The sequence below is a fragment of the Babylonia areolata genome, chromosome 26, assembly GCF_041734735.1.
Source record: "Babylonia areolata isolate BAREFJ2019XMU chromosome 26, ASM4173473v1, whole genome shotgun sequence".
In the NCBI taxonomy this organism is placed as follows: domain Eukaryota; kingdom Metazoa; phylum Mollusca; class Gastropoda; order Neogastropoda; family Buccinidae; genus Babylonia; species Babylonia areolata.
In genome coordinates, this window is record NC_134901.1 from 7929044 (window position 1) to 8136543 (window position 207500).

Below are 207500 nucleotides of genomic sequence, written 5' to 3' on the forward strand. Positions count from 1 at the left end.
TTGCATTTTATATTTCGCTGACCTATACGGCAGAACTGAAGGCTGCAGAGTTACTATTTTTCAAGCGTCTTTTCCCATTATGTCTCACACCTTTGGGCGTTGGTGTGAAACATGATATCCATCAAAGAATCCTGGTGCTTTCATTCAGTATTAATACAGGACAAAGGAAGATATATTACACACACGGCAATCATATTATTTGTACGTATCTACGTACATTAACATTTATAGCTGACAACATTTGAGGTGCACCGTGCCTTGTGGCATAGAGAGGGTTGTGTCACACATACTCACAGTGTGATGTGATTTGAGAGAAAGACAAGATCGCACATATTACTCGCTCCAATAACAGTACCCATGATGGAAACTTAAAGACCAGAGGGTTTCACAATCATATGTTTTTAAGAATGTCATGCATCATTTTTAGTCTAAGCACTGACACAGAGAACAGGAAGTGAATTCCTGAAAATCCTGTGCACACCGAAGCGCCCAGTTTGTTTATTTAAGTGTTTTGCAGTTTTACGAAAAGGTGAATCATCTAACTTCCCATGAATCTTAAGCTGTTAGTGTTTAATGATGTGTCATTTGTATTTGGATGTTAATTACTGTGCACCCCCGAAAACGGAGTATGGCTGCCTACAGAGCGGGGTTAAAAAGACACCACAGGAAGAAATTCAGTCCTTTACCTCAAGACTGAGTACTGTCCCATATAACTGTCCAATACAAGATTGAAACAGATATTTTAAAATCTTGAAATTGAAACTATTAATTCCTTTGAAGTATTTTTTTTCTTCTGTTTACTTGTTAAAAAAAATTCATATCATTCATTTCTGTATGTAAACAATTTTTGTTTTTTCACTTTCAGAATTCTCTGATTTCCCTCAAAATAATTGTTATTCTCCTACATTGTTTTCTTAGGTGTTTTTTTTTTTTTATTGTTGTTGTTGTTTTTCCTGTTTATTTTCTGCATATATTTCTGTTGTTATTTTTTCTTTCTGTTTAAAAAATGATAATTTTCAGTTTGTGAAAATGTACAGTGGAGTGTTTTGACAGTCATGGCAGGCATGAGAGGGCCGGGCCTGCAGTGCGTGAGTAAGGTGGAGCTGCGGATAGAGTGTCGCAGCCTGCGAAACCGGGACACCATGTCCAAGTCTGACCCCTGTGCTGTGCTCTTTCTGCACAATGGCCACAAGTGGATGGAGGTGAGAGTTTATCTTAAGAGAGTCCATTTTTATTTACACACACACACACACACACACACACACACACACACACACACACACACACAATCAATTAGTATGACTGATTTCTGATCACTTGCATCAGATGATGCTGATCCCTTCTTGAGCTTTTTTCAGATGGTTCATTTTCAGACACACTTGCATTAAAGTGAGTGAGTGTCATCAGTATCATTTTGAGGATGCAAAGATTTACAACTATTTTCCCAATGTACCCCTTTTTCCACTGTGTTTTCCAAATTTGACAATAAGATGCTTATATGTGTTATTTCCTAGGCTTTTCATTCATAAGGCATTACTGCTTTGATTTTGATTTTCAAACTGGTTTGAAAATTACTGGTTTTGAAAGTGGTTCACTCGAAGATTTAGGTCACCAGTCAAGATCACGGATGGAAATATATATATATCTTGGTTTATTCCTGAAAACAGAATATAGCTGGGTACCTGACTTTGATGGACTGGGAAAGGTTAGAATAACAGGAGAGGATTGGCCGATGCCTTCCAATGCTGAGCACGAGACACAGCGGAATGAATTCACTGCCTCAATAGCGAAAAAAGGCTGTGAGACCTTTAACCTTTTAACTTAACCAGTAACACTTCACTCACATACATAAACTGAATACTGGAGTTATATGTCACTAACACAGAAGAAGCAGATTTTTGGTTTATAAATTTGTGTGTGTGTGCAGTTCTCTTTTTGTACATAATTACTTCTTTACTTCACGTGGGTGTTGCAGGAAGGTCGGACTGAAAGCATCAAGAATGAACTGGACCCACGCTTTGTACGAGCCTTTTCCCTGGACTACTATTTTGAAATGGTGCAGAAAGTGAAGGTGGCAGTGTATGATATGGACAACTCGACAGACTCGCTGAAGGACGATGACTTCTTGGGACAAATCGAATGCACGCTTGGGCAGGTCAGTGGGTTTTTCTTGTTGTTTTTTTAATTTTGTGTGTTTATGTGTATTGGTGTAAGTATGAATGTGAAGCTGGCAGCGTATGATATGGACAACTCAACAGAGTCACTGAAGAATGATGACTTCTTGGGACAAATTGAATGCACACTTGGGCAGGTCAATGGGTTTTTCTTGTTGTTTTTTTAATCTTGTGTGTTTATGTGTATGGGTGTAAATATGAATGTGAAGCTGGCAGCGTATGTTATGGACAACTTGACAGAGTCACTGAAGGATGATGGCTTTTTGGGACAAATTAAATGCACACTTGGGCAGGTCAATGTTTTGTTGTTGTTGTTTTTGTCTTGTGTGTTTATGTGTATGGGAGTGGGTATGAATGTGTATGTATTTGTGGGCATGGATGTACAAACACATATGTGTGCGTATGTGTTAATGCATGTGTGTGTTTACATGTGTGTGAGTGTTAGTATGTGTGCTTGTGCATATATGAATACATGTGTGTGCTTGTGTGTATGTGTGTACTTGAATGTGTGACTGTGTGTGTGAGAAAAAATATGCAGGTGTGTGTGTTTGTGTGTGTGTGTCTGTGTGTGTCTGTGTATGTGTGTGCAGTTTCTCAGATGTGAACATGTGGAAGGCACAAAGAAAATGACAGTGTATGCAACTCAGTGTTGTCATGGATGTTTTTTGTCATGGCTCATGGCAGTTGTCGAAAATCTGAATGGTCATGGTGTGTCACTGTGTGTTAACAGCTGGTGTCGGGCAGTCCTTTCACACGTCATTTGCTGAAGAAAGATGGAAAGAAGGAAGGAGAAAGCAGCATTACTGTATGTATTTGGGTTGGCAAGAATTGTAATTTGTGCAATGTGTGTCCCCTGAAAAGAGTATGGCTGCCTACATGGCGGGGTACAAACAGTTATACACGTTAAAGCCCACTCATGTACATACGAGTGAATGTGGGAGTTGCAGCCCATGAACAAAGAAGAAGAGAAGTGCAATATATGTGCATGCACAAACAATGCATATGATGTCTTCGTACAGGATTCCCTTTTTGTCTGCTGTCCCCCACCCCTGCCCCCCCTTTTTTTTTTTAGATAACACAATCAAAGTCAGATAAATGTCACTTTCCTATAAAAACATAAACTGATTTTTGTTCTTGCACCATATTTTCACACAAACAAAAGCCAGTACGCACGCTTGCACTCTTTTTGTGCGCATAATTATGTTGGTAGAAATAAGCAGAATCTAGAAGAGAAAAGGAAGACAGAGAGTGAGCCTGTGAATAGAAAATGGAGGGAAATGTATTATCAGGGCTTTGAAGATACTGTATGCATTTGTCCTTGTATGAACAGTTGTGTATTCTGCTTTTGTAGGTTCATTCATTCAAACAAAGCATTGTTGTCCATGTAAAATGCTGTATTCAAAATTTCATCACTATAGAACATCGGTTTTCTAGTTTCTGTTTCATAACTAAAGAATATCTGTTTTCTAGTTTGTATGTGTGAGGGGGCACCTGCACATTCATGCGTGATTCTGTGAGAATATGTGTGTGAGAATGTTTTATTTCTGTATATGCTCTGTGTGTGTGTGTGTGTGTGTGTGTGTGCATGCATGCGTGCGTGTGTGTGTGTGTGTGTGGGTGGGTGTGTGTGTGTTGTGTAAGATATAGTTACGTTTCTGTTTCACAGATCCGCACTGAGGAAATCAAAGAAGGCAGTGAACTGGTGGAGATGCTGTTCAGAGCCAAGAAACTGGAAAATAAGGTGTGGGCTTCGGTGTGTGTGTGTGTGCGTGTGTATGTGTCTGTCTGTCTGTGTATCTGTCTGTGTGTGTGTGTGCCTATCTGTGTGATATTATGGATTACATTATGCTAATAATGTGTGTTTCTGCGTGCATGTATATGTCATATAATATGTATATGCAGTATTTTGAGTGAACTTCTGGGTTTTATTTTCCTCTTTTTAAGTCTGGTAGTGATGGCCTTATGGCAGAATGTCCTTGGATGTGAACTGACCCAGTGGGGTGAGGGGCGGGGGGTTGGAGCGGGGTGAGGGGGTCTTTTCATGTACAGTTTTAGGTGTTCAAGGATCTCATCAAAAGCAGGTTGTCCTTGGATGTGAACTGACCCAGTGTCTGGCATGCTGACACTGTTAACAGTAAAATCTTTACACAGTGATAAGGTTAGGGTGGCAGTACACATCTGCAGGAGAGCAATCTGTGAGCTGGTTTGCTGTTTCATCTCAGGATCAGCAGCAGCTTTTTGTGCATTTGGAATACTAACCCTTTTTTTTTCTTCTCCTCTGGAGGATATAGAGTAAGACCTGGGTTGGACTGGGTGGAGTTGCATCACATCCTTCTGGTTTATAGTACACTGTTTCTGTCCAGGCATGTAATCATTGTCAGAAGCCCTGAATGCCAAAAGACTGCATTCTGAATCAGTCCTTTATTGCGCTGAGTTTCTTGGATGTATTGATTTTCCATGGGCACTGAGAAGTCACTGAATCTGACATGGATTATTGTTTTTGACTGTATTCTGTGGAAGAAGAAAAATACTCACCAAGTGAACATGTCAGCCAGTGACTCTCTACAAATGGGTGGGAGAGATTCAAGCTATCAACTCAAAGTGATAGTCTGAGTGCATTTGTAGGCTGATCAGCATACTTTTTGTATGTTATGGACAGATATTTCATGTAATGTTAGTGTAAAAACTATAGTCATTTTTAAAAATTCACACACAAGTGATGTCAATTGATGTTATAAATTCCAGCCACCAGAATAAACCAAGTGCAAAGAAAGGGGAGTGGTCTGCTCTCCTTTCTTTATTGCTGTTGTTTTTGTCTTCTTCATAATCTTCAGCATTTGTGATTGTGACAATGAAGGTAGTGATCAGTATATGTGTGTATGGATGTGTTTGTGTGCATAGGATTTCATGGGCAAGTCCGATCCCTTCCTTCAGTTGTCCAGTTTGACTCGTGATGGAAACCAGCAGGTTATCTGGAAGACTGAGGTGAGTTTGTACTTGAGCTGCTACTACTCCTGAAGCTGTTGATTTTTTCTTTTTTTTCTTTTTTTCTTTTCAATTTTTCAGGGAGGTGTCGCTACATTTGGACAAATCCATATATGCTATAACACATCTGCTTGGCTGACCAGCAACATAACCCAACGCGCTAAGTCTGGCATTGAGCTCATGCATGTATTTTTGTGTACCTATCAGAGTGGATTTCTGCCACAGAATTTTGCCCGAGGGCAACACTCTCGTTGCCATGTGTTCTTTTCCAGTGCACAAAGTGCGTGCTGTACACAGGACCTCAATTTATCATCTCATCTGAATGACTAGATGCTCAGTTTGATTTTTCAATCAAACTTAGGAGAAAGGGCGAGAGCAGGAATCTTCTTCTTCTTCTTCTTCTGCGTTCACTCGTATGCACACAAGTGGGCTTTTACATGTATGACCGTTTTTACCCCGCCATGTAGGCAGCCATACTCCGTTTTTGGGGGTGTGCATGCTGGGTATGTTCTTGTTTCCATAACCCACCGAACGCTGACATGGATTACAGGATCTTTAACGTGTGTATTTGATCTTCTGCTTGCATATACACACGAAGGGGGTTCAGGCACTAGCAGGTCTGCACATATGTTGACCTGGGAGATCGTAAAAATCTCCACCCTTTACCCACCAGGCGCTGTCACCGTGATTCGAACCCGGGACCCTCAGATTGACAGTCCAACGCTTTAACCACTCGGCTATTGCACCCGTCGAGAGCAGGAATCAAACCCAGACCCTCACAGACTTTATGTGTTGGCAGATAAAACTGAAGCTGTTGATACTGCTGCAGTCAGTGTGGTTGTACCCATATCTCCCTGTCATCTGTCTGAAATGCTGCCCACTGAACCATTGTGGTTATTTACTTTTATTGACTCTTTGGCTTTAAAAACTAACTTGATGTAAACGCCCTGTCTTAGTTGTCAGTGTGTCCATCTATCAGTTTGTCTCTATATGTGTCTGTGGTAAATCTTTTGAATTAACAGTGATATTTTCTCAACCACTACAAATTGTATGGGGACCTAACCTGATTGAGTGGTAGTTAGGAAAAGTATCTTTTTAGTTATTCTTTGTATGGTTATATAATAAGAAATATGAGAGATCAAAGATCATATCAAGGTCATCACTTGACAAAGTACAAACAGCTTTTTGATCTCTGATGAAATTCAGAGTCAGAAGTCAAAGGTCTAGTTTATATCATGGAATGTTAAAAGAGAACGCTTGTATAAGAGAGAATGTTGCATCTAGTTGTTAGACTGGTCATCGTGAGAGCAAATCCCTGTTCTGATTGAGGTTCAGGAGATATACCTTGGCATGATAGAAAAAAAGTGGAAGTATTTTAAAGGTTAGGTTTATATTGAACATTTTGAGGCAGATTGTACTTGTGTCTGTGGGATTACCTTGAGGTGACATTTTTTTCAGTCCCACCATCTGCACCATTTCAGTACCTTCAGGTGACTTTTTTCTGTGACTATGAAGTCAAGTTAAGTTTCTGTGTTTTTTTTAGAAGTCAGTTCGCTTGTGCTCAAACATAACATTTTAAAACACAATAGCAGTTTAATCCTAATAAAATCAACAGTTAAAAGTATATCTTGTTCCGTACACTTGTCTTTTTTTCATCCTGGTTTTGATAGACCATGACCAAACTGAAGAAGTAGTGTAAAACTGAACTTTTGGTCAAATATGGGTGAATTTTTTTTCCAGGTTTGTTTCTAATTGTTGTTGTTTCTTTTCCCAAAATGTATATTTTGGAGATGTTTATGGACACTGCAACCTGTGTTGTTGTCTGTGATGATCAGGTGGTGAAGAACAATCTGAACCCTGAGTGGCAGATGTTCTCCATTCGCCTCAACACGCTGTGTGGTGGGGACCGATCCCAACCCATACGGGTGAGTAGCCGTGGTTAACTTGGCTGTGCGTGATCTGCCATTCTTCTGAAGTCTGCGTTCAAATCTACCATCACTGTTGTGGAGAACTGTCAAATACTTTGTCTTCAATTTCATGAAAGAAACCTCACAAGCAGCATCTTTACAAATGTGACTTAAACTCTTTCATTCAGCGGTAATTCCCGAAGAAGGTGTGATTGCTGAAAATTTGATACGGTGATAAAGATGTTGTCTGTCATTATTGGGGTTTTGTTGTTGTTATTGTAGGTGGTTGTGATGGTGTTTTCTTGCTGGTGATGCTGCTGTTGTCTTGTTTGCTTCGCTATTTTCATGCCTTTTTGGGTGTTATTGTTATTGTTTGGGCAGTTTGCACAATTTTTTCCAATCTGCTTTTGCTGGATCATGAAAATGAAAAAATTGCTCCAAAGTAAATTTCATGTAAAGAAAAAAATCTGCCCTTTGCAGATGGAATGAATTGAAATATCTGTTTATCTGAGAAATGCTTTTTTCTATCTTCAAGTGAGTGCAGGAAAATGTAGACATTGCCCTGTGACACACATAAACCAAACACAAAAATGCTCACATATACATACATATGTTTAAATGCATATTCACTCACCTAGGAACATGTGCACACATATATACTCTTAAACACACTTACACAAATATTAACAGTTGCACAGACAAGCACACATGCCCGTATATAAACAAACGAATGCATGCAAGCACGCACACACACACCTACACTCATGCACTCAAACACACATGCACACTTAACATTTGCATACCTTTATTTCTTCCCATTCATGAGGTTCCATTCCCATGCAAATATATTCCTGTGTTTAAAAAAAAAAAGTGGACTTAAACAGGGTTTTTTACCGTGGTAGTTAAACAGTCATACAATTTGGATCTTCACAGGAAGGATGTACTCACTATTTTCATACCTCTGTAAGCTGGTGAATTCTGACATGGATTACGAGACCTTAACAGGCATTGTTTGTTGTTGTTGTTTTTTTTGTTGCTGTTTTTTCAGTCTTATGTTTTTGTATTTATAGACATGAACAGAATTCAGGTATGAGGAACTCTCTCTCTCTCTCTCTCTCTCTCTCTCTCTCTCTCTCTCTCTCTCTCCACACACACACACACACACACACACACACATATATATATACACATATATGTATGTATATATAGATATAGATATATATATAGATATATATATATATATATATATATATATACTTAGCTGTAAAATAGGAAGAATCCCCCATCAGGTAACCAGCAAACAGGTAATGTATGATTATACCAGCCAGTGAAATAGTAGGTAGGACCACTTAAATTTTGAAATTCAACATATCTAAAAACTAATTACACCATTGGAAAGAACATAAAAAAACTAAGTTCACATGCAAATTTTCATTGCATTATACCCAGTAGTTTTTAAGAAAACGGCGTCTAAAAATGTGCAAAAATGACGCATTTTGACAGATTTAACAAATTGCTATTTTTAGACTGTCATAAAATTTTAAGATGAAGACTTACCACATTGTTCTTTGCTGTACTTGGTTCCACCAATACCTAGTTTATGCTGAATTTTTTCTGGCCTACTCAAGAACATGTTTAGAGAGAGACAGTGCCTTCAAAATAGCAAAATATTCAGTTTTGTCAAGTGTCGAATGGCCTGATTTCACAGTGATAACATGCTGACTTATAATGCTGATATCTCAGAAAGTTTTCATGCTACAAAAACATTTCAGATATGTGCATGTTCAGAAAAGCATGTAGAATACAGTTTTTGGAAGACTTTATGCTATCAGAAATGCAAATAACAATGAAAACAGTCACAAAGTATATGGTTTTTAGTAACAAATGAGCAAATTTTTTACAATCATGATACTATGCTGTCAGATATCACCAGAGTAATTGTAAATGTGCATATCTGACATAACAGAAGTCCAGTCATTTCAGCATCCTTGATTTGCAGTTCCCTTTCTTTTTCACTCAGTTTTGCTTTAAGAAATGACACCTCCTCTGTCGTTGTTCTTAGTTCCTGTGTGATAATGTCCTCATTTTTTTCTTTGCTGCATGCTGGCTCTGGGTCTGAAGTAGGAGGTAGCTGTTTGACAGTTTTTTGCTTCTTCCTGCTGTCTCTGATGACCTCTGCACTTTCAAAAGGAAGTTCTAAAAAATCTTGAAGTGCACTCTCTCCCCCTGGTTTACTTCTGTTTTTACGCAGGCGAGCCTCATCTGCTCTGAGCCTCCCCAGTTTTAATTTGAGCTGTTGGGTTGGTGGCAAATCTCTGACCAGGTGTCATTTATGCATTGTTGCATCCTTTATCCTCAATATCCTAGCTAAGTGACATACTTCAGACACAAGACCAATAGGACAACTGAGTAAAGCCTCACAGTCCTCTACAGTTCCTTTCAAAAGATCTGCACGTGTAATTCCAAACTTCTGACAGGAGGGGCCAGGGAAGATGCATGAATCTTTCCTTTCTTGTAAAAAACATTCAGCACCACTGATCGTTTCACACTTGCTGAATTCCTTAACTATTGACACCACATGTGGAAAGGTACACTCTGGGAACAATTTGTGTAGAAAATGTTTCATTTCCCCCCAGGTTTTGTTTTCTTGATGCTTTAACATATTTAACTGCATCAAGAGTTTGTTGTTGGATGGAACCTTGGGTGCTGATGGTGGTCTTCCTCGTCCACTGTGTGCAACAGTCGCCCTTAAGGCTTTATACTGATCATCATCTGAAATACACAGGCATGAAATTTGAGACAGCTCTAATGCTTTAAAATACTTTTTTTTTTCATTTCATAGATGCTTTTGCATATATATCATTTATATGTGTGTGTGCATGAGTGTGTGATGAATGTGCACTGATACATGATCTACTAATTTCATTACTACTCCACTGTAATGGTTTCACTTAAATTGATGTAAGTTTTATGTAACAACATATCTTAAACTTATTTCATGTTTACTAATCATATAAGTTATTTATTCTTTACATCATTTACACACACACACACACACAATAACTAATCCATACTCAGGCAACCTCATGTATGCAGTTCAACAGACACTAACTCTGTGCATACACTCTTAGTATATAAGATACATACTAATGCGCGCACGCATGCACACACGCACGCACACACGCACACACACACACACACACAGACGCGTGAAATTGTCTTGGCGTTTGATGACCAGAACAGAAGTGGAAAGATACACGTGTTCCCATGCTGTCCGACGTCGGTCACAATATTAAACCATCAGTCCGCTCTCACTAACTCAAAACCCTTGTACAACAAAAAATTACTGAATAATCTGACACTTCATCTTCTAGATACAGCTGTCGATCGCGGTAAATTTTTGAATAAAAGATCATAATTGTGCTAAAAAATAACGTGACTGACGAAGCGTTACTGTTCCCAGTTACACATCAACACTGCTGAAGCAAAGTTGTTAGGATTCATCCAAACCCACAAAAATCTAAAAAATATGATTTACATTTATTTTCAAAATAAACATATTGAAAAAAAATTTGCTTACAAACCTGTAAGTTGGCGTGTTTTCCATTCTTCAAACGATGATGACGAGCAGACGGCTTCGATTGCCGCCATGGTCGAGCAGCGTTGCGGGATCCGAAATCGGTCACTCGTTTTTCTTCCAAAGCGTGTTCGAGACTCTCTCTTTATAGAAAAGCCATGAATTGCACTTGAAAGTGCATAGTTTAAACTTTCTTTTCTTGTAATTTGCTCGTGATTTGAAACACTGGTTCGTATGTTATAGGGTCGCAAACATCAGTCTCACACTTTCGCTGCGACTTTCAGATCTACTTTCTGTGAAAACCCCAACAAATTTCTAGCAGATCAAAACTTGAGAATCCTGGCTTGCCAGTGACATGGTTTCTAAATTTATACATGGCCAAACAATGCAGCGCGAAACGATCGAGTGACACACATGTTATTCTGCTCGCGCGGCAAGCACGGCGGAGTCTGTCACCGCAGTAAAAATCGACGCGACACCCTTTGTGTTTGAACGCCCGGCACATACCAGTTTGACTCGAATGATAAAAACAAATACCACAGGAAGATAGATGAAAGAATGAACTTTATTCCAGTATAAGATTGGTGTCATTTAAATAAGTTTGGTAGTGAAACGAGCGAGTTGAAAATGGTCAAATTATGGGTCTGGACTGCGCTGTTAACCACAGCCACAGTGGCCGCGGACCGACCTAGAAATAGGAATAATCATAATTCTTCATCCGTGAAAAATTTCCAGAATTTTTACACCACAGACATTCCTTTTGAAACAACATGTTAACAGTTTAGCTACTGCGTCCATCAGTGGAGGTGTGGGGAGGGGGCAGGGAGATAAGTTAAAAATGATGGTTGTCTTGTTGACTGTTGTAGTTTGACGTGTTTGACTGGGATGGGGATGGTTCGCACGATCTGATTGGAGGATTCAACGCCACACTGGATGAGATGCTGAAAGCTGGGGATGGAGGAGTGAGTGTGTGTCTGTGTCGTTAGCTGTGTTTCATTCTCTCTTTCTTTCGTTCTCTCTTTCCTCTTCTTCTTCTTCGTTTGTGGGCGGCAGCTCCCATGTTCACTTGTATATATACACGAGGGGGGATTTTACGTGTATGACCGTTTTTACCCCACCATGTAGGCAACCACAGTCCATTTTTGGGGGGTCTCTTTCTTTAATTTAACACCTTTTTACTTTTTTGTGGGTTTTATCCTATTACATTCCATCAGATTTTCATATTTATGATTAAACACATTCAGAGGCTTTTAAAACTTGATGATACCCATAACTGGAAAAGCAGGAAGAGTATCTTTGTATTTTTTTAACCAAGTAAATCAAAACCCGCATGAAATGATTATGTTTTTTATTTACAGGCTTCTGATTATTTGAAATAAATCATTCACATAGACCGAACATGTTTCGGTTTATGTGAAAAGATATTAAAGAAAGAAAATTTAGATGCTAATGTACAAATTACGACAATGTGTTGATAGGGCTTATTAGTAGACCTTGTTGGTAAATCTTTAGGGTTAAAGCCTGGAACTCTGTCTTGCAGCAAATCAACAAGATATTCTCTATCGTCCTGAACAAAACTAAAATTTTGTGGTGATGCATGCTGTATGAAATATTTCAGTGATAGATTGTCAAATGATATCTATTTTACTGACAGATGTGCATTTCATATGAATTTGGACAAGGTCTGTGATTAAAACTTCTCATATTTCGAGTTTCATATATTTGTTCATTGTCTTGTATCTCGTAAAAAAAAAAAAAAAGGTCTTTAAATGATCTCTGTGTGTGTTTGTGTGTGTGTGTGTGTGAGTGTGTGTCTGGGTGCGCACCCTTCTTTGTGTGTGAGTTAACGTGAATGTATTTTTAAAGATCCTTTATTCAGCAATTATAGTAAAAGTGAGATTTAATTTGACTAAATGTTGACCAAAATGGACTCAGAATTAAATTTTAGTAGTCCAGTTTTTATTCTTCTTTCCTTTAGCAGTTAACCAGCAAAGTAATTTACCTCAGAGTGAAATGAAAATTTTGGAGTTTAGTCAGGGTTATAAATCAAGGTTTGTTTTAAGGTTGTCTTGTTTGTTGTTGTTGTTGTTATTTTATAGCAGAGTTTAATGATATGTTCTTAGCTTATGCCCTTAACTCACTCCAGACGATGGAACGCTATAGCGTTCCTGATGTAATGTAGCGTTCTGGACGACGGATCACTATAGCGGTTTTGACAATTAAAAATTTATCCACGTTTTCCTCATGGGGTAGCATAACAATCGCAGCTACACCAGGCATTGCGAACGTGTCAAAGGTCGAATGGAAAGTTTCTTCATGAGATTTCGTAAAAACACACTCCACAGCAAGCCAGCGAGTTCAGGACCCCACACGACAAGCTAATCTGTATACGTATCGAAAATGGCATCGCAGGCGATACAAGTAGAAATTCTTGGAGCAAACTAGGTCATGACAGTGCCTTTTACCACTACTGAAGTGATTGAAATGCTTCAAACTGAAGGTTTCAACATCGACGAGGATGATGAAAACGTTGAATAAAGTATCTGCAGTGAAGAAAGCTACCAGCAAGAAGGTACTGACAGTGACTCAGCTTCTGAGAGCCGTGAAGAGGGAGGGGGGTGGGTGTTCACACAATGTGAGGAGAGAGATTAGTGGGTCAAGTACAGTGAGTTTCATTCAGTTACTTTATGTTTTGTATTTTTTGTGATTTTTTTTCCTAACCCTAACAAATGGGTCGTCTGTTGGGAAAAGCAAGGGAGAGAACTGTTCGTCCGGAGTGAGTTAAGATCAAGGTGTTCAGGGCTTGGGCCTTGGTTCAATGAAGGTTGTGTTGTTAAGAGAGAGAGAGAGGGGATAGAGAGAACATGTCAGAATATTGACGACCAGTGCATTATGAATTGATGCAGGTGTCATGGCCATGCATCAACCAGAAGAAGAAGGATAAGAAAAAGAGTTACACAGATTCTGGAACTGTCACCCTTGCCAAGTGTCAGGTCAGTGAGTTCTGTCCCTCGTGTCGGTGTGTGAGTGTGTGTGTGTGCTTGTGCATGCTTGAATATGTGTCTTATTTGTATATGTGCATATGTGTGTGTGTGCATGTACATGCAATATGTTATATATGTATGAGTATGTACGTTTGAGTGAAAATATGGAGCTGCCAGTAAGGCAACTGTTTCCTTTTTTCCATGTTCATGATCAGTGGGTTTGTTTCTAATATTGCTGTGTGTGCATAATTGTATGAGATTGTGTGTGTGTGAGTGCGTGTGTATGAGTGCGTGTGTATGAATATTTTCATGTGGTGTGCATTTATGCTGCATGTATGTCATATGTATTTCAAGGGAGGTAAGATGTTAGTGGAAGAAGGAATATATCAATAAGAAATAGTTCTCAGTTTGCACTAGTCAATCGCTCAGTGTCCGTGAAGGAAGAATGGATAGAGAAGAAATAGTTCTCAGAGTGCACAAGTCCATGTCGTTGAAGGATGAATGGTTCAAGAAGAAATAGCTCTCAGTTTGCACTAGTCAGTCGCTCAGTGTCCGTGAAGGAAGAATGGATAGAGAAGAAATAGTTCTCAGAGTGCATTAGTCCATGTCATTGAAGGATGAATGGTTCAAGAAGAAATAGCTCTCTGTGTGTACCAGTCAATGTCGGTGAGTGAAGAATGGATAGAGAAGAAATAGTTGTCAGTGTGCACTAGTCAGTGTCGGTGAAGGAAGAATAGATAGAGAAGAAATAGGTCTCAGTGTGCAATAGATAGAGAAGAAATAGGTCTCAGTGTGCAATAGATAGAGAAGAAATAGCTCTCAGTGTGCACTAGTCAATGTCAGTGAGGGAAGAATGGATAGAGAAGAAATAGCTCTCAGTGTGCACTAGTCAATGTCAGTGAGTGGAGAATGGATAGAGAAGAAATAGTTGTCAGTGTGCACTAGCCAATGTCAGTGAAGGAAGAATAGATAGAGAAGAAATAGCTCTCAGTGTGCAATAGAGAAGAAATAGCTCTCAGTGTGCACTAGTCAATGTCAGTGAAGGGAGAATGGATAGAGAAGAAATAGTTGTCAGTGTGCACTAGTCAATGTCGGTGAAGGAAGAATAGATAGAGAAGAAATAGCTCTCAGTGTGCAATAGATAGAGAAGAAATAGCTCTCAGTGTGCCCTAGTCAATGTCAGTGAAGGAAGAATGGATAGAGAAGAAATAGTTGTCAGTGTGCACTAGTCAATGTCAGTGAAGGAAGAATAGATAGAGAAGAAATAGCTCTCAGTGTGCACTAGTCAATGTCAGTGAGTGGAGAATGGATAGAGAAGAAATAGCTCTCAGTGTGCACTAGTCAATGTCAGTGAGTGGAGAATGGATAGAGAAGAAATAGCTCTCAGTGTGCACTAGTCAGTGTCAGTGAGTGGAGAATGGATAGAGAAGAAATAGTTGTCAGTGTGCACTAGTCAATGTTGGTGAAGGAAGAATAGATAGAGAAGAAATAGCTCTCAGTGTGCAATAGATAGAGAAGAAATAGCTCTCAGTGTGCACTAGTCAATGTCAGTGAGTGGAGAATGGATAGAGAAGAAATAGCTCTCAGTGTGCACTAGTCAATGTCAGTGAAGGGAGAATGGATAGAGAAGAAATAGTTGTCAGTGTGCACTAGTCAATGTCAGTGAAGGGAGAATGGATAGAGAAGAAATAGCTCTCAGTGTGCACTAGTCAGTGTCAGTGAAGGGAGAATGGATAGAGAAGAAATAGTTGGCAGTGTGCACTAGTCAATGTCGGTGAAGGAAGAATAGATAGAGAAGAAATAGCTCTCAGTGTGCAATAGATAGAGAAGAAATAGCTCTCAATGTGCAATAGATAGAGAAGAAATAGCTCTCAGTGTGCAATAGATAGAGAAGAAATAGTTGTCAGTGTGCACTAGTCAATGTCAGTGAAGGAAGAATAGATAGAGAAGAAATAGCTCTCAGTGTGCAATAGATAGAGAAGAAATAGCTCTCAATGTGCAATAGATAGAGAAGAAATAGCTCTCAGTGTGCACTAGTCAATGTCAGTGAGTGGAGAATGGATAGAGAAGAAATAGCTCTCAGTGTGCACTATTCAAGTTTCAGTGAAGGGAGAATGGATAGAGAAGAAATAGCTCTCAGTGTGCCCTAGTCAATGTCAGTGAAGGAAGAATAGATAGAGAAGAAATAGCTCTCAGTGTGCAATAGATAGAGAAGAAATAGCTCTCAGTGTGCACTAGTCAATGTTGATGAAGGGAGAATGGATAGAGAAGAAATAGCTCTCGGTGTGTGCCATTGTTCTGGTCAGGTAAGGGGAGATTCCTGGCTGACAGTCTGTGTTTATCACATGTTTGCACAGGCTATCACATTATCAGGGAAGGTACTGTGATAAATGCTTTGAACTTTTCTTCTGTTTACAGATAACCAAGGAGTTTTCTTTTCTGGATTTTGTCTTTGGTGGCCTTCAGATAAGTCTGACGGTATGAATTTGAATTTTTTGTTGTTGTTGTTGTTTGTTTGTTTCTGTTGTATTGCTCAGTTTTGTGGAACTAATGTTGTGAAGATAAGATTTCTTTGAATGCTGTTGACTAGTAGATTTGTCATGTCTTTGGCACTGTTTTAAAGATATGTATAACCATGATTTTTTTTCATACTGTGAAGTTCCCATCTCGCCATGAAAATGTATACGCACAAAATGCAGTCTGTAATCTTGCATAAAAGTATGTAAAAAGTTACTCTTATTTGAAATGCATCCAGACTGTAAGAATAATAGCATGAAATAATGTAAATAAAACATGATACAGACTGGATCACATTTAAGAGATAAACTACTCACACTGATTGTTGAATAAATGTATGTATAAGGGGCAAACTCTTTGTGAGAGATTCCAGTATTAAGAATGACATTCATTTTTCAGTTTCTTTTATTGAGTGACTTGCCATCAGACACATAATCATCAGAAACTTGCACACGCATGGACGGACGCACGCATGCATGCACACACACACGTATACATGCATGCACTCATGCACACACAAGCGCACACACACACGCACACACATACACACACACACACACACACACACATACACACACACACACTGTGTGCACATGCACACACATATGCATCCATGTGCGCATGCACACACAGAGACACACACACACAGCACATACACACACACACACACACACACACACACACACACACAAATATCACTTAACAGTGAAAAGGCGTTAAACGAAAGAAAGGAAGAAAGAAAGAAACACACACACACACACACACATAACACACACACATAACACACACACACACACACACGCACGCACACACGCACACACACAAAACATACATATTCATGAACACAGTCACATGCACCTACTGAGACACAGACCTACATATAATGGGCGTGTGCAGCCCATCCACACATCAGCCCATATGTTTGTTCTTTCAGCTACCCATCTTCACTCCAACTGCAGCTCCATCTGTCTGTCCTTCCTTTCTTTCCTTCCATCAGCCATCCATTCATAGATACATCACTGTATGCCCTGCCTGTCCATTGTATGTTATGCTGTGTGTGGGACAATTGCCATTGATTTCACTGCCTCCAATAGCAACCCCAGGAACCCTGTATGTTATGTTGTGTGTGGGACAATTGCCATTTATTTCACTGCCTCCAGTGGCAGCCCCGGGAACCCCGTATGTTGTGGTGTGTGTGGGGCACATTGACATTGATTTCACTACCTCCAATGGCAGCCCTAGGAACCCTGTATGTTATGGTTTGTGTGGGGCACATTGACATTGATTTCACTGCCTCCAATGGCAGCCCTAGGAACCCTGATTGATTTCACTGCCTCCAATGGCAGCCCTAGGAACCCTGATTGATTTCACTGCCTCCAATGGCAGCCCTAGGAACCCTGATTGATTTCACTGCCTCCATTGGCAGCCCTAGGAACCCTGATTGATTTCACTGCCTCCAATGGCAGCCCTAGGAACCCTGATTGATTTCACTGCCTCCAATGGCAGCCCTAGGAACCCTGATTTTGATTTCACTGCCTCCATTGGCAACCCCAGGAACCCTGCATGGTATGGTGTGTGTGGGACAGATCGCCATTGATTTCACTGGCTCCAACGGCAACCCCAGGAACCCTGACTCTCTGCATTACGTGGACCCCATGAGACCCAACGAGTACATGCAGGCCATCACTGCTGTGGGTCACGTGGTTCAGGATTATGACAGGTGGGCATGTGCATGGTTGGGGGCACGGGTGTGGTGTGTGGGTGGTGGTGGTGGTGGTGGAGGGGTGCGGTTACATATGCTTGTGCGTATGTGCGGGGAAGGGTGGGCACAGATATAATGTGGTGTGTGTGTGTGTGTGTGTGTGCACATGTGAGCATGTGCATGCATGTGTGTGTGTGTGTGTGTACATGTGATGAGTGTGAAGTGTGTGTACATCATGAAAAAAAAGCACAGCAGTAAGTTTCCACATCACAAGCCATGTTTCCCTCAGAACACAAAGCAATAATGACTATTAGATCGACAGCAATTTCCAGATAATGTGCTGCTGTTGCTATGGCAAATGATACTAGTAGATTGATGGCAGTAATCAGATACTGTTGCAATGACAAAAAATACTTTGTGGATTGATTGCAATTTCCAAATGATTTTGTTGCGTCAAAAAATAAATTGACAGCAATGAACAGATACAGTTGCTGCGACAAATAATACTTTGTAGCAATTACCAAAAATATGTTGCTATAACAAATTATGTTTTGTAGGTTGATGGAGTGAACATATCCTGTTTTTGCAACAAAGAATACTTTGCGGATTGAGAGAGCAATCAGATACAGAAACTGTGACAAAGAATACTGTGTGGATTGAGAGAGCAATCAGATACAGAAACTGTGACAAAGAATACTGTGTGGATTGAGAGAGCAATCAGATACAGAAACTGTGACAAAGAATACTTTGTGGATTGAGAGAGCAATCAGATACAGAAACTGTGACAAAGAATACTGTGTGGATTGAGAGAGCAATCAGATACAGAAACTGTGACAAAGAATACTGTGTGGATTGATCGGAGCTTCCAACTCTTGTCAAGTGCTGGTAGGAAAAATCAGAAAATCTGGAAGGGTCCTTTTTAATTTGGTAGGTGCACTCAGACTCTGAGCCACATCAGCAAACATATATTTTATCTACTAGGCAAACAAACACTTGGGCCAACCTGCAACACAGTGTAACTGCTACATTCGCTGATTGGTTCACTCAATGCTTTTCCAGTGTAAACGTGCACACGATTAGCTGAGCATATCACATGAGACCAAGGTTAGTAGTGACTGCCTTGGCCTCGTGACTGATAGGTCTAGAGCATCTGGGTAATGTTACGACAGGAAAGCATGTTACTATGCTATATAGTTGAAAATGAACTTATTGGAACAGTTTTGACGTCGGCATAACATTGGAACAAACGAAGAACAAACAAAATATTGCGAAATCATAACAGTTGGCATCTCTGATTGATAGAAATTGTCAAGTACTTCACCTGTGACAAAGAATGTTTCACTGATTGATAGTGATTACCAGATGTGTTGCTGTTTCAAAGAATTACTGAACATAGCTTTATAGCAATTTCCAAATACTGTTGCCGCTGCAAAAAATTATACTATGTAGACTGATAGAAGTTACAAGATACTGCTGCGGTGACAAAGAATATTAGCAGTTAACCAAACTCTGTTGCTTCAACAAAGAATTATACGATGTAGACAGATAGAAATGACTGAAAATTCTTTTGCTGTGACAAAGAATACTGTACAGGTGAACGATAGTCATCAGATACTGTTGCCCATGTTTCAGTGATAAACTGTTCCCTGTTCTGGGCTTCGGGGCAGCTCTGCCCCCCACCAACCAGGTGTCTTTTGAGTTTGCTGTCAACTTCCACCCAGAGAACCCCTTCTGTGCAGGTGAGTGGTGTCACTGGCTGAATCACACAGTACCCAAAGCACTCATCTTTAACTCAGTACAGCCAGTCCTCTCTTCTCCTCTACACAGACCCCTAGGATGTCCAGTGGGTGTCTGAATGACCCAACCTTTAGCTTCCGTCATCAGAACTGTGGTATTCTTTGTCAACATTCACCTCTTCAATATAAGAGCGTTCCGCTTGTAATATTTTGATGATGGTAATTGGGATGAAACGCTGTTAACATCGTCTCTTTCGCCGTTCATATGGAGAGAGTTAACTCAAGTACTGTTAAATTGCATTTTGTTATTTCATGTCTGTTTGTTTTTAGTGTGCTGTTTTATGCCTGTCCTTTGACTGTGATTGTTATTGCATGTATATGGTTGTGATGATGTATGTATGATTTACTCAGAGTTACTGTTGAACTGCACACGGTTATATGTCTGTGTTTTTAGTATGCCATTTTTTGCCTATCTTTTAACTGTGATTATTTATTGCATGTATATGGCTGTGATGATGTATGTATGATTTACTCTAAGTTACCTTTTAAGGGTTTTTGTTGTTGCTGTATGCTGTGATTACTGATTGCATGCATGGTTTGCTCTAAGTTGACATCGAAGCATTTGAATGTCTTTTATGTATACATGTTGAATGAATGATTATTGTGAATTGTTTTTGTGTTTTACACCACGAATGAATTTCTCTTGGTGAGATAACAAATCAGTCTGTATTCTGAGCATTGCAGCAGAGGTTGTGATAATAACAATCATGATGGTGATAACTTGATCATAGAACTGATGGTGATGTTGATAAGAAGCCACTGGGTGTGATGTGTTGATGTCTGGTGAACATAGTAACAGTGTACCTGGACTTGTACATGAATTCGGTTTGTGATGTTTTGGCGGTGGTGAGAAAAACAAAAATGAAAAAAAACTTGAAATTTTCATATTCTTTGTTACGATATCAAAGAACATAGCAGTGGAAGAAGAGTAGCTCTTCCTTTTTTTTTTTTTTCTTTTTTTTTTTGTATGATAATACTGAAACACGTGATCAACAGGCAGAGATGCCAGCTGTTACATTTTCACCATATTTTGTTACGCTCGATCACAGTTTGTTCCGATGTCAGGCCAACGTCAAAATTGTTCTGACAAGTTCATTTTTGACCACATAGCATGGTCACATGCTTTCCTGTTGTGACATTACCCAGACGCTCTAAACCTATCGATCATGAGGCCAGGGCAGTCACTACTAACCTTGGTCTCACGTGATGATGCTCAGCTAATCATGTGCGTGTTTACATTGAAACAGCGTGAGTGGACCAGTCAGGTTAATGGTAGCAGTTACACCGTGGTGCAGGTATGCCCAAGTGTTTACATGCCTTGGAGAAAAAATGAACGTTTGCTGATGTAGCTTAGAGTCTGAGTGTTCCTACCAAATTCAGAATGTCCCAGTGGGCGCAATAGCCGAGTGGTTAAAGCGTTGGGCTTTCAGTCTAAATGTCCCGCCTGATGGTTAAAGGGTGGAGATTTTTCCATCTCCTAGGTCAACGTATGTGCAGACCTGCTAGCGCCAGAAACCCCTTCATGTGTATACGCAAGCAGAAGATCAAATGCTCACGTTAAAGATCCTGTAATCCATGTCAGCATTCAGTGGATTATGGAAACAAAGACATAACAAGCATGCATACCCCTGAAAACAGAGTATGGCTGCCTACATGGCAGGGTAAAAACGGTCATGCATGTAAAAGCCCACACATGTACATACAAGCAAACGTGGGAGTTGAAGCCCACAAACGAAGAAGAAGATTAAGGTTCCGACCAAATTTCCTGATTGTTCCTACAAACAACTGACAGTTTTGTTGGCATCTGTGAACAGGTATTGAGGGAGTCCTGCAGGCATACCAGAACTGCATCAGACAGGTACAGCTGTACGGCCCCACCAACGTGGCTCCCATTATCCACCACGTAGCAAGGTTCGCCAAGCAGGCTCAGGATCAAGAGATGAACGGCAAGGGGGCCGCTGTCAGTACTATCATATTTCTTCTGTCGCTGTCTTTTGTTGTTGATTTTGTTTGGGGTGGGGGGGTAACTGTTGCTGTCTTTGTAATTGTGTCCCTTGCTTTTTCTGCGAGTTATTTTTTGTTGGGTGGGGTGTGGGGGGGGGGGGGGACTATTGCTGTCTTCATAATTGTGTCCCTTGCCTTTTCTTTGATTTTTTTTTGTGGGGGGGGGGGAGGGGGTAACTATTTATTTTGGGGGGTAACTGTTGCTGTCTTTATAATTGTGTCCCTTATCTTTTCTGTAATTCTGTCTCGTTTATTTTTCTGGGTAGTTGTATGTGTTGCTGTCTTTTTAATTCTGTTGTATTTTCTTTTCTGGGTAGTTGTTGCTGTCTTTGTAATTCACTTTTTACTTTTCTGGGTAGCTGTTGCTGTCTTTGTAATTCACTTTTTACATTTCTGGGTAGCTGTTGCTGTCTTTGTAATTCACTTTTTACTTTTCTGGGTAGCTGTTGCTGTCTTTGTTATTCTTTTCTTTTCTTTTCTGCCTGTCTTTGATACCATATCACAGACACCAGATCCTTAATGCTGTGACTTTGTGTGTGTGTGTGTTTTTTCCCTCTTACTGTGTCTTTGCTGTCCTCTCTATATTTTCCATTCATTTCTTTACATTTGTATTTTTATATTAATTTGAACATATATCAAAATTTAGAAAAAACATACACATGTTCTTCTTCAAATTAGTGACCAAACAAAAAAATATATAATCATGAATCAAAGAAAAAAGGACTTTATTTATTTGAGGGTTTTTTGTTGTTGTTTTTTGTTGTTGTTGTTGTTGTTATCTGTTGTTGTTCTTCCTCAAAATTAGTGACCAAAAAATTCTGAATCATGAATGGAAAAAAAAAAGACTTCATTTATTTGTGATTTTTGTTGTTGTTGTTTGTTTGTTTGTTTGTTTACTGCTGCTGTCTGTTGTTGTTGTTGTTGTTGCCCTAATTCAGTGTTGTCTGCCGCAGGCTTACTTTGTCCTGCTGCTGTTGACGGACGGAGCACTGACAGACGTGGACGAGACCATAGACGCCATAGTGAGGGCCTCATCACTGCCCATGTCCCTCATCATTGTGGGCGTGGGGGGGGCCGACTTCTCTCTGATGAACGTGTTGGATGGGGATGACGGGGTGCTGAGGTCGGCCTCTGGTCAGCGCGTCGTGCGTGACATTGTGCAGTTTGTTCCCTTCCGGGAGTTCAAGCATGTGAGTTATGTCAGTGTGTTTGTTCTGTGTGTTGTGTGCGGTGTGTGTTGTGTGCGTGTGTGTTGTGTGTGTGTGTGGTGTGTGTGTGTTTGTGTGTTGTATGTTTGTGTGTGTGTGTGTGTTGTGTGAATGTGTGTGTGTGTGTGTGTTGTATGTTTGTTTGTGTGTGTGTGTTGTGTGTGTGTGTGTGTGTGTGTTTGTGTGTGTGTGTGTGTGTGTGTGTTTGTGTATGTACTGTGTGTGTGTGGAGTGGGGATTTCTGACTCTGTCAGTTAGTGAGAGTGTTTGTTTTGAGTGCATGGATGTGTCTGTATGTACATATACATACATGTGAAAGTGTGTGCATGTTTGTGCATGTCAGGGTATTAACACGAGTATGGGAGTGTGTCTCTGTGTGTGCACACATGCAAAATGTTATAGTGGTATATTCTGATCAGCATCAGTCAGTATGCCTGCACTTTATCTCAGCTGATTGAGTTGCCTTCTGCAATCACCAGTATGTATGACAGGACATAGAACAAAATCCCAGCACAGGAACAGGAGTCATAATGGCTGCCGGAAAAAGAGGGCGCTAGCCAGCTGGACAAAGGGGAGGTTACCTACTTCCAGGAGGTTATCGGCCGTAGTTCCGTTTTCTCCGCATAGGCGGAGTCTGCACTAGTTGGGTCATGGTAAGTATGTTATTTAAACGTAATTTTAGATAGAAAATTTCCCTTAAGTTGCCTGAATGCAACAGTTTGGATTCTTCGTAAGGCAGTGGATTCAAAGACTTGATACTGCACTGACATTTGTTTTTGTACCTTGCCTTCCCTGCTGTCCCAAGTGGCATTGCTCACACACTGCTGATTCTGAATCCACCCAGCCGTCCTTGGCTCTTCCTGTTACTGTCCTAGTCCACTGTCACTGTAGGATCATGAGTAGATACACAAGAGGACACCCTGCACTATGATGATATGAATACTTATACAGCACTTATCCTTGGACAGAGACCAAGCTGTAAGCACTTTACAAACACAGAGTCATTTGTCACAACAAACTGCCTGCCTGGGTTGAGCTGATTGACATTGACAGCTGCCGTTGGGCACTCATCATTCATTTCCTGTGTCATTCAATCAGGTTTCAGTCACACACATACACACTCATACAGTCAAGTAACATTTGTATTTGTATTTGTATTTCTTTTTATCACAACAGATTTCTCTGCATGAAATTCGGGCTGCTCTTCCCAGGGAGAGCGCGTCGCCATACTACAGCGCCACCCATTTTTTTTTGGTATTTTTTCCTGTGTGCAGTTTTTTTTATTTGTTTTTCGTATTGAAGTGGATTTTTCTACCGAATTTTGCCAGGAACAACCCTTTTGTTTCCATGGGTTCTTTTACGTGTGCTAAGTGCACACGGGACCTCGGTTTATCGTCTCATCCGAATGACTAGTGTCCAGACCACCACTCAAGGTGTAGTGGAGGGGGAGAAAATTTCGGGGGTTGTGCCGAGATTCGAACCAGTGCGCTCAGATTCTCTCGCTTCCTAGGTGGACGCGTTACCTCTAGGCCATCACTCCACTCCACTCACATTTTACATGTATGACCATTTTGTTTATTTACTCCGCCATGTAGGCAGCCATACAGTTTTCGGGGGGGTGCAAGCTGGGTATGTTCTTGTTTCCATAACCCAGTGAACGCTGACATGGATTACAGGATCTTTAATGTGCGATTTTGATCTCCTGCGTGTGTATACACATGAAGGGGGTTCAGACACAAGCAGGTCTACGCTTATATTGACCTGGGAGATCGGAAAAATCTCCACCTTTTACCAACCAACCACTGTTACTGAGATTCGAACCTTGGGACCTTCAGATTGAAAGTCCAATGCTACAACCACTCGGCTATTGCGCCTGCTGAATCGTTTCAGTGGTGTCTGGTCTGATTCAGCAAGGGCAGGAGACTGTCTGCTAATCCTCCCACTGATGACAGTAATGGTCTGTATATGGAGAAGACTGAATGAATGCATTTTTTTTACATGGAGACCACCATCGCATTCCTTCAGTGATCATCCCTTTGAATGTGCCAGCACCAAAGACTGACATGAACTTACGCCAGGCACAGAAGTAGAAAGGAAATCAAGTGCTTAGGTGCCTTTGTCTGAATGCGTTGTCAAGATTGTGTGTATGCATTTTCTTGATTGTTCAGTATCCATTTGTACTTGGTCCATGTCTGTATTATGTCTGCATGCATGTGTAAATTTGTTTACATTCATATGTGTATGGACGTGTGTGTATACATGAATATATATATATATATAGAGAGAGAGAGAGAGAGATTAACTCATTCTACTCCAGGTACAAGATAACTTGTACCATGATTACTTCCCCTGTGGACCAAGTACAAGTATTCTCTTCCCAACACACTATTCCAGTTGCTTTCTTTTTTGCTTGTAGCAGCTGGTATTCTAAACTGAACTGTTTACGGATTCCGGAAGCATAAAAACGAAGCTTTGTTTGACAGGTTGAATAAACAAGTTTCCATCGATTTTCGCTGTTTTGGTGAACCACCCTGTTTTTTCTGCAGTGGTCTCATGCAGTGCTGGTCCAGGGGAGTTGTAGCAGACATGTGGCTGTCAAGTAGAATCAGTAAAAAACCACTTTTTTTTTTTTAAATGACAGAAAACAGTACTGCCTTGACCTTGTTAACCCTAACTGTCACTGTGTTTCAGACATCGGCTGATCAGCTGGCTCGTCACGTGCTGGCAGAGATCCCCAAGCAGGTCAGCGGTTACTTCAAGATGCGGGGCCTGCCTCCCAACACTCCCAGAACTGGCCCCGCCCCTCCTCCCCCTCAGTAAAGTATCCAGCTGAACATGTGGAACCAAGGGAATCAGACTTGCCTGTCACACTGTTCATCTCAGCAATTCATCTTTTTTTAGATTCAAGTTTGGACACTGATAGGTTACCTCTATTTTTTTAGGTCTTACTATTGCAACAGTTCTAGTCACAAGTGACACATTTTCATATGTCCAGTTTAGTCAGTGGTTAATAGTTACCTGGAGTATTTTATTGTCCAGAATCTTACTCGTCTAACATTTGTTGGATTCTGCTGTCAGAAATCTGATTCATCTTTCCAAGTGTTCAATGTTTGTGTCAGAAAATTGTTCTTTATTGAGTCAGATTTCTCTGTCAGAAAAAGATATCCACTTCCTGGAATCAAAAGGTTTTTTTCTGTTAGAAATCTTATTCATCATTACAGGTGTTGAATTTTGCTGTCAGAAACCAGCTTTCCAGATGTTGTGTTTATCTATCAAAAATATTATTCAGCTTAGCAGGTGTTGAAGTTTGCTGTTAGAAATATTAGCTTTCTAGGTGTTGAATTTTGCTGTCAAAAATCTTGTTCAGCGTTACAGGTGATACATTTTGCAGCTTTTTTGGTGATGCATTTTGCTGTGGGAAATCTTGTTCAGCATTCAAGGTAATGATTTTTGCAGCTTTTTAGGTGTTGTATTTTTGCTGTCAGAAATATTATTCCACTGTCCTTTTTCCTCATAAGGACTGGCTGAATAGTAAGGGTTTCTGCAATGCTGTATTCATGGAAGCAAATCATCTTCCTTCACTGATGACCTCTAAATGCCTAGTTGTTTGTTTTCAGACGTACTCATTTTCAGTCCCATTAAAAAAAATTTTTTTAAAGATACTGCTGTGCATCCTTCCATCATTTTGATGAGAAAAAAAAAGTGGCATTATTTTATGTTGTTCAAGTACCGAAACAAACTTACCTGCAGGTGTTTTGATTTTGCACACATATCCCACTTACCTGCTTTGATGACTTCAGGAAGATGATGAACAGTCCTTAAAGCTATGCACAGAGAACTGGATGTTTTCCTCTTTTTCCTTTCAGTGAACCAGAACACACCCACGCCAAGCTTTGTAGAAAGAGTGTTCCTCTGTTTCACACTTCCCCGGGTAAATCATTCTCTCCAGTCCACTTTTTTTCTTTTCTTTTTTTTGTCACTGAATGCTCAATGATTTGGAAGCTGATTTGCTGCTTTTACGTCTTGAAAAAAAAAATGTATACAGCAGATTTGTTTTTTAAATGCTCCTGGATTTAAAAGTTCATTTGCTGTTTATGCAGTCATGGTATCATTGCTGATGACTTTCTGATGTGTTATTATCCTGTCATTCCCAGTTAATGTTTCATAATTGTCCTTTATTTGCCATTACAAAATGTAGTAGTTATGAAGAAAGCCTACATGGGGGGCACCAGTGCCATTGTCTTGTTACAAGTGAAGGAGGTTTACGTTGAAGGGGTTAAGCACAGTGACCATTGGACATGATGAAAAACCATTGTGTCCATCATGACCCATCAACAGACACACTGCAGGCCCCTTCACAGGGTTGAAGTTATAGAAGTCTAAGCTTTTTTTTTTTTTTTTTTTTTTTTTTTTTTTTTTTTTGTAAATAGAAGTGGGAATCAGGATGTCATTTGAGTGTCCACTGATGACACGTGGTGGGTGCTTATCTTTCTTCTCTTTTTTTTTTTATCACTGTATACCAATGTGCATATTAGTGTGTATATTTGAACACATGTTATGAATATATGTTCATTCATTTATTTTGTTTATAATGGTTGGGGTTGGGGGGGGAAGGGGCTGGGGGGGGGGAGGGGGGGCAGCTTTTTCATATTGGTTTATAATTACAGCAGGTAACTTGAATTCAGATTATTAGACAGGTAACAGTGATTGCATCCCTTCTCCAGTGAATGCCACACCTTTATTTGTTTGTTGGTTGGTTTGTTGGTTACTCGGGATTCAGTTATTTTTCCGTAAGGCCAGTGTAGCACTAATCTTTGATGGTCATTGGATGCTGCTGCTGTACTGGTATGGTCAGTAGTTTGAATCGCATATTACATAGATTCTGCTTTTTGTGGTGTGTTCGTGTGTGTGGACATTGTCAATTTTAGTGTCTTCTTTATCATCTCAGCGCAAAATGCTTGTTTTTTGTTTGAACTGTGCATGTAAATTAACATCTTTAGTTTTTTCACCAGAAATTGTTCATTTTCTGTAAATGCTTAAATGTATGGCTAGAAAGGGTGCACATTTTTATCTTCTCAGCCGTCCTAGTGTTTTCTCCTCTGGGAATGTTCAGGGCTCAAATTAAACGCATATACAATAGAAAATTCCACAGTTGTAAGGGCTCAGTTGAACCTACGCAGCATGTGACAGTGTTATTCATTTGGTGCAGCTGCAAGAGAATTTGGATTGTTCACTTAATGCTATTCATGGTGTTGTGATCCAAGAAATACGGCAACTTGAAAATGTTCTTCAAGTTTCTTGGAGGTTTTTTTTGGGGGGTGGGGGGGGTATTGTTTTTGTTTTTTTTACATATTAACCAATGTGATTTATCTGCATTATTTTTGTACACAAATTGATCAAGATGATATTTTTTAAAGACATTTCTGAGTTTAATCCACAGCACAAATTTATTATATTTATATCTGAACATCATGTGTAAATCTCAAGATGTTATTTTATATTTTTTGTAAAAGTCAGAGAAGAGGAATAAGTGCAAAGAAAATATTTACCGGAGTATATTTGAAGCAGTACTGTCTGTTTACATTTACTGACATTTCTTGTTTTGTTTCTGTTGTTGAATGCAGAGATATGATCAGAAATGGGTGCTTCTCCATGATCAGAAATGGGTGCTTCTCCACATACTGTTTGTAGATATATAATTGACAACATATTGTCAATTTTCTTCTATGGGATTGTAATCAGTTTTCTATTAATTTCAGTTTTTGTATACTTTTTATTCAGTTTTACCCTTTGATTAGATAATGATGCTTTCATATTTGGAGGTAATGTTTCACTTTTCCATTGCATATCAGATGCACACAATTGCTGCAAGGGATTGAGGTGTTTCGTTAACCAAAAAATTCAAATGTGTGGTAGACACTAGATACAGCTCTCAGTTATTGTAAAAATCTTGCCTTGAGTTCATGTAGATTATGTCTGTTTCGTTTTCGGAAATATGTGCTTGCTTGAACTGAACTGTTCAAATTTCCATACATAAAAAAATCAACAGATTATATAAGAAAAAAAATACTCATTTATCACCAGTGGAAAGGCTGTATAAGGTGAAATTTTATATGGCAATATTACATGTAAAGCCTCTTTAGATATATGGTGCTGAATTTTTTTTTTTTTTTTTTTTTTTTTTTGATGCCCCATCATCTGCGCTGTTTCAGTGGCATTACTCCCACACTGCTCATTCCGAGTCTTTCATACACAGCCACACCCAGGTTAGTGCACAGTCCCAGTGCTGGCAGTCCACAGTGAACCATCGATGTGAGGTCGCCAGGTGACCACGCACCAGAGGAGACTCTGCACTACTGCTGAGTCACTTTGATGGTGTTTGTTAGTGCCTGTTCTGATTTAACATACTTAGGACACCACATACTAAGCCCCGTACTGATGACAATAATGGCTTAGTCGCGGAGCTAGACTGAGTGAGCGTCTCCTCCGAAGTGGAGACCGCCATCACGTCCCTCCAACAACATCCCCCATGAATCCGCTGAAGACCTTGAGAAGACTTACCTCAAGCGCGGAAGTGGAGGGGTATCGAAACTGAGGTGGTGCTGAAATTTTCTGTAGTTATATTAACATGCCAAAAACCTGAGATGTATGGAGTAGGGGCAAGTCATTCCAACAGTATGGTTGAGAAGACTGTCGGAATCTGATCTTCAGCAGCGTCTTGTGGATGAAAGTGGAGATTTTTCCAATCACCAGGTGAACAGATACACAGACCCAGCCATAACTGGAATCCTGAGCCAGTTGATGTTGGTCAAGGATGGATTGTCTGCTTCAGTCTGTCTGCAGTGAACATTACATGATGTATTCTGGATGAAATGTGTGTTCTGCATTGTGTGTTCTGCCAGTGCAAAAAGAAAGAAAGAAAACATTCACATCCTGACAGCATTTCTCTTTATATTTCCACTGAGTGGCCACACAGCATCGAACCAATCTGCTTTACCCATTCAACCCCCCAAAAATTCACAGCCTCAGCAGGTTCTCCTGCCACATTAATGCAGAAAAGGGAAGAAAATATAGTGAAATTGACCAGTTTTTCCTCCAAATCAACATGTTGGGACACAGCAGGAAATACTGTAGGAGTTAGTTCCCTTTGTTTTTGGTTTGTACATGTGCAGGAACATGTACACCATTTTAATCAAATGAATTTTGACGCCAGGGCATTGCTCTAGTGCCGGGCTGAGTAAGTTAAGTCCATCAGTTCGGCTTCATTGTTTTATGAACATCTGCCCAGCCACCAAAGACATCAGGAGAAAAGCCTTGATAGGAGTCACAGAGGTGTCGTCATCTGGGAACTGCTGCAGTAAGGTCTAGCATCTTGCCCTTGTGGGCCAGGTACTTTTGATCTGTCTCTCAAGTCACTGAGTCTCAGAGGCATTGGTTACTCTTTGGACAGCCTGGCACCAGGTGATGTGGTCAATGGTAAATGTTTCATGATTGGTCTGTGGGGTCCCACTGGCTTTCAGAGATGAGTTTAAGCTGTCCTGGAAGCGGTGGCTGATATGCCTGTCATTTTTGTTGCCTAGTGCCAGCTCTAAGAAGGAAAATGACCTTGGGAGGAGAGATCACGTAGATGGGTTAGTCTTCAAGAGATTCAGAGCTGTCTTTAACCTTACAGCAGAATCTGGTCATCTGTCAACATTGTTATAATAATCACTCTTTACTGAGGGCTCTTTATTACTCTTGATTATTGCTCATAATTTTGATTTCACATATCACCTCAAGGATTGATATGTAGAGCATTAATGCAGAAACAATCTACTAAAGATTTCATTTATACCTTGAAGCACCCTTGAAAACGAAGTATGGCTGCCTATATAGTGGGTAAAAATGGTCATACACATAAAAGCCCACTCGTGTACATACGAGTGAACATGGAAGTTGCAGCCCACAAACGAAGAAGAAGATAACTTGAAGCCTCTGCTTGTAAAGCATTGAATATAGATATGAATGGTAAGCATATTTATATGGTTCATTGTAGCCACAGTGATTATCACAGGGCATGGTCTTCTGCGTTTGCTTTGATCATTTTGATGTTTTGCTTAAGTTCAGCTGTCCAGAATTAAGTTGTGGAGTTTTTAATTTCATGGGCATTGTATTCACAGTCAACAGACCTCAGGACTTCTTGCTTCTTATGCATGAGTAACCATTCTGCAAACAGAAAAGAAACAAAAACTGAAACAAAATAATTGTGGAGGTGGGGGAGAGAGGGGGTATGGAAAAGTGAAGGTGCCTGTGAATGAATTTAAAAACAAAGGTGACTGTTGCCAACTCAACTGTGATGGTCAGCCGACCAAAATGTGGAGTGAGATTTAATCTTTCTTTCTTTGTGTGTGTGTGTGTGTGGTGTATGAGGTGGTGGGTGATGTATTGAATATTGAAGATTGTATATATTTTGTTAAGTAATTATACTTCAGGAACAGTTATATATGTGCACACACATGCAATCCTTTAAGTGTAGTGTTTTTGGGGGTGAATCAATTTGGTACAATGAGCCATACTTCACTGCTGCCAGTGACTAAGCGTGTTGGGTTACGCTGCTGGTCAGGCATCTGCTTAGCAGATGTTGTGTAGCAAAAATGGATTTGTCTGAACGCAGTGATGCCTCCTCGAGCTACAGATACTGATACTGCCAATGAAGGATACACTCCCAGGAAATGCAGCATTACTCTTCATCATGTTACTTCAAATGAGAACAAATTTCATCTTTCAGAGACATCAGAAATATTTTTTGAAATTACTTTCTTGGGGTTATCTTGCTCTGATAATGATTTAATATATAATGATTGTAAGAAGAGGATGAAGAAGAATAATGATAATAATAGTAATCATGGAATAATAATAATCATAATAACGATGATGATAGTAATGGTAATAAAGGTGCTTGTTCCTCAAAAAAAAAAAAAAAAAAAAAAAAAAGGAGAAATTTTAACCCATTACTTGTATCAGTGGTTTGTCACTGCAAGATGAAGAATGAACCGTCATCTGGTGGCGACATGATTTGAGTAAAAGAGGCTGATTATGAATAGATGGACATTTCCGTTCCACACTTCCCACAGTTCACATGTTATGCTGTATGCTGCCCTTTTTGACTCACTTGTGTAAACAAAGTGAGTCTGTGTTTCAACATGGTGTTCAGTTGTCTGTGTGTGTCTGTGTGTCCATGGTAAACTTTAACATTAACATTTTGTCTGCAAATACTTTGTCAGTTGACATGAAATTAGGCATAAAAATAGGAAAAATTCAGTTCTTTCCAGTCATATGGTTTAAAACAATATTGCACCTCTGGGATGGGCACAAAAAAATTTAAAAAATGAAGCCTAATTATATGCAAACTGTATTTACTGTTATATTTATATTTTTTGTATTCTCTAAACTTGGCACTTTGATCTGATATTCGACCCAACAACAAGAGCAGTCATTATTATCATTTTTTGTTCAAACAGGAACTTCGTTTGCTAAGCATGGAAGTTTTATTTATTTTGCAAACGTTTTGGTGCAGATAGTAAAGAAGGGAAATTACTCTGTAATTAATGCTAGGGGACTTAATTTGCTTTAAACTGATCTTTCTCATCTTAAGCATTACATTTTGAAATTATACTCAGTACATAAAAAGCTTGATTTTTTTTTTTTTTTTTAAGTGTATCACAAGTGAGTCTTGAAGGCCTTGCCTCTCTTGTTTATTGTAGCATTTGTACTGTTTGAATGTTTAATATGACAGTGCTTTGTAGAATATTTAAAGTGCCTCTAGCCTGATCTTACAAATGGAATTATGTGCCTTCTGTGTCAATGCTTTCGGCTTGAAGCCTTCACGATAACAAAGGGCTACTCAATAGAAATAATTATTTATTTCTTTTCTTTTACAGTTATTATTATTATGATCATCATCATCTTCATTATGTTTGCTATGAAGGCTTTAAACTTCATGTTCTGATCATGCTGCATGTCTTATTTATTTGTTGTTATCTTTGGATTTCATGTAGTAATAGCATTCGGTTTTCTTCTTTTTTTTCTTCTTTTTTTTTTTTAATCTATAGGTATGCTTAAAAAAGATTTTTTTTAAAGCTTCCCTTTGTTTAGTGTCTAAAGCTTTGCTTTTGCTTTGAGACTTTGTTTACTGCTGCTGAAGTTTAGAACTTTATTTACATATGTTTGGAAAGTTATACATATACACTTGGCTCTTTATATATCATAGCATTCTGTTTTCTTTTTCTTTCCTTTTGAATACTCTTTAAAAAAAAATTTTTTAGCTTCCCTTTGTTTTGTCTCCAGAGCTTTGCTATGAGACTTTGTTTGCTGCTGCTGAAGTTTAGAACTTTATTACATATGTTTGGAAAGTTATACATATACATCTGGTTCTTTATATCTTTGTTGTTGTTATTCATGGGTCTTTTTTGTTGTTGAAGATATACACTTTTTGTATGCTCAACTTCTTCCATTTCCTTTGAATTTATCTACTTTAATTGTGTCATTTGTTAATTTCTTTTATGTTTAATTTGAATATTCTAGGAATCTTCTGTAAAGATGCTTTTATAATGGCATAATAAAAAAAAAGAGAAAAAAAAGAAGAAGAATGCAACTGAGCTTGGTTGAATGTGTGTATATGTTTGTTTGTTCATATGACACTATATACTTGTATAATCTCCATTGTTTATCATCAGCCAAAGTTTGGATATTCATTAGCCGGTTTCTGACCATGGGCAACAAATTTTCTGTTCCTGGAAAGTCCACCTGGTGACCTCAACCAACAATTTGCTAGTTATGACTACTGTTGGGGTTGTTGGTTTTTTGTTTATTTGCTTTTTTGTTGGTTTTTTTGTTACTACATTTGATTTTTAGTTGTTTCCACAGACAACAGATAATGGTAAGACTTCACCTCTCAAGAGTGTCATGGGAAACCTACACTCTTAGCTTCCAATGAATCCAGTGTTTGAAAATTCAGTTGAAATCAAAGCAAAATTTTTACTCTGCTGAACCTGTAGTGTTGGCTGCTGTAGTCAGAATTGCTTGGTCCAGGGGCATTAACTCTGCAGATTTTCCTTGTTCAGAAATATGTTGATATAATTGTGTAATGTTTGTATTTGTGTGTGTATATATGTATTTATGTGTTTGTGTATGTATGTATGGGTGTGTGTGTGTGTGTGTGTGTACACCTGAGAGACACCAAAAATGAACATTATCAAAATCAAAGACCAGAGGCTGATTAACTCTATAAAGACTGAAACATTTATCAAACTTTAAATGCAGGATATGGCTGCAGATTGAAAAAAAAAGAAAAAAAGATAAAGCCCTCAGTGATATGACTGATGGTCTTTGAACCCACATCCACACAGTCATCAGTCTTTAATGATAACCACTTCACAGTACCTGTGTTTCTTTGTTTTCTTCTCACCCCTCCCCCTCTGTTGCTCTTGTCAGTTATATATCTTGAGCAGTCATCATGCATTAATCTTATCCAAGAGACAATACTAACTGGTTCTGAGCGAAGGATGCATAGCGCTTCCAATTTTGTTAATTTCTCTCTCCCTCTCTCTCTCTCTCTCTTCCTTTTCTCTCTCTCTCTCTCTTTCTCTCTCCCTCTCTCTCTCTTTTCAGTATGTACAAATGAAATAATTTGCATTGAATTAGTCACGGAATCGTTGACTCATGTTTGTAAATAGAAGTACTGCAGCAGGTCTGCTCATACATTGACCTGGAAGAGTGGCTTGATATCTTCCCTCACCCCACCAGATGCATTGGTGCCTGTTCTGATTCAACATTTGCAGGAAACTACCTGAAATTGAAGGTCTCCCACTGGTGGCAAATAATTTCCTGATGATGGAGCCAGCCTGATTGAGCATCCCCCATTGAATGGAGAATACCACTCATAATTCCCTTGAATCTTTGACACTGAAAATATTGACAAAACTCGACATAGACACGGTGTTGAAGGGGTAAAATCAAAACTGAACAACTGTCAGTATTTTTTTTCCTTTATTTTTGATGACAAAGGACAAGTATGCTATTATGGTATAAAAACCCATTTTGTTCGTGACTGTGAGACAGGCAGTATAGTCTGCACGCTTCATTTCATAATATATCTTGCTGTCTGTGAACCCATGAGAAACAGAGACCTACAGTGTCCATCAGGAAGCTTGATCAACACTCAAAAAAAGACTGAAGAAGAAAACCATTTTCCATACATGGTATCTTCGCATTTGCAGCTTGACCAGTCCAGTGTGATGATGATGACGTTGATGATATGCATATTTATACAGTGCTTATCCTCATTCAGAGGCCAAGCTCTAAGTGCTTTACAAACACAGATTCATTTGCACAACAGGCTGCCTACTTGGGTAGATCCGACTGAGAGCTGCCATTGGGCACTCATCATTTGTTTCCTGTGTGGTTTCCAGGGTACACATGACCAGTCTAGTGTGGTTTTTGAGGGCACACATGACTTATAATGTTTCCCTGTGTACACGTGACCTCTCCAGTGTATTTTCCATGGTACACATGACCTGTTCAATGTGGCTTACAGATTACACATAACCAGTCCAATGTGGTTTACAGGGTACACATTACCACTCCAGTGTAGTTTATTGGGTACACATGACCACTCCAGTGTAGTCATAGGGTACACATGACCACTCCAGTGTAGTTTACAGGGTACACATTACCACTCCAGTGTAGTCATAGGGTACACCTGACCACTCCAGTGTAGTCACAGGGTACACATTACCACTCCAGTGGTACACATTACCACTCCAGTGTAGTCACAGGGTACACATTACCACTCCAGTGTAGTCTACAGGGTACACATGACCACTCCAGTGTAGTTTATAGGGTACACATGACCACTCCAGTGTAGTTTACAGGGTACACATAACCATTTCAATGTTTTACAGGGTACACATGACCAGTCCAATGTAGTTTACAGGGTACATATGAGCAGTCCAATGTAGTTTACACGGTATACATGACCACTCCAGTGTTTTCCAGGGTACACATGACCAGTTCAGTATGGTTTACAGTGTACACATGACCAGTCCAGAGTGGTTTACAGAGTACAAATGACCAGTCCAGAGTGGTTTACAGGGTACAAATGACCAGTCCAGAGTGGTTTACAGAGTACACATGACCAGTCCAGAGTGGTTTACAGAGTACAAATGACCAGTCCAGAGTGGTTTACAGGGTACACATGACCAGTCCAGAGTGGTTTACAGAGTACACATGACCAGCACAGTGCTGCTGGTTTCCCCACTCATGTTGCAGGGTGGAAATAACTGATCAGCCATCCCTGATCAGGGCAGTTTGATCACAACAGTAGCATAAATGCTATAAAGATTCTGCAGCTAGACATAGAATTGGGTTCATGCTTGGGAGAGCTACATTGACCCTTGCAAGCAAAGCATGCACTCTTAAAAAAAAAAAGAAAAAAAAAGACAGTCATGCACACAGACAGAGTCAGCATTAGCCATAGATAGAAGCGATCCAATCCACACCATCACACAAATACTGCTTCAAATGCCTGAACCCACTGAACATGAATTGACATGCCTGTTGACAACCTTGAATCCAGTTGGTGGGAGCAGAGTTACTGGCTACCAATTACTGCCCCTGCCAGTAGTGACATGCAGTTGATTCAGTCAACGATGCTAATTTTCTTCAACATACTGATGTTGGTTGTCAAGTGGAAGAAGAAGAAAGAAGAAGGAAATAAACTAGTAACAAGGGGCTGTAAAAGTTCAGAGTTTGACACAAAGGTGCATGCATACAGGAGAGGACATACATGCAGATTCACCATGCAAGCAGATCATGAACTAAAAATTCACAGGAATGAACACCTGGTTTCCCCCAACTCACCATTCACCCCCAACGTTAATATGTAAAAATCTGTACTCTAACAATATTATGTCTACAATTACCAGTATGTAAAATGAGACATTAACTCTCTCCATACGAACGGCGAAAGAGACGACGTTAACAGCGTTTCACCCCAATTACCATCATCAAAATATTGCAAGCGGAAGGCTCTTATACTGAAGACGTGAATGTTGACAAAGAATACCACAATTCTGACGACGGAAGCTAAAGGTTGGGTCATTCAGACACCCACTGGACATCCGAGGGGTCTGTGTAGAGGAGAAGAGAGGACTGGCCGTACTGAGTGAGTTAAACAAAATTCCATATACTTCCTGGTCACCTTGGAAACTGGGGACAGTGACGGCTGTGGATATGATCCATGTCACCCCATTAACTTCTCACAAGAACATGGGAATAGCCAGGTACAATGCAAGGGCTGTGTGTTGGTGCGTTCAGGAATTGAGCTATTTGTATAGGGAGCAGTCTGGAGACTATGACCTGTTAAACTGGCATCCGTCCCAACAGTCAAGTGGTTCTCATAACTGCTGGGGAAGATACATTCTTAGGACATGAGGAAAAAACTGTTTACCACCACAACGGAACTCATTTGACATAGTAACTGTGTGGAGAAGAGAAATGTTTTTGGTGATGGAGATTTTTTTTTTTTTTTTTTTTTTTTTCATAATGATTGTCCTTGATTGCCCTTGAATGTCATGTATCAAAATTATCATGTACAGATAAAACCAAAGATATTCTAAACTGGAAAAAACATTTCTTTCTCTGAAAAAGATTTTTTTGCATAATGATTATCCATGATTGCCCTTGAATGTTGTGAACTAAAATCATTACATACAGATGAAACCAAACATGTCTTAAACTGGACAAAACATTTCTTTCTTTTCTTTTGTTTCAAATCCCAGTCTGTCTCTGTGTATTCAATAACAGAACTCGGAGTAGAGGCATTCATAGCACTTGCTGTAAACAATATACAGCCATTGCACTGAAGACAGGTGGGTACACAGGCAGGCATACTGACATGAAAAAAGAAAGAGAGAGTGTGTGCAAAAATAGTTGCATGGCTTGGCAGAAGCAGGAAGAGTGGAATATCACAATTACATATGCCTAACAAAACATCCTATTATATGGTGGGTAGAAAAATTTAAAAAAAGAATATTAATAACCGTGAACTGTGTGTGTATGTGTATGTGTGTGTGTGCATGTGCGTGCGTGCGTGCGTGTGTGTGTGTGTGCAATGTACGCACGTGTATTTGTGATAACTCTGTGTGTGTGTGTGTGTGTGTGTGTGTGTGTGTGTGTGTGTGTGTGTGTGTGTGTGTGTTTTCAGTGCATTCTTATGTGCATGCATGTATGTAGTGAGCGTGGATGCTTCCAGCTGTTGTGTTTTTGTCCGGCCGTTTCGTTTTTTCTTTAAGTTTACTGCATGCGGTCTACGCCACGCACAGAAGGAAGAACGGAACTACAATCATATATCATGCTTTTCCCGATAACTTTTGACTTTTCTTCACACTCAGGACCTTACATTAAAAACTGCAGAGCCAGGTGTCCTGTCAATCTATCTGTCTCATTTCTGACACGAATAGCTTTCCATACATACTTGTGCAGCTTCCACTCGCACGACAGTCGTCAAAAAGATTTTGTTCGAATTTATGCTAGTATATCTTTGTGTAAAATCTGAGAAATAAATACTTATCAACCTATTCCTCCGTAAAATCAAACTACAGCAAACTGAAGCAAACATTTTTCTTTTGTTTGTGTTAACTTTTTAATCATTCTCACTTCCAACAAACATCCGGCGGGAACTTCAAAGAGGTTTGGGTTATTGGTTTTCGTACTTATATATGTACTTATATATGTTTTACAATATTACCAGTCACGACTGACATTATTGACATGCAACCAGAATATATTGTATAGTAAATTTTCGTGTAACAGTGTTGGATAAGAAACCGAATGTACACTTGCTTTGCGAAAGTATATTATATACATATTCCACCCATTTTCAAGTTGAACTGAGTGATGTGAAAATGTCAATGTTAATTTTACATAGAAAATTTACGAAACTTTTAAAGTATAAACGTAGGAATTAAATGCTCACAAAGTTGATCAGAGTATTGCATATATTTTCCCTAAATTAAACGTAATTCTGATATTGACAAGTTCTTTCTGTCTTGGCTAAATGTTTGAATAACTTACAAATGTTCATACTGTGCACTAGTTGAAACTAAATTACCAAGGTAAACACAGTGAAATCAAACTCAGATTGGTGACTTTGACAGTGTATTTTCTCCATGTTTAACCTTTTTCTGTATGTTAGATTCATGTGCTGTTCAAAAAGGAAGGTACGGAGTATGCTTTGACAAAAATAGTGTAGCACAACTCATTCAGTCATTGAGTAGTGATTATCGCGTGTACTCTTATTCTTCATCAGTTCATGACTCATTTGCACAGTGTGTGATGTAAATTGCTATTGTATAATGAAAAATATAGCTAAGTCATCAGCTTAGTGGATAAATGTTGTTGTTTTTTCATCATAACATACAGCCTATTGATTGATGAGACTTTACGGAAGACACTTGATGGCTTCTACAGATATGCTTTGATTTGTTTGAATCATACCTTTACATTATTTAATCTTTAAAACACTTGAAGTAGATGAAATTCAGTGGAGAGCCTAAGCCAAGGTTCTCACATGGTTATCTATAAGACTATAGTATGTGATTTTTTTTGTCAATTTTTTGCAATGTCTGTTCTGTTGATCCATTGATTCAAGTCAGCTGTATCATCTCTAAAATGAACTTCACATATGGTCATGTTGCTCATGCTCACAATTCCAACGTGAAATATACATTTAAAGACAGATATATGTTCAAATAATCAAGAGATCACATACAAAAAGTTATAGTCTCATTCCAATATGAATTAATTGGTTGTTCACTTGTTGCTTCATTATTTTTATCTTCATAACTTTCAAAGCATAATTATCTGACATATATTATGTCAGTAAGCCAGTTGCTTGAATAAAACAATATTATTCCACTCCTACACTTGTTGTGCTAACTCTTAATTGTTGTTACAACTCTTGTTTAAATTGAATTAATACTAATAGTAGTTATGGAAAACATATAGAACTCTCTGGCCATGTCATCGGCATGGAAGGGTCCAGAATTAATTTGGTGCTACATGGCAGTCACAACCAGGGTTGCCTAAAGAAGAGATTACAAAAGTTACCACAAGGCTAACTTCATATGGGGGAAAACTTCTGCCTTGGCATCTTGAGACTGTTGCTTCTGATAGTTCAAAACTGGCTTGCACCAACAAAATATACAGTAAAGACATTTGAGGAAGACTGACACCAGCATTTTCAGCTGCTCCAGCTGTGTCTGTCCCTGCCCTGACTGCTGGCTTTTAAGTTTTACCTGTGCTGTACCTGCAGCCACATACTGTTTGCTTTGCTTAGGGCTCCAAAGCCACAATATAGCCTATAGGTGTCCACTGTTGTTGGCACAATGCAGCGTTGTCATCCTTGGTTCCTGAGAGACCACCATGATGACTAATATGTGGTCATGATTGATTATAATAATAATAATACTGTACATTTATATAGCGCCCTTTCTCACTAAGAGCTCAGGGCGCTTTACATGAAAGAAAAATATTACAAGTAACATAAAACATTCATGGCCACTCTTTCTCAAAAACCCCTCCCCCCACTCACACTCTCCCTTTCCCACTCTACATACATCCAAAGTGAGCTGACATGGGTGGTGTTGGAGAAAAGGGGGCTGAGAGTACTTATATATGATTATATATGTGACTTTGATCTTTAACTAGATGTTTTTATCTTAATGTTATATTATGGTATGATATATATGTACACAATTGCAACTTGTCATATGTAAGGATGTTGCCCATATGATTGATTCGTGGTTGATGATTGTTTGATGATCAATTACATTTTCTTATGTTCGCAGCTTAGCCCAATGTAATGATGATGAACGGTGTATGTGAGCTTGCACAGGCATTGCCATGTGCTGAAACAGCAGTTTACCATATTGAGGTGCTAAAGAAACCACTCAGGTAATCACTTATCATCATTTATCATGTTTATTGTTATAATTTATATTAAATAATTATTTTTCTTTTTTATGGTATCTTATTTCCTGCATTCATGTTTTTGTGCTGTTTTGTTCTAAAGACACAAATTTTAGTAATGAAAAAAAGTGATTAATTAATATCCTATCCCTAGATGGATTTTCTAGTTTTACTTTAGTTGTTAAGGTTTTTGTTTTGTTTTTTTATGTGAAAAAAACATAATCATTTTGTTCAGATTCTTTTTATTTTGGCACTAAGTCAGAATCAGTAAGAAATGATAAATTATGTAGTATACCGTGTGTGTGTGTGTGTGTGATACACACACGTACATTATCACACATGTATGTATGTCAGGATATACTTGTTAATCTGGAGCTGAATAAAATCTGCTTACAGGCCTCACACATAATGCCAGAAATAACATTACTGGAGTTGTTGCAGATTATACCCAACAGTTCTGCTAGGCCATCTCATCATATTCTTGTTCTTCAATGATGAGAACCATCCCATCAAAAATCAGTGAAATTAAAATTAAATTGTAACAGTCTTATAACAGTGATTGTATCTATCTTGCTGCTTGTGATTTCTCCAGATTATGTAAGTTCACTTCAGGATATGCAGTATAAAAAATATAGGCTGGTTCATTGGTTGCAATAGAACTTTGTCTGATTAGTGTAAAATGTAATATGATAACTTAAGGTTGCATTATCATCATGTTTTAATCAAGAGCAAAAAGCAAATGGTAAATTTACCACACTGACAGGGCTTCTGATAAGTTACTTAAACATCTTGGGACCCCCAGAGATACCGTAATTCTAGGGTATCCCAGACTACCTTCAGAGGGTCACTCTAATGTTGAATTTTTTTTATTTTTTTTTTTATAAAATCTGCATTGCAACGCATAAGTATACAAAGGCAAACATACATTCTAGTTATAATCATTCTGGTTTCAGGGCCAAGAAGCAGTGGAAGAAAATAAGTCATCTTTGGAGCGGACGATTCTTGCATTAGACTGAAGCTCTGATATATGATTTTCATTCTTTTTACATGTTTGTTCAATAAATTTTTACAATCTTCCATGGACCCGCTTGAGGAACATTGAGTGTGTCTTTTCCATTTTCAAAGCACCAGGGACACACAGTTATGGGTTATCAGAAGTGCTGAGCTGATGATGAAACTTTCAATAGCATTGACTGACATCAATATTAGCAGTGACAGCATAAATACTTGTTCAACCACTTCTGCTCCTGCTACTACTACTACTATTTCTACTACTGCTGGTACTTAGCAACTGAATGCAAAGGTACACCCTGTTCATTGTAACCCTTCCATGCGTGCTGGTTGTTTTCAGTGTGATTGGAGACAGCGTGATAAAGGACAGGGTGGGGCAGCTGATACACAGACACAAGTGTGTGTATGGAGACTTCACCATCACAGAGTTTGATGACCAGCTGCTGTCCGACAATGTCCTGTCTGTTTCTCTGTCAGACTCTGATCATCTCATCTTGGACAGGAAGGTATGTATTGTGGATTCTGTACAGTGCAGAATCTGCATTGATTTAGTACTGATGGGAAAATTCATGATTTTCTACTTTTCATTGTCTTGCTGGTGTGTCACTGCTATGATAATATTGGGCCAGTTGTTTTTTTTATGTTTTTTTAAATTTTTTTACCTGATTTGTGTGTATGATATGTGAGGCTTGCATGCACCTACATGCTCAAATTTAATGATGATCAGACTGGTATAGCTTCTGAATGGCAAAGTACAGCGTATATAAGGTGATCAATAGCATTAACTGATTCCATGCTTTCATTCATGAATGGTAGTTTAAATCATCCAGTGAGTTTTGTCATCTTAGCAAAAAAAGGTTGTTGCTTTTCCAGATACTGCTATCAACTGTTGTTAGTTGTTGATAGATATTTCAGTCAGAAAAACAACTTGGTGGTTGTCTCTGGAGGAAGTTTTGATCAGGTATATCAAAATCATCTGTATTAATTTTGTCATATTCACCATTAACCATATACTCTGCTCTAAATTTGGAATAAGTTTACCTGTTCAGAGAATGGCTCACATGCAGACATGCATGCATGCACTCAGACATACACAGTCATGCACACACACACACACACATGCACAAACACATGCACATGCACACCAAAACCCACAACCACACCCACACCTACGCATGTTTATTCATCTAAAATAACAATTGTGGATGGACGTTAAACAAAACACACACACACACACACATACCTACACACAAATGCATGCACACACACACATGCATGCACACATGCATACACACGCGCACGCACATGTGCACATGTACACATGCACATGCACGCGCACGCGCACACACACCAACACACACACACACACACACACACACATACACACCCATCAACACACACACACACACACCAACCCCCTTCCTCCCCCTCTCCTTCCCCCCCACACACCAGACTCACCTGACAGGTGGTGCATTGTCTGGCAGGGAGTGGACCTGAGCCAGGCCCAGGTGCAGCTGCACGTGTACACCCTGAACGAGGAGGAGGCAGGCACGGAGGAGCTGGACGAGGAGCAGGTGTCCATGGCCAGCCAGTGGATGCTGCCCTCCGCGCATTTCCACGGCCACTGGGAGAGTCTGGTGTTTGATGAGGCCATCAAGGAACGGGTGGGTCAGCTGTGTGTGGGTGTGTGACTGCACCGACAGCCACACTCTTTCTTTCTTCTTTCCTGTGCTGCAGTTGTTGGCTGCTGTTCCCATGTTCACTTACATAGATATATCTTTATCAAAATAGTCAGCAAGAACTATGGATTGCTTCAATAAAATCATGATTTTGACAGCATGCAAAGGCATCTTGGTTTGAGCTGTGACTCAAAGGGCCAGACTAAAGTGCATTGACAAAGATCTTCTTAACTCTTTCATCACCAAGTTTCTGTGTGGAAAACTCCCCCCAGTGCCAAGTATCTTAGCTTTTCATTACATTGTGAAAAATGATCCTTTTAACATGCCCCTTTGATGTCGACTACAATCGCCTATGATGGTACACTGTCTAGTCACCTAAACTAGCTAATGTCACCTATGGTGGTGCACTGTCTAGTTACCTAAAGTCGCGTATGGTGGTGCACTGTCTAGTTACCTAAAGTCACCTATGGTGGTGCACTGTCTAGTTACCTAAAGTCACCTATGGTGGTGCACTGTCTAGTTACCTAAAGTCACCTATGGTGGTGCACTGTCTAGTTACCTAAAGTCGCCTATGATGGTACACTGTCTAGTCACCTAAACTAGCTAATGTCACCTATGGTGGTGCACTGTCTAGTTACCTAAAGTCGCGTATGGTGGTGAAAGTGTTCATGATTCGTATCTACTTATATGCTCAAAGAAAACTTTGGAGGAAATATCAGCTACCATTTTTGGCACCCTCTCTTTTGTATTTTTGGAAGCAGACATGTGTAAGTCTGGTAATGAGCCCCTTCAGCTTGTTTTCTGGTTTCAAAATTGGCCAGTCTCCGAACATGATAATTACGTCTCAGCATCAGTACACGTCACAGTGTTATGTTCTTTCCTGTATGTTTGGTTGCAGTTGCTGAACTACGCGACAACAACGTTGCTGTTCTCTGACAAAAAAGTCAACAGCTCCATCATTTCCTGGAATCGGGTGATACTTTTGCATGGTGAGCCCACGCGTAGTTTCATTTAGCTCTCTGTCCTCAATTTTTGTTGTTTTGTATCTCCTTTCATTTTACTCTATTCTGTTCATTAAATGACGTGTATTTCAGTAAATATTTTTAATGCAAAGATTTCATGAACGGCTTTGGATCATACCAGTTTGCTTTTAAAATTTAAATCATATCCTGAAAATGAAAGAAAAACAAACAAAAAAAACACCACTTTTGGTGTATACATGATACAGTTATTTCTTTTGCAAACTATCTCACTGTCTTCATAGTTTACTTTGATCACATATTTTGTTGTTTGATTTATCATTTGGCTTCTCTGCCTTCTCTCTATCTCTCTTTGAACTCAGTCCTTCCATATCTACTCTTTCATATTTGTGTGTGTGTCTTAGTCTTGTGGTTGTATGGTTTTTTGTTTGGTTCCGTTTTTTTTTTTTTTTTAGGGCATGTGGGGGTGGGGGCGGGAGGGATGTTGATGTCTGCTTTGGACTATATTCACTGTCTTAACATTTGTTTTTTTGTGTTATGATTAGGAGTTATGCATGTGTGTGTCTGCGTAAGTTAAGTATATGTCTGCGTATGTGTTTGTAGATATTTATTTGTGTTTACTTTTGTATATTCCAGTCTGTCTATGCACACATAAAAATGATACGAGAGTGCATATGCATGAAGTTATGATACATATTATATGCACGTGTATGCATATGCATTTGCTTAAGTCTGTGTACAGTGTGCAGATAAATACTGCTTTTTATCTCTATCACTTCTGACACATTTTGCTGTGCTCTACGCTGAGAAAAATTCAAGAAAAATGTACAGTTCATGCTTGTGATCTTATTTTAGTCCTGCTTCTGAACATATTGAAAATAAATTAGAAAGAGTATATATAACCATTTTCGGTGCAGGAACTCCCTCAAAAGTTTTCTGACTTCTTCACAGGCAAAATATCATGCATTCGTGAGAAGCTTCACTCCGTTGTGTCTCCTTCTTCACCCGTTCAAGAACGCGTGTACAGTGGTCCTGTTTTACATTGTTTCCAACCGGTTACTGAAGATTTTGTGAAGAAAGTGTGTCTGACCACTTGTCCGAAATCCTGTGAGCTTGACCCTGTCCGTCTTCTTTGTTGGTTGAATGTATTGATATTCTACTGCCACATATTACTCATGTCATCAATTCTTCCTTACTGTCTGGTTGTTTCCCAGAAAGCTTCAAATCTGCTGTTGTACGTCCACTCATCAAGAAGCCATCTTTGGATCATAATTGTTTGAAAAATTATCGACCTGTCTCTAATCTGTCATTTTTATCAAAACTGCTAGAAAAGATCATATTGTCTCAGCTCTTAGCTCATCTGGAACAAAATGGTTTACTTAATTCCCACCAGTCAGCTTATAGACGTGGTCATAGTTGCGAAACAGCCCTTCTTAGAATAGTGAATGATCTGCTTTCGGGATTTGATGAGGATAAGATATCTGTTCTCGCTCTCTTAGATTTGTCAGCAGCTTTTGACACTATCGACCACTCTATCCTCTTGAACAGACTTAAAACTTCCTTTGGTATTCGTGACACTGCACTAGCATGGATCACATCTTACCTGTCAGATCGCACACAGAAAGTATGTGTAAATGGTAGATACTCCAGAGTATCTGCCTTGAAATATGGTGTCCCACAGGGGTCCGTCCTAGGTCCTGTTCTTTTCGTGCTGTATGCGGCTCCTGTGTCGGATGTCATCAGTCATCATGCGATGTCGCATGAGAGCTTTGCTGATGACACACAACTTTATCAGTCGGCTTCCATAGCTGAATTTGATGCACTGGTGACTCAAACACAGGAGTGCATTGCTGGCCTAAAGGACTGGATGACTCTCAACAAGCTGCAATTAAATGATGATAAGACTGAATTGATGATAACCTGTCCAAAGAAGTTTCGTCAACATCCTTCCTTTCCTGACTCTGTTCTGATCAATAGCACACCTGTTTCACTTTCTCCCTCTGTTCGCAGTCTTGGTGTAATCCTAGACCAGTCTCTTTCCTTCCAACAGCACATTTCGAATATCTGTAAAGTTGCCTATTTGGAACTGCGTAGAATCAGCTCTATCCGCCACTATCTCTCAACTGATGCAACCAAGACACTTGTGTGCTCTCTGGTTCTCTCAAGATTAGATTACTGCAACTCTCTTTTGGCCGGCCTTCCCAAATATCTGTTAGACAGACTCCAACGAATCCAGAATAATGCTGCCAGACTCATTTGCAGAGCTTCTAAATTTGACCATGTTTCTCCTCTCCTTCAGTCTCTTCACTGGTTGCCTGTTTCTGATCGAATAGACTATAAGCTATCCACCCTGACCTTCTCTGCAGTCAACGGATATGGCCCCAAGTATCTTTCTGAACTCATCCATATCTATACCCCGTCTCGCCAGCTCCGTTCTTCCTCTGATACTCGACTTCTCAGGATACCTCACGTTAGAAGTAAGACCTATGGACACAGATCGTTTTCTTTTCAATCGCCAAAGACGTGGAACAAGCTCCCTGATAACCTCCGTCATTCTGATTCCCTCGCATCTTTTAAATCTCGTCTCAAAACTCACCTTTTCCCTTAGCAATAAGTTCAATTGTGGCAGGTCCACTTCCTTTGCATTAGCTGTGCTTGACTATGTGTGTATACATATGTATGTGTACATAACTACATGCATATATATGAATGTGTATTGTGTGTGCGTGTGTTTATGTACGTTTGTGCCTGCCTATGTGTGCGTATGTGTTAGGGTAGCTGTTAGATACACATGTATGTTAAAATGTATGTATGCAGCGTGTGTGTGTGTGTGTGTGTGTGTGTGTGTGCATGTGTGTGTGTAGTCACATTTTGGTGTGTGTATGTAACATAGATATGATGTATTATGTTAACAAAAGCGTTTTTGTAAAGCACCTAGAGCAGATTTCGGGATAGTGTGCTATATAAGTATCCATTATTATTATTATTATTATTAACCATATTATATTCTGACTATCAAAACTCCCAGAAATAATGTTGTTTTTTTTCATAATACAACTTACACACACACCCGCGCACTCACACAAGCATGCACACACACACACTTTTGATCATGAAATACTTCCATGAAATACTTTGCTCACAACACACACATATAATACAGCAAGAGAGGCATCACAGAGAAAGAGAGACAGAGACAGAGGGAGAACAGTTCGCAGGTACACCTCTCCCCTTCACTGGCGTAACTGTCACACACCCGCACACCACAGGCCAAGGAAGATCAAGGGAGATAATTCTTCCTCACCCTATTGCCCAGCAAACATTTGTGAAATGCTGGGTTAAAAACAGAAACAGGGTGTTATCTGGACGCACAGCACATGTCAGCACAGCATTGGCACCATATGTATTATGATTAATGCTGTATGTCAGCAGCACAGTCAAGGGGTTAAACTTGTGCTTGAATGTGTACGCTGTGTGTCAACAGAGCAATCAAGGGGTTAAACTTGTGCTTGAATGTGTACGCTGTGTGTCAACAGAGCACTCAAGGGCTTGAATGTGTACGCTGTGTGTCAACAGAGCACTTAAGAGGTTAAACTTGTGCTTGAATGTGTACGTTGTGTGTCAGCAGAGCACTCAAGGGGTTAAACTTGTGCTTGAATGTGTACACTACATGTGAACAGAGCACTCAAGGGGTTAAACTTGTGCTTGAATGTGTACACTGTGTGTCAACAGAGCACTCAAGCGGTTTAAACTTGTCCATGAATGTATACACTGTATATCAGCAGCACAGCTGAGGGATTAAACTTGTGATACAATGTGTTCCTGCGTGGGCAGGTCCCCCGGGGACAGGGAAGACAACCCTGTGCAAGGCGCTGTCCCACAAGCTGTGCATTCGCCTATCGCATCGCTTCACCTGCGGCCAGCTGGTGGAGATCAACAGCCACAGTCTCTTCTCCAAGTGGTTCTCAGAGGTGGGCGGTCCTCCTGGGTCTGACTGCCCTGTTCAGTGTCAGTCCTTGTGTATACCAGTTCACATGCTGTCACCATCACTCATCATTGCACAACAGCCAAATGCTTCAATCTGAGGGTCCAGGGTTCGAATCTCTGTAACGGTGGCTGGTGGGTAAAAGGTGGAGATTTTTCCGATCTCCCAGGTCGACATATGTGCAGACCTGTCTGTGCCTCTTTCCCCTTAGTGCGTATATGCATGCAGAAGATCAGACACGCACGTTAAAGATCCTGTAATCCATGTCAGCGTTCAGTGGGTTATGGAAACAAGAACATACCCAGCATGCACACCCCGAAAAACAGAGTATGGCTGCCTACATGGCAGGGTAAATAAACAAAACGGTCATACACGTAAAATGTTACATGTCTGTATGAGTGTGTATGTGTGTGTGCCTGAAATCTGATTGAATGACACAGGAAAGGAATGATGAGCCCCCAGTGGCAACCGTCAGTCAGCTCTACCCAGGTAGGCAGCCTGTTGTGTAAATGACCCTGAGTTTGTAGAACGCTTAGAGCTTGGTCTCAGACCTAGGATAGGCGCTATATAAATATCCATATCAGTCAGTCAATCATTGCAAAAGCTGGTGTGGATCAGGATTCCTTTCATGAAGAAAATATTAAGCCATACAGGATACACATCTATCTAAGTGTAGATCTGACATACCTTACAAAAAAGTTAAAGGGGAAAAAAGGAAGAAGGAAATAGTGACTTGAGCAGATCTAGCTGTAATAGCATGTCTTGCAGCATCATGTGCCACTTCTCATGTAGTCTCAAGCGTGCCATTTTTGTTCTCGTAGTTCCAGCAGCTAAACTTTCATAGAATCTTCCTTTTTTTCTTTTTTCCTATCTTTTGTTTGAACTGATAGGTTTTGGTAAATGTCTTTAACTGGTCAAGTCCTTAGACAAAGCAAGGACGTATGGTTTTGAGGGATTCTTTTTCAGCCTTCAGTTTTCTGTTATCCAGTCTGGTTCTGTTCAACCCACTAATGATAGTTTTACTTCTAGTTTTTTTCAAATCAGTGTAATCTCCATACAGTTGTCTTTTTCTAATCTTTTTTTTTCAACTGCAGTCTGGGTTGGTTTGTGTTGGGTTTTTTTTCAACAATAAGGTGGTCATTGTCCAAGAAGAATGATAAAAGTAGGGTGACTGAGATTATTGTTTTGTTTTCTATTTCACTTAATTAGAGCACTGTACTGTTGTTGGCGATGACTTCGAGGTCAAAGATGTAGGTGGCATAAGCAATTTCTCACTGAAAATTTTCCATCTGCATATGCTTGCTGTGCTTTTTGTTGCTGGATGTGTTCTTTGTATTGATCTGTATGCATTTGTGATGATTTTGGTGTGCTTTTCGTGATACTGGTTCCCTGGTGTTTATTTTTGACAATGGTAAATGTGACATGCTTTGTTTTGCTGTGATTTGCACCTGTGTGATTTGAGACTGTGATGGTGCCTGTATCAGTTTACATATATATATTTTTTCATTATGTCACTTAGTCTAACATATGTATATTTTAACAATTGTCATGTGAAACTGTGTATATTTAATCTTTGTACATATTTTACGACACTTAGTCTTAAATTTGTATATTTTATTGTAAAGCACGGTGAGCCCCATCTGAGATGGGGGTACTGCGCTATATAAGCCTACATTTTATTATTAGTAGTAGAGCAGGTGTTTGCTTTTTTTTTCCCCTTACTTTTGTATTCAATAATATAAGTTGGACTGTTATAACTGATAACTTTTCCTTGTGTTAAAAAACAACAGCAAACAAAAAACGCAGGATGGAGAGGATTTCAAGTTAACGAATCATTTGTGCATATGTTTGTCCATGATTACAGAGTGGCAAACTAGTGACCAAGATGTTCCAGAGACTTCATGACTACATGGTGGATCCTCAACTCTTGGTCTGTGTCCTCATTGACGAGGTGAGAGAGAAAGAGAGAGAGAGTGTGTGTGTGTGTGTGTGTGTTATATGTGTGTGTGTGTTTGTGTGTGTGTGTGTGTGTGTGCCTGAAATCTGATTGAATGACACAGGAAATGAATGCATGAGCACCCAATGGCAGCCATCAGTCAGCTCTGCCAAAGAAGGCAGCCTGTTGTGCAAATGACCCCGAGTTTGTAAAGCGCCTAGGGCCTGGTCTCCGACTGAGGATAGGTGCTGTATAAGTATCCATATCAAGTCAAGTTTTGTTGTTGTTGGTTTGTTGTTGTTTTTTTGTTGTTGTTTTTTGCCTGTGTGTGACACTGATAGGTTTGTTTTCCACTGATCAGACTTGCACGTCGATCCAGTTTGGATTTTTCACTTGGTTCAAAATGCGGCAAACAGTATGTGTGAGAGAACCTGTTTGAAAATGCCACTCACCGTCGTGCTTTTCTTCAATGTTGCAAGTTGGATAACCTACTTCCAGAAGGTTATCAGCCATAGCTACTTTCGTTTTCACCGCATAGGTGGATAGTAGTTTGCACAGGACAGGAATTGGACTCCCTGCCGAGACGGCACTAGTGAGTCATGGTAAGTATGTAATTTTAGGAAAAAAATTTCCTTTTACAGACCCTGTAGTAAAGAGGCTTTGAGAAGAGAGTGACTGGTCAGAACACCCAGTTCAAAATCACAGGTTTTCTAAAGGTGGGCCGAAGTCAAGCTTGCAGTTGTCAAAATGCTGATCATGGCGGAAGTTGATCACTCCGTGACGCATGTTCGACTTTGGATGCTGCTGTGAAAAACAAATGGCACACGCCGGCACTCACATAAACGTGCACACACACACACACACACACACACAGACATGCACATACGTAGCTTGCACACACATGCACGCTCGCTTTCATGCACACATCACAAGAGGTAGAAGGGCATAACACAAGGGTATTTTTCAGGTGGAGAGTTTGACAGCAGCCCGAAAGAGCTGTCTGAATGGTAATGAGCCTTCTGATGCTATCAGGGTGGTGAATGCCGTTCTCACACAGATCGACCAGCTGAAAAAGTAAGTTCCTCTGACCATGGTCTTCATTCTGGCTTGGTTTTGGTCCTGTTATTTGTTGTAGTTGTATCTTTAGAATTAGTTGTAAAACTTTTTTTTTTACTAATTGCTAGTTTAGTCATTTTCTGATTATCATTTTCATAGTCATTTTCAACTTAAATGTAGAAGTTTGCTAAGACAAATCACATATGTGTTTGGAATATATAAAGAGAAAGACCTATGGTATTTGAAAATTATACAGTGTTTTCACGAAACTATTAAAAAAAAGAAGGGGGTGGGGGGCAGGGTTGGGGGGAGGGAAGGAGGAGCCCAAACTAAAACACAAACACCTAAATGTGTAACACTTTTGTCATGATACTGTTTGTTGTCCGTCCACCCCGGGTGGGCAGGTTTCCCAACTGCCTGATCCTGACGACCTCCAACATCACGGGGGCCATAGACCTGGCCTTTGTGGACCGGGCCGACATCAAGCAGTACATCGGGCCCCCCACGCCCCCGGCCATCTACAAGATTTACCTGTCCTGTCTGAATGAACTGATGAGGGTCAGTGCTCTTCCCCCCCAGACCCCCCGCCCCCACCTCCCTCCTCTCCCCACACCCCCAGCCAGCTACAAGATTTAGCTGTCTTGTCAATGCACGAGCATGTGTGAATATATGATTATATGTGTGTGAAATGCAGCTCTGTGTTTCATTTTCATGCTATTCTTGCATGTGTATGTACATATTTCCCATGTTTTCAGATCTACTTTCTTCCTTTTTTTTTTTTTTATAGATGACTTGGTGTAAGAAAAAAACCAGAAACAGTTGTAACTCAATTTATTATTGAAATTTATATTCCCCCCCCCCCCCACCCTCCCCCTTGCACACACAGAGAAAAAAAATATACATCGACACTGACAGATTTATTGATATTGAGGTGGATGAACATAATCAAGCTGTATTTCATGATAAATCTACAATTACATGTTTGATTTATCAATTTAAAGGGGACGGATATATAAAAAGATATGAAAAGAAAGAAAAAGACTAGTGGAAGAAATAAAAGAAAGCAATAAAGGACAAAAAAAGTGTCACCAGTAAAACAAAAACAGTTCTAGAAAATTAGGGCAGCAATAGCGGAGGATTACCATGTGTTCTGTCGTGAAATTATGAACCTGAACAACAACAACAACAACAAAAAGAGAAGAAAATAAAGGTACGATTGAACACTTGAACCTGTATATCAGAGTCGAAAGCAAACTGACTTTCCCCAGGGCCAAAGTGCATTCCACATTTGACGACCAAAATTAATATTTATACTTACGTGTTCAGCGCAGCAAATTGATTACTCCATTCCAGGAGATAGCACCGTTATAATCATGTCATTTTCATGTATCTCAATTATTTAAGACAAATTCCAGGAGATAGCACCGTTATAATCATGTCATTTTCATGTATCTCAATTATTTAAGACAAATTCCAGGAGATAGCACCGTTATAATCATGTCATTTTCATGTATCTCAATTATTTAAGACAGATTTAAGTTTGCTGTGAAGAAAAATGATGTTGCCTTCTCCTGGAACACATCGCAACATGCTGTTTTCTCAACATCTACGCGGACCGATGTATGCAACTGAAAATAAGCGTGTGCGAGAGAAAATAGAGTCCACATTTCAACCAAATAAATGTGTATCTCGCGCTTCGTACTTTCTGGCCCCCTTTTGGTATGTTAAATGTGATGTACAGTTTTATTGGGTACACTACAGTTTAATTCTTCTGCAATGTTTTCCTTGGGATTTCTTTCTTTTCCTGGACTATGTCTGAATGAACTGATTAGGGTCAGTGCACTCCCCTCCCTCACCCCCACCCTGACCCCCCTTTTCTGTCTGTATGTTTAATCATACTCTCGTCACTCTCTTATCCAAACCTGATGAATATATATGTATTTTTTTTAATGTGTGTTGTGTAAAAGAAGAGCACGAGACATTCCCATTGAATAGATAAGTAATTGTGTATTGAATAGAAACATAATCTTGTAATGTTTCTCATTTGTTTTACATAGATTTTGGATCAGCAGGCAAACCATTATGAAGCAGACCACTTGGGACTTTGTTTTATGGAACACTAAAAAAAAAATTTTTTTAAAAAGGAAAGTGGGTGGGGGGTGCAGACACAGCATTCCCAACAATGCATCAGTGAAATGGATAGCCCTGGACTGTGTGTTCCAAGCCTTTCCTGACTTAACACACCCAACCCTAGGGGCTGAAAAATCACAACCCCATGGGATTTGAATCCATGTCCTTCCTGACATCGGTTCACAATCTTAACCATTAAGCCACAGGGGCTGTACACTAACAGTATTGCAGCAGTCAGACATTGCCGAATTCAGCCATGATTTTACTCGCTCAGTATGTCATTACAAACGGACCTGAGACTGAGTGAAGCTTCAGTTCAGGCACGAAGATAACTCAGAGGAAGAAAAGATATGTCAGGGCTGGGTGTGAGATCTGAAACTAGAGACAGCCAGCTCCAGTACACAGCATACTTGGCAGTTTCTGCTGAATCAAGCATCTGACATTGGTCAGTCTTTGGAAAACAATGGTAAGCAGTCTGCCATGCTGGCTGATGTTTGCAGTCTTCTTCTTCGTTCGTGAGCTGTAACTCCCACATTCACTAGAATATACACGAGTGGGCTTTTTTGTGTATGACCATTTTTACCCTGCCGTGTAGGCAGCCATACTCCGTTTTCGGGGATGTGCATGCTGGGTATGCTCTTGTTTCCGTAACCCACCAAACGCTGACATGGATTACAGGATCTTTAACGTGCGTATTTGATCTTCTGCTTGCGTATACACACGAAGGAGGTTCAGGCACTAGCAGGCATGCACAAATGTTGACCTGGGAGATTGGAAAAATCTCCACCCTTTACCCACCAGGTGCTGTTACCGAGACTCAAACCTGGGACCCTCAGATTGAAAGTCCTCTCGGCTATTGCGCCCGTCTATGTTTGCAGTAAAAGCCACATATGGTAGAGTGTGACTGTGGGATTTCTGTGCAGAATAAAAACAGGTCAGTTATTGTGAAAGTTGGAGCTTAAAGTTTCATACTTTACTCTGAAAAAGTTGGGGGGAAGGGGGGCGTATGGGGGGGGGGGGGGGGGGGTTATGATAAACTGAGAGACTGATCCTGATGCTTCCAAGGCTTTCCAAGTGTTCATTGGAGCTCAGCTGCTATGGGCGAACATGATCAAACTTTACTCCAATCAGGGACAATGATTTATTCATGCTTTTGTATGTCAGGTGGGCATCATCCATCCTGCCCAGCAGCTTCTGGAGTTACGGGCCCTGGAGGTGATGAGGTTTGTGGAGAACAATGCCACTCGGCCCAGTCTGCAGCTGAGAGACATCGCCATGTGAGTGAGCCCTTTGGAATCCTTCCGGCTGAGTGCCTGTCATCAGAGTCTTTATTTCCACTGCTGACAGTTCTTTACTTAGCATGTAAAGTTGTAATACCACATTCCGTTTTGTCTCTAACCTGTTCCGTGCCTATAAGCTGTCAGCTGATGTCAGATAAAGTGCTTCCCCAGTGCCATCAAGCCATCCACTGACGGCATGCATCTGTTCCAATTTTTACTTCATCCAAGTTCGGTTCAAAGAGCACAGGTAGATTGAACAGTTAGTTTGATGTGTCTGTGGTATAAATATACTATGTAAATGAGTATGCATCCTCCGAAAAAATCCTTTCTTCTCGATAATGATTTGCTGACTGGAAGCATGTGAAAGGCACATGGAAATGGTTTTTTCCTCACATGCAAAAAAAAAAAAAAAAAAGGTGACAGAAACTTTGGTAAGCAGAGACAGCGGACTTGCACCACTTTGCAGGCTGTGCAAATGATTATGGATAGGAACGATGATGGCGATGGATCTCTCTCATCTGATGGTTCATTAGAACATGAAGGTGATGACAGCAACAGTACATAACTGACAGCAACATTGGACACTTGTTGAGTCAGGTTATGGAAGCAGACAGCGGGGTTGAGCGAGTGACAGTGAGGGGGTCAGAGTGCGTGCCTGTGATGCAGGAAGGGGGAGGAGGAGGAGGAAGGTGAGGAGTGGTGTAGGCAAGAAGTCATTGGCCATTCAGGTGACATTGAGCAGGGTGTGGTTGCGGACGTCCGTAAAATGTTGCTTTCACTGTGTACTGCCATGGAATGGACAACGGCCAGTATTACTCGATTGTACATGAAACCCAGGGTTGAAAGTGCAAATAATGTGAAAGGTGTTTTGATTTTTTTTCCATCCTTTCTGTCTTTCATCGCATGATTGACATGCCTTACCCACACGGAAGTGTGTCATTACAAATCACTGGGAACGTTGATGTTTTTGACTTTTTACATTCATTATATGTTGCTTCTCTTGTTTAATTAATGACTTTAATTAATAACTGTTTCATTGTGACATGAATCTGACTGCAGGAAGAGTGAGTGTTTCATTGTGACATGATTCTGACTGCAGGAAGAGTGAGTGTTTCATTGTGACATGATTCCTGACTGCAGAAAGAGTGAGTGTTTCATTGTGACCATGATTCTGACTGTAGGAAGAGTGAGCGTTTCATTGTGACATGATTCTGACTGCAGGAAGAGGTGAGGATTTCATTGTGACATGATTCTGACTGCAGGAAGAGCGAGTGTTTCACTGTGACATGATTCTGACTGCAGGAAGAGTGAGTGTTTCATTGTGACATGATTCTGACTGCAGGAAGAGTGAGCGTTTCATTGTGACATGGTTCTGACTGCAGAAAGAGTGAGGGACTGTTTCACTGCGACATGAATCTGACTGCAGGAAGAGTGGTCACTGTTTCATTATGACATGGTTCTGACTGCAGGAAGAGTGAGTGTGCTTCATTGTGACATGATTCTGACTGCAGGAAGAGTGAGGGACTGTTTCATTGTGACATGATTCTGACTGCAGGAAGAGTGAGGGACTGTTTCATTGTGACATGATTCTGACTGCAGGAAGAGTGAGCATTTCATTGTGACACGATTCTGACTGTAGGAAGAGTGAGCATTTCATTGTGACATGATTCTGACTGCAGGAAGAGTGAGCGTTTCACTGTGACATGATTCTGACTGCAGGAAGAGCGAGTGTTTCACTGTGACATGATTCTGACTGCAGGAAGAGTGAGCGTTTCATTGTGACATGATTCTGACTGCAGGAAGAGTGAGTATTTCATTGTGACATGATTCTGACTGCAGGAAGAGTGAGCGTTTCATTATGACATGATTCTGACTGCAGGAAGAGTGAGTGTTTCACTGTGACATGATTCTGTCTGCAAGAAGAGTGAGTGACGTTTCACTGTGACATGATTCTGACTGCAGAAGAGTGAGGCATTTCTCTGTGACATGATTCTGACTGCAGGAAGAGTGAGGGACTGTTTCACTGCGACATGAATCTGACTGCAGGAAGAGTGAGCGTTTCATTGTGACATGATTCTGACTGCAGGAAGAGTGAGCGTTTCACTGTGACATGATTCTGACTGCAGGAAGAGTGAGCGTTTCATTGTGACATGATTCTGACTGCAGGAAGAGTGAGTGTTTCACTGTGACATGATTCTGACTGCAGGAAGAGTGAGTGTTTCATTGTGACATGATTCTGACTGCAGGAACGTGTGAGTGTTTCACTGTGACATGATTCTGACTGCAGGAACGTGTGAGTGTTTCACTGTGACATGATTCTGACTGCAGGAACGAGTGAGTGTTTCACTGTGACATGATTCTGACTGCAGGAAGAGTGAGTGTTTCACTGTGACATGATTCTGACTGCAGGAAGAGTGAGTGTTTCATTATGACATGGTTCTGACTGCAGGAAGAGGGAGTGTGCTTCATTGTGACATGATTCTGACTGCAGAAAGAGTGGTCACTGTTTCATTGTGACATGATTCTGACTGCAGGAAGAGTGGTCACTGTTTCATTGTGACATGATTCTGACTGCAGGAAGAGTGGTCACTGTTTCATTGTGACATGATTCTGACTGCAGGAAGAGTGAGTGTTTCATTGTGACATGATTCTGACTGCAGGAAGAGTGAGGGACTGAGTGGTCGCACTCTGCGCAAGCTGCCCTTCATGGCCCATGCCATGTTCATTCAGGTGAGTAGAATCAAGGTGGTTTATTTTTTAGATACCCCCCCACCCCACCCCACCCCACACACACTCACACCTGTATAGGGTACATAAAATATTCAGTTTCTTTCACCATGATGTACGAGTTCTTAAAAAAATATAGACTGTATACTACAGACTTGTTTCCTAGGAATTCACAGATCTTATTTGTAAAAAGTATAGTCCGTACCTGGATCCACTATTTAGAGGACTGCACAGAATCCATACCTGTGAATGACAGGGCAGCGGACAGGTGGAGTGTTGACGGTGTGGTGAACCATTACAGGGTCCCACAGCCACTGTGGAACTGTTCCTGCACTGCCTCTCCAGAGCTGTGGACCAGCAGTTTCAGGACCAAGCACACCTGTCCACGTGAAGCCCTCACTGCAGTGTGCACAGGGGGAGACGGAAAAAAGGTGTTGATACCTGGGACCATGGACGTTCCACTGACCAGCGAGGACTGCTTTCTTCTTCCTGGCTGGTGTGACGTCCCGTGTGTTGGTTTGTCCATGTGCGGGTTGATGTGACATCCCGTGTGCTAGCTTGTTGGTGTGCAGGCATGAAAACTGCTTTAGAGGAAGGGGGGGGTGGGGGGGGGGGGAGCAGCAAACCCCCTGGAAGCTGAAAAGATTTTGTTGCTTCATAACCTAGAAATGTGTATTAAGGGGGGGGGGGGGGGGGGGGGTGGTGCATTCTGTGGATCTTTTTTTTTAACACGAAGTCTCAGGAAAAAAACATTGGAATTTTCGACAAGGTTTTTAATCTTGTATGAGTCCCACGGACACACACAAACACACACACACACACAAAAAAAAGGTCATAACATCTCAAAATCTTAAACTTGGCATTGAAATGTAAGCTTGTGTGAGGACCCTTGAGCTGAAGGAATTGTAGTGTTTCAAAAGCTTAAAAGTGAAAAAGGGACTGTAGCATTTCAACACTTCAAAAACGAGCACTAAAAGGAACATGTAGTCAAATATGTTGGATGATAGAAATCTTTCTTTTTTTTTTAGTGGAAAGAATTTTATCATAAACACCACTTTAAAAAATTCTTTAAAAATCCACATACTACTCACAGCCGAAATTCCAAAATCGCTTTGTGTTGAAGAGAATTTCACTCTTAACAGTGTTTGCGAGGGTGTCATAGCAAGATGATTTTGCCCAAACTTTGAGAATTTCACTCTTAACAGTGTTTGCGAGGGTGTCATAGCAAGATGATTTTGCCCAAACTTTGAGAATTTCACTCTTAACAGTGTTTGCGAGGGTGTCATAGCAACATGATTTTGCCCTAACAGTGTTTGCGAGGGTGTCGTAGCAAGATGATTTTGCCCAAACTTTGAGAATACAGCCCTGTCTAATCCGTTCACTGGTACCCATGACCGCCATGGTTGAGTGTCTTTGAGCACGTGACACAGAACGCTTTGCTTTCGTCTTCCAGTTTCCAAGCGACGTTGCCATTGTGATTGCCATCCTGTCCTCTGTCTAGCCAGCCCCACCTCCAGTCATTCTTCAGCCCTTCTTTGAGCCACTTCGCGGTCCCATGCTTTCTGATCCAGGACAGAATGCAAAGGCTTCGCAGACTTACTGAATAACATTGTTTGAACGCAGCAGGAAGTCAAGAATGGCTCGAGTGAGTCCAGTGGTGAACTTGGTTTATCTGTTTGAGCAGTGATGTGTTTGGTTGATAATTTTGAGCAGTGATGTGTTGCTTGGTTGATCAGTTTGAGCAGTGATGTGTTATTTGGTTGATCAGTTTGAGCAGTGATTGGTTGATCATTTTGAGCAGTGATGTGTTGCTTGGTTGATCAGTTTGAGCAGTGATTGGTTGATCATTTTGAGCAGTGATGTGTTGCTTGGTTGATCAGTTTGAGCAGTGATTGGTTGATCATTTTGAGCAGTGATGTGTTGCTTGGTTGATCAGTTTGAGCAGTGATTGGTTGATCATTTTGAGCAGTGATGTGTTGCTTGGTTGATCAGTTTGAGCAGTGATTGGTTGATCATTTTGAGAAGTGATGTGTTGCTTGGTTGATCAGTTTGAGCAGTGATTGGTTGATCATTTTGAGAAGTGATGTGTTGCTTGGTTGATCAGTTTGAGCAGTGATTGGTTGATCATTTTGAGCAGTGATGTGTTGCTTGGTTGATCAGTTTGAGCAGTGATTGGTTGATCATTTTGAGCAGTGATGTGTTGCTTGGTTGATCAGTTTGAGCAGTGATTGGTTGATCATTTTGAGCAGTGATGTGTTGCTTGGTTGATCAGTTTGAGCAGTGATTGGTTGATCATTTTGAGAAGTGATGTGTTGCTTGGTTGATCAGTTTGAGCAGTGATTGGTTGATCATTTTGAGAAGTGATGTGTTGCTTGGTTGATCAGTTTGAGCAGTGATTGGTTGATCATTTTGAGCAGTGATGTGTTGCTTGGTTGATCAGTTTGAGCAGTGATTGGTTGATGATTTGGAGCAGTGATGTGTTACTTCCCTTGCTGAGTCATCATATGACCCAGGCGAAGGACTGAGGAGGGGGGGGGGAGATTCTATGGATCTTTTTTTTTTTTTAACACGAAGTGTCAGGAAAAAAACATTGGAATTTTCGACAAAAGAGTAAGTTTTCATGCCTGAATGCAACATGGTTTTAGGGAATGTATGGACAGACTGAAGTAACTGAGACAATAGAGGCAAAAAAAGATGTGTGAAGGAATGAACTGGACTGACTGCGGGAGTGATCTCAGTGGCAAATGTGATAAGACTGAGTGAACAGGAGTTGAAAGATGTATATATGAAAAGAATGAGGTGCACGTGTGAGGGAAACATAAATGACTTTAATGTACAGAAAGATAGGACAGGACACTCCTTGTGTATCTTACCGATTTTAGGTTTGGTGTGGAACAGTGGTGTGAGAGCATTTAACTGTAATTTTTAGCCAGCTAGATACAACCTACCACATAACTTTATCTGGGATTAATAATCACGAGTGCTTAGTGCCCTGTTTTGGCCATTTTTCATGTTTTATGAGTTATTATGGTGACAGAAAAATGGAGCAGTGTCTTGTATCACTGGAAAGAGCAGCTGTGAGAGTTGGACGAGTGCACCACTCTGTGTTCCAACACATGCGACTCCCACCCCACCAGAACTGCTCCATGTCACTGAGTGAGACTTTACCATACAACACACGCTCTGACAAGAAGCTTAAGGGAGCAGAATTTCGTGATACCAATGAAGACCAAAGGATCAAAGCTTTGGCACACACAGACACACAGGCTGCCTTCAGAAGGTGATAGAGGCGTGCTGTTTCCAGTGACACTGTCACCAGTCTCCAGACACCAGCTGGTGATTGCTCCAGCCTCACAGCATCCTGTCCCGAAGGTGAGAGAAAAAAAGGAACTCCTGTAGGGCCAGTTCATGGGCCACACAGCCAGCCAACACATCATGGTTTTGAAGGCCACCCATCAACTGTACAGTAACAAAGTGTTGTGTAGATAAACAACTGTTTTGCGTAATGGCAAACACAAGTTGAAGCTGGAGGACATGACTGCATGAAAGAATCCAAAGTAAGGTGCTGATTGTCAAGAAATGGGTAACACTTTTGGAACTTCATGTCATTATTACTTCAGATTTTTTTTCTGCTTTGAAATGATATGTAGAATACAGTCATGAAACATGCTCCTCCATAAGACCCTGGTGTCCAAGGCCAGTCTTTGTTTGGCCCACGTGTCCATGCCACATTCCTGACACATTGCCTGCCACCCTGGGTATAGGGAGAGGCTTCACATGTCAGTGTTTGGGATACAAATGTTTTCAAGGCTCTCGTCATCAAGAATTTTACCTCCAAAGTTTAGAGTTGGTAAGCCTCTTGTTCTTGCCAGGAGCCTGTTGAGAACTGTACTTGGTTGGGGGATTGATGTTAGCTGTCAGCCTTTGGCGGGTCTGAGAGATGTGGTCAGTCCAGCTGTTCCTGTGAACCACAACCTGGGCACCAGCGTCCTGGGGGGTGGGGTTCTCACTGGGGATCTTGTTGGCCTGCACCTCTGCACAAGTTTGATGTGTGAACATAGATTCGTTCTTGTTTCTTCTTTCCTCTCTTTTGTTGCTCTTTTTGACCCAGATGATTATGTTATCCATTTAATTTGAAGTACTTATTGATTCTAACTATAGTGTGGTTAGGGGGTTGCTTTTTTTTCATTTTTTAAGTCATCCTCTTTCTCTGCCTTGTCATGCATGGGCTTCAGGAAATGAAACTTGGTTTCTTCTGTACCTCTCTGACGCCTTCCATCTTGGTAGCAGTATTCAGCACTCGTGAATCAGGGTACTGTTTGGAAAAAAAAAAAAAAAAAGTTCTATAATGATAATTCAAAGGATTTCTTTTTCCTTGGGATGTATTTGATGAACATTCTCACTGACAGTCACTCTCACGGTCTGCAATCTTTCCCACAAAAGTTATCTTGGAATTTCCTCTGAATGGAAAAAGAGACTTGAAGTGTTCTGGTTGAGCAATATCAAGTCAATGTATTTGAAAACGCACTTTTAGGAAAATTTTTCTTTCACTTGTTAATCTTCTTTTTTTCTGAAAGGCCAGTGCAGGTTTCAGTACAGAAATTAAGATGATATTTAAAGCTCTTTGACAGTTGAAAATATTACTGTCAAGTTACAGACCGTGAGTGTGATTGGTACTGGCAGCTCTCTGGTCTGTATTGCTGTGTGTATGTGAAGCAGAAGAGTTTTTAATGTAAACAGTGCGAAGCTGTTGAGTTGCATAGAGTCTGAATGTTTCTGCGGCTTCTTGGCTCCTGCCAAGAGCCGAGCGAGCTGTAGACTGAAATGCAAAACCTTCAAGGGTCATTCACTTCACAGCTGTGCGTGTCTTTGGGAGTGTTGTTCAAATTCCCTGGCCAACCATTGCAGATGACTGTGTCTCTCAAGCCTGGCTGATGCTGGTGTTTAATTTGAAAACAAGCATACAGAACAGTCTTGTCAAGTAGTCTCAAACCTAAATGGACTTCTTTAGCAGCAGCAGCAGCAGCAGCATCCCCACCATACCCAAATAGAGAAAATGAAAATTGTCAAATTCTGAAGCACAAGAGAAAAAAGTATCCAGACAAAAAGATGTGATGATGGCTCTCATCTTTTATGGTGCAGTGCATGAATGTGTGTGCTGCCACTGCCTGCGAGCAAGTTGTAATGATGGAGGTTCAATTCATTTCAGTTACTCGAGGAGGCGTCACAGCGTTTGAACAAATCCATATACACTACACCACATCTGCTAAGCAGATGTCTGACCAGCCATGGGAGACAAAAAAACAACAACCCCAAAAACGTAAATAAATGACTAAGTTTCTGGAAAGAGGGAATATGTGCGTGTGTATGTGTAGTTTTTTGTTGTTGTAAATACTATTGAGTGAATACATCCATTTATTGACCAACATTTTATCATCTAAACTTGTCTTCTCGAGAAACTGATGTATTATAGCCCATTCATAGTTGTGTTTTTAATCGTTTGTCTGTATATATCCGCAGTCTTAACATGCAGTGCAAAGATATATGAGTTTTATGTGTTGATGTTAGACTGTTCATAGAGGATTCATTTTTAGGTTTGACGACAAATTCTCATTGCTTTATTTATTTGTTTGTTGCAAGGGGAGAGTGAGTGGAAAATGTGTCAGTTTTGATTTTATGTTGCTTATAGCAGCATGAAAGAGTGCAGAATATATGAAACGTTTTAGAATAGCAAGTCTGCAATTATGCTTATGTGTTTTTTGTTCGGTTTTTTTGTGTGTGCATTTTTAGATAGATACACGTCTCATATTGGTGCAACAACCTGACAGAGCTCAAAATTTGTTTCAAAGCTTTTTAAAAGTTTTTATAGATTACATAAGAGTCTATTTTACCTTCTTGACCCAATTGTCCACGTTTCCATCCATGTGTGGGGGTGTCTGGTAAACTTTCACATTGGCATTTTCTCAGCAAGTATGAACATTGGTAGTCTGTTTCATGATGATGTGACTTTGAGTCCAGCCTTCTTCAAACAGTATTGTGTTTGGTCATTTGTATTGTATTGTCACAACAGATTTATGTGTGTGAAATCTGGGCTGTTCTACCTCCACGAGGTGATTCATGTCGCTACAGTGCAGTGCCACCTTCTCTTTTACTGCCATCATGGTGTGAATATAAATTTTGCTAAGTGACTGGCCGCAAAGTTTAATGGAGGCACAACTGCTTAGGGAAGGCTGAAGGGTTGAAGTCATCCATTCGTGCGAAATGAGCGTTTAAACCAGAATGAAAATGGATGGAATATTGTCGGCTTGTCAGTGCAAGTGCTGCATGAACATATCTACTGGTGGACCGTCGATAAGTTGTGCTGGGCCTGTTCACCTTCTGTTGTTTAACTCTTTTGCTGCTATAGGCAACTTTAGTCAACTAGACAGCACTGCCAAAAGCAACTTCCGTCAACATCAGGGGGTCATGTTAAAAGGACTATTTTTCACACAGTAACAAAACTTGACAAGTGCAGCTTATTTCCCACACAACAGAACAATGACTAAACTTCGCTCCCTGACCAAGTTTGAATGAACGAGTCCATTGTGGCACTTTCACATAAGCCAAAGCCTGTGACTGAGAGCTTTGAGCATGAAATGTTTGGTGTTGAGGAGTGTTTTCCACACAGAAACTTGGTGGCAAAATAGTTAGGAAAGTTATCTCGGTTTAATCTGGTGGAGGGAATGGCTCAAACCACCCACACCTCCAGCTGTTTCACACATGTGACTCTTAGCCTTTCACCTTGCTAGCAAGAAAGAACCATACTGCCCTTATTAGCACCACAGACCATAACTGATGGTGGAAGATTTTTTTCCCCCCTGTGAACCAACACCAAAGAAAGAAAAAGGATTTAGGTAATATTTTTAATTCTTAGTGTAGGGATCATGGATCAAAGCAGCAGTAAATGACGGGCTGGAGCTGAAGCCAGTCGGAGTCGGAAGGAAGGAAGATCGGTTACAGTCTTTCAGCAGATGCCAAGCAACAGTTGTGTTGCAACTTGTGATTCAGTGATGGCAGATGAGACTTCTCCGCCTTGTTACATTTGGTTTTGGTATCATCCACTTGACACCTTTTGCTTGGCGTCTACAACATGAGCAGTGAACATTATTTGATTCGCTTCGCTCTCAACATCTGCAATTTATGCAGCTGATAGGTCAGTTCAAAAACTTCAGATTGTTCAAGTACTAATGAAAAATTAAACACTAATACTACTACAAAGAGGTTTATATTTCATTCTCAGATTCTGGTTTCTTTTTATTTACCCCCACCATGAAGTATTTTTAGATCGAGAGGATTTAGAAGTGTATTAATTCATTCATCCCAGCACACTATTTACCATGGCAAATTCTTGGCAGTAGCAAGAAATGCTGTGTGTGAGAAAAACCCTTTAATATCAATGTATTGATAGTTCCTCAGTTTTATTGAAAATAAAGGTGAGAGAAATAAAAAATATAATACATGAACTGATGAAAGGAAAATATGCATGTGTTTCAATCTCAGGATCCATATAAAAGAATGACTGTTAATATATCTACCACCAAAATATCTTAAATTAAAAAACCAAAAACATTTGAATATAGAAATATTCATGCACATTGTGCTCATATGTATACATTAAACATCATACAATATAGAAAACAGCATATGGAATAACATTACACAAAGAAACCAAACAACAGCCACAAAATGAACTAACTTTTGTTAAGTACAGTGGTTATATGCTCAAGCGCATTATTGAGATGGTAAACTTCTACTTGCTGGAGCAATTAAAAAACAAATAATTTTTCTTCTTGCTTCCAGCAAACCAGTGAAAAAAGAAAGTGTTCTTTTAACTGGGTACATATTATAAATTTGTGTTAGAATAATCTTCATTCATTTGAAGAAGGTGGTTTTGCTAACATTTTGCCAGCCTGGCTTGTGCAGTTTATTTAATTTGCATTCCAAATAGTTCTTTGTTGTTTTGAATGGCGTTTACTGGAATGCTGTCACCATTTTTTATGAAGTTAGACTTGCAGAGAACATGATAATACAGAAGTGTTATACTCAAGTCCAATATATAACAAGAGTAAAACACCTGGAATCTCATTACACACTCAGCAGAAATTTGCTGACCTAGGAGGTGCCCCTGACATGATAATCCATGAATGTAACAAAATCTAGGCAGAGGGAGGGGGGGGGGTTAAGAGTAAAAGCAAAAAACTCCTGGAACTTTCCCTTCTGTTCCTCACACATACAGCTAATTCCAGCTGAAGTTTCTTGGGTTTTTTCTTCTGAAGAACATTGTGCACCAACTTGGCCTGTTTCCCATCAAATGCCCAACGGTTAAATTGAAAAACTTACCAGTTCAAAGTTCTGGGTGTACAATAATTTTGGTAATTTCACCACAATATATATATATCAACATAGCACCACACCCTACTGATTAATTTCAGTCCACACATTTTGTGTATAACTTTGCTACAGATCATTATTTAGGTAAATCACACAGAAACTTCGGTAAAAGGGCCATCTTACAACCTGTATTCTTCCAAAATATCTTATGTTATCATGACATGGGTGGAACATCAAAACAAATTTATTGTCCCTACCCTCCCCTACAATTTTTTCTGGCAACCACCATGTCCATTTTCCTGCTTGGACACTTCTGTCAATGAGATATTGTTCTTTCCATGCTTTTTCTGATGATGCTGAAAGCTTTAGTACTCCAAACACATCTTACAAATGTTAGGAACATGCTGAATATTATATAATATAAAAAAAAAGAAACAAAAAATATGTGACATAATAACAGAGAACATCTCATTTTCAGATAAAATTGGCCAAATGTGCTCCATATTTCATGCTTTCCTCCCCAGAAACACATGTATGACTTATATACACATGAAAACTAAACTGTCTCTCTCTACATCAATGCAGATACACATAATATACAAACAGCAGATGAACTTATGGCAGGCAAGGACACTGATAACTTACACAACTGATCAGAGAAAATCATTCTGAACGTCTCTGCATGAAAATAAGGAAAATGATGTGAGTAAACTAAAAAAAAAAAAAAAAAAAAAAAAACATTGAAGACAAACTGGTTAAACATTAGGGAATCAAACTGTTTATGAATAACAATTCACCTGCCAAAGAGCTGTTCCTGAACAAGGCAGCTGACAAGTTATCGTTGCTTTTCCTGTTTTCGTCCAGCCGACTGCACAGGGCCATATCAGGACTGCCCAACTATATAAATGTCCAATTGTGTTCACCACAAAACTGTCACATGCAAAAAAAAACAAAACAAAAAAAACATGAAGATAAACCTACGAACACTTCACGACATTATCCTAACCATTTAGCTCCATAGGGCCACGGTTAAGTATGTGTAATTAAATGGCAAATAACACTGCAGAGTGGACCGCTTGTGCCCACCCCAGTGTTTACAAATTCACAACTTTTCACCAGAGCAAAACAGCAGAAACAGTACACCATAGACTCTGGAAAAGAGATAAAAGTGTCAAGGCTTGCTCAGAAAAAGAATGGACTGGAAAGGCAGCAAAAAGAAGAGAACAGTGAAGGAAGAAAAAAGGCAGAAACAAAGAGCAATGGAAAAGAGGAAATTTCCAGCACAGAATTTCCATGCTGACTGCAGTACAGTTTCAGTTTCACTTTCTCAAGGAGGCGTCACTGCGTTCGGACAAATCCATACACGCTACACCACATCTGTTGAGCAGATGCCTGACCAGCAGCATAACCCAACGCGCTTAGTCAGGCCTTGAGTGCATGCTTACATATTTGTGTACCTATGAAAGTGGATTTCATTTTACGTAATTTCGCCAGAGGACAACACTCTCGTTGCCATGGGTTCTTTTTCAGTGCGCCAAGTGCGTGCTGCACACGGGACCTCGGTTTATCATCTCATCCGAAAGACTAGACGCTCAGTTTGATTTTCCAGTCAAACTTAGGAGAAAGGGCGAGAGCGGGATTCGAACCCACACCCTCACGGACTCTCTGTATTGGCAGCTGAGCGTCTTAACCATTCTGCCACCTTCCACCTGCAGTACAATGTTAGTGAAGTGATGAGGGGAGTACATGAGAGAAGGGTACTATTGGTTCATTCCTCTGTTAGTCTAGGCCACGGTGATACATAACGTCTGCTGAGTTGAATATAACTAAAACTGACACAACCAATATCCATCTCCAGTTGCTGTTGGTTTCCTTTGTGTGTGACCCACACACTGTGGATGGACAGCCACTGTAGCTGTGAGACTCCACCAGTGGCATCGAGAGAAAAATTCATGTCTGGCACAACGAAAAGACCCTACAAACCAATATCACTGTCTTTTAGGGAAGGAGTTGTATTGATTCTTTCCTGTCCTCATTGTTCAATACAGCAACTTTTTTTCTCCACATTCTTTTATAAAAAGTATAAAGTGAAACAACACACAATGTGGCGAAAAGAATAAAAGTTAATTTATAGCACAGAATTTCAAAAGTGAACACAATAAAAAAAAAAAAATAATAATAATTGGGTGGTGTGGGAAATATATATATATAGAGAGAGAGAGAGACATAAATCAGCAGACCAAAGGGCAAGCAACTGCTGCACTGTAAACACAGATATGATGAAGCACAGACTACACTCATTCTCCACAACTGGGAGAGTCAAAGTCTATGGCATAAGAGGCCTCTGAGATGACAAAAACACCACCAACAACAACCACCTCATAAAAGATGAACAGTAACAGCAATACCAACAAAATGCTCACGGTGACAGAAATGTATGCCTTCTCAATGCTTTGTTCAAAACCCATCCAAGGACAAGTTTGGTGGTTGTTTTTTTCAAACTGTGCCAAGTGAACTGTGCACACACAACCTTCACTGCTTCTTTCCCAAACAATTGTGATGAACAGCCAGATCACAATTCACTCCAGTTTACACCTCCTCCCTGTTCTACCCAGTTCTCTTGCTGACATCCTCACAGAACACCATTACTGTACTGCAAACATATAGCTTGAATAGGAGAAACATCATCTGCCAAGTCAAAAGAAGTGCAAATGATAAATGAATATATTTTATTTTTTTCTTTCTTTTAATGAAAATAAAAATCCACTCTCCTTCCTTGCCAAATGAAAATTGGTGATAAAAATTACGGTCTTTGTGCAGAAATAACTGCAAACTTTTCACTTTATCATTTCTATCCAATTATGAATTGTCTTGGACATTGAAGTTGGCTGGATGACCTATTGCAGTCGCTTTGTTTTCTGTCCCACAGACCACATGGCACAAAGCCTATTGTACAAGGAATGGCAGAAACTGGTGATGACAGACAAAAAAATAAACATCAAAGTTTGAATGAAACAGGACATACATACAAAGGAACATGACATGACAAATACTTCAGCATAGACTTCAGGCTATCAGCTCATACCCCAAACAGTACAAACTCATCAGATGTTAGTTGCTAAGCACTAATTTCAAACATGTTCACAGTTTATCTCCTCACAAGAACAGAGCTTCTATCACTTAACTGTTCTCATCCAGATCTACTAGTCACTCTTTTTTTTATATAAAAATACAAAGCAAGCCTATTATCCTGAAATATCACCAGCAAGTTCACATTCAAACCGTCGTTTGTTTCGAAAACCTGTTGATACAGGAGACTGGCCATTCCATGTCGTTAGAAAAATCTGCAGAACAGCACAACACATGTATTATAAACATTTTACTATTCATACTGCTGACACAATAAAGAAAACAAAATAATGTCAGTCTGAATGCAGCTGTTGGCCAAAACGTCCACACACAAAAAGAAATCAAAATCAAGACAAGGTCTGACCCATCTTTTTACTTTCTGATCAGTTTCAGAAACTGAAAAACCAATGCAGCTGAAAGACATGTCAAATTTCTTTTGACAGTATCTAAAAGTAAGTGTAATCACAACATTAAATCACTGAATTTTCCAGGGATGTCTACATTCATATAAACACCTATAATTTTTCAAGTAATATTTGTAAAATCTAATGTCTCATCGCATACTCTAGGGAAACGCTGTGAATGTGAGAATGGCAAGAAGCCTACAGAAAGGCCACAACAGATTCTGTGCTCTGGAACAGTTTCAGTTTCTCAATTCTCTAATTCTAGATGCTCTTCAGGAATTAAAAAAAAAAAAAAAAAAGACAGACAAAAAATTCCAGCTTCCATTTTTGCACTTTTTAGTACATGAGAAAACAATAAAAGATCAATTTATATTTGTAAAGATGAAGCATTACAAAACATACCTCATTTTACATTAAAATCTAAAAATTGTTGTTATTGAGCAAATCTGGATATACAAACACCTCTGTTACACTCAAAACAAAACAAAAAAATCTTCACAGACCAAAACAATTTCTGACACCCAAGATACTTTTTCTTCAAACAGCAAAGCCTAAAAACGCAGCAACCTTGTTGTGTTCTTGCCATGATGGGCAAATACTGCATGGTCATTAAAACCCAAATCATCCCCAGGATGTCTTCAAAATTATTCTCCACAGCACAGGCGCTGCAAACGCATAAACACTGGAGAGTGTTGACAGAACAGTAGGAAGCATGAAACAAAGTTTATGGATGAGGAGAGAAACGACAGACAAGAGCAGGCTTCAGCTTCTCAGACTGAAGACGAGGGTGAGGAACTGTTCGTAAGAAATCTGGATCCACCCGTCCTGGTCTTGGTCATGCACCCGGAAAGCGCTGGTCAACGTCTGAAATAGAATGAAGAGCAATTTATTCTTTTAAAGGAAAACTAAAAGCCATAGGTAATATAATAAGACTTAAAGTGCAAGAAATCTCTCTCTTTACTTTGAGAAAAACAAAAAGCATGCCTAATTTCTATTTTAAAATTATTCTTTTTTTTTTCATGAAATGTCTAAGACTTGTCAATGAATTATTTCCTTAAAGTCAGGAAGTTTATCACACATGCACACACACACACACAAAAGAATTAAGGGGTGTTATTACTGTCTGGGGACAGATTCTAGGCCACACAAATATCATTTTGTCAGGGCTCACAAGAAAGAAGCATGAGATTTGTTCACTGAAAATAAAATGGCCATCAAAGAAGGAAGAAGGAAAATAAGTGAAACAGTTGTTAACTGAACACAGACCAGCCCAATGGTGATGGAGAAGGAAGTGCTAGGACTGCGATTTCATAAGAATCATCATAAGAGTTATATTTCTGTCTAGTGGATGATGTTTCAACGGAACAACTGCCACTTCAGTATGACAATATAACAATCATTTCTGCCCATATAAAAATCTATTACCTAAGCAATATGCTCAGAAATTATTCTGATTTTGTAGATGCTGAATAAACTGATCCAATCACAGTAATTGAGTAAATCAGTCCAAAGAAAATCTGTGACCAAAGCAATATAGTAAAAAGTGAAATATCAGAAGAAAAGATGTGCAGCTGACAAACAACACATTCATCAAAATGGTTCAACGTAGAGAAAAAATAAACCATGAACAATGCACAGATCCACACAGTTTGCATGCAGACACGCACTTCACACAAACATGATTTGTCTCTATTTCTCTTTTTTCCTCCATCGATCTCACACTACTACACAGTTGTTGTGCGAGTTATACCTGTCAACATTCATTCTCAGTTTGGCTTGTGGAGTAAAATATTATTTTATTTTCTTTGTTTGTGAAAAACCTTTTGCAGGATGGGTGAAAAAGATCAATTAATGCTAACTTGTTTATAACCAGTTTCAGATTCTCAAGGAGATGTCACTGCATTAGGACAAATCCCACGCTACACTGCATCTGCAAGGCAGATGCCGAACCGCAGCATAACCCAATGAGCTTGGTGAAGCCTTGAGAGAAGCCTATATCATTATATATATATAAATAATATATATATATATGTGTGTGTGTGTGTGTGTGTGTGTGTGTGTGTGTGTGTGTGTACCTATTCTCATACAGAATCTTGCCAGGGGACAACACTCTTTGTTTCCTTGGTTTTTTTTTTTTTTTTTTTTAGTGCGCCAAGTACTTGTTTAAATTGTCATCTTATCCAAATGACTAGACGCTCTGTTGTTTGATTTTTCCAGTCAAACTTGGGAAGAGGGCGATAGCGGGATTCGAAACCCACACCCTCACAGACACTGTACTGGCAGATAACCATCTCAACCATTCTGCCACCTTCCTCCTCGTTTGTAATCATAAGAAATAACGAAATGTTTACAACTCCTTGAGACTGATGAACCTAGGTAAAATAAGTAAAATGTGACATGAACTGCAAGTGCAGTGAATGTTACTTCCAGCACTTTTGAGCAGCTGCAATGGTTTAGCTGAGCACAACAGTACATTCCCCACTGGAGGCTGTCATGAGAAAAAAAGGCCCTCAGTGGGATAAATCTTCACTGACAAACACGTTCGTCAGCAGCAGTAATCTTTCCTTGTGCGTCACCAATCTTTGTTATGTCAGATCTATGGTGTCACATCTTATCAATGAAAACACCCTTCTGTAACTAGTTTGTTCCTTTCATTTTGGTCTGAGATGCTGCTGATGTCACTGTTTACATCAGTTGTGGCCGTATTGCCCACACATGACAGGTTGACCCGTCGTTGAGCTTTACTCCTTCAGCAATCAGAAGTTAAGATAGCATCATAACAGTTGTCAAAAGATTATATTTCTAGCTTGAATAAACATGAACAGTCCTGATAGTAATACAGTATATGGTGTGATCTGTGGCTCAAAACTATCCAGCACTAACATATACTGTATAATAATAATAATAATGTGCATTTGTATAGCACCCTTTATAAGAGCTCAGAATGTTTTACATGAAAGAAAAAGTTACAAATTACACTAACGACTCATGACCACTCTCCCTCTCAAATGTAAAGTGAATCGGGAGGCGTGGCATACAGCAGACGACAGGACACTCTTGCTTTGTGTTCAGGAAAGCAAACTGTTGACAAAGTCACTGTTGACAGGTACTGTTCAGGTGAACCAGTCACCACGAAAATAACTCTCCTGCTCGCGAGCACAGAAACACACACTGAATCCAAAAGTCACGGTGGACTGTGGAAAGGTCAGTTGAGATATTCTTAGCTCATAACGTCATGGAAATCAGGTGCCACTCCAAAACTAAGGTCCCGATTGGAGCCCTTGATTTGAAACGGTTGAAAACAGTGGGGCCCGGAGTTAATTAACTATCTTCTGAATCAGCCACAGAAAGGACTGCACCAGTGTCCAAGTAGAATTTGGGAAAGCTCCCAGTGTCTTTATAGTTTTTTTTGTTTGAGCACCACTGACAATGAATCATTCTGGATGTATAGATTGTGGGAGGAAAGTAATGTTATGTTTACCCATTGACTTATGCCCTATCTACTTTATCCTATTTTACTTATTATTATTGTCTTTAGTTTATTACAATGGTATATGGTGTGAAATTGTTGTTGCTTTTGTTGTTGCATATTTGTCTACATGTAAAAGAAAAAATTTTTAAATGTTGATTATTAAAAAAAAAAATGTTATGCTTACATTTCCAGATGAATTAAAAGAATCCTATCTACTTTCGGTTTTTAATATCCGGCAGGATTTTCTTGCTGGCTCTGTTGTTTCATTGAGTTTATCTGCCATCAGCTGTTTGAGGAATCTGACTGAAACTCATCAATAGATGAAACATCTTACACCTGCAATAAAGAAAGTGAATAATACAATGACTGTGCTTAAGTAGCTCTTGTGTTTGGGAGAGTCAGAAATAACTATCCTTTTTTCCTCTAATATTCTAAAAAGGAAATTTTCTATCTAAAATTACGTTTAAATAACATACTTACCGTGACCCAACTAGTGCAGACTCCGGCAGGGGTCTGACATTCCTGTCCTGTGCAAACTACTATCCGCCTATGCGGAGAAAACGAAAGTACTACGGCTGATAACCTCCCGGAAGTAGGTAACCTCCCCTTTGTCCCCCTGGCTAGCGCCCTTTTTTCCGGCAGCCATCTCGACATGTTATTTTTTTATAAAAACAACCAGACAGCCAACAGCCAACCAACAAGCAATCAGCCCACAACAACAGACACCAGAACTTACCTGCAGAACCACACAACACTGAATGAAGTCATCAAAGGCCACCGTCCCTTTTCCCTGCCTGTCAAACTTTTTCAACAGGATGTCATAAAATCTGTCAGACAGCCGGTAACCTGCACAAAAAGAAAAAAAAAAGAATAACAATACAAAACAAAACCACCAAATACGGCTAAACTACACTGTAAATAAATCAGCATTAAATGAAATGGGGACAGTCAAAACTGTAGATCATCAGTGTTCCATTAAATTAGCCCACACATCCAGTGTTACTGGCCAATGACTGCACAAGTGACATAACTCATTCCCACTGCTGGCCAGTGAGGGCTTTCCTCAACTCATTTCTACTGGATTTTTAACCCTCAAAGTGCTGGATATAATAAAACATACATACAGAAATCATGCTTAAAACAAAGGGATAGTTTGCCTCCGCTACCTGTGTTCTGATTTGGGGCATTTGTATGCTTATCAGTAAGAATAAATAGGTAAACCTATACATTTTTGGAAAGTAGAGTGAATGAAGAATCAGATAAAAGTAAGAAAAAGGCTGTACCTTGTAAGTAGTTGGAGATATTCCACAGGATATAAACAACAAATTTTGCACACTTGTTTTCCAAAAACGTCAACCACAATGTTTATAGGTATTTTCACATCAAAATCTCAAAATTGGCATTAAACTGTGCAGAAAATGTTCTGGCTGCAGAATCATGATATGAATATAACTGAAACAATGAAATTATAAGCATTGTATTATTTGTTTGAGACACACCCACCGACGCCACGCACGCGCACATCTACAATACTTTATGCAATCACAGGCAAAAACAGAAATAAATGTTTTCTTTTAGCTCATGTTGCTTTCAAAAGCAGCAAGAATGCTTTAAATCAAAATAATTTCCAGTTTTCTAGCTTGAAATCACAATAGACCCATGCCTTATCCACTTTACCACCCCTCCCCACCCCCATCACCCACCTCCCAGTTTTTGTGGCTGGAGACACAAAACTGAATGAACAAGCAAGCCAGCATGCCCAAGTGTCAAAATAACAAAGCCGTTTTCACCAGATCCCTGTCAGCAAATGAATCATCACTGGTCACAAGGTCACTCAGTTCCTGAGCTTTGTCAACTTCAGTGTCACTCATTGTTTACAAAAAATACGAAGATCTGGACTTATAAAATCGGTCAAAGTTTGTGCAAACACAAGCAGGGAGGCAGTAACACCAGAACGAGGCAGTTTTACGAAGGCTGCCGAGTATAGCCGTACGATGTCGGACCTTATGTAAACAGAGCCACGATCGTGGCCCATCGCACTTTACCAGGAAAGCCACGATCGTGGCTCATCGCGCTCTCCGGGTTAACAAAGCCAGTGAGAGCATTCCTTAACTCATTTCTAGTTTCACTGGATTCTTAACAAAGTAAGCAGCAATGGTATTCCTCACTCAGTGACAACTCATTCCTACAAATGGATTCTTACCAAAGCCAGTGAGGGTATTCCTCAACTCACTCCAACTAGATTCTTAACAAAGCCGGTGAGGGCATTCCTTAACTCATTTCTAGTTCTACTGGATTCTTAACAAAGCAAACAGCAAGGCTAACCGTATTCCTTACTCAGTGACAACTCATTCCTATTGGATTCTTACCAAAGCCAGTGAGGGCATTCCTCAATTCATTTCTATCAATGGAACCCGAGTTGTCCCGGTCGTAACTGCGGAAGCAGTTTTGCCAGTCAGTGACGTATTTCCACAGGGCCTGGAACTCCTGGAAGTTGATGGTACCAGAGTTGTCACGGTCAAACATGCCTGCAAACAGCAAAGCACAGCAAGGATTACATTGGGCGAAATGTTGCAGCTGATTTTTTTTTCTTTGTACAAAAGGGTAACAAATAGTTAAAGAACATAAGCCAAAAATATTGTCATTATCACAGAATGAGACTTTATAATCAGGGAACAGAACAGAAATAGTCAAAAATACAGAAAAGAAATATGAAGAGGGCACATACACACTCATAGAGCATCACCACCAACAAACAAGCTGTTCAAAAATCATAGTTTAATACAAAGGGTTTTTCTAAAACCTTTTTCCTGTGTGCAAGTTTGCTGGATGTGCAACTTATTCATGTTAAAAATAACTCTTTCCCTTCAAATTCAAGGTGTGCACTTTATGTGCTTTTATCGCCTTTTGGCCAGAAAATACAATACCAAAGAAAAAAAAAATTGTTCATACTCACCGATCATGAGTCGAACAGTCTCTGGATTAAACGGTGTCCATGTACCTATACAGGAAGATATAAAATAAGAATTTAAGTTTAGCATAATGACACCAAAACACATGCTCGCATGCACTCACCACATGCACGCAAACAGAATGACACACGCTTGTAAAACAGGTGCAGTTCTAGAACAACAGAATAACTTAACAGGGATAGATTAAACTGTTTGTCTGAACTGATATTAAAAAAAAAAAAGTTAAGAAATTCCAGCTTCACATACAGCTGAATATTTGACAAATTATGATGTAACTGGTTCAATCAATGGAAGTACTTTCAAAGAATCCAAGGGGATGCTGTACTCAAGGACATGAGCACACAGCATACATGATCACACAATCTATGCATCTGGACCCAAATAGCCTCAGGTTTAGAACTGGCACAATATCAATTAATAAAACCATCTTTCAAAACACGAAACTGTCTCTGAAACTGTTGTTTCTAAGTGTCTCTGTTCTGTTTCAACAATGACTTGAATGAGTCTGTTCAAGACTTTTGTATCAAAACAAATACTGAATAGGGAATGTGTGGTTTTGTGCTGTGTTCTAGTCTTTGTTCTTGACAGTAAGTACAGTATTTCCCTATATATATCAACAAGTCATAAAGACACCTTTCACTGTCACCTGGAATTTACAAATCCATGGATAAGTGCTTGCTCATATTTACTTGCATACACAAGAACAGAAACACATGTACGGCCCTGTCACAGAATATATGTGAGATTACTGCAGCAACCTCCCTTTACTCTTTTGAATGACTAGCACCCTGTCAGTCACCACAATTCAGTCAAGTGAATGCACTGAACTAAAGGACAGAGGTGAATTTCAGTTTCACAGAGGTCTGGAGTCAGAGTATGCGGACATACACACACACACACACACACACACACACACACACACACATATGGAACACGCTGAAAAAGAAAGGAAAAAAAACAACAACTGTAGTACTTGCCTGACCTTTGCATAAACCCAATGCACTGATCAGCAACAAATGAATGTACCCAGGCCCCACCCCACAAACAAAACACACACATACACACACACATGCACAATGATAATTATGTGCAATTAATCAAAAGAAAAAAATCTTTCGGTGTCACTAAGCAGGATAATGCATATAATTTTTTATATCTTATTATCTATATAGATTCTCTCTCTCTCTCTCTCTCTCTCTCTCTCTCTTTCTTTCTCTCTCTACACACACACACACACACACACACACACACATATACAGAGAGAGAGAGACAGAGAGTGACAGATATATGCATACTCATACTCATAGCACACTCACATGCTTACACACACACACACTGACACAATGTATACATGTATACATATTCACAATACACAATACAATACACAAAAACTTTATTGTCTATACTTTGATACAGAGATTTTCTTCTTGGCAGCAGCGCATGTCAAATATAAAAAGAAAACAACAAATTAAATGAATGAAAAAAAGAAAGATACAATGTCAATTCCACAACAAGAGAGGCAAGGCCTTCAAGACTCACTTGTCATACACTTTAAAAAAAAAAAAAAATCTAATCGTTAAAATGTGTTCTGTATTTGTTATTATAAAGCTTCGCGTTTTAAAAGAAAAAAGAAAAAAAAAAAGAAGTCTTAACCAGATTCGAACCCCGCGTGTTCGGGTGAGAAGAAACTGCCTTATCCATTACACTATCGTGGCTTCGGAACTGACGTTCTAAAATTTAACATTTGAACATACTTTTTTAAAGGGCGATAAATCAATTGCGGTATTCGCAGTGAGAACGCTGTTTAAATCATATTATTCTGGTGTATCTTGGGCATTCAAAAAATCTTTAAGGGCAATTAAAAAATTTTTTTAATGGCTATTGCCGCAATCACACTGCAACATTTAGCCATTTTCACTAGATCTAGATAGATGTACAAATTTAGTTACACCCGCCGGGAATGTGTAGTACGACACGGTCGATTCAATTTCTCTTTTATGTTCATTCTAGTTTTATAGTTTTAAAGTTGATATGAAAATTTAGTATTTTGTTAAACTAATAACACGTAGAGCCAAGTACAAGTACTTCTAAATGTCCTAAGAAGTGAAAAGGACTTCATTTTGAGAAAACTCAAGACTGGAAATTTTTTCGTTTCATCATGATCAATTCAAGGGTATTAACTCTCACGGTTTACAATTTTTAACTGTGAATTCCGACTGATTCTGTGGATATTTTTATGGCAGTTTGGGGCATAATCCAGTAAGTGATGAGGCGTTCACAAATCTTTCTCTGAATAAATATGTAACGGTTTCCTCCAACTTTCCATCACATGTTATCGTGTATTGTCCATTGAATACAGGATTGAACGGGCAGGTCAACAACTTGAAACAAAATGGCGTCGTTCGCGTTCGCGAAGAATATGAACACGCGCTTTGAATGTGTATAAATATGTGTATGCAACTGATTTTTGCCCATGACCTTCAGGGCTCAGCCAATAGATCTGTGAAGTCCACTCGTCGTACTGATTTTAGCATTTTCCGAAAAAGACCACTTGGGCAAATGAACATAGCGAAAGCCCTGTACACTGACAGTAAAACACACAAGCTTTTTATGTATTGAGTAATTTCAAAATGTAATGTTTAAGATGAGAAAGATTAGTTTAAAGCAAATTAAGTCCCCTAGCATTAATTACAGAGCAATTTCCCTTCTTTACTATCTGCACCAAAACATTTGCAAAATAAATAATAAACTTCCATGCTTAGCAAAAGAAGTTCTTGTTTGAACAAAAAATGATAATAATGACTGTTCTTGTTGTTGTGTCAGAATATCAGATCAAAGTGCCAAGTTTAGAGAATACAAAAAATATAAATATAAATTAACAGTAAATGCAGTATAATTAGGCTTCATTTTTTTATTTTTTTGTGCCCATCCCAGAGGTTAAATATTGTTTTAAACGATGACTGGAAAGAACTGAATTTTTCCTATTTTTATGCCTAATTTGGTGTCAACTGACAAAGTATTCGCAGAGAAAATGTCAATGTTAAAGTTTACCATGGACACACAGACACACACACACACACACACACACAGACAACCGAACACCAGGTTAAAACATAGGCTCACTTTGTTTACACAAGCGAGTCAAAAAAGAAAACTGAACATGTGTATGCAATGTGCAACTACATTCAGTGCCTCAGTCATTCTCATAGCTCTCGCAATCCACGCATATTCAAACTCACCCAAGTCAAACACTAATATCTATCAATATCACACATACATGTATACACGCAGTACATTCCCCAACTTCCAAATTACACACACACACACACCAGCTACCATGACACGTGTATGCACACACACATCTGCCAGTTTTGCCAGAAAAGGGGTTGGAAAAGATCTCCAAGGCCATGTACATAACATCTAAAACAATGTTCTGTCTACTGCATCCATGGGAAGGCCTCGAGAGACCATGTTCAATATGTGAGCATGCTACAATTGGAAACAGACTTCCAGATTCAAATCTTGGACTTGACTTTTCTTTCTTTTTTAATTTTTTTTTAGACATGTCAATTTCTAACACCAAAAATCATAATACTTACCATTGGAAAGTGCTTGTTGAAGCTCATTGGCTGAAATGTTTCCACTTCTGTCTTTGTCGATCCTATAACAGAAGCAATGGAAACCACAAGCTGTTTAATTTTGTCATTTTATTTTTATCTTATTTCTTCTTATCATATTTCTACTTTCACACTAATCATTCCAATTTCTAAGTTCAAAATATAACACAAACAATGCAAAGACAATGATAATTCTTAGTTCAGTTTGGTTCTAGCAATAAAAAGAATATTTATATTATAATATAAAAACAATACATTCAATTCATTTGAATCATTGTTAGATAGATTGCCTCTTATAATTGATGACTAAAATGATACAGATAAACCAGAGGAATTTTGTTCTAAATGAGATAAGAACAAAGACAATATAATCTTTTCTTGCCTACACACACACACACACATACACGCACGCATGCACGCAAGCATGCGTGATCTCTAGCAGTCTAGGTCAACTAAGTTAAACTAAGACAATAAAAAGCTTTTAAAATCTTTTAGGATGGTGGCATACTGGTTATGATGCTTATCTGCTAATACACTTTTCATCTGGGTCTAGATACAAATCCCTCTCTTGCCTTTTCTCCGAAGTTTGACTGGAAAATCAAACTGAGCATCTAGTCCAGATAATATAATAAACCAAAGTCCCGTGTGCAGCACGCACTAGGCAAAAGCAAGCGCTGTCCTCTGGCAAACTTTTATCAAGAAATCCACTCTGATACTGACAGGTACACAATTGTATATATCAATCCACTCAAGTCCTTACTAGCATGTTGTTATGCTGTTGTCACGCATCTGCATAGCAGATGTGGTGCAGCGTGTATAGATTTGTCCAAATAAGAGGCCTGACAGGCCTCGCTGAGAAACTGGCTATTCACATTTCTTCCCCTCCACTCCTCTGTGTGACTGGCAAAGTGAACATCCATGCCTTGTTGTGAACATTACTCACTGCGTCCCGAGGGGGGAAAATTGTGGATATTGCCGAGAAACAAAAACGGAATAATATATTTTTAAAATCTTTATTATTTAACTTAAAATGGAAAAAAAAACCCGATAAAATTACAAAATGCTTTTTTTTTAAAGCACACAATTGTTTTACAATAAAGACAATAATGGCTTACCCAACAATGGTATGAATTATACAAAACTAGCAAATCAGGTTCTTAGCAAAATTATAAACGTATTAATTACCTTTGGAAAATTCCGGCCAGAAAATTAGGATCAACTTGGCCTGGTACTGGTGGCCGGTACTGCTGCTGTTGACCAGGATTGCCGTAGTTGTAAGCCATCTTATTCACCACAAACTGTTGCTAAAACTGCACAAATTGTTGGGACAATTCGGGAGACGTGTCAGTCTATTGTTAGTCACCGTAACGAAATAAAGCAACGCTGTTTCTCAATGTTCTCCAACTTTCCTGTTAGCAGGAAGTACTCACGGTTCAAGTAGTCTCCCCTTCAGTTCTTAATCTCCCATAAAATATATAAACTATTTATCAATTTTTTCAGTTTACACCCATCACATTTCCATATAGGGAAAATGGTAATTATGGTTTTTATTTTAACCAGTGCATTTATCAACTGAGCATATTTCTTGCATGAACTTTTTTGTAATCATCTTCTTCAATTTGTTCCCTCAGATTGTGGTGATATTGCTAACGTAAACAACATGGAGCCCGGCGCATTCTCTTTTCCACATTAAGATCGTGTAATTTGCATCTGTGTTGGTAAGTACACTCAGTGGAGGTGATTTTTTTAAAAAGGACTTATATTGATAAGTACACTCTGTAAGTCCGCTCTTATGATTAAGAATCAACAGAGTAACACAATATGTGTCTTAATAGGGAAAAAATATCGATTTGATTGCAATCGATTCTGAGAAGACATAATCAGATATCGATTTTTATATCAAGCGTCAAAATAATAAAGCGTACAAGATATCCAGTAGCATGAGTTTGCCCCAGTAGTAATTTGTTTGATTGGTTAGTTGTCGTTTATGAAAACAGCTTTATCACCAGAATTACGTATAGTTATTCATCATCACAGAATCACAGAAATGTTTGGCTGTAGGCTAAAAGCCTTTTGCCCTCATAATCAGTGTCCATTTATGTGCTTTTGGATCACTTGTGAACAGACCCTTGTTTAAATCTGGCATAGTGTATACTACATTTATCTACAGCTCAATAAAGATTTAACTCTGTGGAAAATACATGGTCTTTAAACTTTTTGTCAATGTGATTTTTGAAGGCGTTTACCGATGGTGCATTGATGGTGTCATATGAAAGGTTGTTCCACAGATTTATGATACGGTTAGTAAAGAACTTGCGGAACTGGTTAGTTACGAAGTTAGTTTTGTTTATTTTGAAGTTGTGTCCTCGAGTTTTATCGTAGTTAGCCATAGTAAACAAGGAAGAGGTGGTGCAAAGATCATAAATATTGTGCATGATCTTGTATACTTCAGTGTCTCTGAGATCACCTCTTAATCTTCTAAACTCATGTAGAAGAAAATAATGTGTCATTGTAAAGTGCAAAAGTTTATAGACATGTGGAACATGGATGATATCAACACACCTCAGAAGTTCCAGTGCCAAAGTTCTCATAGGGTCTGTCACCGATTAAGAAAGAAAAAAGAAGAAAAAAAAAAAAAAAAAGCATCACACATGGAAGAAATGGTTCTTCCAGATTTGACTTAGCCCATCTTCTTCTTCTTATTCAGCGTTCATGGGCTGCAACTCCCACGTTCACTCGTATATACACAAGTGGGTTTTTACGTGTATGACTGTTTTTACCCTGCCATGTAGGCAGCCATACTCCGCTTTCAGGGGTGGGCCCATCCATTCTACTTGGACGAGAACAGCTAAGCTAGACCCTTTCTATCTGTTCTGTTATGGCCTTAACTTAAGTATGGAAGCACAGCAATCCCATCCACTATCCAACAACATCATATCCTTTACTAGAACCATCCTTAGGCAAAGGATTTTTTTTCCCAGAACAATGAAAATGCCTTTCAGACCATGATGGATATACCTTTTTGTGGAGTGTTTAGACTGTAAAAGTAGGTATGGTTTAGTTGGTTAAGTTTTTAGTTTGTTTTTGATTTTTTAATGTACAAATTCATATCTTTTTCATATTGTTCACGGAGTGCAGTGATTTCTAAGCTTTGTTCCAGTACTGCTTGGAATCAGAAGGAATGGGCTTTGGAAAGCTTTTCCTCTTCCAGCAGCTCCATATACAGCAGCACTTTTATCACTAAGTTCCTGTTGATTTATGTCTCTGAAGGTATTATCTGGTTCTCATCAATAACCAAACAGTTAATTTTCTTTTTTAAATTGTAGGCTTCTCAGTTCTGGTATACCACTTTTGGTGTTATGTCAAACAAATCTCTGTGGCAGAAAAATCAACTAATGTACATGAGAGCATTTTTAGGCTTCTCAGGTAGGTATACTGCTTCCTTTAGAATTTGTTGTTTTGTCTTACAAATGTTATCAGTGGCAAGTTTATTAACTTATTTATATGTCTTTGCTGTTTGTGCAGGTCCTTTTCCTCAGCTGCTTTCAACATCTGAACAGTAACACAGGCAAGCAAGAAGAAAATACAAAACCATTATAAAGACCTTATCTGCATTGCCTTATATCAGCACAAGAGGTACATATCACTTGACACATCTTAAAGTTACTTGAAAACAAAACAAAGAAAAAGAGAAGAAAAACAACAGTAAGATAAAGAGGTACAAGGCACAGAGAGAAAGAAAAGGCAGATAAAGAAAGTAAGCCTACAATAGAGAGAAAAAAAATCAAACTGTTGACAGCAAACAGCAGCACAAAAGAGCACCCACACCGTGCACACCATGTCCCTCATGATACGGCCGGACAGCGGGACAAAGAGTCGTGCAGCCAGTCAGCGGGATGTCAATAAACACATCAATGAGCTTCAGCAAGAACTGAACAGAAGTCGAGCGGAGACTCAACGATCAAGGGACAAGCTCAACTGTCTCATCTCTCTCGTCAGAAGGTTTGTGGTCTTAAGACGCAAATGGGTGCAATAGCTGAATGGTGTGACTTTCAGTCCAATCCTGATGGGTTGGGAGTGGAAGTCAGTTGGGTTTGTTTTTTTTCCAGTCTTTCAGATCAGCATATGTACAGACCTGTACATATGCTACAGACCTCTGTGTGCGTGTGTGTGTGTGTGTGTGTGTGTGTGTGTGTGTACACAACAAATATAAATGTATGCATACACACACACACACACACACACACACACACACACATGCACACACACACACTGGCAAGAGCTGTGCAGACTGCAACAGCACTGGCAAGACTGAAGCCCATATGGAGAGACAAAAACATCAGTCTCAGAACAAAGCTAAAGCTCCTGCACTCACTGGTTCTCTCCATTTTCATGTATGCAGGTGAGTCCTGGACTCTTACAACAGAGCTTCAGAGAAGCCAAATAGTGGAAGTGAGATGCTTCAGAAGACTCCTTGGCATCTTCTACAAGGCCCACTTAACAAATGCAGAAGTCAGGAAATTATGTTGGTTGGTATGAATTGCGTACTAACTTTTGTTAGTAATCTATGTAACTGCTCTTTCTGTCATACTTAGATGAAAGTTATAAGAATAAATGAAATATTTGCTTACACTGTTTCATTCTTGATTTCTTTTCTTTTTTTCTTTCATCCGTTTTTCTTTTCTTTTTTTTTCTTCTCTTTTTTCCCCCAAATTAGCTGTTAAATGGAATGCGTTGTGTATTTTATTCTTCTTTGTTTTGCATTTTTATAGGTCTTGGAATGGGGATAGAAACGCTTCCATCCATCTTGCCAATATCATTGGTGAGTAGTCTGTGTGTCTTGTCAGTCCGTTTGTCTCAGTTTTTCTATTGCAGTGTGTGTGTGTGTGTGTGCGTGCGGGCACGTGTGCGTGCATGCGTGTGTGTGTGTGTGTTTGTGCGCGCGAGGGTGCATGTGTGTGTGTGTGTGTGTGTGTGTAAGAGTGTGTGTGTGTGTGTGTGTAAGAGTGTGTGTGTTTGTGTCTGAAATCTTCCTCTTCTTATTGTTCGCCTCTTCAGTGTCAGTCCATCCCGCCTGATGAATGATGTCATCGTCTATGGGCAAGCGCCATCCTTATTGTGGCTGTCTGACATTGTCATAGGCGACAATGCCTGGTGTTGTGGTTTGTTGGAGTGCGCTGTGCAGCCCAACACCTCCATCTTCAGCACTCAGGGGTTTCTGATAGGGTTACCTCGCCCTTAGCTCATGGCCCAAAGACCTGCTGTGAGGACAGGGGGGGCGATTGTTTCTCCGAGGATCTCTCCAAGGGGGAAGATTGTTTCTCCGGGGATCTCTCCAAGGGGGGAGAGGATCTCTCCAAGAGGGGAGATTGTTTCCTTGAGGATCTCTCCGAGGGGGGGGGGATTATTTCTCCAAGGATCTCTCCAGTGGGGGAGATTGTTTCTCTGAGGATCTCTCTGAGGAGGGGGGATTGTTTCCCCAAGGATCTCTCAAAGGGGGGGGGTTTGTTTTCCTGAGGGTCTCTCCAAGGGGGGAGATTGTTTCTCCAAGGATCTCTCTGAGGGGGGAGATTGTTTCTCCAAGGATCTCTCCGAGGGGGGAGATTGTTTCTCCAAGGATCTCTCCGAGGGGGGAGATTGTTTCTCCAAGGATCTCTCCGAGGGGGGAGATTGTTTCTCCAAGGATCTCTCTGAGGGGGGAGAGATTGTTTATCCAAGGATCTCTCTGAGTGGGGTGAGATTGTTTATCCGAGGATCCCACCTCAGGGCTGGATGTTATAGTGCGTCTCTTTATCACATGATGATACCACTGTGGGATACGTGGGGTACAGCGCCACCTGCTGCCCTGCCCTGTCATGATAGGAACATCGTCGGTTGGTCCGGGGCTACACAAATACTGTAGCTAACCTGGGACCTGCTGGGTCAGGGATGGTCACCCCACTATACTGAGTTTGGAGTAGTCTGTCCCCGGATCTGAAATGAAAATCTGAATCAGTGTGTGAATGTGTGTGTGTGTGTGTGTGTGTGTGTGTGTGTGCGTGACTGTGTCTGTGGGTGTGTGTGTGTGTCTGTGTGTGTGAAGCCAAGTGTTTTGTTCCGTGATAATGAAGTGTGTGTCTGTAGGTCTGGACATTCCCCCTTTTCTGCTGGACTCTGGTACTGCTGGTAGACCTGGAACCAGTATGCAGGCATCGGGAACCAGTGCCAAGGTAAGGTGATGAGTGAAATCCAGTATTATTTGTTTTCATAACTGTCTCTGTTTGCTTTGGTGTGTGTCTCTTTATCTGGATCTTCGTCTTTTTCTCTCATCTTCTGCCTGTCTGTCAGTCTCTGGTTCTCTCTCCCTGGTCAGTTAATCAGTGGATCAGTCAATAAATAACAATGAATAATAATAGTAATAATAATGATGATGATAATACTGTACATTTGTATCAGCAACCTTTCTCTCTTGGAGCACAGAGCGCTTTACATGAAAGAAAAAATTACAAACTACATAAACCACTCATGACCACTCTCTCTCTCTCTCTCTCTCTCTCATTCTCACTCTCTGTGTCTCTCACACTCTCTCGCTCACTCTCATCTAATGATATTATGATAAGGTCAGTTGCTAAGTTTATTGCAGAGGCACAAAAAAAAAATTAGACAAGGTTTTCTTAACAATAATCACAACAATGAATTCTAAGGTAGTTAACCATGGTCGATGCTGATGCTGAATTGTTCTCAAAGGAAAGTAACAGACTACAAGAAATAACGTGTGAATGGATGGTCAAATCTCAAAAGTATTTTATGTATGTTGTTATTGTTTCTTGTTTGATTGCTTGTTTGTTTGTTTCATTGACACACTTGTGTAAACAAAGTGAGTCTATGTTTTAACCCTGTGTTCGGTTGTGTGTGTGTGTGTGTGTGTGTGTGTGTGTCCATGGTAAACTTTAACATTGACATTTTCTCTGCAAATACTTTGTCAGTTGACACCAAATTAGGCATAAAAATAGGAAAAATTCAGTTCTTTCCAGTCATCTTGTTTAAAACAATATTGCACCTCTGGGATGGGCACAAAAAAATACAAAAAGAAGCCTAATTACATGCAAACTGCATTTATATTTATATTTTTTGTATTCTCTAAACTTGGCACTTTGATCTGATATTCTGACCCAACAACGAGAGCAGTCATTGTTATCATTTTTTGTTCAAACAGGAACTTCTTTTGCTAAGCATGGAAGTTTTATTTACTTTGCAAATGTTTTGGTGCAGATAGTAAAAATGGGAAATTACTCTGTAATTAATGCTAGGGGACTTAATTTGCTTTAAACTGATCTTTCTCATCTTAAACATTACATTTTGAAATTATACTCAATACATAAAAAGCTTGGGGTTTTTTTTGTTTTGTTTTTTTAAGTGTACCACAAGTGAGTCTGGAAGGCTTTGCCTCTCTTGTTTCTTTGCATATTATGTTGTAACAGTGCTGCAGTTCTTTATTCATCTTCAGTGAAGGCAAAATTTCAAGTCCAAGTTTCTAGCTTCTTTCTCTCTCTCCCAACCCAGTCAGCGGCAGTGGCCCACTGGGAGCGGCTGTCGGTGAAGCTGCTGAGGAGGGACTACGACCTGATGCAGATGGAGATCCAGGAGCAGCAGAGGCGCTACATGGAGAACCGCAGCCGCTTCATGGACGAGGTCCTGCACTTCCACCAGCAGGACATGGCCAGCGTTCCCAGGTCACGCCCCACCTCGGGCAAGCTCAGCTCTGTCGATCACCAGTTCTTGCAGATGCACAGCATGGTGTGTTGGTGGTGGTACACGTGCAAACGTTACCTTTTTTGACACGTGTTTTGGGTCGGGGTTTTTTTTTGTGGTTGTATTTTTGGAGGATTTTTTTTTTTTTTTTTTTTTTGATAGTTTGTGTTGTTTGGTTTTTCTCTCATCTTAGTTGTTTTCAGGTGTGTGCGTGTACGTGTGTGCGTGCGTGCATGTGTGTGTGTCTCTGTGTGGGTGGGTGAGTGTGTGTGGGGGTGGGGGGTTGCCTGCATGCGTGTGTGTGTGCACAAGCATGTGTGTGTGTGTGTGCACGCACTTGTGTGTGTATGTGTGTGTGTGTGTGTTCGTGCACACATATTTGTGCTACAAATTATGGAACAGATGCTTGAAGGTGCTTTTGCTTGACATAGTCTTTTGCTTCATGTCACATGTCACAGTACACACTGTTGACAGTGCCGACACTGTCACCACACACAGTGTCATCATAGTGTCACATCACTGTTCAGAGGTGGTGATAATATCATGTCAGTCTCACTGCGTTGACAGCTGCACGATGTCATGTCATTGTTATGAGACAGTGATGTCATGTCATGCTGACAGTGATGCATTATCACTGATCACAGTGATGGCAGTGTCATGTCACTGGAGTTGACTTTGATGTGTCATTGTAGACTGTTGTCAGTGGTATCAAGTCATTGTGGAACACTTAACACTGATGTCATCGTAGAGTGTTGACACTGACGTCATGTCATTTATGCAGTCCTGACACTGACATCATCATTGTAGTGTGTGAAAGGGAGCATGAAGTGAAATAGCATCAGGGGTCTGAAAACCTGGCACATGGGTAATAATTACTGAACCATGCATTAAATTGAATATATCTGTGCATTGAAGCAATTACATTGATTTAAACTATCATCTTGGCACAACATTGGGTGCCGCCATGTTTGGCTTGGCTCTCTAGAAAGGAAACAGAAGGAGCTCGCTCAGTTGTGATGTCACAACAACTTTGCTCAAAGCCAACCTCCAGGATTGCTCGGTTTAGAACAGCTGTGGGAAATGATGTATGTTCAGTGATTAAAACTGCAGGCCCATCACATTCATCTTTTTCAAAAGCTGCAACTGTCAAATCATTGTCTTTTGCAACATGTGCTTTCTTTGAGGCTTGACGGAGAAGGAAAACAGGCAGTTTCCACATCAGCACTAAAAACTTTTATCTGTCTGGGTTGTTGACATTTCAACAGCTTGTTTCAGCGTTTCAGCTTCTTCCGTAAATTTAAAAAAATAAATGGAACAAAACCCAGATCTGTTCCAACACAGTCCTTGCACAGTATTCTTTTCTTTTCTTTTGGAAAGTCCTTGCAAAGTTTTAATTTTTTTTTTTTATCAAATTCATTTAGATCTGCTTCAGAAGTCAGTCATAACCAAAAGTGAGTCTCCATATTTTTGACATCACAACATTTTGGAAAATGCTTGAAGCATTATCTTTAAATAAAGTTGAGGTTTTTTTTGTTTTTTTTTTTGTTTTGTTTTGTTTTTTGTTTTTGTTGTTGTTGTTTTTTATAAGATACACATTTGTTTCCCTTCAAAAGTTTTGGATGATCCATAAATACCTAAAATCAATCTGTGTAAACCATAAAGCCAAACAACTTCATGTCCCTTTCAACAGTGATGTCATGGCATCACGCAACGATATCAGTTACGCTGTTGTCGCATGCTGGCAGATTATACAGTAGTTTGCAAGAGATAGCTTCTTGGCTGCCAGTGCATGATTCTGCTGTTTGTGCTGAAGGCATGGGGCATCATTTGTTGGCTTGTTGCTGTATGTGCTTCACAGAGAAATGAGTGGAGGACAGAGATGGGCATTTTGATCACTAATGAAGGTCACCACTCCATGTTCCTCTTTGAGTCTTTGTTAATTTTTTTTTCCCCTTCTTTTTCTTTTTTTTAACTCACTCAGTACGGCCAGTCCTCTCTTCTCCTCTACACAGACCCCTCGGATGTCCAGTGGGTGTCTGAATGACCCAACCTTTAGCTTCCGTCGTCAGAATTGTCGTATTCTTTGTCAACATTCACCTCTTCAGTATAAGAGCGTTCCGCTTGCAATATTTTGATGATGGTAATTGGGATGAAACGCTGTTAACGTCGTCTCTTTCGCCGTTCGTATGGAGAGAGTTAACATTTGAATGTTCCTGAGCAGTGCATCGTTTTGAGCAATATTCATCATCATATACATCATACTATCATCCATCGTTCTTTTACATGTAGAATTGTGATTAGTTGCTGAATAGCATTTCAACAGTTCCAGAACAATCTTTTTTATGATAAAGGTCAGTAATCCATATTCGTCTTTGAATCTTTGTCACTTTTTTTTTTCAACATTTGATTTTTCCTTAGCAGTGCTTCATTTTAAGCAATATACAAACTGTCATACCATTATTCTATAACATATAGAGTTGTGATTATTTGCTGGACACCATTTTCAACAGTTCCAGAAAACAATCTTTTCTTTATGAATTGTTATGAAGAGTCAGTCAAAAAGGAAATTTACATGAAATCTGTTCAGAAATTCCTCATCCCATTCATTTGTATTGTGCTTTCCATTTCTATATCATGTAGAATTGTGAGTATTTGTTTGATAGCATTTCAACAGTTCCAGAAAACAATATTTTTTTTTAATGATTTTTTTTTGTTATGAAGAGTCAGTCAGAAAGGAAATTTGAATGAAATCCGTTTCAAACATTCCTCATCATCCCTTCGTTTGCTTTGTTTACAAACCAATATTTTGAACAAAACAAAACGATGGGCGCAATAGCCGAGTGGTTAAAGCGTTTGACTTTCAATCTGAGGGTCCCAGGTTCTTCTTCTTCTTCTTCTTTGTTCGTGGGCTGCAACTCCCACGTTCACTCGTATGTACGCGAGTGGGCTTTTACGTGTATGACCGTTTTTTTTACCCCGCCATGTAGGCAGCCATACTCCGCTTTCGGGGGTATAGGTCCCAGGTTCGAATCGCGGTAACGGCGCCTGGTGGGTAAAGGGTGAAGATTTTTCCGATCTCCCAGGTCAACATATGTGCAGACCTGCTAGTGCCTGAACCCCCTTCGTGCGTATACACAAGCAGAAGATCAAATACGCATGTTAAAGATCCTGTAATCCATGTCAGTGTTCGGTGGGTTATGGAAACAAGAACATACCCAGCATGCACACTCCCGAAAACGGAGTATGGCTGCCTACATGGCGGAGTAAAAACGGTCATACACACGTGGGAGTTGCAGCCCACGAACACAGAAGAAGAAGAAGAAGAAAACAAAACAGAACAAAAAAACAACAACACCTGGCCGATTATCATGGCTGTGGATGGGACACAGGTGAGAAACGATGGGAAGAACGAAATCCGGTCACGCCTCAACCGCCCCAAGTCGTCCATTGTGCGCACACGGCCCAAAGTGGAGCGCGACGTGGTGCAGCAAGCGGAGGTCAAACTCCGCGACCTGTTCGTGGATTCCACCAGTCCCCCCACCATGCCCTCTGCTGCCGTCCACCCTGCTGCTGAGGCTGTGAGCGTGTAGTGTGTGTGTTGTGTTTGTGTAGTGTGTTTATATAGTGTGTGTGTGTTGTGTTTGTGTAGTGTGTTTATGTACTGTGTGTGTGTGTGTGTTGTGTTTGTGTAGTGTGTTTATGTACTGTGTGTGTTGTGTTTGTGTAGTGTGTTTATGTAGTGTGTGTGTGTTGTGTTTGTGTAGTGTGTTTATGTAGTGTGTGTGTGTGTTGTGTTTGTGTAGTGTGTTTATGTAGTGTGTGTTGTGTTTGTGTAGTGTGTGTGTGTGTTGTGTTTGTGTTTGTGTTGTGCGTTTATGTAGTGTGTGTGTGTGTGTGTGTGTGTTTGTTGTGTATGTGTGTGTTTGTGTAGTGTGTGTGCATGTGTGTGTGTGAGTGTGTGTGTGTAGTGTGTGTGTGTGTGTTTGTTTGTAGTGTATTTGTGTGTGTGTGTGTGTGTTGTATGTTTGTGTGTGTGAGTGTGTGTGTGTGTGTGTGTGTGTTGTATGTTTGTGTAGTGTGTATATAGTGTTTTTTTGTAATGTTTGTGTGTAGTGTGTGTGTTTGTGTGTAGTGTGTGTTTGTGTATTATATGTGTGTGTGTGTGTTTGCGTGCAGTATCTGTGTGTGTGTGTGTGTGTTTGTGTTGGTGTGTGTTGTGTGTGTTGGTGTGTTTTAGTGTGTGTGTTTGTAGTATGTGTGTGTGTGTGTGTGTGTGTGTGTGTATATGGATGTGTGTGTTTGTAGAGAGAGAGAGAGAGATTGAAAGAATAGATTTTCAGTTGAAAAATATTGGGAGGAAAATAAGGATAATCCCATCCATCTTCAGATATTTTGAATGCTTTTTTTAAATTACACATACTTAACTGTGACCCAACTAGTGCAGACTCTGGCAGGGGTCTGACATTCCTGCCCTGTGCAAACTACTATCCGCCTATGCGGAGAAAACGAAATCAACTACGGCCGATAACCTTCCGGAAGTAGGAAATCAAGGATAATCCCATCCATCTTCAGATATTTTGAATGCTTTTTTTTTTTTCCAGTATTTGGCAGGCTCAAAGGAGGCAGAACCTTTGCGACAGAAATGTGTACGTCAGCATCAAGACTATGATGATTCCAGACGATACATGCAGGTACTGAGATATGACGTCTCTGTTTATCAGCTTTGTTGTTTTATGTTTACTGATGCATCACTCAGCTCTTTCAAGTCTGGCCTTAAAACCCACCTCTTCCCAAAATAGCCTCCCTTGCCTGCCCTTCCTTGTCTTTAGTTTCTACAGTTATTAGAGTTATGCATGCGTGTGAATGACTGGTGCGAAAGCGCTTTGATTTGTCTCTGCACAAGATCCAGCGCTATATAAATACCATTATTATTATTATTATTATTATTATTATTATGCATCAATCAGTGCCCTGAAAATGCACACAAAAAATATGTTGCGTGTGCAAATGCAAAGCAATCAAAGAATCAAAGCGATTATTAAAAAAACAACTAATAATCGACAAAATAAATATGTTCTGTTGAATGTTACATAAATTTTCCTCCCATTCTAACTTAGAATTGTGATAATGATGCCTTGTAAAAGAAAAGAATGCAAGTGTCAGAAGAGCAAGGTTGACAAGCTGACATACAGGGATACAGGCAATATCAGCCAAAAGAGGCTTTTTACATAAAGCAGTGCTTGAGTTTTGCTTTCAGTTCAGTACATGCACTTGACGGATGCATTGAATGGTTAGAGTGCTGGATTATCACCTGACTTTCGTGAGTTCAATAGCTGGTCTTGGGGCACTTAATGGATTAAGGGTGGAGATTTTTCTTCTTCTTCTTCTGTGTTCATGAGCTGCAACTCCCATGTTCACTCGTATGCACACGAGTAGGCTTTTATGTATATGACCGTTTTTACCCCGCAGTGTAGGCAGCCATACTCCGCTTTTGTGGGTGGTGGGTGGGGGGGTTTATGCCGGGTATATTTTTGCTTCCATAACCCACCGAATGCTGACATGGATTACAGGATCTTTAACATGCGTATTTGATCTTTTGCTCGCGTATACACACGAAGGAGGTTCAGGCACAAGCAGGTCTGCACATTATGTTGACCTGGGAGATCGTAAAAATCACCACCCTTTACCCACCAGGTGCCGTTGCCGTGATTTGAACCCGGGACCCTCAGATTGAAAGTCCAACGCTTTAACCACTCAGCTGTTGCACCCTTTGGAGATTTTTCCAATCTCCTCGGTCAATATTTGTGCAGACCTGCTAGTGACAGAACCCCCTTTTTGTGTGTACGCATGCAGAAGATGAAATAAGGATGATGGGGTATGGAAACAAGAACATACCCAGCATGCACATCCCTGAAAACAGAGTATGGCTGCCCACATGGCAGGGTTAAACAGATTAGGTAAAAAGGACATAGAAAAGCTTTTGTAGCATGAACAGAAACATGTTGTGTTTTTTTTACCTAGCTGTCCAAGTGATCACTGAATGAATGCAGCTTTACAGGAGGGAAGAATATGCTATTCCAAACTCTGACAGCTGCAAAGCAAATCAGCATGCTGCATGGGATCTTCTTAGAATCTAGGACATTAGAATCATTCATACAAATAGAGGCTAGCAAATACTGAGGTTGAATAGAAAGTATGGTAATCCTGAATCAGTATTTTTCTGTGGTTTGGGGGGGGGGTTGTTTCGCTTCTGATTTTATTATCTTCTAATTGTTTAGACCTAAATGCAGTCAGTATGCCCATCAGAACACACACACACACACACACACACACACACACACACACACACACACACACACACACACACACACACACAGTGAAGTTATTTTCATTTTGTAGATGTCCATCAGAACACACACACACACACACACACACACACACACACACACACACATTAAATTAATTTTCATCATGTATTAAGCTATCGATCTTGCTGTACAGGGCCAGTTGTTGAAGGCAGACGAGATGTCATGCACTAACTCACTTGGGACGACAAGTTTTCTCTCTTGCTTTTCCCCACAGACAGCCCATTTGTAAGGGTTTGCAAAAAAAATTACAAAAAATAGAAAATACAGAGTAAGAAAATGAAACTTTCAGACCTGGTTTATTACGTGTTGAGCTATTACATAAAAGAGAAAAAAAAATCAAATTTCTCATATTAATTTTACAGTTTTGCAGAAAATAATGCCAATCATCCTGAATCACCATACCCATGCTCGCTTTCTGCATTAAATTCACTTTCTTCTTCGTCATCATCCACCTCTTCAATGTCCGACCCTTCAGTTTGTAGCATTTCAAGTCGGCAACACTAAAACCTTGCCTTTGCTGCCTTGTTTGCTCCAAAACATTTTGAGAAGAGCCCGCTTTGCTAACAGGCTGGCACGTGAGCAGATGACCGGTCAGTGACTTTGACAGCGTATGTGCGAGACGGGCCACACATGGCAGGCTGGCCAATCATACCATTCGCTTGTGGAGTGACCCAGAATAGCACACTCTGCTTGGCTAATCACAAAATCATGTGTACAGCGAGTGATGGATTTTTTTTTTTTGAAAATGCTATTCCATTCCATCGTCTGAAACCGAATACATTTTATGTAGGAATGCTCACGTATTCCTTCATCCGGAGAGAGTTAACCTATCGATCTTGCCATGTATTAACATATTGATCTTGTTACAGGGCCAGTTGTTCAAGGCGGACGAGGTGCCATGTATTAACCTGTCGATCTTGCTGTACAGGGCCAGTTGTTCAAGGCGGACGAGGTGCCATGTATTAACCTGTCGATCTTGCTACAGGGCCAGTTGTTCAAGGCGGACGAGGTGCCATGTATTAACCTGTCCATCTTGTTACAGGGCCAGTGTTAACCTGTCCATCTTGCTACAGGGCCAGTTGTTCAAGGTGGACGAGGTGCCATGTATTAACCTGTCGATCTTGCTGTACAGGGCCAGTTGTTCAAGGCGGACGAGGTGCCATGTATTAACCTGTCGATCTTGCTACAGGGCCAGTTGTTCAAGGTGGACGAGGTGCCATGTATTAACCTGTCGATCTTGCTACAGGGCCAGTTGTTCAAGGTGGACGAGGTGCCATGTATTAACCTGTCGATCTTGCTGTACAGGGCCAGTTGTTCAAGGTGGACGAGGTGCCATGTATTAACCTGTCGATCTTGCTGTACAGGGCCAGTTGTTCAAGGTGGACGAGGTGCCATGTGTTAACCTGTCGATCTTGCTACAGGGCCAGTTGTTCAGGGTGGACGAGGTGCTGGGCAAAAAGCCGCGACCCATGAGTGCGGCAGTGCTGCGGGAGAAAGATCGCATGCGGGCCCGCCCCAAGAGTGCTGTGACCATCACCATGGAAGGACCAGGTAGAGTTCATGGCTGATGGGGTGGTGGTTGGGGGGCGGGAAGGGGGGGGGGGCATAGGGAGGGTGACTATCACAGGTAGAGTTCATGGCAGAATGGGTGGTGGTGATGGTGAAGGTGGGTGTGAGGATGATGGGGTGGTGGTGGTGGTGATGGTGGAGGTGGGTGTGAGGGGGAGAATGGTGAAGGAGAGGTCAGAGGGGCTGGTTGAGGGGCTGGGAGGAAGTCGAGAAAGAGAAACACAAGGCATGCGTTGGGTTATCCAATGCACAGAGAGAGAGAGAGAGAGTTTTATGCACAATTCTGTAAATGTCAGCATAAAAAAGAAGATTAATCTTACCACACCCCTGACCATTGCAGTTGGCCAAAGTACAAGATGTTGTTTCCAGTCTTTGTGTTTTGATCTGAACTGAGTTTGAATCCCTTTCCTACTTTCTGCAATAATCATAATGAGAAGATAAGATGGAAAATGATGATAAACAGTGTAAATGACTTCAAGTACAAGCTGATTCTTCATCTTCTTATGCATTCTGGGGCTGCGATTCTCATGATCACTTGTATATACAAGTGGGCTATTATATGTATGACCGTTTTTTCCCCCCACCATAAACTATGTTTTCAGTGGTGTGCATGCTGGATATGGCCTTGTTTCCATAACCCATCAAGTGCTGACATGGATTACAGGATCTTTGATATGCGTATTTGATCTTCTGCATTACACATGAAGGGGGTTGAGCAGGTCTGCACCTCTGTTTTCCTTGGAGATCAGAAAAATCTGCACCCTTAACTCACCAGGTGCACTGAAACCAAGGATGGAACTCAGGAAACTCGGGTGAAAATCCAGCACTCTTACCATTTTGCCACCGCACCCATCAAATACAAGCTGATCTTCACTACCGTTGCTTCAGCTGATGAATTTGTGTCATCTTACTGTTCCTTCACATTGTCCGACAACTATCACTTTCTTTTACAAGCCAAGGCCATGCCAAAAAACACCTTTTCTTTACAAAAAAGCAAAACAAATTAAAAAAAAAAACACACAATATTTTTGTTTGACACAAGATAGTGTGGATATGTGTATTGTTTTTCTCCTTTTAGTTTCACACAAGATGGTGTGGTCATGTATATCATTTTTCTCCTTTTTTCCCCCATGTTACAGACGGCAGATCGGGAGAGCGGCCCCTGAAGTACGAAACGACCCGCCCAGTGTCCGGAAAGAGAGGATCATCAGCCAGGACCAGACAGACCTCCGCCTCCTCCACAGATGCCATGCCACAATTCAACTCCAACCTCAACGCCAACTGTGCTGATGACTCCACACACCACCACCAAAACGACGCCTCCTTCGCAGACCAAACGTTTGATGACCTGGAAGATGGTGAGGCGGAGGCAGAGCTGAGCCAGCCCCCGATCTCTGTGCGGGTGAAGAACGCAGTCGCTCGTCCGGGCAGCATCGACCAGTTCAGTCAGGACCTTCAGGCCATGGAACAGATGGAGGCTGTCTTCAAGATGAACACCCTGGCCCTGCAGAAAAAGCTGGGACTGCCAGACAGTGGCATGGTGTAGATGATAGTTAGGATGACATGGATGCTTATATGTACAGCGTTGATCCTCGGTCAAAGACCAAGCTCTAAGCGCTTTACAATATATATATATATATATATATATATATATATATATATACATATATATATCTATATCAAACAAGCTGTTTCTGCTTGAGATAAGAAGTGATATATGTGAAGCATGCTTTTACCGCGCACAGTGTTGAAGCAACAGGAGAAACAGAACAAGGCTTCTACGCCAGATGTCATGTCTGCATTTAGCAGAAGCAGTGAGGTGTACAAAATGTGCTGGATAACTATCTGTGTATTGGATCGAGTGGGTGAAGGTGTGTACAGTATTTTGTCATGTACTCATGTACTGTTGCAAGGATGTACCAGTGATTAGGACTTGTAACCTCATCATGAATCGTTACACATCACTCAGACAAGGACAGTAGTATCAGTATCAGTAACTCAAGGAGGTGTCACTGTGTTTGGACAAATCCACATATATACGCTACACCACATCTGCTTAGCAGATGCCTGACCAGCAGCATAACCCAACGTGCTTAATCAGGCCTTAAGGGAAAAAAAAAGAATATATATATATATATATATCTAAGAAAAAATCAATAAATGAATAGAAATATTAATTAAATAGATATATAAATAAATCAATGAATCGATTTTTTTTTTAAAGCAGTAATAAGAGTCTCTGAATGGTATGCTGTTATGCAGAGTAGATTGAAATATGACACCTCCCTGGAATTTCAACAAAGAAAGAAAATGTGTTTGTTTGTTTTTTGCCTTGGGTTTTTGCATGTATATGTTTGTGATACAAGAGAAAGAATAACATCTGCAGAACTTGTAAACATTCCGTAACTCTCAAAGAAGAAATAATAACATGGTTTTCTTTGCCTTTTTTTTTTTTTTTTCTTTCCGAGCAGACTCTTAAGAAGCACAATTTCTGCTTATTGCCAAAATATACACCTGATTCAAAACTGAAGAGGATAATATCACTGTCCTTATCAGCCTGTTAAAATATATACATTTCAGATGTGGTTTAAAGGAGACACACAAGTTGATTTTTGTCTGTTAGTGGGAGATGAGGGATGAATTGTAAACCATTTCTGAGTCACAGGGTGTTTTTATTTCTCCAAAATCTTAGTTTTGTTTTGCGTTAGAAAGTTGTACTGTACATATGTGAGAAGAACAGAGAAAATACTGCGTTACTCAGAAGCTTTGGACAGGAAGCTACCTGTTCTTTCTTCTTCTTCTTCTGCGTTCACTCGTATGCACACGAGTGGGCTTTTACGTGTATGACCGTTTTTACCCCGCCATGTAGGCAGCCATACTCCGTTTTCGGGGGTGTGCATGCTGGGTATGTTCTTGTTTCCATAACCCACCGAACGCTGACATGGATTACAGGATCTTTAACGTGCGTATTTGATCTTCTGCTTGCATATACACACGAAGGGGGTTCAGGCACTAGCAGGTCTGCACATATGTTGACCTGGGAGATCGTAAAAATCTCCACCCTTTACCCAGCAGGCGCCATCACCGTGATTTGAACCCGGGACCCTCAGATTGACAGTCCAACGCTTTAACCACTCGGCTATTGCGCCTGTCTACCTGTTCTTTAATTACAGTTCTTAGTGTCATGCTTTATTATTGCTATTTTGAAAAATAACATTATTAATTGTAAGATGTTGTGGTGGATTAATATTCTCAGATATAACATAACCATCTTTTTTGCTGTTTAATTATCTTTCTTGATATTTTTTATCAATTTTTTTTCTCATCTTTTTGCTGTTTAATTATCTTTCTTGATATTTTTTTTTATCAATTTTTTTTTCTCTGATTCTTTTTTCAATAATTTGTGCTATTTAGCACAGTACAATGACATGGAATCAGCTAAGAAAAGACTCAAAGGAACACTGTCTCGAAAATGCTGATGTAATGGTACACTACATGGTGACCCTATCTTTAGCACTGTTCAGTTTTTACATAAAGACACTCTGCTCTTTTTGTGTGCGCTTCTACAAAACACACACACACACACACACAACAAACAAATAAAAGCAAATATCTTTAAAAGAAATTGAACCTCCATTTTCCTTACTGGGTGCTTCCACAACAGATGAACAAGTTGTTTTTACTTTTTTACTTTGTTTGCTGCTCATAGATTTTTTTGTTATTTTATCAAACTAAATTCTTCATATGTGCATGATGTAAATGTGTGTGATTGTTATTCATTTCCTATAAACCATTCTGAATATGTACTCACATGCAAACATATTGTTCATAAAAATGTGAATGAGCAACAAAATATTTTGATGTGTGCAATTTATTAACTGATGTGAATCAGTTGATGATATGCATTATGCCAATGTATACCTAGTTATCAATGAAAAGTTATCAGTAAAATTAAAATTAATTAGTGCTTACTCAATGTTCTGTTTTTGTGATTCAAACTAGTTCAATCCCATATTATAACAATAATAATGTACATTTGTATAGAGCCCTTTCTAAGACCTTTACATGAAAGAAAAAGTTACAAATTACATATGCCACTCATGATCACTCTCCCTCTTCCCCACTCTCTCCCCTGTCTCCTCTTACATGCAAAGTGAGTTGGAAGCAATGGGACCTGATTGGAAAGGTAAGGAACCAAGAGTGCTTACAGATAGGGCCTGAAAAGATGAGGTTTTAGTGATGTGAAGAGCAAAAGGCAGAAACAGTCCGAGTTTTGAGAGCCAGACAGGCAACGTTGTTTTGAAGTTTTTGAATTTGCTGAAGATTACGAGGAGAATTATAGTAGTCAGTTTGTAAAAGCACAAAAGCAGAAATGAGTTTTTGAAGTTTTATCAGAAAGGAAATGAGTTTATCCATTGAAGTATTGACTGTTCATATCAGATTGACCATCCAGGTGTGCATACAGAGTCAAGAATGACACCAAGTTTCCTTGCTGATTAAAAATTTCAAACTGTGGCATCACCAAATATATAGTATAAATATTGCACTTGTGCTACATTTCTGTAATTAAAAAAAAAAGAAAAGAGTTGGAATGCACTTTGTTTAGAAAAAAAAACCCTGAAAAAATACTGTTTTTTTTCTGTTACAATTGTTACCTTGCAACCCCTTTTTTCTTGCCTTTTTTTTTTCGCAAATGATTTTTTTGTTTTGTTTTTTGCTCGGACCAGAAAAATAAAAGATGAGTCTTGGGTTCTCACTCACAGTGAGCCAGTATATATGTTCATTAGAGTTGATGTTAAAATAATGGTGCTGCTTTGCTTTTTTTTTATTCACACTAGTGATGCTCACTGCACAGAATATAATTGCACAGCTTTCTATAAAAGTAAGTATAAATTTAGATTCGTTGATCATCAGAATAAACCAGTTTCCTATAAAACCTGGAACACATTTGTTTTAACTTGCATGATAACCAAATTCGTGGTATTTTTAAATTCATCAGCATCATTTGTTTTGACTAAAGCTTTGTTCTGTTGTCTGGGTCAGTTTCCATCAAGAACTGATTATGAAGCTTTTGTTGAGACGCTTATGTCAGTTTTCAAAAATTTAATCAAATAATCTGTTAGAAATGCACAAACAAAAATTTTTCTTCTTCTCCACAAATAAGGCACAACAAATAAATTGATTTTGTAGTTTGTGACGGTTATTTTACACAGAAAATCTGTACAGAAATGTATATGATATTTGAAAAAGAATGTGATGTTTTGCTAAAACCCATGCTGCGGTTTTTAAATTATTTGCTTTTCCATGCATTTGATGAAGCTTTTACAGTTAATTTGAAATGTGTTTTGGACAAATACTAACTGAAGAAGTAATTCCCATTCAGTCTTACACACACACACACACATATATATATATATATATTTTTTTTTAACCTTTTTCATTTCTGTAAAAACAATATCGTATTGTATTGTATTTATTGTTTTGTATTTATTGTATTGTACTACTCTTTGTCACAACAGATTTCTCCATGTGAAAATTGGGCTGCTCTCCCCTGGGACAGAAAACACTACAGTGCATTCCACCCTTCTTATTTCTTTAAATTGTATTTGTTTTCCAATCAAAGTGTTTTTTCTTCAGAATTTTGCCACGGACAACCCCTTTGCCGCTGTGGGTTCTTTTACATGCACTATGTGCAGGCTACATATGGGACCATGGATTATCATCTCATCCTAATTACTAGTGTCCATACCACTGTTCATGGAGGGAGAGAAAATACTGGCGAGTGTGATTCAGTCCAATGCACTCAGATTCTCTTGTTTCCTGAAGGGATGCAATGTATTACCACTGGGCCAACATGTCACAACATGAAGGGAAACTGAATAACTTGGGGCAGTTGTTTTCCCCCCTGCCCGTTACCCGAGGGAAAAAGCCCACACAGTCTCATTACAACAAAGCGAGGCAAAGAATGAAATATTAATGAACTGTGCAAGGCATATTGCATTTTCACTTTTGTGCGTAACTCAGTAACTGGTTCACAATGCAAGGAACAAGCCTATGTACAGAAAGTGAATGAAGAAATGATTTGCTTTGTTACCATTTCAACACAACCTTCAGAATACCTTCTATTTTAAATGCACATTATCTTGTGGTTGTAAATATTCTGCATTTGCTAGCAATGCTTTCTCCTTGAAGGTCATTGTACCCAGTTTTTGTAGTTTGAAATAAAAAGATAGGAATGTACATGATTTTATGTTTATTTTCTACATTATTAACTAATGTGTATGAAATATAAATACTACCAGTTGTCACATCTGGTCTAGTGTTTTATTGAATGCATGCATTATTATATCCCGTATGCATTTAATCTGGTATGTGTTCATATGTGATGTCATTTTCCTGTGGCTGGATCTCATTTGTGCCTGTGTGTGTGTGTGTGTGTGTGTGCAGGCTCTGAGACAGAAACAAATAATCTCTTCTGACCAAAAGATATTGCAAGCCGTTATGGCACTCGACTAACTCCTAATGAACCCTATGCAACAGACTCTACCCAAATAGTTCATGTGACAAAATGTGTTATTTTCTTGTCACTAATTCAAAAAACAGTAAAGATTGATTCTTGCAAGACAGACAGCAGCTAAAATATTAAGCTACTGTCTCTAATTTCAAGTTTTGTCCCCCCTTTTTTTTTCATCACCAATTACCTTCATCCATGCACAGACGCTTTCTCTCATTCACTCAATTATTTGTTTTCTCTCTTCACTTAAAAAAATGTACACAATGTCACCAAAACAAATGATCTATGACAAGTTTTAATTCATATTTAAAAAAAAAAAAAAAGACAACTCTATTTATACATACATGCACACATGTGTAAAGGAACCTGCAATAAATACAATACAAACACCACTTCAGACAACTGTTAAAATGAATAAATTAAGAAAATGATGAAGCAGCAGCATGTAAATCAAAATTAAATACATCCACCCATCATAAAATGAAAAGAAAAACTGATGTCAAAATAGCTCCCTGTTAATCAAACGACGGATCATGATTACAGCGGACAATGAGCTCATCAGTCTGATGATTCATTCATTTCCCAATGAGAAACAAGATGGGGTTCAAGTTCATGATTAGGATACCAAGATGAATCTGCACATTAGTGTTGTCCCTCTCACTGCCTACCCCCCACCCTCCCCATGGCCAACAATGCACAGAAAGAAAAAGAACACAAGGTCACGCTGAAATATGTTTCTAAATTGGAGGCCAACACACTGAATGAATTACAAATTATTTATACATTTATAAAATTGACATCAACGAACAAGTGATTCATGCGCCCCTGAGTTGTTATAATTATGGAATAAGGAAAGAAAACATGGAACAATTTCCAGATGTCAAAGCACTGCTAATGCCTCTTTCAAATGTGTTATCCTGAAAGAAATGTTCACCTTATATGCACTCTCATTTCTTTTCAAAGTTCAATGTCCACAACCACATCTCCACCCCCACCCCCCTCCCCCATGCAAAATAAAAGGGTAGATACATACAATGATACTAATGACTGATGAGTGGTTTCAGATATCTGGAAATTGTAGCAGTTTCTTTCAAACATGTATATAAACATCCATGGCAAAGCAAACAGGTTCAATACAACGTGACAGTTAAAAATACATAACCTGTGTGACATGTTAAAAATACATAACCTGTGTGACACGCACAGACATAACTGATCACACTTGCACCCCCACATCCCCTCCACCAGAAACATTTGACATGTTATTTGCCCACACACTCCGGCACAACATGAACGAGCAGGACCACCAGTCACACAAACTCGACAACACAGGCTTTACTAAAACCAGCCACTAGCTCACACACACATTTAGCAAATCAAACAGCCACACACCTAGCAACATAAGTATTTCAAACAGTCACACAGACACGTTCTCCAAACAGCAGGAACAGTGATACCTGCCTGACGACCAGTCACAAACACAACAATAACCTATCACACACACCGAGTCAGGAGTCATTTATAAACAAACAACAGGGGAAAAAAAAACAAAAAAAAACAACAACCTGCAATAATTCTTATTTTTGAAACAGACCAGTAACAGAAGAAGGGAAGGGAAAGACTGACAACAAGCCTACTTTCCAAAAGTCTACAACACACAGTAAACATTTAAAAAATGTCTCCCACCTTTCCATTATGTACACAATTGACATTCCCTCCCCTTATGCATGAGTGTACCTACCTTGGTGTTAAAGTGCCGCGTTTTGTTTCTGACAATTATGTGTAGTACATGTAGCGTTTTGTTTCTGTTAGTCACCTGTTACACTTGTAGCATGCTGTTTCTGATACAGTTATCTGCAGAGCTTGTTAGTGTCCATTAATACTTGTCAAATGCAGCATCTGCTGCATGGTTGGTCTGAACAAGATTTCTGTTTAACATTCATCACATATAATGATTAACACTCATATTTAAAACAAAGAAGAAAAACAACAAACACACTAAACGACTAATGAGCAGTCAAGATTTTAGTTAGTATACTGGATAATCTAATGTTGACCTGTTGACCTAAATATGGAGATATGTCAATGTCTTCTATTTTTTTCCCCATCAACAAATGTAATATTACTGCAGAATTTGGTTTTCCCTGTGTTGCACCCACAATGAGTTTGTGTATAAGGTGCTAACAGAAATGGCAAACTATCAAATGACCAATTAAATTTCCTATCCAATGCACTAATAAACAAACCAACTAACAGTTACATACAAAATAATCCCTGTTATTGGAGCATCTGTGCAACCAGTCTAAACTGTTTATTACATTACAGACTGGCCCATATACACTTCAATCAGTATAAATAGTCACAACAATTGGACTAAAGCTATTCACTGAACAAGTGACACATTTTTATTGCCCACAATGTTTTTGCATAATACAACTCCAGGAGGGAGATAATATCAGCGAAGCCAATGAACAAAGAAAACAGACTGTCACTTGTTTCTGAAACAATTAACGATCACACACAACGTTCCCTGCCTTCAACACTTAACAGCAGAAAACAAGCGTGTCTGCCATGTCACTCTGAACTGAGCCTGATTTTCACTTTACCCAGATAACTTGTATTCTTCATATTTTTACAATCACTTCAGGGAGAAAATAAAAACAATCTATTCCAATGAATGAAAAAAAGAAAAAAGAGAAGCTAACAGTATTATTTGGTGGTGAACATGGATGCTGACATCTCATTTACATGAACAGATGGTAATGCAATGCAAGTCTTTAAGCATTTTTTAGTTATTTTTTCATTTTTCTAATTAAACATTTGGATAAACATTATCCTGGATGAATTGATAGCATTACCTGACATAAAGGCACATGTGCCTCCTTTTCTTGTTGAAATCTCGTGATGGGAAGATGATAAAAAGTGAAAATCATAGACAGGAATGTTCCATTTATCAATCTATCATGTCCCACCCACTTTCGTAAATATTTTATCTTTCAATCATCATCTTGCAGACCATTCTCTGAACTGTGTTCACCTCGTGAGAATAAAGCGTAACATATAATGTGCAAATACACTTACACATGCAACTGCATTACAAACTGTATCACTGTTAAAAATAACTAAAATTATAGAACAAAATCATACAGAGAAAGAAAGTTCAGTCTGACTTAACACCAGCAAAGGTCAAACCAATAATATCAAGGTATCAAACAACTACAGACGAGAAAAAAAACAAACCAAAAAAACAAACAAAAACCCCCCAGTTAACACAGTAAAACACTTTACACTGAAAGTGCATCACAAGGTTCCACAATACATTTAGAAATCAGACGCTAACTTCAGTAACTTGAGTATGTATGAAGACTGGTGTTCCTTTTAATTAGCAGTATTACATACAAAGAAAAGTATCACTGTCTAAACTGACTTAGTGAACAAACAGCATGTACACTTCATTATTTTTCCAATCAATCTCATTACCTGCTGCTCAAAAATATTTCTGCACAATCAGAACTGCCCTCGGGGGGGAGGGGAATCAACTACACCTGCCCTGCAGATAAAAAATTTCTTAAGACTTATTACTGAACTTAAAACAAAATTCATATAAAATCATATAGTCCCAATTGCTTTTATTCATAAAAAAAAAAAATTCAAAAAAAGATTGAAAGAGTATAATAAAATCTGCTCCCTGCATACTACCTATGAATCTACATTAGTTCATACATCTAGCACAGTTAAACCATTCATTTCCACAAACAAGTCCCAGAATCAACCTTCAAGTATAATGACTGCCCACTGAAATGTATTTGTATTTCTTTTTTATCACAACAGATTTCTCTGTGTGAAATTCGGGCTGCTCTCCCCAGGGAGAGCGCGTCGCTACACAACAGCGCCACCCTTTTTTTCCCCCCCAGCGTGCAGTTTTTATTTGTTTTTGTGCTAAGTGCATGCTGCACACAGGACCTTGGTTTATCATCTCATCCGAATGACTAGTGTACAGAACACCACTCAAGGTCTAGTGGAGGGGGAGAAAATATCGGTGGCTAAGCCGTGATTCAAACCAGCGCACTCAGATTCTCTCACTTCCTCGGCGGACTGTTACCTCTAGGCCATCACTCCAGTATGACTAAGCACTGACAACATTTTACATTTTTATACAATAATTCACAAAAATAAAACCTAGAAAGGTAACATATTACAGAATATTGTTTAATCATGAAGTCTTGCCCCAACCCCCTCCTATATTCTTCCCTTGTGGTCTGTTCCTTCAAAACAAGACAAAGAAAAACAAAACAAAACGAAAACAAATACTTTTATCATTGGCACACAGCAATGATGCACAGGAACGATCTTGAAAATAATACTCCTAGTTGTCAGAAAGCTTGCTGATGGCACGTTTGATTGAATGTGACTTGATCAAAAGAATGATTAAATTAGTATCATATAATGATTATCCATGCCACATAGTATCCAGTTTTGCCCTGAGATCCTGTTCAATAATGTGGTATAAATAATATATATATAGTATAGCATATATGCATGTTCTTGTAACTGTCTATACACATAACTTTTCATCTTTCACATCACTCAGATACAAACAGGATATTAACAATGTATAAACATACAAGCATTCTGACATATACACAACTGGACATATATTATCCATATCCAGTCATACAAAGAACGACAAGTCTTGCACAGAAAACTAAGAGCAGCAAATGTCTGACAATAGATAATTTGAAGGTCCCTCCAGGGTCTGTGAAGTAAGAGAAAAGTCTGAATACACACAATACCTTGCTTCTATCATGCTGTCTGCCTATGATGAGACTCCTCATAGGCCTGGAAAATGTCACACACTCTGCAGGTCTTACTCTGAAGTCAGTTTGTACCAGTTTAACATGATATATATAAACACCAAACCAAAGTTTTGTTCTGTATGCCACAAGAGGCTTGATCAGTTTAGCTGTGTCTGAAAAGGTCGCTGGTTTTGAAACTTTGAAAGTACTTTCCATTTAAATTGTGCATTGATGTTGCCACAATATTTCTGAAATAGGAAATTTTCTATCTAAAATTACGTTTAAATAACATACTTACCGTGACCCAACTAGTGCAAACTCCGGCAGGGGTCTGACATTCCTGTCCTGTGCAAACTACTATCTGCCTATGCGGAGAAAACGAAAGTACTACGGCCGATAACCTCCCGGAAGTAGGTAACCTCCCCTTTGTCCCGCTGCCTAGCGCCCTCTTTTTCCGGCAGCCATTATGACTCTTGTTCCTGTGCTCTTCATACGGCTAAGTTTTTTTTCGTATTTTCTGTCTGTGTGTCGATTCTCTGGCGTTCTTGTTTTTTGTCAAATTTTGTCTTCAACCAGGTCACATAATTATATGGTTCGATTGGGAGATTGGGCTAAAAGTATGAAACTGCTTCTTTTCCCTTTCCTTCTACTCCTGACACAAAACAGAGATCTAGAGGAGTACTTGTGATCAGCAGTAACAACTGACAGACAACTGGATTTTTTCTCTACTACTGTAATGTCCACATGGCCATCAACTTGTGTTTCAGTTCTCACAACAAACAGTTACCTCACAGTCCAAACAGCAGAAAGGAGTCAGAGGGAACAGCACACACAAAACACGATGCAACATGAGCCAGGAAATAAACCCAACAGTGACACAAGTTTGGCAGATGAACCCCAATCCCTCCCGTCAACTATGAACTAAAACATGAGAAACCTGATAGAAGCTGAACAGCAGACGCTGTTTGCACATGGGTTTCACATACACTTTGCACTCATTAACAGCACACTCTTGTACAGGTATAAAAATAATAACACACTCTTGATTCAAATGTTCTGCTTATCAAGCCCTAAGTTGGCCAAGCTGATTTTTGTGCATAGTTGTCATCACACGATGTGGGCCAGCAGTGACGCATAATTGAGGTATTGGCTGAAGCAACTCAAGTCACTGGGTCACTTGTACACACACACACAGCTTGCTTTCGTCTATCATCCACCCACCTTGCTACTGAGACTGCTTCCTTTGACACAGTTCATCACTGAAGATGGTCAGAAATACCAAAATGACTATCAACTGACACACTTTTGTTTTTTGTAAAGTAAGCATTACATGATACTGCCAGTTAAACACATAATGGCGGAGTCCAAATTGACTGATCAACTGACAATATCACAATGTTGGTCCACATACACCCATTACACTAATTACTGACAGCACCAACAGTACACACAATACACCAACATAGGAACTTTTTTAATTCCCAAACGATGTTACATCACACCAAAGCATGCATGCGTATCTATTCTGAACACAAATCTGACTGATCATCCTTCACACAAGTGTATCAGCACATTATAGCCCAATAAAACCCTTCTGCACACATATGCACATAACCTGTGAAGATCTTACAAATTCAGGGACACCAAAAACAGAAAATAGCACAAACCCACACACAAAGTAAACAAAAAGAATAATCATAATTATACTGGCAAGAAAGCTTTTTCCACACAGAATCCCGAAAGAACAAAGTAATTCACAACTCATAAAACAGTGTTCGGACATATCTTTTGACAGATGTTTTAACTACAAGCACACAAATTTTGATTTATAACCACTTACAGATTCAGGCAGAGCTTGACCAATAATGTTAAGTAACCAGTAACATTAATGTATTTCTGTCTGTTCATGTGTACTGTATAGCTGCTAAAGCCCATACTGAATCCATCTGCTCAATACAGACACTTCTGCTAACCTCGCCATCCAATCAAAGAAAGTCATGATTCACATTTCTGAAATATTTTTCCTAAAAGGAATAAAGGGATGCTGATGTGACTGCGATACATAATCAAAAATGCAAGGAGGAAAGACAGTAAAGAAGAATGAGAGGAAGAACTATCTATAAAACATTTATTTGATTTCTTTGAATGAGAAAACAACTGACAAACCAACCGCACACGTTTTTTTCTTCTTAAAACACACAATAAAACACCACACTGCTCAGCCTATCATATTAAACTCATCACAAACACCCCATCACTCAGAAGAACTTGCACAAATTGGCGCCTGATATGTATTCCAAACTCTACTGGCACAATTTTCTCTCTACAGTGTAATCAGAATCCTGATTTGTTTCAATCAAGGTCACATGGGGGGGGGGGGGGAAGTGACATTGTGGTCCAGCCAGCTTTCAGACTGGGCAAGTGTGGGAAAAATCCAATCATACACAAAAGAAAAAAAAAAAAGCAAGCCCAAAATGGCCCATGGAATGAGGCTGGAGTCAATGCCCTCAGGCTTTCAGGTATCCAGCACTGTCTGTGTGTGTTGTATGTGGAGAGAAGCTGCTTGGACTGTGATGACCCCACACAGCACTTGCTGTTAGTGCCCTCAGAGCAGCAGACAGCAGAAAAACCCCTGGGCTGGCACAGCCATCAAGCAGTGCCGAGACAGACAGTGGCTCACAATACTGAGGTATGACGACGTTTCCTTTCAGCTCAACACTCAGGAGGCTTCTTCCACTGCACTGTCTTGAGCGTCTTCCACTGGGGCCACTTTCTCTTCCACAGTCTGCTCTGTGCTCTCAACTTCTGTGGCTGGCTTATCAGTCTCTGTTTTGTCTGAATCTGTGTTGGGGTCACTGGCCTGGGGTGCAGCCTCTTGGGGATTGTCTGATGGACCAGAGTCTACTTTCACCTGTGTATTACTTTGACTAAGATTCTCTGGCTGTTCCTCCTCTGTGGGAGCAACAGGGGTGGTGTCATTAGAGGTGGATTTATCCGCACCAGTGTCCTTCTTTTCAACAGGTCCACAGTCGCCCTCTTTCTTTTTGCTCTTCTCCTCTATTTTCTCTTTCAGTGTGTCCACAATTTTGTTGAGGGAGAAGGATTTATGGATTTTATTTTTGTTGGGCTTTCCTGGGGGTGTAGGTGGGGTGGTAGGGGGGCAGGGCTTGGCCCTGATGGACAGGTCTGTGGCCTGGTCCTGGGAGGAGGAGGTGGAGGAGGAGAGGGCAGAGGAAGGTCTGGAGGCTCGGCTGTGGGCGGGGCTGGGGGTGATGGGGGCAGCATCCTTGCCAGCTTTCACAGTCAGGTTCTGAGCTCTGCTGGCTGAGGGGTGGGGGGACGAGGTGGACGCCCCTCCCATTCTGACGTCCTTGCTGTCCTTGATCTTCTCCACAATCTTGGTCAGGTCATGGCCCTTGTCAGGCTTGGAAGAGGAGTGGGCTTTGTCTGCAGTCTTCTCTTTCCTGGGGGTGGCAGCAGCAGCAGCAGCAGCCAGGAGCTCCTCCTTGGCAGGGCTGCCATCGGGCAGGCCATTCAGAGCAGCCATGTGGGCCAGGCCTGGGAAGTTGGCCATGGGGAAGTTGGCCAGCTGACCAGCCAGCATGGGGTTGAAGGCCATGGGGTTCAAGAAGAAGCCGGGGAAGGACGGGTGGGGGGAGGCAGAGGAGGAAGGAGTGGACGTGCTGGGGGACTCAGAGGTGGAGTTCTTGTCCTTGCTGCCTCCCTCCTTGCCGTCCTCTCCATCCTTGCCCACCACACCAGGCATGGGGAAGCCAGCCATGGGGAAACCAGCGGCAGCCGCCGCTGCTAAGCCCAGCATGGGGTTGGCCATCCCCAGCCCTCCCAGGTTGGCGAACGGCATGCCCAGGGGCAGCTTGGGAAAGGCCCCGCTCATCATGCCTGCTGCAGCAGCAGCGGGGAAACCAGCCATTCCCGCCATGCCCATGTGCAGGGGGAAGTCAGCAGGGGATCCTGACATGTTGGAATGCATCAAGCCAGCGTTGCGAGGTTTGCGTCCACGACCAGACGGCTTCAGCAAGCGGGAATCCAGACTGGATGGTAACGACCCCTGTCAAACAGAAAGGAAGAAGTGAAACAAAATCCTGCATCAGCACTCTGTTATAGCATTCTGTCACACATCAGCTGTACCAAACCACCCAAGAAGAATGCATCAGTTAAACAGCCACTGCTGGGAAAAAGAGACACACACACAAGATTTCAACTGACTGTTGACCATTTTAAATGAGAAGGGGAAGAAGAAGGGGTTTATGCAAGTACTCCTGTTACTCTCTCCACCTCACCTGTCCAGTGCACTCTTTCACACCTACCTATGTATAACACTGGCTTGGCTTACTAACCTTGGCACGCAAAAGGTCTCCCCACTTGGGTTCCACATCGAAGGTAGGATTCTGCTCCAGCCATTCCTTCAGGTGTTTGAGAGGTGGCGCCTTAGCCCCTGTAATCTGACACAGCCAAGACAAGACTCATTATTCATAGGTTCCTTTGTGCAACATTGTGCTTTTCTGATGGGGTCTGTTTACACACTCCACCATTCTTACATCATGGCATAATACATGACACAATATCAGGTGCCAATTTTTTCTAAACTAGTCTTTCTGGTTTGTGTAATCATACAATGACTAGGCAGCTCAAATAAAAAAGAACAACATTTATTCCAGTAAAATTCTTTTCAGATATAATCAGCATGGACAAATGCCAAAATCATAAGACTGCATTCTGTACAGAACTTAGAGTAAATTATGATTTTTCACTGACACAATCAGAAAACACTTTAATGATAAAAACCACATGTGCCATACGAGAGGAAAGGGGATCGGAGTAGGGGGTGTCAACAGTTCTACAACTAGAGATAGTAAGGAACTGAGTTATTGGTATTGACAAATTTGATTCCCTGATTTCAGTTGATGTTTGACATGCTCTTTGTTTTTTGCTTTTAAATTTTATTGGATGGATGTTAGCAAACACAGTCTCAGAACTGTTCTGTCTCAAGGAAAGAAATTAACTGCATTGGAGAGATTTCTACCTTATGGCAGTAACTCCTGCCATGTTTTTGTTTGAGTTTGTTCTAATCTTTTTTCTTTTCTTTTTTCACATTTATTGTTTTATCGATTCTGAGCACATCTTGACTGTTTGACAATTTGTAATTGTTAGTATTTAGTGCATGCGATTTTGTTTTTCTCTCTCTTGTTTCAGTCAAAGAAAAACTTACAAAGACAGATTTTTAATTTTTGTAATGATAACAAATAATTGGGGAAAACTTAAGTTCTCCAATCTGAGATTATGTTCCACGCTTGCTTGGATCATGAAGATAAAAAAAAGGGGGGGAAGAGTGGTAATTCTAAGGGTGAAGTGTCACATGTATGTGGCCATATGACTGAAAAAGAAACTGCGGTGTCCGAGAAATTTTTATCTGCTGACATCATTTAGAGAGGTTATTGTGGTATAAATAATTACATCATGTGGAATATGCAGCTGTTCTTGTGCAATATCTATGCCAAACATTTAGCTTATATCACAAACTGACGCAAGTTTACAGTTGGGCCAACAGCAAAGTGAGACTTGTATTCTCGATGGTTTCTCCATTGCAATGGGAAATCATTTACAGCTTAGTCTTTTGTGAGGGACTATGACTCTCAGATTAGCAGGCAAAAGAGCAAAGGCTCTTAGTGCTGCAGGGGGGCTAGTTTACCTTGGGAACCATCCCAACACCAACTGTCCTAAAACCCTCTTGGCCGAGACAGTGGGGATGCAACTTAGGCAAGACACTCTCCACTACAATCACATTCTAGCCCAGATGGTTGGGACAACAGCTGCCTCTTCTGCTGTTCTGATGGTTGTAGTCAGACACAAGTGACTATCGTACAATATATGTGCATGGAATTCATAAACTAGAATTTACAGCAGAGATTTTCACACAATTTCGGGCCTATAAGTCATGCAGCTGATCAAATGTACCTGTAAGCACACTACCACTGTCTGAAATACTATGAACTGCTTATCAGTACCAACATAAAATGATAAATGCTTGATACTTGACAATCCTTTTGATCACAATTGACAACTCCTTTTGTTTTTGACTTCAATTTCTCACAAACTCACTCATTCATGTATTTCAGGCTTTTGGAAAGGCGGCTGTTGCCCTGACTTGAAAATGTTAACACCCCACAACATCCAATGCAGACAACACTATTTTGTTTTCCTTTTGATTGATCTGATGAGTGTGTATGTGGCCGGTGTGAAATAAAGTCTTGAGTGTAATGCATGTGCAACAGTCATAGGCCAAAAAGTTACCATATCTATTCTGTTCAGCTTCAACTGATACAAGGATAGCACAACCAATGTTACTGAATTTGAACTGTCCAATATTCATTAAAGTCTTTTACAGTGGGGCCTTTGCATATTTGGAATATGCATGCCTGTATACACGAAGGAGATAAAAATGAGCAATTATATATTAATATAGTCACCTACAAAGACAGGAAAGTTGTCTAACAGACGGAAAGTCTTGTGTCTTACAATATATGAAGTCTGACATCTGCATGAACAGATTTCATGTTCCTGTCATAAAAAAATTATGTAAAAAAAGCAAAAAAAAAGCAATGATTGTGATGGATTATGTTCATGTCACCTGACAATGTGCAGGTCTAACCCTTCACTTACTCACTGATGTGACTAACGGGGGTAATAAATGTTGGGCAGCAAGGATTTGTGAGAAAAAAAACACTGGCTAGTGCCTTTTGAAGGTAATTTAGACTGGGTATAATAGACCTTATGTACATGTACATGGTGCAACCTACTGCTTACTGTTATTTCCATATAAATTTATATGTAACAAATAAGGAAGCTGTAGATGTAGAAGTTTATCACAAGAACATTAAGACTGATCCCTATGTTAATCCTTTGAACATTTTGCCACCACCAATCTACAAAATAAAATAGAATGATATGTACAAAAATTTCATTTACGGTAATGACACTTTCTAGTCACATCACATTTCCCCAAAGACAGCTTGATGCCGCATTCCAACATAATCACTTCTTATGATTTTTAAGTGTGCATGTATTTGTTATTGGTCCATCACTTATCTTTTTAATCATAAAAATATGCCAAGATCAGATCTCTTAAAATGTTTTTACATGCATTAATTTCACGCTGCCAAGAGGACCTCAGTATACTGTTTCATCTAAATGACTAGTACCAAGATGACCACTCCAGGTCAAGTGGAGAGGGTGGGAAAAGAGAAAAAAATATAACCCTCATGCATGGCTCAAACCTGATCCTCTTGCTCTCCAGGTAGCACATTCCAGTATGCCACCACTCCACTTTCATGAATGCTGATTCTATTAATTTAAAAGGTGATTTGTTTTTCTCTTTTCAGATCCTGAATTAAAACAAAGACCCAATCTCACTAAAGTTGGTGCTACAATTAGTATGTTCAGATGTTTGCTGAACTTGCTGTGAGATTCAGACAGCTACTTTTACTCTTATCTACCCATTGTGTGATTCCTTTCCTGATGAGTGAAGGTTCAAAACTTCTGAATGCTAAAATAACAGAGATAATCATTTGCATGAAGACAAATACAGCACAATTAAACACAATTTTGATGTTAAAAATCAAAATGCATGTAAAATAAATAATCAGGACAGGGACCTATTTGTTAAATTCCATGTTTACCTGTACATGTATACAGCTATGTGTGTTTGCCATTTAAAATCCAGAGTTAAAAAAGTGGTACATGACCATTCACTGACCGCAGTGGAATGTGTCAAAGGCACAAAACAGTATTTGTACCATGGTACAATCATTTCAAACCTCAATCATGCACGATATGCAGACATACATGATTCACTGATAAAAGGTTTGTTAGAGTGATTGCAGTTATGAAAGGCACACTATGATGTTCTTGCAAACATTTCTACTCTACTATCTGCAGTGTTGCATACACTCTACATCTACAAATCAAAACAAAACTGTCAAATTCCACAATGCTTGTTGCCCATTATACTGCAATGCCATACAACCCACTATTTTAGCTGGCAGCAGCCTGCCACAAGCAAGCAAAAGAATCAAATGATCTAAAGGTTAGTGCAATATTTCTATAGCACTCCATTTTCTATGTACCTCCTGCCCACAACCAAGCCAAAATCAAAGCAAGCCTGAAAACATCTGCTGATCAAAGTCAAATCTGAACTGACATGGGGGAATGGACAAGGACATGTTGATCAAAGCACATATCAGCCACAAGCATGCCACTGGTTTATACAAAAATAACAAGAATGATCAAAGGGGAGTAAAAAACAACAACAAAAAAAAAAACACAAAAAACCAGCAACAAAACACCACACACAGACAAGACAAAAAAATTACAAAACAACAATGCAGAAATACCTTCTTCCATTACTACAAACCAAGTTCACACGTATACTATCATCAACCTCTCCCTGGAGAAAAAGTTCTCTAACACCACCACCTGTCCAGCATCACACTATATCTACTGCCCTGTGGACCTCTTCAACTAAGTAAGAAAACTCCATAATGCCACTAATTCAAAGTAACCTTTGTCCAAAATCTCCACTGCACAACTGTTTCTTTCTTTTTAATTCTTAGTCCTGGTGATTTTTGCCAAGGAGACCATCCCACAGCCATGTAAATTCACTTTGAACTTTTAACACCAAAACCCATTTAAAAAAATGAAGTTATTTTGTACTTTCATCAAATGTATATCATATCAATACATAAAATCTCTTCTGATCTCTATGCTTTTATGAAGCTGAACAACTTGTGCAAGGTCAAACAGATGATAATAAAAAGAGCAGAATGAATCCCACTGCTACTGTGTTTCCATCACTGAATATGGCAAATCTGATGCTCAAACACCCCTGCTTTAACTCACTCCTGACGATGGAACGCTATAGTGTTACTGACGTAAGGTAGCGTTCCGGATGACGGAATGCTATAGCGGTTTTGACAATTAAAAATTTGTCCACGTTTTCCTCATGGGGTAGCATAAAAATCACAGCTACACCAGGCATTGCGAATGTGTCAAGGGGCGAAGGGAAACTTTCTTTGTGAGATTTCTGTGACTATACACTTGTTGGCCAGCCACTGACCTTTGGTACCCCACATGACAGCTAATATGCATACATACTGAAAATGGCATCGCAGGCGATACAAGTGGAAAATTTTGTGGCAAACTAGATCACAACTGCTGCTGCTGAAGTGATTGAAATGCTTCAAACTGAAGGTTTTGACATCGACGAGGATGATGAAGACGCTGAATAAAGTATCTGCAGTGAAGAAAGCTACCGGTAAAAAGGTACTGACAGTGAATCAACTTCTGAGGGCTGTGAAGAGAGGGAGTGGGGTGGGCGTACAGACGACGTTAGAAGAGGGGTCAGTGGGTCAAGTACAGGGAGTTTCATTCAGTTACTTTGTGTTTTGTATTTTTGGTGATTCTTTTTCCTAACCCTAACAAATGGGTTGTTTGCAGAGAAAGGCAAGGGAGAAAACTATTCGTCCGGAGTGAGTTAAAACAATATTTGCTTCCTAACCCTGTTTATCATTCGCTGAAAATAAGGTGTTGTTCAACACAGAGTATCCCATTTCACAGAGAAGGCTGCATTGTGCATTCGTTTCAATACCCGAACTGCCTTCCTCTCCCATCATTACCACCCCTCTACCCAACCATAGGACAACCCAGCCCCATCCACCCCATCCTACTGATCACACATCCTATCTCACCTTTCTGCCTGACCCCCTCTCTACCACCGAGACATTTTCCTCGCCAGTCAGGTTCTGCGAGTACAACGTGGTGGGGTCTAACTTGGGCTTCCGTCCAGGCTTACGGCGCTCTTTCACTGGGGCCTGCAATGCGTCACAAGGCAAAAACACCATAGCAACACAAGCCACTGACCACCACAACATCACCACGACAGCAACAGGGACACTGTTCAAGTGAACAAAACAGTGCAGGGAAAGGACAAAATGAGAGAGAGAGAAAAAAAAAACCACATAAAAAAACAACAACACACACACAAACAAAAGCATCACTGTCAGCTGTTGATGTCTTCCGTGACCTAGGTACACATATCAGTAACTCCTTTACACAAACTTGAACCTGAAAAGCTGTTAATGTAATTAAATAAAAAAAGAAAAGAGAAAAAAGGTAAAAATACATGCAATCATGTGCACATTGTCCAACATAAGCACCTTGATTACCACAACTGTAATAAAGGCTTTCTAGTTGATATCCGCATTAACAACAACTAGAGACTGAGGCAGCATCATGCACAAGGAGCATATACTTGTCACCTGGGGTTGCATCTTTATAAAGACAGGGCTGGCAGACTGACGATGCATTGCAAGGTTTTCTTTTCTTTTCAGTCAACTGTTAGAGCTACCAGTTATTATTACGGGCTAAGATAAACAAGTTCTTTTTCAACTTTCTCATGACTAAACAATGCTGAAACAATTTCTCAAAATATATAATCTTATAACAGTCTATAATAGGAAAAACATTAAAAACCTGTCAGTATTTTCAGTTCTGTACGAAGTAAAATATTTCAAAGTATAGCACGCATATAAAAGCATAAGTCTGTATTTCAAGGGGTGCCACTGCTATTTACAAAAACAACTGAACATCAGGCAGATTCTGGGGGCATGAAAATTAACCAGTAGAGACAAAACTGGTTTTCTAATGCACTGCCATGTAGACCTCTATTTCCCCTTTATTTCATTACCCGGATATTTCAGTTCAGACCTCTAAATTTCTATTTCACCCATGTTCCCCTCCCTCTGTGGTATGAAAGAGAAAAAAAGAGCGATCAAGAGGGAGAATGTTTACTCCAATATATGTGGTGTGTGTGTGTGTGTGTGTGTGTGTGTGTGTGTGTGTGTGTGAGAGAGAGAGAAAGAGAGCATAAACAAAACATAGAAACACCATCATTTTAATACCACCAACCAGCAAATCTAAACATATAAAACCTTCCATTTTAACACTAATTTTTCATCTGTGAACGGGACAAAGGTAGGGCTGTTGAGAAAGGGGGTTGGGAGGAGGATAGAAAATGCATGAAAATGTAGAAGTGAATAGATACTATTGTGCACATTATCAGGCAATAGACCAGTTAAAAAAAAAAAAAGTCCCACAACTTTACTTCACAACGACTGAGTAAGGACTTGTCATCAAAAGGCTGGGCCCAATGTCCTCATTCTGACACATCTTCCCAAACCAAAGTCTGGCACCCATTTACACCTGGGTGGAAAGAGGGAAACCAGATTGATGTGCCTTTGCTAAGGACACAACGCCATGCTGAAATGGGGTTTTGAACACTGATCACATTAAGTACATAACAACCAACTTCCTACCATCAGAACTGCAACAGAGCCAATGCACACAGAAGCACACACACACACACACACAAAGGGAAAAAGAGAGGAGAGGGACACATAACATAGGAGACAGTCAAACAAATACATTATAAAATCATGAACCCTTGAAAATGCACACACACATACAAAAAACCTAGAGAAGGATAAGAGCAGCAAGAGAAATAGTGTGGAAGAGTGACCCAAGATTAGAATAACATGGGTGCACTGGCAGAAAAAAACTTAAAAGTTGGGGTCCAGATTGTACATGGGCAGAGCCCTGTTAGGGCATGGAGGGCCGGGGCTGGGTGGTGGTGGAGGGAATTGGGAGGAGCAAGCCCCCTCAACACTAGCTTTTGTGTGTGTGTGCGTGTGCGTGTGCGTGTGACCTGCTTTTCACAGCAATATCAACACAAGCCATGTATGGATCCTCTCTGTTATGATTGGCATTTTGACAACTGTCAACTTGACTTCTAGCCACCATAAAGAAACCTGTGACTACGATGTTGGCATTATTACACGTCACATTCCTCTCAAAACCTCTTCACTACCGAGTCTACAAGACTTTCGAAAAAGTACTCCCATTTTCATTTCTGACAGGTCAATACAAAACAGTATAGAATGGCACATCAGCGTTTTCATTTCACTTTTTTTCTAAATACAGGTCATCTGCAAATAATATAGAATGGCCCGTCGGCCTTCCCCACACACCCCAGAAAATGGATGCTCCGTTTTTCATGTAAATCTAAAAATGAATTTTCTGTGTTTAGACAAACAGTTGCACCCATGAAATCAGCCATCTTTTAATCAACGCCTCATTAAAGGACCCTGTGCACACACACAGTGTGAACAAAGCAAATGTGGGATGGTTGGTTGGGGAAGGGCAATGCAGTGGTGGTGACAAACAGCAACATCATTAAATGGCCCACGGATTAAAAACACCCTTTTCACTTCATGTTCAAGCTTCAGAAAGTGTGGCACCCCTGTATTACTTTCATCAAGGTTTGCTGTAAATGATGGGAAATACTTATCCCACACTCACTCATATCGTTTCATGGCATGTCAATATCAAAATAGCCCAGATTCCTCAGATCTTTTCTGATTCACAGCTGATCCTGTTCCTATAAAATTTGATATACATTTCATACACATTCAGATCCTCATAAATCTTGCTTATATAAATTATGGTAAATCCTCTACACAAACTTGTGTACAACCTGAAAGATTAATCCTGTTAACACAAAGCAAATACACATACAGCCACGCAAGCATGTGCACATATATGTACACACACAAACACACACTCTCTCTCTTAAATTATTTCCTCAACATACAAACAATTGCAGGTAACGGTTAGAACTGCAAGCCACAGCATAGCATGGGTTTTCAAAACAAAAACAGAAACAAAAAAATCTGCAAGCAAAGCAGCTTAAAAGGATACAGAACTGTGATAATAGTGATAAAATCCAGACTTATGCTATATGGTGTGAAGTACATTCTTGTTTCAGAAAATACACACTGCCTGCCAATTCACTTTCCACACACAAGCTATTTAAAAATGATCATTAAAATGTTCACAAAAAATCTGACAACAACACAAGTCACTGCTGCAATAGCATTCCAAAGACAAAATTCATCAAATACAAATGAATAGCAATGCCACAACTGATACACACTCCTCAAGCAAGTGACTGGAAAAAGAAAGCAGAGAGGAAGAGAAAAGGAGATACATGAAAACTGTTGCAACATAATGCCTAGAAGTCAATATTACATATCAAGGACATCTGTATTGATGCGTTAGTAGTATCTACTTCATTTACAAATGTTTTTGATCCGTAGTGATATGTTAGTTGTATCTACTTCATTTACAAATCATGTTTTTGGTACCTATCTGTAAAAACAAGCAAAGAACGGTTTTCTGCTTATAGATATGACTAAAAGAAGCAAGCAAGTGCAGCTATTCTGAGATAAGGATGCATATGATTTCAAGCTATTAAAATCACAGGGATGTACTGCATTGACTGGACCACTGTGGAAAAGCATTCATGATGACAACTAAATGCACTGACATAACATGTACCCATGACAGCAGGGAAACCTGATGTGGTGCTATGATGTTCTGACAAGAAACGAGTGAACAAGGAAGCCCTGAATTCCACTCACCACCGCCTGCAGGTCTGCCATGGGAGGAGGTAGTGTCGGCTCCTCTGCTGGAGTCATGCGAGGCATGAAGCCTGCAGCCTGCCCACATACCATGTAGCCCGGGTGTTCTCGCAGAAACTTCTCCAACTGGTGTTTCCTTGGGGCCTCCTCCCCAGACAGGATGCTGCCATCTTCAAGGTTGATCACGGGCACTCTGGCATCTGAAACAGGACAAGCGCTTGTCATCTTCCCTGGTCTTTCCACAGTCTTTCACTGAAGGTGCTGACCCTTAGCTGGTCAACTAACTCCACCCTGAGTGTCACACACACACAGCACATGCAGTCCTATTTGCTTGACAGACCTTGGTCTTGCTGAATGAGATAGATGGGTCTTTTTTCTTTTTTTAATTTAGGAAGAAAAAAAGCACACACGCACACACACAAAGGAAGAAAATGAAGCTGCGACTCCTTACCAGGGTCCAGATTGGCCAGCAAGCGTGCCTGTTCTCTCTTTGCCAAAGCCTCTGCCATCAACTGGTCAGCCAGCTTTTCTGCTTTGCGTTTGCGTCCTCTTCTTGCTGGATGTTCCACAAACCCATATCCTTGTTCCCCCTGCAACAGTGTGAATGGCAAATACCTCTTCAGCATGGAAAATCGTGTCACGCAACACCACAGTTAAAAACAAGTGATGGAACAGGAAACATCTGTATAAAAGAGACCGAGATGTTCACTTTTCATCCCTGAGTAAAGGTTCTGCAATAAACCAAAAAGAATAGTTCATCACCCAATCCAATGTCCAGACCTTTTCCATGATGTTAGCAGTTACTCATTTAATGATGCACCAAAAGGTGGGAATTCAAAAGGGTGCAAGATCAAAAAAGCAGCACTCACCACTGAAGAATGCTGAAGTTGTTCATCTGACATTGGACTGTCTCTCATAGGAGAACTTGCCACCTGTACAAATGTACAAACCACCTGCAGACTGCCACACAGGTTTTTTCTTCTCTTAAAAAAAAAAAAAAAAAAAAAATCAGCATCTAAACAGCGTTTAGCAGAAGAAACTGAAAAACACTCTAACAAGAATGTCTAATCAGCCGATTTCCCCCTCCTGTCTCATCAGCCTTTTCCCCTCCCTTTTAATGAAGTTTTCTGCTGAACATTATTCACAACAGGCTCAGGATCTACCGTTTCCTGCCACACCTTTGTTGTGTAAGGACAGGGTTCGCTTTTAGGAAATAACCATGAACGACATGAATCATCTGACAATTTAGCAGAGAAAGTACCTCACACAGATTCCTGTCTTTTCCGAAGTAAAACTGGAACTAAGCATGGACAGCAGGTGAGGGAAACTGGAATGAGGGCTCCTCTCTGGGCCACAGATTAACACCACCAACACTCAAACTAAGGATGGAAGAATTCTTGACATCTTCCTCACTCTGCTTCAAGTGACACTGATGTAAGCTGTAGCTGAACAGGCACTGAAAGACGCTGTCTCCGTCACTGGCAGGCCACCTTCCAAGGAACAGCTTTCTCAGCTCCTAACAATTCTCCTCCAAGAGAACAGTTTGCACTTTACTGACAGCTGTCAGATGACACCATATATTCATTTGTTCACCGTAAAGACACCCTCCACCACCTGAAGTGAGAGAAATATGGGATTGCTAGAAATCATGGGCTTACACTCCCTACTTGAGGGTACAACGGGTACAACATTGTGACATCTTCTCCTGTCGCATTTATGTAGTTAGTTTTTTTTGGTGTAATTCCCAACATCTGTCAGGAAAGATCAGGGCCTATTCTTTGTGTATACTTCAGTATGAGTGTTACACACACTGCCAGTTTTGTTGTTCACTTTAATTCCAGTGCTGAAAATGAGGTTAGTGCGTTGAAAAGATGTCTCATGGAGAAAAAAACCTATGCGTCAGTTAGTGTGATCACCACTGATGTCTTTGCTAACACCATCATCGACATCATGACCGTCATCGTTATTCAACAGGGATGATAAAACAGGTACAGTATTTGACACCAAATGAGACTTGAGCTGTCTCTTTGTCATTTTTCTGTACAAGCAAAGACATTTTTGGTATCTGCAACATCTGTTTGTTAATTCCAAGAGTTCCACAAGTGGGTAAAAACACCTCATGAGACAAAATCATGGGGTTAGTAGTCGGAATATTCTGTTTGCAGCACAGCAGTCTGGGGGCTTCAACTGTGAAAACTATGGACGACCTGTATTCTTATGAAGGTCTGCGGCCTCCACATTTAGTCATGCATAGAGTGCAGGTTGCCAATACCTACATATACATGCAGAAAATGTGAACATATATATACAAAAAGAAAATGTGTCTTGCAGAAAAACTAGTCATTTCAGAAGAGAATTTTTGGTGCTCTTGAATCACACACACACACAAATAATGACAGCAAAAGTCTTACAGAGGTGGACTGGTGTGAGGAAGCAGAGTGCAGGGTGGGGGGGTTGATAGGCTCTGACTGGCTGTCATTGTCACTGGACCCAACACCTTGAGCGCTCTGGTTCAGCAACTGCTGCACCCGCGCCGCTGCACAAAACACAGAAACAGTCAATACATCTTCGTTCAGAAATTCCCCATCACGGCGGTCTTGTAATGCATCATGGAACAGAATCCTTTTCATGACCTAAAGATGTATTTATCATTTTAAACACACTTTGCAGCTTAGTAAATGAATGTATATATGTTGTAGATCACACTTCTTTAAGGTTTTCCAGAAAGTATTTTACAGACAGTGGCAAGTTCGGCCATGAATTTAACTACTGCTGTTTGCTTTCTGAATTCTTTTCAAAATCTTCTTCAACAATATTCCAGTAACAACATGAGTTCATGTTTGCGCTCTGTTTAACTGAAAACATCAAAATTCCCAAAAGAAGTGGAAAAGAAAATGGTCGGTGAAAAATTCAGGAGATCCTGTTCAGCTGCTGATGCTGTTACTGCACACCACAAAAGGCAGCAACATCAATACAATTCTTGAGTGTTCACAATGCAGCTTTACCCAACATTTGGTCCATACTGACATGTGAGTGACAACGTATGCATGTGACATGTGACGTGCTGCAAACAGCGAAGACACTGCCAACAGAAACATCCTGACAGGTGCCTGTGTTGAACTCTCCCAGCACTGCTCACCTTTCTCTGCGTCCATATCGTATCGTGATGAGCCCCCTCGGCCACGACCACGGCCTCTTTTGTGGAATGTCATTTTCAACCCTTCATTCTGGAATGAAGGCAAAAAAGAAAAAGATGAAATGTACATCACAAATACCAAATAGTACAGTTCTCCATTCCCAAATGATGATAACTGTGATTATCTTATGACTAAAGAGACAAAGCCTTCATGACACGTCTGATGTGATTCCTGCTGAATAACTGCAAAAGACGAAAATGAGGAGTAGCAGAGAGGGGGTGGGGGTTATTAATGGTGTTTACATATATATTGATCCAAATCATGTTTGAAGTTTTTGCTCACCATCAGAAACAAGCATCTGTACAACAACAACAACAAAAAAACAACAACAGCACACACACACACATGTGTTGGAAACAAAACAATTCCATCTCAACCAGCCCACACTGACCAGCACTGCATTGTTTTATGATCCATAAAGCTGAGAACTTTCCCTGTCTTTATCATGACCTTTTCAGTTGTAAAAACTGATGAATATATACTCCAGACATATCAGAAATGTGTCTTCTCTATGACTCCTAAAGTGAGCACATTACAGAAGTTGACGACATCGGTGCATGAGCTAAATGTGAGTATGTATAAAAGACACTGCAATGCTACTTTCACTAACAAGCGATCACTTGGGTGAATGTAGACAGTGCAGCATCTTTACACCCTGTGCAAAACACAATAGCCTCACTGTGCCTTAAAATCTATTCTTTCAAATGAGTGCGATCCGCTTTTAAGAAAATCATTTCCCACTGTAAAATCAATAAATTTTTTACACACAGAATCACGTTGTATCTAAAGATTAAAGTAAGCCGAAAAATCTAACAAAAGTGCAGCTGAGTGTTCAGTGTGAGTACAACAATCTTCTGAACTTCCCTGAGTATGACAAATGCTAATAACTTAATCTGTCACTTTCAAACAAAGCAGGGTATGTGAGGGCAAGCATGTGCTCTCTAACATCAAACCTGACCAATTATGCAAAGCCTTTTCAATCTGGTTTCTCTGCTTTTTTTTCCACCCCTAAATCTTCGTCATATACCACCCATACAAAACACACGGTGAACCACGGAACATGTACTGCATACACATCATCATCAATTCCATCCATGTAGGCATCACATGTGAATATACACATGAACCACACATTCATCAATCACACAAATCATTGAAACTGAATGCTTTGCTACTGTGTTAATGTCAGATAAAGTGTGCAGAGAGCAAGAGAAACAGGAGGAGTTAGGCATCACTGAGTTTTCAGTTTCTAATTTTGCATTTCTTTTCAGCCAGGCCACACATTATTTTTATTAAAACAAAAAAATAGGGAGGGTTATAGGGTAAACATGAGAACTTGAGCAACTATAAGCAGTTTGTCAAATGTATGCTCACTGAATTTCTGAATTTATATAAAAGTCTTTTTTTGTTTCCAAAACAATCTTATCAATGAAAAAAAAAAATCTGCTTGCTGTCCATTTGATATCTTCCTTCCCCTACAAACTGTTCAAAGTTTCTTGTTACCCAAATACCATCTTGAAAGACAATTCATTTCCTCCAGATGGTGGACTTGACAAAACCCTGCTCTGATCAAAGTACAAAATACTCAACTCTTCCACCATCATTTTCAAACATACTTAATTTTGATTCCCATTTCACCAATCAATCTGGCAAACTAATTTCATCATGCTTCCAAAAATCTCAATTTTTACTTTAAAACCATACAGCAAAACCAGATGGTTAAAAAAACAACAACAACAAAAAAACAACAATTAATAAATGAATAAATAAATAAACCAAACTGGGAGCAACTTGAAGTGAGGTTCACTGCACGATAATGGTGTTTTCATGACCCCTCCTAATGACACAATGCTATTCCAAGATCCATGACTAATTCATGCAGACTAAAGTTCAGTTAAGCCATATAACAAAAGGGTTCTGTGCAGACAACCATGGTGTTTCTCTGTGTTTGGAGTGCCTGATCAAGCTGCCATATCCAAAGCCTTATTTTCCTGGTTGGTTTATGCTGGAAAATCCAGCAAGTGCAACGACTCTTCCACCCCAGAGACAGATGGCACAACTGAGTTTAGTAAAATTATATTCTGTGCTGGAGAAAAAGAGGAATGAAAAAGAAATCAAATGCTGGAAGCCAATTTTGTACCTACTGGAGGTCCAACACCATTAAGCAACAAACCGACACCTGAAAAATACCCTTTTCACAAAGAATATGTGCTAAAGAAGTGTTGGTTTTCCTTTTTAAACATGTCAAATCATTCAAGCAAGAATGTTTATTGTGAGTGGTCGTCTAGTGACAATGTGTCCACCTAGGCAGTGAGAACATGTAAGTGCACTGGTTTGAATCCCACACTTTTATGGACTTTTTCTCTGTCTCCTCTAGACCATGGGTGGTGGTCTGGATGCGGGTCATTCAGATGAGATAATGACCAGGTTGTGTGTGCAGCATGCACTTAGTACACATAACAGAACACATGGCAACGAAAGGGTTGTCCTTGGCAGAATTCTGTAGAAAAATCCACTTTAGTAGAAAAAATCCACTTGTGGCAAAAACATACAAAAAAAAAAGAGTGCCCAAAAAGAGAGCAGCCCAAATTTCATAGGGAAATTAGTTGTGATAAAAAAAAGTAATACAATGTTCACACTCTGCACATTCTACAATACTGGTAAAGTGGAACCCGCTGTTGATAACTTATCAGGTGGAAAGGTATCGATACCAAAAAGGAAAAACCTTGAAACAAAAAGTGCAGGAGACTAAAAAATAAATAAATAAATAAATAAAATATTAAAAAAAGAAGAAAAAAAAAAAAAAAAAAAAAATCATATCTACCACACCTCCATGGGCAAAAATGGTCAGCACATAAAACATCACAAGAGGTGAACAACTCAGACTGAAGCACAAATGCAGGAACGAAGAACACTATCAAAATTTCCCATCAAGTTACTATCTAAACAAGTAAACAAAAACAAACAGCTTGCCCCAAAAGAAGGAAAGTGGAACTGAACCCTAGGTACCCACACACACTTCAGCAAACAATGCTACTGAAAAGACCTAAACTGTGAAAGGAAAACAACAGACACAAAACCATGCAACCTGACTCTCCACCAATAAGCTGTTTACACCCTTTAAACCATATTGTTTTGAAAATTGTGTTACATCGATCACAACTTGGGATTAGGTAATGGTAAAACTTTTTTTTCTATTATTCTATATGTTTAATTTTCCAAATGATCTGCCCTCAAATCCAAGTGGTAAATTTCAAGAGAAAATTAAGTGGAGATAATCCCCTCAAAAGAAAAACCAGTGATCATTATTTTCCATGAATGTGTTATTTACAATTACTTTGCATGGAAGTGTGCATCTGTTGATTACTTCACCCAATAAACTGTCAGAGATTCCCAAGTACTGACACAATGAAATTTTGTGGCAGTGTGTGTGTGTGTGTGTGTGTGTGTGTGTGTGCATACACATGTGCAAAGTAATGTACACCCAAGTATGGAAGACTGATCAAGTGTGTGGAGTTTATCAATATAATCCTTTTACAAGTAAATGACCTGCAAGGAAAAACAGATTTGAATCCAATGGAATCTGACCACCAAACTTTCACCAAATAACCACCACAAGACAAGTGCCAAAGACGGGGAAACACCAGACAGAAAAAATCAAAAGCAAACAGGAGGCACACAACCTACGACAGCAACAGACATGACAGACAATTCCAAACAGTACAAGAGCCAGGCAATGAACTAAGGTGGGTGGGTCAGGCAGGCAGGCAGGCATAGGGGCAGGCAGGCATCAGCGACAAAGCCACAGTCAGCCAGCGGCCTACCCTACCTGGGACAAGTGGACCTCAAAGTCCTTCTCGCCCTGCTCACCCCCTGCTGGGTGCATCACCTGGTTCAACTCCACCGCCTCTCCGCTTTCAGAGGCGCTGTCGGGGCGTGGGGTGGAGGGGCCCACAGGTGTTCCTGAGCGGGAGTCATAGGCTGGGGGTTGGCTGTAGGAGATGAAGGGCCACTTCCCTTTCTCCACAGTGTAGCAGATGCGCTCCAGGCGATGGAAAATAACCCGATCCTGTTTTCATCATAACAGTTGGTTTGGCATCAAAACAGGACAATGCTGAAAACATTTTCTTAAAAACTAATCAAATCAAGACAGCATTTTATACAATATGATCATTTTACAATCCACACTATCTTTCCCATTTCAAAAATAGTATCAGCTACTTCATAAAGTTACAAAGTAAAATGAGCCCTATTCCAGCAACACTGATATTGAAATATAATGTGAAATTCAAATCAAGCTCTGTTTCTGTTACAATCAACTGGCAATGCTATGTCAGTATGTGAAATCCACAAGTTACAAAAACAGATCCCAAAAACATATCTGAAACACAAGCAGAACACTAACAGAGCTGACCAGTATACATTTCAGTAAATTTCCTGCATGAAGGATAGCTGACCTTTGGCCATTCAACAGCAGGTCCCACAAAGGGTCGGCCAGGCACTATTTCACCAGGCTCCAGTCCGTCAGGATCTGTGTATGGTGAATCTTCTCCATGAAGCCCCGAGGAACCTGTTGCCATTGGCTGAGCCCAAACAATGAGGGAAAAGTTGTTTCACAACAAAAATAGTGTATTTATATACATACACATATATATGATTATGAACCCCCCAACCCACCCCCTGCAAGAACCAAAAATCTTTAACTGATGACATCTGCTGAACAGGAAGAAGTCATTTTAAGTGAAGACAAAATAATTCATTACTATAGCAGAAAAAATAGCCGAGCGAATGTCTAAAGAATTCAACAGAGTTTGGCTGCCTGCATGGTAGGGTAAAAACGGTCATCCACATAAAAGCCCACACATGTACTTATGAGTGAACGTGGGGGTTGCAGCCCACAAATGAAGTAGTAGTTTAAAAAAAAAAATTAAAAAAAAAAAAAAAAAAAATCGGAAGTACATCCTAAAAATAAAAATTACCAGCACATAACAAAAGGCATACACGAATGAATTTTGAAACAACTGGGTCAGTAGAATGAGGGGTGGACTGAAAAAAAAACCCAAACCCCAAATGAGCAGTGGACAATAAACCTTGATGGTGTAAATCTTTAATAGCCAACATGTAAATGATAAATGTATGGTTTAAAAAAAAAAAAAAAAAAAAATTTTTTTTTCAACATTGGGCAAGTCCAAAGAAAGGAGAAAAGGCCAGTCTTACCGACAAGCCGTCGACACTGACTCCTGTGCTGACCAGCCCCTCTTTAGCCAATTTTTCCTTCTGCAGACGTTCCATCTCGCCCTGCATGATCTTCTCCTTCAGCTTCACATAGTCTGGTTTCTCCTCCTTCACTTGGCCACACTCTTCAGCCTTCACAACCACACTGTCCTTTTTCGGCGTGCTCGTTTCTCTCTTCACTTCCACACCGTCTTCCGCCTTTACTGACACATCTTCCATCTTTTCCACCATGCCATTTTCTTTTTTCACAGTCACTGGAGAGCTAGCTTTTTCCTCAGGTTCACCTTCGGTTTTCTTATCTGTGCTGTCTGTTGTGCAAGTGTCTGAGTCAGGTTTCTGGTCTGACTGATCTTTGTGTTCCTTTTTGATCTTGCTTAGGTCTTCGGGTTCCTCTGTTTTGACCTTCACATTACTGTCTGTATCCCCTTCAGATTTCACAGAGCACAGCTCCTTGTTTTTCACCACTTCCTCTTTGGAGTCAGCAGCTTCGTCTACTTCCATCTTTTCTTCGGTGACATTCTCACTCACAGAAGCACCTTTAGCACCATCTTGTGGCATGTCTTCATTTTGTGAATTCTGACTATCCTCTCCAGTCTTTGTTGGTGTGGACGCTCTCTCAGGTGATGTGTCCTTTTTAGAGTCTTGATCAGAGGCGGGCTTCGAACTGTCAGCGTCCACTGCATTGGAGTCTTTTGCAGATGGCTGGACTGGTTTCTCATTGTCAGTGTCCTTACACTCATTGGCTGGAGATGTAGAAGATTCCGGCACCTCCCCCTCCACAGTCTCCATTGGCTCTGCCACTGCTTCAATGGTGTCTGCTGGACTGGCAGCATCCGTGCTGCTACCATCTTTCTTCCCTTCCACACACTCAGAGTCAGCTCCTGGGGAAACTGCTCTCTCCAGCTTCGGTGGGCCTCCTTCCGACTCTGGATCAATATCCATGTTGGGGTGGGGGCGTGAATATTGCACTTTGCCATTGTGTAGAGTGGGAGGGGAACTTGCACGACTGTCACGCAGGTCCATAGAATCCTGGGATTTGGAATCAGACTCCAGATCATCTTGCAAAGCTGGGGGACAAAAGAAAAAAAGTATTAACATGATGGGGAAACAATACTTTAAGCTAAATAATAACCCTCACAGAATAGTCTTCTGATCTTGTTGATCTTTCTGAATATCTGACAACCACTCTAACTGAAACAAAACCACCACTAACAAAAAGGCTCTTGAGGTTGTTCAAAACCATTGTAAAAATGGAACCAAAACACAATAAGCAGGCATTTGTTTTTTGGTTTTTTTTTACATACATGGTGACATGCGCAGACCTGGATGCGAAGGTGTGGAAGTAGAACTGGGTGGGAAAAGGTGTGACTGGTGAGGGTTGCTGCGTAAATGACGACCAGAATTCATCAACACCTCATGGAAACTCAGGTCAGGATCTCGGAGAATGTTGTAGTCTGTGCGTGCTACTCCATGTCTGCAATAACAACGCAACAATTATCATCAGAAAAATGCTCAAGTCACGCCACCAGACTTTTCACTGTGTTCTGCAGAAAAACTTATGGCAGGTTAACTCGATTCATAAAAGGAAAACAACTAAAAAACAAAGCAGAACAGCTCATCATATTCCATTTGCACTGAAATCCCAACTGTTACGTGGCTTATTTCAAAACTGGTTTTTCACAGTCAACTTTCTATTCCCCACCCCAACTATTCATCATGTCTGTCTTCCCAATTTCACATGGCTTCCTTTCAAAACTGATCTGACTGACTGAGATGGTTTGACATCTTTGTGCTCCCAGCCACTGTACGCACCTGGCTGCCCCAATCAGCAGCTCCTTGTCATGTTTCCCACACTGCCACCAGGAGGGCATGTCAAAGGATGGCTGGCACAGCTTGATCCTCTCGTCCAGGTCAGGATGAGGCAGAATGTCATCACGGATCTTGTTGAGCAGGTCAATGCGAGCCAGGCAGCGACTGGCCCGCTCCTCCGTGATTTTCTCCACAAAGATCCCGTTGGGTGGAGGAGGCACTGTTCAAGGCATACAGGAATCATGACAGACAGGAAAGGGGAAGCCAAATAAAACATCAATGGTCGTTTGAAAATGAGACATTAATGATAAAATACTGTGATGAAACAAAAATCAGATACTATGTCTTTTCGTTAGCAATAAACCCAAAGAAAGTGAACCTATCCCTTTTAGTTTTCTTCATCCACATTCCTTAAGCTGATTTTTAAGCAGCGGGTGTCAGTATGTGTAAACATAGCAACTGAAGAATAGCTGAACTACCATACTGCATGTCATTACTCCATCATGTTAAGTCTTGTGTCAAATACTGCCTGTCTGGTTATTCTGCACTGATGTTACACTACCACCGTGTTTTATCACCTTCAGCAATTTTTGGAAGTGAGAGAGAGAAATGGGAGCCAGTTCTAGTTGTCTTCAGTACTCAAGACATAATCTGATTAATATGTATGTCCATCAATTCTTATGTTTTTCAACAGATGATAAAGGTAAAACATATTTCTTCAATGTTCAGAGAGCTATCACAGATACTAAGTGCTAATCAAAATCAATATTTAAAACTAGTACTACTAACACAAACATGCATCATAACACACATCACTACACACAAGCCATCTGCTTTTTTTCTTTTTTATAACTTGAAACAATCATCATGCAAACTTGAGGGAGTAAATGTTCATACTTCTTTGCCAGAGATCCAGAATAGATTTTGCAGAAACAATCTTCATAGCCTCTTGTGTGTCTATAACAAAGAATAAACAAATCAGATCACTAAATATCTTGCAAATGGAACTGTGTCTTCTATAACAAAGAAAGGAAAAATCAGACCCCAGAATCGTGTAAATGGGACACTTCACAACATACCAAAGGAATGTGACATACTAAAATACTCATTTGGGCCATTTTTAAATGTAATCATCTTTTGGCGTTGATAAATCCTTTGAAAATGAAAGTCAGTTTGCTACAGTCATCTGTAAACCTCCTCAATCAAAATTTTAACCAACAAAAGGTGAGCATTTCCATATACACCCAAACTCTCTTCCACAAGTGTGTCTTACTAACTTTTTAACCCACCTGACTAACCACTGAAATCCAAACATCTCATATCCTAACTATGATCTACTTACCTGAACTGTTTCTATCTGAATAAATACGAATGAGGAAGTGGGGGGAGCGGGAAATGAGAGATGGTAGGGCAGGGCAAGCCAATAAGAGTTCTCACCTCTGTCATCAGCTCTGAACTTGCCACACACGGTCTGGCACATGTAGTAGAAGGCATGGAAGTACTCTGTGATGGTGTCGTCAGTCTTGCGGTCCAGTCGGGCCAGGCTGCGGAAGCGGTCCCACTTGAAACGGCCACTGTCCCGGTCGAACTCCACACCAAATGTGGACACGGTGCGGTAGAAGTCTGACTCCTCTCGGCGAGACCAGCGACTGTTACGGCACCACAACACACTATAGGGACATGGTATGGTGCGTGTAAGCTGATCCCAAGAGGAGAAGCTTACGGGGCAGTTTGGGGCACCAGCACAATCATGGAAATCCAATCATATCTCTGGCCTTGGTCATTACATTCTGCCTTCCCTGTGTGGTTCCCCCTTCCCCAAAGACCCATTTATTTTAAACAGTCTTGAGCACTGACACAATGAGTGCTAAATCTCTGAACACATTATGTATGAATTCACTGATTTGACACAAACTTCTTTGCCTGACTCACCAGTCCACTGATCATTTAGAGTTTTTGAACATGCCAATAGTGTGGCAAATTTCATTATCTCCTGTGCCTAATAACTGTGCCAGTGATACGATTCTCCCATTTCCAAAGCTGTGCTGGTGAAGCATGATAAGCAATGAACATGAATGAAATTACTGACCTCAAAGTAGGTCTGATGTACCACTATTCCATCACTGACTGACCACAACCAGAACTAGTGTTTGATGTTTTCAGCAATATCTCGTGTTTCAAAGAACAGAAAATTAGCAATCCTTAGTAATATTTTTATATTTCTCTGCTGCTTATTCAAAATAGATTCACACCAACAACCTGTAATATTTGTTCCAATTTCTGTGTTACTTTGAAGTTTATTTACAGAGACATTTATCAATGAAGTTTATTTACAGAGACATTCATCAATGTAAAAAAATAAAATAAAAATTGTGACTTTACTTCTACTGGTTAATTAAGCAAGCTATGTACAAACTAAAGCCAGACAACTCACAAGATGCACTGGAGAGGTTTTATTCTGAGCATGCAATTTCCCAAGTGGACACCATGCATCAAGATGTCGGTCAGAACATACCACTCCCCTACAGAAATTCTACAGACTGGATCATCCTTCGTTACTGATCATGAATGTCCCTGTACAGGCAAGTAAACTGCACCATGACCACCTTGCTAACTCTATACAATTAATTCAGAAACCACTGCTTCCTTAAATCAAAATTTACACTATTTACACTATTGGAGATTCCAACACTCCTTTTTACCTACTGATTCATTGTTTTCTTTTCATAACTTCATCTCCCCAGATATTAAAAAAGAAAAAAAAAAGTATTTTTATCATACAAGCAGATACACAAAAAGACAAAAACCTAGTTCCCCATGAGCAGGACTTATGTTCCTTTACAATGTCATGATGATGAATAAAGCAGCAAGGGCACAACTGGTTCTGCTGATATCCAACACACATAAAAAAAATAATTCCCTTTTTTTTTTTTGTTAATGTAAAAAAACTAGTGTTAAGGAAAGGCAGTCTTTAATCTATCAACTTACCTCTGCTGGAATTCCCTTTTCTTGTTCACCTTCTCAGAAAACATCAGCTGTTGCTGTTCTCTTCGCTCCTTTCTCTGCACAAATCATCCCACACAGTGTTACTTCCTTTATTTATTATCCGCTCCCTATCCACTTCTTCAATACCTAACTGCAAAATGGGGGAGAGCAGTCCTGGAGATCTGATTACGGCACAAGCCCTGTATTCTTTTCTTTTTCCATACCACCATCTTCCTTCATCCATCCTTTGCATTTATACCATTTCCAAAATGGACCTACTGCCTTTAAAAGAAAAAAAAAGCTAATAAACACATCTGTTTTGATAACACATGAGGCAGAGAAACCAGAGGCAAGATGGGATAAGTGCTAGAACAATCATTGAACTTTATAGCCCTAATCATGATACTGAACCAATCCCACTGTAGCACCTGCCATAAAGACATATGGTTCAATAAGACATGCACTTATTGGTACTGTTTTATGTTCACCTCAGAACCGTTAAGTAATGAGGTTTCTGAATTTTTTGTTTGCAAATTTTCTCATCAGGACATACACGTTTTAATTAATAACATTCCCACTGATTTTGATTGAAGTTTATGAAATTACTATAACAAAGAAAAAAAATCTGGACATTTCCGAAGTTAAACACAAAAGGAGATGACTTTTTCTTTTTTTCCTTTTAAATTTCAAACTGATGAAGCAGCAAAACAAAAAATAAACATGTATAAACAATGCAAAAGACGTACCCTTGCAAACTGTTCCTGCTTCTCCATCATCTTCTTATGCATTCGCTGATAGCCAGTGATGACACGGCGAAGACGCAACGTAAGGTCTGAGCTGGGGGGGAAAGGTAACTTGGTTTCACCTGAAAGGCAAGGAACACAGTCCACACTGGCCACCAACTCTCTCACAAAACAGTCTCCAAAAACCTGTTCTGTAAATACAGGATGAAACATCATTGTCAATTCATGTGATTTTATATCATATACTTCCCAAGTCATTGGTGACAAAAAAATAATTATAACAAAAAAAAGAAAAAAAGAAAAAAAAAAAAAAAAAAAAAAAAAAGGTGGGGAGGGTGTTTACATCTTGCCAGTTTAAAAACATTTTAAGAAAACAAGAAAAAGGAAAAAGGTGTACTCATACAAAAACAAACCTTTTATTACTGTTAGCTTATAAATCTCAGACATGGATACAGATTTTGGTGGGGTGTAAGGGGTCTGGGATTGGTGAGCACGGGGCAGGAGGGGGGAAAGAAAAGGGGGAGAAGGGAGGGGTGGGGGGACTGCCATTCTGCTGCTAGAAAACTGGATGCTGAACCCGACACATTTTCTATTCCTCACCCCTTCACTTCAATCTCCTACACATCTCTTTCCTCCCTACCTGACTCATCTGTCTGCACACTGATGGGCTGGGAGGTGGAGGCAGAAGACGTGGTGGTGACGGTGTCAGGGACAGAGCTCTGCGAGGCTTCCCCTTCATCGTCCTCCTTCAGCAGTTTGTCTTCCAGCTCCTCTTCGTCTTCCCTGGGGGGACAAAAAAAAGAAAAGAAAAGTGGTATAGTTTCCCTTTTCTCTCACATACACATATACATACCTGTGTATGTGGTGTGATGTGGTGAGGTGTGGTTTGTGGTGTGGTGTGTGTGTGAGAGCTCATGCGCATACAACTGAAAGACAAGGTGAAGCAGCGTATAGTATGGATTTTTTGTTGTTGTTTTTTTCAGATCAGTTTCTCTTTTATATTTCCCTCAAGCTATTCATTGTTCTTTTTTTTCATGTTCAATATATTACTTGATTTATCCTCAAATATAAATGCAAATGCATCTGTCCACCATGCAAGGAACAGAACTATAATTTTCTACTCTTTCTTTACATTCCCTGTGGAGTAATGCAGTATTTTTCTTACTGATGATGCCAACAGGAAATTTTCTACCTAAAATTACGTGTAAGTAACATACATACCGTGACCCACTAGTGCAGACTCCGGCAGGGGTCTGACATTCCTGTCCTGTGCAAACTACTATCCAATGTGGAGAAAACGAAAGTAGCTACGGCTGATAACCTCCCGGAAGTAGGTAACCTCCCCTTTGCCCCCCTGACTAACGCCCTCTTTCAACATCACATTCAAAGCTGAAAGAAACAGCCTCTAGAATGCATGCGCACATTATAAACAGCAGGAGTTTACTAAGTCTTTTGAGAGACTTTTCAACATTCTCAAGCTCTTTTTCAAATGTAAAATGATGAAAAATAATTCTGTGAATAACTGTTGAAAAAACATTTCATTGATTTGTAACACTACAGTGGACATGATTTTGTTTTTTCATTACTTTTGCGTGAAGAAAAAGTAGAACTTACTTTTCATCATTCTGTTCTGCAAGCAGAGCAGCCCCATCAGGCGGTCCACAGCGACCCAGGAAACAAAGGGAAGAGTCTTGTCGCATCTGGTTGTATTTCTCATAGCCTGCAACAGCACAGTTTACACTGTTTGCTTACGGGATATTATCTCCAGTTAATGACAGAAAAGAAAACAGGATTACTCAACAATGGGGTAAGGACAAACCCATTATCCCTTCACACACCAGTGCCCACATGAAGGTGTAATGGCAGACTTTGAGAGATACAGGAATGTGTGTGTGTGCTCTCAAAAGAGTCTTAATGCGGTTAACCATAGTTTAAATCAATGAATACAAACAAAACTGTGTAAGTAGTAAATGAAATCATCAAGATAACAAGAGTAAAAATCTTTGTTTGTAAGAATTCTACCCTAGCAGAAGAGGAAGATAAGCCGACTGACGAAAAAGAGAAAGAGGTGATGGGGAAGGTAAAAGGTCAAAGTTCGGCTCACCATGTTTGAAGACCCCCAACAGCAAACAGCGATCAGCACACTGGTCCCACCAGAGGGCTGGGATCTCACCCTCACATATAGGGGGTGGGATTTCCACCTCACTGTAAAGGACACAGAAAAAAAAAGTTCGACAATGTATTTCACAATGAAACAATACATGCCATACAAAAAAACAAACAAAAAACAAAACAAAACAAAAAAATCCCCCTCCCAACCCCCCAAAAAGAAAAAAAACAAGAAAAAGAAGCTAACTTAACATGTGTGAAACAATAAAGGGTCAGTTGACAAAAACACATACTTTGTGGTCTGGAAAGTAAGAAGAAAAACAAAAGTCAAACACTGCACACAGACATTTCTAACCCGAAAAACACTTAAGTACACGACATGCATCCCCGGATTATCTTTACAAAGAACAATAAAAACGTATTTCTAAACATGTATGAGCAACATGTTCCTGGTCAGCATCACTGTGAATAAGGGCAACTGCATTAACTGTTTTGTCAGCGTGAACGGGAGGTAATCTATTAGGGGAAGATAACTAGCTGCATCTACTTTCTTTTTATCCCTTTCAGCGGGGTTGAAGTTTGCACAGGACAGGGAATCAGACCCCCTGTGGGTCTTGGTATAAATGTGTAATCAAAAGAGATACTAACTGGCATCGTGCTCCCTGGAAGACCTTTTCAGCATCATCCCCGATGACCTCCTGTTTGATGTAATAAAGGAGTCGAACTCTCAGCAGAACCCTGTAACAACAAACAACAGTAGTAATGTCCTGATGCCAAGTAAAATATGGACAAACGTCGTACTTGCAGCATGGTTTTACAGCGTAAAATTACAACAAAACAAAAACAAAAGATGCCTGCTGAATACTTCACTGAAAAACATTTCTGGGGGCATGATGGCAGACTGAAAGCTTATAAAACATGTTGCACACTCAAATACTTTCAAAAATATGAATAAACCAAACATTTAATCTTATTCTAGTTAATTCAACTCCCTTGTTTTAAATGCAATAACCATATCATCAGTGCAGTCAAGGAAGTTTAAAAAAAATCATGCTCAAGATCTGCTGCATCACTTAAGTCTTAGCATTAGCATCGATAAATTAAACTGGATTTTGTGAGCATGATTTTAATAATCTTTCTACAATCTCATGACACTTTCGGAAAAGAAATTTTCAGACAATCCAAACAAATTTGCTCTTCTGTGGACAACTTGTGGCCCAAACACGTACTTGTTGGAATGCCTATGGAGGTGACGTTTGTAGCCATTGTCCAGTACAACTTCTGGGTCAAAGTCAAGAGAGCGTCCCTCCTCCACCACTGGTTTCTTCTCCTTGGCCTTCTTGCCCTTCCGACCTCTGGGCACTGGTGCTGACAGCCCTGTGTGGTTCTTCAGGCCCCCCTCATTGTTGTTGGCAATGAGGTCCCAGATGAACCCTTTGATTTTGTCATCCCCTTTGTAGAACTTGAGAGAATGAGCCAGCTGAAAGAGAACAGATACACAAATGCTAGAAGATATAGCAGCACTTAGGAAAGTAGCAACAAAAATTAAAAAAATAAATGAAAGTTTTCATGGCTCGTGTGTAATTCATGCAGATTTATACACAAAAAGAATGAAAAGCAGTGGTGTGGGGGAGAGGGAAGATGGCAAGTTTACCAGTGCTAACATAAATCGATCAGGAAATGGAATACCATGCTGTCTTAAAACCGCATCTTAACTAAATGCAAATCCAGCAACAGAACAGGAAACAACTCTAGAAAATCTTGTGAATCCAAAGCTAAAAGAAATAAACAGTTCATGATCTAGAAGTACAGTTCAATCTGCTGACAATCATACTGTATAACTGGTATGTATGGAAACTTTTTTTTTCTTTCTCAATTTTTTATCCAAATTTGGTGTTGACACAAAGTATTTCTGTGGAAAAAGAAGTTTACCCTGGACACACACAGACACATATATCCATACACATGGACAACTGAATCAGGGTTATAACATACTCACTTTGTTCTCACATGTGAGCCAAAAAATTAACAAAATGAAAATTATTTGATCCAAGCACCAGCGAATATGATATTCAGACCATTTTAATTTACCAAATCAATTCCATATTATTTTGGTATGATAATAATAATAATAATGATATTTATATAGCGCTGAATCTTGTGTAGAGACAAATTAAAGTGCTTTTGCACCAGTCATTCACATGCATGCATACCTCTAAAAACTGGAGAAACTGAAGATAAGGAAGAGGCAGGGAAGGTTGTGTTAAATGGATACAATTCTATGAACAGAAATGCTGATAAGTTTGAAATACTTAATTTCAGCCAACTTCTATTTACTGAATAGTGTGCCATATCATTTATCGACAGAAATGGATCTTAGGGGGAAAAAATGACAAAAGAAATAAAAAACATATATCAATACTTACAATAGCACGGGCAATTATCTCCACATCATTCTTGCCCAGTGCAGTTTTGAAGTGGGAATGCTGAATGATTTCTTGCCATCTGCCCCATCTGTCATGAAAACAAAATCAAATTCCATACAGTATTCAGTTACCAAGCTGAATGACACAAAACTAAACGTAGAAGGAAAAGGTAAGGTCTATTCTTGCTAACTTATCCACTACTTCAAACAGTACCGATTCCAACGATCACAAGCAGTACTTACCCATAGACTAGCAGGTTCTTTTCCACCTTGAAGCAGTCAGAGCGAGAGTACCCCTCAGAGGACATGTCATCTTGAAAGCTGAAGTCGTCATCCTTTCCCCGGCCACTGCGCCGCAGCTTACGACCTTTCTTCAGAAGTTTCATCTCATCATCACTGTCAGAAGAGGAGTCCAGGTCACTGATCTCCATCACTGCCTCCTCCTTGCCATATCTGGTGGTTTGACGACGCTGCCTGGGCTCTTGGATAATGAGATCATTCTGGAAGTAACATCATAATTGAGCATCAATCAACCGGTCTTGTCTCTGTCACATGCTTACGAAGTTTGTACAAAATGAGCTGTAAAATAATAGCTACCTCAAAGAAAAGACCTGCATTCACATAGCTAATTTTTTTTTGTTTCGTATTTTACGAAATTTCCAGAATTCATCCAGAGCATTAAAAAGTCCAAATTGTGACAAACAGCTGTCCATTTAAAACAAACAATTCTTTGTGCCTCATTTCTGTCAAGTTACCTTCTTGTTCATCTTGTCCACATCAATGTCAGCTTTCTTGGCCCACTTCTGCCAGAAGTTCGGGTCATTGATATCGATGTCTGTGCGGTTGTCTGACACACTGAAACTGGCCTGAAACAAGGGAAGAAGGAACTCAATCATGTACTTGGGTTACAGACAAGTATGAATAATTATCTGTCATCTAGAACATATCGGGCAACTGTTATTTAACTGCAACACCACCCCAATCCACCTAACCAAAAGAAATTTCATCCATGTAACTGAATCATACACCTGTTCTTTCATTGCTGTACAATTAAAAGTAAATGAAATGAGGACACAAATATGTGCATTCGCGTTGAAAAATAATGTGCGTGCATGCATGTGTGTGAAAAATATGACTGTGATGGAGAAAGACGGTGAGAATGGACAAGAAAGGATGGAAAGCCAGAAGGGAACAACACAGCAGCTGAGAGACAGGAACAGACTATAGAGAAATAACTGGTGAGTCAAAATCAACACTGATCAAGTAAACAACTGATGAAATGTGACTGTTGGGAGACTCCCAAACTCCATACAGAACAGTGATCTGCTGGACCTGGCATGGTTCCCAGTTTTGATCTTCCTCCAAGTTCTACATAGCAAGCTATTCACACAGCCAGCATGCCTTGAACGGAGGTGTTTCTGCACTGTCATTTTCAACCTGCATGATTGCATTCTTATTATCCTCTAGTACTTCTCTTGCTGCAAATGCAACAGCACAGTCTATGATGTCTCTACCATTTACCACTTGCCACTTTGAATGCTGATGTGTTCATATTCTAATTCATATTAACTGTTCTTGTTTTTTCAAATATCACTTCTTTATAGTTTACTCTCCACCATTATCCATGAAGTTTACCACATGTTTCTAAAGTGTGCATCAACTCTACCCATACCACGAGTAATACATACTGAGCTTGGCACTGATAAGAACTTTTCACACACAAACACACACAATAAACCAAATAAATCAACAGAAGACTTCAAAAACCCAATTAATTTACTGACCTTGGCAAATGTAGAACCTTTGCCTTCACTCTCAATCTGGATGACCTTGGTTCTTCGCTGGAGAATGAGGTCTATGTCCTCCTCACAGAACTTGTCGCCAGCATTGTCGTCCTCCATCAGGGCACCGTAGGCCCCCTTCTTTAGCAGGTCCTCCACCTCCTTCTTTGTCAGCTGGTTGGCCTTTGTTTCCCATGCACACAACAGTCAATAAACATTTAGTATTGTTGCCATGTACCAATAGTTATCAATATCAAATACAATGCTTACAAAGCAAAATAAATTAATAAATGCAGTTTTAAAGGCTTGAACTATTCTTTTCCAAAGCACCAGCATCCCATAGGGATCTATCAAAGGAAGGTCAGGACCTTACGTTGCTGCTGAATCACTTCAAGTGTTCAGTGATGCCGGCTGTCATAAATGGCATGCAGGCAAAAACTGAAGGGGGAGGCGAGATATGCACATCCCTGACTGTAGCTCTGTTGGGAAGCGCCCAAACTCCACACAGCAAGAAGAGCTGCAGGATCTGGCATGGCTCCCTGTTTACTTTTCCTCTTTACCGTACACAACCAGCTACTCACACAGCTGGAGTGCCTTACAAAAGAGGACAATGATTTTGTTTAATCCGTGTGTGGGTATCAACAAGACAGAATAAACTCAATGGCAATAACACTGCTCATCCCACTCCACACACAGGCACATTCAAGTTCGTCTCTGTGCCAGCAGCCCATGGGAATCTGTCATTACAACACCACACATCTCAGGAGATTCTGCATTGTTGCTGAATCATTTCACGCATTCAGTGGTACCAGTTCCGATTCAAAATGCAAAAACAAGAACTGGACAAATGCATGATAAATGCACGTATCAGACCATATAATACTGTAGGGAAGCGCCCAAACTCTACACAGCATGAAGAACTGCAAGACCTGGCATGGCTCCCTGTTTACTTTTCCTCTTTTTCTTACACAACCAGCTACTAACACAGCTAGTGTGCCTTAAACAGAGGTAAATGCTTTGTTCTTAAATGTGCATGTGGGTATGTATTCAAATAAGAGACCAGGATTTTTCAACTAAAATCTGTTTCCATAAAAGGAAATTTTCTATCTAAAATTACGTTTAAATAACATACTTACCGTGACCCAACTAGTGCAGACTCCGGCATGGGTCTGAAAATGAAACTACGGCCGATAACCTCCCGGAAGCAGGTAACCTCCCCTTTGTCCCGCCGGCTAGCGCCCTCTTTTGACGGCAATATATTCCATAAAACTTTTTTTCCCCACCCAAACTTCAACACTATCCCCATAACCCTAACACCCTCAAGCTCACTCTGAACAACACATGCACAACCAAACCAATGACCAAATTCAGAGCTGATGCACTGTTGCTGAATCACTGCAGTGAGTTCAGCAGTGTAAAATCTGATTCAACAGACACAAGCAAGAATTAGAGATGGCTGAAAATACACATCCCCTACCTGCAAAATTGTAGGGAAGCGCCCAAACTCTACACAGCATGAGGAGCTGCGAGATCTGGCATGGCTCTCTGTTTACTTTTCCTCTTTATCGTACACAGCCAGCTACTCAAACAGCTAGTGTGCCTTTAAAAGAGGACAAGGCCTTTGTTTTTCTGAGCATGGGTGAGAGGCTCTGGGTGCATCACCGTATCTTCTTCTTGTAAAGTTGTGTCACACACACCAATCTGACACCACAAAGCTAAACAAAATAAGGTCAAGTTACTTACTGCAAAACTGTAGTTTATAAACATGTTGATTTTCTTAGATTTCTGACTGAGTGCAAGGGAAACATAAAAGAGACTTTACTTTTTAAAGGAAGGGTGGTGTGCATGTTTAAAGGTAATGCCTGTTCTGTTGGGAAGCGCCCAAACTCCGCACAAAATAAAAATCTGCAGGATCTGGCATGGCTCCCTGTGTTGCTCTACCTCTTGTTTCTTACACAGCCAGCTACACAGAAGCTAGCATGCCTTGGATAAGAGGGAAACACAACCTTGTTTGTGTGAAGAAAGGTGATGATACTGGTGCATAAAGACTGGATGACAAAACACAAAGAAAAATGACAGGAACATGGAAGCAGGCAGACAGGTAAAGACTCCCCTGAAAACAGAGTATGTCTGTCTACATCACAGGGTAAAAACAGTTTTACATAAAGCCCACTCATATACATAACAAGTGAATGTGGGAGTTGCAGCCCACACACACAAACGAAGAAGCAGAAGAAGAGATAGGTAAAGATGACAAAAAGATGCTGAAAGGTGGGAGACCAACACCACTTCACAGACAGGAACTCACAGGGTTGACTGATTTCTCCCCTCCGCTCATGGATTGCAGCACTGCCTTGTCCAACCCCAACTTGAGGGAGGCCTTGTCAAACATCTCCCGCTCGTAGGAGTTACGGGTGATTAGGCGATACACCTTCACTGCTTTGCTCTGACCAATACGGTGACACCGGGCCTGAGCCTGCACAAAAATTTCGATTATGATAACACTTGTATCATCAGGCATTATTGTACACAATACAACATTTTTCAACACAAAATTAAACTGCATGACATTCCTACACTCTAAAAGCACACATATAAGGATATATCTAATGGTAATTATTATGCTAAAACATTCATGATCTGTGCTGATTGGAAGAAGAGGGGGATAAGAAATTTTGTTCACACAGTATGCTTTTTGTTCCAATGCATGGTTTTGATTATTTTAGTTTCATACAAGCACAGCGGATACCAGGTCTTCAAGTGGTGAGTTTTATTTATTTACATGCTTTTTTTGCATGTTGTTGCTATGTCTTTTATAGAAAAAATTCACAATCATAGCAAAGCTTTGTGCTCTCAAAAAACATAACATTACATTTTATAAAACATGCTTCATTTTCTTAACCAACTAAAACTCAAAATCTGTATTCTCATATTTAAAATGCTTTAAATAGAAGGCCATGTAAATTTCAAACAGATAATTTCCGTACCTGTGACCAGAAAAAAATGTTGCCCGATTTTTTTTCTTCTTTTTAATATATCTTATCTAACCCTCAATGTCACTGAAATTCTCTATGGCAGAGGCCCTGTAGCAAGAGTTATGTTTCCCTGGCAGCAAACAGGCTAACAGGCCCTTGACCACTGATAAAAATATTTTAAAAAAGCAAAGAAAGGCAAGTTTTGGATCTGTTGATTTAGATGGACATTGTCCATTGTCATCAGGTCTTTGCACATTAATCTGTGCATAACATTTCACAACCTCCTTTCAATAATAAGTTCTTGCTTAACTATCAATATGTTCCATGGGCTGATAATGATCTGCCCAGGAAGTCACCAAGGAGACTAATTTTACAGACAAAACCACCACTTTGGCCAAAGTAGACAGACAGTACAACTTTCATACCATGCATGAAATACAATAGGCTAAGTCTCGAGTCATATTTAAAAAGTCAGATTTCTCCCAGTTTAGAGCAATGTACAATTGCAAAGCAGAAGTCTGCTACTCCTGGCAGATGTACATGTCAATGTAACTTCCAAGCAGAAGCATGCGTGGGTGCACGCGCGTTGCATATATCCATGTATGTATCTATATGCTATGTTTTAAATCATATGCATATGTGTGTGTGTGGATGTTTGAGAAGATCTTTTAGTGCTATTGAAAAGCGCACAGAGCTTCAAGAATATGCGCTATAGCAAGATGTCTCAATAAATAAATAAATAAGTTTTCTATTTCAACTATAGACCATAAAATGACTACTATCAACAGATATGTAAGATGAAAGTACTAAAAAGTTATATAAAAAAAAAAAAAAGGAAAAAGAAAAAAAAGAAATAATAATTTAACAGTAATATGACTGTGGAAGTACATTTTTATAATGCAGGGCTTACTTTAACGCACATATGTGTGTGTCTGTGACTAAAAATGAGAGAGGACGCATTACAGTTTCTGCGAGGGAGCCATGGGATGCACTACAAAATCGGCATCAACTGAAATGTGAACGATCACAGTCAAACGACAGCGCTTGCTTCTTCTCGTTTCACTAGTTTTCGGTCAGCATCTTATCTTCGTGAAATCAGCAATTGCTGCAAAGTTCATTACTTTCTTCTTGTCTCCCCTTACAGAAAAATTGTTGCCCATTTGAGGTACTCTCACAAGGCTTGTCGAGTATTATCTGATACAGTTCGTAATCAGAATGCCTCTGCTATTGTGGACTGACGCTCCAAAATGTAAACAAGACAAAAAGGACAATTCTAAATCAGCTGACGTTGATCAGCCAGCTTCAAAGGGGATGGATCACTGAAAAAGAAAACCCGCATTTGTCAACGTTCAGGGGAGTAAGAAATCAAATGGCTGCAGTACGATGAAGACGCACATGTAATGAAGTGCAGAACTTGTGTGAAATTCGCATCCAGGTCATCGTGCAACTCCCGGGAAGTAACGCGTTTGTGACAAGATCGACAAACTTTAAAAAATCGTCTTTATACAGCTTTTCATTTTCAGTGGTTCACTCCTCTCAATCTTTCTCTCTCACTCACTATGTGCATGTCCATCTGCCTGTTTGTCTGTGTGAGGGGGAGGTGGGAGGAGGGGGGTGAGTGGTGTGTGTGTGCTTGCATGTGCATGTGTATCTCTCTCTCTCTCTTGTGTGCGTGCGTGCATGCATGTGTGTGTACAAGTGTATCTCTCTTTCTCTGTGTGTGTGTGCATGTGTGTCTTTCTTGAGTTCAAAGAGTGCTTGTGAGTGTGTGCGAATGTGTCTATCTCTTTCACTCATTCAGTGTGTGTTTGTGGGAAGATGCTTACCTGCAGGTCATTCTGTGGGTTCCAGTCAGAATCATAGATGACAACAGTGTCTGCAGCTGTCAGGTTTATACCCAACCCACCAGCACGTGTACACAGCAAGAACACAAAGCGATCCGAATCTGAAACCGACATCATGTCATATTTGTAGTCAATACTTCTTCGAGACAAAAAAAATGTTTGTATTTTCCATCCAATTTCATTATCTGAAAGCAATTGCCCAAGTTGAAACTATCAAGTCTCCTCATTTTCCACTCCAAAATGATACTTTCCAATAAATTTCCAAAACAATCCCAATTCTCCACCCCAAAATTATACTGTTCAATAATGATGTAAACTACACTTCATTAAGTCACTTTCCCTGAGATAAAAAAAGAAAAGGAAATAACAATAAAACAACAACAACAACAACAACTACCGTAACTGAGAAAACACCCCACGGATTGATGCAATATCTACCCTCTTTCAATTTCCCAAAACTTCATTTCTTTCAGACATATTCATATCATGACTCCGTACCCACACTTATGGCAAACTCCTACTTGTCCTACTTTTTCTCTGCAGCCACATAACCTGGCCAAACACAAGTTTTCACATTTTCCACGAACTATGAATATCTCAGGTGGAAAACAGAGCACCCAACCTACATCAAAATAATTAGATTGTTTACTTGTTTGGATGGTTTTTGCACAAGGAAGTTTCTATTTATGCAATCATTTGTCAAACAGTTCAGTTTTTGTTTTGGGTTTGTCCAAAGAAACCAACTACATTATAAATTACCTGGTTTGGAGAATCTGTCGATGGCTTCCTGACGTAAGCTGCCTCGGATTCGACCATCGAGTCTCTCATACAGGTATCTGTGAACAATTACGGTTCATTTATTCATTATTACACTCATTAGACCAATGCAAAGTCATAAATTTAATTAGAGAATGCATTGCCATTAACCAATTTCTGTACATAGAACACATTGTGTACACATGGGCAAAAAAAAGTAACATAGGATAACAAAGCAGAACTAGGTAAAACAAAAGGGACAAAAATATGAAAGAACAAGATGGAGAAAAAACAACTGCACAATCTATGAAGTACAGCATATCTCTCTAAATCAATAAGGCAGAATACCTGGGTGAAACAAAGGGCACAGAAAAATGAAAGAACAACTGCACAATCTATGAAGTACAGCGTATCTTTCTAAATCAATAAGGCAGAATACCCCATCTCTTTTGTAATAGCTACATGAGCAGATGATCTTTGTAAAACAATCCACTCCATGGAAACATTACAAAATAAAATAGTCAAAATAAATTTAAAGAAATAGTTCAAAGATAGAAAACCACTGTGGTTTTGTTCAGTTATTGTTTTTGTTCCAAGCACTTTGCATGCGGTTCAAAGACAGAAAGCCACTGTTGTTTTGTTCAGTTATTTTGCTGTTCTTAGCACTTTACATGATGTAGGCAAAAAAAAAAAAAAAAAAAAAAAAATTCACAGCACCACATAACTACACCAACTCAGAAAAGCCAGCCACTAACTTCCTCTGGACGAGGTAGTCCTCAATGATGTCCAGAACGCGGATCATCTGGGAGAAGATGAGGACCTTGTGCCCGTCCTGCTTCAGCCTGGGCAGCAGTTTGTCCATCAGCACCATCTTTCCCGAGGAACTGACCAGAGCCGCCAGCAGCTGTTCAGGGTCACCCCGGGCTTCCTGCTCTATCAGGATCTGCTCCTCCGCACCTGAAGACAATCACATCACCAAACTCTTTTAAGTGTCTTTTTTTAAAGACTTCATTTCCCATTTTAAATTCACTGCATCAGTGCTGCACAGTTGTAATCCTGACCTCGACTGAAGATTCTGACAAAATTCACCAGTTAATATTTCAACTGTTTAGTATTAAAGATGCACTTGCATGAAGAATAATAGCATTTAAACACTTCCTGCAAAATCAGTAAAACAGACTTCAACAGAACATAGTGGAAAAAATCAAAATGCACATTTAGATATTAATAAAGTTTTGTTTTTTTTAAAGTTGTTTCAAGTTGTTAAAAAATAACATCCAATCAAACAAGATCCACTAAAACACTTGTAACAATCTTACTACGCCATCTTCATGAAAACATCTGTCAAGACCCTAAAACACCCCTGAACACTTTGGCAGCTTAATGGTAAGATAAAAACAGCCACACTATTAACAACCAACTCACAGATGTAAGCGATAACTCATGAACACAGAAGAAAACCCTACAACTTCCAACACAAACCCTCCCCACACCGACCCATATGTGTACACCCGTACAGCATACTGACCATTGATGAGGTAGGGGTGGTTGCAGCACTTGCGCAGTTCCATCATGGTGTTCATCAGGCTGGGCATATTGGTGGTGCCCCCTTTGGACAGGAACTGGAAGTTGCGCTCCAGAATTGCCCGGTAGTACTTCTTCTGAATGTTGGTCAGCTCCACCTGCCACACAAACATACTGCCTGAACCCTTCATCATTCCACACTGCCATACTGCCTGAACCCTTCATCATTCCACACTGCCAACAACTTTTCATGGGTGAAGAATGTGCATGTCCTCTGAAAGACTTGGGAATGAGTTAAGGAGAGAAATGGGTGCCAATCTAAATACATAAAAGTTTACTAATGTATATATTTAAAACAAACAAAAATCAAAACAAAAAGACCAACTCCCCCAACAACCCAAAACCAAGCAACTCTTACAATATTCCCAATCATTTAAGTTTGGTCATTGGAATTAATGTTTGATAAAGAATACATAAATACAAAAATGGCATCTGAGTGTAGATCTTGAGACTTGTCACATTCTTTGAAAAATATCAAAACAAGTTATACATGCTCTATTAAAACACAAAGAAAAGTTTAAATAAACCAGAGAATCAAGTAAGTAAGTAAATAAATAATAACATATTAATATACCTCAATAATAGTCTCTTCTTTTGGAGCAAGGTTCTTTTCCACATCCTCTTTCAGACGTCGCAACATCATGGGCTTCAAGATCTGGAAAGGAAACAATGATGTTAGGATTCACCCCACATTATCAAGCAGAAAATCCATGAGCACTATTTGACCAGCTGTAGTTTATTAAAAAAATATTTTAAAAAATCTTATATATAATAGTGGAGTACTTTACTCATCAGCTACTTGGATAAAGCTTCCTTTATTGCACTGGTGTGCTCATGAAAGTATTTAAATAATAAAATTCCTTTTAACATGACTGAACAGATGAATGCAAATATTCCACACATTGTCTTCAGAAGAATGGACATGACAAACAAACAGGAACTCCTGAACAAGTCTGACATTCTCCACTGTGACTGACTGACCTCTTTTAATTTGTCCACTTGGGTTTCAGTCTTGAGGTCACCAAATTCTTCCAGGAAGGCGTTTGATGAGGAGAACTTGCTGGGATTGAGGAAGTTGAGGAGACTGAACAGCTCCTCAGTGTTATTCTGCAGTGGTGTTCCTGTCAGCAGCACACGGTGCTCCTGCAGCATCACCAAATAAAGCATGAAGACAAAACTCCCCACTTTGTTCTCCACCATGGTGACCATGAAGTGTTACTGTCACATTACCAAACAGCTGAATCTGACAGTTGGCAATCAAAGTACACATTCCAAACAATGAAAAGACTATAAAAGGATGTTGTAGGAAAAAGTATCTGAATTTTCTACATTTTTTCACCCAGTCAAAATCATTTCCCCTAAGTAAAATCCTGGCTCTTTCTTACAACACAAAAATCACTTTCCATTTACCTGTAATAAATGTTCTTACAGATATTAACATCTCCCCCCCACCCACCACGTCTTCAAACGTAACATTTTTATCCAGCAGAAAATCAACTGACTGTACTCACAACTTCAAACAAGCGAAGACCTTCTAAAAGTCGACAGTTCTTGTTTTTCAAACGGTGTGCTTCATCAATGATGCAACAGCGCCATTCAATAGTGGTCAGCAGCTCTATGTCCGCGAGGATGATCTCATAAGTTGTGATCAGAGCATCAAATTTGTATATATCTGGAATCTTCTGACCCTGCAAGCATACATATATACATGGCTTTATGGAGAAGGAAAATAAGGTCTTCACCAACTGACGTTTTTTTTATGTTAAAACAACAGGAAGAAATAATAATGTAACACCAAGTGTTCAGAAGAACATGAATATCACCAGGTTTAAGAGAATATGCCATTCATCACACTGACACTTTCAAAACTATTTCAAAACAAGATAAATCTTAGCATTCAGCTGTAATGAATTTCTGTGTGATTTATTTACTTATTAATCCATGGGACATAATTATGGAAGGGTAATTAAATAGGAGCATGTCTTTGAGCTTTATCATGCAAACAAGTACTGAACACTAGAAAATGTATCAATAGTAAAACAGAAAGAATGTCCTTTACAGTTCTCCACAATAAAGGCAGCAAAATACACACATCATTTAGAAGACACTCACACTTTCATCCTTGTAGAAGAGTTCATAATCTTGAATGATTGCTCTGCAATTTGATCTGGAACACACAAAGACACAGTTTCCTTAAAAACAGATCAGAAGTGCCAGATGTATAATTCTCAAATCCTGGAATGAAATACATGATTGCACCTACAGTTATGTATTAGTCTTCCACATCAAATAACCTCATTGCAAACACATGGACGCATAATTATCTATCAACTGCTAGCAAAGTTTACACGCCCCCTCAACCCCTCCTCAACCCAATTCTTCGGTTGTTTCACTTGGAAGAGGGTATATGTTTAAATTATTGTCCATTATTTCCCATACTTCTGATGAAACCAGGAGTTGTGCAGCGAAACAGTGCATGAATAAGCTTGAATTTGATGTATAACAAGATAACAAGCACATATCACTTGATGTGTAACAAGCACATATCTGATCTAAAATATTCTGTCTGAACTGGTTGATGTTGTACATAAGTGCTTGACCTGGAAAATATGCAAATTAGCGCAAGTTGAAAAAAAAAATCTAAAAATAAATACTGTGTTCACATTGCAAATGGTTCTCAAACATGTGAAACTGAAAACTCTTTAAAACAAAAGGAAATGTGAATTAAGTCAAATCTAGCAAAAACGCACTCTGCCTGAGACATGAAGGTTTTGCTGCTTGTTCTGTAATGTCCTGATTCTAGCACCTTTTCTGATAATTTGTGCACCAAGTATGAACAACTTACGGGCCATGGTAGACCACAGCATTCATGTCAGTCCAAGTCTCGAATTCCCGCTGCCAGTTGCCTAGAGTAGACAATGGAACAATGACCAGGAAGGGTCCCCGGATACCGTACTGAAAGATCTCGTTCAGGAAGGTGATGCTCTGGATGGTCTTCCCCAGACCCATCTCATCAGCCAGGATACAGTTTTGTCTATGACACATAAAAGACAAATAAATGTGAATATTCAGTGTCTTTTATACACTAACCAAAGCCAGCTGACAAAATCCAAAGATACAAATTTACATCATGTAAGTTTATTAATCAATTATTCCATTAATTAATAGCAATGCTCAGTGTGAAAAAAAACCAAAAAAAACCCTTGATCCGAATTCGGAGTAATTACATAGAGCTGTTGACATATTTTCTCAGTGATAAAAAAAAAAAGAAGCCAAGACAAAACTACACTCTCACAATTACACTCTTTCATGAATCTTTTAATAACAAAAAATCAACGCACAGCACAACAATGATGATGGTGTGTCAAAAAACACATACATACAAGGCGTTCCATGACTGTACCTCTTACCACAGATAATTCATGTTGTCCATGGATGCTATCACATGATACCAGTTCCCACCAACCAGATTTCGACCACTACCTGAACCCATCCCAACTGCACAAAGAAAGAAGAAGTGATGTACCCGTTGTACCAGCAGAAGGTGAGCCAGTTGAGACCCTCCAGCTGGTATTCACGCAGCTTGTTGCCCCCTTTGTACTCCCTGCACTCCTCCTGTTTCTCCCACAGCTGGGGCTTAGGCCGTGCCAACACCTGTGGACAGATTTTTATCTATGTTTAATCCAGATTTGGAGTTGATAGAAACATCACAATAAGATCTTGTGGATCCAGAAGCCAAATAAAATTACCTTTTCATAATGCAGATGTACGGTTTAATCCAAAGGCTTACAAACCATTATTCCTTATGAGTGGAAATAGTCTTTATGTTTAATTCCTATCTGGTACTGACAAAGTATTTCCAGAGAAATATTTCCAGGAAATCGCTGCCAGAAAAGACTGTGTACCCTATTTAACTGATTACAAGGCGCTTCAAATTATGAGGTGCATCCCACACACACAAAATTCTTATTTTAACAATACGTAAGGCACAGCAGATTATTAAGCGCATAAAAAAGTGAAACAAAAGAAAAAAGAAAAAAGATCAAAAGCAAAAAAGATAAACAAAAAAAGAAAAAACATCAAAAGCAAAAACGATAAACATTCACAATGTCCTATACTGACTAGCATTTTGCCTTGAACAGAAACAGGACCCTTCTGGAGTCTGCACCAATGAGTGTGGAAATTTTCACCTTGAAGAAATCAGCAAGAAGCAAGGAGTCAAGACACTGAACTTGACAATGTGGTAACAATAACAGAACAGCACATAATTTATCTTTGTGAGACGATAAAGTACAAGAACATGAGTGAACAAAAACTAAGTACAAGTTTTGTTTTTTCTTTGTACAAACAACGTTTCAAGGTTATTTTTTTCAAAATAAGTTTTTACTGGGTATATAAGGAAAAAAATCCTCATATAAAATAGTTTAAAGATAATTTTCTGCAATTTTTTTCTCCAAAGATGTGCAGCTGACCGAACAGTGTTACTTCCCTTCCCATGGTATTTAGAGAAGCATGTACTTCAATCATGCAGTTCTTACAGTGAGGAGTGAGTCATTAAACAAGTATTTTACCTGACGTTCCTCTTCAGGAGGTGGCATCTGCTTCTCTTTGAAGATCTGCACCTTGCTGGGATGGACGTCCTGCTCTAGTTCCCAGGTGCTCTCCTCATAGGTGAGGACGCGCCACTTGACCAGGTAGTGAATGACGTCTTCCTCTGTGGTGGGGTCCTTGCTGGTGACCATGGCCAGCACCCGGTCCACCTCCACATAGTCTGGGTTGAAGTACTCCTCATCCTCCGGCTGCACACAGTCGCACTGTCCATACCTTGCTTTGGAGTTCTTTTTTGCGCCAATGAGCAAGCAATTTTCTCTGTATTCCTATCATTTAAACCTCCCACCCACATTAGATGTGAAAATCAAGATGTTCATGGGAAAAATACAGTCATTGTGAAATGTAACACTACAATCCTATCTTTTAAATAACGAATCATCTCTTCTTATGAAATCCATAATCAAAAGACAACTTGATTTGTTCACAAACTGTGAACCACCTTTACGTTTCAGGTTCAGAGTGAGACCACTCTGACAATACTGATCATCCAGTTCAACTTTTTCCATCTATCAACACTTGTAGAAAATAAACACCTTCATAATGTCACAAACATAGAGATGATCTGACTCACTTCACACAGACCCAATTAATCAAAACTTCCCAAACATATTACCACCATTACCTCTTCAAGAAAAGTCATCATCCTCTCCTTCTTCTGCTTGAAGCGTTTGATTTTGGACAGAAAGCGTTTGTCGCCAACTTCTGATATAGTTCGCCATTCACAATGCAAGAAAGAGCTGAAAACACAACAGAAACACTGTACTTCAAATACAGCTGAAATTTTCAAAAAATTAGGCACAACTACCAATTATATTTATTTAAATAAACAAGTACTGTGCTTAAACTTTCACTGCTGTGTATTATGCTAGAAGCAAAAAGAAATTAAGATAATTATGATGAGAAGAAAAACCTTTTAAATCCCACCAGCCACCCCTACAAAACAAGTGTAAAGAGAAGAGAGAGATGAACAGAGAGCAAGAGTGTATGTTCTGTACAATGGTGAATACAATCAAAGTGAATTGGTTGCATGCATGCACAGTTAAGTGCTGTGTTGTCTGAAATGTCCAGGCAGAAAAAAGGTACAGTTTTAAAAGGTTTCAGCCACCCATACAGATTCAACAAAGTGCACAATCCGTAATGACAGAATACTTACTAGTTTTTGTATTTGACTAGAAACTCTTCCTCCTCTTCTTCCTCAGCTCCTTCTTCAAGTTCCTGCACAAGCACACATTTTCTGATATAGTAAATGTTTCACTTTATCAACTGTGCACAAACAGTTAGAACAAAGGACTTTCAATCTGAAGGTCCTGAGTTTGAGTCCTGATCACAGCACCTGGAGGGTTTAAAAAAGAGAGAGGAAAGGAAAGCATTGACAGTTTAAATGCTACTGATGTTGAAAATCACTCCAATAATCTACTGTGAATCAATGTTCCAATCTGACTACTTGGTTCATCATATATTTTGTACTCATTTTTCTCTCTGAACTTTACCTTTAATAAATCTAATTGACAAAAATAGAAAACCTACCAATTAATTAAAGCAGCAGAGTGCCTGTGACATTTCAATTTACTCTTCACTTATAATCACAGAATTCAGAACATACATCCACACGCAAGCCAGCCACAACTGGTAAACACCAAACGATTAACCAACACAGTATCTTACCTCAGCATCTCGCTTGCGAATACGGTTGCCCAAGATTTTTTCAACTATCAGCACATCCTCTTCCGTTTCCTGTTGAATCAGTCATACAATGTAAAAACTCACAAAAACTGCGTATATTTTTTCCATTAGTAGTTCCAGACACAAAACAAAATAGCAAACCCTATCACGGTAAAATGCTAAATAAGTGTTCATTATTATAATTTTTATCATTATCACTATTGTATTATTACTATAGGAAATTTTCGTCAAAAGAGGGCGTTAGCCAGCGGGACAAAGGGGAGGTTACCTACTTCCGGGAGGTTATCGGCTGTAGTTTCATTTTCTCCGCATAGGCGGATAGTAGTTTGCACAGGCAGGAATGTCAGACCCCTGCCGGAGTCTGCACTAGTTGGGTCACGGTTAAGTATGTGTAATTAAATAAAGTATTATCATTATTATGACAAGCCCTCTCTATTAAAAACAAACTTCTTTTTGTTTTAAGCCATGAAAATGTCATATGCATGCTGTCAATTGCTTTTCATAATTTACTGTTTGTCAGTCAGTTTGTCAGAAAAAAAAAAATTGTGTGATAACTTACTGTTTTCATGGCAACAGGCCCATCTGTGCCCTCTATAGGTTCCAGGATGTGTTCATCATCAGATAAGTTTAGATCTATATCATCCAAATACTTCTTTCTCTTGGTGTTCCGTGAAGATCTGCGTTTCTGAAAAAATACAAAAAAAATAAACAATTTTTCAAAAAGGCATTGAACAGACAAGGTGAAGCATCCTAATATATATCAGTATTCATAAACTGATAAAGTATCTAAAAAAAAAAAAAAAAAAAAAAAACAACCCCAAAAAACCCAAACAACAACAACAACAAAAAAAGTGGTGAGGGAGGTATAGGAAATAATTTTTATTTCACTTAAATATACGTAAAACATATCATCACATAATACCCACACTAAAAATGAAAAGAAATATCTTGAAATATTTGATACAGTGTCTAAAAAGTATATTTACACATCAATGATAAAAAGTAAAAACACACAGCCCCACCCCCACATACAACATTTTGACGTAATTTTCTGAATTTTTAAATTCACCTCCAACTGCCCATTACACTGGTCTATACTACTATTACTATCAAGTCCCTATCAACCATTGATCTATACTACTACCATTCCTACTAAGTCCCTATCGAATAGATGGGAAGTGTCCTTATCCAACAGTTTCCTCACAGACATGAAACACACTGCTTATTTCAATGTTACAAACCCTTTAGCGTTGTTTAAAAATAAAAAAAAAAAAAAAAAAATCACAAAGTGCTTTAACTCACATTGGAATCATCATCACCCAAGGGGGATCCTGGAGGAGTGACAGCCAGATCAACGTCGGACCCGTCTGAGCCTGCCCGCTTTCGTTTACGCTTCTTCAGAAACAGGGAAGCAGGGGGCCTGCAAACATCATCACTGCATACCAATCTGTTTGATATAGACAGGCTGATGATGGGTGGACTGGCCCAGTACTGAGACCATTCATTTTGTCTAAAATAGGTAAAATATGTAAAGAGACCTCTACTATTTACACTGTGTCTGAAATAATACATTTGTGTCATTACCATTGATACTGTGCATTGCTACTACTCAACAGATCACTTCAAAGTAACTGAAACAACAGTTCTTTTCTACCAACTAAAACCTCCTTCATTTCTTTAAAATCAATAACAACATTATTTCAACTAAAAAAAAAAAGAAAAGAAAAGAGAAGCAAGGTCTTCAAAACTCACATGTAATACCCACTTTATCAACCAGAAGAATTACAGAACAAGAAAAGGGATATTATTAGGCATATAATCTTCTAACAGACCAATTTCATTTAACACTGTTGTAACTTTGACTTTATCTAACAAATAACCTTCACTTTTAAAAGTGTTTATGCTTCGAACATCAACCACTCTTCAAAGTTTCAATAAAATGGGGTGAAAAATCCAAGGGATATCACATTTCCTTTTTCCATGCCATGTTGTGACCTTGATCTGATTCTTGATATGGTTTTTGTTCTCACCATGATCAATCACTGTTCCAAGTATGATGAGGATAATATTCAAGACATCTCTCTCTCTCTCTTGTGCCCAGTCTTTAAAAAAAAAAAAATCAATTTATCATCTGCAATGTTGTGATCTTGACCTTTTACATCTGACCTTGAATTCCAGTACGGATCATGCAGTCACTGTGGACAGTCACAATAATCAGTCTCATGAAAACTGGAATTAAGCCTTGAGCTCTTGACTGCTTTTTTTTAATTTTTTATATATATTCTGCCAAACAATGACCTTTCACCCTGCTTACCTCATCACCAGAAAGGGGAGACTGGAAAGGTCTTACACATATCAATCATCCTAAATAAAAAGTCCTTTTCAACTGAAAATACCAATGTTTTCTAAGAACACACAGAGAAAATCACCCAGAGAAAATACCAATGTTTTCTAAGAACACACACACACATACACACGACTGACAGGTGATTTCATGGACTTTCTTGTTTACACAACTGGACAATTGATCAACATTTTCTAGCCTGCACATGTACAAAGAAACCACTAACTACCCAAGACAAAAAAAGAAACTCACTTTCGTTTTTTACTGGATGGCTTCTTGATTGGCTTGACTTTTGGAGTTCTGGGCTTTTTCTCTTTTGGGGTTTTCTTTTTGGGAGTAGACTGGTCATCAGATTTCACATCTGTTAAACCCTCCCCCAGTTCAGTTGTTGTGGTAGGCACTGTTGGATCACTTGTGTCCACTTTCTCCACATCAACATCTGTACTCACATTCAGGTCACTACTCGTTAAACTTTCATTTCCTTCCTCTTTGGATTTTTTGGGCCTTCGCCCTCGGGGCTTTTTCTCCTTAGGTTCCTTGGGTTCCTTAGGAGTTTTAGGTGTCTTGGGGGTTTTGGGGGTCTTTGGGGTCTTGGGCTCTTTGGGGGGTTTGGGGGGCTTGGGCTCTTTGGGAGTTTTGGGTGTCCGTGGTTTCTTTTCCTTGGGTTCTTTGGGGGTTTTAGGGGTTTTGTCTCCTTTCGGTTTTCTTTCACGCTTTCTCTTGGGTTTTTCACCCTGTCCTTCTTGAGCTTCAGCTATTTCAGTGACAGTGGCAGGCAGAGGGTCTGAAGACATGACCTTGACGACTTCTGCTTCTGGACGTCTGTCTGTCACATGAGTGGAGTGTATCATGGGAGGGGTCATCTGAACAGGGTCAGTCATGGAATCTGCCGCTTGCTGCACCACCATTGGCTGGGAGGGTGGAGTCGGGGCTGATAAACCATCACCTGGGGTGCTTGATGTTGGACTCTGCAAAATTCAGGGAAGCATTTCATTTTTCTGTCAAGCAATACACTGTTTGTTTTGCTTCAGTCTGGAACTTTTTATTATTTTTTTTCCCCCCAATTCAATGTTCCCTAATGCTTCATATGCTAGGAAACACACCCCGTAATCATGTACTTTCAAGTAAACACACACGATGACACGAAATGTGACAAACTGAAAATGGCCACATCATGTCAGGAAAAAAAAAAAAAAAAAAATCACAGACAGAATGAAGAAGAGGGTAAACACAGCAACGAACACACACTGACACAGGTGTCCAGAACACACATTAAAGGGGTAAAACAAAGACTATCCACAGATACACAAACAGCAATGCTTCTATGAGTCGTGTCAAATGCCACCCCCTTCCTGATTCACTAATTTAGTAACTCCCTAACTGGCTCAGTAGCTAATCAATAGCAACAGTTTTCCTCAATGGCACTCTCCTTCTCTTCCAAGCTCTCATGCACCCGTTACCATGGAAACCAGCCATTTCAGTCTGCCAGTCTGTGTATGATTTAAATCTGTGTACATGGTATTTGGTGATGCAAGCCAGTCACCAAGTTATGTGTGGTATGTTGCATGAGCTTTTCTCCGTTTATTGATTTTCTATCACAGTATTGTCAAGACAGAGAGGGGGAGGAAGAAGACACCAGAATTTATTGAGGTTGCCTGGAAATATTCTGCAGCAGCCTCTGCAGTCCTTTTTATCCATCTCCCTTCCACCCCTACCATTTTTTTTTTGTGATACCTAATAGTGGGTTAACATTGCATCACTGTTTATATTAGTCAAGCTGACAGCACAGGACTCAACAAGGCTGCCCCCACCCCACTCCCCCCAAAATCAACTGCATTAAACACAAAATTGTCAGTGTCACATCAGGAAAAAAAGAAGAAGAAAAACCACACACCTGCAAAACAACACAGTTCATGACATATCATTGTGACCATAAAGCTTTTTAAGGAAAATTTAAGGCAAAGCTGGCTGCGCTAAGGACTCGAAACCTTCCACTTAAATCTATCTTCCCCAGATTACAAAAAGTTGTTATAAAACTACAGAATGGACAGCTGGTGCACATACCAGTATCTCCAATCAGTACCTAATTGGCAGATCAAAGCAGCTCAGACCTTATACTAAGACAGTACATCACAGACAGTGGAAAAGAGAGAAAAATGTGTCAAAACTTGTCTGAAAACAACAACAAAGTGGAATGGACTGGAGAGGCAGAAAAAGCAGACAATGAATAATGAATTAAAGGAAAAAGGCACAGAGAAAGATAGCAATACAATTACAAAAGAAAAAATTTCTAACACAGAATTCCCTGAAGACAGGGATGCCTTTCACACTGAAAGACCCCTGGCATCCCATAGACTAGAGGAAAACAGCTGGCACTAGGAACAGCAATACTGTTGCAGGTAGCTTTGGAAATGTACAATAATATCAATTCCATTAATCCAGACTGTTCCAGTCCTTGAACTGAAGCAAACTAAATTGTTTCCAAATCTATCCTCATATATGTTGAAAAAAACAACAACAAAAAACAAACAAACATTTCCACACTAAATAAAACCTATGGCTAAATATCTATATCAGAGTAAATTTCTTGTAAATAATGTAATTCCTTACACCAAATTATATAAACTGCCAATTTTACATCAAATTCTTGCATATATTTCTGCTTCAGGTTCAATGTTTAAGAGGGGGGGTGGGGGGGGTGGGGTGGGGGACCACACCACTGTTAGCCATTTAGTGTTACATTTAATTTATGGTAATCAAGATATGTTTTAGATAACAACTGTTTGTGTTACATATTATCAATAGTGATCAAGTTGTGTTTTAGATAACCACTGTTACGTTTCATCTGTCTGAAATAATCTGCACTTGTGTTCAAATTTCTTCTCAAGTGAACACATGCACATGCTAAAATATGCCAAATGAATGAGTGATAAACTTGTCAGTCGGGCGACCAATTTGTGACAGTGTCAGTGAAAGGGTGACTAAGCTGTCAGCGTCAGCTTCAGTGCAGACCAATCACACTTTTCCCTCATACTTTTTCCACCGAGACCAGGTGTATTCTGGGAAAACTTATCAGCACAAAAGTGACAGATCAATCATTATTTTTTCTTTATATTTGTAATGAAACAATTACATCATCTTTTCCTGAAATGCATAATTGTTCATGTCTGCTGCCTTGTCATTGCTATACCAGTAGTTACTTTCAATAATTCAATGATCAATCATCTTTTTACTTTGGCGGTTACAGAAACAAGACCAGCACTAAAACAGGGTTTTTTGACTCACTTGTGTAAACAAAGTGAGTCTATATTTTAACCTGGTGTTCGGCTGTGTGTGTGCGTGCGTGCGTGTGTGTGTGTGTGTGTGTGTGTGTGTGTGTGTGTGTGTGTGTGTGTGTGTGTGTGTGTGTGTGTGTGTGTGTGTGTGTGTGTGGTAAACTTTAACATTGCCATTTTATCTGCAAATACTTGGTCAGTTGACACCAAATTTGGCATAAAAATAGGAAAAATTCAGTTCTTTCCAGTCATCTTGTTTAAAACAATATTGTAACTCTGGGATGGGCACAAAAAAAAAACAAATAAAAATAATTTAAAAAAAAATAAAAAGGAAAAAAACAAAGAAGCCAAATTATATGCAAAATGAATTTACTGTTATATATATATATATTTTTTCTAATTCTCTAAACTTGGCACTTTTATCTGATATTCTGACACAGCATCAAAAGCAGTCATTTTTACCATTTTTTGTTCAAACAGGAACTTCTTTTGCTAAGCATGGAAGTTATATTTCTGGTGCATGTCTTTGGTACAGACAGTAAAAAAGGGAAATCTATCTGTAATTAATGCTAGGGGGGTTAATTTGCTTTAAACTGATCTTTCTCATCTTTAACATTACATTTTGAAATTATACTCAATACATAAAAAGCTTGTGTGTTTTACTCTCAGTGTACAGGGCTTTGACTATGTTCATTCGCCCAAGTGGTCTTTTTCGGAAAATACTAAAATCAATACTTGGAGTGGACTTTATAGATCTATTGGTTGAGCCCTGAAGGTCATGGGCAAAAATCAATTGCATACACATATTCATACATATTCAAAGCGTGTGCTCATATTCCTCATGAATGCGAAGGACGCCATTTTGTTTCAAGTTGTTGACCTGCCCGTTCAATCCTATATTCAATCGACAATACACGGTAACAAGTGATGGAAAGCTGGAGGAGACCGTTAAATATTTATTCAGAGAAAGATTTGTGAACGCCTCATCACTTACTGGATTATGCCCCAAACTGCCATAAAAATGTCAACAAAATCAGTTGGAATTCACAGTTAAAAATAATAAACCATGAGAGTTAATACCCTTGACGAAACATAAAAATTTCCAGTCTTGACTTTTCTCAAAATTAAGTGCTTTTCACTTCATACGCTGTTTAGAGGTACTTGTACTTGGCTCTACATGTTATTAGTTTAACAAAATACTCAATTTTCATGTCAATTTAAAACTATAAACCTAGAATTAACATAAAAGAGAAATTGAATCAACCATGTTGTACATTCCCGGTGGGTGTAACTAAACTTGTACATCTATCTAGATCCAGAGAAAAAGGCTAAATGTTGCAGTGTGACTGGGGCGATAGCCAGGTCTCCTTTACCGCAGACTTAAGAAGAATTCTTAATTGCCCTTTAAGATTTTTTGAATGGCCAAGGTACACCAGAATAATATGATTTAAACAGCATTCTCATTGCAATCGATTTATCGCCCTTAAAAAAGCATGTTTAAATGTTAAATTTTTTAACGTCAGTTAAGGAGCTACGATAATGTATTGAGTAAGACAGTTTCTTCTCACCCTAACACGCGGGGTTCGAATCTGCCTTCAGGACTTTTATAAAAAAATTCTTTTTTAACCTGAAGCTTTATAATAACAAATACACAACACTTTTTAACGTGCATCACAAGTGAGTCTTGAACTTGAAGGCCTTGCCTCTCTTGTTTTCTTCTTTTTTTTCAATTGTCTGGGAATTTCTAGCCCTGAATGTAAACATCCCCCCCTTTGCTCCCCCCCAAAGTCTGGAAAAAATATCCTCATTTAAGTAAATGTGAAAGGAGAACTAAAACACTTTCACTGTTAGTGTTATACCTAAAATCTATATAACAAAATTTGAAAAGAATCTCACCTGTCACTCAAATGACTGTTTTAAAGTTTAGAAATTCCATAAATGGCTGTTTTAGAGTTTAGAAATTCCACAAATGGCAAAGCCAAGTTTCAAGGGCGACTGGAGAACAAATGATATTGCCAGTTTGATGTACTGAAAGAGGGAACTGACATCTGGCAATTTTTACAAGTACACATTTGTCAAGCCATAAATTTGATTTATTTTACTTTCAACACTCATGTTCATAATTTTTCCTTGGATTCTCTTTAGCATGTGAAAATGAGAATGGGTGTCTTTTTGTTAACTAAAGAAAAACAAAAGTCATACTCTGGTAACACAATTTTTGCTGTATTAAGCTGAGAAAAGGTCTTTCAAAAATGGACAAAGCCTCTCTTTGTGTTTCAAAGCAGATCATCAGCATAGTCAGTGCCGTCCATGAAGAAAATACAAAATCAATAATATGCTGTGAGTGTTAGTCCTTCTAGATTGTCTCTTGCACTGCGTATTCCGTTTTCATAAATCGATCGTGTCCATCGTACATTCGCGTGTCACAATGATGTCTTCAACAAAGCTCCGTTGGATCCATCAGGACAGCCCACTGGCACCGGCACGCAGAAAGATACATTTCACAAACTAAGAAAACAATCCAATCTTCCTCGAGTATCCCACACATGGCAATGAGAGTACACGAACGCATGCTTTTTAACTGAGGGTCGCACACTGTCCACAGTACGATTCTCTTCTGTTGGGTGGAATGAAACAAACAAGGCCACCAGAATTTAACCAACATAGTAGGCCTCTAGTAGTTAGTACATTCATAACGCGTGGTGAGCGGCCATCTTGAAAAAGTCATCTCAATTTTTTTTGTGGAGCTCGTTTTTCGACAGCGATCTGCCGGGAAAAAGAAAGAAAGAGGAAATCTTGAGTACAATACTCACCTGCACTACACAGAATTTCTGGCCTGTAAACAAAGCGGCTTGAAAAGGGAGTTTGATGGCAGTATGAGATGGTTTTACTCTCACGAAGTACCCCGGACTCGCCATTTCACTAATATTCGTACACTGCGCTTGTAAGCTTAATTGATTGAAATACGGCTCGCACTCACACACGCTCTCTCTTTCCCGACTACAACGGTAACTCTTCAGTGCGCTGCGCTATAAATAGACGCAGAATATTCCTCTGTGACAAAGCCTCCGCGAGCTGCCCACGCTACACACGGCGAGTAAAACAACTGCACATCTATCACATGACCATAAACGAGTGGATTTGCATTGGCTCGCCCTTCGAATTTCCACGAGTGAAGCGGAAGATATTTCATTCGACGTTATTGATTAATTCTTCACTGTACAGAACCATGTTCTGACGAATAACTCAGCATCCAGCTCTTCTGGGACATACTGCTGAGATGGGGGTTTGGGAGTGTTTGCTGCCCGACTTTTTCTTTCTTCTCCCCCACACCCCTCCCTCGGCCGCTCCTCTCGGTCTGAACTCTCGGGTTTTCTAAGTGCAGTTTTACGCTTAAAAAAATTCACGCCTCTGTGTTGGAAACAAAGTGTAACACATTGTTCTGACATGACGGCGATATTCTTTGTTATTTTTCATCGTGCGCGCGCGTGTGAGTGTGTGTGTGTGTGTGCGTGTATACCCCCCTCCCCCCGGTCATTTCATTCTTCAGTAGCCACAACATATTGTGCTTTACAGAAATTACAAGAAAGCTTTCTAAAAAAAAAATAAAAAATAAAATAAAATAAAAAAATAATAAAAACTTTACAAGACAGCAGTAGAAAAGTATACAGTTTTAAGTTTGTGCAATTTTGATTTGAAAGCCTTCAGTATTATCACCTTTTCACGTGCTTCACTTTATAAAAACAACAATAAAAACTGACAACTTTCTTTTTCAGACCAATGAGCAAATGATATTCATCCTCCAGTGTAAAACCTGGACTCTACATACACCATGAGCATGAATACATACATGCAAACTTGTAATATCATATGATGTGTGTGTTTGCTTTTGCTGTGTGTGCTAATCTGAACACACATGTATGATGATTCATCATTTATGAATCAGACAACAGATGCAGAAACGGGAGTATCAACTAACAATTCTGAATAGCACTGTTCCTCCATCCCTAACAAAAGTGGTCTTCTTACTTTCAGAAAGAAAAAACAATCCCCAAGTGCTATTTTTACACTACAATATACAAACACACTGCTTTTTAAGTTCATGTTTACACAATCTTTACCTTCTCCCTTGTTGCTACCACGAAGGCTTTAATAGTGTGTATTCAATTACAATATGTGCTTTCCTACAATTGAGGCACTTGCTTGAATGCAATAAGATACTTACTCTGTGTGTGTGTGTGTGTGTGTGTGTGTGTGTGTGTGTGTGTGTGTGTGTGTGTGAACATCTGTTTGCATGAATTAAGCACGAAATGGTGAGACTTAAATAATAGGGAGATCCACTTAATGTGGAGTATGAATAGTAGGGGGGGGGTGGGGGAGGGGTGGGGGGTGGGGGGGGTGTATGTGTGTGTGTGTGTGTGTGTGTGTGTGTGTGGGTGGGGTGGGGGGTGGGGGGGGTGTATGTGTGTGTGTGTGTGTGTGTGTGTGTGTAAAAGGGGAGGAGGCGGGAGGGCAACGGGGTGAAGGTTGAGATGAGAAGCATGAGAGAGAAATGGAACATAGGGTCAAGGGATGAGAGGTGTAATCACACTTCTCTGTGAAACACATGTTATTGATGTTGATGATGATGTGTTAAAAAATATATATCTTTTGCTTAAATGTTTCATTAATTCTTTCTGCTTGTATTGATTACTTGAAAGTATGTACTTGTACGATGTAAATGTAAAAAAAAAAGTTCATAAATATATATATATATATATGTGTGTGTGTGTGTGTGTGTGTGTGTGTGTGTGTGTGTGTGTGTGTGTGTGTGTGTGTGTGTATTCATGTATGGATCAGTCCAGATCATGTTAAGCTGGATTCCTCAATTTTCACAGACATCTTTATGAAGAACAGTGCAAGAAGCAACAAAATCTTTAAAGAGAAGCCCAAGCTGTTGCTTGTCAAAGTATATCTTCATTTCTAATTTATCAATGTGCCTATGGAGCTCACTGCACAAGGCTCCACCACAGTATTATTGATTGGAAAGCTGCTGTTATGGTTTTTCCCCACATTCTTTTTTTTTCTCTCTCCTTAATTCAATACTATGATGAGTCAGACACAGAAATATAACTAACTGTGATAGAGCACTTCAACATCAATATTACATTTTAGTCATAATATCACACAGCTTAATAGTTAATTGTTTTTGCATTGTAGCTGGAGGTATCTTGGAATATGTGTTCAACTTCTTTTCTTTGCCAAAGCAGAAGAATGACTCGAGCTGACAGTAGTCTGTGTGCATGTGTGTTAAATGACATGACTGTATTGTGATCACATTCAACCATGTCAATTATGCATGTAACAATTCTCAGTTTAATACAACAGGACCAAAGACAAACTCACAGAGCCAATTCTATCTTCATAAATTAGCATGACATTGACAGCTCCATATTCCATGACTCAACATCAAAGGCACAAAGACTTTTATAGTCACAATGTTCACACAAACCTTCCATAATTATAAACAGTTATCTTTTTTTTGTTTCTGGAGAGGAGTGAACAGTCACATTTATCCTCTGTGTGTGTGCATGCGCCCACTTGCATGTGTGCACACTGACTGAAGCACACTACAGGGAACAAATGGTGAGTGTCTAAAGGCATCTTTCAGTCTGCTCTAACCAGGTGGACAGCCTGTTGTGCAAATGACCCTGCATTTGTTAAGTACAGCATGTAGAGCTTGGTCTCTAAGGATAGCGCTATATAAGTAATCAAATCACAGATAACATCAGTTACCTGTATTTAAAACACATACACACAGCAATCATTAACAATCAGTTCTGTTTAGCAGTCAGGCATTTCTTTATCAATATTAGATAACAAAATCTTAAAACAATAAACATACACAATCATGTGTTCAAAACTTCAACTGCTGTCTGTCTCTATCTCCATGCTGTCTCTCTGAGTTTGTAAAGTGCTTAGAACTCGGTCTCCGACTGAGGACAGGCTTTTCTGGTCATCCATCTATGTTCTTGCTTTTCTGACAGGCATTCTCAACATTCTTTTCTGGGCTAGTATCTTTACATGTGAGGTTGCTATTCTAGGAACATAGAAATATTGCAGACACAACCTGAACACAAAAGTATTTTGATTGGCTAGCACAGTAGCAGACGGCGGAATAGTGAGATATCTTATCACTGAGTTGCAGCAAAATTCTGGCCAAGAGGAGCAAACTAATAGGCCTGGTTTTGCATCAGTCTGACACAGTACAGTATATGACACCAAACAAAAAAGTAAAATAAAACAAATTTTAAGGTATGTTCTATTTCAAATAGTAATATAGCTGCAATGTCATGGGAATGTACCAGAACACTCTGACTGGCTGTAACCTATCTTGTTAAATGTCAATGACTGGATTTGTTGTCTTGTACTGATTGTTGAGAGAGCTTGTTGGAACTGGAGGGGAGTGGCAGAAAATCTTATGCATATTGCTGGTGTTTCTGAAGATATATTTATCTGAAAATGAAAACGAGATTTTAAAGAGTGAATCCCATGTACAAAATGGATGCGAAGCACTGATTGGCTGACCTCGGATTCTTTGGTTTCAGAGATGCGCATTTGTGCACCTATTGCTGTGCTTGGAAATCAAACATGTATATCCAACAACCCCATCATCTTCACTGGTGTGTATACATCACACACACACACACACACAAGTGTGCACACACACAAATGCACACTAACTTTCCATTGTTTGTGAACATGAACTGTCATTAGTTAAGATGAGGAACTGCCACTCACTTAGCACACTATCAAAAAAGAAAGAAAGAAAAAACAGGACACCCCTCCTCCCAAACAGTGCTTTTTCTCCCTTGGTAATCAGTATTGAGTATGTCACCTACTTCATATACAACAAATATTGTGAATATCTGCTTTAGTTTCAGTCCTGGGTCCTTATTTTTTTCGATATTAAACAGGAGAAACACTAACAGAGGAAAACAAATGCAAACAAACGACTTGTCTGTCATTTTCAAAATGACTCCGAGTCTGAGGAAAAGCTGTAATTGCTTGTGAAAAATCTGTATTCATTCTAACAAATGCTATCAGAATAAACAACTGCAACTGGGAGTGAGAGCATCAACACAGCTTAGCTCTCACTGCTGCCATGGCAACAAAACCAGTACTAAATTCAAAAGAAAGAAAAGAAAAAAAACTAAAATACTCATCATCACTGTGAACTAAACTTTCAGCCTGGATGCAAAATGACAAGCACCAATGCTGAGGTTTCAATACAAGCAGTGCTCTTCACATGCACAACCACAAACCCTTCCCCACTATGTATGATGCAAGAAAATCAATACTTATTTTCCCTGGAACTATACATAATTTACTGGAAGGAAGAAAGAACAGACATCTCAAAAAGTGTGCAAGTGACTCCCACCTCAAGCTTGCAACTGTCTACATTAGCAAATGTTATTTTCTCAACTTCTGATCTGATGCAAACTGCACCCATCTATATTTAGACACTGTCTATTTAATAGACTGAATTCTAATGTTTATTTTAAAAATCAGAAAAAAAAAAAATATATATATGATAAAATGTCGGAAAAAAAGTGCCAAATGTTCTATGCCTCATAAGAAATGTTTAATTACGATATGTCTAATAAAAAGCACCACTATGTTTTATGCCTTGAAACTGAATGACATGTTTGAAGATGTGTCTGATAAAAAGCACCATTATGTCTTGTGCTTTATGTGATATGATGAGATGTGTCTCTGGTAGAAAGTACCGCTCTGTCTTGTGCCTTTGTATGAACATGTCGAGATGTGTCTCTTGTAAAAAGTATCACTGTTAAAAAAACAACAAAAGCATGACACTTGTACTCTACTTGGTTTCTGTTACCATAATCATGTTACTGACAATTGTGAACATCCTTGATTAGCCTGTTATATGTACTTTTGAATATAAATTTTATCCATTCCTCCCAACCCTTCGGCTCCACCCCCTTTTCTAGCCCCCAAAACCTGCTTGCTCCTTTTGTTGCCAGTGTGATTGGATTGTACCCCCTAACCCTCCCCATCCACCTCCACACTTGACATCCATGTTTTGCTAATCACTGCTGTGTGATTTTGCATATTCATCCCACACATCCCCACTTCACAATGGAAATAAAATACCACTTGCATTATTCATTTCAAAAGCATTTACCTTAGGAAACCAGATAACTTAGTGAATTACTATGACCCTTTTGTCTTACTGACTCACAAACCATATTTATGTCTTCCCTAGAACACCTATACTGAAACTCATGGGTGTACCAAAAACACTGTGTATAATTTTCCTGTTCCTCCTTCAGGCACCATTTGTCACTGACAATTTTGAGCTTCTTGAATGGCCAATTGTTTACACTGTCATATTACTATCTGTATCCACCCCAACCCACCTCCCTTGCCTGCGCCAAAGTGACTGGATTGTACTCCCGATTCCCCTCCCCTTCCAAGCTTTACATCTTTGCAATGTGCTTTTGTATATCTCCCTCCCCCCACTTGACATGGACAGAATGGCCAGTGTATTGAAAAGTTTGGCTCCTGGCATGGTCACAGGATGTTAAAAAAAAAAAAAAATTCATGCAAATTACATGAATGCATTCTTGTGAAAGTACAAGAATGACCCACTTGTGCATCTTGGGAATTAATAACCGAAACTCCAGCTTTGAAAAGGAAGGTTACTGTTCACTCCATTTACAAAATACTTATAACCTCTTGCAGTTCAAGTAAATGTTGAAAATACTGCCAGTGTGTATGCTAATCTCCTGTCTCTCTTTTCCAAGATTATCTGGATTTTTGTTTATAATGTTCAGCAATTTTTTTTTTAAAATTCAATGACCTACCCAACATTAAGAACATTCCTTAAATTAACACTGTAATCTTGAACATTTCAGATAATTCCTTAAATAATATGTGTAAATTACAACTGAGGATCAGTTGAGGATCCTATATAAGTATACATGTACAACTTAAGGTCCAGTTAACATTCCCTATGAAAAAATATAAACTCAAAACTGATTATTAAGGAAAGAACAGATGAAAAAAGAAATTTCCTTCATTATTTGCTATGGTGTCTATTTTGATATGAAAAAGACAAGGTATTGTCTTTCAAACCGTAACTGTTGACTTTAATGGCACAGAATGCGTGGGAAGGAAGGGGACAGGGATTTAGAACTAAATGTGTTTGACATGGTGAGTGTTTTGTTGTTTTGTTTTGTTTTGTTTTGTTTTTTTCTTTTTGTTGTTGTTGTTCTTTTCTTTACACTGTATTAATTATAGGGATTATCAATATAGTTCTTTTATATTGGATAAAATTATTCATTAATATCCCAAACTTACGTTCTTATTCAAACTCAAAGTCATGACTATGATGACATGATGACTAAAACATCAAGAAAGTGCAAAATTTGACAATGTAACTCAAACAAAGCCGTATAAAAAGCAACTCAAAATGAATGGCTTGGTTAATTGATATCAAGTTCAAGTATTCAAACAAACAAAAAAGACAGATGTCCATAATTCAAATCCTAATGAAAATCTTTTTTTCTTTCTTTTAGTTTTATTGTTACTGTTTTTAATTACTCCTATTCAAAAAAGAACAAACAAGCATGATTCAAACAGCTTCAAGTTTAATAAATGACAACAAAATGACAAAACGCACAAGGGAAGTAATCTATGTTAACTTGATGGAAGATGACAGAAGTTACTTCTCCTGCTGCTGATACTAAGACATACAGATAAAGGGGAGAAAACAAAATATACAAAGTAATAAAGTACAAAATATGATGTGTGTATTACCAATAAATACTTGAGTTAATAATTCAATAATCATGAAAACCTATGACATGTATGTCATATACATCTCTGCACAATGAAGTAAAAATATTCTAGTAAATGATCACATACAACAGACATGCATTCAGACATCTCAGACCAAGTTAAATGCAGCACACGAAGATAAGACACTCCATACATAGTCCAGTCAGTGCATTCATATAAATTTCTGCCATGACACATACAGTAACACACACACACACACACACACATTTAAATTTGTATTCGCATGGATACACAAACATTCAATACATATATCATTTATATGTCAATACAATTTATCTCTTGTTCATTAGCTTGATGGATTTTGTAAAGAAGCTGGATTTTGTTCTGACAGTGAAAGATTCTGGCATACAGAAACATCATCCAGACACTGGTTATGTCCATTAACCATCTTGCTCTGTTCAAAACAAGACATTCGTACAACTTAGCAAGACAGCCTCTCAGTCTCATCCACCACTTTCCAAAAAAACTTTCTTCACCACTCTTCGATGATGGCTGATCTGATCACACTGAGGAAACAAAGCTCCTGCAGCAATACAATCTTGGTCCACAATTTTTGTGTGCTGCTCCAGTATTGGCGCATAACGTCAGCTTGTTGTCTAAAATAGTCTAATGATATAGACTGCCATAAATATTTCAAAAAACTTCATTTGTATCTGGAAAACATACTTATTAACCATATCATTATCAACCCTGTTTCCAATATGGATCTTTACTTCTTTTCTTTTTTTTCTTTTTTTTTTTTACAGATCCTAATTGTTGCTGACAATATCCACTAGAATTTTAGATGGACACATTGATAAAGTGGATGACAATGAAAAAAACCTCAGTAGAAATAAGTGTAAGGTTGCAAAGTTACGGTGTTATCGCAACATTGACACAATGCATGCTGAACCATTAACAGTTTGTGCAAAGTGAAGCACTGTTTCAATGTACAATTCACAGCTTCCATGCAGATAGTGGGCATTCGCCTGTGTTCACATGCCTAATGCCTATTCCAAAGATCACTGAGTGAAGGCACCAATCCCAGCATCTGGAAGACCATAACAGGTTAACCATTGCCAAGAAGCCACCCCCAAAGAGCTGTTCAAATGACTATGGCTGTATTAGACAGTGGCACTGAGCTCTATCCCCTTCAAATGTGCGGAGATCATCCTGCAGCAACTGTGAACAAGGAAGACCCACTGCAGTTCACCCACACAAAAAACTATTTTCACCCTACTTCACCAACTTCATGAGCATCTTGAGAGGCCAAAAACATACGCATCCTTTTATTTAGTTTAGAAGTGCCTTAAATACCGTCAGGCTCCATCTCATTGTGGAGAAGCTCCTGGCCAGTCAGTCACCCTGTGCTCAGACGGTGGATCTTCAACTTCTCAACAGAAACTGACAAAGACCAAAATGGGAGCAGGCTGACAGTTTCCTACAGACTGACAACCAACACTGGAGCCCCACAGGGGGTGTCCCCAGTACTCTCTACACTTCACTCTCTGCACATCTAACACTAACAGCCACAGTAGTGAAGACTACACCCTGCTGATAAGTTTGCAGATGACACCTTCCTGACTGGCCTCATGGTGCAGGATGACATGGACTGATGGAGCAAGATCTGCAAACTGCCCAGCAGCTGGTAAACTGGTGTGAGACCAATTTTCTGGAGCTGAACGTGTCAAAGGCGAAAGATTTAATAACACTAATAGACTTTTGAACAAGGGTCAAAAGCAATATTCAACCCTTTTAAACCAAGGGCAACCGTTCAATGCAGAGTTGCGAACCGCTTATGTGTGCTTGCATGCATGCATGCATGTGTGCTCACAACTGTACATGGATGCACACATCCTAACCCAATGCTGTTTCTGGGCCATGAACTCTAGTTGGTGTTGTCCAAACTCTGTGTGTGTGTGTGTGTGTGTGTGTGTGTGTGTGTGTGTGTGTGTGTGTGCGCTTTGAATTGTTGCTAGCTTGTACATGTATGCTTGAGTACACAGATGTCAGCATTGTGAGGGTATTATGTGTGTGTGTGTGCGCACGCGCGGGTGTGTGCAATTTACATCTGCATGCAGGTCTATGTTCTGTAGATGTTTGTATTTTAATCAGTTTAATAAATTCATAGATCTATACTGTTTGACCATGCAAGTGATTTATTGCCACTTCTTCCTCTCTGTAGGAGTTAACATGTGTCTGAATCAATGTGCATATATAATTTGCATTATTGTTTAGTGTACATTTGAGTGTCTTGGGCAGGTTTTCCTTCAATAAATATAATAAAATTTACATAGCCTCTATAAGTCTATTCTCTAAGTAGGGCTCTAAATGCTTTCCAAAAAACTGGTCAACACACACACACACTCACAGATACCCAAGCACACACACACACACACTCAACATGCAACACACACACACACATATATAAACACACACATACACACAAAAGGTGAGAAGTACACAATGAGAACATCTGGGTGGGGTTGTGGTTTCTACATTAGCTTAAAAAGTGTCTTTTTCAGGAAAGACTTGAATGAAGTGGAGGAACAAGAGTTCCTGGTGTGCAGAGGGAGTTCATTCCATGGAGATAGTTTGGCCATGAAAAGAGAAAGAATGCCAACCAAAGGACTTAATAGCATTGTACAAATGAATGTGGGTGTAGGGGGGAGAGGGGTATGAGGGGGATCGCAAGTATGTGTGTGTGTGTGTGTGTGTGTGTGTGTGTGTGTGTGTGTGTGTGTGTGTGTGTGTGTGTGTGTGTGTGTGTGTGTGTGTGCATTGTGTATATGTGTGCAAGCAAGGGTGGCTGTGTGTTTGCACACAGGGAGAGGTGAATGGGGGAGAGCATGTGCGGGAATGTCTTCGTGCTTGTATTTTGTGTTTTCATGTGCTTACAAGGATTCAAAGGAAACATCATATTTCATCAATCATGAGATAAAGTCTGAAGTCTGATACAGTGATAGCTGTACTGGGTATCCAGGTGGATATATGTTTACAAATGGTTCAGTTGCAAAACCTAAAGCATTATTTTAGAGAATAGAGATGTTGCAGGATAGAAATCTGACATGGTGACAACTGCTTGCACTAGTTGCAGATATTTCACACATATCATTATCAGTCATTAATTTTTTACACACACATGTGATATACACACCCACACTGTGACATATATGGCATGTGCAGAATGTGCATACATACACATCCCTAATGAGAAAGACAAAATTCTTAATTTTTCTGAACCACTGTTTGATATTTCTGAATGGTTGGACTAGAAACAGGAGATGAAAAAAGTCACAGTTTACTGCTGCTCTCCTCTAAATGAGCCAATTTTATTGTGATCAATTCAGACTGCACAGGAACAAACAATTGCAATGTCTTACATCTTTTGATTTATATAATATAGTATACAAATTTTAAGTCATATGTATCACCATTGATGGCATGTACAGCTGTTTGCACAAGGTGTTCAAGAAATGAAGATGTCTCTGAATAATGTGAAAACACCACTGGTCCTTCAAACCAGTGGAGTGAACATTTGGCCTGGGTCCCATGAAATATGACTGCTTCCACAGCTGTGCTTCACTTAAATGACTGGAAAAAAAAACTGCCATGAATGCACTTCCAGTAATTTAACTGCCAATATTCTTTCATACAACCATTAGCATGTTGAATTCTACTGTTTCTCTCTCCCCCCAGGGGGGAGGTTCTGGTCAGGCTGAGGTTCATTCAACTTTATTTTATAACTTTTAAATTTTGTAACACTGGTGATTAAAAGAAACTGTTGTACATATTCTTCCAGTGATTGGGTAAATGTGCACTGCAGTCCAGCTTTGAGTGGTGTATGACTGGGTTTTCTCCCCTTGCTATCACTGCACTAAACCTCACACTGTCTTTCAGGTAATTAAACAACAGAGCAAAGTCACCTGTGCTGCATGCACAAATAAAGAAAGCAATGGCAATATTGGTTGCACCAGACAAAATTCCATGAACAAAAAAATATATGTATGTCATTTATTATAAAAATAGGAAAACAAACATAAACCATTTAATGATAAAATATAACACATAAATTTGATAAAAATAGATGAATTAAAAAAAGAAAAGAAAAAAAAAGAAAAGAAAAAAAAAGGGGAGCCCAAAACAGAGTGTACAGCCACACTGCGATGATGTGATATATGTGGCGGAGAGCAGCCTGAACGTCACACACAAAAAAATGTTTTCAACAAAAGAGAAGCTACACTACAAGATTTGGCCTTGGAAAAATCTGTTGAAAAAAATCTACTAGTAAAAGCAAACAGGAAAAGAGATCTATAGAAAAATGGTCATATTGTCACTATAATATAGTACTGCAGTTTACTTAGACATGACATGAGACCTGCATTTCATAAGTTAAAAACCTGGATAAAGACAAACTAAAGCCACTAAAGGCAAAACTGAATGACGAAAAAACTGAAGCATTGCAGATCAAGTCTAAATCATGATTCTCTTTCCAAGACACAGCACCCACTTCTGTCCATGTAGGTCAGACAGACATTCCAGAATTCCCTTTGATGATCAAATCTTGGTCGATGGGCAAGCATATTTCAAATGTCTGTCAGCATACAAAGAAGTCACCGCATGACTTCCATTTGCCATTTCCTATCTGATGATACAACCAATACTCTCATTAATTTGTGCTTTTGCCTTCTCAAAACTGGATAATTGTAATTAATTCTCTGCTTGCAGGTTCTCCACACTGCATTATTTATAAACTCCAGAATGTAAAAAAAACAACAACCTCTGCTACCCGTCTTGTACTGAAATACCCAAAGAGTGATCATATTCAGTGTCTTCTGAAACGACTCCACTGGTTGCCGAAACAGTCCAGGATTGAAGATATCGACTCTCCACACATTGGTTTCACGCTTTCTCTGTTTCTTCACCTATCTTTCTTTTTCAAACCCATATCAATGTAGTTTGGCAAGTAATCATGTAAGATCTTCAACAACCAGGAATACAGTTGCTAGACTTTACTGAGTATTTTCAGGATAAATACTGCTTCTGCTATTTTCCCCCAGAAAAAAAAACAAAAAAACTTCTTCATGCCATACACTTTTAGTTTTACACAAGGTATTGTTGTCAATATTATACAGGCAATGTAATTTCTTTTCAACCTCATTTGGAATGAGACTGAGCTCTTTTATTACTCTACCTACTAAAGTGGTGCATAACTATTATTGTAATAAGTATGAACTAGGTTGAGAAAGAAAGTTTGCCTTACTTCAAGTTAACTGAGAATGAAGGATACCCACAGAGAAGACAATGTTGAATGACTCACCTGGAAAGGCTGAATTCTCTGAGGTGAGGAGATGGGCGTGGACTGGGATGGCGGTCTCTGTGGGGAGATCTGTTGACCCATGTGCTGTCCTTGCACATGTAACTGTGAGGTCTGACTAGGTGGCCCTATCATAGGTCCTGGTCCTCCTGGACCAACCACAGACTGTGGTGGTGTGGTCATCTGACCAGGCATTCTGGGTCTCTGCTGGGTCATGCCCGTTTGCTGTGGCTGTGGTGGCTGCTGCACAAAGCTAGGCTTTCCACCAAGTCGCGTAGGACTGCTTACATTCATGTGCTGCTGTTGTCGCTGCATCTGCATGATCTGCTGCTGCTGCTGGGCTTTCAGGATGCGGAGACGTTCCTGAGCATCTAGCATCTGCTGTGAGATCTGCTGTGACTGTGGCATATTAAACAACTGCTGGATATGATTCTCTAAACGCTGGATCTCTAGCGCAATGCCAGACTGCTGTCCTGTGCCCTGCCTCATACTGGGGTTTGGGCTTAGAGGACCTGAACTGTTCATTGATACATTCGAAGGGGCATGAACAGGAGTGGGGGAAGAAGGGAGAGTTGTGGTTGGGAAACTTGCAGAACTATAAATAGGACTATGGGGTGGTACATTAGATGCAGAAGTTCCTGAACTCTGCATGATCTGCTGGTAAGGGTTGGCACTTGGTATTGCACCAGAGGTCTGAGTAGGGGAAACCAGCTGCTCTAACTCTTGTAGATGAGACTGTCCATAGGATGCCTGACCCATGACTCCGGAGCTGTGGCCTCCTCCCATAGACTGTGCTACTGTTGGAGGGCGAGGAGAAGCAGTTGCTGTAGGATGGGATGCACCAGGATAGGAAGACATGTAAGATGTGCTTTGACTGGGACTGGGAAAGTGACCCATGGGACTGCCATCAGGTGCCATACCCTGTGGTCCTGGGCCTGAACTCTGAGGGAAGGGATAACGCTGCTGGGTTGGAGTAGGGTTCATGCTTGGACGCTGACCCATGTATTCACCTGGATATCGCTGTCCTTGTTGCATGGCATAACCAGCCATGGTAGGGTTAGGCTGACGCATTGGGGACTGGGGCTGGTATTGGGGGCGGGCTGGGCGCTGCATGGGGCTCCCCATCATGTTCATCCCACCAGGACTGCCCATGGAGGATGCCTGTTGTGACATGTAGCCTGAATTATCCCCATAGTGACCCATGTTCTGCTGCATGCCATAGTCATGTTGTCCCATGAAGGGTTGTCCCATGGGCTGTGGCATGCAACCTTGCCCTCCTGCTTGCTGCTGTGATTGTGTGGACATGAACTGGGGATGACCACCTGTGGGACTAGTCTGAGACTGGTTCCATCCACCTGCCTGCTGCCCCATCAGACCCTGATGAGGCCCCATCATGCCTTGCTGTTGTCCCATCATGGCCTGCTGCTGTCCCATCATGGCTTGTTGCTGTCCCATCATGCCTTGTTGTCCCATCATACCTTGTGGCTGTCCCATCATGCCCTGCTGTCCCATCATGCCCATTGGTGGCTGCTGCTGAGGGGGCACAGGTCCTGGGGGTATGTTGTAGCCCTGATAGCCTGCGTGCTGCTGCATCATGCCACCTGCAGGGGGACTACCAAACTGCTGTTGTTGCTGCATTACAGACATCCCTCCCTGCTGCTGCATGCCCATCCCCATCATGCTATCACCATGGTGTGGGGCCATCTTTTGCATACTGCCATACTGAGAGTATGCTGGATCTGCAGCAGATGTATACTGACTGGCTGCTTGTGGGCCTGGTCCCCCTCCTGAAGGTACCATACCACCAAAGCCATCAGGCCCCATGGACTGATATCCTGTGCCTGTTCCCTGCCCCATCATCATGGTGTTCTGGGCACCGGGTCCTGAAGGCATCTGGGGAGCTGGGCCAGAACTGGATGAGATCTGGGATGTTGAGCCAGGTACCATCTGAGGCGTGGAACCAATGGGCTGCATGGCCTGCCCAAGCATTCCATCTCCCTCAGAAGAAATCACACCACCCAAGTCTGTACCAGTGCCAGTCAGTTCATCCAGGAAGTTATTATCCGAGTCAAAAAGTCCAAGAATTGGTTCGTCCGCCATGGTTAGGCAGACCAAAAAGAGTTACCTGTAATCAACAAAAAGAGAACACTTCTGTCACAGCTCAGATTTTGAGGCATACTGTAATAATGGTTTATCAATGTTTAATTACCAACAAAACAAATAAAATCTCAAATCAGTATGAACCTACGTAGTGTAGCTAAAAAGGATCAGTCCACATGCTTTGACACTTCCTTGAAATTGAAACTTAAATCATTACAGTCTTTCATATGAAAGTTTGTGTTCAGTTCCTGAACACAAACATCCACACTCTGACACACAAAGGTTCAGATTATCAGAACAATACATTTAAACATTTGTCAGCCCTTCACACCGTTATGCACTGGATAAAACTGGCTACCATATCACAATGAAACAAATAAAAGTGAAGTAATAAATAAAGCAACCCCACAAGTAAGCACACAAACAAGTGCCATTCTGCACATGTAATTAACAGTAGTAAAAAGTGATCACTCCAATTCTAAACAAGAGAGGCAAGACCTTCAAGACTCACTTCTGATACACTTAAAAAAAAAAAAAAAAATCTAATCATTAAAATGTGTTCTGTATTTGTTATCATAAAGCTTCGCGTTTAAAAAAAAAAGAAGAAAAAAAGTCCTAACCAGATTCGAACCCCACGTGTTCGGGTGAGAAGAAACTGCCTTATCCATTACACTATCGTGGCTCCTTAATTGACGTTCTAAAATTTAACACTTGAACATACTTTTTTAAAGGGCGATAAATCAATTGCGGTATTCGCAGTGAGAACGCTGTTTAAATCATATTATTCTGGTGTATCTTGGGAATTAAAAAAATCTTTAAGGGCAATAAAAAATTCTTTTTAATGGCTACCGCCGGAATCACACTGCAACATTTAGCCGTTCTCACTAGATCTAGATAGATGTACAAGTTTAGTTACACCCGCCGGGAATGTAGTAACTATGTAGTGTAGCTAATAAGGATCAATTTCTCTTTTATGTTCATTCTAGTTTTATAGTTTTAAAGTTGATATGAAAATTTAGTATTTTGTTAAACTAATAACATGTAGAGCCAAGTACAAGTACTTCTAAACGTCGTAAGAAGTGAAAAGGACTTCATTTTGAGAAAAGTCAAAACTGGAAATTTTTTCGCTTCATCGCGATCAGTTCAAGGGTATTAACTCGCATGGTTTACAATTTTTAACTGTGAATTCGGACTGATTCTGTGGATATTTTTATGGCAGTTTGGGGCATAATCCAGTAAGTGATGATGCGTTCAAAAATCTTTCTCTGAATAAATATTTAACGGTCACCTTCTCCAACTTTCCATCACATGTAATCGTGTATTGTCCATTGAATATAGGATTGAGCCGGCAATGAAACAAAATGGCATTGTTCACGTTCGCGAAGAATATGAGCACGCGCTTTGAATGTATTTGTGTATTTGTATTTGTATTTCTTTTTATCACAGCACATTTTTCTGTGTGAAATTCGGGCTGCTCTCCCCAGGGAGAGCGCGTCGCTATAATACAGCGCCACCCATTTTTTTTGGTATTTTTTCCTGCCTGCAGTTTCATTTGTTTTCCCTATCGAAGTGGATTTTTCTGTAGAATTTTGCCAGGAACAACACTCTTGTTGCCGTGGGTTCTTTAACGTGCGCTAAGTGCATGCTACACACGGGACCTCGGTTTATCGTCTCATCCGAATGACTAGCGTCCAGACCACCACTCAAGGTCTAGTGGAGGGGGAGAAAATATCGGTGGCTGAGCCGTGATTCGAACCAACGCGCTCAGATTTTCTCGCTTCCTAGGCGGACGCGTTACCTCTAGGCCATCACTCCACACAAACACACATATGTATAAATATGTGTACGCAACTGATTTTTGCCCATGACCTTCAGGGCTCAGCCAACAGATCTGTAAAGTCCACTCGTCATATTGATTTTAGTATTTTCCAAAAAAGACCACTTGGGCGAATGAACATAGTGAAAGCCCTGTACACTGCAAGTAAAACACACAAGCTTTTTATGTTATGAGTATAATTTCAAAATGTAATGTTTAAGATAAGAAAGATCAGTTTAAAGCACAATTAAGTCCCCTAGCATATTAAGAAAGATCAGTTTAAAGCACAATTAAGTCCCCTAGCATTAATTACAGAGTAAATTCCCTTTTTTACTATCTGCACCAAAACGTTTGCAAAATAAATAAAACTTCCATGCTTAAGAAAAGAAGTTCCTGTTTGAATAATTTTTTTGCAAAAGAAGTTCCTGTCTGAACAAAAAATGATAATAATGACTGCTCTTGTTGTGTCAGAATATCAGATCAAAGTGCCAAGTTTAGAGAATACAAAAAATATAACAGTAAATGCAGTTTGCATATAATTAGGCTTCATTTTTTATTTTTTGTGCCCATCCCAGAGGTGCAATATTGTTTTAAACAAGATGACTGGAAAGAACTGAATTTTTCCTATTTTTATGCCTAATTTGGTGTCAACTGACAAAGTATTTGCAGAGAAAATGTCAATGTTGAAGTTTACCACAGACACACACAGAGAGACAACCGAACACCAGGTTAAAACATAGACTCACTTAGTTTACACAAGTGAGTCAACAATGGAATGATGTTTCTATTATGTAAATGTTCTAAATCCTGAAGTTTCTGCTACATACTGAGAAATGTTTAGCAGGAACTGGAAGACATGTCTGGAATATACTAATGTTATGCAAATACCATGCAACTCTTTATGCAGCCTAAGCTGGTGTTACGATGCAAGTGATCAGTGATCAGGAGGCCAAATCCAGTGAATGATGTTCCCAAACCAAACAGTGTTACAAGCAAAAAATGAAAATTTTGGGGAGGGAGAAGAGGTTAATACTTATAATTTATATAAATGGATTTTCCTTTTAAATTGTTATCTATCTATATATAATCTCCCTCTCTCTCTATATATATATATATATACATACACAATAAAATTTCTGCACACAGAAAAAAAGATTTGGTTTCGAATAATTCGATCTGAACTAGATTTTTTGTGCGTGTGTGTGTGTGTGTGTGTGTGTGTGTGTGTGTGCTCAGCCTCAGAAATTATTTTTGTTAGCCATACTGATAAAAGTGATATGGTTATGTGTTGGAATGTTTCCACTTATGGGAGACCACATTGGCCCAGTAATTCTTTTTTCTATTTTCTTCAAATACATTAATTCCAAGTTTAATACCATTATGATCACACCTAATGATGCCACACTGATTCAATGATCTGCATATGAGTTAAGTTATCCACTAATTCAGGCAATCTAATGCTATATCCACTAATTCAGGCAATCTAATGCTATATAATAATAATAATAATAATAATAATGGTATTTATATAGTGCTGAATCTTGTGCAGAGACAAATCAAAGCGCTTTCACACCAGTCATTCACACGCATGCATAATTCTAAAACTGACGAAACATAAGACAAGGAAGAAGCAGGAAAGGGAGGCTATTTTGGGAAGAGGTGGATTTTAAGGCCAGACTTGAAAGAGCTGAGTGTGGAGACCTGACGAAACAAAAGAGGAAGTTCATTCCAATTGCAAGGTCCAGAGACAGAGAAAGAACAGCGGCCAACAGTTGAGTGTTTGAATCTGCGTAAGCAGAGTGGCTCTGAAGCCGATCGTATCCACTAATTCAGGCAATCTAATAATGAAGTACCATATCAACCTTTTTTCAGTCTTTATCATCAATCATGGCTCAGATACTTTATCTAAACACTTGTTAAACAAACCACAAGAACCAACACAGCCACAAAGGTGGCAGATGAAGAGCTAAATCTTGCCTGTTTCATCAATGTTTCTTTTTTTAACCATAATTCTAGAGGTCCCAGACTACCTTCAGAGGGTTACTCTGATGTTGCACATCCCAGTTAAACCTACACTGCTACACACATGTACTGATGTAGTCATAACTGTCAAAATTTCTGGGCCATGAAGTAGTAAAGGGAAACAACACTACTTTGTAGCATTCAATCCTAGCACCAAACTGAAATCCCTAGTCCAATGCAATATTTTCCTCCTTTTATATCATGTTCACGTTAGAATATGCCACAAACCCACTCAAAGACCACATCATGCATCCTTTCCGTTTCCAAAGTGTTAGAGATGCACATTTATGAGTTATCAGAAGCCCTGAAGCATCCAAACAAAAAAACTGTCAATCCAGAAATTAACTATCAAAGTATCATAAAATTCTAAAAACCACATTTCCAGAATATCTAGATGCACACTTGCACTCCTGTTGATAAACACAGTCAAAATATTCAAAACACTGCAACACTCACCCAGAAATATATGGTGCTTTGTCAGAGGTCCATGACACACTGTCATATAAAATGTCAGCAACAATTGTTGAGCTGTGAGTAGGTCTGCAAAAGCAATCATTAAGAAATCCTTTAAACTTAATTATCATAAAACCATCCTTAAGATTTGAAATATGAACAGTTTTAACACTTTTTCTTCAAATTATCAACATTAAATCACTGATTCATTAAATGATTAAAGCTTTGTTTCACTTTCACATTTAAAGTGCCATCTGGATCAGTGGATCATTGGATGTTACTGGATAATCCGGCCAAAAAAACAAAAACAAAACAAAAACAATATATATATATATATATATATATATAATATATATACATATATACTATTCAAAATTGCATGCTGGCAGTTTGCTTTTGGTATTCAGTAATCACAGACTTGTGAAAATACACATTAGTAGTATTAGTACTGTACAGTAGCAACCATTATTCATCTTCAATAAATTTTCTATCTGGAACACTTCCTAAGCAGAAGCATGTATCATGTCTATGCACTGAGCACCTAAAGGGTTGGGGGTTGGGGTGGGAAGGAGGTGGAAATGGGGGCAACAAAACCATGAGTGTGGGGGTAAGGGAAGGTGCCAGAGACAGGGGGCCCTCAGGAGGCAAGGGATATCTTCTCAACTGTCATCAAATCCACGTTTTAACAATAAAGAATGGTAAATCAGAATAACTATTATTGTAATTTTAATACTTAAATAATTATTTTTGTAATAATGTAATTTTATCAACATTTACATCTCTTCACAATTACTTGTGTCTATCTTTAGTGGTGTTTGTGATTGCATAAGATACAGAACACATATAATCATTTTATTTTTATTTGTGTATTTGTCTCGCCAATGCTATAAAAATTCTTTTTGTCGGTCAACCGACTATGTTGGTGTCTGTCCATCACACACTGGGAAAAGTGCACGCCCGTGATTGTAACAAACTTGCTTTATAGGTGAACACTGAACTCCGATTCTCGCCCGATCGTCACCGTGAACGTGTTCAAACAAAAACACAAGGCCAGCAAGACCGCATCTCTTCACATTGCAGCACGTGCAGTTTCGAGTCTCACTCATTCCTTCGATATCACACCTGGAAATTCACGTCAGATTCAACTCACGATGTGAAGGAAAAGTCAGCTGACTGTGAGCTGTGATCCAAGTAGATAAAGATCCGAAGAAAACAATGGAAAGTTTCGTTTGAACGCCATATCTGTGGTTAATTTTTAAAGGAAAAATTATCAGTGCTTGAAGAAGGAAACCGGGGTGATATTCACTGATGTTTTCAGATTCACTGATCATGAATTAGCCGAACCACCAAGAAATAACCCTGCACCAAGTATATTGATAAATATACTACTCACATGCGATTCAGATTGCGTATTTTCCACAATTTTGACAATAGTTGATTTTGTAGACTTTCCAACAGCCTAAACCTTCAACATCTTGCATCGTGTGAATAAAAATTGACCCCTATAACCTATTCTTTCATTGGCTGTTTATTTTTGTTACACCTAACGCATTTTGTGCATTGTGATGGATATATGCAATGTGTGTGGAATTTAGAAGAAAAACAATTTACTTATTTTATTAATATTATTTGTTTTTACTGAACCATCCATTTTTCTGAACAAAAAAGGAGTAAGTGAATAAAATTGCGGATATTGGCCGAACAGGTATTGGCCAATCAGAAAAGACCTTTGAACACGGCACGGACATGGAGAAATTGTTCTGACAGAAACGGAGATGGCCAATCAGCGCAAGGTTGTTTGCAAAATGCCCGTATGTGATTTTCCAGGCGTCACCTGACCTTCATTCAGAATGAAAGGTGCCCACTTTGGTTAGTGCGAGTTCGTCCAGTTTTGTTTCTTCAAATGAGTATAAAACCAGATAGAAATCGAGCCTCGAAATGTTCAGTATTTACAATAAGCAAGCACTTTTAAAACCAGATCACTTTGGCTCAGACACAAACCGACCACACAGGGCCTTAGCAGGGATGAAAACACAACACGTAACTCGTAACTAACCAAAACAAAACCACGTCAAGCAACAACTCAGTCCTTTGAACCTTACAGTTTAAAAAAAATACAAAATAAAATACAAAATAAAAAAAATCAATCCATTTACTGTCATATCACAGCACCTAAACCTAGTGTATGCTTATGGCGTTCGTGGCTTCATTATTTCTTATGAGAAGATACTGGCAAAGACACACTTGAAATTGAATAAACACAGGTACAGGTATCATCTACCCGGAGCCACCACACCCTTCCTCCGGCCCCTCCCTCCTTACCTCCAACCTGGGTTACGCAGGCCGCATTTGTTCTTTCTTTGTTCATTATGTGTGGTGTTTGTGTGTGTGTGTGTGTGTGTGTGTGTGTGTGTGTGTGTGTGTGTGTGTGTGTGTGTGTGTGTGTTGTTTTTTTTTCTCTTTTTTTTTCTTCAAGTGTTTGCATGTTCGTTAACAGAGTCAGTTCAGTCCAAAACATATATCCAGTGGGTGCGCATGCCATATATAAATTATATGGGCTCAGGCCTCTGTACATTTATTCATTTATTTCCTGAAAAGAGTCCCTCTCCACCCGCTGGCATCCCCAAACACGACACTGCACTACACACACACACACACACACACACACACACACACACACACACACACACACCTTTGGTTGGCCTCAGTTGTGTCACTGACTGAGTGTGTGATGTGAAAGGGATCGGGAATACTAGTTCGAAAGAATCATGGACTGAAGCGGCAGTTTGGAACAACTCAGTTGACAGCTGGCAGTTCCGTGAGTTTCAGTTTCAGTTTCACTTTCTCAAGGAGGCGTCACTGCGTTCGGACAAATCCATACACGCTACACCACATCTGTTGAGCAGATGCCTGACCAGCAGCACAACCCAACGCGCTTAGTCAGGCCTTGAGTGCATGCTTACATATTTGTGTACCTATGAAAGTGGATTTCATTTTACGTAATTTCGCCAGAGGACAACACTCTCGTTGCCATGGGTTCTTTTTCAGTGCGCCAAGTGCGTGCTGCACACGGGACCTCGGTTTATCGTCTCATCCGAAAGACTAGACGCTCAGTTTGATTTTCCAGTCAAACTTAGGAGAAAGGGCGAGAGCGGGATTCGAACCCACACCCTCACGGACTCTCTGTATTGGCAGCTGAGCGTCTTAACCATTCTGCCACCTTCCTCCATGTTCCGTGAAACCGCTGGGAATGAGCACCCCGCCCGGGAATGCTATGAAAAAACGGTGTGACAATAAATGGTGTTTATGGCAGTGTGAGGGTGAATAGTGTGAATGACAGCGTCAGTGACAATGAACTGTGTGAATGACAGTGAATGATGTGAATGACAGACGGTACTGAGGACAATGAATGAATGGTGTGTCGGAATGACAGTGTGACAGCACGGTGTATAGTGTGAATGACACTGGGTGGTGTTTATGGCTGTGTGAGGGTAAATGGTGTGAACAGTACCAGGTGATAGGTGGTTGGTGTGAATGACAGTGTGACAGTGAATATTGTGAATGACAGTGAATGATGTGAATGACAGACAGTAAGACGTACAGTGAATGGTGTCAGTGAATGACAGCGTGACGGTGAAAAGTGTGACTGACAGTGAATGATGTGAATGACAGACGGTAAGACAGTGAATGCTGTGTCGGAATGACAATGTGACAGTGAATAGTGTGAGTGACTGTTTTACAGTGAATGATGTGAATGACTGGGTGACAGTGAATGGTGACAGTGAATGATGTGAATGACTGTGTGACAGTGAATGGTGACAGTGAATGGTGTGAATGACTGTGTGACAGTGAATGGTGACAGTGAATGATGTGATTGACTGTGACAGTGAATGGTGACAGTGAATGATGTGATTGACTGTGTGACAATGACTGTGTGACAGTGAATGGTGTGAATGACTGTGACAGTGAATGGTGACAGTGAATAATGTGAATGATTGTGTGACAATGAGTGACAGTGAATTGTGTGAATGACTGTGTGACAGTGAATGGTGACAGTGAATGATGTGAATGATTGTGTGACAATGACTGTGTGACAGTGAATGGTGTGAATGACTGTGTGACAGTGAATGGTGACAGTGAATGATGTGAATGACTGTGTGACAGTCAATGGTGACAGTGAATTGTGTGAATGACTGTGTGACAGTCAATGGTGACAGTGAATTGTGTGAATGACTGTGTGAAAGTGAATGGTGACAGTGAATGGTGTGAGTGACTGTTTGACAGTGAATGATGTGAATGACTGTGTGACACTGAATGGTGACAGTGAATAATGTGATTGACTGTGTGACAGTGAATGGTGACAGTGAATGTGTGAATGACTGTGTGACACTGAATGGTGACAGTGAATTATGTGAATGATTGTGTGACAATGACTGTGTGACAGTGAATGGTGTGAATGACTGTGTGACAGTGAATGGTGACAGTGAATGATGTGAATGATTGTGTGACAATGACTGTGTGACAGTAAATGGTGTGATTGACTGTGTGACAGTGAATGGTGACAGTGAATGATGTGATTGACTGTGTGACAGTGAATGGTGACAGTGAATAATGTGAATGATTGTGTGACAATGACTGTGTGACAGTGAATGGTGTGAATGACTGTGTGACAGTGAATGATGTGAATGACTGCGTGACAGTGAATTGTGTGAATGACTGTGTGACAGTGAATGATGTGAATGACTGTGTGACAGTGAATGGTGACAGTGAATGATGTGAATGACTGTGTGACAGTGAATGGTGACAGTGAATGGTGTGAATGACTGTGTGACAGTGAATGGTGACAGTGAATGGTGTGAATGACTGTGTGACAGTGAATGATGTGATTGACTGTGTGACAATGACTGTGTGACAGTGAATAGTGTGAATGACTGTGTGACAGTGAATGGTGACAGTGAATAATGTGAATGATTGTGTGACAATGAGTGACAGTGAATTGTGTGAATGACTGTGTGACAGTGAATGATGTGATTGACTGTGTGACAGTGAATGGTGACAGTGAATGATGTGAATGACTGTGTGACAGTGAATGGTGACAGTGAATGATGTGATTGACTGTGTGACAGTGAATGGTGACAGTGAATGATGTGATTGACTGTGTGACAGTGAATGGTGACAGTGAATGATGTGATTGACTGTGTGACAATGACTGTGTGACAGTGAATGGTGTGAATGACTCTGTGACAGTGAATGATGTGAATGACTGTGTGACAATGACTGTGTGACAGTGAATTGTGTGAATGACTGTGTGACAGTGAATGATGTGAATGACTGTGTGACAGTGAATGGTGACAGTGAATGATGTGATTGACTGTGTGACAGTGAAAGGTGACAGTGAATAATGTGAATGATTGTGTGACAATGACTGTATGACAGTGAATGGTGTGAATGACTGTGTGACAGTGAATGGTGACAGTGAATAATGTGAATGATTGTGTGACAATGAGTGACAGTGAATTGTGTGAATGACTGTGTGACAGTGAATGGTGACAGCGAATGATGTGATTGACTGTGTGACAGTGAATGGTGACAGTGAATAATGTGAATGATTGTGTGACAGTGAATGGTGTGAATGACTGTGTGACAGTGAATGGTGTGAATGACTGTGTGACGCTGAATGGTGTGAGTCACGGCGTAGTGACGGTGAATACTGAGTATGAATGACATCAGGTTGTGACATATAATGGTGTGAGTGAGCAGCGGTGTGGCATTGAATGGCCGTGAATGACTGTGCGACAGTGAATGGCTTGCGTGACGAGGAGGAATTTTGTTTAATGTTCCGTCACACATATCGGTGATTGAAGACATTTTGTTAAAGTATTTATGAATACATCTGAGTGTTATCGGTTAGAAGGGGTGAGAGATGTAGATGAATGGAGGGTTGGGGGAAACTGGGCAAATGAGGGTAAAAATGTGGGTGAAATTTGGAAGGAAAAAAAAAAACCACCCTCTAAATACAGTTACAGGAAATTACTTAAAGGACTTCGTAAAAGAGAAGTCGTTAAACTGACAAGCGAAACGACTGATAATGAATGCAAAAAGTCAAAAACATCAACGTTCTCAGTCACTTGTGAAGACACACTTTCGTGTACAAAAGGCTTCATCAAGCTACAGTGAAAAATTATATGCTCAATTGTCACGTTACTAAAGCATATGCTTGCGTGACGGCGTGGTAATGAATGGTGTCAATCTGATAGTGTGACAGTGAATGGTGTAAATGACATTGTGACAGTGAATGTGTGATATTGAATTGTGTGTATGTGACAGTGAATAGTATGACAGTGAAAGGTGTGAATGACAACTAATGTGACAGTGAATAGTTTTGTGGCAGTGAATAGTGTGAATGACAGTGTACAGTGATCGTGTGACAATGAATAGTGTGAATGTCAGTGACAATATGACCGTGAATGGTGTGAATGACAGTGAATAGTGTGAATGCCAGTGAACAGTATTAATGGCAGTGAATGGTGTGAATGTCAGTGTGAAAGTGAATGGTTTTTATTTTGAACTTTCTGCGAATAGTACTGATTTTACATTCCATAACAAGATTGGGTTGACTGTACTTTACCTCCCGGCGAAGGGTCTGATTACTTTGATAGAGATGTGTTAGCAGACTTGAAAATGCCATTACACAACGAATCTCCGTCTGCTTGGAGATCTCAAGGCAAAAACTGCTTCCATACCCGACTTTGTAACACAGACCGTGTTTTCTGGTCAAAATGATGGAACCAGTTTTCCCAACCGTATTTCACACGACGTATGTACCAGTAACCTGGACTCTCCTTTATTGAGATTTCTGTAAAAATATATGCTTGTATTGTCTATCGTGGTCGTGTTGGTCGTCCAGACTAACTACCGGAAAGCGTACTTACGAGGAGTAATATGTGTGTCCGACAATGCAGTTTTTTTTTTTTTAATTAACTTTTTTAAAATTCATTTTTGTGTTTACATTTTTCACATAAATAACAGAAGACATTTACATAACACGAAAATATGCATAATGAATATATCAACTATGTATTCAACATTTTATATATTAACGTTGTAGTACTCTAACTCTATGTCCTTTTTTTTCTCTTTTTTTTTCTCAAGGCCTGACTAAGCGCGTTGGGTTACGCTGCTGGTCAGGCATCTGCTTGGCAGATGTGGTGTAGCGTATATGGATTTGTCCGAACGCAGTGACGCCTCCTTGAGCTACTGAAACTGAAACTGAAACTATGTCCTTAGTAGTTCTATATATTAGAGGTTCACATGATGTGTATATAAATATGAAGGACAGATTTAAATATGGGGAAAAAAAAGATAGATAAATAAAGATAAATAAATAAGGGAAGAAGAGAGGAAGAAAAATCTCAGAGAGAGAGAGAGAGAGGGGGGGGGGGAGTAAAAAGATTCTTCATTTTTAATCTAACAGTGCTCCGACAATGCAGTTATTTCTCTTTCCATGTTTAATCATGTTTAAGAAAATATTTTAGTGCATGGCTGATTTTAGCTAAGTCCATTCAGATATTCACTGTCATATATCAATAGAAAAGTCCGTTTTACTTGATGAGTCGGTGGACAAGGAAAACACGTGCGATCTGGATGGAAAAACAACAACAACAACAACAACAAAAACAAACAAACCCACTGACGTGACCATAGATCACCCACATTTAGTTGGTTTCAGAGCAAGCAGGCAGGATTCGAAAGGGTGTAGATACAAATGTGTATCTGAAAACTGGGTGTTAAAACCACCCAGTCAGTCAGTGTAAAAGTCAACCAGGTGTTAAAACCACCACTGGTTATTTTAACGGACAGTCTACAAGCTTCAAAACAGACAAGTAATTTTTCTGTTATTTTGATTAATAATTTGTCATCACGTTATTGTTTCATCTTTGATTTATTAGTAAATTATTGACAGGGCTCAAAACTCGATCGTCCGGCAGATGCACATGGCAGATGTGGTGTAGCGTATATGGTTTTGTCCGAACGCAGTGACGCCTCCTTGAGCTACTGAAACTGAAACTGAAACTAGTTGGTTTCAGGACTCTGTTCTGTGAACAACTGGATGACTACGATAACGAAATTGGGGAACTGTTGCCTCTTGGAATCAGCCGTTAACACTGCCTCCGACATTACAAAGGTAATTGTAAACGTTACTGTAATGCCGCAATAAATGGTATAATGAGGGGGGGGGGAAAAAAAAAGCTGCCAAGTACATTGGGTTGGTTAAATGCAGCAGAAAAAAAAAATCAAGAATTTCAATAAGAGAAAAACCATATTTTTTTTTCTGTTTGATTCCGCCGGAACGCAAGAACAACTGGCGTAAGGTTTCTTGTTTTTTTTTGGTTTTTTCAAAGCTAACAGTCATATATACCTAGCGTTTCAAGTGAAAAATAGTCTATCAAAAGCTCTGCTTGTGTACTATACGTTGTTTGCCATGTTCGTGTTTATCTTATTCACTCGCTACCAAAGTTGTTCTTTTTAAATGCTATTATCATCTTGGAATAAGACGACTTTGTTATGTATGCTCTGATGTATGCATACTTGCGCGTTTCAGCATATGCGTAGGTATCTTGTATTTTGCATGGGACAGTGTTCACGCGCATTACAGATCGAGTCATGACCCGCCCGAGTTGGGGGCGACGACAAGCCTCGTCTGATGTACAATGAGAAGTTGTCATTGCCACTCAGTGGTCCCGAAACGTGATTTGGTCGTGGGGGCGACACTGCCGGCCGGCACTGCTGAACGCATCACCAATTGATAGACTGACGATGGATTGGTGGCCTGTCCAAGGCAATGGGGAAAGCAAAAAGAGACAGGAGATCAAGAAGGAAGAAGGTGATAAAAGAATCCAGAAGGCAGTCCAGCAAGGCCAGGGGGGCAGTGGACAACATGAAAATGTACTCCAAAGGAGCCTCAACTGGAGCTACATGTGGGGCTTGACCCCTCTGAGGATCAGTTTCATCCTGAGATCTGTGTACGACCTCCTTCCCTCGAATACAAACTTGGTGAAATGGGGGAAAGCAGAGGACCCTGCATGCCCACTCTGCCATGGCAAACAATTAAACAGTGGAGCATGTCCTCATCTACTGCAAAGTGGCGCTAAGCCAATGACGGTACACATGGAGGCACAATCAAGTGCTAAAAGAAATTACACACGGGGTGAGCACTGCCCAAGGAGCACCCACACCACCAAAAGTTCCAGTAAAGTTCCTCCCTGCAGAAGGCAAAAAAGTCTGGCCAGGAACAGCTGTAACATCCAAAGCATGGAAACGTGGGCTGCTGGAAGATTGGGAATGCACAGTTGACATTAATTTTCAGAGGGGAAGAAACACCCGGAAATCATCAGCAAGAGCGGCATGAGACCTCAGTGACATAGCACTCCACTCCAAGACAACGAAACAAGCGATTCTGATAGAGCTCAATGTGCCATACGAAAGCAGCCGAATGGAGGGAGCCCACATCTACAAGACCGAGAGCGAGTCTAGCCAGCAGCATGAGATAATCTGGCTTCCGAGCCAAAGTCCTCGCTATAGAGCCGGATTGATACAAGAGGGTTAGCCGTGAGTGCATCTGCCAACAGCCTCATGAATAGAAACACTGCTGTCGATTTCTGGCAGAGAGAGGACACGGGCGTTAGGCAATGGCAGAAGCAGCAGAAAAGAGTTCCAGCCGTGGATCTGGTCGAGGAGGAATGAAAGTAAACTTCATAAGGATTGAATTTCCCAGTACTCAAACTAGGCGTGCGATAGTTCAGTGGTTAAAGTGTCTGCCAGAAAGGTGACTCAGTCCTGAAGTGGCGATCACCCTGGAGGCGCAGGTTCGAACCTGCTGAGGCAGGTAGTTGGCCCCCTTAAAGTGTAAGAAGGGCCTTAACACTTGACTGAGGGGGGCTTCTTCTCTGAAAACCAGAATGTATTTTCCAGCTCTCCCTATAGGGTTTCTTATCACAGTCTCCATGTCTGGTGGTCGTGGGACATGGCCTGAGTTTCGGCAAAACTCCCCTCGATCTGTCGACTTAGTGATGTTGTCTGCCCACTTCTTTCAGCTGCCAGCCTCGATTTCTTGACTCCTGTGCTGTTCCCTGAAGAATGGTCATGGCCGGAGAGCCCGTCAGACGTTGCGCCGGGCCCCGTCACGTGTTTTTACCAGTACATCATGTCATTTCCCCCTTTTTTTTAACTGTGGTTAGTCGGTCTTCATACCCGGGCCAGCGAGCTGTCTCAAGAATCAGTGGTTTCCACGACGTCTTCATTTGTTATCGGTGTAATCATATGAGACGTCAAGAGGGATAGCTGCATAATTCGGTTAATCTTATCTGTAACTGAGCCTCAGTTGAGCCATAATGCACAGTTGCAACAGTTCAGAGTCAGTTAATTGCAACAGTTTTTGGCATTAATTTTGGCTGTTGATATATTCTTTGCCACATGAGGTTCATATTTGTGTTCGACTTTTCATTGTTTATGATTCAAACTATTAAACTAAAAAAATCATTTGCATGTCCGTCTTAATTTACTGCTATTGAGCAGTTGGTATAGATCAGTCGAGTAACCAATTTTGGATGATTTCTGACAAAGTTCTGCTCTCGGAACAACTTGTATACATTTTCTTTTTACCTTTGAAATATTACTGGAACGCGGGATAAATAAATAAATAAAAGACTGAATTAAAAGATTTAAATGGGATCACAAAGCATAGTGTGTGTGCGTGTGTGTGTGTGTGTGCGTGTGTGTGTGTGTGTGTGTGTGTGTGTGTGTGTGTGCTATGCATTCTGGAACGTTGCACATGGTTTTGGACACTGATCTAAATAAGAGCAGTAGGTTTTGGATCCGACGGACGTGAGACCATCATTTTAAGTCCGTGGATTCTGGATGCGAGCTGTCCTGACATGACAAGAATGTCAGGGAGATAACTTCGGCAAAACTAAAATGCGTCCAGTCGGCCTAATCGCCCTGTATGCAGTGCTTGAATGTTTGTGAACTTGAGCAATCGTGAGTTGGAATGATTTGAAATGTTGTTTTGAGGTTCCTTAATGCTTTGCTCGGAAAATTGTATTGACAACAATATCTAATGTTTGGCATGTTGACCTTTGTCAGTGTATGTTCTGCTGTGTGACTAAGTTTGGAAGTCGGAAGAACGCAAACAAGATGAATCTGTCGCCCTAGGCCAGTGCTAGAGTTTCCAAGATATGATGATTTCCCGAATTGCATCAAATATGTGTGTGTGTGTGTGTGTGAGCCGTACCCACATTTCCTCCCCTCCACTCCTCAGTGTGACTGGCGGAGTGACGTCCACACATTGTGAACTCTACTCATTCCGTTTTGGTTGAGGAAAAATTGTGGATATTTTTTGTTTGTACCTGTCACTATGTGTGTGTGTGTGTGTGTGTGTGTGTGTGTGTGTGTGTGTGTGTGTGTGTGTGTGACTTTGAAAATGTGTTTATTAATACATTTTTTCACATGTGCACGTGGGCACTCACGCACACACACACACACTTTATATATTTTATTATTTACATATACATATATTTACATTGTTGTAAGTTAATAGTATACTTGCTGATATACATACACATATTATCCCACCTATGACACCTCATTCATTACACACCACAATCTCTAACTTTAATTTCTCATGATATACTTTTCCTCTAATACATATCATTAACACTTTCTTACACTAATATTCACATGCATTCCCTTTTTTTTTCATCCACTATTACTCCTCTTTCCATCTAATAACACTTGTAGTGAATAGATTTTAAACTGAAGAGCTCTCTCTCTCTCTCTCTCTCTCTCTCTCTCTCTCTCTCTCACACACACACACACACACACACACACACACACACACACACACACACACACACACACACACACACAAAACACCACCACCAACAACACACACACATAAACAAAAATAACACACATAAACACACACACACACACACACGCACACACACACACACCTCAACTCCTCCCCCAGACCTCTTCTGTGTGTGTGTGTGTGTGTGTGTGTGTGGAGAGAGAGAAGAGAGAGAGAGAGAGAGAGAGAGAGAGAGAGAGAGAGATTACAGTGTAAGCCCTGAGAGATTAACGTGTAAAACTCAGAAACTGTGCTCATTTACATCCCAGCCATTCCATGTTGTATATGATACATACATATTATGTCATGATCTAGGTATTAGATAAAGTAAAAGGTACATCTCAGAAACTGGTGACATACCATTTCCTGCATTGACCATTAACACAATCTGATAACTTGTCATGTTACTTAGTTACTGTACTATTTTAGCCTGGTTTGATTAAATTGAAGAAAAGTACAAGTTTATTGAAATGCATGTGTGCTTGTGTGTGTGCTTGTGTGTGTGCTTGAAATGTGTGTGTGCTTGTACAAGTAAGTGTTTATCTCTGTGAGTGTGTGTTTGTGTGTGTGTGTGTGTGTGTGTGTGTGTGTGCCGTGGAAGCTGCGATACGTAGACTAGAAATGAGTGTGTGGAGGAGGGGGGTAGAGGAGGTGCAAGGTAATGTGTGTGTGTGTGTGTGTGTGTGTGTGTGTGTGTATGTGTGTGTGTGTGTGTGTGTGTTTGTGTGTGTTGGAGCTCATGTACGTTTATATGTATTTGACTGTGCTTTCATATCTGTGAAACTGCATGTTTGGTGCATTTCTGTTGTGCATGTGTGGGTGTGTGTGTGAATGTGTGTCTTCATGTTTTACATTTATTCGCTTATTTATCACCATTGTTGTCTCATTTATTTATTTATTTATTTATTATTTTATTTATTTATTTACTTTTTTTAAATTTATTTATTTATTTTTTTATTTTATTTTATTTTATTTATTTATTTATTTTTAATCATTTTATTAGTATTACTATTATTATTACTACTACCTTTTTCTATATTATAATTATTATTCATTTATTTATTTATTTATGTAAGCTTATCTATTATTTATTCCCCCGTTTTTTTTGGTTTTTTTCCCTCAAGGCCTGACTAAGCGCGTTGGGTTACGCTGCTGGTCAGGCATCTGCTTGGCAGATGTGGTGTAGCGTATATGGTTTGTCCGAACGCAGTGACGCCTCCTTGAGCAACTGAAACTGAAACTGAAATGCATGCACATGGTAATGTTTTGGTTGCTTTTAGTGTAAGGTATTGGTGTATGGAATTATTGCTTTTAAGTTCAAGTATGGAACCTGGCATGTTTTTAGTAACATGCTGATGCATGGTGAGCTTTTGACTGAATTCAGAGCCAAGGTCACACACATGATCAGAAAATGAGATGGCAATGTTTTCAAGAGAAAAAAACACAAACATTTATGTCTCAATTGAAGGTCATTTAGAGAAAATCCTATTGTAAGAGCTGGAAAATTCGAACTGTATTGTATCTTTGAAACAGCAACAGAATAAAAAAAAATGCATGTGATTACAAGAGCATAATAAGAGAAAAAAAAATCTGTTTGTTAAAAACATTACATTTCTTCCCCCCTCAGAAAACTGCTGAACACTAAACATCATGATGGAGCTGGCTTCAAGCAGCCTGATGAAGACGTCACTGCAACATCTACAGGCAGGTCTCACTGCTGACTGCCAGGGACGGTACAGGGATGCTGCAGTGGCCTACATGGATGGGGCCCCACTCCTCCTGCAGGTGGCCAGGGAGGAAGGCGTGAGCACCCCAGTCAAGCAGCTCCTCAAGTCTCTCAGTCAGTCCTACCTGAACCGCATTCAGCTCATCAAAACCCAGCTGGAAGCCAAGGAGGATGTCCCACCCAACAAGGCTGTGGACAGGGCTCACCCTAACATGATCGGTGAGCTTCAGGAAGACTCGAAAGAGTTTTTGAGGACTCTGAGTTACCAGCCGTTTGAGTGCAACCTGGAGGAGGTGAAGGGGATGACTCAGGCCAAGGAGTTCCTGTGGAAAAACGTGGTACTGCCTCTGCTGTTTCCAGGCTTTCCGGACAGTGTGACACGCGTCAAAAAAGGAATCCTCCTGTACGGCTTGCCTGGCACTGGCAAAACCATGTTGATGTGTGCTGTGGCAAGAATAGTGTCTTGTCCTGTGTTCCGTGTAACGGCAACTGACTTAGTCAGCCGCTGGTCGGGACGTGAGCAGTGTTTGAAACGTGTGAAAGAGTTATTCAGGCACGCACTGCTGAACCAGCCGTGTCTGGTGTTTGTGGATGATCTGGAGATGATATGTGGACCTGAGAAGGAAGGTGGCATCGTAGGGGAGGTCAGAGAGGAATTCTTTACTCAGCTGAGAGAAATAGCTGCAGGAAATCAGGTGAGATTGAAATTATTGGATTTTAAATGTGTGGACAGATGCACACATACAGCACACATGCACATGCTTCAGATTCGTACAGTAAGTAGCAGAGACTGTTTACCCACACACAGTCACAGACACACACACATGCATTCACACATTAGCAAAGTGACACAGACATGCGCCTAACACAGAGGCACACACATACTCGGACGGACACACACACACAAGTAAGTAGTGTATTATTTTATTTTAATTGGTGAGTTAAGCTTATTGATGATGTCAAGAACCAAAACTGCATCCAATGTCTAAGCAACGATAAATCAACCACAACTCGGCCAAAGGTGAGTTTGCCCCTGAGACAGTGTCAGTGTCAGGAATTACATTCACAGAGGAACTGAAATGTTCAAACTGAAGGCACACTGTCTGAATCTCTCTTTGTCCCTCCCTCCTTTTCCTGTTTTACCAAATGTAGACATTTCAAAGAAAATTGTTCAGTGTTTGAAGTATCAAGCAGAAATAGCAGTCAAGAATATGAAACACACACACATATAATTTCCTTTTTGTTTTTAATTAAAACATACATGAACATGTATCAGTGTTTCTTTTCATTTATGACTTCCTTGAAATGAACATGAATGAGTATTTTCAATAACCATCAAACATTCTTTTAAGTTATTTATTGTTTATTGAGTTTGGGGGTTTCATTGGACTTACTGCATTACAGTAGTATTGGTTCTGTTTAACTCTCATGAATGTGTGTGTGTGTTTGATTGTATTGTAATTTATAGTGTGTTCTTCCACAGGAGGTTTCTCTCCATGGAATTCAGACAGATTTCCTAAGGTACAGTTTTCAGTTTCAGTTTCTCCAAGAGACATCACTGTGTTTGGACAAATCCATATATGTATGCTACACCACATCTGCTAAGCAGATGCCTGACACTGACAGCAGCATAACCCTAGTTAGGCCTTGCATGTGTATCCATCAGAGTGGATTTCTTCTTCAGAATTTTGCCAGAGGATAGCACTTTTGTTGCCATGGGTTCTTTTTCAGTGCGCCAAGTGCTTGCTGCACATGGGACCTCGGTTTATCGTCTCATCCCAATGACTGGATGCTCAGTTTGATTTTCCAGTCAAACTTGGGAGAAAGGACGAGAGTGGGATTTGAACCCACACCCTCACGGACACAGAATTTGCAGGAGAGCCTCGTTTCCAGTCTGCCATCTTCTTCCTCTTGCCATAATCTGGTGGAACCTATTTTTGATAGCCTCAGGTGTGTACTATTATTGCATTACATTACTGCAAGGTTGGCGTCAAATTATTCTCAAAAGTAGCTCATATTTCATGGTGTGGTTCGTCCGTTGGGATCGACGAGGACCATCTAGTCATCCTGGGGGTGGGTGGGTTGGGCTCTGTGGGTGAGCAGATGACTGATCAGGCCAATCCGCACCCGGAAGGTTCTGATGCAGTGTGGGCAGGGGATGGTGGTGGCTGTCAGGGACTTGCTGGCACTGCTTTTCCTGGCCTGTCTGCGTAATTTCATGGTAATTTATAAACAAGTACGGTAATTTGTACACACGTTTTGTTTTGCCAGGTGACAGTGATTGCAGCCACACAGAAGCCCTGGCTACTACCAGGAACCCTGCAACGGAGATTTGATCGTCGTTTCTACCTCACTTTGCCAAGTGCAGATGAGCGAGTTGAGATCCTTGCTCACCATTTTGTCAGCATCAAGCACCAGTTGACAGAAGCGGACTTTGACTTTTTAGGTCAGATGACATCCGGTTATACAGGGGCTGACCTGTCAGTGGTTGTAAGATCCTGCTCAATGGCCTATGTTCGCACACTGCAAAAGGCAACTCATTTCCGTAAAGTGACAGTGAGCCCGGATGAGGGGAGAGACAAGACTGAGCAGGTGATGTTGGTGCCGTGTGGTTCCAGTGAGGCAGGGGCCATTGAGATCACAGTTGAGTTTCTGAACCCAGAGCGACTCTTAGAAGTGCCTGCTACCAGAATGACAGTGGAGGAGGAGTTGAAGGAAATGAGGTCATCTGTGTGTGACGCTGATCTGCAACAAATGAACCAGTGGCATGAGAAGTTTGGTCAACATGACTGATTCACACCTTTTGAACAGAGGGTTTTTGAACTATCTTGCACGGCTGTAATCATGTGATTGTAAGGCACTATGATCTTGACATTTTTGCAATTTGAATCCTGCTATTTTTTTTTAATGATATATATATATATATATATATATATATTATATGTGTGTGTGTGTGTGTGTGTGTGTGTGTGTGTGCGTGCGTGTGTGTGTGTGTGTGCGTGTGTGTGTGTGTGTATAAGAAAATAGCTTGTGTCCTACTGGATTCCTCCTACCCCCCCATGCCCCCCTTCCCTCCCACCCCCACCCCCACAAAAAAAAAGAAGCCAACAGATGAACCATAACTTGTGACAAAAGGTATTGCTTTAACAAAATACAGACAGGCAGTTCAAATCACAGAAACAGTCCAGGTTAGAACTACAGTTCTATAGAAACTGAGAGGGCTATGGTGTGCTGATGATGAATCACATATTTAAAAAAAATACATTCTTTAGTCTGCACAGAACTGACACTCACCCTGGACTGTTAGGTTTGCCAAAAGACATTAATTACCACTGTTAAAATGAAATAAGACCAGACAGTGTGCCTCTTTTTCCAATCCAATGAAGGATGAAAACAACAAGAAGAAGAAAAACAACAACAAAACAACACATACCTCAAAATACTGTGCTTTCATTCACAACTCTTATGTAGATTGAAATGAAATAAGTGCAAACGATGCCTTTATTTACATCTGCAGAAAATCTCTTCCTCACAAACAGAACTGCCCAGTCCAAAAAAAAAGCAACAACCCCGAGAAAGGTTTGCACTGAGTTGGAAAGTAACAATCAGTTCCAATATAGCCAGGGAAAGCTATGCAGAGCCGTACTAAAAGCATTTTGTGAGACCGATCAGTTGCCCGGATGATTTCCGAGTGGGGTGGAGATGAGTGTGAGAGGGAATCATTGCCAGCTGTATCAATCATAACTTTTCTATTGATCAGGCCACATTTTCTCCATACTGGGGTATAACAGTGTTATATATATAGTTTTACTTGAAAATGTATAATGTTTTTCAGCACAGTTTATGTACAGATGTTTTGCATGAGCAGCATTGCTTTTTATCCAAAGTGATTAAAAAAAAAAAAAAAAAAAGCAAAGAAACCTCCCCAACTACACATCTGTTTACTGTTTGTTTATAAAGCAACAAATTTTCTGGGACTGTTATCTTTTACAGGGGTCATGAACTGACTTCCCCCCCACCCCCAATGTGTGTGTACAATCAGCAATCTAGCAGTTGGTTTGTTTTTTTAAATGAAAAAATAAAACAAAAACATTATATCAACTCTTTATATAGCTGTCTTTTCCAATTTTTGAATTGATAGTCTGTGACTTGTTGGTTTTGCATATTTTGCTGATTCTGCTTGCATATTATGAAACATTACAGATTACAGAATACTGTATTATCTCAACAAGAGAAATTCATCTACTGGGTTTATTTGCAGGCATTATAAATTACTTGCCATTAGCTTGGAATTTGTCTGCCTGTTGTGATGCAATTTGTACTGTTGTGACATAGAACTGTGAGTGACCATCACATTATTATTTTATTATTATTATTATTATTTTGCAGTGCTCAGGCCAGCAATTCGAAGGGAAGTAACCTCATGTTTGTTTTTACAGAGAACAAGGAGTTTCCTCCCTTAAGTCAGTCACTGACTGGAGTGGGTTTTTTTTTCTTTTTCTTTTTCTCCCCCAGTTGCACCAACTGTGTGCATATGAGCATTTTTCTATTGTCTGTATATTTATTGATTGACATTTGTATTCTGTGGATGTAGATTTGTATTTGAAACTTTTTGAAGAATCTCATTAAATCTTGCTTTATGTGTGTGTGTGTGTGTGTGTGTGTGTGTGCAAGGGTGTGTTCATGTTTATGCATGTGTGTACACATGCATGTGTGCAATTGTTTACTATTTTCAGTGCTGGTGCCACGGTGACTTAATATTGTTTCTGTTGATTAATAGTTAACTAAGCTGTAGGTGATCCTGTCCATTGTGTAGTACAATAGCAGTGTTATTTTTGCCTGTGTCCCCCAAGGAAAGGCACGGGGGGTAATCGTAACACATGTCTTTATCAGCCACTATAATTTTTCATGGCTACACCCAGTGTCTGTTGATTGATTGGTTCTTCAGCCAGCTTGCTGTCTCTGGTTTGCAGTCTGACAAAGCTTCTTGGGTGTGTTTGTGTCATTAACTTTTATAATGAACATCCCTTATTTTAATGAACATCCCGTTTTCATACTCAAAGTAATTAAAAATGCTTTATAATACAAGCTGATGTGTGTGTGTGTGTGTGTGTATGCACGTGTGCATATTCATGTATGTGTGCATGTGTGTGTATGTGTGTGTGTCAGAATAAGATTTTATTTGTCCTCAAACTCCAGCAGGTATACAAGACACAGTCACAAAGAGATAATTCATTTTTCAATTTTTGTTGATTTTTACTCAAAACATTTGTGAATGAAGAAAACAAGTTCAACTGATCAAGTTTTATACATTCTGATGGCATTGTAAGAACATTCGAGTATGCAGATACTTTTCAGATTAATTATGTACTCTTATTTTCATATAACGTACACTGGTAAAGGAGATTGATTAATCTTCCAATAAATCACAAACCTTTACTTGTTCTTTTTATCTGTAGGAAAGTAGCATATACACGTGCAATAGCCGAATGGTTAAAGCGCTGGACTTTCAATCTGGGGGTCCTGGGTTCGAATCTCGGTGCAGCTGGTGGGTAAAGGGTGGAGATTTTTCCGATCTCTCAGGTCAACATATGTACAGACCTGCCAGTGCCTGAACCCCCTTCGTGTGTATGCGCACGCAGAAGATCAAATACGCACGTTAAAGATCCTGTAATCCATGTCAGCGTTCGGTGGGTTATGGAAACAAGAATATACCCAGCATACCCGAAAACGGAGTATGGCTGCCTACATGGCGGGGTAAATAAATTAAAAAAAACGGTCATACACGTAAAATGTTACATGTCTGTCTGGGTGTGTATGTGTGTGCGTCTGAAATCTGATTGAATGACACAGGAAACGAATGATGAGCGCCCAGTGGCAGCCGTCAGTCGGCTCTACCCAGGTAGGCATCCTGTTGTGCAAATGTCCCCGTGTATGTAAAGCGCTTAGAGCTTGGTCTCTGACCGAGGATAGGCGCTATATAAGTATCCACATCAATCAATCAATCAATACACGTCACACACGTCAGCTCTGCCGTCTAATTGTCACCTCAGATAACACAAGTGGTGAGCGTCTGGAAAGGAATGAGAGTGATGACTTATCGCTTCGCCCTCTAGAGTATGCATGCAGTGACTTCCTTTCTTCCCTCTTTGCTAAATGTTTCTCAGTGTGCAAAAGCTGTATGGGAATTCTGAAATACAGTCCTCATAGATCGGATATGAGTTCCAAAAATAAACATTTTTTTTTTAAGGTAGCCAGAAGTGACATAATAAACGGAAGTGATGTCACTTGACAGGAAGTGACGTTATGTAACGGGGTGGGGGTGGGGGGGGCGGGGGGAGTGATGTGGTCAGCGGAAGTAGTCGGCAAAACTGACGTCAACCACGGAACTGACGTCATAGGTCAAAAGTTGTGTCTTGGTCGTGATGCAGCAAGATGGGGGAAGATGAGTCAAGGGGTGATGACGTCATAGGTCAAGGTCGTGTCATGTCGTCAAGCAAAGATTCTGACAGGATAAGGTAAGTGGTGAAAAGAATGTGTGTGTGGAAAACTGGATCACGACGTTCGACATGCAGGATATATATCATGCGGTTAGGTGGGACTGTTCGATCAGTCTGGGATCTACTTCATTCAGCGAGTCAATCCCAGTTCAGCACCAACCACCACAGAGGAGGAGCTTCAGACAATGGCAACATATGGGGGTGTCATGGACAATGAAAATAGAAAAACAAAACAAAAAAACCAACAACAAACAAACAACAACCCCCCCCCCCCCGCCCCCCAGAAATCAAGAGAGGGCTTTGTAGTGATAAAAAGAAAGAAAAAAAAAAGAAGTCATGAGGAGGTTTGTGGTGATCCTGTCCACTTGCACTTGTCTCCTTGTGTGGAAGGAGAGGGCGCCCCTTTGCTGTTGGTACGCGTAGACTGTCATCCCTTTTTAACGCCCTACGCCCCCCACTGCAACCGCACCCCTCCTAGGATCTGTAAATGGCTTTCCTTCAACAAACGATTGAGGTGTTTGCTGAGTCCTTTGCAGAGAGGTTTTGTATCTGTGTGTGTGTGTGTGTGTGTGTGTGTGTGTGTGTGTCCCTATCATCTGCACGCTTTCAGTGGCATTACTCCCACGCCGCTCATTCCGAATCCCCCCTTAAACGGCCACACCCAGCGTTCGTCCGTCACAGTCCCAGCGTCGGCAGTCCACAGGGAACCATCGATGTTGGGTCGCATCCAAGAGGAGACCCTGCACTGCTGCTGAATCACTTCGGTGGTGTTCAGCAGTGCCTGTTCTGATTTAACGTACTTAGGACACCACCTACGAAGCCCCCTGCTAACGATAAGAACGGCTCAGTCGCGGAGCCAGACTGACTGAGCGTCTCCCCCAGAGTGAAGACCGCCACCACGTCCCTCTAACGACAGTCCCCCACGAATCTGCTGACACTTAAGACCTTGACCAGACTCACCCCAAGTACGGAAGTGGAGGAGTATCGAAACCCAGGTCACCTGGAAAGGGCATGAAAGACCACATAATTTGGGATTTTTTATATTGATGATGAAGGAGGAGGATGACGATGCTGCTATGGAGGTCCATTTAGGTTTGGGACCACGTGACAAGAGTATACTCTGTGCTTCCTGTCATAATGATATCCCGGTGTTAACCAGACCAGAGAGATACAGACACTTGCAGTGTTAGTTATTAAATTAGAGCAACACACCCAAAGACGCGTCCGTGAAGTGGATGATACTTGACTGTGTGGTCCGTTTTGAAAGCTTTGGTGTTTGGAAACCACTTTTATTCACTGGCTGTACGTGTTTTCTTCTATGCTGTCATACCTTGAATTGTCATTACACGAGACAAAGTCAAGGCATCACAATATAGACGTTTAGATTCCAGCTGATATGGCATTGGTTGTGGTTTGCTCTGAACATCCTGGGAACTCCTCAAAGCCCTGTAACAGCCATCTGTGCTATCCTTATTCCAGGATGACGGAAGTGATGGCTAAACAATTCATCATTCACCAAGTGAGTCACTGGATGCTTCCTTTAGCTTTGATCTGATCACACCCTTTGGATCCTTCCTCTGAACCCAGCTACTCAGTTATGTTCAAACACAAATATTTGATATTTGAGGGAATTATTTTCACAACAACAAGGAACAACAGAGGCAAGGCCTTCAAGACTCACTTGTGATAAATTAAGTCCCCTAGCATTAATTACAGAGTAATTTCCGTTTTTTACTATCTGCACCAAAACGTTTGCAAAATAAATAAAAATTCCATGCTTAGAAAAGAAGTTCCTGTTTGAACAAAAAATGATAATAATGACTCCTCTTGTTGTTGTGTCAGAATAAGAGGTCAAAGTGCCAAGTTTAAAGAAAAAAAACAAACCCCCCCCACCCCCCGGTAAATGCAGTTTGCATATAATTAGGCTTCTTTTTTATTTGTTTGTGCCCATCCCAGAGGTGCAATATTGTTTTAAACAAGATGAATGGAAATAACTGAATTTTTCCTATTTTTATGCCAAATTTGGTGTCAACTGACAAAGTATTTGCAGAGAAAATGTCAGTGTTAAAGTTTACCACGGACACACGGACACACACACACACACACACACACACACACACACACACACACAGACAACCGAACACCGGGTTAAAACATAGACTCACTTTGTTTACACAAGTGAGTCAAAAATGAGGATTCTGATCGAAAGGACCAAGACATTTTCAGTAATTTGGTCTTTCTCATCGCCTGGAGACCTCCCACAACACTTCCTTCCTGAGAGTCAGTACGAATAACGGTAATCTGCAATACTGTCCCTGAGCTGATCATCAGTATGACGGTCATAACAGAAGGACACAACACGCTTCTTGAATAACTGACATTAATTCAGAGTAGCATATCATATGATTTTGTCACAGAAATCGGTACTAATCCATTTAACCACGTGAGTTCAGGTCAGTGAAAATCAGTGTGGCATGAACGGTGGCTCCGGCTCTCTTTATCGCTTCCATCTGAATGGAACATCATTCTGCCGGTGTCAGTGTTGTGTGAGACAGGTCTATCCCCCCCCCCCCCCGCACCTCCCCCCCCACCCATCCTCCCACCTCCCACTCTCTTGGGACAGTCACCTCATCAGTCAGTTCACAGGAGGTGGATTCAGTACCACAGTTCTGCCCCATTAGCTGACAGGCTGGCTAATTGACTGACCACCTTCCTACCTAACTTGTTTGATTACCATTCGCTACCATTATCGTACAGAAGGCACTAGAGTGGACGACAGAGGATAATTTTGTGTGATGCATTAGCTGTGACTGATGAACGGAACTGCTGCAGCCATACAACTGTAGATGGTACTGTTCTCATTGAAGGGTTCTTGTCATAGCTGCATGTTTTTCCATGCTGTCATCCCTTCTTGACTTGTCAGAACTAAAGGACACGATCAAGGCATAACAGTATGGAAAATCAGCTACTGTTTGATGATGGCTGTTGTGTATTTTCTTATCTTCTTCTTCTTCTTCGTTCGTAGGCTGCAACTCCCACGTTCACTCGTATGCACACGAGTGGGCTTTTATGTGTATGACCGTTTTTACCCCGCCATGTAGGCAGCCATACTCCGTTTTCTGGGGTGTGCATGCTGGGTATGTTCTTGTTTCCATAACCCACCGAACGCTGACATGGATTACGGGATCTTTAACGTGCGTATTTGATCTTCTGCTGGCATATACACACGAAGGGGGTTCAGGCACTAGCAGGTCTGCACATATGTTGACCTGGGAGATCGTAAAAATCTCCACCCTTTACCCACCAGGCGCCGTCACCGTGATTCGAACCCGGGACCCTCAGATTGACAGTCCAACGCTTTAACCACTTGGCTGTTGCGCCCGTCTGTATTTTCTTATAACTTTGTGGACAATTCCAATGTTAACGTGGCTGCTGCCTACAGATTTCCTTACTGTAGTCGCTTGCATGTGATTCCACATGTCTTAATCTTGCTTTCATCTAAAACCTGAGTGCATCTGCATTAAAAAAACAACAACAAAAAAACCAGCAGTACCCTTTATGTTATGTGAACCACAGAAAAAAGAAAGAAAGAAAGAAAGAAAAAAAGATATAAGCGAAAGTTCACAAAAGAAATGCATATACAACAGCACACAATACTACCAGCTTAGTTTCGATCAATATGAAATACAAAAAATAAAGTAATTAAACCAGCACATATCTTTCACAACTGGTAAATGTCCAGGTATTGTTGGTAAAGTAATTGTTTCTTCTTTGACACTAACTACCTTTACATTCAGGATGCCAGTTTTAATACTTTTATACACGTTTAGGAATACCCAAAACTTCCCCGAGTTGGGCTTTCAATCTTAGAGAGTTGTTTTTAGAAAAATATATTCTTCAGTAAAACGACATCAATGGGCATATTTACAACTCGAAGTTTCGAACTCGAACTCTGTAATGACTAGGCCATTCTGCCCACATTCATTCATTCATTCTGCCCATCGCTCCTGGTGGAGCATAGGCCATCGACGACCCCTCGCCATCGCACCCTGTGCTGGGCTGTTCTGGCCATTCCAGTCCAGTTGGTCCCTTGCTGCTTCAGCTCTGCCTCGGTATCTCGCCTCCAGCTGTTGCGAGGCTGGCCTCTCTTCCTCTTTCCCTGCGGGTTCCAGGTCAAGGCTTGGCGTGTGATGCTGGACGCTGGCTTCCTGAGGGTGTGTCCGATCCAGCCCCACTTCCTCCGCAGTATCTGCTTGGCCACTGGTTCCTGTCCCGCTCGCTCCCACAGATCTTTCTGCCCACGCCAAAGGTAAAATGTTGGGAGATGGAAAAAAAAGGATAACAGACAGTTATCTTAACTGGGTGAAACAATAAGGCTCAAAATGCGTCACCGTGGATCGATAAATTCATACGCATGTATCACAGCAGAGTATTTGAACTGTATCCAAAAGTGCCTATGAAGAGATAGAAGACATCATCCTCGTCATGGTTGCCAGTTGTCAACGACAGCTTGCGTGTACCCTCCTGGGGCCGTTTTCTTCATAGTTGGGCCAACAGCAAAGTGACAGCTGTATGATCAATGGTTTCTCCATTGCAGTGGGAAACCATTTACAGCTTAGTCTTTTGTGAAGGACTATGACTCTCAAATTAGGACGCAAAATTGCACTGGCTCTTAGTGCTGCAGCCTTGGGGGCTAGTTGGCCTTTGGGAACCATCCCAACGCCGAGTGTCCTAAAACCGTCTTGGCCGAGAGAGTGGGGATGTAACTTGGGCAAGACACTCTCCACAATAATCAAAAATCTAGCCCAGATACTCGGGACAATAGTTGTCCCCCTCTGCTGTTCTGATGGTCTTAGACGGACACGACGGACTGTTATAAAGAAAAGGTGTATCCCATCTGTTTGCCTTCAGTCTGAAGGTACCATGGCCTGTTCCGTGACGGATACTTTACAGGGCCCCCGGCAATGCACACCACATTCTCTACGGCCTTGACCAGAGAGATAAACGGGCGCAATAGCCGAGTGGTTAAAGCGTTGGACTTCCAATCTGAGGGTCCCGGGTTCGAATCTCGCCTGGTGGGTAAAGGGTGGAGATTTTTCCGTTCTCCCAAGTCAACATATTATGTGCAGACCTGCTTGTGCCAGAACCCCCTTCGTGTGTAAGCGCAAGCAGAAGATCAAACACGCACATTTAAGGTCTTGTAATCCATGACAGCGTTCGGTGGGTTATGGAAGCAAGAACCTACCCAGTATGCACACCCCCGAAAACGGAGTATGGCTGCCTACATGGTGGTGTAAAAGCGGTCATACACGTAAAAGCCCGCTCGTGTACATACGAGTGAACGTGGAAGTTGCAGCCCACGAAAGAAGAAGAAGACTGGGGAGATAGTGAGGAACGCAGAAAACTGATCACGAGAAATGCGACCCACAGAAGAAAATAATGACAGTGCGCGATGTTATCTTCTAATCCCAAGAATGCAAATTGACATACTGCATAAAGATAGGACTCCCCATTGTAATATTTCTGGACGGGTGTGGTACAAGCAGAAGGCATTCTTTGAGAGAGACTGACGGCTTTCCATGTGAGCGAATAGACCCAGAGACCATTTCAGCTAACCACTGTCATAGGATCTCTTCCTCCCAGGGACTGCTCAAAGCCGTTCATTACTTTATAATTGTTGTTACTTAAAATCATATTTCAAATAATTATGGTTCGAAATAGCGAACATGGTGGAGGACTGCACATGGGAGGACAAAAAGCAGAATAACACGCACGCACGCACGCACGCACACACACACACACACACACACACACACACACACACACACACATGAACCCCACCTTCCACGCCCCCCGAAGCCCCCCCTCCACCCCGGCCCCCGGAAATTTCGCCGATTTCTTGTGTAAAACTGATGCTTCATTTTTTTTTTTTTGCCCACTGGGATTGTTAATTCAGGTCTGCTTAATGAAACAAACTGTCAAAACTGTCACTGAGCCGGCATCCTGGCTTGACCCGTTAGCACAATGATGAAGGCCATGACGGCTATGACGCATGTATTAGTCATTGGTCCCACCTCCAGCTTCCAGTTCCGTTATTTCTGCGAGAATTCGTTCGTCACCCAGATAGGGGCAGGCAACAATACCCAGCTTGCTGAAAATACACAGTTTTCTTTCTTTGTGGCGGACAAAAATCATCATATTTAGAAAGCATACGTAAAATTCGCGGCAGAAGATGAAAAAAAAATGTATCGGTAATGGAACGGAAGTAGCCAGAAACACGCGCTTCTCGATGAGAGGTAAGGGCAGGTAATTAA

General features: G+C 40.0%; 6 protein-coding genes across 8 annotated transcripts in view; 4 read left to right on the forward strand and 2 right to left on the reverse strand.

The window, feature by feature from the left end:
* The window catches only part of LOC143300258 (copine-3-like), a 27357-nt gene extending 118 nt beyond the window's left edge, over positions 1–27239 (forward strand). Inside the window, exons 2-15 of the mRNA XM_076613851.1 lie at positions 1054–1202; positions 1976–2155; positions 2905–2979; positions 3841–3915; positions 5076–5159; positions 6995–7084; positions 11510–11605; positions 13550–13636; positions 16046–16105; positions 17731–17864; positions 19479–19585; positions 21457–21602; positions 22600–22836; positions 25546–27239. Coding sequence (XP_076469966.1) covers positions 1056–1202; positions 1976–2155; positions 2905–2979; positions 3841–3915; positions 5076–5159; positions 6995–7084; positions 11510–11605; positions 13550–13636; positions 16046–16105; positions 17731–17864; positions 19479–19585; positions 21457–21602; positions 22600–22836; positions 25546–25674 — 1647 coding nt within the window. The 5' untranslated portion in view covers positions 1054–1055 and the 3' untranslated portion in view covers positions 25675–27239. The remainder of the gene's footprint in view (positions 1–1053; positions 1203–1975; positions 2156–2904; positions 2980–3840; positions 3916–5075; positions 5160–6994; positions 7085–11509; positions 11606–13549; positions 13637–16045; positions 16106–17730; positions 17865–19478; positions 19586–21456; positions 21603–22599; positions 22837–25545) is intronic.
* Positions 27240–40723: 13484 nt separating this feature from the next.
* Positions 40724–58213, forward strand: LOC143300661 (pachytene checkpoint protein 2 homolog). The gene is made up of 11 exons (XM_076614493.1): positions 40724–40848; positions 42215–42380; positions 43359–43538; positions 44452–44542; positions 48368–48504; positions 50383–50469; positions 51422–51528; positions 51915–52068; positions 54805–54917; positions 57581–57650; positions 57949–58213. Exons 1-11 carry the CDS (start codon positions 40757–40759, stop codon positions 58036–58038), a joined length of 1287 nt encoding a protein of 428 aa, XP_076470608.1. The 5' UTR covers positions 40724–40756; the 3' UTR covers positions 58039–58213.
* A 7946-nt stretch (positions 58214–66159) lies between these two features.
* LOC143300150 (programmed cell death protein 6-like) lies at positions 66160–81043 on the reverse strand. The gene is made up of 6 exons (XM_076613688.1): positions 80797–81043; positions 79594–79655; positions 75979–76023; positions 75392–75550; positions 73759–73868; positions 66160–70414 (listed from the first exon to the last, which is right to left on the reverse strand). The coding sequence occupies exons 1-6, from the start codon at positions 80892–80894 to the stop codon at positions 70313–70315; spliced, it is 576 nt and encodes a 191-aa protein (XP_076469803.1). The 5' UTR covers positions 80895–81043; the 3' UTR covers positions 66160–70312.
* Positions 81044–81265: 222 nt separating this feature from the next.
* On the forward strand, positions 81266–101598 carry LOC143300577 (uncharacterized). Its single transcript, XM_076614348.1, has 9 exons — positions 81266–81329; positions 83137–83613; positions 84384–84433; positions 85735–85820; positions 87154–87387; positions 90732–90920; positions 91944–92033; positions 95132–95261; positions 96419–101598. Exons 2-9 carry the CDS (start codon positions 83450–83452, stop codon positions 96823–96825), a joined length of 1350 nt encoding a protein of 449 aa, XP_076470463.1. The 5' UTR covers positions 81266–81329; positions 83137–83449; the 3' UTR covers positions 96826–101598.
* A 480-nt stretch (positions 101599–102078) lies between these two features.
* LOC143300748 (chromodomain-helicase-DNA-binding protein 7-like) lies at positions 102079–182533 on the reverse strand. Of its 2 annotated transcripts, XM_076614653.1 has the most exons (47): positions 182446–182533; positions 181056–181139; positions 174665–176786; positions 156476–157191; positions 155182–155299; positions 154439–154564; positions 153862–153930; positions 153350–153411; positions 152819–152933; positions 152157–152384; positions 151112–151239; positions 150431–150619; positions 149698–149752; positions 149097–149273; positions 148567–148728; positions 148160–148240; positions 147530–147683; positions 146757–146958; positions 146005–146081; positions 145228–145346; positions 142735–142902; positions 140430–140609; positions 139401–139511; positions 138889–139145; positions 138647–138734; positions 137450–137700; positions 136869–136958; positions 136216–136316; positions 135726–135831; positions 134752–134894; positions 134115–134233; positions 133372–133445; positions 131821–132032; positions 131281–131340; positions 130387–130603; positions 129879–130048; positions 128557–129641; positions 127797–127922; positions 127169–127408; positions 123282–123369; positions 122554–122678; positions 121012–121074; positions 120594–120732; positions 120143–120342; positions 116354–116476; positions 110948–111052; positions 102079–110658 (listed from the first exon to the last, which is right to left on the reverse strand). In XM_076614653.1, the coding sequence occupies exons 3-47, from the start codon at positions 176759–176761 to the stop codon at positions 109309–109311; spliced, it is 10866 nt and encodes a 3621-aa protein (XP_076470768.1). In that variant the 5' UTR covers positions 176762–176786; positions 181056–181139; positions 182446–182533; the 3' UTR covers positions 102079–109308. The 2 variants fall into 2 exon arrangements, with proteins under 2 accessions (XP_076470768.1, XP_076470769.1); XM_076614654.1 differs by lacking the exon at positions 131281–131340 and having other exon boundaries at positions 131821–132053.
* A 9528-nt stretch (positions 182534–192061) lies between these two features.
* Positions 192062–197602, forward strand: LOC143300552 (vacuolar protein sorting-associated protein 4B-like). 2 transcript variants are annotated; one of them, XM_076614303.1, is made up of 3 exons: positions 192062–192089; positions 194588–195381; positions 196958–197602. In XM_076614303.1, the coding sequence occupies exons 2-3, from the start codon at positions 194611–194613 to the stop codon at positions 197477–197479; spliced, it is 1293 nt and encodes a 430-aa protein (XP_076470418.1). In that variant the 5' UTR covers positions 192062–192089; positions 194588–194610; the 3' UTR covers positions 197480–197602. The 2 variants fall into 2 exon arrangements, with proteins under 2 accessions (XP_076470418.1, XP_076470420.1); XM_076614305.1 differs by lacking the exon at positions 192062–192089 and adding an exon at positions 192284–192453.
* Positions 197603–207500: the final 9898 nt, after the last annotated feature.

Bases quoted from the DNA above. Each gene is read 5' to 3' on its own strand.
- LOC143300661 (XM_076614493.1), top strand. From the start codon at position 40,757: ATGATGATGAACGGTGTATGTGAGCTTGCACAGGCATTGCCATGTGCT. The intron at 42,381-43,358 runs GTATGTATTGTG...ATTGTCTGGCAG, and splicing joins ATCTCATCTTGGACAGGAAG to GGAGTGGACCTGAGCCAGGC. The intron at 52,069-54,804 runs GTCAGTGCTCTT...TTTGTATGTCAG, and splicing joins GTCTGAATGAACTGATGAGG to GTGGGCATCATCCATCCTGC.
- LOC143300150 (XM_076613688.1), bottom strand. From the start codon at position 80,894: ATGGCTTACAACTACGGCAATCCTGGTCAACAGCAGCAGTACCGGCCA. The intron at 79,656-80,796 runs GTAATTAATACG...CTTCTGTTATAG, and splicing joins CTGGCCGGAATTTTCCAAAG to GATCGACAAAGACAGAAGTG. The intron at 75,551-75,978 runs GTGAGTATGAAC...TGCTGTTTGCAG, and splicing joins GACTGTTCGACTCATGATCG to GCATGTTTGACCGTGACAAC.
- LOC143300577 (XM_076614348.1), top strand. From the start codon at position 83,450: ATGTCCCTCATGATACGGCCGGACAGCGGGACAAAGAGTCGTGCAGCC. The intron at 83,614-84,383 runs GTTTGTGGTCTT...GCATTTTTATAG, and splicing joins CTCATCTCTCTCGTCAGAAG to GTCTTGGAATGGGGATAGAA. The intron at 84,434-85,734 runs GTGAGTAGTCTG...GTGTGTCTGTAG, and splicing joins CCATCTTGCCAATATCATTG to GTCTGGACATTCCCCCTTTT.
- LOC143300748 (XM_076614653.1), bottom strand. From the start codon at position 176,761: ATGGCGGACGAACCAATTCTTGGACTTTTTGACTCGGATAATAACTTC. The intron at 135,832-136,215 runs GTGAGCCGAACT...GTGCTGTTGCAG, and splicing joins GTTGGGGGTCTTCAAACATG to GCTATGAGAAATACAACCAG. The intron at 133,446-134,114 runs GTACGTCTTTTG...TGATTTGTGCAG, and splicing joins AGCAGGAACAGTTTGCAAGG to AGAAAGGAGCGAAGAGAACA.
- LOC143300552 (XM_076614303.1), top strand. From the start codon at position 194,611: ATGATGGAGCTGGCTTCAAGCAGCCTGATGAAGACGTCACTGCAACAT. The intron at 195,382-196,957 runs GTGAGATTGAAA...TTGTTTTGCCAG, and splicing joins AAATAGCTGCAGGAAATCAG to GTGACAGTGATTGCAGCCAC.